This window comes from Rhinopithecus roxellana, chromosome 13 (assembly GCF_007565055.1).
Source record: "Rhinopithecus roxellana isolate Shanxi Qingling chromosome 13, ASM756505v1, whole genome shotgun sequence".
Taxonomy (NCBI): Eukaryota; Metazoa; Chordata; class Mammalia; order Primates; family Cercopithecidae; genus Rhinopithecus; species Rhinopithecus roxellana.
In genome coordinates, this window is record NC_044561.1 from 49,731,440 (window position 1) to 50,019,797 (window position 288,358).

At 44.4% G+C, this 288,358-nt stretch overlaps 3 protein-coding genes, 2 long non-coding RNA genes, 1 other non-coding gene and 1 pseudogene across 10 annotated transcripts in view; 2 read left to right on the forward strand and 5 right to left on the reverse strand.

The window, feature by feature from the left end:
- KCNE1 (potassium voltage-gated channel subfamily E regulatory subunit 1) overlaps positions 1–4,130 on the reverse strand; it is a 12,922-nt gene extending 8,792 nt beyond the window's left edge. Inside the window, exons 1-2 of the mRNA XM_010358866.2 lie at positions 4,081–4,130; positions 3,206–3,292 (exon numbers count right to left, since the gene is read on the reverse strand). The gene's annotated coding sequence lies outside the window, so the exon portion shown is untranslated. The remainder of the gene's footprint in view (positions 1–3,205; positions 3,293–4,080) is intronic.
- LOC115893073 lies at positions 615–742 on the reverse strand. The gene has a single exon (XR_004053029.1). It is a non-coding gene; the product is annotated as a small nucleolar RNA SNORA11 (small nucleolar RNA).
- Positions 4,131–51,691: 47,561 nt separating the features above from the next.
- Positions 51,692–54,626, reverse strand: LOC115892621. The gene is made up of 3 exons (XR_004052480.1): positions 54,254–54,626; positions 53,337–53,537; positions 51,692–52,235 (listed from the first exon to the last, which is right to left on the reverse strand). It is a non-coding gene; the product is annotated as an uncharacterized LOC115892621 (long non-coding RNA).
- A 4,109-nt stretch (positions 54,627–58,735) lies between these two features.
- On the reverse strand, positions 58,736–156,673 carry RCAN1 (regulator of calcineurin 1). 4 transcript variants are annotated; one of them, XM_010358869.2, is made up of 4 exons: positions 156,162–156,673; positions 65,831–66,004; positions 63,815–63,974; positions 58,736–60,506 (listed from the first exon to the last, which is right to left on the reverse strand). In XM_010358869.2, the coding sequence occupies exons 1-4, from the start codon at positions 156,402–156,404 to the stop codon at positions 60,334–60,336; spliced, it is 750 nt and encodes a 249-aa protein (XP_010357171.1). In that variant the 5' UTR covers positions 156,405–156,673; the 3' UTR covers positions 58,736–60,333. The 4 variants fall into 4 exon arrangements, with proteins under 4 accessions (XP_010357171.1, XP_030770811.1, XP_010357172.1 ...); XM_030914951.1 differs by lacking the exon at positions 156,162–156,673 and adding an exon at positions 110,187–110,247; XM_010358870.2 differs by lacking the exon at positions 156,162–156,673 and adding an exon at positions 68,956–69,873.
- Positions 60,157–63,441, forward strand: LOC115892779. Its single transcript, XR_004052689.1, has 2 exons — positions 60,157–60,294; positions 62,808–63,441. It is a non-coding gene; the product is annotated as an uncharacterized LOC115892779 (long non-coding RNA).
- LOC115892778 lies at positions 66,512–67,894 on the reverse strand (annotated as a pseudogene). The gene has a single exon (XR_004052688.1). The product of XR_004052688.1 is annotated as an uncharacterized LOC115892778 (transcript).
- Positions 156,674–210,125: 53,452 nt separating the features above from the next.
- On the forward strand, positions 210,126–256,869 carry CLIC6 (chloride intracellular channel 6). Its single transcript, XM_010358871.2, has 6 exons — positions 210,126–211,409; positions 247,438–247,547; positions 248,111–248,236; positions 248,871–248,977; positions 249,535–249,716; positions 256,708–256,869. Exons 1-6 carry the CDS (start codon positions 210,126–210,128, stop codon positions 256,867–256,869), a joined length of 1,971 nt encoding a protein of 656 aa, XP_010357173.1.
- The last annotated feature ends 31,489 nt before the right edge of the window (positions 256,870–288,358 follow it).

Genomic DNA, 288,358 nt, shown 5'->3' on the forward strand with positions numbered 1-288,358 from the left:
ATTTGATGCTCGGCCTGTGCTGAACATTCTCAAACTGTGGCCTCATTGGGTCCAGAAAGTGGGGTGGATTCCTGGCCATTTCTGCTTCTACCTGGATGTGAGATAGGAATGCTGCCCCTAATCAAGGGTAGTGCTTTTTTTTTTTTTTTTTTTTCTTAAAAGCTTAGACCCAGAGCTGCCGGCCTACTGGAAATCACTCAGGACACAGGGCTCTGGGCAGCTGTGCTGAGTGAGACACCTGCAAATGGAGACCAATGGGGTCCTCCAGCACCTTGAAGTTCCATAAGGCCCCCAGCTGAACCCAGGGGAGAAGAGGGCAGAGGGTGGCGCCTCCTCCGGGCACACACCACCTCTTCTGACTTCTCCCACGTGCTCTGGCTGTGTCGCCTATCAGCACTGATAACAGCCTGGAAGCTTTCAGAACAGAAGCTTTCCCATCATGGGAAACTCTCATTCTTTCTTTCTTTTTTTAATTTTCCAAAGCCTTTATTTCTAAGACCAACTGTGGCCTGCCCGTGCATAAACTGGACAGGCTGTAGACAGCAGGCTTTCCCAGTAAATACTGCAGCCTTCCTCCCAATACTGAGCCCTGTCCCATTGATCCTGCAGGGGACATGAGTAGGGCATTTGTTTATGGGGAGGCCACAAGTTTGGGCCTCTCATCACTGTGACCTCAGACCCCTGTTGAGTGTGTTGTAAACAGAGGAGCTGTTCTTCAAGCCCCCTGCCCTGAGTGCACCCCTCTCATTCTTTTATTATTATTAGCAAATTCTCCCAGTTCCTGATCATTCTTTCTTAAGCATTTAGTGACTGGGTAAGGTTCTTGTGGCTAACTCCAAGCTTTCTTCTAAAAGGAATAGATTCTAGGGGTGAGTAGGGGAGACAGGAAGGTCGGAGTCAGAGCTCAGGAATCTGGGTTCCAGCCCCAGGTCAGTCCTAGAGAAACTACAGGGCTCCTTAACTTACTTCCCTAGGTTGAGTGTGGGTATTTTTATCACGCTTGACAGGACTCCTTAAGCATTTCTTCAAAAGAGCATCCAGTCTTAACATCATCATTTGGTCTCATTTGTTTTAAGAAACAGAATCAGGGTAAAAGCAATGATGGATAAGCCTCATTTTGGTGAATATGATCTTATCGAGCCAAGAATTCTGAGTCAATTGTCCTTGGAACCAACTGTCTACTGTTTTCATCTTTATCACAGCAGTATGTCCAAATTCTGGAAACATATCTCCCTCCTAGCAGAAAAGAAGCCACCCAGGGCCACCAGATGCTTCCAGGCACTTGGCTGGCTTTGTCTGGTCTTCTATCCTTCCCCTCTCCCCAGTGTCAGTGGGCACTGAGGTGTCCAGAGTCTCTCAAGGAATCAGGATAAAACCGTCCAGAGGCCCAGAATCAGACTGTCCTCTCTGATCAGAAAAGTGTTTCCTGCCACCTCCCAGCGGGACGTGGAGTGTGGCTTGAGTCTGCGCTTTTATGAGGAGCTTCCTAGACCTCTCTGTGGGTAATAGAGAGAGAGTCTGCGGTGTGAAGAATGGAAATATAAACACTGAATACTCAGGGAGGTCAGGCCAGCAAGCTGGTGAGGAGACTCCATCAAACTCAATATGAAAACATGGGCGGGCGTTTGGGGATGGATAATGAATGACAGCTGAAGTCACACATCAGGAGGGAAGGAAGGACTCTCATCTTCAGCAAATGACATAAATCCAGGGAGCCTGTTTCCTCACCTGAACAGTGGGAATGATGGAATCTACCTTGAGTATATATCCGAGGTCTTTGTGCAGCGTGGAATCAGCCCCTGGCCTTCCTAGCTCTTGCTTCATTTTATTTTATTTTATTTTATTTTATTTTATTTATTTATTTTATTTATTTTATTTTAGAGACCAAGTCTCACTCTATTGCTCAGGCTGAAGTGCAGTGGCACGATCTTGACTTACTACAACCTCCTCCGCCTCCTGGGTTTAAGTGATTCTCATGCCTCAGCCTCCTGAGTAGTTTGGGTTTACAGGTGCATGGCACCATGCCTGGCTACTTTTTGTATATTTAGTAGAGACAGGGTTTCGCCATGTTGCCCAGGCTCAGCATGACTGTGCTAAAGTGATCTGCCCACCTTGGCCTCTGAAAGTGCTAGGATTACAGGCCTAAGTCACTGTGCCCGGTCTCTTGCTTTATGTTTGATGTTCTCTCTGTAGGTGAGGCATTCCCACCATATTCCCTTCTGAAAATTCTACTGGTCCTTCAGATGCCAGCTCATATCCACACTGTGTCTGACCCGGATCCAGAATCCCCTCCCCTTCTTTGACCCCTTGTATATATCTCTCCCACAGTGCCGGTCATATTCTAACTTCTAATCATTTGTAGACTTGTCTGGGAATTTTCTCCCAGGAGGTCCCAAAGGACAGAGACCATCTTGCTTACCTTTGTTCCCACTCCAGTACCCAGAATATTTCAGTAAGGTTTTCCTGAATTAAGTGGGAATGCAAAGTATTAGATTCAATACCACTACAATGGGAAAGTGAGTGAAGAATTGGTAAGGTATACTATGCTCTGGAAATAGATTATTGAGTAATCAAAGCAAAACCTCTTGCAATATAGTATGTTTTTATATATTAGATTTTATATTATTTATTTATATTTATATTATTAATGTATTTTTGTTATTAATTTTGAATATTAAGATTTACAGTATTCATATATATATATCTCTCTCTCTCTGCAACCCACCTTATTTCTAAAAAAATTTGGGCAGTCAGTGATCATTAATAGTAGAGCACAATTTTCTTCCCTCCTTACCACTTAACCTTTTTTTCCCTCCTCCTTTTCCATAGTCCGTATCACCTTCCAATAAAATAAAGTTTTCTTAATTATGATGTTGATTGTTCACCGTTTGTCTTTCCCACCAAAATGCAAGCTATTGTGGGCAGGGATCTTTGCGTGGGTTGTTCTTCACTGCATCCCAAGCAGCTAGAACAGAGGCTGGCATATGGTAGGAGCGCAATAAACATTCAGCGAATGCAGGCAGGCATGCATGAACGCATGAATAATAAGTGTTCCTTTCAACTACCAGAAAGACCAAAACCACACAGAAGCTGTCTCACCCTCAGAGATTTAAGAAGACAGCAATGAGTCCCTCTGATGCCTTCTAAGTGAGCTTTATTTTCAAAACAATCCATTTTCCAATAACCTGTCAAAAGCAGGTCCTACCTGAATATCCTTGACTGTTTCCTCTGGATACAGATAATGCCTTCCTCCAATGGATCCTCGGCTCACCTGATGATTGGGTGAAACTGGCTAGAGAAAGCAGAGGGGTTTCGTCCGGTCATTGTAAATATGAGTCACCGCTGAATTTAAGCAACTTTGTGAACACAGCAAAGTCCCCACCACCTGGACCATAAATGACAGCTATGGTTATTGACAAGATCCTTCTTTAATGGAGTTGGAACCTCCTTCTTAATCTAAATGTGGACTCAAATGAACGGTCAATTCCCATAGAGCAATGTGACAAATCCGGGGGGCAAAGTATTATGCAATAGATTCGGGCACGTGCGCACGTCTCTGCTACTTAGTCAACTTTCTTCTGAAGTTCCCCACTTTTCCCATTACCACAATCAAGATCAGATATCAGTAATGTTCTCTGCGTCCCATGCCCTTTAGGCAGGGAGATGTCAAGGCCCAAGAGCTGGTCCCCCACAAAAGCTGAAGGTCTTTGAAAAACAGTGGGGACTCAGGCCCCGTGAGTGGTTTTGACTTTCTTTTCTTTTAAAAGTTGCATGTCAGTGTTTTCCAAATATTATACAAGAATGTCCATAACTTAATAATGGAGGAATGTTTTCATTATTCTATGTTGGTGAGATGCTTTGCTATGCGTTTGTTGTGTAAGTAAATGAGAGCGGCAGAAGGAAAGGAGGGAAGAGGCTGATCATCCTATCCCGTCTCCCACTCCGGGGGTCTCGGCGCTTCCAGCCTGGAGCGCGCCCGCTGCGCGTCCGGAGACGCAGGTTCCAGGGGCCCCCGGGGTCGCCCGACTAGGCCACTTGCGCCCCGAGAGAGGGCCGCAGAGGTGGGAGCCCCTGACTTACCCGGGTCTGAGATGCCGAGAGCCGGGTGTGGAGCTGAGTGTGCGCCTGCCGAGCGCTGAGGCCACCGACAGCCCAGCCCCGGGGCGGCACCTTCTAAGGGCCTGAGCGCTGCGCGAGGAGCGGGGGCAGGCGGGGCCTCCCAGAGCCGCCAGGCGTCCCGCCCCACTCCGCCTACACTCACGGCCCAGCCCAGGGTCCCCCGGGACCACCCCAGACCAGCCCCGGCCCACCCGGGTCCTCCGCACCCTGCACCCCAGACCAACGCCGCCGCGTGTGAGGAAGAGCTTTGGATCCTGTCGGAGAGGCTCAAGGCCGGCAGAAGGTCTGCATTAGGATCGAGAAAGCCGACCAACCGACAGATCTACCTACCTTCCTGCGGGAGTTTGAGGTTGCCAGGGAGGAAGCTACTGCAGCCAGGAGAAAGGCCGTCTGGGAGACGCCCCACCCTCGGACGTGACAGCCTTCAAATATCTCTGAACATAATCACTCCAAAGACGGCTCAACCTCCGCCCCTCACCACTCCTTTCAGCCTTGTCCCGCACCTCAGCTGTGGCCACACATCTATTCGGCAAACATTTATGAAGCACCTACTTACTGTGTGTGCAGCCCTGAGCTGGGGGTGCAGCTGTGGACTAGACAGGAGGGGGACCGGAGTGGCAGGCAGTAGCTGGAGGCACCCGAGCCTTGGCGCGCACACCCTAACGTCCTTGGGGCTTTTCAGTCTGTGCTGTCCTTTTCCAGGGAGCAAACCGTGCAATGATCCAGGTGACTTCCCAGCAAATTTCATAGCTGTAGCTCACGGGTTTGGTAGGCAAGAGTGAGAAGGGGCAGTCCCCAAGAGACAATCCCATGAACCTTCTGGGGAATGGCGTCCAGGCTCCAGGTTCCTACTCTGCAGGTGGGTCGCAGAGGTAGGTTCCTGACCTAGGGCTAGAAGACATTCTCTAGGGTCACTGCCTCCATGATCTTCCTTGGTAGATCACTTCTCTCTGGGCTTCGACCTCAGTGTTCTCATGGGGATGAGGGTGATTGGAGGCTCTCCGAGGGGTGTACCGATGTATCCTGTGCACCAGGCAGAACCAGCATTGCCCTGCAGTGCGGGTGCAAAACGAACCCACACAGCCACGTTGGAAAGTCCTAAAATGTTCATAGCCTATGACATGAAATTGCTCTGTGTGAAATCTATTTATTCTTTTTTTTTTTTTTTTTTTTTTTTTTGAGACAGAGTCTCGCCGTGTCCCCCCGGCTGGAGTGCAATGGCATGATCTCGGCTCACTGCAATCTTCACCTCCCAGGTTCAAGCAATTCTCCTGACTCAGCCTCCCAAGTTGCTGGGATTACAGGCGCCCACTACCATGCCCTGCTAGTTTTTGTTATTTTTAGTAAAGATGGAGTTTTGCCATATTGGCCAGGCTGGTCTCGAACTCCTGACTTCAGATGATCCATTGGCCTAGGCCTCCCAAAGTGCTGGCATTACAGGCGTGAGCCACCGCACCCAGACTGAAATCTATTTATTCTAAGGATCAGAGCTGTAGAAAAATCCTTATGCATGTAAAAGTTCTTTGTATTTTTACTTACAATAACTAGAATCTAAACTTGTAAAAATAGAAAAAAAGGTAATTTTAATACATATGATATTATTCTACATAGTAGAATAGTATATGGAGACCTTAAAATAATGTTTACAAATAATTTATAACAACGTGGGGCCAGGCATGGTGGCTCACACCTGTAATCCCAGCACTTTGGGAGGCCAAGGTGGGTAGGTCACCTGAGGTTAGGAGTTCAAGACCAGCCTGGCCAACATGGTGAAACCTGTCTCTACTAAAAACACAAAAATTTAGTTGGGCGTGGTGGTGGGCACCTGTAATCCCAGGTACTTGGGAGGCTGAGGCAAGAGAATCACTTGAACCCAGGAGGCAGAGGTTGCAGTGAACCAAGGTCATGCCATTGCACTCCAGCCTGGGTGATGAGTGAAACTCTGACTCAAAACAAACAAACAAAAAACCAACAGGGGAGATCTTTATATTATCATGCTAAGTGAAAAATACGAAAACAGAAAACAAAACAAAACCCCCCACAAAACCCAAGGCCCTAAACTGTAAATATGAGATGCCAGGCATTATTTCAAAAGTCTATAAGGAAGCACGCCACCATGTTAACATTGTCTATTAGTGGTAGGCCTATCGGGGATTTATGATCTTATTTATGCTACTTCGTGTTTTCCTTCCGTTTTTGTTTTGCAACAACTCTATATTAGTCTGTTCTCACACTGTTATAAAGAACTGCCTGAAACTGGGTAGTTTATAAAGAAAAAAGGTTTAATTGATTCACAGTTCAACATGGCTGAGGAGGCCTCAGGAACTTACAATCATGGCCAAAAGGGAAGCAAACATGTCCTTCTTTACATGGCAGCAGGAGAGAGAAGTGCAGAGCAAAGTGGAAGGAAAAGCCCCTTATAAAACTATCAGATCTTGTGAGAACTCACTCACTATCATGAGAATGGCATGGAAGAACCACCTCCATGATCCAATCACTTCCCACAAAGTCCCTCCTGCAACACGTGGGGATTACAATTTGGATTACAATTCAAGAGGAGATTTGGGTGAGGACACAGCCAAACCATATCAAACTCTATGTACTTTAATATTTAAGAAAAATTACATAAACTTTATGTGAAAGTTCCCTGGATTTTTTGCCTCAAGGTCATGCTGTACACATGCAGTATCCTCCTGTCTACCTCTCCAAATGGATAATGGATTGAAGCAAAAGGTTTGTCCCACCAAGCTTTGATATGTAACCCTCTTAGTAACAATTCATAGACCAGGTAAACATGTGTGGAGCAGCCCAGATCAGCTGGAGGGAGCATTATTCCCATCAGAGTGTGGAACAATGCCTGCCCACCTGTCAACTGGTTATGGTGAAGACAGTATGAATGGAAGCACTGTCAGAAACTAAAGGCTTATGTAAGTGATGTTGTTCTTATGTCTCCTCTTCCTCTCTATCCCACATATGATGAGTTATTTTATTATGATGATGCTGTGGTTGTTATTTTCTTTTTGAAATGATAAGACATGATTACAGATGAGAAAGAGTGTATTTTGTAATCCTTGATGAACTTGAAATGGTTTTCTCTTTTTTCCCCTTTTTTCTTCTTCTTCCTTCTCCCTTCATTCTTTCATTCTCGCCTCTCTCCATTTTATAGGTATGATTGATCTTGAAATAATGATAACAGAACCATAGCCCATATAGTCCTTGGGTCACTTCTGTCTCTATTTCTCTTTCTTCCTTCCTCTTTTTCTCTTGGTCGCTTTGCTAGAGGGGTGGTGAGCATGGCTCCCTGCCCCTCTCAGTGGGTTTATCTTCATTTTTCATGAGCTCCCACCTCAGTGCATGTGACATCAAAGCCAAAGCTCCAGCCACTTCTCGTCCTTTCTTAGGAAAACCTCAAGTCTTAATTTGAAAGCTGAATGTCCTGCTTTTGTTCCTAACTCTGCTCATGGGATAATGGAGGAAGAAAGGCTCAGCCTGTTACCAGAAAGGACAGATCTGCAGTGTAACCCATCTAGTATGCAGGGTCATGCACACGGTTCTTTACTCTTCCCTCTGGCTGCCCCTCAGTTGGTGTCCAGATGCCCCTGTCTTAGCCTGGGGACATTCCTTGCCCTTTGGCCCCTCTTTTGTTGCCTTTTTCTTTTTCCTTAGACAAGGTCTAACTCTGCTGCCCAGGCTGGAGTGCAGTGGTGCGTTCATTGCTCATTGCAACCTCGAACTCCTGGCTCAAGACATTCTCCCAGTTCAGCCTCCTGAGTAGCTGGAACTACAGTTGTGCATCACCATGCCTTGGCTAATAAAAAAAAATTTTTGTAGAGACAGGAGTCTCAGGCTGTTCTCGAACTTCTGGCCTCCAGTGATCCTCCTGCCTTGGCCTCCCAAAGTTTGGGGCTATGGGCATGAGCCATTGTGCCTTGCCCTTTGTTGTTTTTTCAGTCCTTTACCCTGTGGTTTCTACTATCCTCAGGGACAACTCTCATTTCCCTGGGGCTTCTGGATCTTCAGCAAGACACACCCCTAAAGGCAAACAATCTTTAGCAGCAGCAGAGCATAAACTGAGTGCTGTTATGCTAAAAGCAAAATATTCCCCCCCCCCCCATGAGAAAGTCTAAGGGGAGCAAGGGCCCTGAAGTCCCCATCCTGTCCCCCCAGTGACAGGTGATGGGGAACAGAATGATGAAAGAGACCCCACTCAGCCACCTGGTGTGTCAACTCCCCGACCCAGTGCTGTCCACAGGTCAATCCCCATCCCACACGGTGGCTTAACACATCCATGTCTTGTGAGAGCCATTTGTTGCTCCCCAGTCTCTTCTGTCTCCCTTCTTTGACCAACATTTCCCTGTCTGATTTGCTTGGTCATAGGTGGCCTGTGTCAGTTTCCTCCCAGGACTCTCTTTGCCTGGGAATAAGTGCTATATGTGAGAAGTGTCCTTCCCAAACGCTGCGTGAGGCCTCCTGGCATTCTCCTAAGACTTCCTAGAGGATTGCTCTGGTTCCAAAAAGAAACCAGCCACAACCTGTTTGGAGCCCTGCAGGATGTTCCAGCTCACCGACTTCATTCCCCACTACTCTGCCCCTCTAGCGGAGCTTCTAGACCAGCAACCGAGGTGCCTCCATTCGTTGTACATGACTCACCTTTCCCCCTTCCAGACCCTTCTTCATGGGTCTAGCCTCTGTTTCCAGCTGTACACAGCACAGGCTGATGCCTGCCACCGAATGGGACCCAGGAGTTTTTCAAACCTCAGCTCCCCAGCAAAGGTCTGAGAATGGGCACCCTGACCAGCTCTGAGCCTCTAGGCACAGGGTCTGTTTGTTCACTTTAATTTTGAATTCACTTTTAAGATGTAAGAATTGAGAGCTCTCGTATTCAACAAAATTCAGGTCTAGAAACATCATGCCCACTTTTGGCAGAGTAGCCAACTGGCAGAAACTGATGCTGACGCTGTCAGCTTCCTATACCAAATGCAAACCAGAGTTTACCACCGGCCCCGCTACTCCACATTCTCCTCCACAAGGACACTCAGCAGGCTCCTGTGCTGAATGGCCTGCCTGGTTCTGTAGGTGTAGGGTTTGTCACTCTGTTCCAGGACCTTCTTTCCGTAAAACGCCTTACCCAGCTGTTTCTTCCCTTGGCATACCTGAGAACTCCTTTCCTCATTGAATTGCTTTGACCTTGCTAATTAGTTGTGTTGCAAGTGCTTTTTGGCTATGTCAGATATGTAAGTTCTGTTTATCATTTTAGAGCAATGATTATTAATTTTTTTCAGGTTCTTCTTGGGAATTTGAGAAAAAACTATGGCTCTCCTCCACCATCCTGCCCCCGCCAACCCCAATGCACACATGTGCAACATTTGTTCTGCAGTTCAAGAGCTCTCTAGACCCCTGATATGTTGGCGATTGGTGGCTGCCACATTAGAAACCCCTGATTTAGGGGAAGGACTGTTTTCTCCATTAGACAAACTCAACTGCATAGCATCAATTTCATGGGTCTCTACTGTGCACTGTGCCCAAAAAATGCCACTGAATGCTGCCTGACTGGTGGATAGCAAGACTGTCCATTAATGTGGTCATTTAGGCTGCCTCTGCCCAGGTCTTGGGGTCATTGGCACTAATTCATAGCACCCTCAAGTCACCCAGGGAAGATGAGATGCAGTTGGCTATAGACCCACAGGTTCGGGCATTACAGCTGCCCTTGCAGTTGACAAATAACCACAACCTTCACATTGTTATGAAAAGAGCACAAATCCAATCAAGAAAGCTTTTTCGAAAGAAATAACAGTGTTCCCACCCCCTCTGTCACTCCCCACCTGCTTTTTGTCCCAGAATAATGCTGTGCTGATAGGAACATGGATAAATTAATTACAGTCTGGAATGTTATTCATGGGTAGGAAAGAACATTAAATCTTCTCGCACAATGTTTGACATTTAAAGATAAACGTTGCCTTTATGGTTTTTTTAAACCTCAATCAACCTAGTTTACACAGACATAGGTATAATCCTTTTAAATGCTGTGGATTTTTAAATTGCAAAGGTAACAATATGCTGGGTGTTTTACCCAGCCAGAGAACCAGGAGCTGCAGGAATGAGATTAGCATCTCTTTAGTTCCTTGCATATTTGATATTATTTTGGTGTACCTCCAATTCCTGATAACATAGAAGCACTCTTGTGACTGAAGTCCCTGAAATGGAAGGACATTGGTAACCCTCAGTTTAAAACAAGCACAGGCAGCCTTTGTGGGAATGTGTGTGAAGGTCACTTTCTAGAAACAGGACTGTCCATAGCCATTGCCATGGTCTCTGTGTCATTTCAGCCAGAACCTTAGGCCTGGAAGTCTGGATGGATGTGGGTTGGCATGGTCCTCTATGGGCATTAAATGAATAAATGGATATAACAGAGGTGGTGTCTGGCATGACTCAAAGAAGGATGAGAGGAAACACATTCAAATGAAATTTTTAGAAAAGCAAATTTCAAAAAAAATGCTTAAGTACAAAATATTTTGATGACAACCATGATTTTCAAATTGAATCCTTATTCTAAGTAATGATCCAATCTGAACTTAGACCCCTTTTCTTAAATTTTTTCTCAATGAGCCTTTGATATCTAGTCAGTTCAATTCAGTATTTACTGAGTCCCTATATGGATAGGGTATAGGGCACGAATCAAATGTATGTCAATCAAAAAATTGCTCACAATGCAGAGCAGAGCTAAAATGCCTAACACCTCTCCTCTCACCAACACATCCCCTGCCCACATCTCCAAAGACTTCCCAGCAGAAGTGATCTCTGCCTGTTGGGACAGATGTATAACTCCAACAGCAGCAAGGTGGCCCCCCTGACTACTGCCTTGGGATCCACATTGCTCTTAGAACTATTCCTCTTTTTTCATCCCTGAAGCCCCCACCAAAGCTCAGCCTGGATCAAGTTTTTCCAGGAATCTGACAAGTTTCCAGGCTGATTTCCTGACCTAGTCAGACCCTCTTCCATCTGTCTTTGGGTGGTCCATTTTCTACTTCATTTTCCACCTCACATGCTGGCCATTGATGACCACATCAGCTCTTCTAAGCTATAAGCTCCCAAGGAACAAGTTCTATCAAATGATTGGCCTTTCAGCTCTCTACTGTGACCAGAAAGTTGCCTGGTACGTAAAAAGGGTTCACAGGTATTTCTCATGTGGATAACTGGTTACTCATCTATCCATGATTTGGGGGATCCCCCACTTCCTAGAATAATTGTAAACCACATTGTACCACCTGGAGGTGCCTGAGCACAATAGAGCTAAGTGAACATTTCATCAGTCTAATTGAATTCAGTGGAATGTTGGGGCCTGGAAATTTGGACTAGGAAGGTAAGCAGGAGGAATAAGTGTGAATGACAGTATCTAAATTAAAATCTGTTGCCATGAAAGATCAGACCTTTTCTCCTCTGATTTGTCCTTCTAGAAATCACAAGATGCCCAAAGAATCATAAGCAATGGGTAACCTAGGCAAGGGAATTATCTTTGATAAATGCCATGATTGCTCAGTGTCCCATTTCTCTTGGAAAGAAGAGTGACCCAAAGAGTAAACTGAGATAGGGGTCTGCAGCCCTGCACGGGGCTCAGGCTCTGCAGCTAGCCTTCCATCCACTAAACCCGAGCTGAAGTACTTTGAGCTCTTTATTTCTTGTTTATCTCATTTGTCACTCAGATGAGAAGAATGCCCACTCTATTTGACTCAGTGTCAGTGAGATGAAGTAAAATAGCTTCTTTAAATCCCTCTGCAACAAGGCAGTGAATTGAAAATAAGAAAGATAGGGAAGAACATTCCGGGCAAGGCAGCTCAATGAGTTCATGCTTTGATCCATCTCTCAGCTCTGAACACAAAGCCATGACAGGTAGGTATAAAAATAGAAAGCTAAAAAGGGATGTCTGGATTAACAGAAGCAGAAGAGACATTGCCAGAAGCCTCTGACCTACTGGGCTCTTTGTCTAAAATCAGCAGGGAGTTTGGCCTCTGCTGGGCAATCCCAAAATGTCCCGCCCAAGATGGCAGACAGGAACCAAGTACTTGCTTAAAGTCAGGAACTAGGGTGGGGCCCCGAAAGAAAGTCATAGTGCCTCACTGCTGCCTAGAGACCAAGGTTTTAGAAAAATAAGGTTGAGGGGCCAAGATGACCGATTAGATGCAGCTGCAGTCTGCGGCACTCATGGAGAGGAATGAAAACTGCCAGTGAATTCAGAACCTTCAACTAAAATATCCAGATTCTCAGTCCCACTCGGACTGACTAGGCAGACAACTAGACCCATGGAGAATGAAGAAAAGCAGACTGGGAAAACGGTCCACCTGAGAGCGACACGGAGCCAAAGGAACCCCCAACCCCAGCAAAGGGAAGTGGTGAGTGACTGTGGGACACCACCTGGAAAGCCATGCTTCTCCCACGGATCTCTGCAACCCGCAGATCGGGAGATCCCGTCATGAGCCCGTGCCACCAGGGCCTTGGGTCAGACACAAAGAGCTGTGCAGAGTCATGGCAGAGCCGCTACTCAGGTACACACAAAGACCCTGGAGTTTTACATACTCCAGCCCAAGGAATCCCGGCAAGGCAGGGGATCCACTCATATATTCCCCTAGGAAGACAGCTGAATCCAGGGAGCCAAACAGCATTGCTCTCCAGGCCCCGTTTACACAGCACTTCACAAGTTAAGGCCCACTGGAATTTCTGCCAGCCAGTGGTGATAGCCTGGAGTCAGCCTGAGATGGACCGAGCTCTCGTGGGTAGAGGTAGCCACCATCTCTGCGGTTCAGTTGACTCAGCCATTCTCGCCTGCCAGCTCCGGGGAGTCCAGGCAGTCCAGACGAGGAGGAGTCTCCCACAACGTAGCGCAGGCGCTGTGCCAGATCGTGGCCACACTGCTTCTTTAAGTGGGACCCAGATCCAATCCTCCTCACTGGGCGGGGCCTCCCTGTGGGAATTTCAGCAGCTCCAGCCAGGGTTATATGGACAAAACTCTGCTCTCTCCTGGGACGGAGACCCCCATGGGAAGGGGTGGCCCACGTTGCTGCAGTTCAGTGGACTGTCTTTCCAGCCTGCTGGCTCTGGAGAGTTCAGGCGGTCTGAACGAGGAAGGGTCCCCTCAACGCAGCACACCTGCTACACCTGCTCTACCAAAAAGCAGCTAGACTGCGTCTTTAAGTGGGCCCCTGATCCCGTTTCTCCTGACTGGGTGAGACCTCCCGATAGGGGTCTCCAGACACCTCCTACAGGAGAGATCAGGCAGGCAACATGTCAGTACATCCCCGGGATGGAGCTCACAGAAAAAGGAGCAGGCTCCATCCCGCTGTTTCGCAGACTTCACTGCTGATGCCTTCAGGTATGGGAAAAACCAAGGCAGCTAGGGTCCGGAGAAGACCCTGAGCAAACCACAGCAGCCCCATGGAAGAGTGGCCTGACCGATAAAAGAAAAACAAACAGAAAGCACCACCAGTAACATCAACAAGGAAAACCTCATTTAAAGGTGAGCAACCTCAAAAATCAAAGGTTGATAAGCCCACAAAGATCAGAATCAATACAAAAACGATGAAAACTCAAAAAGCCAGAGTGCCTCTTCTCCTCCAAATGACTGCAACACCTCTCCATTAAGGGCACAGAACTGGGCTGAGGCTGAGATGGCTGAAATGACAGAAGTAGGCTTCAGAAGGTGGGTAATAAGGAACTTCGCTGAGCTAAAGAAGCGTTTTGTAACATTAAAAAGTGGGGAAATGACATGAACAGATACTTCTCAAAAGAAGACATTCATGCAGCCAACAAACACATGAAAAAAAGCTCAACATCACCCATGATTAGAGAAATACAAATGAAACCCACAGTGAGATACCATCTCACTCCCATCAGAATGGTTATTATTAAAAAATCAAGAAACAACAGATGCTGGTGAGGTTGCAGATAATAATGAATGCTTTTACACTATTGGTGGGAGTACAAATTAGTTCAACCATTATGGAGGACAGTGTGGCAATTTCTCAAAGATCTAGAGGCGGAAATACCATTAGGTCCAGCAATCCCATTACTGGGTATATATAGCATTCTATTATATATCTATAATAGGAATACAAATCATTCCGTTCTAAAGATACATGCATATGTTCATTGCAGCACTATTCATAGTAGCAAAGACATGGAATCAACCTAAATGCTAGACTGGATAAAGAAAATGTGGTTCATATGCACCATGGAATACTACGCAGCCATAAAAAGAAAAGAGATTATGTCCTTTGCAGGGACATGGATGGAGCTGGAAGCTGTTATCCTCAGCAAACTAATGCAGGAACAGAAAACCAAACACTGCATGTTCTCATTTATAAGTGGGAGCTGAATGATGAGAACACATGGCCACATGATGGGGAATAATACACACTAGGGTCTGTCAAGGAGCAGGGAGAGAGAGCTTCAGGAAGTATAGCTAATGGATGCTGGGCTTAATACCTACATGATGGGTTGATCTGTGCATTTTGTAACCAAATGTACCTGTAATTTATGATCCAATTCAAGTTGAATTTTTTATAAAAGATAAAGGAAAGATTAGGATTATGTTTTTACATAGAAATTACAATTGTTTCAGTACCGTTTGTTGACAAGCCTAATCTTTCTCACTAAATTAAGCTTAGAATATTACAACCAGTTAAGCCACTATTTCAAAATAAAAAGGCAAACTAAAGAGACTTTCAGAATTTCATAGATAAAGACAATTCACATTTGCTAAAATGTATCCTATTAATACTAATGGTTGTACTTCAGCCATAAGAAAAGAGGACAGAAGGGAATGTGTGAAAGTCAGTATTAAATGATAGTCAATTAAAAATAAAATTAAAAATTTGAAAGAATAATAATCACTGAAACTGATAAATAATGTTAACATTTTAATAGTCATTAAATTCACAAAATAATAATAATTAGTTTTGGAATTTTTTAAAGAATAAGATGAGTTAAATGGGTGACAGTTCAATAGATTAAGGCAGTTTTCTGAGTCCTTGATGTGATTGGGAAGAAGACAGAAATATTTAACAACTAGAGATTTTGTATGAAATTCATAGTTTACTAAGTATGCTAAAATTTTAGATAATTACAAAAAGGATATAAGTAATCTACAAGTTGCAAAGCAGCAAAATTATTTTCTTTGATGTAAATAAAAGGGAATGTAGAATGTTTTCTTATACCAATGAGAAATAGGAGGGAAAAATACTTTAAGAGAAAAAGTTGTTAAATAGATATCAAAATGTAACATGGTAAAATATATGCCAGTACATCAATAATCATAATATCTTTAAACAGAATAAGCACACAAAAGACTAGAATGATTACATTGAATAACAAAATAAAATCTAATTATATGCTGCTTACAAGATATACATTTGAAATAAAACCAAATTGAAAAGTTGAAAATTAAGTAATTAAAAAATACTAAGCAAAGGCTAACCCACAGAAATCTAAGGTAGCAATATTAACATAAGACAAAGTAAAAATTTAGTTAATTAATAGTATACAAAGATCACTCAATTTAATAAAAGGAAACAATCTGCTAGGAAGATATTACAATTATGGGTATGTACTTAACTATACAGACTCAACAAATATAAAGCAATCTGGGCAGATTTATAAGACATTGATATATTTATCTATCTTATCAATTCCCTTAAGGGGAACTGAGTTGTCGGTAGACATTTAACACGTTTCTCTCAGCAACTGATAGATCTGCCTGCCCCAACATAGTAAGCATATAGAATATTTCAGTAATGAAATTAACAAAGTTCATTAAATATATATATAGAGAGAACACTACACCCAACCAATAGACAATATACATTTTTTAGCAAGTGTTCATGGAACATTTTTTACAATTTGGTCATGTAGTAGGTCATGAAAGAAGTCTCAACAACATTTTAAATATTAGTTTTACATACATGCTTGACTCTATGGTCAAAATGCAGTTAGGTTATAAATCAGCAATAAATTTATGGTCAATAAATCTTCACATATCTGAAAACCAAAAACCAAGTACACGTCTACTTAACCCATTGGTTAGAGAAGAAAACATTTTAGAAACATAAAATACTAAATGCCATAGAAAATACTATATATGAAAGTTTCTGGGATGCAGCTAACATGGTTCTTAGAGGTACATTGATAGCATTAAATGAATTTTTGAAAAGAAAAATGATAGAAAATAAGTTTAATTCAAAAAACAAAGGAGACATATGAAATAAACTAAAGAAAGTAGATTAAACAAAATTTTAAAAACAAAATTAGCAAAAATGAAAATGAAAAAGGAGAGAAGAGCTACTAGATGAAAAGCTACTCAAGGAACACAGTTTGAAGATTTAAATGAGATGTATATTTTTTCCAGAAAAAAATATAAACTTCCAAAGTCAATTTATGAATAAATAGAGCTTCATCATAAAACTGGAATCTATAAAAAGTCTCAGTTCAATAGATGGATTTACTAACATATTAGACACAGCTGAAGAAATTATTTATGAATTAGAATGTAAGTCAGTTAAAAATATTCAGGGTGAAACACAAGAGAAAAAATAATGAAAAATACAAAAAAAAGAGTATAAGAGATGTAAGGAAAAGGATTAAGAGAAGTGCAGTTAGAGGCTGAGAAGTACAGAAGAAAGTGAACAGAGCATAGTGATATTTGAAGAGATAGGTACTGAGAATTTTCCAAAACTGATTTTTAAAAATGAAGCCACGGGTGAAAGAAGTATTTAAAATTTCAAGCAAAATTACTTTAAGGAAAATCAAACTTTCTTAGGTGCATCATATTAAAATGCTGAAAACAACAAATAAAGAGAAAATCTTAAAATCAGACAGAGAGGAAAAGATATATAGGAATCACCAGGAGGATAGATACTGTATCTCATTTCTCAAAAGAAAGATTGAATACTATAGAAAATTGAATGACATCTTTAAAGTACTGAAAGAAAATAACCACCCACCTAGAACTCTATACCTAATGAAAATATCATTTAAAAATGAAGGCAAAATGAAGACTCTGATAATTCAAGGAGCATTCTGTAATCTCTAATGTTTTAACTAAAATAATGACAGAATGTATAAAGAATTAATAATGGGAAAATATGAAACAAAGAAAAATACTTCATTAATCTAAAAAGGATAAGAAATAATAGGTACATAGGCAAGTGTAACAAATAGAAACATTACAGAGTTGGTAGAACTGTGAGGAGAAATAGATGAATCCACCATTCAACACTACTTTAACAGAAACAGATAGATACAGTACGCTAAAAATCAGTGCAAACATAGTTGAATTCAGTAGCACCATCAATCAACTGGATCTAATTCATCTAAAACTTCATCCAACAACAGCAGAATACACATTCTTGTCAAGCTCACATGGAACACTCACCAAGACAGACCACATTCTGCAACAGAAAATACACTTGGCAAGTTTAGAAGAATCAAAATCACCCTATGTCTGCCCTCAGACCACAATGGAATGAAAACTAGAATTCAATGACAGAAAGATAACGGGAAAAATCCCCAACTACTTGGAGGTTAAACAATACACCTAATAATACATGAGCCAAAGAAGAAATCTCAAGGTAAATTTTAAAATATTTTAAACTAAATGAAAATAAAAATATATCTTGTCAAAATTTGTGAGATGCAGCAAAAGCAGTATTTAGCATTTGTAGCATTAAATGCATATGTTAGAAATGAGAAAAGTTCTAAAATTAACAATCAGCTTTCAGCATGGAAAACTGGAGAAAGAAGAACAACTTAAACCTAAAGCAAATAGAAAAAAAAAAAAGAAATAAGAAAAATTAATTAAAAATAGGAAATAAGCGAAGAAAATCGACAAATCCAAAAGCTGGTTCTTTGAAAACATCAATAAAATTGACACACTTCTAGTCAGGCTAAGAACAAAACACAGGAGACACAAATTACCAATATTAGATATGAAAGAGAGTCATCACTACTGATGACATGAACATCAAAATGATCATTTAAAAATACTGAAAACAACACTATGCCCACAATTTTGAAGAACCTTGCTGAAATGGACCAATTCTTTGAAAGACCCAAACTGCCAAAACTCACACAAGGAAAAATAGATCTGAATAGGCCCATATTTATTAGATAAACTGAATCAATAATTAATAGCCTTCCAAAAAGAAATCACCAAGCTAACATGGTTTCCCTGGTAAATTCTATCTAACACCTTTAAAATAAATGATATTAGTTCTCTGTAGTCTCTTTCAGAAAATAGAAGCAGAGGAAACACTTCCTAATCCATTACATGAGGTTAACATTATCCTAATACCAAGAGCAGACATTACAATAAAGACAAAATACAGACTAATATCTCTAATGAATGTAGATGCAAAAATTCACAACAAAATATTAACAAATCAAATACAATAATGTATAAAAAGAATTATACATCACAAACGAGTGAGATTTATTTCAGGTATGGAAGGCTGGTTTAACATTTGAGAATCAGTTAATGGAACCCACCACATCAACAGGCTGAAAAAAAATAATCATATGAGCATATCAATTGATGAAGAAAAAGCATATGACAAAATCCAAACCCATTCATGATGAAAACTCTCAGCAAACTAGGAATTCAACTTCATAAAGCACATCTACAAAAACCTACAGCTAACATCATTCTTGATGGTGAGAAACTGAATGTTTTCTCCTTGAGATCAGGAATTAGACCAAGATGTCCCCTCTCACAAGTCCTACTCAACATTATACTGGAAGTTCTAGCTTGTGTTAAAAAACAAGAAAAGGAAATAAAAGACATACAAGTTGGGAAGGAAAAAATAAAACTGTCTTTTCCATAAATGACATGTTTGTCTATTTAGAAAATCCCAAGAATTAACTAAAATTTCTTGGAATTAATAAGTGATTTTATTAGTTTGCTAGGACTGCCAATAACAAAATACAACAGACTGGGTGAGTTAAATGACTTTAAATTTATTTTCTCATAGTTTTGGAGGCTAGAAGTTCAAGGTCAGTGTGTCAGCAGGTTTGATTTGTCTGAGGTCTCTCTCCTCCTCTTGCAGATGGTCACATTTCTGCTGTGTCCTCACATGGTGTTTTCTCTGTGTGTGAAAATCCCTGGTGTCTCTCTGTGTTTGTCTCATCTTCTTAGAGGGACACCAGTCAGACTGAATTAGGGTCCACCCTAGAGGCCTCATTTTAACTTAATTACCTTCTTAAAGTCCCTATCTCCAAATACAGTCACATTCTAGGGTACCGGGGATTAGGGTTTCAAACACATGAAATTTGTGGAGGGACAAATTCAGTCCGTAATAGTGATTATATCATAGCAAGGTTGCAGAATACAAGGTTGGTATAGGAAAGCCAATAACTTTCTTATATACTATCAATGAACAATTAGAAATACAAATTTAAAAACACAATATCATTTACAATAGTACCAAAGAAAGGCATTAATTCTCAGGTACAAATCTACAAAAACACATACAGGATCTATATGCAGAAAACTATAAAACTCTGATGAAAGAAATCAAATCAAATGAAAATAAATGGAGAGATATTTCATGTCCATGAATTAGAAGACTCAATGCTGTTTAAGAGACAATTTGCTGTAATTTGATCTATAGATTCAACATAATCTCCCCAAATTCAGCAAGCTATTTTGTGCATATCAACAAACTGATTCTAAAGTTTATATAAAAAAGCAAAAGACATAAAATAGCCAATACAATATTGAAGAACAGAGTTGAAGGCTGACACTACTGACTTCAGGACTTAATATAAAGCTCCAGCAAGAAAGACAGCACAGTACTGGTGAAAGAATACACACTTAGGTCAGTGGAACAGGATAGACAGTCCAGAAAAGGACTCACACAAATGTATTATAGTCAACTATCTTTGATAAAGAACTGAAGACAATTCAATGGAGGGAGGGCAGTCTTTTCAACAAACGGTGCTGTAACAATTGGACAGCCATGTACAAGAAAACAAATCTAGACACAGATCTTACACCTTTCACAAAAACTAACTGAAATAGATCATGGATCTCAATGTAAAATACAATACTTTAAGACTTCCAGAAGAAAGAAAAAAGCAGAAAATCAATGTAACCTTGGATTTAGTGATGAGTTTTAAAATACAATGCCAAAAAGCATGATTCACGAAAAAAATTTATAAGTTATACTTGATTAAAATTAAAATATTATATTCTGTGAAAAATACTGTTAAGAGAATCAAAAGACAAGCCACAGACTGGGAGAAAATATTTGCAAACCACCTATGTGATACAGGACTTGTATCCACAATACACAACTCTTAAAACAACAAGAAAGCAAGTAATGCAATTTTAAAATGGGCAAAAAATCTGAAGAGACACATCACCAAGGAAGATTCATAGAATGGCAGATAAAAAGATGCCCATCATAATTTGTGGCTGGGCACAGCAGCACCAGTTGCTCAGAAGGCTGAGGCAGGAGGGCTCCTTGAAACCAGGAGTTCGAAGCTATTGTAGGCTATGATGTGCCTGTGAATTGCCACTGCACTCCAGACTGGACAACATAGTGAGACCTCATCTTTAAAATAAATAAACAAATGAATAAATAATTAATTTGCCATTAGAGAGTTCCAACTTAAAACAATAGCAAGATGCCACTACACACCTATAATAATGGTTAAAATCCAAACACCTGACAATACCAAATGATGGCAGAGATGCAGAGCAACAGGAACTCTCGTTCATTGCTGGTGGGAATGCAGAATGGTGCAGCCACTTTGAAAGACAGTTTGGCTGCCTTTTACAGAACTAAATATAGTCTTACTACAGAATCCACCTGTTTTGCTCCTAGATACTTATCCTATTGATTTGAAAACTTATGTTTGCATTAAAAAATCTGCATGTAAATGTTTAAAGCAGATTTATTCATAATTGCCAAAAACTGGAAGCAACTAAGATTCTGTTCAACAGCTAAATGAATAAACAAGCTGTGGTACATCTATACAGTGGAATGTGGAATATAAATCTGCAACAAAAAGAAATGAGTATTGAACTATGAAAAGATATGGAGGAATCCTAAATGCATACTGCTAAGTGAAAGAGGCCAGTATGCAAAGGCTAAATATTATATGATTCCAATTATATAATAGTGTGGAAAATGCAAAACTGTAGATACTATAAAGTGATCAGTGAGTTACAGGGTGGAGGGTAGAGGATGAATAGGTGAAGTGCAGGGGATTTTTAGGGCAGTAAAATTATTGTAATGTAAAATTTTAGGGTGGTAGAATTATTAAAATTATGGATATAAGATATTGTGTTGCATTACCTATGGAACAAAGCGTGAACCTTAATGAATGCAAATTTTGAAAAATCATTTAAGAGGTTGGGGGATCCCAGGAGAGAATGCAGACCATGACAAGAGAATTTAACTGTATTACAAACATAGGAAACAGTCTCACTGAAGGGATGGGTCAGGGAGGGGAAGAGATATTGACCAAAGTATTTTGGAAATGAGTGTGGTCTATAAGACTAAAGGCAAAGGGAACTACATGTGAGCACTGTACTCTAGCTGATAAAATTGTTTCCCACAGGGGTACGGGTTAACAATTCTGATATTGTCATGTGTGTATACTGGATTGGAACAATTACATGAATGGACGGCAGATGGTAGAATCCAGGTTTCTCACTACCAGAGTGGCCATTTACCAAGAAGCAGGAGGAGAAAGAATGATTCATGCAGTGGCGGATTTGAGTTGGAGATAGCAGTGTGAACTCAGATTTAGCGCAATAGAGAGAGAGGCTGATGGTTATCTATAGAAGTATTTATAGATATGCATATATTCATAATTTAGTATAAATATGTATGTTTCTTGCTCTGTCCCTGAGAGGGCCTGAAAGAAATGACATCCCAGTAACAGCAAATGTGCACAGCACCGCATCTTGGTTTCTTTTTTTTTTTTGAGACGGAGTCTCGCTCTGTGCCCAGGCTGGAGTGCAGTGGCCGGATCTCAGCTCACTGCAAGCTCCGCCTCCCGGGTTCCCGCCATCCTCCTGCCTCAGCCTCTCCGAGTCGCTGGGACTACAGGCGCCCACCACTACGCTCGGCTAATTTTTTGTATTTTTAGTAGAGTCGGGGTTTCACCGTGGTCTCGATCTCCTGACCTTGTGATCTGCCGGCCTCGGCCTCCCAAAATGCTGGGATTACAAGCGTGAGCCACCGTGCCCGGCCCTTGGTTTCTAATACTATTCTCCACTTAAAGGAACCAGGACTCCTTGGAGAAATGGCTGATTCTAGGACTGGGACAGGAAGTATCCAAGACGAGCCTAGAGCATCTGCTAGTGCCAGAAAGTAAGGAGGTGCTCAAAAACAAAACAGAACCAAACAAAACATCGATGGGGTTAGTCAAAGGAGCACAGATGCCACCTGAAAGAGTTCCCGGTGGCCAAAGCTGGAAAACTTTGTGGTAACAAAGTGAGTATTGGATTATAACCTACAGTATAAAGTAAATATGCGTGATATAAATAAGTGATTAAATATATTAATAAATGAGGAAGCAGAGACAAATCTCTCATACAGAAGAATTCCATATATTTTACATAGATACTCTGTCTTCAAGAAGAGGGAATCAAACCCCCCACTCCTTCGGTGTGAGCTGTACATAGTGATTTCCTCCCAAAGCGTACAATATAGAACAGGGGAGAAAAAGAGGAAATTTACAGTGGAGGAGCCTAACAAGTGCCACTCACACAGGCGACCAAGGCTAACTCATAAATCATGCTGACAGTAGGTATGCTTGATATCACGGGATGAAAACAGCATTTCACCTCTGCGAGTTTCCTCCCAATAACCTGCAACCCCAGTTTTCTCATGAGAAAAACATCAGGCAAATTCCATTAGTGGGACACTCTACAAAATAACTAAGCAGTCCTAGGAACCCTCAATGTATCTGAAGAAGGAGAGTAGGAGAAACTGCCACAAACAGTGGGTGCCTAAAGAGACATGACAACTAAATCTAATGTGGGATTCTGGAACAGAAGGAAAAGACATTAAGTAAAGACTTAAGAAAAACAAAATTATGAACTTCTGTTAATATCGTATCATTATTTGTTTCATTGTAACAAATGTAACATACAAATGTAAGATATCAATAATAGGGCAAACTGGATGTGAAGTATATTGAAACTCTCTGTGCCATCTTCTCAATGTGTCTAAAAATCTGAAACTGTTGTAGCAAATAAAATCAATTTTAAAAAGTTTAAGGCCGGGCGCGGTGGCTCAAGCCTGTAATCCCAGCACTTTGGGAGGCCGAGACAGGCGGATCACGAGGTCAGGAGATCCAGACCATCCTGGCGAACACGGTGAAACCCCGTCTCTACTAAAAATACAAAAAACTAGCCGGGCGAGGTGGCGGGCGCTTGTAGTCCCAGCTACTCGGGAGGCTGAGGCAGGAGAATGGCGTGAACCCGGGAGGCGGAGCTTGCAGTGAGCTGAGATCCGGCCACTGCACTCCAGCCCGGGCGACAGAGCAAGACTCCGTCTCAAAAAAAAAAAAAGTTTAAATAAGAAAACTGCTCACTACTACATAAAAAAAGCAGAGTCTCTTGAGTATAAAAATGAGCAGAAGAAGCCAGACACAGCCTGCAAGCTCCAACTCCATTCATAGAGAGTTTGTAAACTGGCAGCGATGGTGTGAGAGCTCAGGAAACTATTTCATTTGGGGAAGTGGAATAGACATTGACTGGATAATGTCACGTGGAGGGCTTCTGGGGTACTATTAACATTTGATCTCAAATCCAATTGGTGGTTATATTTTTGTTTCCTTAAATTAATAAGTATTAATTTATGAAAATTAATTGAAATGACACTTGTGCACTTTTCTGTACAATTCAATAAACTTCAATGATAAAAACAAGAATGAATCAGAGCTGTGTATATCAACACAGATGAATCTAAAAAGCAATGTTGATTTTAAAAATTAAAAAATAGGGCCGGGCACAGTGGCTCATGCCTGTAATCTCAGCACTTTGGGAGGCCAGGGTGGGTGGATCACCTGAGGTTAGGAGTTTGAGACCAGCCTAACCAACATGGTGAAACCCCATCTCTACTAAAAAACACAAAAATTATCATGCCTGTAATCCTAGCACTTTGGGAGGCCAAGGCGGGTGGATCACAGTCAGGAGTTTGAGACCAGCCTGGCCAACATGGTGAAACCCCATCTCTACCAAAAATACAAAAATTAGCAGGGCATGGTGGCATGGGCCTGTAATCCCAGCTACTTGGGAGGCTGAGGCAGGAGAATTGCTTGAACCCAGGAGGCAGAGGCTGCAGTGAGCCAAGATCTCACCATTGCACTTCAGCTCTGGGCAACAGAGCAAGAGTCTGTCTCAAAAAATATATATATATACACACACAAAAAAAGTATCCGGGCATGGTGGTGGGCGCCTGTAATCCCAGCTACTCGGGAGGCTGAGGCAGGAGAATCACTTGAACCCAGGAGGCAGAGGTTACAGTGAGCCGAGATCATGCCATTGCACCCAGCCTGGGTGACAGAGTAAGACTCCATCTCAAAATAAATAAATAAAGCAATGTTGAATGTTAAAAAAGTAATTTGTCAAATAATAACTAAAATATACTACTTTTTTATATGTACCTTCTGTAAAACAAACTATATTCTTATTTATGGCCTTACAAAATTTAGCCTAAGTATCAAAACACACTTGAGATTATAAATACCAAATTCAAGACAGCAGTTATCTCTGCAAAGAGAGGAAAGAAAATGGAATTGAGGAGGGAGACTCACTTTTTTCTTTTTTTTTGAGACACAGTCTCACTCTGTTGCCCGGGCTGGAGTGCAGTCACGTGATCACGACTCACTGCAACCACTGCCTCCTGGGTTCAGGTGATTCTCCTGCCTCAGCCTCCTGAGTGGCTCAGAATATAGGCATACACCACCACACCTGTATTTTTTTGTAGAGATGGAGCTTCGCCATGTTGGCTAGGCTGGTCTCGAACTCCTGACCTCAAGTGATCCACCTGCTGTGGCCTCCCCAAGTGCTGGGATTATAGGTGTGAGCCACTGCACTTGACCTACTTCTGCCTATACTGTTTCATGTATATATATTTAAAAATCCAAAACACATATTGCAAAATGTTAAGTTGTGATACAGTTGAGTTCAGCTACAAGGGGAACCATGACATTTCTCTATAACTGTTTCTAGTTTTGAAATACATATATATGTACACGCACACACACACACACACCAGTGTGTGCTCTATAAAAACATGTAATTAATATTGTATAGTGCAATAACAGCCTAGGAGAATTGACAAGCATTTTGCCATCAATACTTGTCCTATGTGTTGCTGAGGATGAATGAATCCACAGATCCTTTGCAGAATGGAAACTGTTGGCTTCTTTTAAGAGTGGTTCTAACTCGAAGACTAATGACCTTTGCATTTCACCAGTCCCCCTTGTCAATCTCGTGTCTTTCATGACATGTAATCCCAAAGTTTCCTTGAAGATAAATTACATTTGCTGACAGGACTCTTTAGAACCACTGAGAACAGTCAGATATTGGAGGTTATTGAGAAAACAATCCCACTGCTGATTCACTCCATAGCATGCACTGAGCACCCACATGGTCCACATGAGATGTGATGGGGCTTGAACCAGTCTGGTTGTAGAGGGGAAAGAAGGAGAGAAACAGATCTGAGAAGCATTTTGAGGCAGAGCTGTCAGAAGTCACCAAGTGGCTCTGAATAACATGGTGGAGTCCAAGAGGCCAGAAGAGGAATCAACAACAGCCAGGGTCGGTGAGAGCAGCTGTGTGAAGGCTGGCACCATTAACTAGGGTAGAAAGCATGGTGGAGAAACCGGGCTGACAAAGCGAAGTTGCGGGTTAAATCAAGAAGTTTGTCTTTTGACTGTGTCATGGTTGAGATGCCTTTCAAAATCCAAGTCTAGACCTAGTGAGGTGGCTCATGCCTGTAATTCCAGCGCTTTGGAAGGTTGAGATGAGAGGATTGCATCAGCCCAAGAATTTAAGACCAGCCTGGGCACCATAGTGGGACCTCATCTCTACAAAAAATTTTTTAAATTAGCTGGCTGTAGTGGCAAATGCCTATAGTCCCAGCTACTTGGAAGGCTGAGGTAGGAGGATGGCTTGAGCCTGGGAGGTTGAGGCTGCAGCAAGCTATGATTATGCCACTGCACTCAAGCCAATGATGACAGAGCAAGACCTTATTTCAAAACAACAACAACAACAAAAAAACAAAATCCAAGTCTAACTGTGACCAGGTATGTTGAATCTGGAGCTCAAAGAGGAGTCAGACTGGAAAGATACACACTTGGGTGTCACCAGCATATCGATGTTGCTTCATGCCATGGGACCCAATGGGACCTCTCACCCTGGAGGAAAGATAGTTAGAGAAGAGAAATCTGAGGATCAAGTCCTGGGATGGTTAGAGTTTCACAGAGGAGCAGGAACATAAATAATAAAGGCCAACCACATAAGGAAAACAAAAGCTATTTATTCAGGGTGTACTGTAACAAGGGAGTTGCCACCATCACTTGCATTTTGGTAGAGACTCCAAGGCAGGAGTGGGAAATTTTGATAGTGATGTTAACCAAAAACTGACAGAGGCAGGTGTCTCGATTGATAGAGGTTTATTTCGCCAAGGCCGAGAATGTGCCTGGGAAAAACTCAAGTCACAGGAACATCTATGACCTGTGCTTTCCAAAGAGGGTTTTGAGAATTCAGTATTTAAAAGGGAAAGAACAGACAGGAGGGAAAAAAGGGAGGGAGGGTGGGCAGTGAGGCAAATGGTAACATTATTGTGAGGTTCTGATTAGCACTCAGTAAATCTACATTTTACATAAGATAAAGCAAACACGTGAAAAGAGGGAGTATGGGGAAACGTCAATGATGCATTTATCTCAGGGTGGATGAAGGGATGATTTCTGGTCTTATCCTTGTCCTCTTACCTGGGAAGGTAAGCTTGTGATTGACATTGTCAGGGTGAGATTGAACAGAACTCAGTTTCAGGGCTAGCTTATGGGGGGATATGTATCCTGTAAGATTTAGGGGCTCACACAGAATTTCCTTGTGAGTAATTTGTGAAGGAGGCCAGCTGGGGAGATATGTGGCCTCCTATTGTTGTGGGAACCTGGCTTATGGATGAGGTTATGACACAGAGTTTTGAAATTACAGCTATTTGAGAACAAAAGAAAGGCAGTATTGCATGACTCGGTTCCCAAGCTTAACTTTCCCTTTGGCATAGTGAGTTTAGGGTCCTGCAATTTTGTTTTCTTTCACAGTGGGAAAAAAGTGAAGGCTTCAGGTGCACCCTGATGGGAGTCTGTTGGCACAGCGAAGCCCTAGGTGAGCTAATTAGGGGCAGGGTGTCCCATGGAATTGGCTAGGGATGCATATTTGGTTTTCTCTGGTTGGTCCTAAAATTAAAGTGAAGACAAAAATTAGGGGAGCTGTCAGTTATTAATCAAGTCCTGGTCATTGTGGACCAATTGTTACGGATATTATTGTTTAACTTCCTGAATTGTTACTAGAGATAGCAATCTGGCTTTCTATGGGTCTGACTTATAGCAGGCTGGTTTCCTGGGTTGTTTGCTGTAGATAAAGGGGTTGGGTTCCTGGCAGGTAGCTGCAAGCTGTGAGTCACAGTTCTATTTATATATCATGTGGCCATTGTTCATTTGTATATTTAGTCTCTTGGGAGAAAAAAGAAGAAAAGGAGACTGAAAGGAGCAGCTAGAGAGAGCTTAGGAAGATAAAATCCCAACAAGAAAGGGGTGGTTCACTGAAACAAATGCTGCTAAAATGTCTGATAAATGAGGGTGTCAAAGTAGGTGAAGCTTTTTCAGGTGAAAAAGAGACATAGCCATCATTGTTACTGAATTCTCAAACACAGGAAACATTTTCCTGTGGCTTCAGGCAATGGTGAAATAGGAACTAACACAGTCAGTTAGGAAGAGAAACTTTAAGTGCTGCTAGGGGGGGCACAGCATATCATACCCAATAACTGAGCAGTAAATACCATCCTCTACTCTGCAGATGCATTTTCCAGCCCAACATGGGATTCTTAGATTGGTTAGATGTCAGCATCTGAGACCACAATTAACCTGAAACCCAAGCTTAGGTACCTGCATCTCCAAAGCCTCACACTCGATGCTCCGAGTTTAGGGACTTCTATCAAGTAAATTGGGAAATGGGTCGTTCTCCTTTGAAGACTGTTAGGAAAGAGGGACAAAAACGGAAAAAAAAAAAAAAAAAAAAAATCAATCCCTGAGTTTAATCTCCAGTATTTCTTCCCAGCAACTTTAAGTTAATCACAAGAACATTAACCATGAGCAGAAATTGTTTGATAATCAGATTATCATAAATTTGCTTTTCTTTTACTTTAGTAAACATTTACTAAGTGACAAACATTTATACAGTTGAGAATAGATAAAAGTGCTCATCATATGATCCAGCAGTCCTACTGTTGGACATATACCCAAAATAAAGGAAATCAATATCTTGAGGAGATATCTGTACTTCCATGTTTTTTGCAGCACTGTTTACAGTAGTTAAGATTTGGCAGCAACCTAAGTGTCCATCAGCAGATGAATGGATAAAGAAAATGTGGTACATACACACAGTGGAGCACTATTCACCCCTTAAAAAGAAAGAGATCCCGTCATTTGCAACAACGTGGATGGACGGGGAAGACATCATATTAAGTGAAATAAGCCAGGCACAGAAAGACAAATATTGCATGTTCTCACTTATTTGTGAGACCTAAGAATCAAAATAGTTGAACACATGGACATAGAGAGTAGAAGGATAGTTACTAGAGGCTGTGAAAGCTAGTGGGGAGCTGGTGGGTGGGGGGAGATGGGGATGGTTAATGCATACAAAAAATAATTAGAAAGAATGAATAAGACCTACTGTTTGAGAACACAACAGGGTGCCTATAGTCAATAATAACTTAATTGTACATTTAAAATACCTAAAAGAGTATACTTGGATTGTTTGTAACACAAAGGATAAATGCTGAAGGGGGTGGATACCCCATTCTTATGATGTGCTTATTTCACATTGCAGGCCTGTATCAAAACATTTCAGGTTCCCCATAAATATATACAGCTATTATGTACCCACAAAAATTAAAAATTAAAATTGTTTTTAAAAAGTGCCCAGAAACTCTGTACCCTAACATAGCCCTATTAGAATTACTTAGCACTGATAGCCACCTTTGCTGAGTGATGCAAGCAGATGTCTCTGGCCCTCAAAGATGAGGAGACTCTGCTGCTCTGCTTGATGTGAACGTAAACTCCAGTTCTTCTGGGAGCTGCCTTAAAGACAGCAGAAACTGAAGAGCAGAGATAAGTGGAAAGTGGCCAGGCACAGTGGCTCACGCCTGTAATCCCAGCACTTCAGGAGGCCAAGGCAGGTGGATCACGAGGTCAGGAGTTCGAGACCAGCCTGGCCAACATGGTGAAACCCTATCTCTACTAAAAATACAAACATTAGCCAGGCGTGGTGGCGGGTGGCTGTAATCCTAGCTACTTGGGAGGCTGAGGCACGAGAATCGCTTGAACCTGGAAGGCTGAGGTTGCAGTGAGCCCAGATAGTGCCACTGCACTCCAGCTTGGGCAACAAGAGCAAAACTCCTTCTCAAAAAAAAAAAAAAAAAAAAAGTGGAAAGCATAACCTTGCATGATGGTGAGGTTGAATCCCCACCTTCATCTCTCTCAGATTTTTTTTTTTTTTTTTTTTTTGAGACGGAGTCTCGCTCTGCTGCCCAGGCTGAAGTGCAGTGGCGTGATCTCGGCTCACTGCAAGCTCCGCCTCCCAGGTTCACGCCATTCTCCTGCCTCAGGTCTTTCTCAGATTTATTCCCATCTTCCTACTCCTCCGACCCCTACCTTAGCTCAAGCCCAGATGGCTCTCACCTGCATTAACCTAACCATCTCCTAACCCATCTCCTCTCTTTGCTCCTTTCCTATGCACCCTCCATGTGGCCAGCTGCCAGAGGATCTTTCAAAATCATTAATCTTGCTATTCCTCTCCCCTACAAAGCTTCAGAGGCTTCCAGTCTGGACTCCTTAGCAACACATAAAAAATTCCTCTCATGTTCTGCCTCTGGCTGGTGGCTCTCAACCTTGGCCGCACTTTAGGATCCTGGGAAGCTTTAAAAACCGCCCTGCTCTGGTTTAGTAAGTGTGCGCTGGGTCCCAGGTGTCTAGAGTTGTAGTTTTGTTTCCCAGGACCTGGTGACTCCTTGAACTATTTGCAGATTCCTGAACCCCTGTCCGAGAGTAAGCTGTGTTCTAATCTCATCAGATCTAAGGAGAGATGTAGGAACTTGCCTTGAGGCTTGAATTCTCTCTCCTTCTACTCTCCACTGGTGGTAGTCAGTCTTTTGCGTTTCAGGGTCAAAAATAAGACGGCCTATTGTGTTTCCAAGGCTGGGGTCCATAGTGCATACGCTAGGTTTCGGAGGGAGCGATGTGAGTGGAGACGGGGAAAGAAAAATGTGGAAACCTGAGTCCAGGAAGTTGCTTGCTAAGTGTACTAGAATATGCCACCCCAAATATGCCTCTTTGGCATACGACTATTTTGAGCTGAAGGCTATTGAGAACCAGCAGATGCAGGAAAGCTCTAAAAACAGGGTCTAAGTCTTCCTTTTGTAAAGGATTGTAGAGGTGTCTCCTTCTCCCAGGAAGAAGACTCTTAACTACTCATCAGAGGAGAAAGGGCAGACTTAAATCTGCACAATAAATCTTATTAAACACCTCTTGTTTACCATCCCTTTCCTGGTTAACTTCTCATCAGTTGCCTCCCCTATACAGAAGCCCCAAACCCTTTTTTGTTTGTTTGTGTTAGCCTAAGATGGTATTTAACCCCCAATCTAACCACCCCGTTGGGTTACTCACCTCTGAGTGTTCCCATGTGTACACAGACAATGAACTTGTGAGTAAACTTGTTTTTCTCTTGTTAATCAGTCTTTGGCCAGTCTAACTTATAGAGTTGCAGTTGGAAAACCTAAGATGGGTAGAGGAAAGGATTCCCCTGCAACACACTTATATTACGAATCCAAACTGGGTACCAAGCAAAGAGGATCAGACACCCAACACTTAACTCCTGACCGCCACAATAGGTTGCAGGGTTTTGTTTGTTTGTTTGTTTGTTTGAGATGGAGTCTAGCTGTGTCGCCCAAGGCTGGAGTGCAGTGGCACAATCTTGGCTCACTTTAACCTCTGCCTCCTGGGTTCAAGTGATTCTTCTGCCTCAGCCTCCTGAATAGCTGGGACTACAGGTGCCTGCCACCACACCTGGCTAATTTTTGTATTTTTAGTAGAGACGGGGTTTCACCATGTTGGCCAGGATGGTCTCCAACTCCTGACCTCAGGCAATCCACCTGCCTCAGACTCCCAAAGTACTGGGATTATAAGCATGAGCCACCGTGCCCAGCCACAGGTAAGGATTTTAAAGGCAGGAGGCAGAGGTTACAGGCAAAATAAGAATTCATGGAGGCTATACATTGGTTTGACCTAAAAAGGTGGAACATCTTGAAGTGGGCCCACAGGTCATAGGGGAGGCAAAGCTTTGTCTAAAAATTTGGGATCAGTAGAAAAGAATGTCAACTCTGGTTCATGGGTGTGACTTCCTCCAGGTTCCCCAGGCAGAAATTTAGAACAAAGAATGGTGGTCAGAATTCAGCCCTCAGTTCCTCTTTATCTGAAGTCTACGTGCCAGTGGATCCATTTAGTGGATCCATTGGTGGGGGTCCAGGTTTCTGAAACGACTCTGGGACATATGTTAATGGCACGGGACATTTTTGGGGTGCCACTTCACCAGCCAGAGACCTCTGCAGCTGGCTGCACCCCTGCCTGGGTCTCACTCAGCTCTGGGCTGGCCGCTGGGCTTGCTCCATCCACTTGGCCCAGCAGCTTGCACCCAGCTCACCCTACCAGCCACCACAGGTGAGCCAGGTGTGGAGTGGCAAGTTTGCAGGGTCCAGTTACTGTGCATAGACAGGTGTGTCAGCTGCTGCAGTGGAATGAGCAGCTCCAGGCGCTGGTGTCCAGACTTGGGGAACACAGTAGTTCCCAAAAACTCGGAGATGCCAGCACCCGTGGAGCCCCCAAAGGGAGTGTTACGGCATGTCACAGCACTGGCTCCAGGAGCCCTGATGTCTAGATGTCCAGGAGGGTCGCAGCTCTTTTCTCCTTCCTGCCACTCACAGTGCAGAAAATGGGGGTATGTTAAGAGCTCGTTCAGTCCCGCTGCCCTGCTCCAGCCTGCGGCTCCTGGGAGGGCCTGGCCCCGCTGCCATTTCCCATCATGTGGGATGGATGCCCAGCACTGGCAGAGGGTGGGAGGGCTACAGTGTTACAGCAGCTCCTTTTGCACCCACTGTTTGGTGGGTCCTGGATTCTTGTCCCATGCCTATGAAGAATGAGATTACGTTGACAACTGAGCAAGAGTGAGCAAGGCAGAGAAGAGTTTTACTGAGCAAGAAAACAGCTCTCAGCAGAGAGGGGACCTGAAGGTAGGTAGTTTCAATGTGTGGCTGAGTCTCCAGTTTTTATAGGCTCAGAATGGGGGAGGTGTTGGCTATACGCAGCCTTGGAAAAGGCAACACTTGATTGGTTAAAAAGCATTATTCAGAAAGAACCAATTGGGAAAGAGCAGACACATGAAAATAGAAGTTCTCACTCTGGTCATGGACTCCATCCAGAACTGACAGCCTGGTTTTAAGGCTTCAGGCTGTCTTTGGCGTGGAGGTTGGGTTTCATAGGGGACCCACCCCGATCTGCCTGGAAATTTGTCTGCCTCCTGCTGCTATCTTTAAGATGCTGTCTTTGGCTGGGTGTGGTGGCTTACGACGGTAATCTCAATACTTTGGGAGACTGAGGCAGGGAGATTGCTTGAGCCTAGTAGTTTGACCAGCCTGGGCAACATGATGAAACCTTACCTCTACCAAAAAAAAAAAAAAAAAAAAAAAACAATACGAAAATTAACAAGGTGTGGTGGCATGTGCCTGTGGTCCCAACTACTGGCAGAGCTGAGATGGGAGAATTGCTCGAGCCCTCAGGTCAAGGTTGCAGTGAGTCACGATTGCACCACTGCACTCCAGCCTGCGCAACAGAGTGAGACCCTGTCTCAAAAAAAAAAAAAAAAAAAAAAAAAAAAAAGAGAGAGAAAAAAAGATGTTATCTTTAGTTTTTACAGGGAGCCAAATGTCCCTCACTTCCATGATTATTGTTTTAAGCTACTATTACTCTCTTGCTTATCAAGTTGCTCATTTACTTCTCAGGTTTAGCTGGGTGCCTGGAATTTCCCTTTAAGAAACTCAAGATTTTAAAATTTCTCTGTTTGGTGCTGGGGAGAGCCCAGGCCCCTAAGAGGGGTCCCCGCTCCATCTCATTTGTGAGAGCTTATGAGACAACAACTCCAGGGCTGGCCAGTAGCTCAGGAGGAGGAAGAGTCAGTGGCAGGGAAAGGGAGGGCCAGGTTGCCTGGGAGACAGGAGCTCTTCCAGCACTGGGCTGGGAAACCATTCTCTGACAGCCCTGCCACTCAGTGGACCCTCAACTTCTCCTTAATTTCCTAGGCAGTATAAGGGTAAGTACAAGTAAAAAGAAACAGAATTTTCCCTGGTGCCAAAAGGCAAAGAGAAGTCCCTACCTCCCTTTTCTTAGAGTGTTTCCTTTATAATCCTTTCTCTGTCTCTTTGGGACGTATGTAAACCTTTCTGAAAGCTAAAAAAGCCCTTTACCACTTTGGCTTCCCAGGAATGTGCTTCTCGAGGGCCTCGGAGCCATCTCTTTGAAATGTGAATATTAAGATGGATGGTGCCCTGTCTCCTGTCTCTCTGGGAGCTTTGCCTAGGAGTCTTCTTCCTTTGGATGAGTGCAGTTAACACATATGTAATAGATTCTATCTGCCTGGCTATGTAAGAGGGTGATACATTTTTTCTGTCTTTGCAATTTCTTTAGTGGATTGCTTTTGATATGTGTTGCAATCTGGTTTAATGCATATGTAATAATAACACTTTTTTTTCATTTCCTATATTTTTGGACGGGTTTTCTAGATTGGCAGATTTTATTTCAAATTTCCCCAACAGCAGCAAGTCCTAGCACACCTCAGCATCATCCCAGCAACACCCTACCCTTGGGAATGAAATATGCCAGAGACACGAAGGGCCACTTCTAAATACATGAGAATCATCATGCACCTGTCAGGAGGGAGAGTATCCAATCTCTAGAGATGGAAATGTTAACCTAAAAGGAGAAGCAGAGGCAGAATTAATATAGAGAGTTTACCTGGGCCAAGGTTGAGAGCTGTAGCCATGGACAAACTTCCAAGTTACCTTGGGGAGTGCTCTGGAGGACAAAGAAGAGCCTCAAGTTTTTAAAGAAAAAAGGAGAAATCATTAGAGAAGCAATTACAAAAGCTGTTCATCAGGAATTCTTACTAGTTTACAGAAATAACATTGGTCAGTGATTGGCTATACATTGTTGCAACTTGGCATTCATCTGGAGCCCACATAGCAAGTGGCTTCAAGAGGTCATTATTTAGTTCCAGGGAAAGTGAGACCTGATTGTGGTCACATTGTAAGTGCCTTTCTGGGTCTGATGATTTAAAGGACTCACATTCCTCAGATAAAAGTTTTTTTTTCTTTCTCAGATTGAAGTATTCTGGTGCACTCAGCCTTTGGACAGAGAGAAGTGGACATTCTCATTACATATGGGCGCTTGCCTTAGTTGTTTTAAATTTATGTGCAACCAAGCTGCTTCTCCAATATAGAAGCACCCCTAAATGGCCAGGTGCGGTGGCTCACACCTGTAATCCCAGCACTTTGGGAGGCTGAGGTAGGCGGATCACAAGGTCAGGAGTCCAAGACCAGCCTGGCCAACATAGTGAAACCCCATCTCTGTTAAAAACACAAAAACAAAACTTAGCTGGGAGTGGTGGCAGGCACCTGTAATCCTAGCTACTCGGGAGGCTGAAGCAGGCAAATTGCTTGAACCTGGGAGGCGGAGGTTGCAGTGAGCCGAGATTGTGCCACTGCACTCCCGCCTGGGCAACAGTGCAAGACTCCAACTAAAAAAAAAAAAAAAGCACCCCTAAACAAGAGCCAACAGTCTCTGTTAGGGCCTTTCTACCCTTCAAGAGAACACCAAATTGCTTGATGACCATAGTGGAGAGGAGTGGGGATCTCCATCATCGGGACCAAGAGAGGCTGTGAAACATAATAAATGCTGGTCTAGAACAGTATAGAGAGGCACATGTAGGATCGGTTTCAACTAGCAAAGAGAAGACAGCGTCCTTTGCAATTTCATGTGAGGCCCTCCGATCAGATGACCGTACAGAGGTTTTAAGTTTAGTTTTGTTTTGAATTTGCGATGACTTTTTGGAGTTTGGCTCAACTGTCTTGTAGAACATCCCTCATTCTAGGTTTGTCAGACAGCTTCATCAGGGCCTCCTTGACTTGTCCTTCTCTCCTCTGTATTTCCTGTAACTGGATGTGAGTCTAGAGGCTGGACTGGACTCATGAAAAGAATCCTTCACAACTGTGATGTTTAATACTGAGTGTCAACCCGATTGGATTGAAGGATACAAAGTATTGATCCTGGGTGTGTCTGTGAGGTTGTTGAAAAAGGAGATTAACCTCTGAGTCAGAAGGGTGGGAAACGCAGACCCACCCTTAATCTGGGTGGACACCACCTAATTAGCTGCTAGTGCAGCTAGAATATAAGCAGGCAGAAAAATGTGAAAAGAGACACTGTTCCAGCCTCCCAGCTTACATCTTTCTCTCGTGCTGGATGCTTCCTGCCCTCAAACATTGGACTCCAAGTTCTTCAGGTTTAGATCTCCTTGCTCTCAGAGACTGGCACTCCATGCTCCTCAGCCTGCAGATAGCTTATTATGGGACCTTGTGATTGCATTAGTTAATACTTAATAAACTCATATATATATATTCATTCCATTAGTTCTGCCCCTCTAGAGAGCCCTAACTAATATAACAGATGGATCCCATTGGGACATGTGATGACAGCCCATCCCTGCTGGCGTTGCTCACTTTGATCATTTAGGGAAGGTGACAATCACCATATCCTTCATAGTAAAGGTGCATTTTCCTCCTCAAAATTAGTAAATACTGTAATTTGTTGAATTATACTTTGACATCCTGTTCCTCCACAACCTTTCACCCAATAAGTTTTAGCATCCACTGATGGTGCTTCCCTGAATCTATTTCTTCTTTGAGGGTTGCAATAAAAGTATATCTTTTTTTTCTACATTTATTAGAGGAAGTGTTCCCTAAAGAAGAGTTCTCTCTTCTCTCTCTGTTCCTTTTTTCTTTTTTCTTTTTTTTTCTTTTGAATATCACTGTGAATTCATGGATTTCTTTATAACTCAATGTCAACTGCCATCATTATTATTTCTGATACTTAAATTAATCTCAATTTGGCCAATGGGACCCTCTTCAAGCTGCCTCTGCTGTTCATTTGACATGATCCTATTAGTCTGTGAGTATTTCCTTATTTTCTGATACAATAAGGTATCCTAGGTTCAACTTGTACTTTACCTGCTTTTGACTTGGAATCAGCCAGTTCAATGAGGATCCCTGGTCCCCTTTCCTGGGGAATGGTACTTAGATACCAAATTCAAAGCATGAGGTGTGCCCATTGCTCTTACAATGTTATGACTTCTAGACTCTTTGGCTGAAATTAATTACAGACACACACACACATACCTGTACTTATGAATTCACACTGACATTTCTTGCCTTTTTTAAAATTTCAATAGTTTTTGGGGAACGGGTCATGTTTGGTTACATGGATAAGTTCTTTAGTGGTGATTTCTGATGTTTTGGTGAACCTGTCACCCAAGCAGTGTACACTGTACCCAATGTGTAGTCTTTTGTTCCCTCAAACCCCTCCCAGCCTTCCCCCTGAGTCCCCAAAGTCCATTATATCATTCTTATGCCTTTACATCCTCATAGCTTAGTTCCCACTTATAAGTGAGAACATACAATGTTTGGTTTTTCTATTCTTGAGTTACTTCACTTTGAATAATGGTCTCCAACTCCATCCAGGTTGCTGTTGCTGTGAATGACATTATTTTGTTCCTTTTTAAGGTTGAGTGGCATTCCATGGTGTATATATGCCACATTTTCTTTGTCCACTCATTGGTTGATGGGCATTTAGGCTGGTTCCATATTTTTGTAATTGTGAATTTTGCTGCTATAAACATGCATGTGTAAGTGTCTTTTTCGCATAATGACTTCTTTTCCTCTGGGTAGGTACCCAGTAGTGGAACTGTTGGATCAAATGACAGTTCTACTTTCAGTTTTTAAAGGAATTTCCACACTGTTTTCCATAGTGGTTGTAGTAGTTTACATTCCTAACAGCAATGTAAGTGTTCCTTTTCACCACATCTATGCCAACATCTGTGATTTTTTTATTTTTTAATTATGGCCATTCTTGCAGGAGTAAGGTGGTATCTCATTGTGGTTTTGATTTGCATTTCCCTGATAGTGATGTTAAGCATTTTTTATATGTTTGTTGGTCATTTATATTTCCTCTTTTGAGAATTGTGTATTCATTTCCTTTGCCCACTTTTTGATGGTATTATTTTTTGTTAGTTGCTTGTAGATTCTAGATATTAGTCCTTTGTTAGATGCATAGTTTACAAAGATTTTCTCCCCCTCTATGTGTTGTTTGTTTACTCTGCTGATTGTTTCTTTTGCCGTGCATAAGCTATTTAGTTTAATTAGGTCCCATATATTTATCTTTGTCTTTGTTACATTTGCTTTTGGGTTCTTGGTCATGAACACTTTGCCTAAGCCAATATCTAGAAGAGTTTTTCCAATGTTATCTTCTAGAATTGTTATAGTTTCAGGTCTTGGGTTTAAGTCCTTGATCTATCTTGAGTTGATTTTTGTATAAGGTGAGAGATGAGGGTCCAGTTTCATTCTTTTACATGTGGCTTGCCAATTATCCCAGCACCATTTGTTGAACAGGGTGTCCTTTCCCCACTTTATGTTTTTGTTTGCTTTGTCGAAGATCTGTAGGCTGTAAATATTTGACTTTATTTCTGGGTTCTCTATTCTGTTCTACTGGTCTATGTGACTATTTTTATACTAGTACCATGCTGTTTTGGTAACTATATTTTGAAGTCAGGTAATATGATGCCTCCAGATTTGATCTTTTTGCTTAGTCTTGTTTCAGCTGTGTGGGCTCTTTTTTTGTTCCATATGAATTTTGGGATTTTTTTCTAGTTCTGTGAAGAATGATGATGGTATTTTGATGGGAATTGCATTGAATTTATATATTGCTTTTGGCAGTTTGGTCATTTGCACAATATTGATTCTACCCATCCATCAGCATGAGATGTGTTTTCATTTGTTTGGGTTGTCCATGATTTCTTTCAGCAGTGTTTTGTAGTTTTCCTTGTAGAGATCTTTCACATCCTTGGTTAGGTATATTCCTAAGTATTTTACTATTATTATTATTGCAGCTTTTGTAAAAGGCATTGAGTTCTTGATTGGCTTCTCAGCTTGGTCATTGTTGGTATATAGCAGTGCTACCGATTTGTGTACATTTATTTTGTATCCCAAAACTTTATTGAATTCACTTATCAGATCTAGAAGCTTTCTGGATGAGTCTTTAGAGTTTTCAAGGTATACAATCCTATCATTGGTGAACAGCAGTTTGACTTCCTCTTTATTGATTTGGATGCCCTCTATTTCTTTCTCTTGTCTTATTGCTCTGGCTGGGACTTCCAGTACTATGTTGAATAGAAGTGGTGAAAGTGGGCATCCTTGTCTTGTTCCAGTTCTCAGGGGGAATGTTTTCAACTTTTCCCTGTTCAGTATAATGTTGGCTGTGGGTTTGTCACAGATGGCTTTTATTACCTTAGTGTATGTCCTATCTATGCTGATTTTGCTGAGGGTTTTAATCGTAAAGCAATGCTAGATTTTGTCAAATGCTTTTCTTGCATCTATTGAGATGATCACATGATTTTAGTTTTTAATTCTGTTTAGTGATGTATCACATTTATTGACTTGTGTATGTTAAACCATCCTTGCATCCCTTGTATGAAACCCACTTGATCATGGTGTTTATCTTTATACATGATGCTATGTCTTTATACCTTAATACACTACTTGATCATGGTGTATTATCTTTTTTGATATGCTGTTGGATTCAGTTAGCTAATATTTTGTTGAGGATTTTTACATCTATGTTCATCAGGGATATCACTCTGTAGTTTTTCTTTCTGTTATGTCCTTTCCTAGTTTTGGCATTAGGATGATACTGGTTTCAAAAAGTGATTTAAGGATGAGTTCCTCTTTCTCTATCTTTTGGAATAGTTTCAGTAAGATTGGTACCGATTCTTCTTTGAATGTCTGATAGAATTTAGCTGTGAATCCATCTGGTTCTGGACTTCTTTTGTTGTTGGGAATTTTTGTATTACTGTTTTTATTTTGCTACTTGTTATTGGTCTGTTCAGAGTTTCTGTTTATTCCTGATTTCATATAGGAAGGTTGTATATTTCCAGGAATTTATCCATTCTTCTGGATTTTCTAGTTTGTGTGTGTAAAGGTGTTCATAGTAGCCTTGAATGATCTTTTGTATTTCTGTGGTGTCAGTTGTAATATCTCCTGTTTTGTTGCTAATTGAACTTATTTGGATCTTCTCTTTCCTTTTCTTGGTTCATCTCAATAATGGGCTATCAATTTTGTTTATCTTTCCAAAGAATAATCTTTTGGTTTCACTTATCTTTTTGTTGTTGTTGTTTCTATTTCATTTAGTTCTGCTATGATCTTTGTTATTTCTTTTCTTCTGCTGGGTTTGGGTTTAGTTTGTTCTTGTTGCTCTAGTTCCTTGAGGTGTGACCTTAGATTGTCTATTTGTGCTTTTTCAGACATTTTCATGTAGGCATTTAATGCTATGAACTTTCTCTCTGCACCGCTTTTTCTGTATCCCAGAGGTTCAGTTCAAATACTTTTTAAATTTCCATCTTGATTTCATGATTGGCCCGAAGGTCATTCAGGAGCAGATTACTTAATTTCCATGTATTTGTGTAGTTTTGAGGGTTCCTTTTGGAGTTCATTTCCTGTTTTATTCCACGTGGTCTGAAAGGGTACTTGGTATAATTTCCATTTTCTTAAATTTATTGAGACTTTTTTTGTGGCCTATCATATGGTCTATCTTGGAGAATATTCCATGTGCTGAGGAAAAGAACGTATATTCTGCAGTTGTTGGGTAGAATGTTCTGTAAATATCTGTTAAGTCTATTTGTTCTAGGGTATAGTTTAAGTTCATTGTTTCTTTGTTGACTTCCTGTCTTGATGATCCATCTAGTGCTGTCAGTGGAGTATGGAAGTCCCCCACTATTATCATGTTGCCATCTATCTAATTTTTTAGGTCTGGTAATAATTGTTTTAGAAATTTGAGAGCTCCAGTGTTGGGTGCATACACATTTAGGATTGTGATATTTTCCTGTTGCACCAATCCTTTTATCATTATATAATGTCCCCCTTTGTCTTTTTAAACTGCTGTTGCTTTAAAGTCTGTTTTGTCTAATATAAGAATAGCTGCTCCTGCTTGCTTTTGGTGTCCATTTGCATGGAATATCTTTTTCCATTCCTTTATCTTAAGTTTATGTGAGTCCTTATGTGTTAGGTGAGTCTTGAAGACAGCAAATACTTGGCTGGTGGATTTTAATCTATTCTTCCATTCTGTATCTTTTAAGTGGAGCATTTAAGCCATTTACATTCAACTTTAGTATTGAGATGTGAGGGACTGTTCTATTCATTGTGCCAGTTGTTGCCTGAATAACTTTTTTTTTTCTATTTGTATTGTTTTATAGGCCCTGTGAGATTTATGCTTTACGGAAATTCTATTTTGGCGTATTTTGAGGTTTCATTTAAAGATTTAGAACTCCTTTTAGCATTTCTTGTGGTGCTGGCTTGGGAGTTGCAAATTATCTCAGCACTTATTTGTCTGAAAAAGACTTTATCTCTCCTTCATTTATGAAACTTAGTTTTCCTGGATACATAATTCTTGGCTAACAATTATTTTGTTTGAGGAGGTGAAAGATAGGACCCCAATTCCTTCTTGCTTATAGGGTTTCTGCTGAGAAATCTGCTGTTAATCTGATAGGTTTTCCTTCATAGGTTACTTGATGCTTTTGCCTCACAGCTCTTAAGAGTCTTTCCTTCATCTTGACTTTAGATAATCTGATGACTACATGCCTAGGTGATGATCTCTTTGCAATGAATTTCCCAGGTATTCTTTGAGCTTGTTTGATGTCTAGGTCTCTAGCAAGGCCAGGGAAGTTTTCTGCAATTGTTCCCTCAAATAGGTTCCACACTTTTAGATTTCTCTTTTTTCTCAAAAACACCAATTATTCTTAGGTTTGGCGGTTTAACATAATCCCACATTTCTTGGGGCTTTGTTCATTTTTAAATTCTTTTTTTTTTTCTTATTTTCTTTTTTATCTGATTGGGTTCATTCAAAAGTCTTGTCTTCAGGCTCCAAAGTTCTTTCTTCTACTTGTTCTAATCTATTGTTGACACTTTCCAGTGCATTTTATCTTTCTCTAAGTGTGTCTTCCATTTCCAGAAATTATGATTGCTTTTTCTTTATACTATCTATTTATCTGGAGAAGTTTTCATTCATAGTAAGACTTTGTCTCTATAAAAAATAAAAATAAATTGCCAGGTTTCAAGAGGAAGATGACAGATAGGAGACAGGGCAATTTATTTTTATTTTTTATAGAGACGAGGTCTCACTATGTTGCCCAGGTTGGTCTTAAACTCCTGGGCTCAAGCTTCCCAAATAATTTCTAATTTAAATTTAACATTACTAAATTATTATTTAACCTTATTTTATTTAATGATTGCATCTATCTTCCCCTTCAAAGAAAATTATGTTTCCTAAAAACATGTTTGTATAACATACATATATATACACACACAATTAATATATATACACACAGTTCTTTCTTGTTCTGTCCAAAAATGTTCACATAGTCTCAAAATGATAATAATAGCTTTGTTACCAACAATAAATCCAGTAAGGGCAAAGTTTATTTGTAATACTTTCTGTTTCCAGAGAGTATCCAACTAAGCATGTATAGCCCAAGTGCCATGTTTGACACTTTCTTAAAATGATTCTTTTTGCCGTGTTATCAATTTGATATATAGCTGGCCTCATTTCTTTGTGTGTACACTTTTGGACTGCTTTCTCTGATCCTTTTTATTTCATTTTATTTTTGCATATGTAAAACACTTACATGGTTCAAAAGTCAAAACTATTTTTGAAAGTACAGAGAATTATTTCTTCCAGCCCTATCCCTCTATGCCATTCCTACCCACTTGTATGGTTAATCATTTTTATTGGTTTTTGGCTTGTCTTTCCAGTGTTTCTTTACAATAAGCAAATATGTATATATACACACATATATAATCTTATTTTTCAAAAAATAACACCATGTATGTGCACTGTCTGTATTTGGCCTTTTCTACTAAAAATATATCTTGGATATTATTCCATAGTGGTTAAAGGCAGACATTTTTTATTCTTCTTTCTTATGGCTGTATAGCACTTCACTATGTGACTATACCATAATTCATTCAAATTCATTCAACCAGTTTCCCATTGATGGACACCTGAAGAACTCCTATCTCTCCATACTTGGTCAGTTGCCTCAACTGCCTGCCAACTTCTGCTTTGGAGTGGATAAGGAAGGTAAGACCTTTGGGGACAAGACTCAAGACTCAGCCACTTTTATCCCAAAGCTACAGGACTTGTTCTGCCTGCCAACGCTGTCTCTTGTTTCAGCAAAGGTGGGATTAAGCATGTGTATAATGTCAGGTATGAAGCTGCACTGCTATGCAAGTTGGACTTCTCAATCAGCATAAAAGAGCTGACCATTGGAACCATCCCAAATCTCATGAAGAGGGATGAGGGACTCTACTTATGTACATTTTACAGCAGAGAGTAGGACCAGGTAAGTCAAGGTTATCCACTATAGTAAGTTACTGCTCAAAGGAAAACTGAAAGAAAAGGGTCTCCACATTCTTAAACACAGAAGCAGTCTGCTTTAGGCAGAAGATGACAGGCAACTCTTCTCATAGAACTTGAGGTATACATTCATGGCTCCATTGAGAATGGAGATGGGGTTTCAAGCATGGAAGTGGGCACAGTGATCGATCAGTCTGAGAAGAAACTTTTATGCCCACATCTCAAACATTGCTATTTTTTCAGAAGTAGATGCTCAGTTGTCTGATAAAGAGTATGAAATCATCCCTATTGGTTTTAGGACCTAGAAATAGATTTGCAGGACCCTAAGGGCAGGATAGAGGTGGATAAGAAGGTTTATAGTCTTTGGGTCCAAGAGGCGGTGGTTGGTTAGCATATGGGAGAAGAACTAGCAGAACCTGAGGGTGTAAGTGTTGATAGACAAAACAAAGCTCTAAGTACATGGGCCCCAGGCCAGCACCCAGAAACAAGCCCAGACGCAAGAACCCAGCCCCATACTATGATCTCACCCCTAGCAGGCCCCCGCTCTGCAGCTGAATGTCCAGGACTTCTGCAGGTTAAAGAATGATACCTGCTAATCTCCAGTCAAGGTGCACCTGAGCTACACTCTGGACTGTAGTAACAATGTGCACCATTGTCTGTATGCCCTGGGGAATCACTAGATTGCAAGGTGGGCTTTGAACTTGGTGTTGTCACCAACCAGTGGGTGTGGACCTGGGAGTCCCATACCTTAGTGCAGGAATGTTGATGTCATGGGTATTCGGGACAGAGGAGATAAACTCCATTCATGCATGCTTTTGCTGTTGTGCCAGCTCTCTAAAATACCTTGCCTTTTTTGGTCTATGTATCAGAGACCTTTCCATCTGTCAACAATCAGCATTAGCATCACCTTGCTAATAGAGCTTGTCTTGGGCCCCCTTGGGTAGAAGCGTGGCCTAGTCCTTCCTTTCGGTTCCTAATGCAGTCCTGGTTAGATTATAAGGACTTCAATTCATCTCTATACCTAGTATTTAGCACTGTGTCAGGCACCTAGCTGTACCCAGTAACTGTTCAGAGAATGAGTGAATGAATGAATGAATGATTCCAAAAGGTGAAGGAACTGGCCTGAAAATGACTTGCCCATTTGCCAAATTCATCCAGCTTGTTAGTTTCTCACCTCCTGACACCAATTAGGAATAAAGGCCAAAACCTAGATTGGTTTTTCATCCCAAGACATGTCCTGTCCTTTATATGGGTGTGGACTTACATTAGACTCTTGTCATTCCTAATAATTCCCTCTTGTGCCTACCCGGATGGAGCTCACCTTGGGCTAGCTCCAGCTAGCTTGGCCAGCTCCAGCCCCTGCACTCACTCACCTGACTCCACCTGATAACTTGACATATTGGTTCCTCTATGAGTCCATGAGTGCATTGGAGAGCTACTGTCCATTGTTGTCTGTGGACACATGTGAAGCACAAAGACATGCTAAGGGAACTGGCCTGAGCCCGTAATTCAGCCAAGCCTGGTAATGACACATGATCAGAGGTCACAACACTCTTTTTAAAGTCACAGTAGTTTGCCTTAGGCATGGCTTTAGAGTCTCTGAGCTTTCCATATACATCTCACCATGACTTCTATTAGAGATCGCATAAGCCTACAGGGCTTTCCCTACTTTCACCACTCAGCACCACACTTTTGGCACTAGATAGGTGGGGATTTTTCCCACACGTATCAGTAAAGCAATTCTGCAGCACACACCAACGAAATGTCCTGCAATTCAATTCAATTCTGACACTAACTACCCAAAGATGGCATCAAATCCCACAGGGCGAGGGCTCAGTCCCATAAGACTCTCCCCAACCTTGCACACCAGTTGCAAGCCCTAGGATGTGACCTGCGCCTCTGACCAACCAGCTACAAACTGAGGTTCCTACAATCCTCTACTTTGGTTCAATTAGTTTGTTAGAACAGCTCACAGAATTCAGGGAAACACTTTGCTTATGTTTATCCATTATGATAAAGGACCTTACAAAGGGTAAAATAGCCGGCTGAAAAGGAGGCACAGGATGAGATATGTGGGAAGGGCCGAGAAGCTCCCATGCCCTCCTAGGGACCACCCTCCGGGAAGTTCCACATGTTCAGCTGTGCAGAGCTCCCAAAACTCAGCCCTTTTGGGTTTTTATGGAAGCTTCATTACATAGGCATGACTGACTACATCATGGGCCATTGGTGATCAGCTTAACTTTCAGCCCCTCTCCTGCCCTGGAGTTTGAGAGTTGGGCTGTAAGTCCTAATCCTCTAATCATGCCTTGGTCTATGGGCGACCACTCCCCATTCTGAAGTTACCTAGAGGACTCATCCACCCATTACTCATTAGCATACAAAAGACACTCATCACTCTGGAGATGGAATCCAACTGTATATCAGGAAACATGGATGAAGACCAAATATATATTTCACAATATTACAGCTGCCATCAGCCATGGGTGAGTGTCTCATCATTCAAAGTTTCCTTCTTTTTTAGAAACCACCGTTTTACTCTAAAGAAAGTAGATTCTTCTGAAAAGTAGGCTGGACACCCCATGTCCAGTCACACAGATGTGAGAAGATGGAGAAACGTTCGCCTAAACAGCTGGTGTGAGAAGTCCTGCCTCTGTCAGCTGAGCCCACATGGGAAAGATCCCCAGTCCCTAGGCCCCACATCAATGGGCACAGGGCCTTCAGAGGAAAGGAGAGCCACTCCGTCGTGGAGGGAGAACACTTTGGACTCGAGTGTGTGTTTGAGGGATTCCAGAGGGTAGAGGGTGAGGAAGAGGAGTTGGGAGAGTGAGAAGGTAAGATGCTCCACAGGATGAGACCCTTCCTCTCAAACTAAAACTAATAGCCAATAAGTACAGGAAAAGATCCTTGACATCACTAGTAATCAGGGAAATGCAAATTCAAACCCCAGTAAGAAACCACTTCACACTCTCCAGGGTGGCCAGAATACAAAAGGCCGAGAACAAAGTATTGGGAGGATGTGGAAAGATCAGAACCCTCCTACGCTGCTGGGGGCAATGTAAAACAGTACAGCTGCCTTGGAAAACAGCTCCGCAAATGTTAAACACAGAGATGTCACAGGACCCAGCAATTCCACTCCTACATATATACCCTGAGAGAAATGAAAGTACAGGTCCACATGGACACTTAGACACAAATGTGCATAGCAGCATTATTCATAGTAGCCAAAACCCAAATGTTCATCAACTGATGAATGAACTGACATAATGTGGTCTATCTGGTCATAAAAAGGGATGAAGTACTGATACATGATATACCATGGATGAACCTCAAAAATGTTAGGCTAAGTGAAAGAAGCCAGTCACAAAAGACCTCCTGTTATATGATTCATTCATATGAAAGTCCAGAATAGGGAAATCTATAGAAACAGAAAGTAGATTAGTGGGAACTTAGGGCTCAGCTTGTGAGGTGGGGGCAGGGGCAGGAAGATGGGAGGTAAAAGCTAAAGGGTTTGGAGTTTTTTGGAGGTGATGAAAATGTTCTAAAACTGACCAAAGTGATGGTTGCACATGTCTGCGAATAGACCAAAAACCATTGATCATCCACATTAAATGGGTGAATTGTATACATGCAAGTTGTATCTCAGTGAAGGCAGTAAGAACTAAACAAAAACTAAGAACACAGATCTTCTTTCTTTCCTATTCATTTATTTATTTTGAGACAGAGTCTCGCTCTGTCACCCAGTCTGGAGTGCAATGGTGTGATCTCGGCTCACTGCAACCTGCGCCTCCTGGGTTGAGGCAATTCTTCTGCCTCAGCCTCCCAAGTAGCTAGTATTACAGGCACCCAACACCACCCCTGGCTAATCTTTTGTATTTTTAGTAGAGATGGGGTTTCACCATGTTGGCCAGGCTGGTCTGGAACTCCTGACCTCAGGTGATCCACTTGCCTCGGCCTCCCAAAGAGCTGGGAGTACAGGTGTGAGCCACCACGCCTGACCACCTTGACCACCCTTTTTTTTTTTTTTTTGGAAAGCAATGAGGGAGCAACACTTTGTTACCTGGGAGGCGTGCAGGCAGAGGCCGGAGGGAGAGTGTGAGGCAGGAATCAATGGTCATCATGCCAGGCTTAGGGTATCCCCAAAGCTTTGGGACTGGGGTTTGAAGCCATCTTTCCCAGGTCTTAGAGACCTGAGCAGGCCCAGCTGACACAGGCTACAAACTAATGTCCTCTTATCCTCACTGCAATGCCTATAAGCTGCTCACCTCCTGTGATTGCCTTGTGGGTGTGTTCTGAGTGGCCCAAGCAGATTTCTACATCTGAACTCCTTGCTTGAAATAAAAGGAGATAAAGTGAGTACAAACACCCTTATGCATTACTGTAGCTCAAATGAGGCCAGATTAGATCCTAAAGAAGACCTGGCATGGGCCATCTTCTACAGTCATCCCACCTCCCAGGACAAGCAAAGGTCCTGCCTCCAAGTTGCTGCAACTTTCTAAGTGTATTGTGCTGCTTATATGATACAGCAAGGCAGTAGACTCTGGGGGGAAAAGTTTTTTAACTACAGTATTCTTAAAATAGAACATTAATTTGAAATTACTTTGATGTCTACTGTCAGGTGATTTGTAAAAGTGCTTGTATGTTACATGTTCTACATTAGGAGATTATTTTGTTCTTGAGTTCCTACAGAGAATTCCTTGGGAATGAAGTGCTATTGTGCATTCAGAATTATGTGGCTATAGCAGTTCCATATTGCAGGCTGGGAACCCAGGAATGTTCCCTCTGTCCCAACTCTTCAAATTGGGCCCTACAGATCCCACGGGACAGCTTTTGGAAAATTGCTGGGTTTCTAGACCAATCACGTCTTTGAAATGTCTTCTTGTCACTCCGTGGTTTCTTGCTTCAGCTTAACCCCACTGGCCCCATAGATCAGGCAGCTCACAATTTGAACACAGCCAGGGGGGCATGGAGGATGAGAACCAACCTATCCTGACAATCCTGGCAGCACGTGGGGAAAGCCAGGCCCAAGTTTCCATATGTGAACGCATTACATTGTCTCCACCAAGAAAACAACCCCTGTGAAACATTTATGTGTGTCACCCACTTTGCCTTAGGTTCCGTTACCTAAGGGACAGACCTGGCGTTGCTCAATAGCACCAGGCTTAGCACTTCCAGGGGAGATCTGCATCTACAAAGAGTTAAAGAAAAAGGAATTGAATTGAGTTATAAGCAAAACATCCAATAAATATTTATTGAGTGACTATTTCATTCCAAGCATTCTGCTGGGTGCTGAGAAATCAGAAACAAATACATTGAACTCATTGGCAAACTAGCTGGGGAGATGGGCAGGGAAGCCAACTGTTGCAGTCTGGTTCAGTGTGGTGAAAGTTGTGCTGGGGAATGCAATGGCTTTACAGGAGCCTGGAGCAGAGACATGTAGTTCTGCTTGGTGGGACTGGGCCGATGTCAGGCAAAGCTTCCATAAGGACACGATGTTCAAGAAGGGTCCTGAAGAATGATTCGAAGCTGGAAAGTCAGAGGAAAGCATTGAATGTAAAGGCATAGAGGTGGGGGAAGCATGGCACATCCAGAGAAGTGCAGATGCCCTGTCATGCCTGCAGTCTTTACGGGAGGTGAGAAAGAATTCCCAGGGTAGATGGATGCATGTTATGAAGCTGAGACTGGTCTTCGAAGATGATCAGACATAGGCTTGAAGACTTGATGCTTTCGAAAGCTCGCTCTGACAGTAGCGTAGAGAAGGGATGGGGGAGGCTTTGCTTATAATAAAGTGAGAAATGATGGGGGCTGAATTAAAAGAATGGCTCTGGGGGTGGAGCATGAGGGTATGTCCTAAAGATAGATGAGAGAATGACCAGGACTTGAGAGTGGTTGAAGGGAGACAGGGGACACCTTCTATGGCTATAGCTTGAGTCACTATGTGGACAGGAGTGCTCGTCATTGAGACCAGAAAGCTTGGAGGGGAAAATGCTCATACGCAATTCTGAAGTTCCTAAGAGACAACTGAGTAACACACAAGGATGAGTATGAAACAAATAAGGGGCTAGGTCCCGTAAGCTCATCAAGACTTCTTTCTGAAAGAAATAAAGCCCATCTCTAACGATGACAGAAATAACCGCAAACCTGCGAGTCAGCCTCAAATATCTTTCCTGGGGCATTAAATGATGGCTGAGGGATAGGGTACCCCAGAATGTCCCTTGCACAGGAGAGGGCCTAGAGAAGAGAGACGATTTTTTGAGCAGGTCACATTCAGCTGACTGCAAAGCCTTTGCCTTAAACGCTCCCCTGCATTATAAGAATGGAGTTTATATGAGAGGTGAGAGGGTCCCAGCGACTTAGCAACTACGGCATGCTTCTGAAAACATTTCAAAGACCTCTACTCTGGCTTTTAGAATGCGTTCTAGAGCAAATACCATGCATAACGACACCACTACCTGGAATTATACACCGTCTTTCTTCAGAGGCACACAAGGGGCTTCACATATCACCTTAGGTCTAGGTTAGCTCCTTTGTTTCATGCATGCTACTGGTGTTTCTGGAAGAACATGTATGAGGTGATTGCTCTTGAAAGGCTTCAGGGGGCCAGGCGCGGTGGCTCAAGCCTGTAATCCCAGCACTTTGGGAGGCCGAGACGGGAGGATCACGAGGTCAGGAGATCGAGACCATCCTGGCTAATACGGTGAAACCCTGTCTCTACTTAAAAATACAAAAAACTAGCCGGGCGACGAGGCGGGCACCTGTAGTCCCAGCTACTCGGGAGGCTGAGGCAGGAGAATGGCGTAAACCCGGGAGGCAGAGCTTGCAGTGAGCTGAGATCCGGCCACTGCACTCCAGCCTGGGTGGCAGAGCAAGACTCCGTCTCAAAAAAAAAAAAGAAAAAAGAAAAAAAAAAAAAGAAAGGCTTCAGAACAATCAAGATGGTTTGTTGCTTTTGGGTTCTTTTTTCTTGAGACAGGGTCTTGCTCTGTCGTCCAGGCTGGAGTGCAGTGGTGCAATCTCAGCTCATCACAACCTCTGCCTCCTGGGCTCAAGCAATTCTCCCACCTCAGCCCTCAGCCTCCAGAGTAGCTGGGACTATAGGTGTGTGCCACCATACCTAGCTTTTGTTTTTTTTTTTTTTTTTTTTGTAGAAGCAGGGTTTCACTATGTTGCCCAGGCTGGTCTCAAACTCCTGGGCTCAAGCAATCTGCTTGCCTCAGCTTTCCAAAGTGCTGGGATTACAAGCATGAGCCACTGCACTGGCTGGATTTTATTTTATTTATTATTTATTATTTATTTATTTATTTAGACTGAGTCTTGCTCTGTCACCCAGGCTGGAGTGCAATGCACCATCTCAGCTCACTGCAAACTCCGCCTCCTGGATTCAAGCAATTCTCCTGTTTCAGCTTCCTGAGTAGCTAGGATTACAGGCGCACGCCATCACACCCGGCTAATTTTTGTATTTTTAGTAGAGACGGGGTTTTGCCATGTTGGCCAGGCTGGTCTTGGACTCCTGACCTCAGGTGATCCACCTGCCTCGGCCTCCCAAAGTGCTGGGATTACAGGTGTGAGCCACTGTGCCTGGCTTGGGTTTTTTTAAATTTAAATTTAAATTTTTTAATTAAATAATAAATAATTTATTAAATTTTATTTTATTTATTTATTTATTTATTTTATTTTAATTATTTATTTATTAATAAATAATTTATTAAATAAATTTTATTTTTTTAATAGAAAGCATGCAAAAAGAGAGGACACAGTCATTGGACAGTATTATAAAAATAGTCATAGAAGTGAATATAAATGATGCAAAATGCAATACAGCTAGAGTTCCTTCTTCACCATTTTTATTGATGTGTTCACCCAAGTGTTCTTCTCACGCATAGAAGCAGGTGGTTTTCTTGACTACAGTACTATGGTTTGGAGTGTTTATGCTTCACTAATGGTACAAAATTAGCTGAGAAAATATTTAAATTGGTGTTTTAATTATCCACTGTGATAACAAACTTCCTAAAAATGTAGTGGTATAAAACAACTACTGTGTATTTTCTCACACTACTTTGTGGAGGTTTAAAACAACACAAATTCATCACCTTGGTTTCTGTGGGTCAGAACAGCCCAAATTCATCATCTCAGTTTCTGTGGGTCAGAACTGCAGGTGTGGGTTAGCTAGGTCCTCTGCTCACGGTCTCACCAGGTTGAAATCAAGGTGGCAGCCAGAGCTGTGGTCTCATCTGAACTAATGCAGAACTCACCAGAACGTATGTAGTGTTAGTAGAATCCATTTCCCTGTGGTTGTAGGACGGAGGTACCCTCTTCCTTGCTGGCTGCTGTTGGCGGGCCATCCTCAGCTTCTAGAGGCTGCTCTCAAGTCCTGACCACATGGCCCCCTCCCTCACCTTGTGGCAGCTCCAGGCCAGCAAGGGGTGCCACTGTTGCCTCCAGTGTCCTCTCAGGGCTCACCTGATTCAGTCAGGCCCACCAGGATAATCTTCCTTCTTTTTTCTTAACTTTTTTTTTTTTTTTGAGACGGAGTCTCACTCTGTCACCCAGGCCAGACTGTAGTGGCCCAATCTCGGCTCACTGCAAGCTCCGCCTCCCAGGTTCACGCCATTCTCCTGCCTCAGCCTCCCAAGTAGCTGGGACTACAAGCACCCGCCACCACACCCAGCTAATTTTTTGTATTTTTAGTAGAGACGGGGTTTCACCGTGTTAGCCAGGATGGTCTCGATCCCCTGACCTCGTGATCTGCCCACCTTGGCCTCCCAAAGTGCTGGGATTACAGGCGTGAGCCACCACACCCCACTCCTTTTTTAACTTTTATTTTATGTTCAGGCGTACATGTGCAGGTTTGTTACATGGGTAAACTTGTGTCACGGGGGTTTGTTGTACAGATTATTTCGTCACCCAGGTACTAAACTTAGTACCCAGGAGTTATTTTTTTCTGATCCTCTTCCTCCTTCCACCATCCACTCTCAAGTAGCCCCTGTGTCTGTTAATCTTCCTTCTTGATAAACTCAAAGTCAAATGAGTCCGGATCTTACCTACATCTGCAAAATCAATTTTTCCTATAAAGGAATGTAATCATAGAAGCTCTGTCCCATTATAGTACGAGTGCTGAACTGTAGTAGGCAGAGAGTGTTGTCCTGCCCACACTCAAGGAGTGTGTGCAGGCCCAGTTCACGCCTCATGTGGAAGTGGGAGTGCTGGGGGCTCACTTAGCGCTCTGCTCACAACCCCAAACTCACAACTTTATCCCCTCCAATCCTGTCCCCTCCAGCCCAGGGGGCACACACTCCAGCAGGACTTCAGCTGAGCCCAGGGCACGCTCTGCTGACTGGTGACGAGGGACTTACCTCTTTGCACCCATGACACCCACCCGCTGAGCCCCTCACCTTCTCCCACATGGCCCCAAAGGTCCTGGCCAGGTCACCTCTGGCCTCACTTTCCATTCTCACCTCCTTCCTCCCCCCCAGCCCCAGGGTCCTCCTCTATGTGCCCAGACATGGTGGGTGCACCCTTGCCCGACAGCCTTTCTTCTTTTCCCTTTGCCTGGAATGCTCTCTTCCCAGTTACCAAAGATACTCAGGCTCTCTCCCCAGTTTCCTTCAGGCCCTTGCTCCAAAAGCTCCTTCCGGGTGAAGCCTCCCCTCCCATCCTCCTTAAAGCTTCAGCCTCTACCTGGGACACTTCCTCCCTCACTGCCTGCCTCCTTTAAACTCTCCTTAGTCCTCTTGCAGCCCACATAGCTCAACACAGGCAGGAGGGGGCGCTGCTGCCCTGGCTGGTATGCAGCCACCAGAGGCTGACGCTCACCCACGTCTGTCTGGGGCCCAGGATCGCCTTCCTTGATTCCAGCTCTCTCAGGCTGTCAGGACCTGGCGCTGGGAGGCACTAGGCCATGCCCTGGCCTGAGGCCTTCTCTCTCCCTCTGTACCCTGTGTCTCTGCAGGGGAGCCCTGCCCTGCCCCTGGGAGGGTAGGGGCAGAGGTGTGGAGAGTGGGTATACAAGGCCAGGGTTTGCCAGGCCCAGGACAGCCTGGCGCCTGTCAGTGGATGAGCGCCTCCCCCTTAGCCCGATGTCAGGGTGGGCATGAGAGTGGGAGCAGAGGGTGCCTGAGGAAAGGGTCTGTGCAACCCCATTTTCCTACCCGTTCTCGTTTCTGAAGGCTCCTCAAGCACACTGTGGTGTCCACACCATTGGCAGCAGGCTCCTTCTCTTCAGGTGGTCTTAGGAACTTCTCAGAATTTCTGGTCTCCTCCTCCTGAGCACGGTTCCCCTGGGTGAGCTCCAGGCCATGCCATTCAACGCCCTCCAGGACAGGCTGAAGGGCTTGTCTGTTTGGTGGTTGCTAAGGTTTGAAAAAAACCTGTTGGAAACTTAATCCCCAAAGCAACAATGTTGGGAGGTGGGACCTAATGGGACATGTTTAGTCATAAGGGCTCCACCCTTATGAATGGATTCTGTCTCTCTTGTTCTCTCTCTCTCTCTCTCTTCCCGCCCCACCCACCCCTCCTTCCACAACCATGTGATGCTGTCCACCATGTGGTGGCAAGAAGGCCTTTGCCAGATGTGGCCCCTTAATCCTGGGCTTCCCAATCTCCAGAACCATGAGCCAAATGCATTTCTGTCTGTTACAAATTATGCAGGGTGTGGTTTTCTCTGATAAAGACAGTGCTGTACCAGGGCCCTCTTGCCAAGACAGCCAGCTTATAGGAGCCTGCATGTGAGGCCCTGACATCCTACAGAACAGCAGTTTGAGGTCTGGCCTGCTAAATAGGCACTGCCCTGCCCTGCACACGGGACCTGGGTGGGGCATGATGAGCCTCTTCACCACGCTGCCCTCATTTTAGGAGGCGGAAAACCCTTTCTCCCCCTTCTCCATGTGCTTCTGCAGTTGGAAGAAGTGAGGAGCGTTCAGACAAACTTGAGCTGAGCTTAGAGCAAAGCATGTCCCTCAAGGTGACCTTGCCACATGGCCTGAATCTAGAATTCCCTTGAACAGCATGGACAGCCATCACCATGGGTCTGTCTGCCTGGCCTTGTATGGCTCTCCTTTGAACTCACCTAGACCCTTGCATCAAAGGACTCAGGGACTCTGCTGTAGTCATCCTAGCATGGTCGAGAGGAGTAGGAAGGTCTCCAGCATCTGAGCCTTTAAGGAGGTCTGTTGGTCACCATCGCTTCTGCCTTCTTGAGAACCATTACCCTTGGAGGATCCGGTAGTGTCTCCCAGTCAAGTGTCAAATGTGTTGTTCCCTGGAGAGGAAGACTTATTTCCAGAAAGTACTCTGATGTTTTGTAATTTGTGATTTCTATCACTGGCTCAGTGGCCCACCCACTGCTCAGCTCATGTGGCACGACCAGGCTGGGACGTCGGGTCATCTTGTTCTCTGGGTGTGTGGCAACACTGGTGTATGGCGTAATTTCCTTCTTGAGAAGAAATTCAGTAATTTCTAATATTCAGGGCTTTAGGTAGAGGCCTGAAAATCACTCTCCATGCCTCTTTCAGTATTTTATATATAGTCATCTCTTGGTATCCATGGGGTTTGGTTCCAGAATCCCCTGCAGATACCAAAATTTGTGAGTGTTCAAGTCCTTTATAAATAGTGGCATAGTATTTGCACATAACTTATGCCTACCAGCCAATCATAGATGGTGATTTAAATAATCTCTTGATTACTTCTAACACTTAATACTATGTAAATATTTTGTAAGTAGTTGCTACCCAGCATTTTTTATTTGTTTTATTTTTATTGTTGTTTCATTAATTTTATTTTATTTTTGGAATATTTTCAGTCCATGGTTGATTGAATCCGCAGATGCAGAAGCCTCAGACACAGAGGGTCGACCACACCCATGTATGCTGTTCTTAAAGTAGCTACATATTGGTTCTGAATATATAAGAAATTAGTCGTCTATTAGACTTTAAGGGAGTAAATATGGTCCAAGTTGATTTTTAAATTTAGCAAATAGTCATAGACATATCAGTGTCTTACAGAAAATATTTATTAGAATGTTCATTCTCTCATTTGGGATGCTGCTTTGCCTTGCTGTATAATGTGTCTTAAGAATGTCATCAAAGCATTACACACTTGAAAAGCCTTTTTTTAAAGGATATGATGATAATTAAGACCTTCTCCCCAACTCCTGCCCATTATCCAGGATAAATTTTTTTTTTTTTCCTTTATCCTGATTTTAAAATCAAATACACTTTATTGAGGTATACTTTACATGAAGCAAAATGTGCCCTTTCTAATTATTATAAGTTTGATGAGTTTTCAACAGATGTATACAGCTGTTACCATGACTGTGTCTTTACCCAGGTTCCTGCATTGCTCTATCCAGACACAGAAGGTCTCTATCACCTGACAAGTTCCTTTGTGCTGCACCCTCCAGTCAATCATCTGTTTTGAGGAGAGTTTTGAAACAAAGGTTTTTTTTTCTTTCTCACTGATGACCATAACCTACCACGGGGTCTCTCTCTCTCTCTCTCTCTCTCTCTCTCTCTCTCTCTCTCACTGCTCTTGCACCAGCTGCCTGACAATTTGTGGGATTAAAGCTCTAAGCTGCTTACTGGCCCTTCTGACTAGGGAGAGGGAACAAGCCTCATTATTTTTCTATTCTTTTCAGTGACTGTTCACTCCTCTTCCTCCCAAATCCCCATCCATCCATCCATCCATCCATCCATCCATCCATCCATCCATCCATCCATCCGTCTATCTTTCCATCTATCCATCTATCCTTCCATCTATCCAATCCACTTGCATGTTGAATGTCTACTATGAGCCACTGGCTACCAGGAATCCCACTTCCACCCAAATTATGTTTCAACAGGGAAGACAAACAATTTAACAATTATGATAAAAAAAGAAAATATGCCATACAATGGAAAAGAAGGGGGCATGATGGGAGACCCAGCAGGAGTAGCTAGCTGGCGACGATTCTCAGGGGGAAGAGACATTCCTAATGGACACCTGCAGGAGAAATATTAAAGAGTCAATCATTTCAATAACACTTATTGTGAAACCATAATGCACGAAGTTTCTGGGTTCCCAGGCTGATGGGTTTGAAAGTCACTGCGTCATGAATGTGCCCGGGACCCACACATTGTTTTGTAGGAGAGGGGTTCAGTAAAATGTGAAACGACCGACATTCAACAGGCAGAAATGTGCAGAATGCACGCTTTGCCACTGATTGAAAGTGTTTCTTCAACGGGTTTTGATAGAATATATGACTAATCTGATGAGAAACAGCTTAGGGCCATTCAAGGAAAGAAAATCAGCCCCTCGAAACGTGTTCTGTGGCTAGGCACAGAGGTAGCTGCTGGTAATTTGAACATCGTGGGCCTCATTGTGGGGTTAGCAGGGCCGGGCTGGGACAGTGAGATAATTTTCTAGGCAGAGAAAAGAGATAACATGGTAAGTTAAAAACACTGAAAATTCTGTGCTGCCAGAGTACAAATGTCAGCCAGGAAGGCCCTGACACTCTTGAAAGAGGGATTTGAGCAGTGGCCACTGCATCTACTTGGCACTCGTTCGCTGTGTAGAAGGGTCACCAAGTCCCTCATCAGAATCCTGAAAGAAGGAGAAACGGTGGGCCCAGGCAGCGTACCTCAATCACTTGTGAATAATTTCCTTCTGTCTTTCATAAACATAGCTATGATTGAAATGACATTTCACGAACAGCAGGGAAGGATTGTGGAAGAAAATGAGGTATGTGAGAAGCAAATCCATCTACCTGATTGCCATGTAACTTTTGGTGAGTCATGGAGTGAGAACTTGAGATGTGAATTAAGGATTGCTGATATACTTAAAAGGTTTCCTCCATGTTCTACTCCATGTTCTACTTTAGAATCAAGAGGCCAGAGAAGCAGGAGGGACGAGTACTTGTTACTCATAGTGGACCTTCTTCCTGAAGAATTTTTAGGGGAATTATGTACGTGGTTTCCACCTGAGTCGCTGACCTTTGGGTGAATGCTACTGGATACGCACCTACGGTACCCAGGCACACTTTCCGCGGGTTCTGCGGGCACTGTGAAGTGTGACAGACTTCGGCTTTTTATGACTTTTGGTCATAACATGCCCATAGAGTGCTTTTAATCTCCTGCAATTTAACGTATGAGAAAATCGATTTACTTTGTAGTGAGTTCTGTACATTTCACATAAAATTAAAGCTCTCTGAAAACCCAAATCTCCTGTGGGCAGCAATTCACACACAATATTCTGGAAATGTAGAATCCTAAATGCCTGCTGACTTGAAATCAATGTTTATAGCCTGCATCTGAATTGCTCTGTGAATTGCTCGGCCCCTCTCCATCTACTGCCCTTCGCTTTGATTTAGCCACTCGTCTCCAGGGGCTGACTTTCTTTTCTTGCATGGCCCTAAGCTGTTTCCCATCACATTAGTAATATATTCTATCAAAGCCTGTTGAAGAAACACTTTCAATCAATGGCCACGTGTGCATCCTGCATGATTCTGCCTGTTGAATGTCGGTCGTTTCACATTTTACTGAACCCCTCTCCTACAAAGCAATGCATGGGTCCTAGGTACATTCATTATTCAACGACTTTCAGGCCTACCAGCCTGGGAACCAGGAACTTCATGCATTATTGGTTTTACAGTTTCAGCTGAGGCTGCCACAGAACAACTCAAAAGAAACAGGCTGTCCTGAGTGAGCCTGTTCCTTGACTTGTGTTTCAATTCTAAGGTCTATTGGCTTCACTGGCAGTGGGATCGCTGACTTTTTCCCTCCTTTATCTAAGGGGACCTGCTGAGAGTCTCTACTTGGAAATATTTCCTGCGCGTCCTTAGGGGGGTCAACGCCTGAATCTGTCCAATAATCAGACTTGACCAACTTGACTGAAGTGTGGATTTTCCAGCACGATTAAACCTTGAACATATATGGCTTGAAAATGTGCAAATGCTCTTGGAAATGACAGAATGATGGTTCTCAAGAAAGGGAAAAAAAGGTAGCATGTGAATTTTCATAGATAAATATCTTATGCTAATGTTGGTCAGGATTAATGTCATTTCCTAGATTTTGGCAAATAAACACTGCGTTACTTAGGCCTTTGTGGGCTTCCCAGGAAGGTCACCACCATTGGAAACGAGAGTTTCAGGGAAAAAGCAGCCAGAGATTAAACAGGCTTACAGATGTATCTTCCGAAGAGAACTGGCTTTTATAACTTAGTACCTTCCATGGACATCTTTTCTAATAGAAAAGAAGCTCTTCAAATGACCAAAACGATTGCTGTTTTGTGGAGGTGCTGGTGGACAGGGGTTTCATCATAGTAGCATCTACCTGTACAAAGGAAATACTCAAAGTTCTGATTTCAGTTTTATCCATTTTCTTCTTTTGCAAGTGAAGCATTCTTAGTGTGGTGGACCCTCTGTGGACCACAGCACAGAATCAGGAATTTCTAAGCTCAAACTGACAAAGGCATGTGTCCTCGTGAATTTAAAATGTTTAAAAAGGTTTAAAAGCCTTTTCAACTGCAGCATTTAAAAGGTTCACAGATCTATTCTAGAAATAAAATGACAAACAACTTTTCTGTAAGGAGCATACTGTGCCCATTTATTATAGAATGCAGTTAAAAAAAATATTTTGAAGTTAGCCTCTCCAGTTTAAAAGCACTTAACTAGAAACACTTGGACAGCGATGCAATGGTTTCTCCCAAACAGGCTCCCTTTTACCAAGTACCGTAAACAGGGTTTGAGAACGTTCAATCGATTTCTTGATATGAACAATCAAAGCATTTAATGCAAACATATTGGTTTCTCAAAGAAAAAACCATCTTCCAAATTGCCAAAGCATGCATTGTTACTTGGCATTAGGTATTTCAAAATGACAAACTTTGTTATGGTATTGTAAGGCCAAAATATAATCCCTATTTACCAGACATACACATTACAACTAGAAAAAAGTTACAAATGTTAACCTAGTATAACAATTCCATCAGGAATTAACGGGGAAAGGCACTGCATCCCTCTCATATCGCCACAGATCTACTATCCACTTGACATGCTTTGAATTCAAGTCCTGTTAGACATGGGAACAGCTTTTTCTACAACATACGATTCACAGGTAGGTTAATATATCTTAGTCTCCCATCGCCACACTTTTCACCCAAGTGTACAACGGGCATGAATATATGCTATCAGCTTTATTTACAAGTGTATCTTGATGTCTTAGTGGGGTAAAAAACCAACTATCTCAGCCAACAGTTTCCCAAAAAGGTTTTGGCTATGATTCATGTATAGAAACCACCACATAAAAGAAATAACAGAAACTGAGGTCCAACCCCAAACACCTCAACTAAAATTTCTCACCCACTAAAAGTTGGCAGTGAAACTGCTATTCTGTGAATTGTATAAGCTAAACTCTACAGAGGAATTTCAGATCAACTTCTTTTGCAAAAGCACAAGTTATACGTTGCACAGCTGAGGATGCTGAGTGAATGTATTCCAGGAGAGTTCTGCAAGCGAGTGCTGTTGCAAAGAGAGTCGAGAATCCGAGAATCTGGGAAAGGTGATACATTTTCCAAACACTTTCCTGGCTTCCCAAAAGAAGTAAAACAACAATGGTTTAACTTTATATACGAACAGAGGTTAGTCTTGAAAATCAGTAATATACATGCACAAACATGAGAACATGAGGGAAGAAAGGAAACGCTACAATTTCCACATTGCATTGCTGCTGTTTTCACAACCTCTCTGCACTAGACGGCTTCCTGTGGTACCTCTTCCTACCAGTAGAGAGTGGCCCTGTAGGCTGCTTAGAAACAGGAAGCTCTCTCCTGAGCCCACTGATCAACCTGCCCTTGGCACAGACAGAACCTACCAGAAAAGAACAAGTACAAAACACTATCATTATCGGTTTTCTCAAGACAGTCCCAAATGTCCTTGTGCGATCACCACAAACTCAGTAATTGGCCCAAGTCATTCCCGGGTGCCATGAACAGTAACTGGTGTGCAGCATTAGAACAAGGGGACACAGCCTTGATTCTCTTCTGAGCAACATGAACTGGGATTTCTGCCACCCCAATCTCGGCTGCCACCTCTGAAGAAGTCGTGACCAGCCACCTCCACAGTAAAAGATTCCTCCCGTGAGTATGATTTGGAATGCGTCCTCGTCGCGTGCCAGTTCAGCTGAGGTGGATCGGCGTGTACTCTGGCCTCCTGGTCTGGATAATTTTTGGCTTGGGTCTCTTCATTCTTTCCATTTCCTCTTCTTCCTCCTTCTCTTGATCACTCTCACATACATGGACCACCACGCTGGGAGTGGTATCAGTCGCTGCATGCAATTCATACTTTTCCCCTAAGGAAAGAAAATAACTGTAGGGTCACTCCAGCAAGTCCTTGGGAGTCAAAAGGCAAACATAAAAGAGCATTCAGGGCTCTGCTGGGCCAGCTGCTCGTGACCATTCGATTGGGCTGAGAGACACAGCCAGATATATTTTGGGTTTGTATTTCTTTGCTAGCTTATTCAGAAAAACAGGTATTTCCACTGTGCATGGCTCTGTTTTTAGTCAAACATCCTGGGAGTCCAGGCACATGAAAAGTATAGAAGGAATTTTTCTAGTGATACTTCGCATTTTCTAGATATGCTTCGCATGTCCACCAGACACCTAGACTACCCAGAGAACTCCCCTTCTGTCAGCATTTCCTCAAGTGTGAATGTGAGAAACTTCGGTTCAGGAAAAAGATGGATGAAGAAGCGCATTTGGAAACAAAATTCTGGGCCTCCCTCGTGGGGCTCCTGTTTGAGGGTCGCAGTGCACGCCCAGGAAGGGAGTCATGGGAGGCCCTGCAGCAGGCGCAGGGGTGGCTGCACGGAGCCAGGTGCTCTGGAAACGTTTTTGACCTCGGCATCTTTTCCTTAGAACAACTTCTAATCCCCGGGACCAGGAGTGCCCTGCTGTTTTGTGTCAGCCTGAGTTCTACCAGGTTGGCCAATTTCAGGCCACTCTGGTCCAGCAAGGGTAGGGTGAGCTTTCTGCAACTGAAAAACCCAGCAATGTAGAAAAAAGGGGCTGGGGCCTCCCATTGGGGTGCCGCTCTGGCCACAGGAAGTGTGCATCTCTGGTGCTCGTGAAGGCAGCTCTGAGCCTGGCTCCTTAGTACCCAGGGCTCATAGGCACTTTATTCTGCTTCCCTGTGCACCTCAGTTCCCTTCTCAGTAAAGGAGATGGTAAAGGTACTGACTTCATGGAGCTAACAGCATAGGTGAGTGCCCGAGGCACTGAGAACCCGGCTCACCACATGCTTGTCCAACCCACGTCACCTAGAAAGATGTTTAAGAATTGAGGCTCCATTGTTACTGGTGTGATGCTGGGCAGGGGTCTGAAATAGGGGCAGGAGGTTTGCTTCAACCTGCTACACCCACAGGGTGTGGCCTCATGGTGAGTTTTCCTCCAGGGCTGTGTGCTTGGGATTTCTTTTCTTTTCTCTTTTCTTTTCTTTTCTTTTCTTTTCTTTTCTTTTCTTTTCTTTTCTTTTCTTCTCTCTCTCTCTTTCTCTCTCTCTCTCTTTCTTTCTTTGTTTTTTTTTTGAGACAGAATCTCACTCTGTTGCCCAGGCTGCAGTGCAGTGACAAGATCTCGGCTCACTGCAACCTCCGCCTCCCATGTTCAAGTGATTCTCCTGCCTCAGCATCCCAAGTAGCTGGGACTACAGGCGCATGACGCCATACTCAGCTAATTTTTGTATTTTTAGTAGAGACAGGGTTTCACCATGTTGGCCAGGATGGTCTTGATCTCCTGACCTCATGATCCACCTGCCTCAGCCTTCCAAAGTGCTGGGATTATAGGCGTGAGCCACCCGGCCTGGCCTGTGCTTGGGATTTATTTGCAGTTTGGCTAAGCGAGGAGGCACCTCACCAACCACTGTGTGCCCATCACATGACTGATTTCCAACAGGCAAGAGTGGCCCAGCAGAGCTTCCTACCTCCAGCCACACTGGTTATTCCTCTAAACTTGGAAGATACTTTTACTTATAAGGAAGGTGGTGGTCTTTTCTCTATCACACGTGGGACTGAAATGTTATTATAACTGCACTGAAAAAGGTAAAGGAGCTTCAGCTCTCTGAGAGACAGAATTCAGGCATGGGAGGTCAGATGGATTGCTGAAAATGCTGGTTAGAGCCTCTTACAAATCTATCTCTTTGCAAGTCTCTTATCTACCTACTAATCAGCCAAAATCCAGAAAGCTCAGGGTTTAGGACCATAATTTGCAAAATCTCCGCAATCCCGTTGGTTGAAAAGCACAGGTGAAATATGAAATCTCACTCAAGCTCACTATTAAGTGAACCAAGGACAAACTGATTTTATTACATCTATTTCCTAAAAAGCCTTCTCCAATAAGCCCTCGGTGAAGGAAGTGGTAGATTCTGGAGTATGAAGAATTTTTATTAACAGCATTTGCCACACCTCTTTGCAAGTGGAGACCCTGTTTCCTCCCATCCCTAACCTAGGGGAAGACTCCACACCCTCAGCCATGCTCATGCCCCTGGCCAGGAGCTGCTGTAGGGGGGGCACACACTTCCTCAGAATGGCCATTTCTGATCTTGACCTTCACGCCGCAATTAGCAGTAAGTAATGTGACTCTTGCTTTTCCCACAGAGGGAATTTCCGTTTGGGCAATGTTTTCAGAAATGTAATCTTTTCAATATGAAACTGCTGATGGTCCAAGAAAACAAAACCCTCAACCCAAGGGAACATCAGATTGCTGGTCAAGGAGAAACGAGGAGCTGATGGTCTCAGCATTTATTCGACTTGCTCCATGGACAGAGCAGGAGAAGGCTCAAACCTCTTCACCCCAGGACTCTCCCTCACACCTGCCTCCTCACCCAAACCCTAGTGGACAGGACAGGAACCACCACCATTTTATGGTTTTCAAAAAACCTGCATTGAACACTGTGAGCCAGGCGCTGATTGAAGCGCCTTTCACTCCATGATCTCATCTACTGCTTGCAAGTCCACCAGGTAAGGCCCACATTTTGGACAAAGAGCCTGAGGAACCTACCCACTCCCCGCAGTGCTCACACTTTTGTCCCTCCAGAGGACGGGAACCTCCTCTTTCTTTGGCAAGCCCTGTAGGGGACCAGCCCATGGGCCCTGGGGTAGGGCAGCCAGGCTGCGGCCCTTCCCTCACCATGGCCTATGGTTCTCCTTCCCTTTTCCTTTAAGAAGGCCAGGTGAGAATCACAGGAAAGGGTGAATTTACCTTGATTAAAAATAACATTTCTTAAAGGGGGCATCGATTTTCCCTTTCCAAAGTCCAATCACTTATCCCTATCTGGAGCGACAGGACCTGGGGCCGGGGCTCAGGTCTCCCATGCAGGCTGTGCTCAGTGGACACAAGAATGGATTCCTGGGACACTGTGGGGGGTTGGGGGGGGCGTGATGCAGGGTCCCCACGATCAGCCCCAGTCTAACATTGCAGGTGGCGCCAAGAGGCAGGCATGCTCCCAGCACAAGGGATCGTGGTGCAGAAGAATACAGAGAAGCTCACAAAACACGCCTGCATGGGCTCAGGAGAGCTACGGGGTAGTGGGGGTACTGCTTCCCAGTGGAGGGGAGCAGCTGTGTCTCCCCCTGCCTCCCTCCCACTCGAGGGCCCTGCTCACCTGGCCCCAGCTTGGAGATGGCATATAAGAGATCATAGTTTATGACTGGGGTCGCATCTTCCACTTGTTTCCATCCCACCGGCGGAGAGGCGGGAGGGGAGATCAGAAACTGCTTGTCTGGATTTGGTGGAGCCAGGTGTGAGCTTCCTATGTGTAAGGTCTGAGGGGAGAAAATAAGCACAGGTCAGTTGTTGCCAGGGAAGAACTGCAGTGAGGCAATAGCACCTAACGCCAGCTTCCAGGAGATGGGCGGGTCAATGTCCAGGCGTCAGGACAGGTGTGATTCCAGGACCAATTGTAAGATGGTCTGTAACGGGGAGGGCAAAAGGACATCTGAACTCTGCTTATGGCGCAGACAGGATGACAGCCCCCTCCCAGGGCTGTGGGAGTCACAGGCACAGGGACTGCAAATAATTACCCTTGACCTAGATGGACAGAAGATCAGCAGAGGTGACTTCAGTATACATGGAAAATTAAAGTCACTGTCACTAGGGTCAGGAGGGCTCTTGGAATCAATTTCTCCCCGCTCCTCACACCACAGAGGCACACTCTGAAAGTCCAAAGCCTAAGCGACAGTTCTGAGAGGACACAGCTTCTCAGGGACAGGGATCCAGGGCTCCACCTGCCCCTAGGGTTCCCCACCCAGCAGCGGCCCTGTGACTCCCTCCCGGGGACTCCAGATCAGATGCCAGAAAAAAAAAAAGCCACCTCCCAGAAGACTTTAAAAAATAACAATAAGGAACAATAACCTATGATCCTAGTTTGGTTTTAGAAATGCTGACCAGTGATGAGAGGGCTGTCCAGAGAGCTCTTACATATATCGCAAGCTGCGCGGTGTAGGTTTTCTCCGCACTTCCAGATTGCCCTCCCCAAGTTTTCACAACGAATATTCATTGTTTTACAATCAGAAAAGGTCAGAGTAGTAGTAAGTAATTATTTGCATAAAATCTCATCCAGTGCAGAAAGGAGTGTACTCACAGAGGAAGCCCTAGGCACCCAAGGTCAAAGCTCGGCCTATGCCTCCCAGGGCAGAAAGGTCGGGGGTGCAGCGGGCACCCCAAATGCTTTATTTATATTTGAAGGGCCCAGCAAGTTCCCTGTCCTCACTTTGGGGAAGAAAAGACACTTTGACTCTCTGGGATGGAGTCAGATGAGCTTCCTCCCTCTGTGGGAAGCCTTTGGACAGGGTCCTCTCCCATCCCAGCAAGATATGTGTGTGGGGGGGTGCTCAGAGCCTGAGGGGGACTCGCTTTACTGCGGAGCCGCATTCTAGAAGCTCTTCCCCTTCCCTGACAATCTGTCAGCCCCTAAGGACATCAGATGGAACTCTGGGAGCTGCCTTGAAGGTGGGTCACCTGTCCTAAGTGCCCCAGAGGAGGGTCAAAATGGTAGCGGGCAGGAGAAAAAGCAAGCCCAACCCCAGCTACCCCTCTCCCTACCGTGGGTACCCTGGGGCTGGGAACCTTGCCAACTGGAGGGTTTCTTAGCATCTGCGCCCAGTCTGGTTATCCCCTATTTTCCTTCCAAGCCAGACCTAGCAGTCCTGGGCTGATTTGCAGGCATCTTCTGCAGACTCCTCTTTCTCTGCTGAGTGCCCCCAGCACCACATGAGCTGGGAACCACTCTGGTCTGCTCAGTCTGGAGTGGGTCGTTAGCTCTAACCCTGGAGCAAATCCATGGAAACCTGCTGTGCAAATCTTAGGGTATTTGCATAGCCACGCCCACCCTGCTGCACCCTGCAAGCTCCCCAGTGAACAGGGAAGGCTTTCTTTCCCCCATCATTATCAACCCAGGAAGGTCAGGGGCAATTCCTAACATTGCTTTCAAATGCACCTTGATATCTTCTTAAAACAAGTGAGGCACTGAACATTCCGATTAGGAATTTTGCCTTTCTGTTCATCTAAGATAAAGTCTTAGAGTTTCCGGTCAGCATACAACATAAGTGACATACAAGATGCTTTATAAAAGGGAGTGAGGGAGGAGGGAGAAGCATGCATAGCAACGAACCCAACTCACCTGAGCAAAATATAACTTCATTTCCTTTCCCAGAAACTCAGTCTTATGCAGCTGGAGCCTGGCATCTGCTGCGGAGAAGGGGTTGCTGAAGTTTATTCTGACTCGTTTGAAGCTCTTAAAATACTGAAAGGTGATATCCTTGTCATACGTCCTAAAGAGGGACTCAAATTTGGCCTGAAAAATAACAATAAAAATAAAAGGAGTTGAAATTTACCTGCATATGACCCTTGACTAGATGATGTCATTACATTTTTTTTTTTTTTTTTTGAGACAGAATCTTGCTGTGTCACCCAGGCTGGAGTGCAGTGGCGTAATCTTGGCTCACTGCAACCTCTGCCTCCCAGGTTCAAGTGATTCTCCTGCCTCAGCCTCCAGAGTAGCTGGGGTTACAGGTGCCTGCCAGCACACCTGGCTAATTTTTGTATTTTTAGTAGAGACAGGGTTTTGTCATGTTGGCCAAGCTGGTCTCGAACTCCTGACCTCAGGTGATCCGCCCACCTTGGCCTCCCAAAGTGCTGGGATTACAGGCGTGAGCCACTGTGCCTAGTCTCCTCAATACATTTCTTACTGAGGAAGTGGATCATCAATCCTTTCAAGAACTCCTAACTTCTTAGAGAAAAGCCTTTCCCCTCTTAGGGGACTATGGCCTTTTAGTCCTAATGCAGATATTTTACAAGAAGGTAAGAAGGTATGATTTACTACATTCATCTAATCAGCAGAACAATTGCCAATACATAGACACTACTATGGTAACAAACTTTTTAAAAAAGTAGAATGAGCATTTTCCAGGGAGGTATAGTTTGGTAATGTTCCCAATGTTTCTCTGTCCTATGACCTTCCCCCGCTTACCCCCCTATATTTCTCTGTCCTATAGCCTTTCCCTGCTAGCCAACTCCAATCCCGCCATTCAGCTCAGGGCAATGTTGTATATATGAAGTATTTCTTTAAGGCTTAAAAACACTGCAGCTAATTTGAAAAAAAAAGAAATACTTGAAAAATAACAATGTTGAAAGTAAGTTTTGCATTTCTTAGAATCAGTAGTTTTTAAAAATTTCCACGCTCGCTTTTATCTCAAGTCTGTTACTTTTTAACTCTCTAAAATGATACTGGTTTAAAAATTAATGTTCTGCAAATGGACTGTTTTCTGCATTCTGGCTTTCATGTCTATGCACACCTCGCTCTGGTGCCATAGGGCTAGTGAGAATTAGGAGATGTCATGAGCTCTTAGAATGCAAAGCCCAAGGTGGGGGATTCCAAGCTTAGGTTGCTCAGGGGAGAGCCCCCTGGGCTGGGTCCTGGAGTGTGGATGTCAGTGGGGGCAGATGGGGGCCACTGCAACTCCTCGGAGAGGGAGTTTAACTGGTGGACAGTCAAAGCTCCAAATGGGCTTCTAGTCCCCGGGTTCTGTGAATCTTTTTACCAGGCAAAAACACTTAGGACAGTTTGTGGCAGCCTGTGTGAAAGGCAGAAGGGGCTGGCCAGGAAGAAGGCGACGGCACGGGGCGTGGATGGTAGGCAGCGCGAGCAGAGCTCACTGAGGACCTTGGAGAACCTATGGAAGGCAGTGTTTCTGCAGCGGCAGCGAGAATTCGGGATAAGAGAGGAGAGTGTCTTCAGGAATGTTCACTGCTGGCAAGCTCGGGGAGGCATGGGTGGATGGTGCCTGCTCCACTTGGGGCTGGGGCTGCGGGTAGGAAGGAACAGGGTAGCCGGTCCCTGCCAGGCAGGTCGTTAAGGGGCAGTCGGAACAACCTACGACCTTGCTCTCCTTGCATTCCCTGGCTTTTTCTTCAGTTTATGAACATTTCTGCGACTTTCCCACAAGGGATCCTGCAGAGGCACGTGCGAAGGAATGCGGAGCTGGCGGACAGTGGAGTTCATCTGGCCGCCTCTCACTCTTTTCCCCACCTCTCTTGAGCACTGGCAAGTTTCTGGCAAAACTGTGTCTTCGTACATTTGGAATTTTGTATGACCTCATCAACAGGCACTGTGACCCACTGTTTAGTTTTGAAGTTATGATTCAGAATTTGGGAGAGATGACTTTGAAGAATATTTTAGAATACAGGTTCAGGGCTTAGGACCAGAACAAAAGAGAACTCACATTATCTTTAAAATCTAGATTACTATGATGCCATTCTCTTATAAATTAATCTTATTTGTTCCAATAACTGATATCCAATTATTATAGCTTTTGGATGGCATCTCTATTTCACTTAAAAAAAATAGTGATTTTACTCACATAAGGCTAATGCTAAGTGCACTCACTTTGTAGGACTTTAAAAACATAGAATGTGCTCTGCGATCTAGTCCAAACACTATGGTGCCAGATCATAAGCATTATATACAATTATGGACTTACATTTGATTTTAAAAAAGAAACCTTCGCATGTCCCAATATGGCTTTGGGTATAAAGCATATAACACCACCATGCACAAATACCACCTCTCAAATAGAACATACAGCATTCACTCCCATACGACATTATTAAAGTTCAATTAGATAGCTGGGTAGCTGCTGATGAAAAAACTTAATATTTTAGTCAAATGAAGAAGAAAAGTATGCTGATTAAAATATATTAATCCCTATCAAAGAGAGCTGTTGCCCAGGAGGCACACTGATCTCACACTTAATTTCTCCAGTTTTATTATTTGCTCTGGCTGCATTTTCTCTCATTAGAGAAATCTAGGCGCTTGAGGCCAGGCCCTTGTAATTACTACAAACATACAAATATCTTTATAACATTTATTTCCCAAGACGATATGAAATTATTCGCAACACTGGCTGTAAAAGTAAAACACTATTCACTGTCAGAAGAGGCCAGTTTCTGAAAAGTTCACTTATAACATACACAGAATGAAAAACACACGATGCCCAGCTCTCACCTTCCTAGTTAGTTGGTTCAGGGACCTGGATGTTGTCAAATATTGAGATCTTTAGAAACTCCTTCCTCAGTTAATTCCTCAGGCAACAGCTTTTGATTTTCAAGGCTCAAAAGACTTTGGATTTCTTTCAAAACCCCCAAACCCACAAGACAGCCACATTCCCCCAAGTATTTCAGTTAGTAGTCCCAATTAGCATAATGCTTTGAAAACTAAAGAAAATCACGTTACATTAGAAGCCTTACCCTGGTTTCACTTTCGCTGAAGATATCACTGTTTGCCACACAGGCAATCAGGGAGCTAAAACTGTAGTTAAAGTTTCTAAAATGCATCTTGCTTTCTTACAGTGAAAGTGCTAGGGACCCACGCAGTCAAGCCCCTAGTGAGATTCCTTTCCAAGAGGCTGTAGGTTCCTTCTTGAGCCGGTGCTTATAAAGCAGTGAGGACCAGCCCCCACTCCCTGGGAAAAAAAAAAAAAAAGCGCAGCTTCCACAGCATCCTGTTTGGACAGCAAATTCCTGAGTCAAGTCCTGCATGCTTGCAGGCAGACAGGGACAAAGTGTAAGTTTCTACTGGAAAGAGGTGACGTCAACACCTTAGTCATTTTCCCTATGCTAATTAACTTTGCTTTGGGAGAATGGAAAAAACAGCTGAGGTTTGCTTCGCAGCTGCTTTATCAACCCCTCTTGCAGCATAGTTTCCACTGGTAGTAATTCCATTCAGCTACTCAGACAACACGCTCCTCGGCCGAATGGGACGACCCTTCTTAAGATGGAAAATGTTACAAAAGAAAAAGGATGGAGGTCTGTGGCAGTAAACAGCAATTAGACTGTAGGGAAATTTCAAGGCTTTGGGAAACCTGGAAACCAAAGTCCGGGTGACATACTTGATCCCTGGAATTTCCTGAAAACCTCAATCAAAGTTTCACTTTGGGGTAATAGAGAAAACATTTTGAAATCTGTCTCGGTCAATAAAAATTTTAAAGGAAAAAAAGAGGAATCATTTTGAAATGTTGTTAAATTTTTTTTTCCAATGATATTTTATTGGATGAATGTCCCAATTTCTACTTGTATCCCACAGTGGAATGGAGCAAAGAGAACCTAAAACACTCCTAGGATTTTCATTTGAAAACTTTATTATTATAATTTGAGAACTAGGAATATGCAACACTTTGATCATTTTCAAAGCACTACTGAATTCCGGCAAGGGATACAAAAACACTTTAGAGAACCTAGCCTTTGAAACTGAGCTAAGAAGCATTAACCCATTTATGCCAGAAGTTGCAATTTTTTGAATTTTTGCCATCAGACCTTGGTGATGACCTTAAGCAGTAGGATATAAATAACTCTCACATGCTTAGTGTTCCAATAATGGAACACTAGGCATAAATGGGTTAAAAGGTCCTGCTTAAAGACTCATAAACTAAATGTTAAAAGAAAAAGGAAAGGAAGAAGAAATGGAAAGAATGTACACTATAATTGAAAGGGAAGATGCAGGAAAGATGCCTGGTTTGGAGAAGTGCACTGGGATGCAAGACTGACTCTAGTTCTTTCAAAAGGTTGCAACTCTTGAACCTTCTAAGTATTTTGCCAGTTTAGATCCCTAAGGCAGCCTGAGTCCTATGTTCTTCTCACTCTCTCCAATTTTGTTATCACCTAAAAGCACTCAAGTTAAGCTTTCTCTAATTTAGGGGCACACAGGGATAGCTCTCAAGCTTCCAGAAGTTAAATGGAATGCTGCCATTCACATTTAAAAATTAACATCAAAGAATCATTAAAGTCAGCCAATAATTTAAAATACATGCAAGAGGAAAAAATAAAGGAGGGCATTTAGCCTTCCAAAAAAGGAAAAGCAAAGTCCTCTTGGATGAGTGAACGTTGCTTAATTTCAACGCACTGTGCCTTGCTGCCAACTGTAGAGTTATGTAAGAAACCAGTTACGGTGTCTGCTTTGCCAAATTACCCATAACACCCAACCTGAAAAGACATAAAGGCATGTATTCCAAAAAAGTGTAGAATACTGAACAGTGCAACATGCATCAAACACCAAGGGGAAGTGGTCATCCTGGAGGAGGCTTCGAGAGGGAGCGTGTGTGCTTGCAGTGCTGCATTTTCAGTACAGGGAGCCTTTGTCTGTCCAGCGGGCGCACATGAAGATTGTGGTGGTGGGCAGGAGAGGCTAAGGGGAAACAGAGGTGGGGGCAGCAGACACAGTCCTGCATTCCACTCCTCTCGAGGGGCTTGGAACTTCTCTGATGTTCCCTCCCCATCTCCAACTCTTGTCTCCCCCTTTTCTCTTCTCCTGGCATGCACCTGGGCAAATTTCATTAAAAGGCAATCAGAAGAGACAGAAGAGGCTAATTTAGACACAAGAGACTAATTTCACTGTCCTCCTTTTTCCTTTAAAATCACAACACAAAGTTCCAGCTCAATTTTGTGGGCAAATCTCAAACATCTCTGTTCATCTGAGACAACAGTATGGGCTCACCCAAATTTACAATTTTGATTTTGTTATATGGATGGAAAAAAAAGAAGAACAGTGAGGTATTTGAAGATTGTTCAACTGTCTTTGCTCATAGAAATGATAAATCTTTCACTAGATTGCCCCCAAACACGTAATTCTGTATCTGCCTTTGAATTGATTGGTTCTATCTACCTGAATTGAATTTAGTAAATTTGAGCATTTCTATTTTTATATCAGGAGTAAGAGCTGGTCAAAATGGTGGCTGGCATTTTGTAGGGAGGCTGGAATGCATGTTCTCTGGCAAACAAACAAACAAACAAACAAACACTGGTTCACAAATTGTACCAGAGCCCTGGAACAGGGGGAGGGCACTTAGGATCTGCCACCTTGGTTTTCCTTGGCTAAAATCTAAGAGGTATGGAGCAGATTTGAGTTTCCAAAGTGCGTCTTGTTGAGTAGCAGGAATCCTCAGTGGCACTTGGACACTCTGGTTGGCCAATAGGGCAAAGCACAGGGTTTCCTGGGACACCCGTCCCTGTAACCATAGGTAAGACTGCCTTATGCTCATGTCAATGCCTCCTCATCTGCTCATCTGACAATTCTTGCTAAGAAAGGCTGTCTTTGACTGCATGTCTATTATATGTGAACTTGGATTTCTAAAGGTCCTATGCAAATGAATTTACTTTATAAATAGTGATTCTCCCCAGTGAGAATAAAAATGGATCCAAAGCAAGTATTTAAAAAGCTGACTTTCCTACTTGTATATTCCTTGTGGTTTTGGAGGCAAGTATATTCCTCATTCTTGCTTGCTGGTTGAATGTGAGTGATCTGAAGAAAGCACTGCCTACAGCAAGACCTCTGATACGTTTTGGCTGTGTCCCCACCAAAATCTCAACTTGAATTGTATCTCCCAGAATTCCTTCGTGTTGTGGGAGGGATCCTGGGGGAGGTAATTGAATCATGGTGGTGGGGGGGGAGGGCAGCCTTTCCTGTGCTATTCTCGTGATAGTGAATAAGTCTCATGAGAGCTGATGGGTTTATCAGGTTTTCACTTTTGCTCTCTCATCATTTTCCCTTGCTGCCACCACGTAAGAAGTGTCTTTTACCTTCTGCCATGATTCTGAGGCCTCCCCAGCCATGTGGAACTGTAAGTCCAATTAAACCTCTTTTTCTTCCCAGTCTTGGGTATGTCTTTATCAGCGGCGTGAAAATGCACTAATACAGTCTCATTAGAGCTCTTGAGAAGCATTCTAAAAACTGCACTCACCATGATAAAACTGAACCCAGAAGTTAAAGTAAATGAATGCTTTAGTCAACTCAAAGCTTTAGATGCTTTGCATTTCTTCCATTCACACCATAAAAATCATAAATGAGTCTCTTTAACCTGCATTTGCCTCCTCTGGCTCCAAACAGTTAGAGCATGTTTCCATTAGGAAGTTTCTATTTTCAGTGAGGAAAAATTAAGGTTTATGATGAATTCCATCATTCCCATTACAGCATTCTGAAAGCATCATTAGGATGACTTCAGCACATCCATTATTAACTCTAAGGAGCTGACAACTGCACCAAGAATGTGCCCCCTGTGAAGCTGTCTACAACATGAACTGACCAAAGACAGAAACTGAGTTTTGACTTCCAACACTGAGCATAAAATGAGGCAACTTGCAAAGGCTCTCTTGTGAATGAAAATGACAACAATTACATTTTCTTTTAGTTTTCTGCTTCTACAATAGTGAAATAGTTTTTGTTTTTGTTTTTGTTTTTTTTTTTTTTGAGACTGTTTTGCTCTTGTCGCCCAGGCTGGAGTGCAGTGGCATGATCTCGGCTCACTGCAACCTCTGCCTCCTGGGTTCAAGTCAGTCTCCCAAGTAGTTGGGATTACCGGCATCTGCCATCATGCCCAGCTAACTTTTGTATTTTTAGTAGAGATGGGGTTTCACCATGTTGGTCAAGCTGGTCTCAAACTCCTGACCTCATGATCCACATGCCTCAACCTCCCAAAGTGGTAAAATAGTTTTACTGTTACTTCATATGTGTAACTGTTCCCTATAGAATGTGCAGCATTGTTCCCCAGGCTAAGTTACCATACAAAAAAACAAAAACAAAAACAAAACCGCAAGGGTTTGCTCTCTTCCTCATCTTTACCACTCTGAGGTCTAAAAGGCATTATTAACTAAGGAGAGGGTACTTGTTCTCAACTTGTAAGAGGGATGAATATCACATTCAGAGTTGTGGAGAGGATTGCTCTAGTGATGGAGGCAAAGTGCCTAGCACAATGCCCGAAACACAGGTGGTGGCTAAAGCATGTCAGCTGCCTTTCTATTTCCCATTTCATCTATAAAGATATTGAGGTTCAGAGTGGCACACTACGTTTAGGAGAGCCGGAACTCACTCTGGGCTTTTGATTGCAGATTCCACGCTTGTTCCAAGGAACTATGCCCGCCTAGTGCCAACGTCCTGTGGTACTGTAGCTCATTTTCCCATCTCTCTGGATGGTCCAGGGCACCTTGAATGTCCTCCTACATGCCCTGCAGGTCCACAGAAAGTCCTCTGGTTCTCTATCCCATCCTTCACCTTGCATAGCGCTACAGGCAGCCCTCAGCAACTGTAATACCCTCCTAACTGGCCTCGCTTGGCCCATGTCTTACCGCTCCAACCTAGTGTGCGATTCTGACACATAAAAATCCCTGATGCTGACCAAGCTCAGTCATGTTCCTCTCCCGCTGCATAAACTTCAGTGATAAGCACCATTCCTGCGGTGGCCCAGGCAGACTGTTCAAGGTTGTCTTGTTTCTTTCTTGTCACATATCCTGCCAGTGCTGCTCTCATCTTTATGCTCCTCCAAGGACAAATGGCTTATGTGCCTCACAACACCTCCCCTCTTCTCTTCCCTGAGTCTCTGCTCTTGCTCTCCCTCTCCCTGGATTATTCCTCCTTCTCCCCTTTCTTTTCCTTCTTTATTTTAAGATTGAGCGCAGGCACGTCGTTCTCCAGGAAGCGAACCATGACCCCCTGTGTTAAAATATATACATATTATTTAATGATGCCTGCTGAAGCCCGACAAGGCAGACTTTATTCAGGAAAGCCACGATGGGTATAGAGACCACCGCAACCAGGTCTTACAGTGGGGGTTGGGGGCAGGGGTAGATTGAGCTCAACTCCGAATACAGCATGGCAAGTGGGAATTTATGGCCAAGGAGCAGTGTCAGGGTCAGTGGTGGAAAATTACTAAGAGGAAGCTTCGGGATAAAGAAGACTCTGGCTAAACTGACCTAATAGGATTCTTCCTGAAGACAGGCCCGGGTGATCAGATATCACCTGGGGGATGGTAGAAGATGAAGAACCCAATCAGATATTAAGGGTGGGGGTGCTCCTGTTAAACTGATTTTGCGGGATTCTTTGCCAAAACTGGGTTTTGTAAGGAAGTGCACAGGTGAGCCTAGGAAAAGGTTCAGAAGCCTGACCCAAGTTTGGCCAAGCAAAAAATTTTTGTCACCCCCAACCCACTCATGCACCCTTGTCCAAGGTTTGTTTAGCACTCTCCAAACTTCCTACGTCTGTCTCTAGCATCGTGCTCACTTCAGCAGGTGACCACCTATATGGTGATACTCTGGTTCTAAACTGTGAACCTCCTGATGGTTGAGCCACATCTTACTCCACTTGATAGTCCTGGTGCTAGTGCAAAATAGTCTCAAAAATGCCAGCTAAAGAAACAAACGGATGTCTTTCTTCCTGTCACTGTCATCCGTGGTTCTGCTTTGATCACATAGAACTAAACACTAGTTCCTCTTTGACACAAGAGTCATTCATACATTTGACAACAGATGTCATCTCATTCACATATCCATTCATTTGATCAGCAAATACTGAATAGCCTTTTACATGACAGGTATGACTGTAGACACTCTAGAAAAGAATAGATAAATGAAGTGTAAACCCTGCCACAAAGATGAGCAGAACTTTGGATAGTTTTCCTGGATCGTACCTTCTCCACTGTAAATTCCAACCCCCACTGCCCACCTGATCAGTCTCATTTAAATAAATATTTTTATAATTTGATAACACCGTCATATGATAAAAAATAAAATACACTTTTTTCTTTTTTTTTTTGAGATGGAGTCTCGCTCTGTTGCCCAGGCTGGAGTGCAGTGGTGCGATCTCGGCTCACTGCAAGCTCTACCTCCCGGGTTCACGCCATTCTCCTGCCTCAGCCTCCGGAGTAGCTGGGACTACAGGCGCCCACCACCATGCCCAGCTAATTTTTTGTATTTTTAGTAGAGACAGGGTTTCACCATGTTAACCAGGATGGTCTCAATCTCCTGGCCTCATGATCTGCCCGCCTCAGTCTCCCAAAGTGCTGGGATTACAGGCATGAGCCACCGCACCAGGCCTTATAGGATGCACTGAGAAAGCTATTCCTACCTCTGTCCCTGTCCACTCCATTCTCCCTCTGCCTGTTAGGTGTAACCTCATCGTTTTAAACACATTTTTATTATTTTGGGGTTTCTTTATCAAATAAAAGCAGTTATGATTTTATTTCCCCCACTTTAAATAAATAAAAGGTAATATGCCATATTTAAACAAAACAAACCTTCAATGACTTCCCTTTGCTCCTGAAGTTGAACCTGAGCCTTCTGGTTCATATTCATTCATGCATCCCTCCATTTATTCATTCATTTGTTTAAACACTGTTCTAGGTACTAGGAATTCAAATATGAACAAAACAGACAAAACTCCCTGCCCTCTTGGAGCTTACATTCCAGAAGGGGAAAAAAGACACAAAACAAGATAGATGGGTACAATCCACAGTATGTTTAGACAGCCTTGAGTGTGGGCAACAGAGCAGTGTGGAGGGAAAGAAAGGATGGAAAAGTGGTGAAAGCAAGCCTGGCCAGGGAAAGCATCCTTGAGAAGGGGACATGTGAGTGCATGAGGACCTGAAGCAGGCAGGGGAGTGAACTGTGGGATGCTGGGGAACAGCATTCTGGTCCAGGGAACTAGGTGTTGAGGCCTTGAGGCAGGAGAATCTGGCATGCTGCAAGCCCAGCAAGGACGCTCAGGGTGGCTGCAGAGGAGTGTCACGGAGAAAGTAGTTGGGAATGAGGACAAGAGAGACCTTTAGCCATTGGAGAGACCCTGGCTTGTATTCTACTGAAGTGGGAGCTATAAGGGGGTTTGAGCGAAGGTCAGCATGGTCTGTTATGACATGATTTCCATATTACAGAAGTACTCTGGTGTCTGCGTTCAGAATACAGCAAAGGGGCAAGGAGGAAGCAAGGTGCTCATGAGGAAGCAGCTGGGGCAGGCGGGGCAGTGGGACCTTCTTCTCCAGCCATGTGTCCATATCTCCTCCAGGGACCCCCTCTGCAGTACCCACTTTCTACCGCTCCTCAGCCAGCTCCTGCCTGTCTCATCCCTGCCTGTTGAACTCTTGTTCATCCTTTAAAGCCCATCATTAAGTCCATTCCTCCAGGAGCTTCCCCTGACTAAGTGTTCTCTCCCTCCTTTAACCTGGTGACTCCCACCTCCCGCTGTCACCATAGTCTGCTAGGCATCATAGTCATGTTGGGACTTGGCAATCTTCCTACTACAACAAAAGCTTCATGAAGACAACACAGCTTGTTCTGCAGCTCCCCAGAGATGTAGATAAAAGCTTGTGCAAGTCAGTAACACCGAAATTCAGAGAAGTGCACCAGTGGGGGCTCATCTGATGCAAGCCAAGAGCCAGAATTCACCAGGGCATTAAAAGGCCATGGCTGCTGGTGTGACAGACGGAAGGGCAGCCTTTGTCTTTGCTTTGAGCAAAGGCCAGGCCATTCATTGTGGTCACAGCAGGTGGTGCAGGGTTGTGATGACATTTCTCACAGGCCTCAGGGGAAGCGCTGTGCTTAAGGGCCACATGTGTGCTCAGTGGGTGACACATTCCCGGATGTGCTTCCTATGTCCTTGCTGTGGGGGGCCTAGCAGGATGCCAGGCACTGGTCCACACCATCACGTGGAGACCGGGAGGCCCGACCACATGGATGCTGCAGAGACTCAGGATTCTTCTTATGGGTACACTGCAGAGGTCTCCAGCACCAACTCCATGACGAGAGGAAGAGCAGATCCAGCTGAATGCATGTCCACCTTAAGGACCTGTCTTTAGGGCATGTTTCATAAAGTATCCAGCATATAGGAAAATGTGTATAGAATTTACAAATAAAATGCTTTACTGGCAGATGGACTAAAAAATCTTTTACCAATGAGGTTCATGATCCCAAACATTTGGAGACCATGTGTCTAAGCAATAGTGTGATTAAATTCCCAATTTCCTTTAGGCTTTTTCATGATAAGCAAGTGTAAGAAAGATAACAGAAGAACATTCTTCTTGATATCGTTAAAGGAATTTCTATTTTTGTTCACTTTTAGGGAAATCAGGATGGGCTCAAGAGTGTATTTCTCTTAGTATTGTTTTCTTACTGGTAAAATTTGCGTGGCCAAGGGAAGGGCAAACATTTCAAAGAAAATATAAAGCAAAACACATAACCTTTTTTTTTGATGGGCTTTGAAGGTGTTAACCAGAATGCCCTGGAGAAAATAAGGGAGGTGCTGGTTCTCCAACTACAGAGAATGACAATTAAGAATTCTAAATCTGAAATAATAAAATCATTTAAAAAAACATTTTGAAGTTTAATGAGTATTAATCTTCTGTAAGAGAACACAGTAACTGATATTAAACTTCACCCAGGCACGGTTCTGATACTTCGAAAAAAATAAGAAATCCTGAAGTATCTTTTGATACTTTGCATGCATTACTACAAGAGAGTTTACAAATATGTATTTCTGGGATAACACAGAACTTTTATTCCTTAGATAAAAAGTCTGAGTGGCTGATTTATGCCGGTAACCAAAATGATGGCTGCGATTATGTCTGCTCGATATTCATGTTGTTAAAGATGGAAATGCTAAAGACTTTTTTTTTTAGTAGAATGGTGATCATGATCTGTTAACACTTACAGTAGAAATAAAATTCCAACTATAAAGAAAAAAATAAGAAAGAGAAGAAAAAAAGAAAATAATTGGGGAAAAACAGGGAGGAAGAGTGTGTACAAATGTACATCTTAAGACTGAGGTCACAGTTCATACTAGATTTCATCTTGTTTGTTAAATTCCATGTGCGCTCAGAATTCCATTAACTCTTATTCCGTATTGCCTCAATCTTTCCTTAATATATAAAGGTTAACCGCCCCACTGTAACTTCTTGGAAATGCACTGCTTGCAATGTTTAAGATGACAAAATAGCCACAGGCAAATCAAAACTCTACTTAATGACTTGGAGACCAGCAGATGAGGATTAGGGGAGGTAACATTTATTTGGAGATTACTGGGGCCAAAGCCACCCTAATTAATTACTCTTTATTTGCTTTCTCTTTCTAGACCCACCTTGCTTTAATTACTGACTTTAATTTCTGCTTTGATGCCATTCTCAGCCAGGGGCACAGTACTGCAGGAGCAAAAACCTGGGGAAGAACAGTCGCCCAGGAGTGGGCTGGCTGTGGTCCACTCAGGCCCAGGGATCACCAGTGTTTGGTTAGCCCTCATCCCTGCGCTAAGCAGCTCTCACAACCCCGCGGCTGGTTCATTCTCAACAAGTCAGTCCTTCACACACAAATTAGGAATTCTACATTCTAGGGTTAATGCTGCCTGGAAAACCTTTTCCTTCCGCTGCAGCGTTCCATACTGTCCTTGGAAGACGTGACACAATGGCTTCCTGGGAAAGCAGAGGTCGGGTCTTGTTCCAGGAGATTCTCCCAGGGAGGCTGGCGCAGTGCGAGGGTCCAGGCACACCCCACGCCTGCACCTGGTGAATGGCTGGCTGAGTGTCAGTGGAGGAGTAAAGGTGAGAGGGTCATGGAGGAAAGGGGAAGAAAATGGGCAAGATCAAAATCTGCAACTCTTCAATAAAGACAGAAAACCCAGTTCTCAATGGCTTCGCTAAGTATTGTTTGTATCCACACCCAGTTTCAAAACTCAGGAGGCAGGTCAGAAATGGTTTTCTGTTGTTGGTTTTTTTTTTTTTTTTTTTTTTTTTTGTTTTTTCATCAAGTGCTGGGAGAAAAGTGAGTTATGTGCTCTTACCTGCTATTTCCATTACCATCCACACACCCTGTTTCCACGTCTGTAGTTGAGAAGTCCCAACAGGGCACTGCAAATGCTTTCTTTCTACACTTGGACTACATTCTTTGCTGATGACTTAAAAGCCTGATAACAAGTCACATGAGGAAGCATGTCCTGTCATCTTCATGAGGGTCACCAACGATTCAAAAGATACTTAAGGAACAATAAACTACACACAAAGAACAAGCAAGACCCCATCACAACTTGGATATTACCTCTGTCCACCCAAAGAGAGAACAACTGTGCCAACCCGGTTCATCAGGAAAATCTAGGTGTTCCCATCAAGCGACTAAAATGTGGGCACACGTCTTTGCACCGAGTATCTGATACCTGAGAGCTGTCCCCTTTCCATCAGGCCTAGAATGGCCCAGTTAGTTTTCTCCTGGTGAACTGCAGCCCATCAACATTGAAGGAAAATTAGTCGTCAATATTTAAAAATTGTGAGGTGTCACACAGAAATAGAACCTCTGACTTTTTTTTTTTTTTTTTTTTTTTTTGGTGGTGGTGGTGGGGGGAGATGTGGCGACCCTGGGCCCAGAGCTCCATTTCACTGTGGCCAAGCAGATGCCCCTTGTTGGGGAACCTGTGCTCTCCAAATACCCCAGGTCCCATCACTGTCTGTGGTCTATTCGCCCCTCCACCAATGATGGCTGCTGGCTGACCAGACCCTAGGGCGTTTCAATTTGTAGCTTAATTTGGTAATTCATCAAAAACAGATTAGTCACCTGCTAGGGCCAGCCATGGTGCGAGGTGCCAGGTATACAGGCAGAGAAGCTGACTCACCTCTGGGGCTCAAGCTGTTCTATGCCTAACAATTTATACCGAATTATACATGTAGAGGGCATGGCCCTCACTCCCATATGGCAATTCTGTGTGTGTGTGTGTGTGTGTGTGTGTGTGTGTGTGTGTGTGTGTGTATGTACTGATTTTTTTACCTGGCCCATTTATGGGCACATCATAGTCCTATGGGTGGTTCCCTGGGCATCTGTGAAATCTTCTCCCCCACTCCTGAAATTATGCCGTAAATGCCAGGGAATGGTGGTGACATGGTTATAGCGATGATCTTGATTCTGCTCAAACATAAACCACAGTTGGTTTCTTTAGCAATTATTAAGAAATGATTGGGCCATACCAGAGAGGCAGACAGTATGCCTGAGAATCTAAACTGTAATTCACTTACAGATTTCTACAGAATTAGCTTATGATTCATGGAGACAAAAAAAGTTTTGTCAGGACTGGCATTAGAAGACACAGAAAAACGATTTGAAAGCAGCCTGAGGTCCAGGTGTTTTCAGAGTGTGGTCTTTAAGACAGGTTTTTAAAAGACCATTCTGAGAAGAGAGCAGTTTTAACTGCTCTTGTACAAATCTATGGTACGTTTTATTTCTTACGTTGAAAATGATGGGAAGATTGTGCCTGCTTCATCCATTTAAGAAACCCTCCCTGTTGGTCCAAGCCACCCTGGGCTCTTCCATCCTGAGGGAGGACACAGTGGCTCTCCTGTCCTCTGTAGAACTGAAATTATGTAGCACATACTGTGATCAACCACAGCTACCTGCCACCTCCCCAACCAATTCCCCACCCACTCCCCACCCTGGTTACTGGCCGCTTCTAGACTCTAAGACAGAGGTTCTTGTGCAGGGGAGGTTATTAGCGGGAGGGGAGGGGAGGGGTAAAGGAAACTGGGCAGAGGGAGAGTGAAGTTATCAAGTGGTCCTAGTGGAAGCCTAGCCAACCCTTCGGGGAGCTTTGAGGATGAGACAACCCTTGTTGGAGCAGGAGGACTGGGCCTTGATACCCCACGTTGGTCAGTTCTGGGAAGGGGTTACCCTGAGAAGGGGGTGGAACTTGGGCAAGGTGGCTTTGCTTGGCCCCAATGGGGCTGACTGTCAAGGAAGGCTGGGAGACAAATTCTGTTTCTCTGAAGTGACCTGGGGTGTGTCCCTGTGACCTGTGCACCAACCAATTAACCAACCAACCTGCAAGGCCCAAGCTCAAGGAATTAGAAGGCTCCAGACTTGCACCCTACATTAATCATCTGAAATCTCAGAAATGTGAGGGCCTTTAAACTGAACACCACAAAAGTGCTGCTTATTCCATTCCAAATCATTATTAGCTCATCATCCATGTAAGGAGCTTCAAGAGGAATGATGTAAGATTAGTGGTAAACTCAAACAGTTTAAACTTTCAGTATAAACCGCATCAACTCAAATCCTGAATACTGACTCAACAATTTCACTCCCAGGAATTTATTCTAAAGAAATCCTCATGGCTGTGGGCAAACATTTAGATGCAAATATGTTCCTGCAAGGCAAGTAAAATATGCAAATAATATAGTTTTATGTAAATAAAATACATCAAGATCCATGAGCAGATAATACACATGTTAAATTCATTCAGTAGACTATAGGGTCACTCACAGTAAGGAGGTAAAAACTAATAACATAAAAAGATGTTCAAGACTCGCTATTAAGAGAAAAAAACAGTTTACAAAGCAATGTTTACTGTTCTCATTTTGGTGAAAAGAAAGAATATGCGTGATAGTATTAGAAGACTCCTGTGTTTTTCTTTTTGATTATTTGGATTTGGATTATTTAGATTCTAGTATGAATTTCCACAATGAACACTTATTACTTTTATAATAACAAAAAGGCTTCTTTCCCCTGTCCTCACTAGATGTTATATATCAATGGTTAAGGTAACCGTTGTTAACAGACACAGTATGTAAGGGTAAAGGTTAGTTGGAGACAAAATTGACTTTCCCTGTTTTTGTATAGTGGTTTGGTATCACGGCATTTAATTTGTTTGCACGGTATTTGTTATGCACAATCTCTAAACCACTGTTTTTAACCCATTAACATTTTGGAGTGCTAGCTATTGAAAGAATCCTATTTCATACCTAGAAACAGGGAATTCACCAGAAAATACTGATTTTGTCTTTCTTTGATTACCTCTCCTGCCCGCCATCTTTATCTGGTGAAATTCCCATTTAATCAGTAGTGTTGGCTGAGCCATTCTCACTGGAGTCAGGGCTGAGTGCCAGGGGACACTCACCTGAATTGTTTCTTGTCACTGCCATGTCCCTACATCTATTCCTTGCTCATCTGCACTATTTTCCCATTCTTCTTGCAGTCCCAGAATCACATCCAAGCCCCTTTTCTTTCTCCCTGGATGGCCCTTCCTCTGAATCTTCTTTCTAACAAGACTGGAATGTTACGTAATAAACTTTTCCCCATTATGGCATTAATGATGACAGTTGTTTAATATATAAGGCCTTCCCAGAGAATTAGTATTTAATCAGCAAATTCTGGAGATCAGTCTGCATCTCAAAGGAATGCATTGCTAAGGGGAAAATTCCAGGCAGTAAGTCAGTTACAGGGGAAAATTCCCTGTACAGGTGGGCTCTTCCGGGGCTGGGTGCTGCCTACATATTGTTCAAGCACCTACACTGGGCAGATTCTTGTGTGGACTGATTGGGATTAAGGGCAGACTTCCAAGAAATCACTCATGTCTCCATTCATTCAACCACTAGTTGTTAAAGATCTGCCACGTGCCTTCTCGAACTTCTTGGCTGGGTAAAATTACCCCTAGTTCTTAGTATTTACCATACTTTAATTGATTTCCTTCACTGTACTAAGAGTAGACCAAGCCAGAGACCCTGGAACCCTTAAAACCCTTCATAAATATTTGTTGAACAAATGCATGCAGCTAAGCAACTGACTCTTCATCAGAGAAACAAAGAGGAGGAAGGTATGGCTATTCCTTCAAAAAGCTCAGAGTGGGCCAGGCGTGGTAGCTCACGCCTGTAATCCCAGCACTTTGGGAGGTCGACATGGGCAGATCATGAGGTCAGGAGATCAAGACCACCCTGGCAAACATGGTGATACCCCATCTCTACTAAAAACACAAAAAACTAGCCAGGCATGGTGGCAGGTGCCTGTAATCCCAGCTACTCCTGAGGCTGAGGCAGGAAAATGGCATGAACCCAGGAAGCGGAGTTTGCAGTGAGCTGAGATCACACCACTGCACTCCAGCCTGGGCAACAGAGCGAGACTCTATCTCAAAAAAATAAAATAAATAAATAAAAATTTTAAAAAAATGCCATTCATGCAACACATTTTAAAAATTTTGGTCAGGACATCAAAATAAATATATTAGACAAAATCTTATGTTTCTGCCTACACCCAAATTTGGGGTTGAAAAGTGCCTATAAACAGAGGTGAGGTGGGGAGGATGCCATGTGTGGTGTGGTGGGATGTCATAGGTAGCTATGATAAAGACAATTCTGGAAGAACAAATTCTCTGAAGATGGCTGCAACACTGTCTCCTACTCCACATGCTCTTCTACAGCCTTACCATTCCTGTTGGGAGGAGGAATGTATGTCCTCTGCCCTTGAGTGTGGAGGACCTTTGTGAGTGCCTCAACTGACACTATATGGTGGAAAAGACACTAAGGTTAGGTCATAAAAAGCCATGCCCTTCTGCCTTGTTCTCTCAGGGCACTTCTCTTGGAACCCGTTGCCCACCATGCTGTCAGGAAGCCCAAGCAGCCCATGAAGAGGCCTATACAGAGAGGAACTGAGGCTGCTGGCCCAAAGCTCTGGCTGAGCTCCTCACTGGCAGCTGGTATTTTTGCCAGCTATGTAAGTGTGACATCTTGGGAGTGGACCCTTCAGTTGCCAGCCAAGCAAACCCAGAGGATGATGCATGGAGGAGAGAAGAACCATCTCTGTGAAATTGCAGATTCACAAGCAAAACAGATGACTGTTGTAATTTAAAGCCATTACGTTTTGGGTGGCTTGTTGTGCAGCAACAGTAACTGGAACAACATTTCTGAGATGGGCAGAAGTGGCAAGCATTGTGTAACTCATTAGACTCAGAAGGCGAGGTCACCTGAGTGAGCAGGGTCCTTAGTGGAACAGTGGGTGTAAGAGGAAGGAGAGATGGGTGGGTATGGGGCTTCTTGCCATCTACATATGTAGGGTTTGCCTTTTACCTGCACATCTGTGAGAGGTGTACAACAGAGTTGTGGAAGTGTGGGCTCTGGAGCCAGGCCACCTGAGTTTGAAGCTGGTGTTCCATTTCTTAGTTATGTGACCTTGGGCAAGGTTCTCAAGTCCCATGTGCTTCAGGTTCTTCATCTGTTAAGAGGATAATCGCAGGACCTACCTCATGTGGTGGTGGTGGCACAAATTGACCTAATGCCTACATTGAGGCTTGATGCATAGGAAGTTTCTATGAAAGTGTTCACTGTTATGATCCACATAGGTGTGGGCCTCAGACTGTGAGCCGGGCTGAATGACAGCCCCTCCCTAGTCCCTGGAGCCTGCAAATATGTTGCCATACACGGCAGAAGGGACTCTGCAGATGTAACTAAGCTAAGGATCTCGAGACCAGGAGATGATGGATTACCAGGGTGGGCCCAGTGTAATCAAAGTGTCTTTATAAGCAGGATACAGCAGGGTTGGAGTCAGAGATGGAGACAGGATGATAGAAGCAGAGAATCGAGTGATATGGGGCCATGAGCCAAGGAATGTGGGAGCCTTTTGAGCCCGGGAAAAGGCAAGGAAATGGATTTTGCCCTACAAGGAATGGAGCCAGGCTGACACCTGATTTTAGCCCATTGAGACTGATTTTGGAGATTGATCTCTAGAACCGTACAGTCACAAATCTGTGCTATTTTCAGTCACTAAAACTGTTTGGTAATCTGTTACATCAGCAACAGGAAACAAATACAAATTTAAGACTAGAGAAAGGTAGCTTTATCGAACACCCAGCAGCTAGAATGTTCAAAAGAAGTTGGGCTTTGGAATCATATAAACTGCTGTCTCTTTATTTCTTTTACTCCTGACTGAGGCTTTGAGGGATGACATTTTCTTTTTAATCCTAGCATGTGAAGTGGCCAAAGCTCAGGCTTGGGTGTCAGATGGGCCTGGGCAGGAATCCTGGCTGCAGTCCTTACTTGCTGGGGGTCCTCAGTCAACTGGTGGTGCTGGCCAGGATGACCACAATGGCACTGACAGCCATAGTCAATTGCTTTGGTAGCCATTCAGAGTGGTCAGTGCCCATGAGGTACCAGTTACTATGTACTATGAATATTACCTCTAGATTGAATCCTATGAACTTCAGTTTCCTCATTCGCAATGTGGGAACAATCTAAGTCAAAGGTTGTTGTAGAATGTGCATAGGTAGGTGCTTTTCAGACTGGGGCTCCCACAGCAGCAGTATCTGCCTTACTTGGGAACTTGCCAGAATTCTTGCCCTACCTATTTTGGTAGGCAGAATTCTCAAATGGCCCCCAAGATCTTGGCCCCTGCTGGACAAGCTTTGCATGTTCCCCAGACTCTGACTATGATGGATTCTGTTTCCACGGTTAGGTTACATTACCCTGGGAGATTATGCGGGGTGAACACTTAAAAGGGACTGGACTCTTTCCGAAGTCAGAGAAAGGCTGTGAGAGACATTCTCTGCTGCTGATTCTGAAGATGGAGGGGGCCATGTGGTAAGGACTAAGAGTGGCCTCAAGGAGCTAGAGTGGCCATGGGGATCTGAAGGTGCTTAGAAGCAGATTTTCCCCCAAAAGTCTCCAAACAGGAACACAGCCCAGAAGAGAACAGGTTCTAGCCTTGTTAACCTTGAGCAGAGAACCCTGTTGTGCACACGCTGATTTCTGACCTACAGACCTGTCAGCTAAGAAATGGGCCTTGTAAGCCACTTGATTTGTAGTAATTTGTCACACAGCAATAGAAAACTAATATATATTTACTGAATCAGAAACTCAGCTGGTTTTTGTTTGTTTGTCTGAGACAGGGTCTCACTGTGTCACCCAGGCTGGTCTCAACGAGCCTTTGCTGAATCTCTTCCTTGTCAGAGGAGCCCGCTGGTCCCCAAGAGAGAAAGTAAAGGAGGCCCAGCCCTGCTGTCAGGAAGCGCCTGCCTCAGGTTGGAGTAAAAGTCACACACGGGACAAGGCTGTAAGTCTCAGCAAACAGCAGTGCGAGGGATGCAGGTGGAGGAGGGGTGGTGAGGGCAACTTGCGGGCAGGAGAGCCTTTTAAAGGCTGTATGATATGAACTCCAAGATCTATCCTTGAATGCCAGGGAATGGTTGAATAGATGGAGCCCTCTGATTTGTGACTTCACATCTACAAAGCCTGCTGTGTCATTTACTCTTCACCATCAGTGGAGCCTGCCATTACGGTGCGGGCTGGACCAGCCTTCTTACAGGATGTGTTCCCCAGAGAAAGTAAACCAAAAGGCAAAAACAAAGCAAAGCTACAAAAGCAGGCTCAGTGCCCCTAGTTTCAGTGTCACCTCAAGTTTGCTTCTTGCTCTCTGAGGGAGATCACAGCATATTGCACAACGGGCAGTGTTGACTATTTGCTGGCATTTGTCACCCACCCTTCCAAAACTCGGGCAGAGGAGAATCTGAACACCAGTGTGACAGTTTCTAACAAAAGGCTTTGCCAGTACAGTGCCCGAGTGTGGGTGCCCACTGAAAACTAATTTCAGCCCTGACTAAGAAAGGCATTTCAGAAATGAGGAAGTGTATTTCAGGCTCCTGTGGTTTCTGATGAAAAATGCTGCAATGTAGGGCATGGGTGAAAGGGAAACACTGAGAAAATAGATGTGACCCCCAGTATGCTTCCTTGAAGAAGTAGGGGGCTGACAAGGCACAAAGATCCTTTGTGTTCCCCGAGCCTGTGACTTCTCCCGGTGTTTCTCAGCAGTTACACTAACGACATTGTGGAGGAAACAGCTTCTCCTTGCATGGCCCTGCCCCTCGCACTGTAGACTGATTAGCCTCCCTGCTGGTCAGTCCCCTCTCCCCACAAATGCGAGCAGCTTTCCCCGAGTCCTTGCTGCAACCCCAAAGTCTCCCAAGGATTTTCAAATGCCCTTGGGAGGATAGTGGTACCACCCGTGGAGAATAACAACCCTAGGCCCTAAAATTAAACAGGTTGCTCTAACATCCTAAGAATAGCCCCAGCACACCAAATACATTCATTTAATTTCTTGTTCAACAGAAAAGAATGACTTCTTTTCATACAGAGCTCCTTTGAAATGTGTCATTTCAAACAAGTCCTAAGACGATCCTGACATTTGTCTGTATTTTAACTGGATTTCTGTGGGTTGAAAAACACCCATAGAAATGTTGAAGGATGTCAGTCAATCTTTAATAGACGAGATTCCTCAGAGATACATCATGCTCTTTGAACACCTGAAGGATGCTAAAAGAAAGTGATTTACTGAAATAAAATATGTAACAAACATTTCAGTGACTTAGAAAATGGCAAGAAATCACATCAGGCAAGTTTATATTTTTGCATTAAAAAATCCCCACCTAACAACACTCTCTTACCTACAACATTTCTTCCCAGCAGGCCAAGAACTACCGAACTCTGGCTCTAGAAGAAAGTAACATTAAAATGCTGACTTTATAGTATAAAACTATATAGTCTAGCATTTGTTGGCAGTTTATTAGTTTTTTGTTTTTTTAGAAATGTAAAAACTATTTTCTTTGCTTCAAACTAATAGGCTCTCACTTAAAATAATTTACTGGTATAATTAAATTGTCTGAAAAACCCCAACGATGTTGTAAACACATTGTTAACAGGTGCACAACTCGCCTCGATTTTAGAAGCTGACGCAAAGAGGACAGCACAAACATGAACAAGAAAAAAAATTACTGTCACTTAAAAGCAACACTGTCTTAGCAGTTTAAAGACAGACACTACATGCTCACATACTAACAATAATTATCAGCCTCCAACTCAGAGAGTAGAAGTCAGAAGACACAAACAACATCCACCGTACCAGGAACTGAAGAATAGGAGGAAGCAGGTTTAGAATAGCAATGGGTTTTTCCCTGAGATGTACATTTCACAAGAAACATTCAATTCCATTTTAGATATGGAAAAAGAGCGTGTTTTTCCCATTAAAAGGGGGAAACAGGAAAAGTATAACTAGCTTGACCCATTATTATGTCCTACCTGGAAAAAAGTTTTTTTAAGTGGAGAAAATGGTTAGTCATCAGTGCATGACTTATTAAAAATGACTTTCTGGGTAACAGAGACATACCTACACAAATAAATCTCTCCCCAAACCCTAGTTTGGGGTCCACGCTTTTGCAAGGTCTACAGTGAGCAAAACAGTGAATTCTGTGGCTGGCGTTTTCTTCGGAACACAAACGGCCGCAAGCAAACTCCTACACAGCTGCAGCCACTGCCCCTGCCAAAATTGAGTAGCTGAGGATTCAGTCAAGGGTTCGGGCTCCCATCACCCAGGTGCCACAGAAGCCTGAGCCCAGGAGCAGGGTTTGTCCCACACACCAAGAGAACAGGGCATATCCAGGAGTCCGGGCCCGTCACGGCAGCCAGGTTTTTACTTAGGTCTACCCCTCTTTCCACATCACGGCTTCCCCTCACCCTTCTCCCCCTACCTCACCTGCTTGCTGCCATGTATGGGAATGCACCCCAGGAGACATACAATTTGGAAAAAAATCATGCTAAGAGAAAAAGGCTGTCATGAAGAGGCCAGGCAAATGACCTCAATTCAGTACTTTGTCCAATGCTAATGGATTGAATTCTGTTCCCCCAAAATTCACATGTTGAAGTCCTAACACCCCGTGCAATGGTGCTGTGGTTTGAATGTGTCCCCCAAAAGTTTATGTGTTAGACACTTAACTGCCATTTTAACAGTGTGGAGAGGTAGGACCTTGACAAAGTGAGGAGGCCATGAGGGCAGAGCCCTGACAAAGGGATTCATGCCATTGTCTCAGGAGTAGGTTAGTCATTGTGGGAGTGGGCTCCTGATAAAAAGGATGAGTTTGGCTCCATGTCCTCTCCCTGTCTCCTGTGCTCGCTTCAGCTTCTGCCTTCTGCCACAGGATGACCCTCGCCAGATGCCAGCACCATGCTCTTGGACTTTTCAGCTTCTAGAACCGCAAGCCAAATAAATCTATTTTCTTTCTAAGTTACCCAGTCTGTGGTGTTCTGTTATAGCAACAGAAACGGACTAAGACATGGTATTTGGAGGTGAGGCCTTCAGGAGGTCATTAGGGTTAAGTGAAGTCAGGCGAGTAGAGTTCTTTTTGCAAGAAGGTGTCAGTCTACAAGCCAGGAGGAGAGCCCTCACCAGGAACCAACCATGCCGGCAACCTAATCTCAGACTTCCCAACATCCAAAACTGTGAGAAATAAATTTTTATTGTTTAAGGCACCCAGAATAGGACATTTTGTTATAGCAGCCTGAGCAGATGAAGACACCTACCACCACTCAGCTTTGGAACCAGGATTCTGAACCAAAGTCTATAGATCCTATGTTCTTAACAACTGCATTTTACTACTCTTTGAGAAGAACTGAATTAAGACAATCAATGTAATTTCAACTGATTTTCATTACAGTGGACTCCTTGCTTTCAAAGTTACATATGAAATTTGTTTTGCATGGCTAGATATGTGCTGGATGATTAAGAATTTTATAATTAACATATCAATAATCAAATCAGTTCTCCTAATAAAATGACACATCCGATTTCTGCAAAAGCTCTTCAATATCCTCTCAAACTGGAAGCTGGGAAAGTAGTTTTCAAAAGAGTAAAAATAATAATTAAAAAAAAAGTTAAGGCAGTACCGCTGAGCATTTAAATTTTCTGCAATGTCGAAATTTTTGAAATATAAAACTTTTAAAGACAGCTTTATTGAGGTACACCTTATATCCCATTTTAGTACTTGTAAGATCTTTGTCTTTATATTGTGATAAAATTGATACCTTGCTTAACAGCATAAGAAATATTATTTTAATAGAAAACATTATTCATAATTTAAAAAGCTGCTATTAACTTCTACATCTGTCAGTAAATCTACTAAAGTTTAGTGCAAAATATGCCGGCAATAGAATGTCAAATTCTGTCTTAGTGCTATCTAAATAAAACTGTATTTCTTCTAAGTTCTATTGTAAACGAAGCAAAGGACTATGCCAGAATATACAGCAATTAGAGAAAAATGCCTGCTTTTCCCCTTTGCACTTATTTTGTGCGCTTGTTTCTTGTTTTGTGTAGGTTTGATGATTTTGCCAAATTGCATGGTCAGCAAACAGCTCATTGTGGTCCAACACCCAGGAAAAGGGACTATGAGACTGTTTGCCAGGTGCAGTGCCTAAACATCTCACGCCTGAAGCTCTTCATCAGTCTTCTGTTGCTCAGGCTCTTCACTGTCTCCATCCCATGTGATGAAAGAGAGGCGTGTCTCTGGCCAGGGACTAAGGTGCCATGAGCATGTGTGCTTTGTTTGGGTGTTGGTGTGCTCTGACTCATGCTCTCAGTGGCCCTTGAAGGCACTAGGTGAAAGAGGGTCAGACAACCACTAGCCACGGCTGCGGCAGCCTCGGTTCATAAATGTAAAATCTGCCATGCAGGCAGTTCCAAAGACTTAACCTATGCCTTTGTATAATTACTTTTACTTCCTTTATAGCAACATTCATTTTCTAACCTGAAGGTGGTTCAGATGATGTTCTAATCTGCTTTTGAGTTTGAAAATGCATCTACCAGATGATTCATGGTGGCTGCTGAGGTGGTGAATACTGAGGATCCCAAAATGAAAAATGACGGAGGGAAACTGAGAAAATTAGTACTCTCTCACAGCCAGAGTGGTGCTGGCGACCCTCCAGTCCAGGCTAAAACACGACAGCAAAATATCTGCCTTGTTTTTAATATATGTCAAGCAAAACAGGTTTAACTCTATTTGTGTCATCTACAGCAGCTGTCTCCAAGACAGAGGACAATGATGGGGACCAGGAGGTCAGCAGCCTCAATGGCTGATGTTCTGAAATATTTCTGAGTGGAGCTAAGTGGGAAGTGGTTTGCCAACATTATCGGTTTATTCATTTGTCCATCCATCCATCTATCCATCCATCCATCCATCTATCCATCCATCCATCCATCCATCCATCCATCCATCCATCCATCCATCCATCTATCCATCCATCCACTGAACACCTACAGGCATGGACCATGCCAGCTGCTGGAACCCAGAGATGACCATGCCACCCAGACTGACTCCAGGAGGTACACAGACCCAGGTAAAATTCTGAGGCCCACCCTACTCCTTCCCTGAGATGTGCCTGCTGGTGGTGGCAGTGACAGGGTGGCACATCAATGGTGAGGTGGAGTATGTAAGAATGGAAGCACTGCCAAGACTCCTGAGTGGCAGAGGCCCATTCTGTTCTCTGCAGGACACCCTCATTGTATTTCTAAAGAAGTATTCTCACAGAGCAAAACCACCTGATACCCTAAAATATCATTTAGAGAATTACGTTATTACTGTCCCAATTCTTACTTCCACGATAAAACAGCAGATCTGTCATCTCCCAACGAAGATGAAGATAGAACTATTCTCAAAAAGAAATGGAAAAACCATGAAATAATCTCCATTTGAGAAACTGTTTTGCAGATTAAAAGTGGTTTCTGTGAACTTTGTTTTGGCTGAAATAAACTCCTCCCAAAAATTCATATGTGGAGTCCTAACCATGCTGGTTCCTCACAATGTGGCCATGTTTGGAGGAGGGGCCTTTAAATGGTGACTAAGTTAAATTGAGGCCATTAAGGAGGAGCCCAATCCAATCTGCCTAGTCTCATTATAGGAAGAGGAGATTTGGACACCAGACAGAGAAAAGACCACGTGAGGACAGAGAGAGAGCATGTCATCTACGAGCCAAGGAGCAAGGCCTCTGAGGGAAACAGCCCTGCCATCACCTTGATCTTGGACTTCCAGCCTCCAGGATTACGAGACAACACATTTCTGTTGTTTAAGCCACCCAGTCTGTAGCATTCATCATGGCAGCCCAAGCAGACTAATACCACTTCCAACTTAAGAGCATGTAACAATACAAAATATGCCCATCTTGAACTACCACCTTCACCCTTACAGGTCTCTACAGTTGGCTTTAATGTTCTCAAGGAAAAGCCCCTGAAAGAAAATGATGAGACAGGAATGTAATGAATGTAGCTTCAGTCTCCCATACTAAGGCATGCCCCGCTACTTTTAGATCCATCCAGTGGAGTGGGTAGAGCTTTATCATATAGCTGATAGAATCTGTATCCTGCCGTCAACTAATACCAAGCCGTAAGTAACTCATTCACATATGCACCATCACATAACTCAATGATGTTGATAAAGTCAGACAAGCAATTCTATGACAATGATTAAACTCACCTTTTCAAATGCCACATTTTGGCAATCATCTGGAATGGGGCTCTTGTTTTTAAAACTGGGAAGACCCAAGGGAAACAGCAGAAAGGCTTTTAAAGGCACCATGACACTAAGATAAAACATTAGAATGGGTGCATACCAATAGTAACTATTTTTAATCTTATGTCCTGAACACTCTTCCTTTTTGGATGGTGTGTATGAAGGTCTGTGGCTGGCTTCTAAACTGGAAAAGTCACAGATATTTACCCTTGCAGAAAATATCTATAATCGTTTCTTCCTTGGAAAAAATAATGACAAACCCTGAATCATATTTCCTAAAATTTTAAAATAATGGTGTTGGTTTGCTGGTTTATTTGAAAATTCCATGGTAATAAAGTAACCAATTAAAGATTTAACCTACTTTTACTGGGGCGATTGAGGGAAAACAGGAGAAGGCAGAAGGCAGCTCTCTCACTGGTTCAACAATTCTTCAGCTAGTCCAAAACCCATGTTCTGGTGATTGGTGATTCTGAAATACAGCTGCTCAAGTTTCCACGCTGGGACACTTCCCCTAGTGTACATTCTTCTTTGATTCTTTAAGTCAATCTTTTTTTTTTTTTTTTTTTTAGACTGAGTCTCGCTCTGTTGCCCAGGCTGGAGTGCAGTGGCGCCATCTCAGATCACTGCAAGCTCTGCCTCCCAGGTTCATGCCATTCTCCTGCCTTAGCCTCCCATGTAGCTGGGACTACAGGTGCCTGCCACTACGCCCAGCTAATTTTTTGTATTTTTAGTAGAGATGCGGTTTCACCACGTTAGTCAGGATGGTCTCAATCTCCTGACCTCATGATTCGCCCATCTCAGCCTCCCAAAGTGCTAGGATTACAGGTGTGAGCCACCGTGCTCAGCCAAGTCAATCTTAAAGAATTCTGAAGCCTCCTAAACCTTTGTTCATTGGACTTCCAGCATTTTTTCCTTGCCACTAATGTCAAAATCCCTTCTTATCCTGCTAAACTTTCTGAACTCTCCCTGCGTGTTGGAGGATGAAGACAAGTGGGCTGTGTAAAGAAAAATCTTAGAATGAAGACTTAGGAATAGGGGTCATGGGTCCCAGGGGAAGACTTAGATGACCAACAGTTCTAACCACCTTCCTTGCTAAGAAAGTGTCCAGTCAATGGAGAAAGGAAGGCATCACTAGCTCTTGATGAGGCTTTGATGTTTGGGACAGATGGCTGTGCGCTCAGAGGATCAAGTGAAGTTTAAGACACAAGGTGGGAAGACCGGTAGGACACATGTGATGTCCCTATCAAGGTTCCTCTCCATCCTAGGGTGTTCCTCAGTCCTGCTGGGGGCTGATGTTTATATGATGTAGAGAGGTTTGAGGTCTTGGACACAGAAGGGCTGGCTCTGCATTACTAGCATTAGAGGCATGATACCCTTTAGGGTTAGGCTTCTTGCTGAACTCTACAGATGTCATTCAGTATATAATGTCCAAGAACAGCGGCATCACCTGTGAGCTTGCTAGAAATGCAGAATCTTGGGCTCCACCTGAGATCTACTCAAGGAGAATTTTCATTTTAACAAGATCCGAAGTGACTCCTGTGCATAGTAAGGTTTGGGAGGCACTGGTCTAAGGTAGAGGGGGAGGAAGAACATGCCAATTTTTGCCATCTGATTGCTAAGTGATACTACGCGATGTTAACTTGGGTTAACTTCCAGACCAACAATTCTCCATAGGAAGCTCGCCAGGTTGCCACAAATGGCAAAAAGGGCAGAGAAACAGGGCAAACCTGGTTTACGAGATTTTTTTCCAGAGAAAATGTTTACCAGGTTGCCAAGGGCATCAGAATCAATGGGAATGACATCGATGTTCAATAGCTGTGCAGCCACTCACATGCAGACTCCATTCCTAAAAGAATTATTCCATTACATGTGCCTATTAAAAAAAATCATGCACACATAGACACATACCAAGCTGTCATTATTGAATGCCTATGCATGGACGTATCAATCATAAAAGACAGCGAGGAGGCTGACCTGATTACATTTTAACTGACTTACATGACCAATAAAGCAATAAACTTATTTCCCTCCATGGGCAATTTTAGTGGTTGAGTATATTTTTAGCATTTCCCTCTGGAGATATAGCTTTATGAACATCACATGACCCGAACTTTTAATCCACCCCATTTGCCCAAGTTTTTCTTTTTCTCTTTAATAGGACAATGGAAGACTGGAACATAACTGCCTAATTCTGAATTTCAGACTACCTTTCTAAACACAGCACAACACAGGGAAAAGCAACTACCTTCTAGATCATAAATGGCAGAGCTCTAGAAGCGGCTAGAACAGGGGTATGAGAAAAAGTATTACAAACAAAAGAAACAGACAGATGCCACATTTTTGTAGCAGCAACTCTGCAGAAGCCAACTGCTTCTCAGACCTGACCCAGCAGCCACAATGGGCTTTTAGATGAATGATCCCTGCCCAGCAGAGCTCACAGAGCGGGTGGAGATCCATTCCAGCCGACAGTAACTACTGAAAGGGTTTTGGTACTTTTGCTCCATTGGTGCTTTTCAGTTTTATTTCAGAGTATAATGAAAAAAAAAAAAAAAAAAAAAAAAAGACTCCAGGTGTCTGGATCAGTATGCCACATGATTTATAGCACATAAAATCATGGAAAGTCATGCCACTTCCTGATAGCACACAGCTCACGCTGGCCACTGAAACCTTTTTTCTGACTAATTCATTCCATACCGTAGTTTTCCATGGCTGATTCATAACCATATCCTACTTTTCTCATTTCCTGAAATGATTCTGATGAAGCTTATTCCACATAAAAAGTGGAACGATATATAAAACCCAGACACCTAGGTACAATTTTAAAATCTTAACTCTAAATCCCTAATCAACATTTGGCCATATATTCCTAAGATGAACCACTCTTTCTGGATTCTAAAGGACACTGTATATTCCCGTAGGCGAGCCTGTAGCACAGTGTTGGGCTCATTACGAAAACACAGTGAGTTCATTCCAGAGTCAGCTCTACTTGTGATGAAACAAATAAGCTATAAAGTGAAATCTTTTCAGACCAAAGAGAGGTCTGAAATCGAGATTAGGATGCAAAGGGGATAAGAAGCAGCAACTACACCCCTGCTCTATAAGATGGCATGTCATTATACCTTATTCAAAGGGACGCTTCAATATTTAATCAGTGATTTTTTACATTATTACCTAAATGAAATGAAGTACTTTAAGTTGCCTCAATTTGCTGGCATTTTAAGGAAGATAAATGCTTTAGAATTACTTATGATTAAGACAAAAATCTCAGAAACAATGCACTATTCAAATCTTTAGCTGGAGCTCTCGGGAGGAGAGTAAACAAGCTAACTCTACTGGTTGCTTCTCATATTCATCTTCTTTCTTTGAGACAGAATTCTTTTTATTTTCCTAGTTAGCATCCTCAGAAGTATGTGTTTCTATGGAAAAAAATGTAAACACATTTTGAATTATGCCATGGCTTTCACCTTGAAACGTTACTTTATTAAGAATCACTCAGTATTTCTAACTACCTACTAGCAAGTCATTTTTAGAAATTTTTCTTTCAAAGTGAGTTCTGTATTGGGTGCTGAAAGTGTGGTGCTGAAACCTCAGAGCTGCTGACACATCTGGAGGCTAGGGTAAACACTGGCTGCTGAAACCACCAGGTGAAAGGCGGATGGGGATTGCAGAAGCTGGGCCAGACTGACCACAGCTGAAGCCAGGGATGGCGCTTTTAACATCACAAAAGGAGACAATCAGTGATCACATGCCTCTTGGTGTACAGCAATAGTCAGTACAGGATATTCCGTGTGAAGTAGTCTCGTCCAAACAAAAACAAAACAAAAACAAAAAACTGATTTTTCAGCAAGCTCCCAGACCTCTGAGTTTAGATAAATAGAGGTGTATTACTCTGTTTTCATGATGCTAATAAAGACATACCTGAGACTGGGCAATTTACAAAAGAAAGAGGTTTAATGGATTCATAGTTCCACATAACTGGGAAAGCATCACAATCATGGTGGAAGGCAAGGAAGAGCAAGTCACATCTTACATGGATGGCAGTAGGCAAAGAGAGCTTGTGCAGGGAAACTCCCGTTTTTAAAATCATCAGATTTTGTGAACCTTATTCACTATCATGAGAACAGCATGGGAAAGACCCGCCCCATGATTCAATTATCTCCCACTGGGTCCCTCCCACAACACATGGGAATTATGGGAGCTACAAGATGAGATTTGAGTGGGGATTCAGAGCCAAACCATATCAGAGGGAACACAGAGACGTGCTAAACAGTGCTAACAGTGCAATTGCTATTTCCAGACTGTGGGACAGCCTATGAGACAGATGAAAACAGTTTCACTGGGGACCTATGACAAAGGATGGAGAACCCAGATGAAAAGAGACAGAAGAGACAGATCACTGAAATGCAATGAGTGCCTCTTATTTTGATTCTAATGCAAAGACGCTAATTATAAAAAGATATGCATGAGCCAATTGGGGACTTTTGAACACAGAATGGATATTTGATGATATTGAGAAAGTACATTTACTTTATCTTTGTTAAGTGTCCTTATCTCTTAGAGATACATACAAATGAAATGATATGATGCCTGGGATATGTTTAAAATGATCCCATGATTGGCAGGTGGCTCATGTCTGTAATTTCAGCACTTTGGGAGGCCAAGGCAGGAAGATTGCTTGAGCCCAAGAGGTCAGCACTGTAGTGAGCTGTGGTTGTGCCACTACACTCCAGCCTGGCGACAGAGCAAGGCCTTGTCTCAAAATAAAAAAATAATAATAATAATAAAATTACTTCATGGTGTGAAGGGTGGGAAGGAGGATTCCATGTACTGATGTACTGATAATTGTTGAGGCTGGGTGAGGAGTTGAGTATAGAAAGTTCATTAGAATATCTTCCATGCTTTTGTATACACTTGACAACCTCCATAATAAAAAGGTATTTTTAAAAAAATAAAAGGCAAAAAAAAAAAAAAAAAAAAGGAGTAAAGACTCGAGGCTGAGTGAGGTGGTACATGCCTGTAATCCCAGCACTCTGGGAGGCTGAGGCAGGAGGATAGCTTGAGCTCAGGAGTTTCAGACCAGCCTGAGCAACATGGTGAGAAACTCAATCTCTACAAAAAATAGAAAAATTAGCCAGACATGGTGGTGTGCGCCTGTAGTCCCAGTTACTTGGGAGGCTAAAGTAGGAGAATCGCTTGAGCCCAGGAGGTTGAGGCTGCAGTGAGCTGAAATCGTGCCACTGCACTCCACTCCAGCCTTGGTGACAGACTGAGACCTTGTCTCAAAATAATAATAATAATAGGTTTAAAATAAGGTCAGCACTATCCATACTAATTCTAAAGGGATGTGGCATAAGATGGCTTTCATAATAAAATGCACAATTCACACAAGTTGAAAACACATAATTTAATTTTTAATGATTTTTCAAGTGAGGTCTCTGATACTCTGACGATACTAAAAATATACAACAGAACTCTCTTGGAAATAGTTTATTTTTGCAATCATTGTAATACAGTCAGTAGCAAAAATATTAGAACCCTTTTCAAAAGGCTAGGAAAATACGACAAAATGTTTCAGTGCACCATTCAGGTGAAGACCAAGTATTGTTAAGGTTTTTGTTTCTTCCAATGTAACAGAGAACACTGAGCCCAGTGGTGTCACATCAATCACGTTACCTATGAGGTTGCAGGGCCATGCTGAGAAGGGTGCTTTCACTGCACTCCTGATGAAAATATGGGGACACATTTATGGTCCTTTAAAAGCTGTGAAAGACTGGGCATGGTGGCTGATGCCTATAATCCCAACACTTTGGAGGCTGAGGCAGGCAGATCACCTGAGGTCAGGAGTTCGAGACCAGCCTGGCCAACATGGTGAAACTCTATCTCTACTAAAAATACAAAAATTAGCCAGGTGTGGTGGTACACGCCTATAATCCCAACTACTTGGGAGACTGAGGCAGGAGAATTGCTTGAACCCGGGAGGCAGAGGTTGCTGTGAGCCAAGATCATGCCACTGCACTCCTGCCTGGGTGACAGAGCGAGACTCTGTTCAAAAAATAAAATAAAATAAAATAAAATAAAATAAAATAAAATAAAATAAAAGCTGTGAAGACCACACCAGAGCCCCTGGTAAAGGTAATGTCCATTTGGCCAGATAAGCCACGTGGATACCTCACACTCGGATGGCTCACTCCAGCCACCTATGTCAGAAACACTAACTCATAATTCCCCATAACGCCCCACTGAGGTGTAGGAGGTGGCAGCCTACACGCTTCTGTTCCATCTGTGGAAGGCTGATGCAGGTCATGTGATTGCTCAAGTTGTGGAATGAGTCAAACGGAAGGCTAGAAAGAGATTCCAACCCAACACCCTGAGATCCCAGCAGGCACCTTTAACTATCACAGTGTGCCTTTCCCAAGCTTGGGGAAGACGCTAAAATGAGTGACAGATTCAGCTACATTAGCAAGCATCACGTGGTGGCTTTTTAAAATTTGAGATAATTTTTTAAACTAGTAAACATCAACACAACTTTCTCATTTAACATACTTGAAAGATGAGAAACATACTTGAAAGATCTTTCACAAAAAAAGATGATGTTGATAGATTTAGAAGCCACTAGTGATGAAGATGGCGATGATGAAGATGATGAGAAATAGCATCGATCTGAAATCGACTGCTGGGCACCTATCAGGTATGGATGCAAGCAGTCAACACTCACTCTCTCATGTAACCCGCAAGCCACTCTAGGAGACAGGTACTATTTCTTTTTTATAGGTGAGGAACTAAGGCTACATGTTGTGCTTAATTCTCTTGGATGTCTCACCTGGAATCAGAATTTGAGGTAAAGTGACAACGAAATTGTACCTGGCCTAACACAAATTCTTAAAATAGTGAAGAAGAATCCATCAAGCCCGTGATGAACTATGTTGACAAGTTCAAGCTGTTGAGGAGATGCTTGTGCGTTACTGATAGAAAAGGATAATGTTTTTCATGCTGCTGACCATTCACAAGACGTTTGGCTATTCCATAAAAGAAATTCTAATAGGTGAGAGAACTCCCAGGGAGAAGGCTGCTTCAGGTTCCCGTCACCAAACTACTCTGCAGCTGGGGTGCCCTGTTACCTGGTGCAGGAGCCCTCCACCAACAATCTGACAAAGAACTCCATGAGACAGTCAGAGATGGAAAGATTTGCCAGGCCAGGACTTCCTCTAGGAAAGCAGGCCTCAGGTTCAGACCTGCTTAAGCTGATACCTGACTCCACCTCCACCGTGACTGAGACTCGGGATGACTGAGAAGCTGGAAAGATCAAGAAAGGTGTTGCTAAGAATCATCAGGAAAGGAAATGATCAAGAAGAAAACATTCATCATTGTTTAAAAGGCAGGGCTGCACTGTCCATTTTAGACACTGATTCCTCAAATGGTTAAACATTACATTTTTCTAACAACCAAGAGGCTATATACCCTTCAGCTCTACAGAAAATTATTTGGTCATCTCAAATAACTTAACATATTTCCTAAAGATTTTGAATTGTAGCATTTTACTCTGGTTTTTCAAGGAACTGTGACATCTTCAAAAGGACACTGGTTCTAGGAGTCTGAAGTCCTGGTTTCTAGCCCTGGCTTTTCCAGTAACAAACTGAGTTGCACTGGGGAGAACATTTCACCTCCCGGATCTCAGCCCTGTCTGTCACAAAATCAATGGTAAAGGCTCCCTGGGCTCCAACGCTCAGATGGAATTCAGGGAATCCAAAAGGATGTGATCAGAAAGAACACGATCATGGATAGTATCATTCAGCTTATTTAAGTGAACAAAGTGTGGGAAAGCAAGGCAGAGGTATTAGCACTCAAGTGTATTAATATCTATGCTAATGGAATACTATAAAAAACCTTCCATCTAAATGCTAAAAATAGGTTTCCAATTAATCATAATTTAACAAAATATAAATTGCTGTCAGTCTAGCTACATGAAATTCCCACTAGGGTCACTGGAAATTGTGAGAATGCAAAGATGGATGGATGTAGTCTACTTACTCCAGGAATAGTTGGAAAATGTGGAACAAGTCCAGGATTAGGGAAAAAATAAAACAAAACTTGCCTGACAAATTAAGTAGTGTCGGGAAGTTTAATATAATCTGTGACTGATTCACAGCACAGGATTCTTTCTGGAAGAAGAGCCCTGTTTGTTCTGGGCAGTGGCTTATATGTTCAAGAATGAGTTCAGACAAGTGCAACTTAAAGTAGAGCTCCACGATGAATCCAATTACGTAGGCAGCCACCAAAGCACTTCTCTAACTTTCGTAGGCAAGGAGGAAGATAAAGAACTCATTTGCAGGGTACACAAATGCCCGGCTGGTAATAGTCTAATAAGCCTAACGATTTAAATGCCATGCTCTGAAATAACCCTTTGTTTCAGTGGATTGAGTCAGCCAAAGTATCTGGAACTGGGTCCCACAGAGGGTCCTGATGTTCTTTGAACATAGCATACATTTTCCAGTTTATTATGCTGGTTCTGACTGATAATAATTCTGTTACAGTCAACCTACACTTTGCAGTTTACAAGGTCATTTCACATGTATTAACTCATTCAAGTTTCCCCAAAACCTGGAGAGGATGGAGGGAAGGTGTTACTATCCTTACCCTTGCAGAAAGGAGGCTTGGCGAATTGAGACTACTCGCCTAAAGTCAGGCAGCTCACAATCGCCAGCATCAACATTCAAATTCCTGCCCTGTGACTCTGTGGTCCAGGATGGCTGTACTCAAATATTCCTTCCTGAAGGTCTTTGAGTTAGTCCTGAAAAAGGCAAGGTTCAGGTACACTGACACGCCTTCAAGTTTCCACAGTGAGTCAGTGAACATTACTTAAAGAGAGCACTGGTGAGCTCATGCAGGTCTCAGGCTCTGAACTGAGAAAATGTTCAGACCATTAAAAAACCTTTCTCCCCCAGCAATTTTATCTTTTAATCTAAGAAGTCAGGTTCTAGGCATTTCTGACCACTCTAACACAAATCCAGAATTTGCCTAAGCGAGCAAAAGAGGTTGCACAGGTCATGACTGTAACAAGCCTGGTTTAGTCTGAAGGGGTTGCCAGTACAGGCAGATTCTAGGATAGATGCAGGCAGCCCATGAAAGTCCCAGGGCAAGAAGTCCACACTGGGAGGGGCTCAGAGCTTCAGAGAGGCAGCTAATTTTAAAGTTCCTTCTGTGAACGGCTCCACATAAGCACAGCAACCTAGGCTTCCCTAAGAATTTGAAAGCAGGATCTTCCTTTATCATTTTTCCATCTTTTACGCTTAGAACACAGAAGTAACAAAGAATAAGAATAAATATCAAGGAGAAAGAACAGAGGCAAACAATAGTGCCCATATTGATATTTATTTTAAGGTTGTTGATTTTTGTGGGACATCCATTTCCTGGAAAACTTTACAAAAGAGGATTGTTGTAAAGTTCTAATTGATGAAAACAGGGCTTTATAATGGAAACTATTTCTCAATTCTTTAATAATTTTAGTACTTAATAATTTAGAATGTACCAGAAGAAAATTTGGTTCAAGTGATGACAAAAAGAAATATGTGTGAAAAATTGGAAATATCGACATGATTTCACAAAGACGTCAGAAGAATGATGCATTTGTTTAGGAAGTACAGCAAGAGCCTGGGGGTAGCTAAATGGAGAATTAGTGGTCAAATAAAGAAACAAAAGAGAGCAATGTCCAGTAAAGCCATTCTTACTACACTCTTACAAACTGATATGATTTGGCTCTGTGTCCCCAGCGAAATCTCCCAAATCTCACCTTGAATTGTAACCTCCATAAGCCCCACATGTCAAGGGTGGGACCAGGTGGAGGTAACTGGATGGCAGGGGTGGTTTCCCTCATCCTGTTCTCGTGATAATGAGTGAGTTTCAGGAGATCTGATGATTTTATAAGTGCCTATCATTTCCCCTGCTTGCACTCAGTCCATCCTGCTGCCCTGTGAAGAAGGTTGTCTGCTTCTCCTTTGCCTTCCTCCATGATTATAAGTTTCCTGAGGCCTCCCCAGCAATGCAGAACTGTGAGTCAATTAAACCTCTTTCCTTTATAAATCACCCTCTCTAGGGCAGTTCTTTATAGCAGCATGAGAATGGACTAACTGACAAACTAGTGCTGTGCTGACATCATGATCAGAGTAAGTACGGGATAAAAATTCCCAAGCTATGCAACTTTCTCCAGCACCAGAAACTTTTTTTGGGGCAAGTGGCTACTTTAAAACTTTATTTTTAGTACAAGGGAAAATGATCCCATTTGTAAGCTATGGTTTGATTATTTTTGATGTCAGGAGCTGTGATCCCACCTACAATATCCAACTTATTTTAAATATTATTCTAATGCTCTCTACATAAACAAAAATACATTTGAAATAGTGAAATCTTTCTCCAAGAGTTAAAAATATTGGAGCTAGTTTTGCTTGGCTGGTTTGAATACTTGAAAGCAGAACTGCAAGAACTCGCACTTTCTGGAAAGTGTTGACCTCTTTCTGGATAATTTTACAAAGAAGTTAGCTACCTCAGTAACCTGCTTATGAAAAAAACAGTAACTAAACATGAATCCGTACACCGTGTCAATCCCCATAAGACCTGAATTTTAACTCAAGAATATTCCGTCAATATTGGCCCCGTGTTCGGGGCCACAGTGGCCCCACAGTTGAGGACAGCTGGAGCACAGTGGGCTGCTCCTGCCCACTGCAATTTTCCATAGGCACACAGGATTCAGGGATTTGGTTCCTTAAAAGACTCCAGATCCTATCCCTTCTCATTCAGAGACTACCCAGAAAATCCTGGGTCATTTATCACTGCAGCGCACTAGTGCCACACTCAAATACACTTCCTTCCATATGACTGCATTAACTAGAGTGGGGGCACTCCCAGATCTGCCCCATATTTTCTGTGAGGTCATACTGAACAAGCACTTCAAGAAAATCTGACTGAATGCTCTGTGAATTTCATTATGAAGGCATATAAAACAATCACCTTGCTCCATTTCCCTCGGGGCAATTTCTTAAGGCTACATTTTGGCTAAAAATCAATAAAGACTTCATGGAGCACTGATTTACTCTGCAGTGACATCTTTTGGTACATTCTTATGTTCCTGGAAAATCAAACACTCTATATTCCATGACTTACCTGAATATTCTGCTCCATTTGGTCATCACTGATTAGATGCCTACCATGTGCCAGGCATTCCCAGGAAAGCATATTTCTATGGTGGCATATGAAGAAAGGTGACAAATGCTGTGGGCAAGGGGAGCATGCAAAAAGGGTCCCCAAGGAGTGATGTGGGAGAGCAGAGGCAACATGGGTGGTGCCACCTCAGTCCCTCTTTCCAAGGTGCTCTCACTCACCTGAAACTTATCCCAGACTTTGAAAGTCTAGAATACTTTCAAAAGGACACTTTTACATCAACTGAGGCAAAGGCAAAAGTTAAACTCTCCATTGTCACAGGTGGTATCAGGGCTCTGGGCTACCCAGGACCAAATCCCAGCTTTGCTCAACCCTTGCCATCTTTGGTAAGTTATTTGATCTCCATGTACTTTAGTTTTCTCATCCATAAAATACAATAATAATACCATGGTACCTAGCTTGTGCAGTGGTGATGAGGATTCAATGAGACACGCGTAAAATGCTCATGGTGCCCAGTGACATTATAATAATGCACAGTAGGATATTCTTATCTACGATAATCAGATATCCTATTCATGTTGCATCCATGGCAACCTGCTGCCACCAGCACGCCCTCAGAATATCTTTAGTAAGTTGGCTATTTTGTTCCTCTTCATTTCCACCTTTGTTTGACACATAGAACAGAGACTCTTCCATAAACAAACCTTTTAACTTCCCCTCACCTCCACACACACACCATTGCCATCAGTATTGATTGTCATGTCCGCTGTTTTCAGGGTAAAGGAATGTGGGGAGACAAAGACCCCACCTTAGAAGAACTAACATCTAAAGCAGAAAGCCAGTTCACCCACTTTAGCCACCAGAAATGTGAGACTACACAGTAAAATCTAGCGTAAAACTCAACTTGGGGCCAATCTGACACAAGATTTTTGAGTTAAAATTTAGGGTTTAATGATGTGGACACTGAAAAGTAATCCAACCTTTCTGGAAAGCCATTTGACAATATGCAACCATATTTATAAAGGGTCCGTAGCCTTGAGAGTTGGTAATTCCATTTGGGGAAATTAATTCCTACATTAAAAAAGATAAATTGTATGAAGATGTTTAAGTCAGTGCTGTTTATGACAGAAAAACATGTGGGGAAATGAAGAAACAGCTACCATTCACTCAGTGGAGTGCTGGTTTATCAGCACCAAGGGCAGGGAAGCATGAAAAGGCTTCCAGAACTGCATGGAGCTTAGCATGGCTGAAGCCCATGGGGTAGGGCAGTATATTAGTCCATTCTCACACTGCTATAAAGAACTGCCCGATGGCCAGGCATGGTGGCTCAGGTCTGTAATCCCAGCACTTTGGGAGGCTGAGGCAGGTGGATCACTTGAGGTCACGAGTTCCAGACCGGCCTAGCCAACATGGTGAAACCCATTTCTACTAAAAATACCAAAAAAAAAAAAAAAAAAAAAAAAGCCAGGCATGATGGCAGGTGCCTGTAATCTCAGCTACTCAGGAGGCTGAGGCTGAAGAATCGCTTGAACTGGGGAGGCTGAGGTTGCAGTGAGCCGAGATAGTGCCACTGCACTTTAGCGTGGGCGACAGAATAAGACTCTGTCTCAAGAAAGAAAAAAAGAACTACTCAACACTAGGTAGTTTATAAAGGAAAGCAGTTTAATCAGCTCACAGTTCTGCATGGCTGGGGAGGCCTCAGGAACCTTACAATCATGGCGGAAGGTACCCTTCACAGGGTGGCAGGAGAGAGAATGAGTGTCAGCAGGGGAAACGTCACACTTCATAAAACCATCAGATCTCAGGAGACTCACTATCACAAGAACAGCATGGGGGAAACCATCCCCATGATCCAACCACCTCCACCTGGTCCCCGCCCTTGACATGTGGGGATTATGGGGATTACAATTCAAGATGAGATTTTGGGTGGGGACACAGCCAAACCATGTGAGGCAGGGGGGATCACAGGGCAGAAAATGAATAAGAAATGAAGCTAGAGAGGCAGGCAGGGGCCAGATCCATTGGTGGAGGAACCCAGACGCTGCCCCATAAGAACTGTGAGACCGCCAGAAGGAAGGAATGCAGCCAGGCTGCGATTTCAGGGAAGACAGCCCTGGGCTGCCCAGAGCCTGATGTGAAAGGAGACTGGGGGAAGGGGAGAACAGGGAGGCAGGGACAGGGGACAGACAGCCTGGGTAGCAAGGAGGGCCAGGCCAGTGAATAAGAGTGGAATAGCAACACAGCAGAGAGTCACAACCAAACGAAATGTGGGCTGTGATCACTGGAAAAGATTTAAAGTAAAGCTGAAGTAATGTAAGTTGGATACAATATTCATTAATTCTTTTTCTATAAAGTTTATAAAAACCTCATAATTATAAATACACACATCTATATTTTAAAATCCGGGGCTTCACCTCTGCTTGTCATCTAGGATAGTGCTCCCCAAAATGTGATCGCTGGGCAGGCATCAACATGCCATGAGGGAAAACCAGAAAAAGAGAATTAGCCTTTAAAACCTTTAAATTTATCAGAAAATTTGTATGACTGTTGGAGCTAATAAGAAAAAGCTGACCAGGTGTGGTGGCTCACCCCTGTAATCCCAGTGCTTTGGGAGGCCAAGGCAGGAGGACTGCTTGAGCCCAGGAGTTTAAAACCAGCCTGGGCAACATAGTGAGACCCCATCTCTACCAAAAATTAAACAAACAAGCAAACAAAAACTAGCCAGGCATGGTGTTGTGCACCTGTGGTCCTGGTTACTGGGGAAGATTGCTTGAGCCCAGGAACTCAAGGTCTGCAGTGAGCCATGATGGTGCCACTGCAATCTAGCCTGGGCAACAGAGTGAGACCTTGTCTCAAAAAGAAAAGAAAAAGCTAAGGCTTGTATTCCATGTCTCTTTTGGTCCACTTCACTCTTCTAGTAATTCACTTTTATCATATTACGTTTATCTGTTGGCAAGAGGTTGGAAATTTAAACAAAAACCAGGTTTCCCTGGTAGATAGTTTGAGAAGTGCTAACTAAAGACATGACATGCCTGCTGGGCTCTCAGGGCTTGGTGGATCACAAAGGGCAGCCTGCTCCAGCTCACACTCTGTGGCAATGTCTCCTACCCCATCCTGTGCCCTCCAATGGGGGCTACTGCTCCACTGACACGCTGGTTGGGAAGGTGAGGGCGCTGCAGCTGAAACAGCTGTATTACACAGGAATACAGCCATAACTGAGGAAGACGCTTCTTTCATGACCACTTATATGAGTGTGTATATATATAGAACAAACTGTTCAACAGATGGGAAAACACTGCCTACACAAGAAATGGTGCCATTAAATAGCCCCAGAACCCCTTCCTGACTAACTCATTCATTTTTTGTCATTTCAAAAGGCAGTATTAGATGAATTCAATGACCCCCCTTCTATGTGTGCTTGGCAAAATGTGTAGCTTACATATAATAAATACCAGCATAAAGAGCCGGTATACCTTGTAATATAACATACTTCACGGTGTCTCTTCCCCAGTGACCATGCATACATATTTGCCTGAAGCTCTGCAAGGGCGGAGCTCACACCTGGGTTTTGCTCCCCAATGTGTGTGTGTTCGTGTGCACCATCTCCTGGGTGTCGGGGGCTGGTGACTATGTTCACACAGGAACGCCTTCCACCACCCACTGAACCTGCTACCTCTCTGGAATGTATTACGCAAGACTACAGCAGAAGTGGAGATATTTCTGGCCTAAGGGAAAGGGGCGCTATTGCAGATTTGCATAAAGATGAAATGGGCTGTCTAGGGACAGAGGAAGCTGCCTTTTCCTGAGAGTAGGTAGAGGCCAGGCAACCATGTGGCATGGGGCGGGGCAGTCCAGTCCCAGAGTGGAGTGCTTCTGGGCAAATGACTCCCAGAGTCTTCTCCTAATCCAGGGTCTCCAGATTCAGTGTGAACCCCAGATCCACTCCATATTCCAGGACTTGGGTCTGCTGCAGGTTGTCCTTCCTGAACAAATGCCCACCAATATTCCATGAGTCCACATGGCTGAAAGTTACACTTCACGGCAACACTGTAAATAAAATATGTTCCATCTTCCTTCCTTGAAAACAAATGTGGTCACAGTGACCTGGAAGACCATGTTCAAATTGATTCTCAGCACCCTTGAGTCCCTCACTGAAATGGATGGAGAATGCAGAGTGGGACCAGGGAGACTTAGGCTTTACCAGAAAAAAGGGGCAGAGGAGGGGCCAGAAGCACACCAAGCAAACCCACTTCACTGTTCTATGATCTGACAGTTTTTGTGTTGGTCCCTGCTGTGTTGCTCTCAGGGAACACCTGAGACTGTGTAATTTATAAAGAACAGAGGTTTACTTAACTCATGGTTCTGCAGGCTGTACAAGCATGCACTAGCTCTGCTCAGCTTCCCGTGTGGCCTCAGGAAGCTTCTACTCATGGTGGAAGGTGAAGGCAGAGCAAGCGTGTCACATGGCAAGAGAAAGAGTGAGCGAGGAGGAAGTGCCAGGCTCCTTTAACCAACCAACTCTCCTGTGAACTCAGAGAGTAAGAACTCAGTCACTACTGCAAGAACAGCACCCAGCCATTCATGAGGGATCTACCCCCATGACCCAAACATCTCCCGCCAGGCCTCCCTCCAACACTGGGGATCACGTTTCAACATGACATTTGGATGGGACAAACATCTAAACTATGCCAGCTTTAAACTAACAAACCTGATCCATGGTACTGCTTTGCCTCCCACCTCCCCATCCCCCAAATCCTGTTGTGGTTCTATGTAAAATTTCAAACTTTTGTGTAGACACAAACAAAATGCTTCAAAGTAAGAAAGGTACAGGTAATTTCCACTAAAAAGAAACCCCCAAGGCTGGGCGCAGTGGCTCACGCCTGTAATCCCAGCACTTTGGGAAGCTGAGACCGGCGGTTCAGGAAGTCAGGAGAATCAAGACTATCCAGGTCAGCACGGTGAAACCCTGTCTCTACTAAAAACACAAAAAATTCGCCAGGCGTGGTGCACATGCCTGTAGTCCCAGCTACTCGGGAGGCTGAGGTAGGAGAATTGCTTGAACCTGGGAGGCGGAGGGTGCAGTGAGCCGAGATTGCACCACTGCACTCCAGCCTGGAAAAAAGTGAGACTCCATCTCAAATAAAAAACAAAACAAAACAAAAAAACCCTGAATACTTCTAAAGTTGAGAACACAAGCTCTAAGAGGCATCCTTCTGTTGGAAAAAAAGTAATTCACCACTCATGCTAATCTGAAATCTATTTTCAAATTCAGAATTTCTGTCTAATTACTGACTGGGAAAGTGCCAAGGTTTCACTTACACCTAAGAAGTCCCTAGCAGCATGGGCTCCACTGGAATTTCCCACTTGTCAGGGCTGCTGATGCAAGGAAATTGCAACATAAGAGGAAAATGGGATTGGAGCCATGAGGCTCGCTTTTGCCGCTTATCCTCCAGAGTTCATTCTGCTATGTGGACAGAAGATAACTGGAGTTAACTAGATATTTCCCTATGCTTCTCCTGCATTTGGTTGGTCAGTGTCAAAGTAAGGACCAAATTCCATCTGATGGCTAAGTGTACAGAAGGGGCCCGGCTCTGGGAGCAGTGAGGGCGTTGGCAATGCTCTTCAGGCAGCTTCCACCAGGATGGGAGCCTCCTACTCGGGACCTCTGCCCCAGCTTTGATAGCATGCCATGGTCCCTTTAGAAGGAAGTCTGCAGTGCACAGTGAAAGCTGACCTCTGCTACATTCAGCACTGCAGCTACCTGGGGCCACTTCCACTGACCTCATCAGCCCCCACAATCAGAATTCAGCCTTGAAATCTAGACACTTTTTTGTGCTCAAGTTAGAAAAAGCAACTAAAAGTGCTCTACCTTTGATGTAAATCTCCCCCCTGCCTCCCACAAATCCATCACAGGGCCTTGCTATATATAATTAGAAGAGCTGGCAGAGCTTGACCTCAAATTTTTTTTAACTTTTCAGCTAACTTTGAGAATTTGGTTTTCCAGCTTCACAGTGAAGTGAGCTTGTAACTTTGAGTCTAGAAAGTGTGTCTGTTGGCGAGATGGCAGTGATTCCCGGAGTCACGGTGTGTTTATGCCACCTTAGTTCCCTGTGTTTACAGCAGAATGAGCTCTTAGAGGGCTCTCTCTACATCCACTGGAGGACTTCCATGCTAATCATACATGAAGGGGGTCTTCAAGAGGAAAGGAGCCTTGCTTCTCTGAGGAACCACACTTATGAACGGCTGGGGCAGAACCAGCAGGGCAGGGTGCACCTGGGCCTTCTTTCCGGTAGCTCTGAGAAGGCCCAGAGCCATTACAAGTCTGATGTCATTTCACCCCTTTTTTCTTCAGTGTCTTCCTTTCTGCAAGATCTTTCTTAGTGTATTAGTCTGTTTTCACATTGCTGATAAAGATATACCCAAGACTGGGAAGAAAAAGAAGTTTAATTGGACTTACAGTTCCACATGGCTGGGGAGGCCTCAGAATCATAGTGGGAGACAAAAGGTGCTTCTGACACGGCGGTGGCAAAGGAAAATGAGGAAGAAACAAAATGAGGAAAAAACCCATCAGATCTCGTGAGATTTATTCACTACCACAAGAAAAGTGTGGGGAACACCGCCTCCATGATTCAAATTATCTCCTGCCAGGTCCCTCCCACAACACATGGGAATTACAAGAGTAAAACTCAATATGAGATTTGGGTGGGGACAAAGAGCCAAACCATATCCCTTAGTGTGTAAATTTTAGAGTAGCCTTTAAGCAGTATTATTTAGTCACACTACAGGTTGCATAGGTTTCTGTGGGCTTGAGAACACAGCATTGTCTCTGTGGAAAACGCCTTCCAGCACTAAACAGCAAGTGCAGAGAGAGAATTTTTTTGGACTAAAGCTTATTTTTGAAATTGGAAGAATTGCTGTGTAGGAATCACCATAAATCCTGAAAGACTGGACTCAAATAAGAGCCTTTTTCCTTTATCTCAAAATAACTTAATACAAATACTAACAAACACACTTTTCTTCCGTGGTGATGTTTTGCATGTTACCATATCCTAGATTAGAAATCCATTTATGATAGCATGCGTGAGCTCAGACAGACAGGCAAGGCCTGTCCTTCCCCCACCTCCCCACCCTGGAGTTACTGCCAGAAGGCTAAGGTGGAGAAATCACTGTGGGAGAGCTTTCAGGATGGAGCGCATGATGGGCTGCAGGGGAGGAACAATTGGAGAGAAACGAAGGAAAAAGAAGGGAAAAGCGACTCACAATTTAAGCACATCCTGTGTGCCAGCAACTGTGCTAGGTGTTCATATATATCATCTTAAATTTCTTATCTTGGCTCTGAGGCGGGTGTTATTTACACTTTACAGATGAGGAAATAATCTCATGTCATAATCTCAAATAATAAAGGATTCAAGACTTTGCCCAAGGACACTGATTAGTTCCTTCCTGGATCCAGTCTTTGAATGCAGAGACCACAGGGCTCAGGACAAGATCCACTCAAGGGGCTTCGGGTGGGGTTTGGTAGAGGCAAAGGGGCTGGAGGAAGGGGGGTGAAGGTAGTGGTAGGCCTGCCCATGGCTTCTCCTGGAAGCTGGTGGCACAGCCTAACTACAGCCTAAAGTTGAAGGACAGATGGGAGGGCCCAGGCCCAAGCCCCCTGGGGTAGCTGAAGGACCCTAAGCCCCTATATAAATTGAGTGTTCAATAAGTCTAGTAACTATAGAGATTTTTTTTAAAAAACCAACCAGTCTAGAAAATTCTAGACAGTGAAAAAGGGTCTTTCCTTTCTAAAGATGTCTAAAAATATGATCTGGAGAAAACAAGAGAACTAGACAAGTAAGGGAATAATAAGAAAAAAGAAAGAAGGAGCTTTTTAAGCACAAGGATTATCAAAAAGACTAGAGTGATTTGCTTCTGCATATAGCTTTCGTTACTTACCAGTGGTGTAAGAGGTCTGGTAAGTATGGAAAAAAACATCCTAAGAACAGGATGTAAATGACAACCTCTTAGGCAATATGAGTTAAGATTACAAAGCAGCATGACTGACGTCTTGAATTAGTGGTCTACCACTGAAACACTTGGAGCATGTTTTCCACATACCCATGCTGAGTGGCTGAAAACTCTTTTTGCCTTCATCTAGAACACTTTTTTCTGATGATACATCTCTGTCTTGTGATGATAGTGGACTTTTTTTTTGGAACACTCAAAACCAAAATATGATACATGAAGTGCACAATCAACCCAGTAACACTACGATAAACCAAAAATAGAATGTGACCAGAATCCACATCTAATTTTCTCGAGTGAACTTGCTCCAAATACAATTTAAGAGAGCTACAAACTGCTTTTAGCACAGTCCTAGAATATCCTTTTTTTAATAGAAATTTACATGACTTAGTATAAAATACATTTTTTAAAAAATTCTTTCCCCAATCATAGACTCAAGCAAGTTTCAAACTTTAACAAAAATTCACAAAAATTAATCATGATGATGAAGAGTAAAAAGGATCTGTTCTTACAGAGAGTTATTTTATAAATAAATGAAACATGTGGCTGGGTGTGGTGGCTCACGCCTCTAATCCCAGAACTTTGGGAGGCCGAGGCAGGCAGATCACCTGAGGTCAGGAGTTCGAGACAAGCCTGATCAACATGGAGAAAACTCATCTTTACTAAAAATACAAAATTAGCCGGGCTTGGTGGTGCATGCCTATAATCCCAGCTCCTCAAGAGGCTGAGGCAGGAGAATTGCTTGAACCTGGGAGGTGGAGGTTGTGGTGAGCCGAGATCGCGCCATTGCACTCCAGCCTGGTCAACAAAAGCGAAACTCCATCTCCAAAAATAAATAAATAAATAAATAAAATGGAACATGTTTACATTTGTCACATTATTTAGTTTTCTGACATAGTTGCAAAATTATCCTGAAAAAAAATTACCACTTAAAATCAATTAAATACATTTTACAAAATTTAAACTTGTATCTACCTCTTAAATGTTAAGTATTGTGTTAAAATACTAATGTATTTTTAATTAGAGAGAGCAAATGTCCCTAACAGTGTCAGTCAATCTGTTTTAAATTAGAACTGTACAGAGAATACAGATAAAAAATTTTTTGAGACAGGGTCTCACTCTGTTGCCCCACCTGGAGTGCAGTGGTACAAACATGGCTCACTGTAGTGTTACTTTCCAGGCTCAGGTGATCCTCCCACCTCAGCCTCCCGAGTAGCTGGGAATATAGGTGTGTGCCACCATGCCTGGCTAATTTTTTATGAATATGGGGTTTCACCATGTTGCTCAGGCTGATCTTGAACTCTTGGGCTTAAGCAACCCTCTCGCCTTGGCCTCCCAAAGTACTGGGATTACAGGTGTGAGCCACTGTGCCTACCAGATAAAAATTTTTAATGATATTAAAACCATTTAGACAATTTACTTATTATTGTAAATTACAACAAACTGCTTTTACTTGCATGCCTATCAAAGACCTAATTTAATCACCACTAGTATAATTGGATAACCAAGAAACTGTGGAAAATGATCATCCTATTTCAAGAAGAGCTCTCTTTTATCATTAAGGAGACACAGTACCCAGTTGTTTGAAAGATAGTAGGATGGAACATCTGCAGAATTCACCTTCACCTTCTCTGAAGGGAACACAGAAAATTGGTGGGACCAGAACACAAGCAGTTAACCTGCTATGCCCAGAGATTTCTCAAGAGTTCAAGGTAAAAAGGCCTCGAATTAAAAATCCCAGGAGATGGCTCCCTCTGCCCAGTGAGGACTAGGATGTCCAAGGGCTGGACTCACTCACATGCCTTTTGGGTCCCGGACCCACTGCTTCTCCAGTGGCAGGGAGAAGATTACAGAATACTGGAGGCACATGTAGCTCTGACACCATGTGCCTCTTTCTGGCTCAGTTCCATTAACTAGAAAATAAGGGACATCCTGGGGCTGGTGGAGATGGCACAGGGGGTGACTAGGAGCTAATTGGGGGGCTCCAGTGTAGACCCCTACTTCATGAGGGGCTGCTCCACTTTGCTGTTTTATGTGTTGGAGATCAGTGAAAGAATTCACTTATAAAGATCTGACATTCAGAACAACAACAACAAAATAAAATGAAACTGTTTAACCACTGGGCTTGACCATCTCTAAGGTTTCTTCCAGTCTCAACATTCTAAAGTCCATGAAAAAGGGTGAATTTGGTTGTATTAGTCCATTCTCAAACTGCTATAAATAACTACCTGAGACTGGGTAATTTATGAAGAAAAGAGGTTTAATTGACTCACAGTTCCACAGGCTGCACAGGAAGCATGGCTGGTAAGACCTCAGGAAATGTATAATCATGGCAGAAGGACGAAAGGGAAGCAAGCACGTCTTCACATGATGGCAGGAGAGAGACAGCGAAAGGGGAGATGCTACACACTTTTAAACAACTAGATCTTGTAAGAACTCATTATCACAAGAATAGCAAGGGGGGGAATCTGCCCCCATGATCCAGTCATCTCCCACCAGGCTCCAACACTGGGGATTACCATTCAACATGAGATTTGGATGGGGACAAAGAGCCAAACCATATCATTGGCTTATCAGGACTCTCCTCCTAGATCCAAGCAAATGTCAGCTACAAATTCTGCATGCAAGATGAAATTATTCTCTTGGGTGAGATGTTGGTTTTATAACAGTGATCAAAGGATGGTTTTTGATAATTGACTTGATGTAAATGGATAGATTTTTAGCAGAGACCATTCTGGGACCAAAAGTTCCCAATATCCTTTTTTTCTCAGTTCTTCTTGGGACAGATTTTGGCATGGTAATGGTGAACGGGGCAGGGATACACAAAGAGACTAAGTCACAAACATGGAAAAAGGATTATTTAGCTAATCATCTGTATTAACCATCACTGATGGAAATATTTTGCCTTTGCTGAGTTCCCTCATCAATGTCCTGTTACCATGCTTACCTTGCCAAATTTCAACCCTGCTCCTGCTCATAGGTTCCAATAATTGAACATTACAAAACCAGGCCAACTGGTCCCACTACGACTGCATCCTATATAAGTTCAGATGGGTCTTCAAGGCTCTGGGTCAAACTGCCAGTCACCACTTGTTTCCTCTGTACATGTTTCACACCTTCTTGTGACCCCAAGTCTTCAGTCTAAGTAGGAGACCTCAACTTGCACTTTATAAAACTAGCAAGGCCAAGTGACTCGAGTTCACTGCTCCCTGTGTGCTACAACATGCTCCTGCATCTGGACTCTTTCTTAGCCCTTTCTCTGGTCTGTCAATAGGGAGCATTCCTCTTCCTCCCAAAGATAATGCCATCTTTTGTTCCCTCAATTCTGCTTCCTCCTGCCTCCTCCAAGGCCTTGCTTCATTTTATAATCGTGCCTACTTATAATTTTTGTTGTTGCTGTTACAATATACATTGCTTTTCTAATTAGAAAACCATCAAAATTATCTGTATCATGAAAACATATAAAGGAGGAAAATATAAGACATACAGAGTTCCAACTTAGGAGGCCCAGCATTACTAGGAGGCCCAGAAAGAATGGAAATTAAAGGGAAGAGCTTAAGGAATGCAATAAAAATCCTCAGGTTCTAAAGAAGATGAATTTTCCAATGGAAGGGACTCACCAAATGAAGCCTACTATGAATAGAGACCCATGTGAAGACACATCCACAAAGCATTTCAGAATATCCAAGACAAAGAAGGATGTTTCAAGAGAAACAAAAAATCAGTCATTTGCAAGGGAGTGGAAGTCGGACTGACATCAGTCTTTGCATCAGCCAAATTGGACACTATAAGCCAATGAGCTTCCTTAGAAGTTCTGAGAAACAATGTCCACTGGAGAAGTCTACATGCGGACAAGCTATCAATCAAGTGTGAGGGTGAGATACTACATATATTTTCAAGAAATCAGACAATTGACTTTTCATTCTCTTTTCTAGGGGAGAAAATATAAATGTAGTCCAGCAAAATGATGGCATAAACCATAAAGGAGAAAGACATGAGATTTAGGATGCACTAGACCCAACTTAGGGACAGAGTGAAGAAAAGCCCCCAGGAGGTAGCTCAGCCTCAGGTCCTGGGAAAAGCCAGTCCAGAATGGGAAACGTGAATAATAGAATGTTTGCTATAACGGAGAAGATACAAGAACTTGAGGCTCTAATAAAGCACACAACATGTCAAAAAAAGATAATAGAAACTCTAAGAAAAATAAAAATGCTATTCAAGAAAGTCAGATCCAAATATGAAGTAAACGTGACATGAAATGATTCTCAGCAGTTGTTGAGTGTAAACACGGAGTGTCTGTCTGCTTCCGTGGCTGAGCACGTTCTCCTCGGGTGCCTCCCGCGTCAGAAGCTGGACCTACTCAGAAGGAACGTAATCCTCACCAGCTGTTTAGCTGGCATCGAAGAACATTTTTATAGCTGTAATAGCATAAACCATACTGACAACTTTTCAGGTTTTAGAGTCAAATTATGAATAAAACATGGACAATGGTTATGGCATCAAGTGTTAACCACCTAAATGTCAATGTACGGCTGATGGAGGCAGAACTGCACAGGCAGACGGGAATCAAGAAGAAATGAGAGGAAACTCACAACTGCAAAATGTGAGGGCATCTGCTAGAACTGGTTCATTTACATCAAATGTTTTCGAACAGTACCTGTGGGTCACTCTCCACCAAATCAGAGGATGTGGTCAGAAGGAGCCTCTCTGCACCATTACCTGGCCCTTCTTCACAATCCAAGCCTGCACAGCGTGCACCGGAGGGCTCCATGGGAGCACAAACACAGTTCACCTTCTCCCCATCTGGAGCGGCTATGCTCATTTGCTAGTACCAGCATTTCCCGCTTCCCTCCTTTCTTCCTTCTCTTCCTCCTTCCCTCTTGCCTCTCCTACTTATTGAGCTTCTAGTGTATGCCAAGCACTATGGCTGAGATGGTCTTATTCTCAAGGCGAGCCCACCCAAAGGAGGTCAAACCTAGAGCCCAGAGAATTGATGCCTGCAGGTGAGAAAGAAGCTATGCAAAGTGAAAGTGTTTCTTATTGCATTTAGATGTATATTTTTAGAGACAAGGTCTCACTCTGTCACCCAGGTTGGAGTGCAGTGTTACGATCATGGCTCACTGCAGCCACAACCTCCTGGGCTCAAGCAATCTGCCCACCTCGGCCTCCCAAGTAGCTGGGGTTACAGGTGTGTGCCACCGTGCTGGGTGACAGTGTTTTTCAAAAGGCATTTAACATAGAAAGATTGGTGAATGGATTTCCTAAGTGCAGTTCCATTAACAGCAATGACACATGCAAAACGAGCTCCTATAGCTGAACCGCAGAAGAAGAGACGAGACAGCGGTGTGGTAAGGAACCATTAGTGACCCCAAAAGGTGTCATTTAATCCTCAGTACAGCTCTGAGGTAGGCATTATTTTACAAATGAGGAAATAAACTCAAAGAACTTGAATAGGCCAGACTCAGGCCAGTCTAGCACCAGAGTCTGGGTTCCTTCCATCACACTGCATGGGATCCTTAACTCCGAGTGAGTGAGCAAGTGAGCCAGGGTCCCGTGGAATTCTCCAAAACTGCTGTGCCCTATATATGGTAGCTGGAGGGGAAGAAATGCAGGAGAGCTTGTGGAAAATTTTCATTCATACCCAAGAGCTCAATGATGTCGTTTACCTTAGATGATCACTAAGGTACCACCCAGTGACAAAATTCTGATTCCATAATTGTCCAACAAGTTCTTCCTTCTGTTTCCCAATAAAAGCGCAGGGTTTTACACTGTCTTTGTCAGATAAGTGCAATAAACAAGTCACAGACCTCTGCAGGTTCGTATCTGTACCACCCCTCTCTGGAGGCTGTGCCCTCTACCTGAGCTGTTCTTTCTCGCAACAAAATTTGGGGCCCCTCCAAGGGCAGGGATCTGGACAACTTCCAGAGGAACCCAGGACAAGGGAAAAAGAGCCCCGGGGACAGTGTCCAACTCAGACACAAACCCAAGTGTGGGGTGGGCAGTTGTGACACGTTCCAGGCTTGATGGTATTTTTCCCTTTACCTTTAAATCAGTCTTTGATTGTCTTGTGTGCACACAGGAAGAATGATGAATATTAAAACAAAACGCAAATCAGCCAGCAGTAGTCTTTAGAAGAAATAAGTCATAGCAGGTTGAAAACAATGTACTAGCACTAAAGAAGTCTGAATATTTTGGTCAATGTCTGTGAATGTTTCAAGGTTTAAAACGGATGGAGTTTACGGAGACTCTAATCACTGCTCAGCAAGAAATCTATGATAATTACATCAATATTACAACACAAACAAGCAGGTGGAAGAAGACCCAAAGATACCTAATGGATAATACTTTCTCTTTGGTTCAATTATAGGACTTGGTTTCTAAAGGAGTTGCTAACTCATTCATTGACTCATCAAACACATATTGATCACACATAACACGGCAATGACTGTGCTAGGAGCTGGCAATACTAAAATCGTTTCTTCATTCCAGAACACCAGATATTAGTTGGGAACAGAGTCAACCTCTACTGAGAAAAGGCTATCGGAAGGCCGGCAGGGGTCAGCTCCATGAAGAAGGGGTCTGGGGCATCCCAGGTGGAGGCAACTGCAGTTTCCATCCTACAGCGCCCTGTGTCCTAGGAATCTCAGGTAGTTGAGCACCACTGCACTGATGAGCTGACTGAGGGAGAAGCAAGAGCTGAGACAACAGGGTCCAAATGAAAGGCCTTATTCACAAAGTAGGGATTTTGAGCTTTATCTTATGAACAACAGACAAGTACTGAAGAGTATCTAAAAGCATGATAGTGAGATGATGACATACATAGGTTTTTAGAAAAATCACTTGGGCCAGTCATGGTGGCACACGCCTATAATCCCAGCACTTTGAGAGGCGGAGGTGGGTGGATCGCTCAAGCCCAGGAGTTTGAGATCAGCCTGGGCAACATGGTGAAACCCTGTCTCTACAAAAAATACAAAAATTGGCCAGGCATGGTGGTATGTGCCTGTAGTCCCAGCTACTCGGAAGGCTGAGGTGGGAGGATCACTTGAGCCCAGGAGGCAGAGACTGCAGTGAGCTGTGATTATGCCACTGCATTCCAGTCTGGGTGACAGAGCCAGACCCTGTCTCACAAACAAAAAAAGAAAAGATCACTCAGGGAGCACTAGAGGGCCACTGAGGGGTGCCAGAGCGGAATAAGAACACTAGGTAGGAGCTGCTGCGTACTCCAGGCAAGAAGTGTTACATGAAAGTGACTGAACCAAGGCAGTTATCCTGAGCACAGGAAAGTGGAAGCAGGCTGAAACATCACTGCTTAGGTGTGAAATCTATAAAACTTTTGGCTAATATGTAGGAGTGAGAGGGAAGGTGCCAACAATACTTCCCCAGTTTCTAGCACAAACAGTGGAGTGGATGGGAGAGGACCAAAGAGGAGAAGCAAGTCCAGGAACAGAGATGAAGGCTCAGCTTCGGACACAGTGTGAAAAGTCTGCGGTACGACCGAGGGGAAGGTCTGCTGGGAAGTCAGACAGCCAGGTCTGGAGCCCTGCAGAGGGGTGTGGACTGTCAGCCCACTGACTACTAGAGGTACAGGGACCAATAAGATGAGGAAACCGAGGGTGCCAAGGTCACACAGTCCAGAGGACAATCAGCATGAAGGTCACATGCAAAAACACAAAAGAGCAAGATGTATGTTTGGAAACGTAAGATCTTATATTCTCCTTGACCCTTGTATCTCTGAGTGCTTACCTTATGATTCTTCTCCCCTCACCTGCAAATATCTAGCTTGAGAAGCAGATGAGGAAGGACATCAACAACATCCTCCATATTAAATGAGTTCCATGAATAGGCAGGATCCAGAAAATAAACTCCCATCTGTTTGATGCAGAACTAAGAATATTAGATTGAGAAACTTGAGGTCTCGTGCTGTAAGCAGCCATCAGCCAGGATCAGCCAGACCCCCTAGGAATCTCCATCCGAACAAACTACTTATTCTTAGCATCTCTCCACTGGGCCTGGTCATCTGTGAGCAGGGTTCCCAGGCAAGTGACTTTCACAGGGCAGCAGATCAGAACGGACAGACTAGTTCTAGACCAGGGTCAATTCCTGGTGTCTGCTATGGTCTTGGTGGCCCTGCTCTGGGCCCTAGGGGGATAGACCTGCCCAGGGAGGAAGAGAGGCTTTGTAGACGGCCCTTTGCTAAGGGCTGTGGAAGAATCTCCTGAACATCGTAGGCCCTGTAAGACATCCACCCTGACAAAAGTGCCTTTCCAAGAGTGCAGGGCATGTTACCAAGTGTCACCAGAAGTGTTCTGGGTTGCTCTAAATGCAGTGCCCAACCTCATGCCTGTGAAGAGCGGAGCTGGGTTTCCCATCCCGACTCCAACAGTGACAGATCTGTGTGAGTCCAGGCAAGGTCATCTACCCTTTGGGCCGCTGGTTCCTCACCTGAATAACAACACATACAGCAAACAGACCAACAAAAACAAGCCAAGAAAAAAAGGACTTGCATCCAGTGATTCTCAAATGTGGAGTTTTTTAAAGGTTTTTAGGCCAGTTGTTTAGGAACTGCTTGCAAAAATTTGTTAAAAATGCAATGTTATGGCCGGGCGCGGTGGCTCGTGACTGTAATCTCAGCACTTTGGAAGGCTGAGGTGGGCAGATCACTCGAGCTCAGGAGTTTGAGACCAGCCTAGGCAACATGGCAAAACCTCGTTTCTACCAAAAATACAAAAAATTAGCCAGGTATGGTGGTGCCTGCCTGTAGTCCCAGCTACTTGGGAGGCTGGGGTGGGAAGATACTTGGGCCTGGTAGGCAGAGGCTGCAGTGAGCTGAGACTGCGCCACTGCACTCCAGACTGGGTGACAGAGCGAGAGTCCCACTCCCCAAAAATGCAATGCTAAAGACAAAGGGTCTTGGGTAGTACCGCGGTATCTGAATTTTTAATAAGCTCTATAGGTGATTCTGACAAACAGCTAGATTTGGGACCCACTGGACTAAATGATTACTAAGCTGCCTTCCATCTCCAACAATGTATGACTCAATGCATGTATGTGACAAGTGTTCATGACCAATTCAATAACCAGGTCCCAAAACCTAACGTAGTACAGTTGCATCACTCAGATATTACTTATGCTTGCTAATGAATCACTCTTACACTTTATAGAAAACAGAGTAAAAGGAATTATTCAAGAGTCCCAAAATAGACCCCACTCTCCCATTTCCTTCAAATACATTTTCTAAAACTGAAACACAGTGCCAGATACAACCCAGTCCTCAGAAGGGGAGAGTGGTAGGTTGGCACATCCAGAGCCATGAGCCGGGCCACTGGTTTGCAGTTGTGACCTTGAGCAGAAGAATATTTTTTTCTTTAAAATTGCCTTTCCACTCTGTAAAACAGAAATAACCACTGCTAACCTATCTCCTAGGGCCACTGAGAATCCACAGGGAAATTGCTATCTGATTATCCCACTAACACCCGGTGGCAGAGAACAGAGGGGAAAGTGTCACAGTGCATTACTTTCAGACCCACTGTGTCTACACAAATACTTCAATGGCTCAAAACAAAAGAGAGCCCAACCAAGGATTCCCAGCGAGAATGGAGGAGGCCCTGTTTGATTTCCTTTCCTGGGAAGTCAGACCCAGCTTTAGAGCATCAAGAACCATCTTGTCTACCCCCGGGTGTGCTAGAGACAGAGGCCAGCCTGCACAGCCTGGTCAGCAGTTGCAACTTTCTTTAGCTAAACCTGCTGGCATTCAGGCCTGATAGCAGGCAGGGTCAGCGCGAATGGAAAGAATGACAGTGTGTCCTTCCACCTTCCTGACGCCCTGGCTGATATGGAAACCGGCTGGCGCGGGTGGCCACGGAAAGTATGAATCCAGGCTTGCCTAGGGTTGAATGAGTGAGGAATGATCAGATCAGGCCTGTGTTAAAACATCACCGCAGCTCACTTGCCCGGCTATTATCCAGTCACGTCCTCTGGGTTTCAGGAATGAGATGCTGCAACCCGAAGCAGCTGGAGACAGTGTTTGCAAAAGCAGGCCAAGCGGGCTCCTTGGAGCTGAAGCTGGGCGGAGAGATGGGTGTGGTGACTGCCTGCATAGACAGCCACCTGTGAAGGGCTGACGTGGCTCCTGGATGCTTTGTCTATAGTTCCTCACCTTCGTGCACGGCTCACCATGATCTCCGCCCCACTCTATAGATGAGGGAATCCTTCCTATAGAGGTCAAGTGCCTAGCTGGTGCTTGCACGAAGAAGGGACCAAAATCCAGGACCCTGTGATGTCCCTCCTGGCCTTGCAAACTTTCTAGCACCTGGCTGTCTCGTGCACCTACGTATGCACGCGCATGCTGTAAATCAAGGCAAAGCATAGGCAGGCAGGCAACACAGGGGAGGTCTATGGAAAAGGACGGGTAAGAAGGAAGAAGAAAGTTTTAGGCCAAAAGCTCAAAAATGTTCTTTAGACAAGCACTAGAAGAACCACCCAGAAGTGGCGACTCGGGAGTTCTAAGTCCTTGTGGAGATGGACCCACCATTGTCTCAGAGATGCCTTAGTCTCTACAGGAAAAACCACTGAAAATGTTTTCTAGACTGAAAAGTCTAAATAACTAAAATGTTTGCACTTCCCTAATAACTATTTTTTTTAAGTGTCTTAGAATGGAAAGATCCCTTTTCCAACATCCCAACCAAATCAAGATGCTGTTTCTAGGGTCCAAACTGCCTCTGCTTAGGCAGTTCCAGGACTGGGTAGAGAAAGGAAGACTACAAGTGAAGGTTTATTCAAAAACAAAACAAAATGAGTATCTCAGAGAGTTGAAAAATGAATTGCTGTTGCCCCGGAAGACCCTTTCAGTCTGAGGAAGTATAATTCATGCCCCTCTACCCTCATACCAGAAAAGCCCCCTCAAATCAAAGAAGAGGAATAAAGGGAAGAAGAAAGAGAAGGAGGAAGCAGAAGAAATCCCTACTCCCACATCCCCAACTCCCCTTTCTCCATTTGCTAAGCTCTGGTTATGGCAGTCAAGCAAGCCTAAAAGAAAAACAGCTACCATTCCTAGGGTCAATGCCAGTGTATATGAGGAAAAAAAAATCACTAAAAATGTAAAGCCTCCATTGCCTATAGGCCCTAAAAATATTACACACTATCAGGTACTTTGCATGAAAGTTTCAATACAGTACTCATGAAAAAAATCTTTGAAAAAAAGGCAGCCCAGGAAGTAGCTGGCCTACATGTGGACCAAGAGGCAGGCTGAGAAGCATGTCTCCCACGGACTCTACGGCACTCTTGCAAAGCAACTGCCTTTCCATTTAGGTTGCAGAATCGGGGACTAGCCTTGTTAGTGACCTCCCAACTCTAAATTTGCTAACAAAATGCCAACAGAGCCAATCTCTTTCAAGCCAGACGAATCATCTACCCTTGTGGGGAGCTTCTCAACTCATCATCGCAGGCAAGGTGTATTCTGGGCACGAGGCAGAGAAAAACACAAGTTTCTCCCGGGGGTTGCTTTGGACCTAAAGAGGGGTCCATGCCCATTACCAAAGGCAGTCTGCCCAGCACAACCTTTGACACCACAGACTCACTTGAGCCACAGAATGCCATTTATCAATTTAATACATATTCATGAAGCAAGCGCTAGTCTTAGGTACTAAGAACTTCTAAGCTTCTAAGGTACTGGGTACTTAGTGGTAAATGAGACAAAAGCCTTCGTGAAGCTGACGTTCTAGCAAAGACAGACAATAGGGCAATTATATACCCCGATGTCAAGGAGTGACCAGTGCTATGAAGATGCTTTGAGGACAGATGGTCTGGGGTCGGGGGACGGTGCGCTGGCTTACCCAGGGGCTCGGGAAGATGTCCCTGAGGAAGGAGCATCTGGGCAGCGAACTGGGAGGTGTGAGGGAGTAAGCCGTGTGGGTATCTGGGGGAAGAACCTTCCAGGAACTCCAGGCTTTGAGGAAGGGACCCACACGAGAGCAGTAGCAGCAAGGCCAGAGTAGCCCAGCTATGGTATTGAAGACACGAGGAGGAGCTGAGTCTGGAGAGGGCAGAGTGGGCCACGTTCTCACATGCCCAGGCAAGCATCTGGAGCCCACGCTAAATGTGCTGGGAGGACTCGGAGCAAGAGAGTGGCCAGGTTTGATTTACATTTTCAAAATACCACTGGCTGCTCCGTGGAGGGGCAGAGCTCCAGGGTGGCAAGAGGGAAGCGAGAATGGGGAGTTCTCCGCGATAACACAGGCAGGGGAGGACATTGATTTAGACAGGGGTGAGAGGGAGGGTGAAAAGCAGGGGAGCCCAGAACATCATCTGAAGAGGCACCCAAGACTAGCTGCTGGGTTGGTTGTGCGGTGTGGAGACAGAGGCTGGTGCCATTCTAAAGAGTGTCAGAGAGACAGAGAGCCTCTTGCTGGTTGTTTTAGGAACAACAGTGTTGGCTAATAAATTCCTGCAGACACTCTGAATATAACTGAGACACCTCAGCTGACTCTAACAGCGTTATGGGCTGAACTATGTTCATGTCCTTCACTCCCCAGAAGTTTATGTGTTGAAGCCCTAACCACCAGTACCATAGAACTGGACTACACGCTTGGAGATAGGGCTTTTTTTTTTTTTGAGACAGTTTCACTCTTGTCGCCCAGGCTGGAGTGCAGTGGTGCGATCTCAGCTCACTGCAGTCTCTGCCTCCTGGGTTCAGCGATTCTCTTTCCTCAGCCTCCCAAGTAGCTGGGATTACAGGTAGGTGGCACTACGCCCGGCTAATTTTGTATTTTTAGTAGAGATGGGGTTTCACCGTGTTGGTCAGGCTGGTCTCAAACTCCTGGCCTCAGGTGATCCACCCACCTCAGTTGGAGATAGGGCCTTTAAAGAGGCAATTAAGTTAAAATGAGGTCATGAGGGTGGGGCCCCAATCCAATCTGATTTGTGTCCTTATAAGAGGAGAGAATGTGGACACATAAAGGGACACCAGGCATGTGTGTGCACAGAGGGAAGACCATGTGAGGACACAGGGAGAAGGCGGCTGTCTAGAAGCCAAGGAGAGAGGCCTCAGGAGAAACCAAAGCTACCGGCACCTTGATCTCAGACTTCCAGCCTCCAGAACTGTGAGAGAAAAAAGGTCTGTTGTTTAAGCCCCCATTTGTGGTATTATGCTAGAGCTGCCCTAGCACACTGACAGAGATAGCCTCCATTTTGCTTTGAATTGCTATGAGTTGACAAAGTTAACCACAAGTTAGAGAGACCCCATGACCATATCAGCCACTTCAGAGACCTGAAGGCTGGCCATTGAAAAAACTACACCTTCCTACATCACACACACACACACACACACACAAAATTTGTTATTACACACACACACATATTTGTTATTGATTATAATCATAAAGTCTAACGATCAGCTTCTGTTTACTCCCAATTACCTTGGAACAACTTTTCTTTGAGCCTCCTCCTGAAGGGAATAAGGGAATGGTTGGTTGTTCCTGCTCCTACTTGGATTCCTGAGGATAGGACTGGCCAAGGACAGCCTGGAACAATCACAGCCTGCTGCTGTCATCGTGTAACAATTTGTTGCCTGTATTCCAGATGCAGAAAAATCTCACAGTTTATTTCAAGTAATCTCTATTAATATCCCACCCTGGCCCTCAAAAGATATTAAGAATCCAAAGGGAAATCAGAAACTCAATTGTGCTAGAAATAGCCAAACTGTCTCATTCAGAATGCATTCACCAAACAACTTCAAAGCAAAATGATGATGAAAAATAAGCCTTCCAACACCACAGTATTTCTCTTTTTGAATGTTTCTACCACATCTAAGAAAACAGATCTCACCATGGTTAAAAAAAAGAAAGAAAGAAAGAAAGAAATTGTACCTTGCAAAAATTAAACTTCATAAAGAGAGTTCATTCTTGTGAATCACTCCTCAAATACATCCCTCTTGCAAAAAAGGTTTTCTCTTACTGACCACTCTTCTTCCATCACTGACTGGAGTGGAAAATTACATTCCACTATGAAATATAATCCTGTTGATAGTAACACCTATTGAGGTTTTCATCAAATTGCTAGACGAGATGGTGCAATTAGGGACAGGCAGGGGGAAAACTACAAAGGTCACAGAGGACATCAGTCCAAAGGAGGTAAAAACCGAAAAGACAACACCTTCTTCAAACCATTGCAGAAGAGTGTGCCTGCGTGTCTGGTGACAGAGGCTTTCTGAAAATCAACCTGTACCCACAACTCTGCTTTCTGACTTTCACCAGAGGATTCATAAGAGCATCCTGAATCCAAATAACAAAATTAAACACACACTAACCACCTGTCCTTAATCACTTCATGTAAATCTGTGGCATTAGAAACTGAAAACAAAAATTATCTGAGGGTTATGCTTTGCTATGCATGTAATGGATATCACTTCTGCATGCTCAAAGGGCAATGTTTTAATATTTTCCACAAACAGTGTAGTTTACTATAAAAAATAATTTATAAATCATTCTTGTTTAAAACAAATTTTCTTTTTTTTCTAGGAGAATTAGTAACATAATTTCAAAAAAGTTGAATAATTTCTAAAGATTATCTAAGATTTCAACTGCACTCTTTTACTGTATTTAAGGTACTAATCACTTACTTTGGTGATTATTTATAACATTAACAGCTCTAAGAGGTCTCTAAGGGCCATTCTGATATACAAAAAAGAACCACATTTATAAGCATTCCTAGAATAATGCATTAGCTACAGAAGCAGCACATGCTAAGATATCAGTTCTAATTTTAAATTCATATTAGACCTTAATAAAATAAGTCAAGGACCATTTTGTAGTATCTAGAATAACCACTAAAAGAACAGTAATGTCTAATAGACAAGTTAGAAGAGGGGGAAAATGAAACAATTTTTAAAAATACATAATTCAGGCCAGGCGCAGTGGCTCACGCCTGTAATCCCAGCACTTTGGGAGACCAAGGTAGACGGATCACAAGGTCAGGAGATCAAGACCATCCTGGCTAACATGGTGAAACCCCATCTCCACTAAAAATACAAAAAATTAGCCAGGCATGGTGGCGGGTGCCTGTAGTCCCAGCTACTCGGGAGGCAGAGGCAGGAGAACGGCGTGAACCTGGGAAGTGGAGCTTGCAGTGAGCCGAGATCGTGCCACTGCACTCCACCCTGGGCAACAGAGCGAGACTCCATCTCAAAAAGAAAAGAAACAAAAAATATAATTCAAAAGAAGATAAGAAAGAAAAGGACTACAGAACAAGTAGAACAAACAGAAAACAAACAGTAAGATGACAGGAAACAGAAGAATGGAAAACTGTGCTATAAAAATACTAACCAAACAAGAGCTGGCACATCATGCAAAATAGACTTTAAGACAAGATGCATTACTAGCAAAAAAGACGGACATTTAATAATAAAAAAGGGTCAATTTGCCAGGCTGATACAGTAATCCTAAATCTGTATATATCCAATGTAGCCTCAAATCTATAAAGCTGGCAGGACAAAAAGGAGAAATTAGCAACTCCAAATCATGGTGGGAAATTTTAATACACCTCTCTCAGCAACTGGTAAGAACAGGCCATAGACGATGTAAACAATACAAACAACAAACTTAACCCAACTGTCTATATATGTTGTTGTTATGTGACTGCATCTATACATGTTGTTGTTAAGAAGGCATATTTTTTTCAAGTGCACATGAAACACTTATCAAAACCGACTTACTGCTGAGCTACAAAGCAAGCCTGAAAAAATGTCAAAGGATGAGAGTGTTTTCTGATCACATAATGGAATTACTCTGGGAATCAATAACATTTTGAAAAAACCTCAAATGTTTATAAACAAAGTGATACATTTCTAAACAATCTACAGATCAAAGAAGAAATTACACTGGAAATCAGAAAATATCCTGAATTGAAAAATAACAAGGATATGACATATCAAAACTTGTAAGATGCAGCAAAAGCCATACTTAGAGGTAAATTTCTAGTCTTATGTGAATATATGCGATAAGAAGAGTAAAAATTAATGATTTACATATTGATTTTAAAAAGCAATAAAACAGAACAAGAAATTAAAGAAAGTAGAAGGAGAAAAGGTCAGGCGCGGTGGCTCACACCTTTAATCCCAGCACTTTGGGAGGCCGAGATGGGTGGATCACTTGAGGTCAGGAGTTCATGACCAGCCTGGCCAACATGGTGAAACCCTGTCTCTACTAAAAATACAAAAAGTTAGCTGGGCGTGGTGGCAGGTGCCTGTAATCCAAGCTACTCGGGAGGCTGAGGCAGGAGAATTGCTTGAACCCGGGAGGTGGAGGCTGCAGTGAGTCGAGATTGCACCACTGCACTCCAGCCTAAGCAACAAGAACAAAACTCTGTTAAAAAAAAAAAAAAAAAAAAAGCAGAAGGAAAAAAAAGCAGAAAACACTGAAACAGGAAACAAAAAATAGAAATTAAGTTAAATGTTGACTTTTCAAAATATTAATAAATTTAATAAACCTCTGACAGGACTGATGAAGAAAAGAGCACAAACTATCACCTTCAGAATTGAAAAAGGAGATGTAACTACAGGTCCTACAGATATCACAAAGCCTATATAAATATTATGCCAATATATTTAAGATTTTAAGTAAAATGGACTACTTCCTAGAAAAATACAACTTACAAAAATGACAGAAGAGAAAATCAATTGGTTCTATATCTATTTATAAAACTGAATATCTAATTAAAAACATTCTCAAAAGAAAACTCTACACCCAGATATCTTTATCAGTGAAATCTCCCAAACACGTAAGAAATAATACGAATCCTACATCAACTCTTCAATACAGGAAACAAAAGGGCCTTTCCTACATATTTTATGCTTTTAGCATAACCTTGATCCTGAAACCTGAGAAAAATATTATAAAAAAGAAAAGTGATCAGCTTATATCTTTCATGAACATAAATATAAAATTACAAAATGAAAATAATAGTAAAACAAAGCCAGAGTCATAAAAAAGAATATTGTACTATAACCAAGGGAAAGTGAATATATATATATATATACATATACACATATATATGTCAAAATACATGTAGGAGATTGTGATTGCAGCATTATTATAATACTCCCAACTGGAAAAGTCAAATGGAAATGTGATACATTCACACCACAGAATAGAAACAACAATGAAAGTGAACTACTATATAATGGTTAATTTTACAGGTGAACTTGGCTGGGCCATGGTGCCCAGATACCGGATATATGGACAAACATTATTCTAGATGTTTCTGTGAAGGTGTTTTGAGATGAGATTAACATTTAGATTAGTGAACTCTGAGTAAAGTGTATTGCCCCCCACAGTGGGAGGCGGGGTGCTCACCCAATCAGTTAAGGCCTTAACAGAACAAAAAGACTAGCCTGCCCCAAGCAAGAAGAAATCTGCAGCAGAAATCCTTTACACTTGAACTGTAACATCAGTTCATCCCTGGGTCTCTAGCCTGTCAACCCACCCTGGAGATTTTGGACTTACCAGTCACTATAATTGTATGAGTCAATTTCTTAAAACAAACTTTTCCCTGTATACATATACATCCTATTGGTTCTGTTTCTCTGGAGAACCCTGTAGTCAATAAGCATTTCATAAACATAATGTTGAACAAAAGAAACCAGACACATATGATGAAAAACATGCTTCCACTTATATAAAGTTCCAGACAAGCAAAACTGCTCTATGGTGATGGAGGTCAGCATAGCGGGTAACTTGGTGGGCCGTGGTGGTGCCTGGTGAATAATGGCTGAGGAGGGACATGAAAGATGCTTCCAGGTGTGCTGGTATTGTTCTATTTCTTGACCTGATATGGGTGTGTTTATTTTGTAAAATTTCAGCAAGGTTTTGATTTGTGTATTTTTCTGTATGTATGTTATACTTCAATTTGAAAGGTATAGCTTTTTATTGATTATACCTCATACCCATTAGGATGGCTAGTATCAAAAACAGAAAATAAGAAGAGTTGGCAAGGATGTGGAGAAATGAGGACAGTTGTGCACTATTGACGAGAATGTAAAATGGTGCAGCCACTGTGCAGAACAGAATGGCAGCTCCTCAGAAAATTGAAAATAAAATTACCATATGATCCAGCAATTCCACTTCTGCATATGTATCTAAAAGAATTGAAAGCAGGGTCCTGATGAGATATGCTCAATCATGTTCACAGCATCATCCTTCAAAATCGCCAAGATGGCAGCAACCCAAGTGTCCCTCAATGGGAAAATGAATAAACAAAATGTAGTCTATCCATACAGTGGAATATCATTCAACCTTAAAAAGGAAGGAAATTTTGACACATGTACAATATAGATGAACCTTCAGGACATTATGCTAAGTGAGGTAAGCCAATCATGAAGAAACAAATACTTAGAAACCTAGAGTAGTCGAATTCATAGACACAGAAAGTAGAATGGTGGCTGGAAGGGACTGAGGGAAGAGAAAATGGGGAGTTGACGTTTGATGGATACAGAGTTTCAGTTGTGCAAGAAAAGTGTTCTGGAGATGTGCTGCACAACAATATGAATATATTTAATATTTAATACCACTGAACTATACATGTAAAGATGGTTGAGATGGTAAATTTGGCTGGGCACAGTGGCTCATACCTGTAATCCCAGCACTTTGGGAGGCCAAGGCGGGTGGATCACGAGGTCAGGAGATCGAGACCATCCCGGCTAACACGGTGAAACCCCGTCTCTACTAAAAATGCAAAAAATTAGCCGGGCATGGCAGCGGGCGCCTGTAGTCCCAGCTACTTGGGAGGCTGAGGCAGAAGAATGGCGTGAACCCGGAAGGCAGAGCTTGCAGTGAGCCGAGATTGCGCCACTGCACTCCAGCCTGGGCGACTAAGCGAGACTGTCTTTAAAAACAAAAAAAAAGGCCGGGCGCGGTGGCTCAAGCCTGTAATCCCAGCACTTTGGGAGGCCGAGATGGGCGGATCACGAGGTCAGGAGATCGAGACCATCCTGGCTAACATGGTGAAACCCCGTCTCTACTAAAAATACAAAAAATTAGCCGGGCGAGGTGGCGGGCGCCTGTAGTCCCAGCTACTCGGGAGGCTGAGGCAGGAGAATGGCGTGAACCCGGGAGGCAGAGCTTGCAGTGAGCTGAGATCCGGCCACTGCACTCCAGCCCGGGCGACAGAGCGAGACTCCGTCTCAAAAAAAAAAAAAAAAAAAAAAAAAAAAAAAAAAAAAAAAAAAAAGATGGTAAATTCTAAGCTATGTGCATTTTACCACAATTTTTAAAAGTTTGGTAAAGAAAAAAAAAAGCATAATAAAGATTGTATTCATACTTTGGATCATACAAAGGGATCAAGAAGAACACATTTAATTGTAGACCTTTTAAATGAGGTCTCTCACTGCTTTTCATTAGCTTACAGTTGTGAAAGAGCTTTGTGGATGGCAAAGTGCTAAAACCGGAAGGCTTTTTAAACTCTCCCCTTACTACTATTTTTACAGGATTGGTAATTAAAGTTTTAAGAAGGAGAAATAGGTAAACGATGCTAATTTTCCTGGAAAAGGGCATGATCATCAAAAAATGAGAAGACTTAGAGCAGTTCAGTGGCGGTTAATTTTGCGTGTCAAATTGGCCCCGGCGTGTGCAGACTGAGCATGATCTCTGGAAGTGCCTGTGCGGGTGTTTCTGGAGGAGATCAGCACCTGAATTGGTGGACTCTGCAAGGTAGACTGCCCTTCCCAATGTAGGCGGGCATCATCTCATCTGTTGGGGGCCTGAATAGAACAAAAGGCAGAGGAAGGGGAGTCTGCCCCCTTTTCCTGCCCGCCTGCCTGAGCTGGGACAGCTCATCTCATCTTCTCCCACCTCAGGCTGGGATTTATCCCATCAGCTGCCCTGCTTCTCAGGCCTTCGGACTAGCCAGCCTCAAGTCTCCAGCCTGCAGACAGCAGGTCATGGGACTTCTCAGCCTCCGCGATGACGTGAGCCACATCCTCGTGATGAAGTTCTCTATATATCTATATACACATCTATCACTGTATCTATCCTGTTGATTCTGTTTCCCTGGAGAACCCTGATTAATACAGAAGACTAGCGAACATTCTTCAATACCCATTTCCCTTTGGTCATTACCTTCTGTTCACACTGGCTTCCTGTGTGAACACACCACAGTCTGTCGGCCACAGGCCCTTGTGCCAACCATTCCCTCTGCCTGGACCTTACCAAAGAGGTCCAGACCACCCCCTTCAGAGCTGAGTTTAAAAATATCCTCAGAGTGGCCCTCCAGCAGCACCTCCCATTATTGTTTACCACAGCCCCCATGTGCTTAATTCCAGTAGTATTCACAATCTAATACACCGAAAAAACAGTATCTGTCTCTCCCATGAAAATGTGCACTCCATGAGAGCAAAGATATCGCTTTGCTTTCCCCTGGGTCCAGGTACATTGCTAGAACAATTTGATAAATATTTGTTGAATGAACAAATGAATACATAAATGAATATATCATGAGTACATCTCACAGGATACTAACTTCAGTACTCTCATCTAGAAGGTACTAAGAACTAGAGACCTATAGGCAAAACTGTCCTGAATTTCCTTTCTACACTGCATCGCCTGAAGTGAGTGTTTTCCCCACATTATCCTGATATACATTTTTTCATGTTAACAAACCTCCTCCCATCCCAGCACCTGCTCAGCACCTAGTGACCTTACCGGGTCTGACATTCCAGGATGCTGTGCTTTTACACAGCATTTCCTCCTGCTGGGGCCAGGGGCTAAGAAAGGCTGATCTGTCAGATTCTTGATGGTCCCTGAGTGCAGGCCTTCAGGATGAGACTACAAGAGGACTAGAGGACGTGCTTCCTGTATCTGAGAAGCTTGGAATCTCATGGATACATACAACTATGTCCTAGTTGAAATATTAGGTTTATCTACAGAATGATAGCTGTATATTGGAGTGATCCGAATACTTGATTTGGATGGTCTGGAAATCCTGGGGCACAGCAATATTTTACGTCTTCATCTGGGAGGTCCTAAGAAGGGTTTGCTTATGGAATAAAAGCCCTTATGATCTGTGCACAGCGATGCCTCTCTAGTGTTCTGAAGAAGAAACCTGCCAGGACACATAAAACCTATTTTCCTTGTGGAGGGCATGGAATCAAGACAGATCCCCAATCCAGTCCTCACTCCCTGAACACTGCCCAGCTTATGCTAACTACGTATTTATGCACCTACTATATACCAGGCACAGTTCTAAGAGCTGACAACATAGCCGTGAACAAAATGAAACCCCTGCCCACATGCTGTTCACATTCTGATAGGAAAAGATGGACAATTTGTAATCAGTACAACACAGTGTGCCCTCTGGACATAAGGGAGGGGCACAGAGAAAAAAATAAAGTAGGCTGAGGACAGAAGATCAAGGGATGGTCCAGCCGGCCAGTGGCAGTTTCCTGCAAAGTGACATCTGAGCCAAGACCTAACAGAGGTGAGCCATGGCTTTCTGGGCGAAAACTATTCCAGGAGAAGGCAAGCGTGGGGCCTGAGGGGGGAACACGATATATTCAAAGAACAGCACAGTGGCAGACAGGAAGGGCCCGACCAGCCATGCTAGGGGCACCTTCTATTCTGTGGGACATGAGAAACCCTGGAGGATCAGAATGAAGTGGAGGAAAATTAAAGCTGAGCTTTGAGTGCAACTATTTTAAGATGAAATAGAGCTCACATTAAGTCTCTTAAACTGCCACTGGGTTCTAATTCGATGATGAAATTTATCTCGATAAAGGACTCTGAGATCCTCACACGGTGGATCCATATGTTGCGCTAATACCTAAATGTCCATTATTTTACACAGGTCCAGGGAACTTGGCCATCATCTCATTGCACCAATTCTCCCTGCCCCACCCAAATTACAATGTAGGTGGTCACGTAGCAAACTACAACGTGACTGGGATTTGAGCTCTAAAAAGTGCCATCAAGACGTGTTCCCCAACTTGACTGTGGCAGTCATTTCTCGGTATCCACCATTGCAGATCACATGCACACCTTAAATACACGCAGTTCGACTTGTCAGTTGTGCCTTAATAAAGCTGGGGGGAAAGGTGCCACCAAATGAAATAAAGAAGCACTCCCCTCCCTTGCACCCTGCCAGCATTTCAGATCTGTCTTATCAAAACTCCCCATGCTTGGGTTTAGACAGAGGAAAGAAAAATGATGGGGAGCCAGATAATGTGAGAAAACTATGGAGGTGCACTCCAGTGTCTGAACTTCCATTCTGGAAAGGAACGGGCAGCGTTCAGCCTCGCAGCCCACCTGGGCACCTGGCATCAGGACCACCCTCTGCCCTGGTCTGCATGCAATGCCATGCTGGGCTCAGACACACTCCTGTAACAGCATAGCTCTCATGAGTCCCTGATGATGGCATCTGCTACACGCCCACACCCTTTTGGAACTGTCTTCTGACTGACTGGGCTAAAAAAAGCTTTGATAAACCCCAAGGATCAGGGCTGGGCTGCTGTTCTTCTGAACATAAACACTGGTCAGGAGGTGATTACAGTTCAAGCAGAGGGGAGCAAAGTCCCATTTTCCCAGCCCTAGGATTAGATGGCAAAGTAATATCATGGGCAATTTTTACCCTCACACACCCACACAAATCCCTGATCTCCTTGTTCCCTGAGGCCCCCTTCCTGGAGCCATCTATGTGCCTGCCTTTACTCTACGCCAGGACTCCAGTCTGTAAGAGGAGAATCATTTATGAATAAACCCATGTTGATTTATGTTCCCTTCAAACGTGAACAGAACCCAATCATCTGTTTCTTGTGTTTTCCGATTCCAAGAAAAAACATTTCTTGGCTGAAGCTGTCTTGTTTCTGGCCAGATTTTCCTATACGATGTCTATGTTCTCTCGTGATTAATTCAGAGATATCAATCTACAACTACAGGAAAACCTCAGTGGCTTTACTTAATTGGAGCACCAGGAGGATGTGGTAAAGGACCACAGTGCTGGCTCTTCTAAGCGCATGTGGGAACCAAAGGAAAGAGGACGGGGAACTGGACTCTGGGTACCCATGAGGGCTTCAGCACAGAAGACCCGTGAGGACAGTGGTTATGTGCCAATGCAGTGCAGTATTAAAAATTACTATTTGCCTGCCTTTGCTCTGACATGAGTTAAATCCTTCTTATCTAGATTACAATAAAATTTGACCCCAGGTTTACATACACTAGCATCTTTTATGATGTTCCCAATCTTGCTTTAATTATGGAGAAGCTCATTATAAGATAGTCCTATAGGAAAAACCTGATCACAGAGGGGAACACAATAGTGAAGCACCAATTCTTTTCATCAAAAATGTTCAAGTATTGGCAATTTCATGTGTTTTGACATAATACCAACTAGCCCTCACCTAACCACAGGTTACAGAGTGCCTGGAGCTGCTAGAATAGGCACAACTCTTCTTACCATAGGCAAAGCTCATCCTCCTCCAACCCTCTCAATACATCATTACCAATTACCAAATCATTACATCTTTATGAAAAAGACTTGGCTTATATGACAAAGGCAGAAGTGCCACCCTTTCACAAAATTATGAAGGGATGCCAAATAAGGCTAGCACACCTGCCACCTTTTGCAATTACTGGAAGAGCTCTTATGCATGGACCCACTTGGTCTTTCTCTTAGTCACAGAAGAGGGCATGGGGCAGCCTGGCTCGGAACACCTGTGCCTGCTGATAGTGGACATGCTGGCCTGCCAGAGACTGAGGAGCTGGACCTCAAGGCATTGGGAAGTGGGGCTGAGGCTCTGGCTGCTGGGCCAGCTGATGCATGGGGAAAGGGTATGCACGGTTTCCAGAATAGGAAAAAGGTTTAGGAAATTAACAAGTGGAAGAATATCTGGAAAACGGAACCAGGTACAGTCCCCGCCCTCAAAGAGCAGGTGCTTAGTCTAAAGAAGTGGTCTATGCCTGGGTGCCCACTGCTCCAGACAGACTTAGGAATTCTACAATATGTGTAAGAAAAAAATCGTTAGTTTCCACTTGCTTTTTATTCTGGGGCTAGAGGCGTGGGGGATGGATGAAATCACATTCTTACCCTCTTATTTAGCAGTACAGGCAAGAGATTATTTTCAGAGTTGTTGCAAAACAGAAAGGGGACAAAAATGTTACATGTTGATGGATTACATTGGAGAAGTTCCTGTTGTGACCCTTGAGTTAGAAAGCAGACCTGTGTAAAATAAACAGTCTGAGAGCTGAATGGGCAAAGGATATGAACAGTCAATTCACAGGAGGAAACAGAACCAGTAAACAAGCACATGGAAAGATGTAATAATCTGTAGTCAGGGACACAGCTGAAAAAAATGAGAATGTTTCATAAAAGAAGGGTGGGCCGGGCACGGTGGCTCATGCCTGTAATCCCAGCACTTTGGGAGGCCAAGGCAGGCGGATCACAAGGTCAAGAGATCGAGACCATTCTGGCCAACATGGTGAAACCCCGTCTCTACTAAAAATACAAACATTAGCTGGGAGCGGTAGCGCGTGCCTGTAGTCCCAGTTACTCCGGAGGCTGACGCAGGAGAATTGCTTGAACCCAGGAGGCAGAGGTTGCAGTGAGCCAAGATCGCGCCACTGCACTCTAGCCTGGCAACTGAGAGAGACTCCGTATCAAAAAAAAAAAAAAAAAAAAAAAAAAAAAAAAAAAAAAAAAAAAAGAAGAAGAAGGGTGGCAAGGTACCCCTTTCAGGGAGCCTCAGGCCCCTAAGTCAGTTGGTTGCATTTGATAGGCGTAACGTAAGAAGCACTGGATGAGGCACAGTCCAGGTGCTCAGAAATGACAATTACCAATGGGCCAGGTGCACAGCAGAGATCAGTGTTAGGAGTCAGACCTGCAGGTGTTGCACTGGAGTCCCAGGCAGGCACTGGCCCCCATACAAACCCTCCAGGCCTCAGTGTCTTGACTGTAAAATGGAATCGTAACAAGTGCATACCTCACAGGGATCCTGGGTGGCAAACGAAATGGGGGACCAGGGTGGACAGGCAGTGCAAGTAGTGGTTAAGAATGCTAACTCTGGAGTAAGATGACCTGGGTTCAAATCCTGCCCCCTCCTCCAACTCAGCTGTGAAACATGGGCAAGTTACTTCACCTCCAGATGCCTCAGTGACTCCATCCATAAAATGGGGACAGTCATAGTATCTGCTTCACAGGGTTTATGTGAGGATGAAATGCATTCACACTTCTAGGCAGTGCCATACTTACAGCAGCGCCTGGCACAGGACAAACACTATGGAAAACAGTGCCTGATACAGAACAAATGCACTAAGAACATTTCCTTATACACACACCCAGAAACCACTTGCTCTAGTGACTGGCACAGAGTGGGTTTGGCATAAATGGTGGGAGAAATGCATCATAGCCTTTTCCCATCTGGGGGTGTGCTGAGATGCTGGAAAAGAGGATCATCAAAAGAGGAGGAAAAAAATCCCTTAGCTCTTAAGCCCTAAGAAAGTGCTTCACAGCCTTTCCTTGACCATGAAAAACACAGGAGCAACACCTGCAGAAAGAATAGAATCCTAGTAATTTTGTGTTCTGAATCAAGCTGAGTTTGACCTTTGAGCAAATTACTGGCTCTCTGCTAAGAGTGTGCAGACCCATCTATTCATCACAGACTTCAGGTCTGGAAATGAGCCCCGGAGCTCAGGCTCTGCAGGTTGTTGCTGTTACATAAGCCGGCGCAGGAGCTGTGCTGAGAAAGGGAAACTGTGCAATCTGCTCAGGTTCCCAGGAGGGCCAGGCTCCTTGTCCCACCTGAGGAGTTGACTTCTTAACTGGCAGCAGATTCAGGCATGCACACTGCCTTCGCCGGCCACTGGAAGGGCACTGCTCCCAACACCCACTCACACAGTGCCTGGACGGCTCTGATGGGGGCCACTGGGCAGGCTGCCCCAAGGAGCTGGGGACCTGTGGTGTTGAATAAGCTGACCACCTCCCGGCAGGGGTGGGATATATATGTGGTCCAGCTGTGAAAAGGGGAGTCTGGGGGTCCCCCACACAGCCCATCTACGCAGATGTAGGCCGTGCTCCCCAGATAAGGCTGCCTCAAGGATTCTCCCCAAGGAGCAGAGGGGGCCCCGCCTGGAGGTCACCTGCCCTCGGAGCAGGTAGAGCAGGTGGATCAGTGCTGATACATGTGGAGGGTGGACTCTGAGCACTTTCTGTCTGTGGACTCATGTCCTCATTCCCGGAGCCCTGTGAGGTGGCTATTACGAGCCCCATCCGACAAGTGGGCAAACTGAGGCACCCATGGCCTTGCTACCAGGGAGCAGCAGTGCCAGGAAGAAGACCAAGTGTCCGACCTTCTTAACCTCTAAGCTCCAACAGGTGATCTCCAGGTTGAGCGGAGGCCTTCCTGCCCTCCAAAAAAAGCCAAGAGTCTCTGTAGCATGGTTCCTCCTGCTTCGTTTGAATGAACGACTGGGAGGGAAGGCTGAAGAGACCCACAGGGGCCCAGGGACTGATGCAGGGAACCCCCTCACTGGGGAAAGAGAGAAAGAGTTGGCTACAGTTGGAAGAACTCAAAGTGCAAGCAAGGCTATGGCTCCTCTGTGACCGGGAGCCTCCTTGCCCGCTGGAGCCTCGGCTGAGGGCCTTCTTGAAGGCTCTGCTTTCTATATTCTCTCCATTCCCTGACCACGGCAGGCTGGGTTCTCGTAAGGTTTAGAGCAGTCTCAGGGACAAGAGCAACCCCTGCTGCCATGCAGAAGATACAGAAAGTCTTCTGTTAGAAGGACTGGAAAATACATTCGGACCCGTACGGGCATTTCCTGATGATAATGGAACACCAACACAGTGCCTCGTGGCGCTTTCCACCTCGACAAAGGGCCAGGGACTTTGCCTCCCTGCCTTTATCTTGTGAGAACCTTTACACTGTGGAGTGAAGGAACTCGGCTGGAAACTCCACAACTGCACAGCCCTTGGCTGAACCCACACTAGATCAGGTGTCCGCGAGGCTCGGGCTTGCTGACTGTGCTGTGCGTTGGTCTGCACACACTGGGACTTCGGTGATAACTTACAGAAGGGAAATCGGAGTGGAGGAGTAAAGTAGGGATCGGACAGCGACACCAGCTTGAGATGGAGAGTAAGAATCCTGGGCTCCCAGTTTCAGTTTCATTATGAACTTGCTGTGTGACGTGGGCCCAATCTCAGCATCTCTGGGCATAGCGAGTAGTCACCAGGGCCTTTCTAGCATTCATATCTTACCCTGCCATGAATGAGCGAGGAACCCGTGCAGCCCAATTCTGTGGCTACCAGCCACATGGGGCTATTTCAATGAAAATTAGCTAAAAGTAAACACTCCTCAGTCGTACTAGCTACATTTTAAGTGCTCAATAACGTGTGACGATTTAAATGAAAATTAATTAAAATGAAAAAAAATTAAAAGTTCAGTTCCTCGGTCATAGCCACCACATTTCAAGCACCCAGTGGCCACAAGTGGCCAGTGGTCACTGCAGTGGACAGGGTGGATACAGGACATTCTCATTACCCTAGGCAGATCTCCATGGGGCAGCATCGAGACCGTGCCGATGGAGATGTGGCTCACAGAACATTCGGGAAGCCGCTTCTTTAAAGAAGAATTGTGTGTCAGCTTGTAGCCTATGTAAAAGTAATGAAAGAAAACTAGATGTGTCTATTGGGGTAACTAGGTCCGTTACAGGGAAAGTCGTCAAGATACATGAAGGTGAGATAAAATACCATATTGCCACACCCAGGCTACGGTCAGTGGTGAAAGATTAGCATGTTTCCATAAGATTAGAATACCCATCTGCTGCCTCTATAATTTAATGTTGAAATGCAACTTGGAGTATTATAAACAAGATGGAAAAATCATCGTTATTTGCAGGTGATAAGATTTTATACCTAGAAAATGCAAAAGAATCAACTATTAGAAATAGTCAGAGGCTTTAGTACAGGTGGTTGGTTACAAAGTTAATACATAGAAACAATAATTTTCTCTATATAGAGGTAAAAATAAGTGTAATTTTAAAATCCCATTTTAAAATAATTTCTTAAATTTACTTAAGAATGTTCATATTGAAGAAAAAAACATAAATAAACAAACTAAAGAAATAGATATGGTCTATATAAAGAAAACTTCAACACTGTACTGAGTAGCAGAAAAGATGGCTTACATAAGCCAATAACACCATAGGAACCTAAGATATAACGTCAACTCTTCCTAAGTAACCATAAAGCCAAAGCAATCTCACTCAAAATATCAATGGGCTTGGATGTTCCATTTTCATTTTCTTTCTTGGAAGGGAGTAGAAGATAGTTTGAAAGTAACAGAACACTTCTGGAGTTCCCAAAGAAGAAGCAAATGATACTAGCCAGGAAAACAAATACGGAAAAAGAAGAATAGGAGAATTCACTGTATTAATTGTTAAACCAGGCTAAAATGTAAGGTCACAGTCATGAAAACAGTATGACACTGGCTTAGAAATGAACGAAAAGATCAAGAGAAGAATCCTGATGGAAGAGTATATTTGGTCATTTAGGTGGTATTTCAAATCTTCAAAGAAAGAGCACTGCTTAGTAAACAATATTGGAACACCCCACAGGTAACATGCAAACAAGAAAACCAGAAATCTAACTCACTTCTCATACCAGAAGATCCAGTGAATTAAAGGCAAACATCAACAATGAACTGTAAAAGTTCTAGAAGAAAACCTACTCCTATACATCTTGGCCTAAGTATGAGACAACCTCAGAAGAAAGGAAGGCAACGTTTCTGCATCTGAACTACAAATAAAAATAATACAAATTTCTATGGAGTAAAAGCACCACAAAATCAAATGGCAAACTGGAGAAAATATCTGTAATATATGCAGTAAGGTATTAATTTCCTTAATAAGCAAACAACTTACATATTCCTAAGTACAGATGACAAACTCACCAGAAAAGTAGCGCAAGATATACACAATCAGTTTACAGAGGAAACAAAAAGCAAAAACTGACTAATAAGCATATTGGAGAGTCAGCTTTGTTCCTAATTAAGGAAAAGCAAATTCAAACAAGGAGATACTATTTTACATCTATCAGAGATCCTGGCAATGATTCAAAATGATTTCTAATTCCCCAGTACTGGCGAGAATGTGGGCAGAGAGGAACTCGTGCAATGCTGGGGGTAATACATCAGTATAAACAGTTTGCAGAGCAAACTGACAATATCTATCAAAACGTAAAGTAACCATACTTCTGGCTCAGAAATTCCACTTCTAGCAATGTATCTTACAAATACATTTACATAAGAAACAAAGAATGCTGTTTGCAACATTATTTATAATAGGGAAAAAACCTGGAAACAACCTAAATGACAATCAATAGGAATAGCTGGTTGAGTTGTGTTATGATCTAATCATAAATCATCAGGTAGTCATCAAAAGAAATGCATTAAATTAGCTGGGCATGGTGGCAGGTGGCTGTAATCCCAGTTACTCAGGAGGCTGAGGCAGGAGAATCGTTTGAACCCGGGAGGTGGAGGTTGCAGTGAGCTGAGATCACGTCACCGCACTCCAGCCTGGGCCACAGAGTGAGACTGTTTCAGAAAAAAGAAAGGCATTGAGTCTACTGACAAGATATCCACAACATGTTAAAAAGCCAAGTAGCAAAAATATAGTATGCAATCTAATACTATGTAATGTAAACATGCAGATGGTACGTATTTAAGTGTATTTATCTTTCCAAATACACCACATATGTTTATACGTGTGTGTGAAACGCTACACGTACACTCAACAGAGGCTATCCCTAAAGAAGGGCTGAGAGAAGATGGGGTACCAACTATTACTTTGATAGTTAATTACGCCTCTGTGATTTGAGGCATAATTAACAAAGTGATAGTTGATCATTAAAAAATCATCTAATGAATGTGGCAATCTATAGTTGATGCTGACTATCAGCAAATGGTACTTACTATGAGTCGTGCTCTTCAGGCATTTCTCCCCAGTGCCATTAAATAGCCTCGTGGGCAGCAAGAGCAACAGGTGGAGACCTATTGCAACTGGAGGATAACTTTTTGCTTGAGTCAGCTTGTAATGGCTATGTTGTGTTCTCTGGCTAGAAGGGCAGATAAGGGACAAGTAACCCTGAACCTAAAGCACAGAGAACTGGCCCCAACAACCACGAGTCTAGATCACTCTATGCTAAAGCCCCTCACTCCGATCTTCAGTCCCTGGTACCTCCCTATGACACAGGTGGCTCACGTACCATCACTGGGGACAGACTGCTGGGTGGCATGCTGCTGCAGGGCTGAGAATTGTGTTTTTAAAGGTTAGTTCACTTAATTAAAAGCACAGCAGGGTGCTGCCTACTTTCATTAAGAAAGGTCATCTTCCCCAGCATAATCTAATGGAAACCAGGGCAGCATTCAGAGACAGGAACTATCACAAGTTGATTTTGCCCTCTTAGGGCAAGATATGGCAAAGAATAACCAGCCACCTCCTAGCAGGGTGCTGGGGCTGGCTGGTGCGGTAGGTGGAGATTTAGCAGATGACAATGTATTTCCGAAAAGGTCTGTTTTTCCTCTAAAAGGCATTCTAGGAATCAGGACAGAGAAGGGAGAAAGGAGGGGAAGTGGAAGGTCAGGAGAGAGGGAGAGAAAGGAAAGGAGGTGAGGAGACAGGAGAAAAACCTCACCACCAAGCATTAGCATTTATTTCTCAGTTACAATATTTTTATTTTAAATTGTACTAAGAAGCCTAGGATTTCTTTCTTCAATAATAATGATTTTTATGGTTTATGGTTCATGAGGCCTTCATATTCATTATGTTGAGATTTATTTTCAAAAAAGTGTTTACAATCTTAAGTTTTTTGCAACTTTGTAGTAAAGCTCATTTCACATTAAAACATCCTTTTAGCAAAGTCTCAACATACTATAGTGGAATTAATACAGGTTTTTCCAAGAATTTATAAGTGTTAATAAGCCATGCTAGTCTGCTGGCATAGCATATATGGTGCTATGGTATTCTGAATATTCAGCATCTAAATCTGCTCATTTCATACACACATGCACATGACTTCACAAACACACATGCATGCAGGCACATTTTTAAGCTGCAGAACCCACTGGCCTGAAAAAATACACACAGTTTCTGAAAGTGCCTAAGTTACTCATGGGAAAATAAAGTTTACTGTTTAATAGACTGAACAATATTTTCATGTTCATGATGGTTTTTTACTTCCACTGATACACAAATATTTATTAAGTGCCTACTATGTGGCAGGCACTGTTCCAGGAACAGGTTAAGCAGCTGCAAGCAATGTAGACACTGTAATCTCTGCATTTTAATAAAATTGCTAACTCACACTAACCACTTACTATGAGCCTGATATTATTGTAAGCTCTCTATTTGTATTATGCCCTTTCATCCTCACAACACAACCCCAGGAGGTAGGGGCTTTTATAATCCTACTTGATAAACCAGGAGTCCTAAGAACAGAGAAGTTAAGTTACTTGCCCAAGGTCACACAGCCAGTTGCTGGCAGAGCTGGGATTTGAATCCCGGCCAATCCTCCCGACTGCTGTACATTGCTGTAGTTTAACAAGAACAACTCTAAACTAAGGTAGGTGTCCATCCATAAAGGTGAATGCTGTCCACATTCAGCATTCAGAGATAACAGTGATCACAAGTGTAGGTATACACACCTTCACACTCACTGCACTCTCAGCTGAGCCATGAAAATTACTAAGATTAATAAGCAGCAACAAAACCTGCACCTAGGGAAAAGAGAATAAATACAGAGAAAAATAAGCAAAAATTAAACAGTGACCTAAGATAAAACCGGTAACAATATACTCATTGACACGAAAACAAGATCCTTGATAAAGACTAAATAAATATTTTCTGAGTACCTCCTGTCCTCGATACGATCACAAAGGTTACTATGCTACATGCAATTCTCATAGCATCCTAGTAAGCCACCATCTAGCCCTCTTTACAGACACAAAGCTGAAGATGCTCAGAATCTCAGGCACAGCCCTGAAGGCAGCCAGCTGCGTCCACTTCATTCCAAGCCACAAACGCAACACAGAATGTTCTATGCTGAAGTCACCCCCGCAACCAACAAGCTCTCTACCCCCACCCCATTTCACCCTGTATCTAGGTTGAAAGATACATCTCGAATTCAGCTATTCTAGAAAGTGATACCAATGTAATGCACCCCGAATCACTTTCCAGACACCTGCAGGTGTTTCCAGGCAGTTCATGAACTGTAACACAGCGAATTTTTCTGAAGGGTGGTCTGTTTTGAGGAGCCGCACAGCAGTTGCACTGATTGCGGACCAGCCCTGAGAACCACAGGTTGGATGCATGTGAGGGAAGCTGTACAAATTCCCCAGCATCGTGACTCCAGCCCAGAACACTGTCACTACTGGACCAGAGCGGTGTAATTCTGGAATCCTCCGGGTGTCCTGCCTACTAGCAAAAGCTTTTCCTGCTTAATCTACTGAGTAACCTAGTATCTGAAGCCCGCTCAGAAAATTCCCATTATCTCTGAAATAAAATGTTTTCATCTAAGTTCTCTCTCTGTATTTCTTTATGCTGATTTTTCATATTTCATATTCTCTTCATAATAATGCTGATAATTTCAGTCATCTTCAGGAGGAGGGTCATTCCTTTCAAAAGTCTCCCCCTCAGGTGATCTCGCTCACCTATTTGTATTCTAAACAACGGGGACAGCATCTCCCAGCAGCAGGGAATAGGTCCACTCAGGAAGCGGCTTTCTCACCTGCATGGTTTCTGCTGGAGGGAGAGGGGTGTCTCTCCACTTGAAAGGTTCAATTACACACTTATCTTTATAATAATAGCTTCTCTGCAGCAAAAGGCATGACTTCTCCCTTCTGAAAGTGCACTTTGCCTTTGATGCCTGAAATAAAGTGTAAGTCAACCAGCAAGCTCCACTGCAGAACACACATGAAGTTACTGCCCCCCAGCGGTGACCACTGGTCTTTGACCAGCATTGGACTAGCCCTAGGTGCAAAGCTCTCCGGCCCCTCCACAAGCTGGAGACTGCTCTCCTGCAGCCCCTACCTGCGGCCTGGGGACAGCCTTCCCTGGCAATGTTACCGGGTACCCCTGTTTCAGCTGGCTTAGACTCCCGAAGTCCTCCCGGTTTGTATGCTCCTGGTTCTTTTGGATGGCTCTGGGAAAGGGGAGAACATTATTCGTCAGAGAATTAAGTGGGCAGAATAAAACCAGCAGGCTGCAAGAAAAAAAGACCTGCTTTTGAGTTCTGCCAATATCTATTGAGCACCCTCGAGGACATTTCGTCACCCTTCTCAGCACGAATTTCTCATTGAAGAGATGAAAGGCACAGCCTCGGAAGAATCTTCTTGCCCCAGGACTTCGAGAACCCCAGAGTCGGATATCCAGTTACCCTGGGATTCCACAGTGCTTATTATTTTTATAAAGGGTGAAGAAGTCTCCTTCATCTATGAAACGGGGAAATAATAGTATATATCTTAGAAGGCTGTAAGAAGGATTCAAAGAGGTGATGTACTTAAAATATCTGGCACAAGTGGTAAGTGCTAAGTAAATAGGGGACCTATAATTGATGGTATAATTACTAATTACAATTCATCATTCAAGCTTCAGAGTGGGAGGGATTGCTACTAATGATTTTCCTTGGATGACAGGCATAAACCAGGATGGACAAAGTGGGATGAGACATGTCACCCTATCAATCAATATTGCTATCATGACATTTGGAAAAGTCTTCGATGACTGGCAGGTGTTTTGAGAAACATTTTACTCAAGTGATCCGGCCTTGCGAGGCTATTTTTGGCAAATCTTCAAGCAGTAACCAGACAGAATCCGTCTTGGGGCCACTTTTTTTTCTTTCTGAGACGCAGCTCGCTCTGTCGTCCAGGCTGGAGTGCGGTGGCACGACTTTGGCTCACTGCAAACTCCGCCTCCTGGGTTCAAGCAATTCTCCTGCCTTAGCCTCCCAAGTAGCTAGGATTACAGGCGCCCACCACCACACCTGGCTAGTTTTTGTATTTTTTAGTAGAGATGGGCTTTTGCCATGTTGGCCAGGCTGGTCTTGAACTCCTGACCTCAGGTGATCTGCCTGCCTCAGCCTCCCAAAGTGCTGGAATTACAGGGATAAGCCACAGCACTCAGTCATCTTGGGATCATCTAAATCATCCCTGACACACGGTTCATCTCAGATCAGTACTGCGTATGTTTCCAAGACCAATTGAAGACACAAAGTTCAAGCGACTGAAATGTATCTCCTCTCTAGCCAAATGCTGGACAAAACAGGGTATGGGTGGAAGCCAGAGAAGCTGTATGGAAGAGAGCTAGGATTGCACTGAAGAAATGCTCTTTTTTGAGCAGATTCCTACTTGGAAAAGTCAGATTTACCTTATGAGGGTGTGGGGAGTGAGAGGCAAGTGGGCTGTGAGCTCCATGAAGGGAGAGGTGGTGTTTGTCATTCACCAAGATCTATCTAGGGCTGTGCCCTCCTTACACTGGGGAAGTGGGCTGCCAGCCTGGGGTCCTGTAGCCGGTTTTGCAACCAGCACAGTGCTCAGAACATAGATGGCACCCAAAAGGTATGCGTTGAATAAATGAATGAATGAATGGAATGATGGAGCCAGGATTCAAATCTGGGTCTGCCTGGCGCCAGTGTCCAGGTATTGCCTTCCACCTGAGCACCAGGGTGCCACCCGCCTGGCACGCCATTGGCATGCATAAACATCCATTACATATATGTGATAGTTAATATTAAGTGTCAACTTGATTGGATTGAAGGATGCAAAGTATTGTTCCTGAATGTGTCTGTGAGGGCGTTGCCAAAGGAGATTAACATTTGAGTCAGTGGGCTGGGAAAGGCAGACCCACCCTCTATCTGGGTGGGCACCATCTAATCAGCTGCCAGAATAAAAACAGGCAGAAGATTGTGTAAAGAGTAGACTGGCTTAGCCTCCCAGCCTACATCTTTCTCCTGTGCTGGATGCTTCCTGCTCTCGAACATCAGACTCCAAATTCTTCAGCTTTGGGACTCAGACTGGCTTCCTTGCTCCTCAGCTTGTAGACAACCTATTGTCGGACCTTACCTTGGGATTGTGTGAGTCAATACTCCTTAATGAATTCCCCTTTAACTCCCCTTTATATATATCGATCTATCCTATTAGTTCTGTCCCTCTAGAGAACCCAAATACAATATAAATACATGACGGAAAGAATGAAAAGTCGTAACTCGTGTGAATCTCGGTTTCCCATAGGTAAAAATACTCTCTTCACAGAACTGTCCTAGGATTGAAATGAGATGTGAAAGGTATATGAAAAATTCACTTGCATTAATGCCACACTTTAAGATGATGAGCAGCAGCTGGGCACAGTGGCTCACGCTTGTAATCCTAGCACTTTGGGAGGCCAAGGTGGGTGGATCACAAGGTCAGGAGTTCGAGACCAACCTGGCCAACATGGTGAAACCTCATGTCTACTGAAAATACAAAAATTAGTTGGGTGTGGTGGCAGGCGCCTATAATCCCAGCTATTCAGGAGGCTGAGGCAGGAGAATCACTTCAACCTGGGAGGCGGAGGTTGCAGTGAGCCAAGATCGTGCCATTTTACTCCAGCCTGGGCAACAGAGCAAGACTCTGCCTCAAAAAAAAAAAAAAAAAAAAAAAGATGATGAGCAGTAGCACAGGCTTTAGAGTTAGCTGAAATTGGGTTTGAGTCTAGGGATCAACAGTTCCTTACCTATGTGACCTCAGACAGGTTACTTGGCCTCAGATTCCTCCTCTGTAGAATGGGGATGATAACAGTACCTATGCCATAGGGTTCTTATACAGATAAAATGATATATATTGTGGAGTCCTGATAAGTAAACAACAATGAGAAAAGGGCCCCAGATGGGGCAGAGCAATGAACAGTAATTCTGAGAAATGGCTAATCACAAACAACCCCCAGGCACGGTGACCTTGTTCAGCACATAGCCCCCTCCAGCACAACACTATAAAACTTCCTTCCAGCCTCTGCTGCTTGGCAGACAGCCCCCTCTCTGCTGTGCTGCCTGTTGCACCCCTGCAACATATTTTCATACTTTCTCTAATAAATCTGGCTTTCTTTACCTACAACTGTCTTGGTAAATTCCTTTACTGCCTGTGACACTGGCCCCAGCTAGGTGCACCCGTGACATGTATTACATAAACAGGGTACTTAATATACAAAATAAAGCACTTCATATTAATGAACAGAAACTATTTTATTATCTTTAAAGCACAAAGATTAACAAAAATTAAAGGTGATTATTAAGGACTAAATGCTTGCATCCCCCAAATCCAAATGCGGAAGCCCTAATCCCCAGTGTGGCTTTATTTGGAGATGAGGCCTCTAAGGAAGTAATTAGGCTAAAGGAGGTCGGAAGGGTGGGGCCCTAATGTAAGAGGATTAGTGTTCTTATAAGAAGAGACACCAGAGAGCTTGCTGCTCTCTCCACACACTGAGGAAAGACCACGAAGGGACACGGGGGAAGGGGGCCATCTGCACCCCAGAGGAGAGGCCTCACCAGCAACGGACCATGCTGGGACCCTGACCTCAGACTTGCAGCCTCCAGAACTGTGGGAAATACATTTCTGTTGCTCAAGCCTCCTAGTCTGCGTTTTTTGTTATGGCAGCCTGAGAAGATTAATACAGTGATAAAATAAGACAAGTTATTGTTATGTTGAGGAACTTTATGAATTAAATGACATTTTTGTCTCTGAATTGTGAATTCAGGCTGACCTCAAATATCTCTCTCTTTGGCATTAATTATGATTGCACATGGGAATTTCATGTGGCACCTGCTGAAATTAGTAACTAAAGGAAAAGTACTGGACCTTTCCAAGTTATAAAAGGTTTAGTTTCCCGAGTTCTTTGTTCAGAAATACGGTGGGTAACTGCTCTTGATACTTAGAAACTTAGTAACCTAGCTATAGTCCTCTCAATGAAGCGTTCCATGTTAAACTGTAGCGGCTAAAACTGTATTCTTTTATGGAGCTGAAGCTAAAAAGAAAAAAATCAGATTAGAAAAAAAATCCTTCCCCCCCCACCCCCAAATAAGTCTTTTTAATAATGTCAGGGATTCGTTTGCATTTGCTCCCCTTTCTTTTTTTCTTTTGAGACAGAGTCTTGCTTTGTATCCCAGGCTGGAGTGCAGTGGTGCAATCTCAGCTCACTGCAACCTCTGCCTCCAGGGTTCAAGCGGTTCTCAGCCTCAGCCTCCCAAGTAGCTGGGACTGCAGGTGCACACCACGGCGCTGAGCTAATTTTTGTATTTGCTAGTAGAGACGGGGTTTCACCATGTTGGCCAGGCTGGTCTCAAACTCCTGGCCTCCCAAAGTGTTGGAATTATAGGCGTGAGATGCCACACCCGGCCTTAGAAAGAAATCTTCATATGCATTTCTAAACACAGATTGTTCCACAGAAGTCAAAAAAGTTTACAAAGAAAAAAGTGTACTAACGAATATCTATCTGTGGTAGGCAGCCTATAGCAGGGGTTGCCAACCTCCGGGCCACAGACCAGTGCCAGTCCATGGCCTGTTAGGAAGCAGGCCGCACAGCAGGAGGTGAGCTGTGGGTGAGCCAGCAAAGCTTCATCTGTATTTACAGCCACTGCCCATTGCTCACATTACTGCCTGAGCTCTGGCGGCAGCACAGTCCCATAGGAGCATGAACCCTATTGTGAACTGTGCATGTGGGGGATCTGGGTTGCCTGCTCCTTATGAGAATCTAATGCCTGATGATCTGTCACTGTCTCCCATTACCCCCAGAAGGGATCATCTAATTGCAGGGAAACAAGCTTAGGGCTTCCACTAATTCTACATTACGGTGAGTTGTATAATTATTTTATTATATAATAATAGAACTAAAGTACACAGTAAATGTAATGCACTTGAATTATCCCGAAACTAGCTCCCTGCCCCCTGGTCTGTGGAAAAACTGTCTTCCATGAAACTGGTTCCTAGTGCCAAAAATGTTGGGGACCACTCGCCTATAGGATGGCCCCCAGAGAGCCCCACGTCCTGGTATTCACGCCCTTTTGTAATTGCCTCTCCCTGAGTGAGATCTGCACTTACCGACTCACTTCTCAGAATAGAACACAGTGAAAGTGATGGGATATCACTGAGATTAGGCTACAAAAAGATGGTGGACCCCATTCCATCTGGCTTGCTCTGAGGAAAGCCTGCTGCCAGGCTGCAAGCCACCTATGGAGAGGGTGCAGCATCCACCACACGAGTGAGCCTGGCAGTAGATACCACTCCTTCAGTTCAGCCTTCAGATGAAACCACAACTGGTATTTTATTGCAGCCTTGGTAGAGACTCTGAGGCAGGGGCACCAGCCTAAGCCATCCCTGAATTTCTGACCCACAGACACTGTGACATAATTAACATTGATTATTTAAGCCACTAAATGTTGGGTTCATTTGTTACACGGCAGCAGATAACTAATACACAAACCTATATTGTATATACAGATCCAATCACTCTGACAGGCATTTTATGTGTATTATAAAATGTGAGTACTATCAACAGTCCCATTTACAGGCAGGGAAACCAAGGCATCGGTAGGATAAATAGCTTCCCAGAGTCACACTGCATAAGTGGGAAAGGCATGCTTAAGACCCATAGCCTTAACCAGTATGCTTCCCAGCCTCCTCAGGTAGACTTCAATGGGGAATGTGAGCATATTAAACCCAATTAAATCTTCAGAGAAGAAAATAAATAAAACAACCCTACCCCAACTAAATCAAATAAAGAATTTCTACGATGATTGAAATTTACACAACATGAAGCCAACCCTTTCCCCAACGTCAAAGTTTGAGTTAAGGTAATTGATACTCTCCTGATGTTACACTTTGAAAATGTTTCTGTTTTTCCCAAGAAGAGCCATTTTTACTTTCTACTGCCATGGTATAGCCTCCTAATGCTCAGAGATCAAGGCAGAATGATTGGCTGTGTCTCATCAGCAAGCTCATGCTTTGATGGTGACTAGTATTTACAAAGGAAAATATTGTCTCTCACAACTGAACTGTATGTGACATGACTGGTACTTCCCCAACATCCTTGCGATGAGTCCTAATGATTCCGCATAGAAAATGTACACCCAGGGTCTACCCATCCCACACACGCTGATGTGTGCACAGTCACTATTACTGTACCAGGAGTGATGCATTCACAGACCTGCACAAATAGGCCCCTTGGTGATATGTATGAAAATGAGTGGATCACATTTTTTTTAAAGGAGAGAAACAAAGAGACAAAGAATATAGCCTGAAATATAAACATTGGAACCAACAGCCCCCCTGCTTTAGCTATTCTGCTCTAGCACAAAGCCTATTTTTTGTTCCTTTATGTAATTGTCCTGAGGCTGGAAAAGCCTGAAGTTGCAGGCAGTAACATTTAAAGCTACTGCTATGGAGGAAAAAATGCTGTAAGTAATGAAGATGACAGCAGATTGAGATGAGAGGGGTACCAAGCACTTGTTAGGGGGTGGAGTGGTGAGGAGGATTAAAAGCAGCTCTGGATGTCAAAAACATCTGATTTTAGAGTCAGACATCCTAAAATTAGAAAAATAGTGGATAACTGAAAATAAACTTCGCACATATGTAACATGTAGCTTTCAAAAATATACAACATTCTGAACCTTCCCAAATAAATTAAACGCCATACCATATTGGAGATAAGTTCATTTAAGGGGAAATTTTATTCATAATTTAAATCTGAGAAACCGCATGCCTCACTCTCACACTAGGGTGAAAAGTGAAAATGGCCTAAAACTGCCTGGATTTTCCAGTGCAATAGAACCCAACTGTTACTCTCCTGCTAGGATGTCACATTTTACAATATGCTACGACAGACCGACTTGGAAAAGGAACAGGCAGAAATGCAGCCAAGTATATACAACCTCAGGAGTGGAAACTGTGTACATCAGCAGGGCCACCTTAGGTCCTCAAACACTTCAATCATCAAATTGCTTTCGAATGATGTCTTGCTACCAGAAAACAAGTTTTGGGAGGCCAAGTGCGTGATCCGCCGTTTGGGTGGAGAGTGAGCAATTAACGCGAAGGGAGGCAACCTGAGGTTGAAAGACATGCCCCATCTCCTGGTCTGCGGGTGCCAGTAACCCCGCCTGCAGGCCACAGGGTCAAACAATACTCAGGAGAAGGAAGCCTGCAGACCAAGGGCCTGGTTGCCAGTTCAGGAAATCGAGGCACAGAAAGGGTAAGTCATCTAGCTGGAAGTGGAGCTTCATCATATTTTCAGGGATCGTTTTAAGACATAAGATGCCTCTGGTCAGGCCAAACCCTGACTTCAGACAGCGAATCTCAACCTCAACTATTAGAATTATCTGAGGAGCTTCCCAGGCGATTCCCAGCCCCAGAGATTGGAATGGGATTGGAGTGGCCTGGAAATGGGAATTTTTCAAAACTTCCTAGAGACTGTGACGTGCTCAAAGGTCTCCACTCACATAAAGAATGTAAGGATGTCACTTCTACTCCTTTTATGCTGATCTGAATAGTTTGTTATTAAAAGAAAGTCATCATAATACTATGTCTATCACAAATCTTAGGTGAGTTTTTTTTTTTTTTTAAGTAAGTTTACTCAAGAGAAAAGAGTAAATTTTTCTATAATTTTCTGACTTAGCCTTCGGGCAAAGCTCTATGAATCAAATATATATTCATATTTTGGACAACTGAAAAAGGGGCATTTGTTTCCATTACTATACAGAGCTCTATTCCCAGCTTGGAAATGAACAGAATATTATCTGAGAACTCTTAAATTCCTGGTCAGCTTGATGATGACTGAATAAACTCTTATTCCAGTGAACCAACTAACCATTTTCAGCAATTCAAAGCACATGTAATTACTGGTTCAAAGCATTTTGAATTGCTTTGCTTTTCTAAATAGAAAAGAAAAAAAGACTCACAAAAAGAGTACTATAATGGAATATGTTCATCAAATATTTGTACAAACAGAAAATAATCATATTTTAATAAAAGTTTTCATTCATCTGTAACAGTGTGAATCTCTAATACATTTAATTAACAAACTCATTATACAGTATTTACAATATTGATTCTGAGCCAGCCAACGAAAACAAATCTTACGTATCAGGCCAAGCTAATTATAGTTACAAAACAGCTTCCGACATAAATTTTCAAAAGAACTGTAGCTCAGGTCAATTTTTTTTCTTTCCTTTAAGACTAAGCTTACAGAATCATGTGACTGTATGTAAAGAAGTCTGATCCAGTCTTTCTTCCTCACACCATCACTCTCCAGATCCAACAGGCTGGCTAAGGAGGGGACGGCCAGACCCCCAGGGACTTTTGTCAGCACTGCAGTTAATGATCTGTTTACACAAGGGGAGATACCACCAACCTAAAGTGGACTCACATTTAAATTATATCATCCAAAGGTGACACCCCAGTCTTAATAGTAAGGCTGCCACACTGAAACCTCAGAAACTACATATTCCCACCTAGAAGGATGGTTTCAGCTAAATGAGAAATGGTCCACTTGCTGGAAGGCTTACCGAGGACCTGCCGTGACTTTAGCTCTCGGGTTACCCGCTGCATAGAACTATTTGCCTTCAGAGACTGGGACTCCCTTAGTCCAGCTGGTTTTTGGGTTTTCACTGATGGCTGTACATCTTACAGGACCCTAGAATTGAACACCAGTGCACAACCCTCCCTCACCCCCATTCTGAAGCTCCAGATTCTCCGAATGGAGAGAAGAGGCTCAGATGGAGGCTCTACCCCTTTCTCTGTCTCCAATACTACCACCCTAGTCCCACTCCCTTCTTATCTCCCCTGGATGATGGCAACAGCCTCCTACCAGGTTTCCTTGCTTCCTCTCTAGCCCACCTAGTTTCCCTCCTGAAGGCCATTCTCCACCAGGCTGTTCAGTTAGAATCACACTGAATCCTTACCATGGCCCCAAGGGGATGTTTTCTGGCTGCTTATCCAACCAGCCTCAGCCACCACTCACCTCTCTGTCTCTCATGCAACCCTTCATGTCCTTTAAATACATGGAGTTCACCCTGCACTGGAGCTTCTGCATCTGCTAGTCCGTCTGCCGGGATGCCGGCCACATAAACACCTCCCCAGGAAGCTTCTTCCTGTCAGCCTGGTCCAGGCTGTGCAGAGGCCTCCCTGGGCCACTCCATCTAAAGTGGCTCCCTGCTGACTCCCCTGTGTAAGTCCCCTTTATCCACACTGTCCCCAGAGCCATTATCTACCCTTCTGTGGGCCCTGAAAGGATGACCCAACCTGTGGACTCCACTTCTGAGGCTCCCTTGCCTCCTGGCTGCCCTTTGAGTTCTGCCAACGGGATCAGAAGTCTGGGAATTTCTTCCCTGCCTGTACCCTGCCTTAGCATCTCAACTCCACACCTTCAAGTCTACAGCTCCTGGCAGGCGGCTCCTCACCTGGGTTTCTGGCCATGTGACTTCCTCCCCCAACTCCAGCATCCAGCTGTTGCTCATGGCTGCAGGCCTGGACATCCCTTGTTGGTTCCTTAAGGCCTGCCCCCATTCACCAGCTCTTCAAAAAAAAACCCATGAACCCCCACAGCATTAGGACCTGACCACTCTGACCAAGCCCCCTCCCCTTGCTCTCTATTCACCTGTTTCAGTCTCTTCATTGCATTTATCACTATCCGAAATGATCTTGTTCACTTGCCTTTTTCCTATTGTCTATCTCCCCCTCAACCACTGAATCCTAAGCTCCATGAAAGCAGGGAACTGGAAATGTTCCCCCCTGTATCCTCTGGGCCTAAACCAGTGGCTGGAACACAGTAAGCACTCAATCAACAGCAAAGCCTGAATGAAGCTACATCGTCTCTGCTCAAAATATCGCCGTGTCAGTAAGACCTTCCCTGATCATCTTATGGAAAATAGCCATTTCCCCTCCTCTCCCAGACCTCCACTCCCTCCTCCTGCCTTCCAAGTCTTACTCTTTCCTATAGCATCATTACTTTCTGATATATTTGATATTTCTTCATTGCTTGTTTCCCTTCCAAAAAATGTCGCCCTGGAGGCTGAAATGTTATTTTATTTACTGATGTAGCCTCAGAGCCTAGGACAAAGTAGCAAAGTCTCAATAAGTATTTGTTAAAATGAATAGCTAGTGAAGTGGGCAAACTTTCATGCAACGCAATTTCAGGATTGTCTCCAACACTGGAAAGAATTCTCTCCAACACTGCAAGTAAGTGCCGTCTTACGTTACTTGACCTTGTTCTAGCAGAAAGACAGCCTAGAACGCCTGAGGAAAAGCGCTGAAATGCTGGCTAGCGCTTAGTTTATACGGAGGGGAAAAGGTTTTAGAGTAAGATCAATCAGTAAGACCCTGAGTTCCTGACAATTGTTGCTCTAGAAAGCATGTCTGGAAGCTTACCTAAGCACACGGCCATTGTAATTCCTTTCAGAAAGTAAGCGTACATACAAGTTATAAATAAATGACATTTACGCACACCATTCTCTGTTTCACAGTGGTGGTGTATTGGCAGCAGCCTTCAACTATAGTTCATTGACAGCATTTGTGGACCCACAGCCAAGCGCTGAAAGCACTGCTTTTTTTGACAGCTGCTCTCCTAATGGGGCATCTCTCAAAGACCGGTTTCATTCTGCGACGCCCGCGCTGTCCAAATTTTGCTCTGCACAATAACTGCAGATTTGAAATAAATTTCTCCTCCCCACCACCATTATTGATTATTCATACTTGCCCCTCACCCTCCAACGTGTCTAAATTGTGTGGATTTTGCGGGGGAGAGGCGGGGGAGGGAGTCAACTCCCCATGTACTGGGTGTCCCCGATGGCAGCAAGCCACACCTTCATACAAGGGGGCAAGGTTCTTGACTAAATATCCTAAAGGTCTGAAAGATGGTCCCCTTCCCCCCAACACCATTCCACCAAAACTGGCTAGCCGCTGGCTAATGAGCAACCACGGATCCTCACCCAAACATTGGCTTTGCTTCCAGTAGTGCAGATTGGGAATGCAGGGACGTCGTCCTATTTATGAACACTGAGTCACGTCGCCGCTCAACGTCTGTTTCCTCCTCCCTAGGAATGAGGTGACCCCCTCCTCCAGCGCGTAAACGTGGGGCCATGGCGAGAGCGCGGGGGGCGGCGGCGCTGCCCCACCTTGGGGAGCGAATTCACCCCGCTGGTCGCACAAGCCTGGGCGCACACCGGGCCGGGGCGAGCCTGTGGGACCCCGCGGTGAGCTGCGCGCGCCCCGGGGGTGCTCGGAGACCGGACCGCTCCCACGCCCCAGCCCTGAGGGGTCCGCGGCCCGGGGAGCTTCGCTGCCTCCCCGCCCCCTCGCGGCCGGGACTGGGCGCTGTGACCCGCGCCGCCTCCTGGGGCAACAAGTGTCCGCCCTCCGCCCCGACGGCCCGCCCGGCGCGGCACTCACCCGGCACAGGCCGTCCACGAACACGCGCGGGTCCAGGTGGCAGGCGATGGTGGCGCTGGGCAGGTCCTGCAGGTCTACCTCCTCCATCTCGCAGTCAATGAAGCTCCAGTCGCCGCCGCCCTCGTCCGCCTCGGCCGGCCCAGAGAGGGGCGCGAAGGGCCGCAGCGTCACCCCGGGCCGCGCTCGCGCCTCGGCCGCCTCCGCCGCCGCCCCGAGCCGGGGCCCGGCCACGCCGTCCTCCATCCCCGCGCCCGCGCGACCCTATGCGCCCCAGCGGGCTGCGCCGGGCTCGCGCGCCGGCGCCTCACGCGTTCCCGTCCGCGCCCGGCCGGCAGCTCCGCGGTTAACCCCCTCGGGATCGCGCGGCGGCCGGCGGCCGGGTGTCACCAGGCTCCCAGCGACACGGCCTCCCAGCGCCAGCCCCGCCCGTCACCGTTCCGCGCGGGAGGGGCAGAAACCCGGCGCGGCGCCACCCCGCCCGCCCAGCCCCTAGGGCCGGCCACCGGCGGATCCAACGGTGGCCCCTTTAAGGCCGGCGCCGGTTGGGTTATTGTACCCCGCCCTTCCAGGAGACGGGGCCAATAAAGGAACGGAATTCTCTTCACGTGACCCTCCTTCTGCCGCCCAAAGCCCGAAGCCTCAGGGCGGCCATGTTCGTTAGGGGCAAAGTCATCGTCGCGAGTTCCGCTTTTCTGACAGCTGGTGCCCGCTGAAGAGCGCCGGGCAGAGTCCTCGGCTCTTGGGCCCTTGGGGTGATAAATGGGGAGGCAACGTTTTTGTGGTTCCCATGTGGTGACGTTTTGAAGCACAGGGACCCACTTTTGGGAATTTAAGCGAGACCTAGTCTCGCTGTGGCTCTGTGGCCACTGGCAAGTGGTTAGATGCTTACCGTATATTGTCAGATATAGTCGCAATAAAGACCGAACTAGACGATGATAACAATGCCTTACTTTTCTATTTCAGCGTATTAGTCACTATACCATTGTCCAAAATTTATGTAATTGGAAGTAATTTTTCTGAATTACCACTATATGTTATGTACAATAGGACATAACGAAAGAATTAAGAGATCACCCCTTTCCTTTGGGGAACAGCGGAAAAATAGAGGACCTCAAGTGAGCAGACATGTCTCTTCCTGAAAAATAGAATTCTTTTTTTTTTTTTTTTGGACAGTATGATACAGTGAGAACTTGGGTCTGAATTTCAGTTTTGCTTTTAACTACTTGGACAAATAAACTGAATCTCAGTTTCCTCATCTAAATAAATGACATATTACTAAGAATTCAGTAATTGCTTAATAAATGGTAGCTCTGTTTATGCGCTCGGTTCTTTGGAGGTTGTGAGATTAGAGTTGTATTTTTCTTAGAGTAGGCTTACTCTGTAGTTAGGAAGTGTTAGTAATTATAACAAAAAGTATATCCAACCAACAGCTGAGATTTATTCAGAACTTGCCATGTGCATGGTTCTATGATTACTATTATCACAGTCTTAGGGCAGTCTGTGTCCTCAAGGAGCGAAACCCAAGAGGAATAGTAATACCCATGCAGAGATAACTCACAAAATAGAATGTGATGTAAGGATGTGAAGAAATTGGAAACATCATACTGTGAAAGGAAAATCTTGAGCCCTCAAAATCACTAAGGAAAACTAAAGCTGGAAGCTGCGTAGGGCCAACCTGCCTCCCATTCCATTCAAAGTCACCCCTCTGCTCACAGAGACAGATGCATATCACTGAGACAGATTTGCCTCCTTTGGAAAGGCTAATCAGAAACTCAAAGAATGTAACCATTTGTGTATCACCTATCTGTACCCTGAGCACTCCCTCCCACCTCCTGCCTTTGCAGTAGTTTTCCTGCCTTTGTTTCAAGTTGTCCCACCTCTCCAGACCAAACCAATGTACTTCTTACATATATTGATTGATGTCTCATGTCTCCTTAACATGTATAAAACCAGGCTGTTCCTTGATCACCCTGGGTACATGTCCTCAGGACTTCCTGAGGCCTGTCATGAGTGCGCCCTCAACCTTGGCAAATAAACTTTCTAAATTAATTGAGACCTGTCTCAAATTTTCAGGGTTCACAATATATTGCTGATGGGCACGTAAAAAGGCGCAGCCACTTTGGAAAACAATTTGGCAATTCCTCAGAAAGTTCTATGTAGAATGACCATGTGACCCAGCAATTCTTCTCCTAGGTATATACTTAAAAGAAATGAAAACAGCCGGGCACCATGGCTCACACCTGTAATCCCAGCACTTTGGGAGGCTGAGGCGGGTGGATCACCTGAGGTTGGGGGTTCCAGACCAGCCTGACCAACATGGAAAAACCCCGTCTCTACTAAAAATACAAAATTAGCTGGGCGTGGTGACACATGCCTGTAATCCCAGCTACTCGGGAGGCTGAGGCAGGAGAATGTTTTGAACCCTGGAGGCGGAGGTTGCAGTGAGCTGAGATAGCGCTTTTGCACTCCAGCTTGGGCAACAAAAGCAAAAACTCCGAAAGGAAAGGGAAGCGAGGGGAAGGGAGGGGAGGGGAGGGGTGAGGAGAGGGAGGGGAGGGGGGAGGGGGGAGGGGAGGGAGGAGAGGGGGGAGGGGGGAGGGGAGGGAGGAGAGGGGGGAGGGGGGAGGGGAGGGAGGAGAGGGGGGAGGGGGGAGGGGAGGGGAGGGAGGAGAGGGGGGAGGGGGGAGGGGAGGGGAGACGGGAGGGGAGGGGAGGGGAGGGCAGGGCAGGGAAGAGGAACTCCAGCTTGGGCAACAAAAGCAAAAACTCCGAAAGAAAGGGGAAGGGAAAGGGGAAGGGAGGGGAGGGAGGGGAGGGGAGGGGAGGGGAGGGAAGGGAAGGGAAGGGAAGGGAAGGGAAGGGAAGGGAAGGGAAGGGAAGGGAAGGGAAGGAACTACAGCTTGAGCAACAAAAGCAAAAACTCCGAAAGAAAGGGAAGGGAAGGGGAGGGGAGGGGAGGGGAGAGGAGGGAGGGAAGGGAAGGGAGAAGGAAGAAATATGCCCACACAGTAATCTGTACACAAAAGTTCACAGCATCATTATTCAAAATAGCCAAAAAGTGGAAACAGTCCAAATGTTCACCAACTGAAGAATGGACAAACCAGGAGTATATCCATACAATGGAATATTTTCCAGCCCTAAAAAGGAATGAAATGCTGATAACATGCCACAACATGGAGGAATCTTGAAAACAACATTATGCTAAGTGGAAGAAGGCAGTCACAAAAGGCCACATGTTATTGCATCTATATGAAATGTTCAGAATAGGCAAATCCACAGAAACAGAAGGTAGTTTAGTGGGTGCCAGGGTTTGTGAAAGGGGATAAAGGGAAATGACTGGTAAAGGGTACGAAGTTTCTTTTGGGGGTGAGGAAAACGTTCCAAAATCAATTGTGGTGATACTTGCATAACTTTTTGAATATACTGAAAAATCACTGAATTGTACCTTAAAGGGTGAGTTTCATGGCATGCAAATTATATTTCAGTAAGGCTGGTATTTTAAAAGACCACAAGACGTTGGATAAAATGCAGCAGAATGGATGACACTGCAAAGCTGAAAACTCTCGGTAAACTCAGCCAGGCACTGTGAAAAGGGTAACAAAAGGATGAGGCACTGGTTTTGGAAAAACAACACCCAGTCAACCTGTTGCTGGGTGGGTCCATGTTTTCATCCTTAGGATGGTATGCTCTTTCATTGCTGGCTTACCATAAGCTGCTTACAGCATGCAAAGTGGGCCTGTTGGACAAAGTGTTCAAGGGGAAGGAAAGCACCAACAAAACAGAAAGCCAAAATGCAAGCAGAGCAAACCCTCGCAGCTGGCTCTCTGATGTGTTAAGATAGGAGTAAGCAGGAACAACCTCAGGCGAGTGGTGAGGACAAAGTTACCTGTAACTGACTCCAGAATGCAGCTGGTCATTGCTCAGATACAGACCACACCAAACGTTTTCCTCCCCATCTGTGGATCCTCACCTCTCTCCTCTCCTTCCCCATCTGCACCCCCCCAGGAAGCTAAGTGAAGAGGGTGACTTTTCTTAATTCTCCAACCAGATTAATTACTTGTCTGTGTAACTCCAAGAATAATAATACTAATCTCTTCTGTGTGGCTCTTAAATCATTAATGGGTATACACGTAAACTAGCCCACATCATCTTAACAAACTGGTGTTATTACTGCAGATTCTTAGAACTGAGGCTCAAAGAGATCAATGACCTTCGCACAAGAAAATAAGCAGAGAGCCCGGTGTGGTGGCTCATGCCTGTAATCCCAGCACTTTGGGAGGCCAAGGCAGGTGGATCACCTGAGGTCAGGAGTTTGAGACCAGCCTGGCCAACATGGCAAAACCCTGTCTCTAGTAAAAACATAAAAATTAGCTAGGCATGGTGGTGCATGCCTGTAATCCCAGCTACTCGGGAGGCTGAGACAGGAGAATCACTTGAACCTGGGAGGTGGAAGTTGCAGTGAGCCAAGATCGGGCCAGTGCACTCCAGCCTGGGCGACAGAGCAAGACTTCATTATAAAATAAAAATAAACAATAAATAGCCTCTCCCAAGGAAAAGAAAAAAGCAAATCTATGAGCTGTCAATAGCACAGGCAGAAACGAAATAAAACATGCTCTTTCAACACCATTGCAGACATCTCCAAGGGTGAAATCAACTATACCTAGGGGTAATCTCTTAAGAGGCTGTGCTGCCATAAAACATGTACAAATTCCTCACTAGTTCTTTGGAAATTGTTAGCTGGGCCTCTTTTACCAACTGTGGCAGCAGGACCTAAAATCCATCTCTCTTTCCCCCTTTGGCTTCTAAGTAGAGAGCCTTCCTTTTTCATTGGATCAATGGAGCTGATTTGATCCAGCTCTTCAGAAGGGGAAGGAACCAAAATAAGTGAAAAAAAAAAATCTCCGTGATTTTTTTTTTTCAAATAGGCAAGGGACACACATTTTAATTAATATATCCTACCACCTCCCAATCACTTCCTCTCCTTACATTTCCTTCATGTCAGCCATTGCAATTACCCAATATAAAAGGGGAAGAGGCGCTTAGAAAGCCGTGTTTGGTTATTTTTGTTCTTAGCACCTGTCTCTTACATCAATTGCAGCCTGGTTATGCAAACGTGCCGATGCATGGATAAATGTGCCTATTCATTTGCCAGGTGGGAAAGTTTTACTCCAGATACTTTTAGTTGCATCCTGTTTTATTCTGGAAATTAAAGGACGCTGTGTTCAGTAGTCACTTGCCAAGTGTTTATTAAATGAACCAAAGGCATTTCTGCACATTCTGAGAAATTACAGACATTTAAAAAATTCATTTAAGGTGGAAGGCAAATTGCTGACTTTCTGGGTGTTTGCTTTCACAAGGAAAGAACAGTACCAAAGACTGCTTCGATGAATAAACCCCTTAAATAATTCATTCGGAAAGCTCTATTTTGTTACCACCTATAAAATGAATACAAATGTTATGCTATTTTATTATTATTGTTTTGTTTTATTTTAGCAATAGGAACTGTTTTTCCTACTCAAAGTTCATTTTTAAAACCCACTCTTAAAATTTTCTGTTATTTTTGATGGTCTTATGATGCTTTTTTAATTTAGAAAGACAGCTATAAATTTGATTTGAGGGAAAATAGTAGAATTTGGTGACTTTGTCTTTCTGAGTGTGGAAAGGAACTTCACTGACTTTGACATTTCTCTAAGTTCTCTTTGAAGCGTGCTGACACTCTTGTGACTTTTATGCTGAGTTAGGAGTCTTCTGGTTGTCAGCAACCACAACCTCTGAAGCCAGCTTAAACAGGAGATCATTTAAATTAAGGATGTAAGGCAACTCTGGAAGCCTAAGGTGAGAATACCACCTCGGGAAGCGTCTAGAAGATGGACCTTGATGCTGCTCAGAAGCTGGCCTGTCTTCTTGGGCCCTGTTGAGGCTGTCAGAGGTGGGGGATATACACAGAAGCAAATGGGCCTCCACTTCTGAAAGTCAGCAGCCCCAGCATCTCCAGGGAGCGCTCATTGTTCAAAAGGTCTTCCTTTGTTTCAAGCTAAAAGCACCGCTCCTACAGGAGTATTGCACACTCTCCAGAAGTCAGAGAGACCTGGCCTTCATTCCAGCTCTGTCCTTTATTATCTCTCTGGCCTTGGGAAAACCACTTGACCTCTCTGAGGTCCTGTGTGTAAAAAGGTGATATAAATAGCTTCCTTTCAGAGGTGTTGCAGAGGCCAGACACATGCCCAGCTAACGCCTGCCACAGAGGACAGACTAGAAAGGAAGGACCGCAAATTCTCTTGGTCCCAGCTTTTCATTTTAAGATCTCCTTCTCTTCTGTGTCGCAGTCTCTTAGCGCAAAATAACAGGTAAAAGGTCTTCCCCTCTGGCCAGTTTCTCAGGAGTGAATACCAGGGAGGAATCTGGATCCAGGACCAGTGAGCTATTTTGCTTGTTATGAGTTCTTTGGATTTCAAGACAGATGGTACATTAATGACTCGTCCCACCTCATCCCTGCCCTATTGACAGGTTTCCCTGGCTTCCCTTGGAAGCCATCTGTATATGCTGGGCCAGCCTGTCCTGAGATCTGTCTGATGTCACTGACATAATTCCAACAGGACAGATTTCCTTTAAGGCAGGGCTGTCCAATCTTTTGGCTAACCTGGGCTACACTGGAAGAACTGTCTTGGGTCACATATAAAATACACTAACACTAATGATAGCTGGTGAGCTAAAAAAAAAAAAAAATTGCAAAAATAATCTCATTATGTTTTAAGAAAGTTTACTAATTTGTCTTGGGCCACACTCAAAGTTGCCCTGGGCTGCATGCAGCCTGCAGTCTGTGGGTTGGATGAACTTGCTTTAAGGGGTTGGGGTAGGGCATCCTTGGTGCTTCTCCCACTGTCCTCCCTTAGGGTTGGGTTTTAATTGCTGTGATGTGTTCCTTCCTTGATTCTACCCTATACTGTAGAAGCCATATCTTATTTGCCAGTGACATCGAATAGTGCCTGGTGTGTTGAATAATGATGCCTTCTTGCTTGTATACTCACCCGGAGGAAGGCTAAAGTGACAACACTAAGCAAGCCTTGTCCAGGCCTGACTCAGCCTGACTTTGGATCAGGGGACTCCTACTCTCATTGGGATGCTGTTATGGTTTGGCTGCGTCCCCACCCAAATCTCATCTTGAATTGTAGCTCCCATAATTCCCACGTGTTGTGGGAGGGACCCAGTGGGAGATAATTGAATCATGGGGATGGTTTCCCCTGTTCTGTTCTCATGGTAGTGAATAAGTCTCATGAGATCTGATGGTTTGATAAATAGAGGCCCCTTTTGCTTGGTTCTCATTCTCCCTTTGTTGGCTGCCATGTAAGATGTGCCTTTGCTCTTCCTTTATCTTGTCATGATTGTGATGCCTCCCCAGCCATGTAGAACTGTGAGTTCATTAAACCTCAGTAAACCTCTTTCCTTTGTAAATTACCCAGTCTTGGATATGTCTTTATCAGCAGTGTGAAAGCAGACTAATACAGATGCTATGTGCAGAGAATTATCTAGATGCTGGAGCTATGACAGTCCACAGAACAGACAAGGTCCCTGACTTCTTGAAGTGTACTTCCTAGTGGTAGTGGAGGGAAGGAGCAAGATGGATAATAAATAAAATAAGTAAATACAACACGTGGATGTTGATGATATGCATGGTGAAGTACAAAGGAACAAAAACTAAAGCAAGGAAGAGGAATTGGAAATAGGGAGGAGGGAGGATTTCAGCTCTGGCAACCAGGGAAGACTGAAGAAGGGGAAGAGTGCCATGGCTCCTTCTGGAAAAGAGCACTTCAGGCAGAGGAGCAAGTGCAAAGTCCCCAGGGCAGCAGCTGCTCGTCTTGTTGAAGCAACAGTGCAAAGGCTGTGATGGGTTTCTTCTGGGGCTGAGTGAGTGATCAAGGGGGTGAGTAGTGTAAAGGTCAGAAAAGTGATAGGGTCAGGTCATATAGAACTTCGTAGGGCACAGAAAGGAGTTTGGGTTTCATCCTCATTGAGACAGGGAGCCGGTGGAGGCTTGAGCAGAAAGTAGCTAACCTAACCTTTCTTATGACTACTGGGAGGACTCATTCGAGAGCTGTGTGCACAGAACACTGTGTAGGGACAAGCGTGGAAACTGGAGACCTCTCAGGAGGCTGTTGCCATCATCCTGGTGGGAAGAGGTGGGAACTTAGGTCTGGATGGAAGACCCGAAGTGGTAAGAAAATGGTAAGATACTTTCTATGTTTTGAAGGCTCAGACAACAGGATTTCCTCAGGTTATTAGTTTCCTATGGATGTGATAATAAATTACCACAAGCTTAGTAGCTAAAGCAATACAAATGTATGGTTCTAGGGGGCAAAAGTCTAAAGCAGGGAAATGGGGTCCGCAGAGCTGTGTTGCTTCTGTGGGCTCTGAGGAGAATCGTTTTTGTTTTTTTTTTTTTCCCTGAGACAGAGTCTCACTCTGTTGCCCAGTCTGGAATGCAGTGGCGTGATCTCTGCTCACTACAACCTCCGCCTCCCAGATTCAAGCAATTCTCCTGCTTCAGCCTCCCAAGTAGCTGGAATTGCAGGCATGCACCACCATGCCCGGCTAATATTTTCTTTGTATTTTTAATAGAGATGGGGTTTCACCATGTTGGCCAGGCTGGTCTCGAACTCATGTCCTCAAGTGATCTGCCCTCCTCAGCCTCCCAAAGTGCTGGGATTACAGGCGTGAGCCACCGTGCCCAGCCTATCTGCCTTATTTAGAGAAAAGGAGGCGTCAAGACTGACTCCATGGCTACAGGAAGGAGCTGCCTCTAACCTGGATAAGGTAGACCGTGAGAGGGACAGGTTGGGGAACAGTTATCCTTAGCTCACTTTGGAGCAATTCAGGATTGAGAAACCCATTAGAGGTGACAGTGGGGGCACAGGGCTCTAGATGGCCTCTGAAGCCACTGAGCCACTGAGATCCCCTAGGAGTGAGTGTAGCTGTTGACAAGAGAGTCTGGGGTCTGGACCAGGGGCACGGTGACACTCAAACATCAGCCAGCTGTGGTACCTGGGCAGGGGGGTCAAAGAGGCACAAGAGTTGCCAGGCAGGGGGGGTGTTCTGGAAGCCAAGGCCAGAAAGGGCTTCCCAGAGGAGGGCACCAGTGCTGCTGAGAGTCAGCTTGAGAAGAGCCTTCTGCGACGAGCACTGCTGGGAGGTCAGCTTGGAGGGGACAGGGAACTGAGTTTGGATTTCCAAGTTTGGCTGTCCTTTTTGACCTTGGCAAGAGAAATTTTGGAGAACTACTGAGAAATAAAAGCCCAATTGGAAGCAGAAAAATGGAAGATAATGAGTGTAAGCAACTGTCTCAAGAAGTTGTACTGTGAGGGCAACTGAGACGTGAAATAGTACATGGAAGAGGAAGTGGGAGTGAGGGGAGGGTTTTGTTTGGTTAAAGATGGGAGAAGGCACCCCAGGTCTGTCTGCAGGTGTGGATAATCCAGAAGAGAGGAAAGCCTGATGACCGGGGCGGGGAGGGGGAGGGGATTTCTGCAGCCATCTCTGTGCGGAAGAGAGGGCACCTGGTACATGAACGGAGAGGCGGGCCCAAGGTGGCAAAGCAAATCCGTCCATCGACACTGAAAGAAAGCAGCATGCACCATGAACGCCCTGGGCATCAGTGCATGGGGCAATGCAATATTCGGGCAGGGATAGTCAAAGCCACCTGTGGTCACCTCCATCTTCTCAGTGAAAGAGGAGGCTGAGTGTGAGGATGAGGAAGGTGGCATTGAGTGTTGAAGGTAAGAGAAGAAAATGTGAAGTTATCTAGGAATGTGGGAGAACAAATGGACTAGGAAAATATAGGAGGATTATATATGCACACCAATGCTGTATGAGGATCTGAGTATCTATCAGTATCAATGTCATATGAGTACCAAATATGTACACAACATACAAATATATGTACATATATTAATGTTTATATACAATTGCAACATATACTATATGTTAGTAGATATAAGCAAATATATTTATATGTCTTACGTATAATATGACACATACTGCAACGTAATTATAATCTATAGTATCTAATATATACTCGATGGTATATGAATATATGTTCATACATCATACATGAATATAGCAATATAGGCAGATAATATATGTTACAATGTATTATTAAATTGTGTATATTTCATGATGTACAATAAAAACACAAGTATTTATAACTTATCTGTCTCCTCCACTCTATCCAAAATATATATAATGCACGTTATAAAACATAAAGAGAAATAGGAATTTTTAAAGTATAAGAAAAGAGAAATAAACACAAATATAAATATGTTTTGAGTGCTCATCCTTATTTTCTCTAGAGTGGAATCTTAATGAAGGCAAGTTCTTTATTTTCACAACCACTCTGCCCCGCCTAGAATGTCCTGGGCCTAGAGGGGGCCTTCAATAAATATTTATTAAATGAATTAATGAAAAATGTATTTTATACTTGAACTTATCCAAAAGGCTGAGAAATGATGAAAAATATATCTTATTTATTGAGAATCAAAAATATTTTGTTTTCTTAAAAATCTCCTGTTATTCTGAATGACTTATTAACAGTGTCTTGGTAAACGTAATGTTATTAAACATGCCTCACCCTTTCGGGAAATCGTAGCAAACTATTTGCGGCATGGAGTGGTGTGCTTACTAAATCACAATATCCATTTTTCAATCCCATCAACCAAATCTAGAAGGGATTATTATCACCTCTGAGTAAATTTCCATGCTGCTTGATATCAATGAGTTGTTTTTTCACATTAATTGGAAGTTGTTCGTTTTTATGTTTCACAAATGGGTTTTAAAACTCACAGAACCCCTTGAGCTTTTAGACAGCTGATAAAATTGTGTTTCCTAGTTTAAAGTGCAAGATATGAGAGCTTTTATAGATGTCACACATTATTTTTTGGCAATAAAATCACTTAATGACAGAAACCTTTCCAAACTTCTGTTTTCAAGATGTTCTTACTGTAGCACAAGTTTCCGGCAGACAGTGGTTACTTTCTCACTCATTGTTAACTGGCACCTTGAGCTTGAAGAGCTAGGTCAAGCTGGTTTATTTATTTATGTTAAATCATCACCGTGGCTCGAACCTTGCAATCTGACTGGCAGTTGCTCATGGGCAGAGGGTAGATGTACCAGCTCTGTTCCTTTCTTGCCATTCATCTCTGCTTGTGTCCTTACAAATAGCTTCATACCTTAAGTTCTAGGGTACATGTGCACAATGTATAACCAAAAAAATAAAAATAAAAATAGTAAAAAATAAATAAAAAGAATCCTGAAAAAAAAAAAAGAAATAGCTTCATACCATTTCTTAGCAGGCATCCTTGCCAGACACTTGTCTGTTTGTGTGAGGATTGGCTCAGTTAAAGACTAGATAATATAAACCACACATCTCTTAATGAAAATTTGGGATCTTCAATAACAGCCCAATTCTGGAAACAGAGGTGTGTGGAGCCATGTCAGCCCATGCCAGCTGGCACCCCAGGCACCCATCAGGGGACCTAGTGCGCCCCTCTGACACCTGCCTGTCTGGCTTCTGCAGCAAGAGCAAGCACCAGGGTCAACCCACATAATAAAGCAGCAGAGGAATAATTTGCTTTTTTTAAAAAAGAAAAACCTAATATAAATAGAAGCCGTAATATTTTTCACTCATCCCAGTGAGTGGAGGTCATCACCTTCCACCATGGAGACCTTGCCCTATAGGGTGGATGATCAGGGAATGGTGGACAAAACTCCATCAAAGACAGCTGCTTCCTCCCAGACTGTCTCGCTCTAACCCCTGGACGGCGACTTCAGGCTGAAGGGCTTTACCTAGGTCAGAAACACAGGCTAATTTCCCAAGAACATATCAAATGCAACAGGTCAAAATGAAAGCCATCTTTCCCATCCAGTCTGCTCGCTCTGCTCTGTTCTGATTTGTACCCACAAGCTGCTCAGTAACCAGGGAAGAAACCCAGGAGCCCTGAAAACTGCTCCCTTTGTCTTATCCCTGACTCCCCCACCCACTGATCTGCTCACCCACTCCACGCAGCCAGTCGCCAAGTCCTATCCACTTTCCCTGCTGAATCACTGTGCCACGTCAGCTGCGTTTATCCCCTCTCCTAGAGTCCCACTCCTGGTCTCTCAGCTCAGGACCCTTTCTTTCTCTGCATCATTTCTTATGTGGATCACCTAAGCTGCTTCGAGACTGAATCCTTGCTTGAGGGCAGAGCTCATGACTTGGGAGCCTTCTTCATCCCATGGTTGAGTTGATTACGAAGGAATTTTTGCCAGGACTAGGTATCCAAACAAAGATCATTCCATTCTCTAACAGATGAAGCCTGTGGTCCCCTGTAAGATGCAGGCCACCATATGATGCCCTCTTAATTACTTTTATGACATGCAGCAACCATACTTTATTAGAACACTTGTCTTTCTTCTCCACCAAACTGTGAGCCTCCTGAGGACAGGAACTGCAGTGGTTTTCTTGTACACAGCATGATGCCAGGCACACAATAGACGTTTGATACTGGTGGTATCAAATTTGTGTGTCATTTGAGAACAGGCACCTTCTTATAATTTTTTTTTTAAAGAGATGGGGCCTCTCTCTGTTGCCCAGGCTGGAGTGCAGTGGTGCAGTCATGGTTCACTGCAGCCTTGAACTTCTGAGCTCTAGCAATCCTTCTGCCTCAGCCTCCCAAAATGCTGGGATTACAGGCGTGAGCCACCATGCCCAGCCACCTTCTTATAATTGTATGTGCATCCCCAACCTCAAGCACTTGAGAGCTGACTGCTGAAGGAGTGAATGGATGGATGAAGGAGTGAATGGATGAATGAAGGAGTGAATGGATGAATGAAGGAATAAATGGATGATTGACAACACCCCTCAAATAAATAGAAGAGCAGGTTTTATAAGGTTGTTCTCAGAGTTTCCACCAGTGCCAGCTAGGGAAGCATTAACCCAAGTCCCATTTGTTACATGAAAGCAGTTCTGAGGGAGCCGACAGTGCCGTCCTCCATCTGGCTTAATTCAGGAATAAATTTACTCTACATTAAGGGTTGGACTGTATGCATTTCAGACAACTTTCCGTGAGTATGGAGGTTACTATTGAGATGTCCACCCATCCTCCACCTTAGATGGCACTAAAGAGGCCCTAAAAGTTGGTCTTTTGCTTTATATTCTAATCACTTTCCTCAGATTCACATTGATTTTTCCAATGCTTATATAGCTTTTTGTGGAGCAAGGTTTTTTTTTTTTTTTTTTTTTCTGAGACAGAGTCTCATTCTATCACCCAGGCTGGAGTACAGGGGTGCAGTCTTGGCTCACTGCAACCTCCACCTCCCGGGTTCAAGCAACTCTCATGCGTCAGCCTCTCTAGTAGCTGGGACTACATACAGGTTTGTGCCACCATGCTTGGCTAATTTTTGGATTTTCTTTTCTTTTCTTTCTTTCTTTTTTTTTTTTTTTTGAGACAGAGTCTCGCTGTGTCGCCAGTCTGGAGTGCTGTGGCACAATCTCGGCTCACTGCAGCCTCCGACTCCCTGGTTCAAGCGATTCTTCTGCCTCAGCCTCCCAAGTAGCTGGGATTACAGGCACCCACCACCATGCCCAGCTACTTTTTGTATTTTTAGTAGAGATGGGATTTCACCATGTTGGCCAAGATGGTCTTGATCTTCCGACCTCGTGATCTGCCTCCCCAAAGTGCTGGGGTTACAGGCATGAGCCACCATGCCCAGCCATTTTTGGATTTTTTTACAAGACACAGGGTTTTGCCATGTTGCCCAGGCTGGTCTTAAACTCCTGTCCTCAAGTGATCTGTCTGCCTTGGCCTCCCAATGTGCTAGGATTATAGGTTTGCAGGATTACCTGGCCTGCAAGTGTATTTTTGAAACCACCTTATTGAGGTACAGCTGACATGCGCCAAACATATTAAAACTGTACAGTGTGATAAGTTTTGAGAGAGTGAGCATATCCTTCCTCCTGCAAGTATCTTCCTGCTTCTTTGTAATTCCTCCCACCCCACCTCCACTCCTGCTCTACCCCAATCTATTTCCTGTCACTATTGATATGTTGAGCAAGTATATATTTAATCTTCCTTGCTTTCTGTTCCCTTTTCATAAATTTCCTGTTTTTTAAATTATTGCTTTATTATCTTATATCTCTCTGGAGTTTTAATTTGATTAAAATATTTCTTGGTCCACGGAGTTATTCTCTGCAGCCTCCAAAACAATTTTACTTGTTTATTTGTCTGTCTTTCTCATTTAGCTTGCATTTTCCTTGCATGTCTGGTAAGCCTTTACTTATCTAAGGATGCTAGGTAGCTAACGGGCATTTCCTTTGCTATTGAATAAGATTGTTTCCCCAAGGTGAGTGGCAGCTCTAAGCAAGGAAGGATGGAGTAAAGTGCCTGTCTGGCTGTAGTCAGGGAGAGAGTGAGTCAGCTGTCAGCCTGTGGACCCCCAGAATGCTAATGAAGACATATCTGAGACAGGGTAATTTATAGAGGAAAGAGGTTTAATGGATTCACAGTTCCACATGGCTGGGGAGGCCTCACAATCATGGTGGAAAGCAAAGGAGGAGTAAAGTCATGTCTTACACGGTGGCTGGCAAGAGGGCTTCACTTGGGATGCAGCATTGACAAGGAATGTCTTAGCTTCTGCCAAATGTTTGTTTCATTCATTGCAAGAGTTGTCTGGGATTTTGCTTGATTCTGTGTGCTATATATACACGTGTATGTGTGCGTATGTGTGTGTATATGTATGTGTTTATATGTGTATTATGTGCACATGTGCATGTATGCATATCTGCAGCATGCATGTTTGTGTAAGTGTAGTATGTGTATCTAGGTATTTACTTGTATGAGTGCATGCAAGTAATGTGTGTTTATGTGTATAGCATGTGTATATGTATGTCAATAAATGTGTGTCTCTCTGTACATAAATGTGTGTATGTATATGTAAATATATGTATGCAAATTTGAATGTGTATATAGGCATATATGTATGAGAACATGTATATGCATGTGTATATGTGCATGTGTATGCACACATGTGCATTTGTGTTCACACATGTGCATCAACTGGTACACCTGTATAGGTTGTTTCTCTACAGAAGCTTCAAGTACTCCCCATTTCAATCCTAATCCTCTGCTTATCTTGACCCTGGGGACTCTCTTGGATTTTCTCAGCTACATTCCATCTGTGAGGAGACACTCACCCTCCCCTCAAAGCTGTATTATTTGCTTGGATTTCTTATTTTTGGTAAGTTGGGTTGAGGGGCAGGTTGAATCTTCAAGCAGGCTATGCCCTGAGGGCCTGCTGTCTATCAACCACAAATACTCCTGGAGCCTCATTTGGGTGTTTCCAAGTCACGTGTGAGACCAAAGCCCCATTCCCCCTGTATTAGTCTGTTCTTACCCTGCTAATAAAGACATATCTGAGACTGGGTAATTTATAAAGGAAAGAGGTTTAATGGACTCACAGTTCTACATGACTGGGGAGGCCTCACAATCGTGGTAGAAGGCAAAGGAGGAGCAGAGTCATGTCTTACATGGTGGCAGGCAAGAGAAAGCATGTGCAGGGGAACTTCCCTTTATAAAACCATCAGATCTCGTGAGACTTATTCATTATCACAAGAACAGTATGAGGGAAACCGCCCCCATGATTCAACTATCTCCCACTGGGTTCCTCCTATGACACGTGGGGGTTATTACAACTCAAGGTGAGATTTGGGTGGGGACCCAGAGCCAAACCATATCACTTCCTCCTACAATGTGGAAGCACCATTGCCATTTTATTTTATAAACGTAAATGTTTTTCCTTCTACTACCACCATGCACCTGTTTTTTATTAGCTGTGGCCAGAAGACAGTTGGAGTTGTAGGTTATATTTTCACTCTAAATGTAGACTCTTTATACAGCAAGTTGGAGGCAGATCCATTTCCTTGCTGATACGTGGCCTCCCTTATTACAATGGAAGGGCCCTTTGCAGGATTCCTGTAGCCGCCTCATTTAATGTCAGGAACAATCAAGTTTCCTTAGAAGATAGCTACAGCCCCGGTGTTGCAGATGATGTTGTGATGAAAATGTTCACAGTATTCTTTTCCTTTAGCCAACCTCCTTGATAAAACTTCCCCAGTAAACATAGTCTTACCATATGATCCAACAATTGCATCCCTTCGTATTTACCCAAATGAGTTGAAACTTACGTCTGCACAAAAAATGTTTGTAGCAGTTTTGTTCATAATTACTAAAATGTAGAAGCAACCAAGATGTTCTTCAATAGGTGAATGGATAAACAAACGGTGTTGTACCATACCATGAAATATTTTTTAATGATAAAAAGAAATGAGCTATCCAGCTATGAAAAGGCAAGAAGGAATCTTAAATATATACTGCTAAGTGAAATAAGCCAAGATGAAAAGGCTACACAGTATAATGTCCACTACATGACAAGATGGAAAAGACAAAATAATGGAGACAGTAACGAGATCAATAACTATTGATCCAGGAGTTAGGGGGAGGAAGGAAGAGGTGAATAGGTGGGGCACGGTGAATTTTTAGGTCAACAAAACTATACTGTACAATACTAAAATGGTGGACACATGTCATTACACATTTGCCAAAACTCATAGAATGTACAGTACTAAGTGTGAACCCTAATGTGATCTATGGACTTGAGTCAATAATAATGTATCTCTATTGGCTCATCAATTACAACAAATGTTTCTTAGTAACGCAAGATGTTGACAATAGGGAAACTGTGTGGGAGTGGAAAGGGGCACCTGGAAAATCAATATATTTTCCTTTCAATTTTTTTGTAAACCTAAAACTTCTTTAAAAACGATCTATTAATTTTTTTAACAATTATCTAGTAATATGCCCACAAAGCACCTGATTTAAAGCAGGAAAATAAACCTGTCAGAACAAACTAGTTTGCAAATTGCACCTCTTCAAGATAATACAGAAGGCATGTGTAAAAGAATGATTTCAATTTTAGAGTAGCTAATTGTGAGGGTTTTTCTCCCCTTAAATGTGCAGAGAATAAAATGCATTTGTCTTTTGGGGCCACTCCAAGCAAATTGCAGATGAGGGAGAGGAAGCTGTGGAAACACTACCACCTAGTGGTAGAAGACAGACTTTCAAAAACGTGGCCTAAGGCTTTGCACAATTCATTTTCAACTAACATTGGGGACATGCTCACAACCCTTTATAAAAGCTGGGAGAAAGAAGAAATAGGGGAAGGAGAGAGAGGTAAATGGCTTCCCAAGTGGTTAGGAACTTAACATTTTCCATCAGGCCGACCGACCTAGGGAGAATCGTCAGATCTGGAGAGCTCAGAGGCTGCTACATAGACAAAAGAGACAAAAAAAAAAAAAAAAAAAAAAAAAAAAAAAGAAAAAAAGAAAAGAAAAGAAAAGAAAAGAAAAAAAAAAAAGGCCCTGCGGGACCTGCTTGCTTAAACATGCCCCTGCCCCATACTACTGCCCATACGTGCTGGATGTGAATTCACAGTAGGCAAAGGGAAAAAAATGCAGGGAACCCGCATGTATTGAGTGCCTAGTGAGTGCCTGTTCTGGGCCAGGTGCACTTGTAGTCATTGGGGATAAATATTATATCCAAAAGGCTGTCCCTGTCATCTGGAAATAGGGGCAGCTTTCAAGCCCTCCTTCCTGGGTACAGAGAGATGTATCCCTTTTACCGTGAAAGGTGTGTGGGAAGAAGAGTTTGGAGGGTAACTGTGGAGCTAGGGAAGGCTCCTGGCTAACAAGGTGTGTTTAAAGGGACATCTCCACCCAGGGTGGGAAGACCCACTGGGCAAGAAGCAGGGAGGTGATGGAAAGTTAACCACAGCCTGCCTTTGCTTCAGGTCCGAGGGGGGTGGGGGTGCTGAGGATGACACCCCAGACTCACCAGCCTCTGGTGAAGTACTTTAGCTGGTTAATGAGTGGCTAATTCTAGGTCACTTTGCCTCAGCAGAGGAGCATTCCTATGATGAAGGGATTCCAAGCAGCATCAGCCTCTGCTGCACCTTTGTCACTGCTGAGCTGTGCACACCTAGACTGCCCTGTGATCACTTTCCCAGAGCTGAGCTAATACAGTACCACAACTGGGTGGCTTGGAAGAATGGAAACTGATCCTCTCATGGCTCTGGAGGCCAGAGTCTGAAGCCCAGGTATCAGTGGGGTCATACTCCCAGAGTATGAAAGCTCGAAGGGAGGAGCCCTCCTTCCCTCTTCCAGCTTTGGTGGCTCCTGTTGTTCCTTGGCTTGTGGCTGCATCCCTCCAACCTCTGTCTCCATCTTCACATTTGATTGGCACATTATGTCACATCAGGAGAACACAGCAGTTCAGTGTTGGCGTTTCTGTCCCTTTGGTGTATCTATGAATTTGAGGTCTTTCAAGCCCTAGGGAATGTCTGCTGAACTCTTTCTGCCCCAATACGGGGCCAGCGTGGAAGCCTGCGTGCCTGTTGACAGTTACCCTAATATATTGTTAGTAATCCGAATGGACTCCTATGAAACAGAAAACAGCAGGTGATGTCATTTGCTTATAAATATTGAATGCCTCCAGTCAAGAGGATGGGGACTGAAGTTCCATCCAAGCAGCTCTTCAATGCTCATAACAAATATGAACTTGCTTTCCCCACTGGAATACGAGCAGGTTCTCTGCATTTTAACAGGTGGACAGTGGTTATGCTGCTTCTGGGAGGTCCCACCCTGAGAAACGTTCATCATATCCTGATCTTGAAGTGAATCAATGATCAGTGTCCAGCTGAAAGTAGGTTGTGTCTATTGTGGACTCCAAGCAAATGCCTAAAAGACCTCTCATTGACAATGAAATAAGACAATGAAAATGGCCTTATGAAATTCTGAAGCTGTTGAAAGTTTATATCTGGACAATTTCACCAGAGAGCTCCGTGCCACAGCTGGAACCAACTGCTTCGAGGGATATTAACGTGGATGTGTAGCACCAGCTCCAAAATGACAGTCCCAGAGATGCCCTAGGTGTTGGATTGTGGGATCAAGGGGAGAGCTGTGACAGAGAAGTCAAAGGAAGAGGGAGCAGAGCAAATCCCCAATTGTGATGCTCCCCTGCCAAGTGGGTCTTCTGCACGCTGATAGCAGGACTTGGAGCCATGAGCTGTGTCACCTGTGGCATCTCCTTCCTCCTCCCACACTGCTGTCCCACTTTGCTGATTCATTTTTCTCCATAACATTTATCATCATTTCACACAGTAGATTTGTAATTACAATATTGTAAAATATTCCATTTTTGTGCCAGCATTTGTTTACTATTGCTGCCGTAACAAATCATTATAAACATAGTGGCTTAAAACAATGCACGATTTCTATTTATTTAGTTTTTACAATTCTAGAATTCAAAGTTCCCGATGAGTCTCACTGAGTTTCACTAAAATGAAGGTGTTGGCAAGGCTGTGTTCTGTTACAGAGGCAGAATCAACTTTTTTGCCTTTTCCAGCTTCTGGAAGCTGCCTGTACCCTTTGGCTTGAGGCTCTCCTCTGTCTTCAAAGCCTGCCATCCCATCATCTTGACCTCTGTTTTCATCACTTAATCTTTTTTTGTTTTTGTTTTTGGAGACAGAGTCTCACTTTGTTGCCCAGGGTGGAGTGCAGTGGCACAATCTCGGCTCACTGCAACTTCCGCCTCCTGGGTTCAAACCTCAGCCCCCGAGTAGCTGGGGCTACAGGCGCCCGCCACCACGCCAGGCTAATTTTTGTATTTTTAGTAGAGATGGGATTTTACCATGTTGGCCAGGCTGGTCTCGAACTCCTGACCTCAGGTGATCTGCCTGCCTCAACTTCCCAAAGTGCTGGGATTACAGGCGTGAGCCACCGTGCCAGGCCCACTTCATCTCTTTCTCTGACCCTGAAAACTCTTCTGCCTTCTTTTGTCATCTTTTAAGGACACTTAAGATTACATTGACCCTTCGTAGACAATCCAGGATCATCTATTTGAAAGTCGGCTGATTAGCAGTCTTAATTTCATCTGCAATCTTCATTCTTCTTTACCATGTAACATTCACAGATTCCAGGAAATTAGGGCATGGACATATTTCATGGGGGTGTGAAGAAAAACCTCAAAACATTTTTCCTCAGGAGACTTCTGTGGCCGGCTGGGCATGGTGGCTCACGCCTATAATCCCAACATTTTGGGAGGCCAAAGTGGGCGGATCACTTGAGGTCAGGAGCTGAAGACCAGTCTGGCTAACATGGTGAAACCCTGTGTCTACTAAAAATACAAAAATTAGCCAGGCATGGTGGTGGACACCTGTAATCTCAGTTACTTGGGAGGCTGAGGCATAAGAATCCCTTGAACCCAGGAGGCAGAGGTTGCAGCGAGATCATGCCACTGCATTCCAACATGGGCGACAAAGTGAGACTTTGCCTCAAAAAAAAAAAAAAAAAAAAAAAGACTTCTGTGACCAAATGTGTGGGGATTATGGGGATTACTTCCCACACACCAGCAAGCAAGCAATCAATTCTGCATTCTGCAGCGGACACTAGCTGGGTGTCCTCCAATTCAGTTTAATTTTGACACTATCTACCTGGGGATGGCCTCAGAAACCACAGGCCCAGGGCTCAGTCCCAAAAGATTGGCCACTCCTCCCACCAGCCCCAAGTCCAGGTCTCAGGAACTTCTGACCAACTGGTTTCAAGTTGGGGTTTCCAACACCCCCTTCAGTTTTGATCAATTTGCTAGGGAGGCTCACAGAATGCGGGAAAACACTTACCTATGCTCACTGGTTTATTACAAGGGATATTTTAAAAGATACAGAGAAACAGCCAGAGGAAGAGTCACAGGATGAGGTCTGGAAGGGTCCTGAACACAGTAGCTTCTGTCCCCATGGAGTCGGGACCCACCACTATCCCAGCACCTGGATGAGTCTCTGCTCACCTTCCTGTCCACCTCCATGTGCTCAGCTCTCTGGAAGTCCCTGGACCCTGTCCTTTGGCCCTTTTATGGAGACTTCATTGGATAGGAATGACCAAAGCATGGACAATCACATATAAATGTGACTGCAGGCCGGATGCAGTGGCTCATGCCTGTAATCCCAACACGTTGGGCTGCCAAGGTGGGCGGATCACGAGGTCAAGAGATCGAGACCATCCTGGCCAACATGGTGAAACCCCATCTCTACTAAAAATACAAAACTTAGCTGGGCATGGTGGCGTGCACCAGTAGTCCCAGCTACTTGGGAGGCTGAGGCAGGAGAATCACTTGGACTCGGGAGGCGGAGGTTGCAGTGAGTTGAGATCATGCCACTGCACTCCAGCCTGGCAGAAGAGCGAGACTCCATTAAAAAGGGAAAGAAGGAGAGAAAAAGAAAGAAAGAAAGAAAGAAAGAAAGAAAGAAAGAAAGAAAGAAAGAAAGAAAGAAAGAAAGAAAGAAAGAAAGAAAGAAAGAAAGAAAGAAAGAAAGAAAGAGAAAGAGGGAGAAAGAGGGAGAGGGAGGGAGGGAGGGAGGGAGGGAGAAAGGAAGGAAGGAAGGAAGGAAGGAAGGAAGAAGGAAGGAAGGAAAGAAGGAAGGAAGAAAGACAGAAACCATGGACAAAAAACAGAAAGAAAGAAAGAAAGAAAGAAAGAAAGAAAGAAAGAAAGAAAGAAAAAGAAGAAAGAAAAGAAAAAAAAAAAAGAAAGAAATAAAGGAGAAGATTTATCTTTTTTTATTTCTTTAAGGAAGGAAAGAAGGAAGGAAGAAAGACAGAAACCATGGACAAAAAACAGTATCTCATAATATCACAGGGGGGCATTATTCTGCCCACCACAGCCTCCTTCCTCAAATGTAGGCTTTGTGAAGGCAGGAATTTTTATTTCTATTCTTAATAAAATACAAATGTAATGATGCCACTTCCCTGCTTGTCCCCCTTCTCTAAATCCATATAGAGTCAAACATCCTTAGCAGCAGGTATTTGGCGGGGTTCCCTCAGAATAGCCCTGAAGTTAGGGGTTTGGGTGCAAATGATGCCATCCTGGGAAACACAGGGAGGGGAGTAGGGAAGTAAGACAGGACACAGCAAGGAGCCATGGACTGCTGTTGGTGATGGCCGCGCAACATGGTGGAGCCCGCGCAACATTGTGGAACACCCTCAGAGTTGACCACCCAAAGGATAAGGAGGCCGGGGTGTGCATCCTCCCACTCCCATTGAGGACTGTTGCTGGTGTCATTAATTATGCAGCACTTCCAGCCTGTCCCCCGGGGAAGCTGAAACAAAGCCTTCAAGGGAATCCAAGGTACCTGCAGCAGGACCTCCAAGGCCTGTGAGTGCAGAGGGGATTCAGGGATTCTGCGGGGCACCCACAGCACCTCTGCATGAAGCCCACAGTGCCCATGAGATCTGAACATGCATTCATCTTGTGTAAGATAAGGCTATTTCCCTCGTAGTTGGTGCAAAAGTCATCGTGGTTCTCACCATTAAAGGTAATGGCAAAAACCTTTTGTGTTTTTCTGTGTTTTTTTTTGTTTTGTTTTGTTTTTTGTTTTGACAAAATCTCGCCCTGTCGCCCAGGCTGGACTGCAACCTCCTCCTCTCAGGTTCAAATGATTCTCCTGTCTCAGCCTCCCAAGTGGCTGGCATTCCAGGCATGAGCCACCATGCTCGGCTAATTTTTTGTATTTTTAGTAGAGATGGGGTTTCACCATGTTGGTCAGGCCGGTCTAGAACTCCTGACCTCAAGTGATCCACCTGCCTCGGCCTCCCAAAGTGCTGGGATTAGAGGCATGAACCACCATGCCTGGCCAGTAAAAACCTTTTAATATTTAAAAACATTCAAGTTTTTACCTTTAATGGTAAAAACTGCAATTACTTTGGTACCAAACTAATATTTCCCAGTTTTTGAACTAAAAATCCTGTCTTCTTGAAACACTCCCCTCAGTCTGGGCAGACTAGAATGGTTGTTCACCCTGTCTGGTACTGACTTTTGCAGTAGACAAAGATGAGATGATTTACAAGGTGCCATTTAAAGTTTGCAACTCTGCCAACAGCGCTGGGGGCTGGCTTGTCTACACTGTTTCAGGATGTATAGATTGACAGTAGCATCTGCTTTAACCAGTTACACAGCCTCATCTGGTTCTAAAAGACCCCTCTGCAAAGTTGCAAAAGCTCCCTTTCGATCAAGATAACGTGCACACGTTTGGTGGGTCATTGTGAAGACCGAATTCATGCTGTGCAAATGAGAAAGGACAGCAAGGGTTTGTGCCTAAGTTTTCTAGTCTCTCTTAGGTTGCCTCCATTCTCTTTTCCTGATGGCTTTATCCCTCACCTTTATTAAAGCTGTAGACGAGTGCACCTGTGGCATGCCTTTGAGTCCTTCCAATGATTCCATCCTACAAGGATCTGCTCTAGCCTGATCGCTCACCCCTTCCTTTTCAAATTCCTCAAACATCCTAAAAATAGGGCATTTCTAGCTCCATTGACTTGCTTGTGTTTGGGTCATGCCATTCCTCTGAATCTTGGCATTACCCTTAGATTCCCAAATGTCTTGTTTGGCCCCTTAAGGCTTATAATGGTGCCCCACTTCTGTGCTCTCAAAGCTCTTGGTGGTTGTCCCCTACTAGCACTTAGCAGCCTGTGCTGGACTTGCCTGCTTTCTGGCCTGAACCCTCTGGGAGTGTCTTAATCTGCTTAGGCTGCCATAACAAATTACCACCGACTGGTGGCTTCAACAACAGAAATGTATGTTCCCACAGCTCTGGAGACTGAAATTCTGAGATCATGGGACCAGCATGGTTCCGTTCCTGGTGAGGACTCTCTTCCTGGCATGCAGACAGCTGCCTTCTTGAGGTATCCTCCCAGTGCAGTTCCACTGTGTGTGTGCAGAGAAAGATAGCTCTGATATCTGCTTCTCTTCTTATACAGTCACCAATCCTATCAATTTAGGATCTCACCCCATGACTCTGTTTAGCTTTACTTCCTAAAACCGTAGCTCTAAATATAGTAACATTGGAGGTTAGGGCTTCAGCATATGAATTTGGGAAAAGGGACACAATTCAGCCCATAGCATAGACTATCAGCTCCCTGAGGGCAGGGACTGTGCCTCATTCATCGTTGAACTCCTGGTGCAATAACTGGCAATAAACATTTGCTGAGTAAATGAATGAATAAACTGATGAGGATGTCAGAGTCTGGCTGCACTCTTCACCACACCCCTCTGAGGTGAGTCAGACCTCATCTATTCACTGCAACCTTCTGCTTTTTCTTCTCTACAGAGCTGAAGAGACAGAGACTGCATTTCCCAGCCTACCTTGCAAACAGGGTTCCACATATGATTTGGAAGCTGCTGATTAGGTGCAGCCATGAGAGAGCTGACTTTGGAACTGAATTGAGTGCAAAGGGAATGGCAGTAAGGGGCATCTATATTTTTGTTGGTGCAGGTCTAGTCAGTGTGGAGAGGACATGGGGGCAAACATTGTCATGGTAGCCCCCTGATCTCCATCACCGTTGAGGTGCTACATCACTGGAAGCAAAGGTTGATTCAGAGGTTCTGGGGCTGTGCCACTTCCTGATTCAGAGTTTTGTGCTTGAGTTAAAAGAGGTGGCTTCCCTGGTGGGTTAGTCCTGTGGTATCGTGTTATGAGTCTTTCCTGCAGGCCTCTTCTGTAGCCTGCTTCTGTGACCCATGTGAAGGTTTTGTAAGCACACAACTCCTGTGTGAAATCTATTTCTGCTTAAAATAGTTAGAGTGGTTCCTGTGACTGCAAGGGAAACTTGCCTGAAACAGATGGAACTATCAAGCCCATCTTACAGATGCATATCTGAAAAAATGAATGACTACTCAAGGTCATAGAGGTTGTGATGCCTCAGTTGGTGTTTGAACTCAGGTATGACCTCAGAGAAGATAAGGAAGGTTGGTCTACAAAAATGGCGTCGTATCTGGACCAAAGTTGAGAAGAGGATAAATTGGTAAAGGGAAGACAGAACAGTGTGGAGATGGGAACACTAAGAGAGTAGACGGGCTGGGCTCAGTGACTCACGCTTGTAATTCCAGCCCTTTGAGAAGCCAGAGGATCACTTGAGCCCAGGAGTTTGTGACTAGCCTGGGCAACACAGTGAAACCCCATTTTTATTTAAAAAAATAAAAAGGAGGAGAGAGATGGAGCAAGATGGTAGAATAAAAGGCTTCACCCATCATCCACCCAGCAAGGACACCAATTTAGCAACTATCTCCACACACACACACACACAAACACCCTTCTAAGAGCCAAAAATCAGGTGAGCACTCACAGTACCTGGTTTAAAAAACAAAAAAATTAGCCGGGCATGGTGGTGCGCACTTGTGATCTCAGCTGCTTGGGAGGCTGAGGTGGGAGGATCCCTTGAGCCCAGGATTTTGAGGTTAGAGTAAGCTGTGCTCGTGCCTTTGCATTCCAGCCTGGGCAACAACGAGAGACCCTGATTCAAAACAAAAAGGGAGAATGGATTACCACAGGGGCTCGACATGAGCAAGTCGGTTTAGTAGGAACGACATGTGAGGCATGGCCCGGCCACAGGCATGAGGGTTCAGAATGCAGCCTGGAGTACACATGTGTCCCTCTGGGCCAGGCGGAGGCTTCACGTCTTGGTGAAAGGCCTGGTGACATCTTCTCTGGGTTTCAGATGGACTATTAATGCAAAGTTGCTTTTGTGTTTCTGCAAATCCCAGGAGCTGGTAGATGGGGATGGTGTGACCCTGTTGGAACCTGCTGGCTGGCAGCCCTCCTTCAGAGAGACACCATTTGGAAATTCCCAGAGGCCTACAGCACCAACCCCTCCCCAGACCTTGGAAGAATTCACCATGATCCCCTGGTAGGTTCAAGTCCACAGAGGGTGGATTCTGAAGGGGGACATTCAAACCCATAAGAACCAACCCAGAGCTGTTGTAATAAGTCATCACTCGTGGGGGCAGGGAGACTTGACTGTTCCCCTGATGATTAGAAGTTTTCTCGCCTTTTGATGTTCCCAGGTCAGATACCACAGTTATATTTGCAACAGAACCCCAATGACCCTGAATAGAAGAAAGAGGAGACTCTCATTATGATGCGCCAATGATTGTTAAAGGTGACTTCCCGCAATGCTGTTTTGTTACAAGGCGATTTGTCAGGGTTGTTGAGGCCACCATGCTACTCCCAGCACTACAGTGATCATAACATTGATACTGATGAACCTGATGTCGTGATACAACTTTGAAAATCTCAACTAACAGCTTTTGACAAAGTAGAAGTTTTTGTTTGTTTGTTCGTTTGTTTCCCCAATCAGGAAACTGGTGTCTAAGGAAGGATTTATTAAACTGGATCCAATGACCATATACATCTAATTTACTGGAGATGCCTGTTAAACATGCAGATTCCTAGGCCCAACCTAGATTTCCTGAATTGAAATTTCTGGGGATGGTGCCTAGAAATATGCATTTATGAAAGTCTCAGGTGATTTCGATTCAAACTGAAATCTGGAAGTCACTGGTCTTGACATTCCTGTCATCACTGGGCTTGATTCACTCCATTTGATAGTCTAATCTGACTACCAGAGCTTTTTTTTTTCTTTTTTTTTTAAGACGGAGTCTCGCTCTGTCCCCCAGGCTGGAGTGCAGTGACCGGATCTCGGCTCACTGCAAGCTCCGCCTCCCGGGTTTACGCCATTCTCCTGCCTCAGCCTCCGGAGTAGCTGGGACTACAGGTGCCCGCCACCTCGCCCGGCTAGTTTTTTTGCATTTTTTAGTAGAGACGGGGTTTCACCGTGTTAGCCAGGATGGTCTCGATCTCCTGACCTCGTGATCCGCCCATCTCGGCCTCCCAAAGTGCTGGGATTACAGGCTTGAGCCACCGCGCCTGGCCTACCAGAGCTTTTAATGCCTGCCCTAAGATGCTCACCGCGGGATGTAAGGTCTGATGGGGTTGGCCCCAGCAATCTCTGAGGAGAGCGGCAGACACTTGAGCAGTTGTTCTGCACCGTTGGCTCAATGATGGAGGAAGAGGGAGGGGGCCTGCTTGACTGTTTCCCCCGGGGTCTCCAATGAGTTGGCTGTCTGGCGTAGGGCACACAGCAGTTCTTAAAGCCACACATCTGTCCATATATATATATATATATATATGGATATATATACACACACACATATATATGTGTGTGTGTGTGTGTGTGTGTGTGTGTGTGTGTGTGTGTGTATAGGTACATCTCCTTATTCCCATGGGAATTAAGGTGCTTGGTTTATCAGAGTAGACTGTCACTAAAATAATCAAAACTCTCTGATCCTCTTTTTTCCTTTTCGCCCTCACCACCCCCATGTTGATTTCAGACTTCTAGTCTCCAGAACTGAAAGATAATAAATTTTTGTTTTTTAAAAAAGTTGTGGCAAAATATACATAATATTTATCATTTTAACCATTTGTAAGCATACAATCCAGTGGTATTAAATACATTCCCAGTATTGTGTAACCATCATCACTATCTGTACCCAAAATATTTTCCCCCAGTGTTAACTCTGTACTCATTAAACAACAGCTTGGCCTCCCCACACCCCCAACCCCTGCCCATAGTAACCTCTATTCTACTTTCCGTCTCTATGAATTTGACTATTCTAGGTCTCTCATATAAGTGGAGTCACACAATATTTGTCTTTCTGTGCCTGGTTTATTTCACTTAGCACAATATTTTCAAAGCTCATCCATGCTGTAGCATGTATCAGAACTTCATTCCTCTTGATGGCTAAACAATATTCCGTTGCATGTGCATACTACATTTTGTTATCCATGTAACTGTTAATGGACACTGGGGTTGTTTTTACCTTTTGGCTATCGTGAATAATGTCGCCACAGACGCTGGTGTGAAAATACTGGTTTGAGTTTCACTTTCAGTTCTTTTGGGTATATACTCAGAAGCAGAGTTGCTGAGTCATATGGTTAATTCTATGTTTAATTTTTTGACGAACCACCAAACTTTTCTACATTAGCAGTTGCACTGTTTAATATTCTATTTTATTTTTCTTTTTTTAAGCAAAACAGAATATGTTGGGCTCATGTAACAGAAAAGTTTGAGGTGGAGCCAATATAGCTTGCTTTAGGAGTCCCTTAATCTCTCTGATCTCTCTCCATCTTGTCCCTGCCCCCACCCACTTCATGCCTTTCTCAGGCTCCACGTGGTGACGAGATGATTGCAGCAGCTTACACATCCTGTTCTATTCAAGTTCATGTCCATTGACTCTGTGAGATCATTGGAGAAACTTCAGGGTTCTGGCTTACCAGAAGGGTGACTAGATTCTGGTTGGCAAAGAGGACAGTTGTCCCCTACACCTTTCCCACTCCTTTAAATTTCCCCCACCTCAGGGGAGCTTCAGACTCTCCAGCCCAGCTCCATGTCCATAAATGGAGATCAACCTTCTGGTGTTCAGGAACTCAAATTCTCCATCACTTTCAATTCTTCCTTCTTGCTTGAACTTCACATCCAGTCAGTTCCACTGCCCTGACAATTCTTGCTTTGACAATAGTTTTTCCTCTGAGCCACTTAATGGAAAGCATTCATGATTCAGGTCCACGAAGAGTGGTTACTGCAAGTGCCTCAGATGCTGGCAGTGATAATGCATCCTGGGAGCTCTACACTGGTAAAATCGTCACCTACTGGGGGATGGGCTGTCTTACAAGTTTCTAAGATGAGTTGGTTTCTTTGAGGCTGGAAATTAAAAAAAAAAAACTAAAAAAAAAGTTTTCGTGTATTAGGCTAACTTGTCCCAGAGGCAGCAACCAGCACAACCCAGACCTAGGAAAAATCTTAATAATGTTGTCTCATGTGCTCTGAAGACTCTCCCAGCACTCCCTCAACATAGAAAAAAATTTCCTATGTTTTATGGAATGAGTTTATAGATTCCTCTTCTCTGTAACTAGTGACTTCAAGTATTCTGTTTTCTCTAAGAAGAACAACAAAGGTCATAAGAAGCCTGAGTAGGTCTGAACTACAGCTGCCTGGGCACCATAGTAAAGGTTATAGGATAAGCCCGTGCCCGGGCAAAACTAGATAACGGACACCTGGGTTGCTTGGCAACGGTCATGTGCAATACTGTCTTTGTCCTCCCTCAGTATCCCTGCTTTCACGCCATTGTAAGCTTACTTCAAGCTGGCCCACCCCCTTTTGTAAAGTGTGTATAAAAGTCAGGTGCTGTCTTTGTTCTGGGCCCAGTCTTTTGGACATTGAGTCAGCTGGGCCTGAGTATACTCAATAAAAATTTTTCTGTTTCAATCTGAGGTCTCTCTTGTCCTCCTGAATCCCGCAACACCTTCTCCAGAATAATGTAAGTTTGGGTCTTAGGAAGTCTCAGGGGATCTACTGAACTTCGGAGAAATCTGTGGTTTAGGATATAATAGTTAGAACAGCTGAAGAAAGATCATGGGAACAGCACGGAGTCTAGAATGTTTTTAAAAAGGGAGAAGGTCAGAAGTGTTGGACACAGCATCTCAGCACCCAGGGCCATTGAGGCTGGCACTGTGTTTTCTGACTTCTCTCATAATCTATGATAAATGCCTCTTTGTACCCCCAGTCCATGTTTTCCAAGAAACCTACTGATTATGAATTGACTTCCCAGATACCTGGATGGCAGAAAAGCAGTGGCTTGGGCGGTAGTCTAGAGTGCCCCGGGATCTGTTACAAAAGTCCATTGCTTAGATCATTAGTAGAGAGGAAAAGGCCCCTTGAAGGGCTTGAGAGCAGGTGCAGGGCTCACAGCAAAGCACGGTCCCCACCCATGAGGCAAGGCTTCAGGATGTGAACCCAGACTCATCAGCCACCCGTCTGCTGCCCAGTCATGTGCGGTGCCTTCTGGGGCAAGCTTCCTTCCCCTAATGTGCAGATTCAAGTCCCCACTTGCCTTTGGTCATGTTGTGATTCCTCACAATGTCCAAAGGCCTCAAATCTTTGGCTTGAATGGGCTCACTTCAAAGACCTACAGAGCTGAGCTTGGTATTAAAGCCACAGAATCAAAAGTTTTTGTATCTCAGTTGCAAGACCTGTGAGGCAGAGGCGGTCACTAGAGCCACAGTATGCCAGTGGGACACCAGCCCAGGGACTTTCTCTGTTCTCGCTCCCTCACTTCTCACTTTCCTTAGCCATGGCTGGCTGGCAGTGCATGTGACTTCCAGTCCCTAGGGAACCAAGAAGGAGTGCTCAAACCTATAGCCTCCTGAATTGGTTCCCAGCTAGGAGAGAGAACCAGGTCCAGCCTGGCTTTGGGTGCTGGGTGCTGCCATCACATGTGCCATGGGTGATGGGTGTGGTTGGCTGTGAATGGAAATGCACATGATGGAATGATCCCAGGACTCAGCCCTATAGCAGAGACCAGTCTGCACACCTCTTGGCCATGGTGTGGCTGAATGATAGGGAGACAACCACAGTGACCACAGGAATGACTATTACACCTGGGAATTTATTGAGATTGGATGCCTCTCTAGATGCAAGTTAGAGGGATCAGGCCTATTTTACTTTATTTTTGAGACTGGGTCCAGTTATGCTGCCCAGGCTGGTCTTGAACTTCTGGACTCAAGAGATCCTCGGCCTCCTGAGCTGGGATTACACGCGTGCACCACCACACTGGGCTGGGTCAGTTTTAGATTGCAAAAATTGTAACAGAAGAATTGTACCTATGTTCATTTATTTTAACTTCCAAGTCCTTTTCCCATTACCATTTATGATCCTATAAAATCTCCACTAGTGAACAAGCCTGGTTGCTAATTTATACCTTTCCTCTGAAGAGCCCCTCGGTGGTAGAAGAGTATTAATGACACTCGCAGGGAAGCATGACGTTGCCATGATATGAATAGCTGGATGTTGCCTTTGGGGGTCAGAACCTAGAGATGATGCTCAGAGTAGACTGCCACTGAGGGACTCAGGGATCCAGGAACAGCCTAGGAAAGAAGACATCAGGAAACTCTACAACTCGGCTCAGAGAGACCATCCCTGCTGTTTTTCTCTGGACTCGTTGGAGACCAGAGCTATGGAGGTCTCTCATCCCCCTCTTTCCTGGCCTGTGTGTACCAACACAATGTGCATTTGTGTGTACCCCATCTCACCCTTTTTACTCTTCTCTCTCTCTTCCTTTTTTTCACTTCAAACTGTCCCCTGGAAACCATTTCATAGTAATATAGGGAAAAATTCCTCACTCATCTCTGTTGCATGCGTATGCCCTAATGTACTCAACCAGTTTCTAACTTAACCAGTTCCCTATTGATGGACATTTGGTTTGTTTCCTGCCTTTTGCTATTAAAAACAGCACTTCAGTGAATAGCTTGTGCATATCTCTCCTTTGCATTTTTTTTCCTTTTGAGGAAGGTTCCTAGGAGTGGGATTGCTGGGGCAAAGAGCAAATGCTTATACAATTTCGCTGGATAATGTCAGACCTCCCTGTGTGGTATAATACCACCCAATTTATGGTTTTCATTATATGTTTCTTTCTCTTATGCTGTTACATCAGAAACTTTATGTTTGACTTATTGGCACAAGATTCCATTAAGAGAAAAATTATACAGCAGACTAAAATTTTAGTTCCCATTACAGGTTTTATTCAATGTGTCTATGAAATGAAGTTTTTATGAGTTCATGAAAACAAGCCAACTTAGCTACTAAGTTTTCTCTTACAAAGGGGCCCTGATGCCATAATTCCAGTGTTCACAACTGGCTATTTCAGCATCATTAAAACTATTGCACTTTGGAATTATTTCAGTGAAAAAATTCATGCTGTCACCAGGGGGAAGAATCCTGGTACCAAAGTGTCCTCTGATGGCATTGCATGTTCCTCAAATCCTAGAGAAAAGGAAAACTCCCTCTTGCACAGGGCATTGAATTTCCTCCAGCATGAAGTCCCTTTTTTTGCTTATGAATCCCACCTTGCTCCCAAATCTAGGACTCAGGGTTCTGTTTGCCTTACATCATCTCCAAAGGAAGCTGGCCGGCACCAAGGGCCAGTCCCTGGAAACTTGGGAAGTGTTTGATTCCACTTATCTGAGCACAGAAGCCGCATGCCAGCCTGCCTGATACAGTTAGGTGCGTCATGAATTCCAAGGCTGACCCACCAAATCAGGGAGCTTGGGTCCCATGATCTAGGGCTTTTGCCAGCAAGTCAAGGCCTTAAATTCCTGGAGGCTGATCACCTGCCAAAAACCCCTTCACAGGTGAACGCGTCCTGAAAGGGGGGCTTATATACCTTGGATATATGATCTGCCCTCCTGACGAGCCACAAGCACTTAAAAAGGCTTGTGAAGGGATGATGCCAGTGGAAGAAAACAGGAACTTTGACCTCCCAGAGCCTATGGATACCAAGGAGGGATCAGGTGACTGATTTTTTCAAAAGCTTCCTGGTGGAATAAATGCATTTCACAGGTAAGCCCTGAAACAAAACAAGGCTCACTGAAACCAGTCCACTGTGGGCTTCTGTAAAGTCTAAAGGGAAGGTTGGGCCTTTTTCAAGAAATGGGGTCTACATCAGCTGTGTAAATTTTACAAGAAGCATGTGAAACATGCACAAAGTACAGTGTAGGAGGTATATGAATCAGCCAGAATGGAGTTTTAATAAAGATGCTCCAGATTCATTAAGAAGAGAGGTCATTAGAAAAACCCAGAGTTGGCCGGGTTCCCATAATCCCAGAACTTTGGAAGGCCAGTGGGGGTGAATCATGAGGTCGGGAGATCGAGACCATCCTGGCCAACATGGTGAAACTCTGTCTCTACTAAAAATACAAAAATTAGCTGGGCGTGGTGGTGCACACCTGTAATCCCAGCTACCCGGGAGGCTGAGGAAGGAGAATTATTTGAACCTGGGACGCAGAGGTTGCGGTGAGCCAAGATGACACCACTGTATTTCATCCTGATGACAGAGAGAGACTATGTGTCGAAAAAAAAAAAAAAAAAGAAAAAGAAAAATCTAGTGCTTACAAATAAAGTCCAGAAGGGATTGACATTTGGAAATCTGAATTGCTAATCTCTTAAAGAAACCATTTTTTCTTTCTTTATTATTATTATCATTATTATTATTATTATTATTAGACAGAATCTGTCGCTCTGTCACCCAGGCTGGAGTTCAGTGGCATGATCTCGACTCACTGCAAGCTCCACCTCCTGGGTTCAAGTGATTCTCCTGCCTCAGTCTCCCGAGTAGCTGGGATTACAGGCGAGTGAGTACCACGCCTTGCTAATTTTTGTATTTTTAGCAGAGACAGGGTTTCACCATGTTGACCAGGCTGGTCTTGAACTCCTGACCTCAGGTGATCCGCCCGTCTCGGCTTCCCAAAGTGCCACGATTACAGGCATGAGCCAATTCGCCCAGCGAAAAATAATATTATTTTTGAATTGGTAATCAATGCACAGGAATCAAAAGTCAAAAACACTCTACAAAGGTATTCACAGAGTTGAATCATTCCCACACTCAGCCTTTCCCCTACATAACCATTTAGATCAATTTCTTGTTTACTCTTTCAGTGTTTCTTTAAGTAAATATAAGCAGTTCTTTTTTGTTATTTTCCCAGCATTGAGCCGCCAGCCAGCCCTGACCAGTGGTCCCTGTAGGCTTTCTGGGAACGTGGGAAAGGAAAGAAGAGAAAGTCTTGAAGAACACTGGCTGGTCGCGGGGTACCAGTAGTACTCCCCCACATACTGTGACAACCAAAAACATCTCCAGACATTGGCACATTGCCCCTGGTTGAGAATTGCTGGTGGAAAAAAATCACAGCCCCGCAGTAGGTCAGGCCCTTTTCAGAAAACATGCGCTACCCCACTACTCTTTGGTGTTGAGCCCAGCACAATTTTTAGGTCCTGGACTCCCAAGGTTGGAGCCTCGACTTTTCAGGGAGCAGTTGCATTAGATTTCAGGAAGTGGTTGCATTAGATTTGTAGAGATTGGAGGCCAAGGCATCATTCAGGCCACCTTCATCCCCTGGGAGTGCTACTGCATCCTTCTAACTCATCTCCTGCGTGTTCTACGTGCACAGCGGTCCATACCACCCCACAGTGGACAGCCCCTTGGGGTACCTTACTGCTCTTCGGATGAAGCCCAGACTTTCTGATGGAGCTCGTGGGGCCTTAAAGTGCAGTCCTTGGCCGGGTGTGTAGCTCGTGCCTATAATCCCAATACCTTGGGAGGCTGAGGTGGGAGGATCATTTGAGGCCAGGAGTTCAAGACCTGCTTGGGCAACATAGTGAGACCCCATTTCTAAAAAAAAAAAAAAAAAAAAGAAAAGAAAAAAATTAGCCAAGAGTGGTGGCTTGTGCCTCTAGTTCCAGCTACTCAGGAGGCTAAGGCAGGAAGATTGCTTGAACCCAGGCGTGCAAGACTTTAGTGAGCCATGATTGTGCCACTGCACCTCCAACCTGGGCAACAGAGTGAGACCCTGTCTCTAAAAATGAAAGAAATTAAAAAGGTAAAAACCAAGTGCAGCCATTGCCTGCTTCTCCAGGCCTCTCAGTTGCCTGCTGCCCCTGTTCACACTTGGCTGCATCCTCACTGAGATGACTTTTTTCCCTGGCATGCTCCTTGCTCTGGGTTTTCCCATGCCCTTTCCTTGCCTGGAATACCATCTCCCACCTTTTTCCTGGCCAGCAAAACCTCTATTCATCCTTCAGGTGTACCTCAGAGCTGACCAACCCTCCCCACACCTACCTGGCCTGGCCCCGGGTCACAGTTGGGCACTCCTTCTAAATACTCCTAGATATGCAGAACATTTACTTCCTCATGTTGTCATTATTTGTCTAATTGTCTGAAGCCCCCCAGGAAAGTGGCTGCACAAGGACACAGGCCAGATGGCCTTGTGACCCCTGTGTCCCTGGCCCCAGGTCCCAGTGCGTGACTGCTAAATGCATGCACACACTGGCATAATGCTTGCAACCAGGCACATGTTTCCCCAGCCTTAGGAAGGGTTATGTTCATGGGGTTAGGTTCACAGACACTGGAGCCAGGCTGTCTGGGTACACTGTGCACTGTGGGGCTCTGCTGCTTCCTGACTGCATACCCTTGGGCAAATTGCTTATCCTCTCTATCCCACATCTTTACATCAGTTAGCATTTACATCAATGCTATTAATCATATATTAATCGTATGAGTTAATGTATGTTACTGTGCTTATAGCAGTGCCTGGCATATCGTCAGCACCATAAAAGAGTTTGCTGTTCTAGTTTCAAAACTCTTCAGTAGAACTTACACTTGGTAACAGGATAAGAGTTTTGACTTCAGGAGGGATGGCAGGTGATCGCGATGATGAAGGGAGGGAGACAGGGCAGATTGGGAGTTCCTCGTGTGTAAGAGGAAATCAAGAGCCTGCAATTCTCAAGCACAACATTACACCCTCAGAGAAGTGGGTGAGAAGATTCCAGAGACTCGCTCATTTTACAAACATTTATGGTAGATTGATTTTGGGTCCAAGAAAGGAGAATGAAACTCTCTTTTTTCCACCCTTCCCTTTCTGCCCTCTCTTCCCAGGACTCACATGAATGAACGTCTCTAGTTACCATTTATCAATCTCACTTCTATGACAAAAACACGTTTCAAGTACCTACCCTCCAGCTTGTCAACAAATTCATTAAAAACGAAGGGAATGGGGCCTGGGCACGGTGGCTCACGCCTGCAAGTCCCAGCACTTTAGGAGGCAGGCTGATCATGAAGTCAGGAGATCAAGACCATCCTGGCTAACATGGTGAAATCCATCTCTACTGAAAATACAAAAAATTAGCCGGGCATGGTGGTGGGTGACTATAGTCCCAGCTACTCGGGAGGCTGAGGCAGGAGAATGGCATAAACCCGGGAGGCAGAGCTTGCAGTGAGCCGAGATCGCGCCCCTGCACTCCAGCCTGGGGAAGACAGCGAGACTCCAGTCTCAAAAAGAAAAAAAAAAGAAAAAAAGAAAAAAAAGAAGGGAACTTCAGCTATATAAAGCCATGGTGTTTTTGCCTTACTCTTAAGCATTTGGATGAAATGAAAAAGTTAAATCTGCCTGGGAGGCGTTTCTAACTCTCCATATTCAGCTACGGAATAGTTAGACTAATACTTGAATTCTCCATTTACACTTTCAGCTTGCGTTCACAGATCTAGAGTCATCGAGAAATTACTGTTGTGGTGTCAAGTTTAAGTTTTAATGCCTTGAGGGGAAGCAACTCCACAATGCTGAACAAGGTTATCATGAGAGGAGGAAACATTCTCCTGGTTCGTGAGCCGGAGTTTATGAGCTCACATTTTGGCAAATCTCTTCACTGATCATTTGAGCTCACACAGCTCCAAATACAATGGAAACCACTGGCTTATTTGGCAGCTGTTGAGTTCATTTGGTTGTTTAAACAATGCAATCATGCCAGTAGAGGTGGGGCAGGCAGACAGCAAACACTGGCTCCGTGCAAACCTGTGCTCTGTGCCCCGAACAAGGCAAGGGCAATGTTGGCCTGATGTAAGTGTTGTGCTGGTCACCTGCTGTCTCAGACACCTGGGTTGAACTCCTAGCTCTGCTGCTTTCCAGAATTATCTGATGCTGCAGAACCTCTGTCTGCTTATCTGTAAAATGGGCATAGTGATTTTAATCACCTCACAGAGACCTAAAAGCCAGGTGTCATATAATCCACAGGAAGAGCTCAGCTTATTAAATAATCATGACCCACTAGCTATGACTGCTACTGTCTCTGGGGGTTCAAGAGCAGACAGCAGAATCATATCACGGGAGATAACTGAGTGGTATGAGCCCCTTGTTGGGCTTTTGGACTTTGGAACAGGGTGAGGAATGAAGCACAGAGAGGGTTGATAACTTGTTTTGCACAACAAATGAAGAGGGATTTGGGGGTTGCGAGTGGGCAAGCTGAGAGAGGATTCGGGATGACGTGGGCAGGGACCAGCCCCTGACCTGCTGCCCATCACTGGCCCTAAACCTTTAGTGAGCATCTCCCATAGCTAGGAGCTGTGGATCCTAGTTTTCCAGGATAGCCTCATGGTCTGCACCTGTGGCCCCAGAGTAATCACTTTAACGCTCAAAAGTGTATGGGTTTGGCTATAAATTATATACTAACTATGCCCAACTGCCTTCTGGGAGGTGGTATGTTAGAAAAACAACAGAAAAGAGGCTGCATTCACCTGGGCTAAGACAAGGAGGAGCGAAGAGAGTAGCAGTGAGGTGAGGTTGAGATGGGGCAGACGCAGGTGGTTAGAGCAGAGGGAACCAGGTGAGACTGAGGGAGAGCTAGAAGATGAGGAATATTCAGGTAACTAGCATATGGGTTACATTTAGAGCATTTTAAGGTACAATTTACATATATTGAAACACAAACATTTTATAAGCCCCTAAAGTCCCCTGTCCCTCTTTGTTGGCAATCCTTGTTCCCTGCTTTCTATGCTCAGCCAACCAATGATGGTTTCGACTTGGAAATAGTGTCTTACTAAGTGGAATCATATGGTATGCAGTCTTTTGAGTTTGGCTTTTTCTACTTTTCATAAATGCGCTTGTAGTTCATCTGTCTTGTTGCAAGTATCTGTAGCTTATTCCTTTTTAATGCGGAAACATCTATTTATCTTTTCCCCAGTTCTGAGGCTTTTAGGTTTTCATTAATTGTCTTATTTTTGACAAATCAGTTCACTTGTGTCATCTGCAGTCTTCTGAAGAGAATGTAGGTTTCACATAATGTACCACTGAGAAACAAATTCTAGTTTAAGCGTTCTTAACTTCTTCTGATTTACGGACCCTTTGCTAGTCTGGGGAACCCTTCTTTGAATAATGTTTTCAATGCAAAAACCAAAATGTATAGGACATCAAGGGAAGCCAATTATATTGATATATAATTATCAAATGTTAAGAAATGTGTGATACAGACACATAAGGTGTTTATTATTACAATAAATAAAATCAAGAGGTGGGTCTAATAACTATAGAAATTTCCAAGTAGTGATGAGTGTAAATAATATTTTGAGATAACTCACATCTGTAATAAGTTATAAAAAATCTGTGATTCTTCTTGGGGACAAAGTCACAAGTACAATTATTATTATTACCACTTGTTTTCTAGATTCATAAAGAAAGAAAATGCTAAATTTCAGTTAGAGGTTGGTAAATATAAAAATATGATTTTTCCTTATGAACTTCTTGAATACTGTTTATGTATCTTTTGAGGACTTTGATCATGCCACCTTAGAATTAGATGATCCAGCTCATTTTGTTGCTACAACTTTAGAGTGAAGCAGGGGGATTCCTTTTTGCTGACTCCCATTCTACCAACACAGAATTCTTTTCTCTGCAGACTCCCGTCTGTGGATTAGTGCATAACCCACCTATTTCAAGCAGCTACATAGTCTCTCTTGTTTCTGTGACTCTAGAAACTGCTCAGTTTACAACAGTCTAACAATTACGCCTTCAAATCTGATGAAAGAGAACTTGAACAAAGCCCCCAAAGTCCTCTGATAGGTGAAACGTCCAATCTTATCTCTACTGAGGAGACCTGCCACCTGAATTTATAGCAGTGTATACTCACTTAAAGCAAAAGTGAAAAAAATGAAAAGAGTTTAGCTAGGCATAGAAAAAAATGCAATGGGTATTTTGTGAGTTCTGAGTTTCTCTTGAAATGTGAGCCAATTTGATTCTGGGAAAATTCAACTTCCTTGTTTGAAGACAGCTTATAAAACGACTTCTGAGTTTTATGTATGCTAAATGCTTCTGCACTCACCCAACAGCATTTTTTCAGGTGTAATGAATATACATACACCAGAGAGTTACAGACCAGCAATGCCTTAAAACCACTTATAAGGATAAATAAATACGTCCAAAAAAATCAAATCTTCACAAAACATGGTTATTTTGAAGTATATCTCATCTCCCATTTTCTCACTCCACAAAAAAATCTAGGACCTTCCTCACTTCCTATCATGTGCCCAACTTGCTTTTAGACCTACCAAGTTCTATATGGTCAGAATGTACCTAAATTACATTCACTCACCAGAGCTCTCACATGGGGTAACTTCGAATAATTGTCAAAGAGTCTCTACAAGAAAAATAGATTTCCCACTTGGTCTTAGATGCCTTAAAATTTTTAATGAGTGCAAAGCTTTTATTTCTCAAATAGAGATAGGATTTAAAGTACAGATACTTTTCGGGGTGGTTGCTCACTGACTCAGGTTCACTTGAAGGTATAGATGTTTGGTCCATAGAACAGTATCCCCAAACCTGAAAGAACAGGAGGCATTACTACAGAACCTACAGAGCAAACAACAGGGTCCTGCATCTGAGCAACAGGATAAATCATTTCTGAAAATAAGGCCTAGGAAACTTTCATTCAGACACACTTTCCTATTAATTCTGATACGCAGCTGTTTGGGCACCATTGCCTTGGAGCACTAAAAATCTAATGAAAAATATCTTACCTTTGTGTGTTCACAGTGTAAGAATTTTGTTCACACAGACTCTTATTTGGTCCCAAATAAGCCTGTAAGGTGTGTAGGGAAGAGATCACTTTCCAATAGTACAGGTTGGGAAAACAAGGATTAGAGGTGTTAAGAGACACATCCAAAGACACCTAGAGACTGAAAACAAAGAAAAGAGGGAGAAGAAAGTGCTGGTCTGCCCTCAACTTATCTTTTCTTTGTGTATGTGTGAGACAGATCTTGCTCTGTCTTCCAGGCTGGAGTGCAGTGGTACAATCTTGGCTCACTGCAACCTCCACTTCCCAGGTTCAGGTGATCCTCCCACCTCAGCCTCCTGAGTAGCTGAGACTACAAGTGTCTGGCACCAAGTCTAGCTAATTTTTGTACATTTTATAGAGATGAGGTTTTGCCATGTTAACCAGACTGGTCTTGACCTCCTGGGCTCCAGCAATCCTCGGCCTTGGCCTCCCAAAGTGCTGGGATTACAGGCACGAGTCACCACTGGCTCCTTGGTTTATCTCAAAATTCTGTATAAAGGCAATCCCACATGTTAATAAGAGATTGTTAATAAATGCCGCAAGTGTCATCTGTGAAACTCAAGGACTTAAATAAAAAGTGGAGTTGTTTAAAAAGCTGTTTTTTATTTACAAATATAGTTAAGAACCTTCCAAAGAGGTGTTATACTGGATGGTAAGCAAGCATTTCTTTCTGTTTTTTCCTTTGGTGAAAGGAGCTGCCATCTACAACTCAGCAGAGGAAGGGCTGGTTGGCCCTCTTCTGAGGCTATTTTGGGCTCACTGAGAGACAGGCACAAAAATGGGGTTGCCCTAGGGTACTGGGTCAGGATAGAATAGGAATGTTTTTGTTCTGATGGTTAAAGAGAAGCTAGCCCACATCTAGGACTGGCAACGGGGTGTGGTGCTGCTGGACTGTGCCCTAATGTCAGGTTCTTGGGGCCAACTTGAGCTCCAGGAAAGGCTGTGTGTGTAAACCTATGGAAGGATTCCATGAGAACTATGGTATGGGGGACACCTGGAGGGAACCTGGAGTCAAAGAAAGAGTCATTTCCTCTCTAAGTTTTAGCCTCTGTGGCTCTGTGGGACTGAGAGCAGGTCTCTCTACCGAGGGGAGAAATGTCCCCAGTTTTGAGCATCAGCATTGGGTGGAGGTGGGAAAACACAGCAGTTTCTCCCTGAGGAAACTCCTGGGATTCAGGCAAATCAAAAGAGGGGAGACCCAAGAGGGAGATACACAAATGAGTCCTTGGAAAGAAAAATGAGGTGGTTGCATTTAATTCTTGACTTTATAGGATGGTTCACAAGCTAAGTTTCTAGCTCACCTTCACCTAGGTGTGAATTACAGAAAAACTTGCCAGTAAATACATATGTGATGGCTGGCTAAGAAATTGCATTGGCTGTGCAAACAATCCTAAAACATCTGGTCAGTTTAAAAAGATAATCAAGTCAACTCGTTCAAAATAGTATTCATTCATATAGCAGATGATTATTGAGAGCTTCCTGTTTGCCCAGCACTGACTCAGGTGCTGAGGAGACAGCAGTGAACAAAAGCCAGCTTCCCTGCCATCCTGGAGCTTCCTGTCTTGTGAGTGAGACTGTCAATAAATAGAACCCTGAGCAGGATGAGAGGATGGAGAGCAAGGGAAGTGCTTCACATAGTACATCAGGGAGGGCAGCCTTGAGGAGGTGACCTCAGCAGGGGAGCAAAGTGAAGTCATAACATGAGTTCTGCAGAGACGGGTAGAGCACTCCAGGCAGGGGCTAGTTCAGATCGAGTGCAGCACAGTGATGGGGAAAAATGAGCCAGGAGACAGAGGTCAAAGAGGGGAGGGGTGATGATGCCCAGTAATAGAGATTTTCAGAGCCCCTGGAGATTTTCAGATTTGGTTCTAAGTATAAATTGAAGCCATTGGAGGATTTCAGCAGAGCAGGGACATTATCCGTTATCTATCCTATTATTAGGACAGCTCAGGTTGCTGGGTTGAGAACAGACCCTAGAGACAAGCATGGAGCAGGGAGAAGAGCTAAGATGCTATTGCAGTGGTCCAGGCCACAGATGAAGGTGGTCCAGGCCAGAGATGAAGGTGGACCAGGCCAGAGCTGAAGCTTCGACCCCACCATTGACAAAGGTGAATCCAACTCATTCCTTTAGCTGGTGTGTAGACAATAAAGTTCGATGGGGGTCAGGCGCAGTGACTTATGCCTGTAATCCCAGCACTTTGCGAGTCCGAGGTGGGCAGATGACTTGAGGTCAGCAGTTTGAGACCAGCCTGGCCAACATAAGGAAACCCCATGTCTACTAAAAATACAAAAATTAGCCAGGTGTGGTGGTGGGTGCCTGTAATCCCAGCTACTCAGAAGGCTGAGGCAGGAGAATTGTTTGATCCTGGGAGGCAGAAGTTGCAGTGAGCCGAATCATGCCACTGCACTTTGAAGCCTATTCAAAAGAATAAAACTTAGCCCCATTGTTTGGGAGGCTGGCAGGGGCAGGGGTGAGCCTGCTGGATGGTGCCATGGCACAGAGAGGCAGGTGGATTCCCAAAATACAGTTCTACATGGAAGTGGAGCGCCAAGTCTTACTTCATGACTACGAGGAGTTATTACTATGATTGTTATTTTACTCAAGGCCCGAAAGCGATCAAGCTGCCCTTGTGGGAAACATTTTAGAAAATGCTGTATTAAAGAGCCAGTTTTTCACAATTCATTTGTAATTTAATCCAGTTCAACTTCTGTCATTTCATTCTGTGGCAACCCCTGTCCCCACTCCAGGACAACTACCTCCCAGGGTTGTGAAGAGTGTTAAATCACTTAAAATAAGATCTGATGTGTAAAGAGCCCTCTTTACAGAGGTAAAACGCAAGACATTTTATTTACAAGAGGGAGCTAGACAGAACGATCTTCCAAGTCTTTGAAGAGAATATTCTCTAAGAGAATGCGAATATTTACTGAGGACTTGCAATACGGATGGCATGAGCTTGTCTGGCAGACCACATCTGGTTGACAGGTGAAGGATGAAAGTTCAAATGCTACCTCCGGGGACAAGGGATCTGGGAACAATCCTAGCACTGGGATGCACAGCTGCTCCTTCTGGTTCACTTTCTCCTGTCTTTGCATCTATTCATTGCCTTTTCTTCTGTTGGACTCCATTAACAAGGATTCAGCTTCCTGCCATTCCCCTAGAAACCAACTTTAAAGGTAAAAAATACTTTAATCTTGTTTTTGGCAATCACACCTGAAACAGAGAAATGAAAAATAACTATAATCCTAATTTAAACAGCAGAAAAAGGAATATGAAGAGAAGAAACGTGCTATGTAAATTTCTTTATTTCTTCCTTCCTTCCTTCCTTTCTCTCTCTCTCTCTCTCTCTCTCTCTCTCTCTCTCTCTTTCTTTCTTTCTTTCTTTCTTTCTTTCTTTCTTTCTTTCTTTCTTTCTTTCTTTCTTTCAGATGGAGTTTTCACTCTGTCGCCCAGGCTGGAGTGCAATGGCATGATCTTGGCTCACTGCAAACTCCCCCTCCCAGGTTCAAGTGATTCTCCTGCTTCAGCCTCTGAAGTAGCTGGGGTTACAGGCGTGTACAACTATGCCTGGCTAATTTTTGTATTTTTAGTGGAGATGGGGTTTCACCATGTTGGTCAGACTGGTCTCGAACCCCTGACCTCAAGTGATCCACCCACCTTGTCCTCTCAAAGTGCTGGGATTACAGGTGTAAGCCACCACACCCAATGTAAATTTCTAATTGACATACAATGTCTTTTTTTGCAAGATGGATAATTATATAATAAATAGTTATATGTAGTTTATTTAAATTAAGTTATTCTACTTGAAGTATTCACATTTTGGGGTTTTGTCCCAATAATATGATGCCAATTCATTAATATAATAAAATAAAAGCAAATATCTATGTTGTTTTTCCCCAACATGCACAACCATCAATTTACTTTTGAAATTTTCCTTCATTGTTATCGACTACATGCCAGGCATATCAGGCTTTTTTTTTTTTCTTCCCTCCCTTTTCCCCTCCCTCTTTTTCTTCCTCACTTCCTTTTTTCTTTCTTTCAATCAATAAGTCATTTTTTTGTTCATTTGAAATGAGAAAATAAACCTTATTCATAACTAAAACTTAAGACTTCAAGCATTATTTTTGCTTTCAATTTAAGCATTTTGTTTTTATGAAGACAACTGTTTCAGCCCCTCTATCTTGCTGTTTCTAATGTATTCTGGATTAAGAAACCAGATAGCAGGTTAGAATGAATTTAGAATAAAGTTATAGCCTCAGCTGCTAAGCTGAGGGGTTATCATGTTAGTAATAACAAAGGCTGTGCTAAGTTTGATACATATGTTATATCCAATTTAAAACCCACAGAAGAGGAGCTTCAAGATAGCTCATGAGAGGCATCTGGTACTCACTCCCTCCACAAACTAGGACCAAAATAGCAAGTAGTTAGTCATATTTTAAATAGATCACCTAAGGGAGAATGCTGGAATTCAACAGAGAAGTGACAGGAAACATCTAAGGTAAGGAGGAAGAGAGAAGTAAGACAGCTCAGTTTTGATTGGCTAGGATCCTGGAGAGGCTCCCCAATGCAGGGAAAGGATAAGTGAGTGACCCCCAGCAGCCTACATTTCCACTGCAGATCCCTGCAGTTCTACCCATGGGAAAGCCCCTCAATCCATGCTGGCTCTGAGATTAGCATGAGCAGCTAAATAAGACCATGCACTGGCACAGCATTGCTCCAGAGAGGAAGCTCGCACTGGATACTACACACCCCCTGAGTCCTAAACAGCTACAGCAAAGTGCTATTTTGAGAGTCTAGCCTCCACCAGAGTGCATCCTTCCCTGGGTCCCAACAGCTCCTGCATCTCCACATCCCTGGAGCCCCAATAACATCCCCTCCTCATAGCCAAGTGCCACTGCTGGCTGCTGCCACTAGAGCCAAAGAACGGGCCATTGGTAGTGATGCTGCCACCCCCAGAAGCAGGGCTTCTATGCATTTACAAGTGCCTGCAAAAAGGCTACACAGCTTCACCCAGGGCTGAAAAGCATGCTCCCCAGCCACTTGTTTAAAGATGCTGCCACTGAAAGCGGCAGGGCTGAAGTGCAGCTGCTGCCACCTTAACCTGAGTATTTCTCCAGGGGCCTGGAAATCACTTTATCTCTGCCTAACACAGCCAGTGCCTATATGCAGCCCAGCTCTGTCCTCCCTCCCCAGTGTCTGAGCATGCTGCCTGGGGACCTGGAGACTGGAGAGTCCCCTGCCCCTGGAGAGTGCCCTGCCCCATCATTGGCACATAAGCATTCCTCCTGGGGTTCTGAGGATGGGCTGACCCAACCTGCTGCCACCACTACAGGTGGCACTCACTCGCACATGCCACCTGCAAGCCTGGGGACTGGCTTGCCCAGTCTGTTCCAGCCACTGACAACACCAGCACAGACCATGTGAGAGCCAGATTGTTCTACCACTGCTACTGCCACTGCCCACACCATGCCCACTGCTCAGGAACCTGAGGATCTGTCCACCTACCTGGCCTACCACTGCCACTTCTGTCACCCAAGCAAGCCTCCTAGAGGCTCAAGAATTGGTTCACCTGGACTTGCTAACACCAGTGCTAGTGTACCCTGCCCTGAGGCCCAAGGACAAGCATGCTCAGTCCACTGCTGTCATCAATGCACTGGTGCCAAAGGACTGGCTCATTTGAAGTTCCTGTCCCCAGCAAAACACTTCACCATAGCCTTTACTAACACCACAGTCTAAGCCACTGAGAAAATCAGATGGCATGGATTCTGTTTACAACTGAAGAAATCATACGGAGAGTATACTACTGCATACACCAAGAATCAAAGCCAAAGTGCTGTGTGCTACTCAACCAATACCACAGGCATATCTTTAGTAAAAAAGTCCTCTTCTATTATAGCAAGTTTGAAAAATTGAAAGAAGCAACCGTTACACCAGATGTGCAGATATCAATGTAAGGACACGAGAAACATGAAAAAAACAAGAAAATATGGTAACTCCAGAGGAAGACATTAATACTCCAGCAACAGATTGCAATGAAAAAGAAATATAGGAAATCCCAGAGGAAGAGTTCAAAATAGTGATATTAAAGAAGCTCAGTAAGATACATGAGAACACAGAAAAACAATGCAAGGAAATGGAAACAAGAACAACTCAGAATATGAGCAAGAAATTTATCAAAGAGATAGATATTATGAAAAAGAACCAAACGGAAATTCTGGAACTGAAGAATTTACTGAATGAAATATAAAATACAATCAAAACTTCGAGAATAGACTAGATGAAACAGAAATAATTTTAGAACTTGAAAACAATTGTTTTGAAATAACCCAGAATAAGAAAGAATAAACAAAGCCTATGTGACATATGGGACACCGTGAAGTGATGAAATATTAAAATGTTTGGTGTCCCAGAAGGCAATGAGACAATGAAAGGGATAGAAAATATATTTAATGGAATTATAGCTGAAAAATTCAAGAGAATTAGACATCCAGATACAGAAAGCTCAGAGATTCCCAAATAGATACAATTCAAAAAGATCTTCATGGCACATTATCTCAAACTGTCAAAAGGCAAAGACAAAGACGGGATTCTAAAACCATCAAGAAAAATGTATAAAGTTTCTTATAAGGGAATTCCCCTTAGACTAACAGTGTATTTGTCAGTCGAAACCTTACGTGCCAGGAGATAATGAGGTGCTATATTCCAAGTGCTGATAGCAAACAAACAACCCAATCTGCCAAAGTTATCCTTCATAAATGAAGGAGAAATAGAGTCTTTCCCAGACAAGCAAAAGCTGAAGGAATTCATCACCACTAAACTGGCCCTACAAGAAATGCTTCAGGGATCCCTATATCTGGAAGTGAAAAGATAATATCTACCATCATGAACACACATGAAAGTATAGAACCCACTGGTAGAGCAGACACACAAATGGGAAGAAAAAGGACTCAAATGTTACCACTACAGAACACCACCAAACCACAATGATGAAAAATGAGAGAGAAAGAAAGGAACAAAGTATATACACGACAACCAGAAATCAATTAATAAAATGACAGGAATAAGCCTTCACATATCAATAATAATATTAAATGTAAGTGGATTACAGATACAGACTGACTGAATAAATTAAAAAGCAAGCATGAGCCAACTATACATTACCTACAAGAAACTCATCTCACCTGTAAAAATACAAATAGACTGAAAGTAAAGTGATGGAAAAAGATATTCCATGCAAACAGAAACCAAAATCAAGCAGGAGTAGCTATACTTATATCAGATAAAACAGACTTCAAGTCAAAAATGTGAAAAGAGATGAAGAAAGTTGTTCTATAATGATAAAGGGACAAATTCAGCAAAAGGATATAACAATCATAAATATACATGTACTAACATCAGAAAACCCACAAATATAAAGCAAATATTATGAGATCTAAAGAGAGGGATAGACTTCGGTACAGTAATAGCTGCAGACTGCAACACCCCACTCTCAGCATTATACAGATCATCTAGACAGAAAATTAGCTAAGAAACACTGGATTTAAACTGGCTAAGAACTCAAAAGCATAAACAACAAAACCAAAGACAAATGGGCTATATTAAACTAAAAAGTTTCTGTACAGCAAAGGGAATAACCAACAGCGTGAAAAGACATTCTGTCAAATCAGAGAAAATATTTGCAAACTGTCATTTGGTAAGGGATAATATCCAGAATACACAGGGAACTCAAACAACCCAACAGTAAAAAACCAAATAATACAATAAAAAAGTGGGCAAAGGACATGAATAGACATTTCTCAAAAGAAGGCATACAAATGGCCAACAGGTATGTGCAGAAATGCTCAACATCAGTAATCATCAGGAAAATGCATATCAAAATGACAATGAGATACCATCTTACTTCAGTTAAAATGGCTATCAAAAAGACAAAAAAAATCAGATGCTGATAAAGATGCGGTGAAAAGGGCACTGTTGGTGAGAATGTAAATTAGTACAGCCACTATGGAAAACAGAAAGGGATTTACCAAAAAACTAACAGTAGAACTACTATATGACCCAACAATCTCACTAACTGGTTATTTATCCAAAGGAAAAGAAATCAGTATATCAAAGGGATATCTGCACCCCCATGTTTATGGTGGCACTATTTACAGTAGCCAAGATATGGTGTCCATCAACAGAGGAATGGACAAAGCAAGTGTGATACACACACACACACACACACACACACACACACACACACACACACACACACACACACACACACACACACACACACACACACACACACAACACACACACACACACACACACACACACACACATACACACACACAATACACACACACACACACACACACACACACACACATACACACACACACACACACACATACACACACACACAACAACCAACACAACACACACACACACACCACAACACACACACCACACAACACACACACACATACACACACACACACACCACACATACACACACACACACACACACACATACACACACACACACACCACACACATACACACACACACACACACACACATACACACACACACACACACACACACACACACCACACACATACACACACACACACACACACATACACACACACACACACACACACAACACACACACACACACACACATACACACACACACACACACACACATACACACACAATGGAATATTATATGGCTATAAAAAGAAAGAAATTATGTCATTCGCAGCAACATGGATGGAACGGAAGGTCACTATGACGGTCATTATGTTAAGGTCAAAATGTTGTATGTTCTCACTTCCATGTGGGAGCTAAACTGGTTGCTCTCACGGAGGTAGAGAGTAGAATGATAGATACCAGAGGCTGCAGAGGGAATGTGGATGGTAGGACAATGAAGAGAAGTAGGCTAATTGGTACAAACATACAGTTAGATAGAAGGAATAAGCTCTAATGTGTGATAGCAGAGTAGGGTGACTATAGTTAAGTTAACAACAATATATTGTCTATTTCAAAATAACAAAGAGAGAGGACCTGAACTGGTCCCAACACATACAAATGATAAATACTTTAGGTAATGGATACCTTAAATACCCTGACTTGATCATTACACATTCTATGCATGTAACAAAACATCATATGTACTGCATAAATATGTACAAATATATATCAATAAAACAACTCACAATGACAATGTTCCTTTTATAATCCTCACTGTTCCAGATGAAAAACTGAATCAAGATCATACAGTTATGACAAGATAGGACAGGGATTTAAATCAGACCATTTAACCCAAGAACCACCCGTTTCACCATGATTGTCATTTGTGTCGGTTCCATGCAGTGTTCTTACTGACTTGCAAGATGATGTGTACATGCTTCAGGATCTACTGACTAGCAGGCTTTGAAATCCCTGCCTCCTAGGATAACCTATTCTGCAGTGACACTCTTCTTTTAACTGAAATGTACCTTACCAAGTAACTGAGGAAAGCCAGCCAGATTAAGAAGCGGGTTTGGGGCCACTTGTAGGTAAGTGAGTGCAACTGTTTGAGAAGAATTCCAGGCAAGCAGAAACTTTAGTCAGCTCTAAGTGTATCCTATGATCTAAATGTTACAGATACGTTATAATCCCAAGGGCTCTTCTGAAAGGAGCAGATACCTGCTAGAGAAAGAGCAGATTTCTATGGAAATGAGGCCATTCCTTCTGGAAAAGCAACAAAAGCAACAAACCCTTACATTGTTTATAAGCCCTTAAGATTTCTTTGTAATCCCAGAGTTTACCTGCTTCATGATTCCTTATAATGTATGGCAGAAGAACTCTATAATTATTAAAAGTTACTTAATTATCAACACTTTCATTTCTTGTCATCCATCTCTCAATTTGTCACCTCTGTTTAACCCTCCCTGGTATTTAAACAGCTAATCTAGTGTTGGAGGCCAAGTTAACAATGTGCAAGTCTCTAAGTGACTTCATAGCGACCTTCACAAGTCTATTTATTTGGTATTTCCTTTGTGTTCCTTTATATGAACTAACTGGGCCCTTGCTAATAATTAAAAGAATTTGCTAAAGTATTCTTTTAGCAAAGTCAGTAGATAAGAATTTCTATGACTAGCATGTCTTGTGACATTAGCTTGCCCCCCAAAGTATAAAACTGAGAAAAGTATTTTCCAAAACTAATTCAGGTTGGTGCATATGTATTTGAATGCACATGTGCATTCACTCATTCAGGAAATATTTATGCAGCTCTACTGTGTGCCTGGTCTATTCTAAGCAATGACAAACAAAAACCCCTGCTTTCACAGAATCGCCATCCTAGTGGGGTGAGGTGGGGCAGACAGATAACAACTAGAATATGTTATGTGTCAGATGAAGATGACTGCTATGGGGGAAAATAAGGCAGAGAAGGATGCCAAAGAGTAGGGGTTGTGTTTTAAAATGGAATGCTTGGGCCAGGCATGGTGGCTCATGCCTGTAATCCAAGTACTTTGGGAGGCCGAAGCAGGCAGATCACGAGGTCAAGAGATCGAGTCTTCGCCAACATGGTGAAACCCCATCTCTACTAAGAAAATACAAAAATTGGCTGGGTGTGGTGGCGTGCACCTGTAGTCCCAGATACTTGGGAGGCTGAGGCAGGAGGATCACTTGAACCCGGGAGGTGGAGGTTTCTGTGAGCCGAGATCACGCCACTGCACTCCAGCCATTTTATAAAAATAAAATGGAGTGTTTGGGATTAACTAATCAGAGACTGCAGCAAGGTAAGGGAGTAAGCCATGAGAATATAGCGGGCATCCTGGGCAGAGGCCCAACGAGTTCTAGGAACAGCAATCAGGCTGGTGTGTTAGGGGCTGCAGAAGTCTAGTAGGCCAGAAAGAGACTGGGATTGCCTGATTTTATAGGACCTCATACTTCATGCATAAAGACTTGACTTTGTCTTGGTGTGAGACAGAAAACCTTTGAAAGATTTTGAGCATAAAAGCAGCATGGTCTGATTCATGATGTCCAAAGAGGATCAGCTGGCTATGGAGTGGAGAGCAGACTGGCGAAGGCCAGGAACTAGTTAGGAGGTGGTGGCAATAATCTAGGTGACAGGAGGTGATGGTGACTTGGACTGGCACAGTAGTAATGGAGAGAGAGAGAAGAGGTTGGATTTTATGTGTGTGTGTGTGTGTGTGTGTGTGTGTGTGGGTGTATACTTTCTAGTGATGGCATCTCACTATTCTGCTTCCAAGCGGGTCTAGAACTCCTGGGCTTAAGTGATTCTCCTGCTTCAGCCTCACAAGTAGCTGGGACTAGAGGTGCACCATCATGCCTGACTTTGGATACGTATTTTTAAAAAGTGAAGCCAATTGGATTTGCTGGCAGATTGGATGTAGGGTGTGGAAGAAAAGAGCTAAGGTTTTCAGTTTGGGCATGTCTGTGCACACATTGGCATATGTGTCTATATAAAGCTTAACATTATCCAAAATTATCTCGTTTCTTTGTTTACTTATTTTTTTGCTCTACGCCATTTGAAGAGGGACCTTCCCAATCTTGTTTATTGCTGTATATCCAGTGTCTAGAACAATCTGTCTCTTTCTCTTTCTCTCTTGAAAGAAAATATTTAGCTGTCAGTAATGTGGTTACAGAAAAATTGCAAAGAGCTGTTATTTTCTGTCTTCTGTATTTTCAGCATTGAGCCTGCATTTATTTAAAAATAAGCTTTATTTAATTACAGAAAATTGAACAAATTTGCAAAATGATACAACATAAAATTTAAAAATGCTTATTATCGTTAAGTGAAAGATTATACATTCTGCAGACAGAATGTTATTTTGAGAGCTAATGTCAATGTGAGTAAATGACCCCCAACCCTATAAAATAATAAATCCAAACCTGTAAGATCAAATAGCCCTGTGTGATCCACAGGATCAGTTTCCAGGACAGAACAGACTTTATTAGCATTGGTTTTCTGCAAAGACATTCTTCAGGCCAGTTCTCAGCCACTCAGCCAATAGCTTTGTTTCTGGCTGTGCCAAGTCTGCAAACAGTAGCTGATCATCTGTAGCTCAATTCAAAAGGAGGTTTTTCTAGAAATTCCAACCTCTTCCCCATAGCCAGCACATTTCTATTAAATTTGATTGAGTTAAAGTTTCTGAAATATTTCCTGAATGAGTGAATACACACGTGCCTTCAAATACATATGCACCAACCTGAACTAGTTTTGGAAAATACTTTTCTCAGTTAGTTTTATACTTCGGGGGGCAAGCTAATGTCACAAGACATGCTATTCACAGAAATTCTTATCTACTGACTTTGCTAAAAGAATTTGCTAACTATTATTACTCACATAAATGTCTTTAATTCGGTTCTTTGTAAAAGTCGAGCATTGAAGACAGTTGGTTTGTTATTAAGGACAAAGTTATGCATCTAACTAATCTCACATTTTTTCTAAGCAGTGCAAATGAACCAGCGCCCTTCAATGGTTCACAGCTCCACAATCCTTTTATATACATTCTGAAATCCTAAAAGGCTCTGAATACTGGAAACTTTTTTGGGAACTAATCTAGAATCAGAACCAGAATGGCTTGAACTCGGTTGGAGGTGAAACTCAACTGGGGGCGGGGGGCCTGAAGCTATGTATGATTTTACCATATCTCACCAAAAGTGATGCATATCTGTCTTACTGCAGAAATATTAATGTGTTTGATCACAAAGTGATGTGCTGTATTATGTAATATACAGTAAAATCACTCAAACATCTTTCTAACAATTATGTTTTCTGAAACACATCTGGGCTCATGGGGTTTGCATGAAGCACTGTAAACCTGTACTGTGTTTGCTGTTCGGGGCTGAACGTGCTGGCTTCATCTTTCTTTATAAGATAAGGGTGATGGCTGCTATCTTGTCCCAGTGAATGCAACAGGATTCCTTTTCTAGGCGCCTAGAGCTTTTACAGCTCACGTGCATCTCTGGCTCACCTGTGTGAGCGTCATGCTTTGAGTAGATGCCACTTTGTGGTGATGAAGCTTCTGGCATGTACCTACCCAGATAGCACAGCCTTGGAGAAAGGTAGCATGAAGCTGGCTGTCTCTGGGCTCCCGTCCTGTCATCCATGAGTGATGAGCAATGGGAATTAGAAGGAGACACATTCTGTTCATGGCCAAAGGTGTGGCCCCAAGCCACATCAAAGACACCCCCACCTCTTTCAACCAAAACAACCTTCTGTGGACACCAGGGGCTCATGTATCTTAGGCCAATATCGAAGCCATATAAAGCCTGACAAATCATCAATCCTCAGCTGGGATCCCCGTTCCACCACGTTTACATACTGCCACCTTGGGTAACCCAGTTTCTTGGTAACCCACTAGAAGTAGCCTGACTCATAATAAGCTTACGACACAGTTTTCACCATAACAACTTCGTTTTTAGAGAAGGTATTGGGTCTGTGATCCTGGGAGAGCCCTAACCCAGGGAATTCCATTACTCCCCTCTTTCACATCTTGAATTTTCTTTTCTCCACCTCCAGATCCCCAATCTTTTAACTTGGAGGTAGAAGCACTGGTTGTGAGTTTAGAAATCTAGGAGAATCAGCAAGATATACTGACTCTTACAGTCTTAAGAGACCCGGGAGATGAGGGTGTAACCTTTTTTCCAGCGCAGGGCTCCCACAATCCTCCAGACAGGCCCGGAGAAGTGACCCCTCATGGACAACAGCGCCCATCTCTGGTCAGAGAAACTCGACTGGCTCCTTGTGCCTCCATATGAGGGGCCTCTGGAACCTCTCCGGGGTCCCTGCAGACATGGGAAGGTGGCCAGCGGAGCCTCCCCTGCTTCTCCCCGGGATTTACACCCTTGCTCTTGGACACCTGGCACAATGTGGACATCTTCAGCTGGGTACCCGGGGAGCTTGATGCTTCACTCCTGGGGTAAGGTGGGCATTAGGTGTTTGGGTATCGGGGTGTGTGTTTGGAGGGGGTGATTTAAATGACTCTGGAAGTTGAAGCCATTCCAGAGAACACTCAAGCGGCCAGGAGAACCAGAATCTTTTCATCAACATCCACAAGGGTCACGAGAAAGGCTGTTCATTGGCCGAGCTCCTAGGCCACCCAAACATGGGAGGGAGGAGGGGAAGACAAACCCCGCCCAAGCCCTAGGGGATGGAGTTGGCACCAAGGACTTCTGGTCAACCCCAGACAGCGGACGGCGGGCCAGGCACTTCCAAAGGTGCAGGAGCGAAGCAGCCCTCTCCAGCCGTGCACTGCACCTCCGCGGCCCGTGAGCGAGATTGGGGTCCGGGTGGGAAGCAGACGCTCAATCGGGGAGAAACTCCAGCAGTGGAGGAAGAGTCCAGAGAGCTTCAGCTGGGCAGAAGGGGCGCAGAGGCTTGGGGCCAAGCGGAGTTTGCCCTGCGGGTCCCGCGCAAGGCCCCAGCACCCCGGCTAAACCTTTACCTCCGGAGCCCTGACCCGGCGTCCTTCAAGGGGCACGGAGGGCCCCGCAGCACGCCCCTTGGCCAGCGCCACCGACCCCTAAGCAGCGTCAAGGAAGGAGTCCCGATCAAGGACAGGGATCTGGGGCCATGGCCGAGGCTGCGGAGCCGGAGGGGTGTGCCCCGGGTCCCCAGGGGCCGCCGGAGGTCCCCGCGCCTCTGGCTGAGAGACCCGGAGAGCCGGGATCCGCGGGCGGGGAGGCAGTGGGGCCGGAGGGGAGCGAGGGCGCAGAGGAGGCGCCAAGGGGCGCTGCCGCGGTGAAGGAGGTGGGAGGCGGCGGGCCGGATAGGGGCCCGGAGGCCGAGGCGCTGGGCACGACGGGGGCGCACGGTGAGGCGGAGGCCGAGGAGGGAGCCCCGGAGGTTGCCCAGGTGCCGCAGGGAGGGGAGGAGACAAGCGGCGCGCAGCAGGTGGAGGGGACGAGCCCGGGGAGCTGCGCGCAGGGCGAGTCCCGCGGGGAGGCTCAGAGGGAGCCGGAGGACTCTGCGGCCCCTGAGAGGCAGGAGGAGGCGGAGCAGAGACCTGAGGCCCCTGAAAGCAGCGCGCCCGGGGCGGCGGGGGACAGCGTAGACGCGGAGGGCCCGGCGGGGGACAACATAGAAGCCGAGGGCAGGGTGGGGGACAGCGTAGACGCGGAGGGCCGGGTTGGGGACAGCGTAGACGCGGAGGGTCCGGCGGAGGACAGCTTAGAAGCAGGGGACCCTGCAGGGGACAGGGTAGAAGCGGGGGACCCTGCGGGGGACAGGGTAGAAGCGGGGGACCCTGCGGGGGACAGGGTAGAAGCGGGGGACCCTGCGGGGGACAGGGTAGAAGCCGAGTGCCCGGCGGGCGACAGCATGGACGCCGAGGGTCCGGCAGGAGGGGCGCGCCGGGTCTCGGCTGAGCCGCAGGAAGGAGGGGACCGCAGCCTCCCGCCCCAGGCCGAGGCAATTGAGGTCGCAGACGGGGAGAGCGCGGGGCGCAGCCCTGGTGAGCGCGCCTGGGACGCAGCGGAGGAGACGGAGGTCCCGAGGGGAAAGGGGTCCGAGGAAGCGGCCCCCGGGGACGCGAGGGCAGACGCTGTCGAGGACGGGGTAGGGGATGGGCCCCAGCAGAAGTCAGGGGAGGAAGAGGAAAGGCGAGAGCAGAGCCCGGAGGGGCCAAGTGAGGAGGCCGCAGCTGGGGGCGAGGAGGAATTCCCCGACAGCAGCCCACATGAGGAGGCCTCCAGGTGCGCCGCGGAGCCTGAAGCCCAGCTCAGCAACCACCTGGCCGAGGAGGGCCCCGCCGAGGCTGGCGACGAGGCCGCGCGCATGAACGGCCGCCGGGAGGACGGAGAGGCGTCCGAGGAGGGGGCCCTGGGGCAGGAGCACGACATTACCCTCTTCGTCAAGGTAAAGCTCGCTTCCCTGAACTCTAAGGACGACCCCCTTCCATTCGAGGTCTTAGTCATCTCAGACCCCAGAGGGACGCGCGGGGAGGAGCCCTCGGTGGTGTCCTGATTGTCACCAGGCGCTTCCATGCGCGGGAGGGAGGCGGGACTGCAGGGATTTCCTAAAGAAGAGTTTCCAGAGCATTTGCGGCAGGACTTAATGGCCTGGAAGCAAAGACTTTGGGGGTGGGGGCAATGGAGAGTGCGATGGGGGGCGATGAGGATGTGGGGTTGTGGGTTCAGCATCCCACTGTCCTTTGTCCTGAAAATCCTAACTGGCCCTGCTAGTCAGGAGGTTATTAACGAATTAACTAAAAAGTTAAAAAAAAAAAAAAAAAAAAAAAAAAAAAAAAAAAAAAGCAACACATCCTATTGGTGTTCAAAGGGATTTCTGCCAAAGGAAGCTTTAATACTTGAAGGTAGGTTCAGTGTGGGAGGTGCCTTCCAGACTCAATCTCAGAGACCCAAAGCTGGTCAATGTTTTCAACTCCAAAAAGGTATTCTATTTTGGTAGAACCAACAATGCACGTTCAGGGGAAAAAGTGGAGCCTTATTGACATAGTGTTTATTGGACGTTTTAGCATTTAATTTGGAAGAATACAAGATGCCGTTGGCTTGAACATCATCTGCTTGTGTGTCATGTTTTTAACTTCAGTTCACATGGGAAGAGAGCAAGGATTCTGTAGGGGAATTTGTAGAGACACCACTGAGAAAGTTTTGATTTTAAACAGGAATTATTTACAAGGCGTGAAAAATAAAAGAACAAAGTCCAGCAGCAGTTCACACCAGGATCTTTGTTTAAAAAAGCCTTTTCTGAGGACCTTTGGCCAGACCCAGGAAAACTGGGGATAATAAGCTCAAGAATGTGCATTGCATGCTGAATCATAATCCTTCAGAAATACTTTCAAGCTTATAGAAACCAGTTACCGTCTAAACCTCTCTGGCTGAAATGCAAGCACATTTTTTTTTTTTTTTTTTTTTTTTTTTTGAGACAGAGTCTTGCTCTGTCGCCCAGGCTGGAGTGCAGTGGCCGGATCTCAGCTCACTGCAAGCTCCGCCTCCCGGGTTTACGCCATTCTCCTGCCTCAGCCTCCCAAGTAGCTGGAACTACAAGCGCCGGCCACCTCGCCCAGCTAGTTTTTTTTTTGTACTTTTTAGTAGAAACGGGGTTTCACCATGTTAGCCAGGATGGTCTCGATCTCCTGACCTCGTGATCCGCCCGTCTCGGCCTCCCAAAGTGCTGGGATTACAGGCTTGAGCCACTGCGCCCGGCCATCAAGCACATTTTAATAAATAAAAGGAAATGCTCTGAAAGTGACTAACATCAGAATTTTAAAAATTGTTTGGGTGGCGAGGGACTTGGGAAAGAAGCGGTGTGTGTTTCTTCCGTAGCGAGAAGTTGCTGTTTCTGGCCTTTTTCAAGACCCTGGGACATAACCAGCAGGACATCAGCCCCTGGGAGACTGCTGGGAAGAGCTGGAGTGCAGTGCTGTTGTGTGGCCCCAAATATGCTCCTCTCCATCACCTTGGATTAAGAAATTTCTCGTTGCTCTGATTGTAGGGATACGTGATTCCCGCACACAGCCTCTTAGCACAGTTTTGATGTACAGTAACAGCTTCTGATTAGTCTCCCTGTTTCAGTTCTCTGTCCTCTCCAATCCAGTCTCTTTATAATAGCCAGTGAGCTGTGGACGAGATCTGATCATTTTATTTCTTAGTGTTAAATTCTTTAGTTGTTTATTGCAGAATTTTAGGTAAATCCCCACTGCTTAGGCAGCCCACAGGCCCTTTGTTATGTCATTTCTGCCTCCTTTCTCTGGCCTTGGCTTAGCGTTGCTGGGTGTCCCCACCCTCTGTTACCTGTGGTCTCGCTATGCCAGCTGGATTAAACTACTTACCGTTCCTTGAGGGAGCCACATTCTTTCCTGCCTTGAAACTTTGTACATTATGTACCCTCTGCCTGAATGCAGTTTCTTCTCGTCGCCCCTGTCTGCCCTCCTGCCTGGTTATCTGCCACAAGTCCAAGAGTTATCTCTTCCAGTCCCAGTCAGATGTCCCTGTTAAGGCACCGCCCTCAGCCTGCTATGTCTCTTTCCTCAGCTGTGTGAAATTCATCGTTGTATCTCCAGCACAGAACACAGGTGTGGGATGTGGTGAAGGCTTGAATGGGTGTCTGGCTGCTGGCTAGTGTGGTGATCAAGAACGTGGACTTTAGAGCCAGTGGGTCTGGGATCAAATCCTGGCTTTGCTAATTTCTTGCCGTGTAACTTTGGGCAAGTTACTTAACCTTTTGGTATCATTGTTGTCTCATTGATAAAATGGGGACAATAATAGTACCTAGCCCTTGAGGTTACCGTGAGGAATAGAGAATTAGATTACAGAAAGCACTTAGAAAAGTGCCTGGCTGGAAATAAGCACAGTATACATGTGAGTTCCTATTGTTACATCTGTGTTGCTTCCATACACTTGCTTTGATTTTGCACAGAAACGGTTATCCCTGCCATTATTTATTTTATTTATTTTTAGGGAAAATCCCTCTAGGTACCTAATTACCTCTAATCTCTAGGGATAAGAATGTTATGAAAAGTCGTTTTCATACAACTTGTTTTCTCAAATATTGCTTGGGAGGAGTTTGGGTAGGCAGAAGTATGTGGCCTAGCACCAGCAGTGGGATAGGATGGGCAGCTTATCCACAATGCTTTATTCTGATGATTGACTTGGTGCTCAGCTGTTACATTCTTTTTTCTTAAGGAAACAAATAGATCTCCAAATGATGAAACTGGTCAACTTTTTTTTTTCTCTTAATTCAGACAGGTTCTTGTTCTGTCACCCAGACAGGAGTGCAGTGGCGCCATCTCAGCTCACTGCAACCTCCGCAGACTAGGTTCAAGCGATTCTTGTGTCTCAGCCTCCTGAGTCGCTGGGACTACAGGCATGCACCACCATGCCTGGCTAATTTGTGTGTGTGTGTTTTTGGTAGAGATGGGGTTTCGTCATGTTGGCCAGGCTGGTCTTGAACTCCTGACCTCAGGTGATCCACCCACCTTGGCCTCCCAAAGTGCTGGGATTACAGACTTGAGCCACCCCTCCTGGCTGAGATTGGTTAACTTCTGAGGGGCCACTTATGATGAGCCTCACAGTATTGATACTGTGTCTCAGTTTCTTCTTATCCTACCCATCATGCTCTTTGAAAACAAAATGAAACCAAACAAAAATGACAGACACCAAAGCAAAAAACAAGCAAAAAACCAAACCAAACAAACACCCTTTAGACTCATATTTTCTGAGTTTGAAATACTGGACGTAAAATCTGTAAATGAGTTCAGAATAGGACTTCTTTGCCAGAATTAGCCTTTTCTAGGTTCCTTGTTTGAGCTGAGTTTTGTCTGGGTTCTATTCTACAGTGGACACCTGACCTGGGTTTTGTGAACATGCCTGGGTGCGTCCTCATGGTGGGTTTTTACGGCATAGCTGGAGTGTGGAATTCACAGCTGGGTTTAAAGGAAAATACTGCAATATTCTTTCAAACATTCTCCTAGCCTTCATATAACAGCTGAACAAACACATTTTAAAATTAGCCCGTATTGTATTTGGGAACTCCTAACTTTCACATTTCTTCCAATTTTTTTTTTTTTTTGAGACAGGGTCTCACTATGTTGCCCAGGCTGGTCTCCAACTCCTGCGCTCAAGCAGTCCTCCTGTCTCAGCCTCCTGAGTAGCTGGGACCACAGGCACGCACCACTACACCCAGCTAGTTTTTTAAAAAATTTTTGTAGAGACGGAAGTCTCACTTTGTTGCTCCAGCGGGTCTTCAACTGCTGGGCTCAAGTGACCCTCCCACTTTGGCTCCCGAAGTGCTAGGATTATAGGCACAAGCCACTATGCCTGGCCTCTCTTCTTATTTTGTTAAAAATAAATATATTGGTTACAAATATACCAAAAAGTAATGGCTAACTATGTAGTAGCATGTAATAATAATTGCCCCACATCTGCTTCTAATTAGCTATCTAATATATTCTCCATCTTTATGAGAGTCGTCATTTGATTAATTCGTCAGTTTGTTTTATTGTACAAACATGCAAGGATATATTCTTGTACAAAAGCCAGGAACATATAGCACCAGCCAAGAAAGGCCTTAAATTATTTTGTGGTAAATTAATTGCTGATTATGCTAACTTTTAGTTTTGTTTTCTCAAAGAAGAGTTAATTATTTGTCATCAAATTATAGGGTAACTGCAATATATTTAGTAAGAAAGGTTCTTTTTCTTTCCTCATAATAACAAAGGGTAACAACATAATAACATAATCACACAATAACATAATAACAACAGGCAAAACAAGCAGCAAAGAGTTAAGTAAGAACTTCATTGAAGTAAGGAGTTCAGCGGTAGTGGAGATGTAGTCACACCAAAAAAGTCTTGCTTACAGCTTTGGTTGCCCTAATCCGGCGTGTAAGCTTTGAGTCAGGGTCTTTGGATGGGACAGTCTGAGCTACAGCTTTCCTGGCAGATTAGATATGACTTAAAAAAACTTCAGTGTTGACCAGTGATGAGTCCTGGGCCACCCAGGATTTGGACACCACCTGTTTACCTGTAAACAGACAGTTACTGCTGAGCCAAAAAAGCTTGCCTTTATATTCACATGTGGGTTCTCCAAAGAGGTGAAACTGACCTGATAAAATATAGTAAACCTCAGGAAGGACATGGCCTTTGAATAAGCACTGTCATCCAGAAATGAGCCCCCGCCCCTCCAAAAAAAAAAAAAAAAAAAAAAAAGAGCCTTCCAAGCATGGTCATACCACACAGCTGGGCAAGAATGAGCCAGGACCAGCATCTGATGGACTCCTGGTAGACCAGTAAGCGTGGCTCTCTGTGGCCGTGTCCCTGGGAGAGACCATGTTGAGATTTGTTCTATGGGGCTGGGTCTCCAGGGAGCTTGAAAGGGAGGTGTTATTTTCACAACTATGTGTGTGCTATGTGTTCTGAAGGAAAGTGAGCAAAGATGCACTTCTGAGACTTTAATTCTCACCTAAAAACAATGTTTTGTAATTTTTTTTATTGTCTTAGAAAACCTGCTTACAGATGACATATATGAAATCAGTACTGGGTTACTTGGGGTGGAAATAGGTAAGCAACTATGTGTCTCTTTACCTCCAGCACGGGTTCCTCCCCTCATATGGGGTTTCCTTTGTGTCCTTGGTTTCACACAGCCAGCCTTTGTCAGCTGCCTCAGATATCCCATTTCCTTGAATATCTAAAGACCCACAGAAAACCTTCAGAAATACTACCCTGGGTCTTTAGGCATGTAAATGTATTGTGTCCTTTCAGACACGTAGATAAAACGTAGAAGTGGAAGGAGTATGTAAAAGCCAACACTCCGCTCCGTGCTTGAGGCTCAAGGGGATCCTCACGCTATGGGTCCATACGTTAGCTCAATACATATGGATATATTACCTACTGTGTGTTGGACTCTGTGCTAGAGTCTGGGGACACATTGGTAAGCAGGACTGACAAGCTTCTTGTCCTCCCAGAGTTTACCATCTAGCACAGAAGACAGACACGGGGCAATGCAATACATTATGTCTATAGCATCTCCACTGGAAGCCTGCACTGCAAAGACCATGTAGTTTTTCCCATCATTGTTCTTTTAGCCCTTTGCATGCTGTTTGACACATAACAGATAGCCAGTTAATGCCGGTAGGAAGGGAAGGGGGATGGAGGATGAGCAGCAGGCTACAGAAGCATGCAGCAGAGGACCTGCAGACACAGCGGTAGTCACTAAATCGTTGTTGATTTAATTATAGTTGGGGAGACAAAAGTGTTTTCCTTTCTAGTCCACAGAGTGTGGGATCCTCTGATAATGCCTGGTATAGATTCTTCAAGATTTTCTAAAATAGGTGATCTTTGGTCTATCATTCTCTGAACTCCTGTCACATTCAGTAAAGAAAAAGTTTTTGTGAGAGTTACAAAGGCATTCAAATCTTCTAAAATTTTCCAGCATTAATTTTGTTTTTTTCTGCCTGAGTGTTGATTTATAAACTGGGCCCTATACCTGGGCTTAGTTGGGGGAGACATTTTCTTCACAACATAGACAGTTTCCAAAAAACCACCCCCATGCTTTTTGTCAGCCCATTCTCCTCCTTACAGGGAGACAGTATCTAAGTCCATCTTCGGCTAAAATCCATGCTCGTACTGACAGGCTCACTTCCTCCTTCTGAAAGCAGCATTTTAATTTGGAGCTGTTGGTGCTGAGGTATAAAATCTACTTCATTTAATGCTGCTATGAAAATTTCCCAGTCTTGAATTTAAGACAGTCTCTTATTGCTTCTTCCTCCTCTTGCATGGGGGACCATCTGCTCTGCCAAGCTTTCAAAACTTTGCTCTCAAGTTAGGTGGCAAATGGGCTAACAATTTGGTGTATATTAAGAGTTGGTTATAAATAATACTTATGCCCCAGCTGATACTACAGTATGGTATTTAATGTCGAAGAGAACATCATTAAGAGTGTGGTCAGCTCCAATTAATAAACTATCCAGTAACAAGTGCCTTTAATCAGAAGTTTACTTTTCTCATACAACAAGAAATCCAGAGATAGGTGGATAAAGCATCTTACCCCTGTCATCAGGGGCACAGATTAGTTCATTGTGTTCTGTCTCCCTGTATCATCAAAAGATGGCTGCCTTAGCCTTAAGCACCAAATCCTGACCAGCAATATCTCAAGTAGGAAGCTAGAGGGAAGGGTCAGGAGTTTTCTTCTTATTCCCATTCCTCCTTCATCAGGGAGGAGAAATGCTCCTGGTAACTCTTGCAGCAGATTTTTCCTGTGTCTAGTGGCTGGAACTGGATTCTATGCCCCAACCCCCTCCAGGCCTTTTACAAGCACAAGGGTATGAGATTGGCTTATATATACCAGGGGTTAGCAAACTAGCATGCAGGTCAGATCTAGCTTGCCACCTGTTTTTGTACACCTATAACCTAAGAATGACTTACATTTTTAAATGATTGGAAAACATTAAAAGAAGAATAATTCATGACTTATGAAAACTATATGAAATTCAAATTTCAGGGCCCATAAACAAAGTTTTTTTGGAACTCAGCCATGCTTGTTCTTTGACGTATCCTGTATGACTCCTTTTACTCTACAACAGCGGAGTTGAGTAGTTGCGACAGAGACTCTGTGGACCACAAAGCCCAAAATATTTATTACTGGGCCCTTTAAGAGAAAGTTTACTGACTCTTAGCTTATACCTACTTTTATTCATTATCTTGGGCTAGATACAATGCCATTCACACAAAATTGGAGTTCAATTTAGAAGGAAAATGGAGAACAGTTGTAGACGAAAGAACCAGCAAGCTCTTTCACAGTGAGTAAGAAATATTTAAGACACTAAACATCTATATATTGTTAGAATTTTTTTTGTCTACAAAAACCATAAAAATTTTGATTTATATAAAGTCAAAATAAAATGTAGGTTAAATATATTTATACAAATTTTAGTATAACATATTTATGTAGTCCATGAGATTATTTTGTAAAATCTACCTACCATTTTTTTGGAAAAGATAATACATTGGAATAGTACAATTTAGAAATATAAAAAGGTATAATATAATGATAATTAAGTCTTCTTTCACTCATGAAGCCCAGCCTCCCAATTTTTCTCCCTAGAGATACCCACCAAATATTTTTCCAGAGATATTCTATGCAAATTCAAATTTATCCTCACTGTACTATCTATTGCTGTGTAACAAATTGTCCCAAGACCTAGAACCTTAAAGCAATAAACATTTATTATTCAGTTTTTCTGGGTCAGGAATTTGTGAATTGCTTAGATGGGATTTGTGAGTTGCTTAGTCAGTTCTCACACTGTTATAAAGAACTGCCCAAGACTGGATTTATAAAGGAAAGAGGTTTAATTGACTCACAATTCTGCATGGCTTGGGAGACCTCAGGAAACTCACAATCATGGCAGAAGGGGAAGCAAACACATCCTTCTTCACGTGGCTACAGGAAGGAAAAGTGCCAAGTGAAAGGGGAAGCTCCTTATAAACCATCAGATCTGGTGAGAATTCACTCACTATCACAAGAACAGCATGGGGGAAACTTCTCCCATGGTTCAATTATCTCTACTTGGTCTTGTGCTTGACACATGAGGATTATTACAATTCAAGGTGAGATTTGGGTGGAGACATAGCCAAACCATATCATTCCACCCAGGCCCCTCCCAAATCTCATGTCCTCACATTTTAAAACACAATCATGCCCCTCCAAAAGTCTCCCCAAAGTCTTAACTCATTTCAGCATTAACTTAAAAGTCCAAGTCCAAAGTCTCATTTGAGACAAGGCAAGTCTCCTCCACCTATGAGCCTGTAAAATCAAAAGCAAGTTAGTTACTTCCCAGATACAGTGGGGGTACAGGCATTGGGTAAGTACAACCATTCCAAATGGGAGAAGTTGGCCAAAACAGAGAGGCTACAGGTCCCATGTAAGTCTGAAATCCAGTAGGGCAGTCATTAAACCTTCAAGTTCCAAAATGATCTCCTTTGATTCCGTGTCTCAGTCCCAGTCACACTGATGTAAGAGGTGGGCTCCCATGACCTTGGGCAGCTCCACCCCTGTGGCTTTGCAGGGTACAGCATCCCTCTTGGCTGCTTTCATGGACTGGTCTTGAGTGTCTGTGGCTTTTCCAGGTGCACAGTGCAAGCTATTGGTGGATCCACTATTCTGGGGGCTGGAGGATGGTGGCCCTATTCTCACAGCCCTACTAGGCAGTGCCCCAGTGGGGACTCTGTGTGGGGGCTCTGACCCTACATTTCCCTTTTGTACTGCCCTAGCAGAGGTTCTCCATGAGGGCTCTGCCCCTGCAGCAAACTTATTCCTGGACATCTTGGCATTTCCATATATCCTCTGAAATCTAAGCAGAGGTTCCTAAACCTCAATTATTGACTTCTGTGTGCCAGCAGGCCCAATACCACTTGGAAGCTGCCAAGGCTTGGGGCTTGCACCCTCTGAAGCAATGGCCTGAGTTGTACCTGGGCCCCTTTTAGCCATGGCTGGAGCAGCTGGGATGCAGGGCACTAAGTCCCTAGGCTGCACACAGCAGGGGGGCCTGCGGCCCATGAAACCATTTTTCCCTAGTAGACTTCCAGGCCTGTGATGGGAGGGGTTGCCACAAAAGTTGCTGATATGCCCTGGAGATATTTTTCCCCATTGTCTTGGTCATTAACATTCAGCTCCTTGTTACTTATGCAAATTTCTGAAGCAGGCTTGAAGTTTTCCTCAGAAAATTGGTTTTTCTTTTCTATCACATCATCAGTCTGCAAATTTTCCAAACTTTTTGCTCTGCTTCCTCTTGAATGCTTTGTCACTTAGAAATTTCTTCCACCAGATACCCTAAATTATCTCTCTCAAGTTCAAAGTTCCACAGATCTCTACAGCAGGGGCAAAATGCTGCCAGTCTCTTTGCTAAAGCAAAGCAAGAGTCACCTTTATTTCAACTCCCAATAAGTTCCTCACCCACATTTGAGACCAACTCAATCTGATCTTCATTGTCCATATCACTACCAGCATTTTGATCAAAGCCACTCAACAAGTCTGTAGGAAGTTCTGAACTTTCCCACACTTTTCTGTCTTCTGAGCCCTCCAAATCTCTAGGAAGTTCCAAACTTTCCCACATTTTCCTGTCTTCTTCTGAACCCTCCAAACAGTTCGAACCTCTGTCTATTTTCCAGTTCCAAAGTAACTTTCACATTTTCAGGTATCCTTATAGCAGCATCCCACTCTCTTCAGTACCAATTCACTGTATTAGTCCATTCTCATACTGCAATAAAGAACTGCCTGAGACTGGGTTATTTATAAAGGAAATAAGTTTAATTGACTCACAGTTCTACATGGCTGGGGAGGCCTCAGGAAACTTGCAATCATGGCAGAAGGTGAAGAAAACATGCCCTTTTTCACATGGTAGCAGGAAGGAGAAGTGCTGAGTGAAGGGGGAAGCCCTTTATAAAACTATCAGATCTCATAAGAACTCACTCACTATCACAAGAACAGCATGGGGGAAACTGCCTCCATGATTCGATTATCTCTATTTGGTCCTGCCCTTGACACATGGTGATTATTATAATTCAAGGTGAGATTTAGGTGGGAACACAGAGCCAAACCTTATCAGTTGGGTAGTTCTGGCTCATGTGGTTGCAGTGAGGATGACAGTTAGAGCTGTGATGTCATCTGAAGGATTAACTGGGGCTAGGGCTATGGTTTCATTAGAAGGACTGATTGGGGCTAGGGCCATGGTCTCATCTGAAGGACTTATTAGGGCTGGATAATCCACTTTCAAGATGACTGACTCACATGTTATTTGGCAGGAGGTGCAGTTAGTTTTTTACCACATGGGCCTCTTCATAGGCCTTCTTTAGTGTCCCCACAACATGGCATCTGGCTTTTTCCGAGCAGGGATCTAAAAGAGACCAAGGAAGAAGCCATAATACCTCTTATGACTTTGTCTCAGAAGTCACATGCTGTAACTTCTGCCTTATTTTATTCATTAGAAATGTGATCACTAAGTCCAGTCCTCAAGGAAAGTGGAGTTAGACTCCACCACTTAAAAGAAAAGGCAAAGAATTTGTGGACAAATTTTTAAAACACCACATCTACCTTTAAAAAAAAAAAAAATAGTACACTGGAAATACATTGGTTTACATCTTGCTTTCTTCCCTTGTCTTGGAAATTGCTCCTTATCAGTGCCTCTAGCTCTGTCACATTCTTGTGAAAAATGCGGAACTGTGAGTATTCTGGTGATGCATATACTCTATAATCATTTCCCCATAGGTAGTTGTTTAGGTAGCTTCCTTTTATTGATATGTTAAATAATGGTATAGTGAATATCCCTCTGCAGATGTATAATAATATATAGGAGCTAAACTCTTAGAAATGGCATTGCTAGGGGAAAGGATGTGCATATTTAAGCTTTTGATAACCATTACCAAATTTCCTCTTCAAAGAGGTGCTACCATGTAATGCTCCTTTGATACTATATCAGTGCCGTGCTTATTTCCCCAAACTTCTCTGCTAAGGTATTATCAAATATTTTGAATCTGAGAGGTGAAAATGATGTCCATTGTCATGTAATTTGCGTTTATTTTATTATGTGTGAGGTTGAGTATACTTTTATATATTTAAAAAGTAAATAAGTATGCTTTTATATATTGGTATTTGTTTTTCTGTGAGCTGGCTGCTTATGTTCTCTGCATTATTCAAATGGACTTTTGACCTATTCTTTCTGACTTTTGTGTTAAAGAAGTTAGATTTTGTCTGTCATATGTGTTTCATACATTTTTATAGGAATGTGCTGACTGTTTGCACTGGAAAATTTATCCTTTTAGTCTCAGTAATTTCTTGTAATTGATGCATGGGAAAGCAAAGTGTGGATGACGATGGCACTCTTAGAAATCTCCAACTTCATTCACTGACATCTTTAAATGTTGCTTTACTTTACACTGTATAACTTCTTAAATACTGAAGAATCAGGTATTTCCAGTCCTACCCCTTTCCCTCTATTTTTAATTAACAGTTACATTTTATCAAGCATATGCCCTTTTAGAATGAAACTCCATGTGACATGGTAAGAATCCCTTTTCAAAACAAAGTTTAAACTGTATAGATAGCAGGATCACTTCATGCCTATATCACCCCATCTTCAAATGTAAGATATATCACTTTGATCTTTGTATACTATTCACTGAAATCTATTTGATTCCCACAAATCAAAACCATTGTGAAAATATCACCTGTGATGCAGTGATATAAAAATATTATCTCTGAGGTTGTGTCTCTTAGCCAGATGGTCTATTTGTGCTCCGGTCTGTTGAAAGAATTGACCAAAATTTATAGAGAATGAGGAGATCCAGAGAATTGTGGAGGACAATGAAGCCTACCTATAGCTTATGTTTAAGGAGTGGGAGGGTGATATGGTTTGGCTCTTTGTCCCCATCCAAATCTCATCTCAAAGTAATCTGTACATGTTGAGGGAGGGGTGTGGTGGGAAGTGATTGGATCGTGGGAGCAGTTTCCTCCATGTTGTTCTCATGATAGTGAGTGAGTTCTTATGAATCTGATGGTTTAAAAGTGTGGCACTCCCCCTTATCCCCACCCTGCTGCCATGTAAGAAGTGTCTTGCTTCCTCTTCACCTTCCACAATGATTGTAAGTTTCCTGAGGCCTCCTCAGCCATGCGGAACTGTGAGTCAGTGAAACCTCTTTTCTTTATAAATTACCCAGTCTCTGGTAGTTTTTATAGCAGTGTGAAAATGGACTAATACAGAGGGAAAACTGAAATGCTCAAATATCAAAAGTTGTTTAAAAACTAATTTTGAAGCTTTTGTGGAAAACAGACTCTGTTGACATATTCCAGATTTTTACTACGTTTGTGGATTTTATCCTTCAACTCACTGTTTCTCTTCTTTTAATAGTATATGGCTGTTCACATAAAAGTTGAGTCTATTGAAGTAGGGAGAAGTAAAAGCTGCTTTTTTTTTCGTCCTTCACACTACCAAGTGCTGTTTTGCATCCAAATGTATATTTAAAACAAATATTTATTGGTTACCTGCCAAGTAGCAGACATTGTGCTTGGGGCTGGGGGTGTAACAGTGATTAGAACAAACACAGCCCCTGCTTTTCTGGAGAACTTCAACCTAGACAGTGATCCAGAAAAAAACAACTACCATGCAACATGAGGATGGAGACCACAGGAGATTGCTGGGGTAAGTGGGAAGAGCAACCTGGCAGGCTGGGCAGTGACAACAGTCTAGGGGAAAGTTAGATTCTAGATCTCTGACCATGAGGCCTGGCCCCCTGCCATATGCCCCTCTATTGGAATATGAATCAGTTTATCAATCTATCTGCACAACAGATGAATGACAGCCATGTAGAAATAGCTACTCTGTCAGGTGGTCAGTTTTTAATTACATATTTTGTACAATGTAATTTTATATTACTATCTCGTAACTTCTTTTAACCTAAACCAGTGATGTCTCAGCAGCCAGATTGTGTTTACAGACATTGACTTTGAGCATACTAACTCAACAACTATTAAAGTACTATGGCATGTGAAAGATTATTTCCTTCCTTCTCTTTCTATGGTAGGAGACTACAATGAGGAGTGTAAGTAAAGGCCAAAATGAGAGAGAGAATTATAGTACACAAGCAAAGAGGACCTGGAAGTGTGACCTAGATCATTCCATGTCTCCTTTCTGCAGTTATTTCTTGATCTCTAAGGGGCAGCACTTATTTTTACAAAGGAGAGGCACCACAGTGCTGATGAAGTAGCTGTCAGTTCCATGGCACCCTTTTGGTTTCCAGGTGTGAGAGTTCAAAACTGTCCGGAGAAGCCAGATAGTCAGGGTCCTCTTCCATAAACCTAGATTTTGCCTTCCAGCTAGGGAGACTCTCCACTGGGGAGGGTGGCTGGCTGCTGAGAGAGAAGAAAGCCTGGACCCATTGTTCAGGCTTTATACTTTTATTTTCCTAGCTTTGGTGGGGTGATGGTGGTGGGGTGTAGAATGCTGCAGTCCAGTAGGAGGAAGCTCATATGCACTCCAGCAGTTCCCCCAGCAGTGACCCTGGTCCTCCTCTAGCCACCTGGGGACATGGGGATGACGAATCAGAGCAGGGAGGACACTGTTTTATTCCCTGGCTGGAACACACAATGATATTCTAATGGGGTACTTAGCATGAAGGCCAAATGACCTGTCCAAGATACTGGGCACATCACAGCCATCATCTGCTTTGAAGGCCACACAAACTAAAGGTGTTATTGGTCTGGAGATCCAGTGACACCCTTTCTCCCTAAATGAGAAAAATCAACACTTTTTTGGTGCCTTTGGTGTCAGAGCGTTGGGGGTGAGTTCAAAGAACCTCGGAAAGACTTAACTCTCTCCCCCCGCTTTGTTCTCTTTGTTGTAACTCCGGGTTGGATGCCTTCAACTCTCTTCCCATAAATGATCAAACTGGATGAAGTTTTAGGTTGCACTCAGAGGCTTCTTTGTGTTATGTAACTCGCCAAACAGAGAATCCAATGCTTAAAGAAACTCAGAGGCATGAACACATCAGACATGGAGGGGGACATTTGTTTTTGTTAGCTGCCCTTTTCACTAATATATTATGATTATTTGAATCATAAAAAACAGCAAGAAAGCAAGAATGATCTGCCACTCTCCAGGCATTGAGGCTCTTGCTAAGGGAAGTCCTGCACATATGTAGCACCCACCCACGGCTGAGTACAAAACAACAACTCCATTGCTTTTAGACACTACTAAGGTTTTCTTAACCCATTTATGCCTAGTGTTCCATTACTGGACCACTAAGCTTGTGGGAGTTATTTATATCCTACTGCTCAAGGTCATCGCCAAGGTCTGCTTTTTCACACAAAAAATTTGCAACCTCAGGCATAAATGGGTTAAGCCAGTTCAAGTTAGTAAATAACTAAAATGCTCAAAGCATTTATTAGTATAATTAAGAATATATGCTTTGGCTGGCACAGTGGCTCACACCTGTAACGCCAGCACTTTGGGAGGCCGAGGTGGGCAGATCATGAGGTCAGGAGTTCAAGACCAGCCTGCCTAACATGGTAAAACCCTGTCTCTACTAAAAATACAAAAATTAGGCGGGCGCCTATAGTCTCAGCTACTTGGGAGGCTAAGGCAGGAGAATCGCTTGAACCCAGGAGGCTGAGGTTGCCGTGAGCTGAGCGAGGATTTGAGCGAGGTTTGCCTGGGTGCCACTGCACTCCAGCCTGGGTGACAGAGTGAAACTCCGTGTCAAACAAAACAAAACAAAACAAAATAAAACAAAAATCCAAAACCAAAAACATATGCTTTGAGCATTTTGGCACAGCCTGGAATCACATGGTGTGGTGGATTAAAGATGGCTGCCATTTCTTTAATACTCCTATTAAGAAGTGAGGTCTGATTCTCCTCCCTCTGAATTGGGCCTGACTGTAGTGACTACTTGGTAACCAGTAGAATATAGTGGACCTGATGCTGGGTGATTTTTGTCATGCAAGACTGTGTGGCTTCTGCCTTATTCACTGACCATCCTGAGGTCACCATGCTGGAGGGGCTACCTGTAGGTACTCCATTTGACAATCATAGGTGAGCCCAGCCTTCCAGCCATCTCTACAAGATGCTGGGCATGTGTGTGAAGCTGTCTTGGCCCCCTCAGACCAAACCATCCACAAGACACTGGGCATGTGTATGAAACTGTCTTGGCCTCTCAGACCAGCCCATCTGCTGGCAGAACACCGCTGAGTAACCTTCGTCAGTGCCACATGGAACAGAAGGATCACCCAGGCAAACCTCGCTCAAATCCTTCACTCACAAAATCATGAGGTACAATAAACCAGGTACCCTAGGCTGATAAATTTTGGGTAATTTGTTAAGTGGCAGTTGGTGACTGGGATGTGCCATGACTGATGTCTCCTCCAAGCTAGTGAAATCTGAGTGGGTGAAAAGACAGGGCCGGATGGAAGGTGTGGAGTAACAGTTGAAAGCAGTTCCAAGGGGGAGGGGGCAATCAGAGGAAAGGAAGGAGGCTCCGCGTAGCCGGTCGTTCCTTTTGGTGCCTGCATTTTTTCCCTTTTGAGTCACTGTAGGGATTGGACTACTCTGTCATTCAAGAACCTAAACCACCGGGGTATATAAAAACAGGCTGCATTATTAAGCAGGCTTTCTAGAACAAGATGTTCCTTTGTTGCAATAATTCCTTGTGAGAATTTCACAAGGAAATAAGCTTTTCATCTCCATGTAAAAGCTTCAGTTGGTATCAGGCCATATTATTAAATATGGATTAAAAATAGCCCTGGAGTTTTTAAAGCATAATTCATATATGAGAGTAGATGGCAAATACCAGTTTGTTTGTTCAAGGACTTCTTATGCCTTGATTCTACCTGCTGTTACAATGAACACTAACATAATTAAGCCTTTTGCTAGAACTGAAAGCTAGGAGCAATGTGGTTCAGTAATTAATCAATGTGGATCAAGGGTAGTCACCAACTTAATCCATTGAATAATAAATTAATTGTTACAACAGCTGAAAAGAAAAAATACTATACATACTTGGGAATATATTTAGGATTAGTAGGTTTTTTTGAAATATTTAGACCTATGTTTGAAAGTGTTAAGATCTAAAATATATTTCTTAGCATCTAAATGTAGGGGTGAATAAAGTTAATTTCTAAGTTTTAATGAAGTGTGAGAAGTCTGTTTTAAGGGAAAGCCTAGCTCCTTTTATGGCCTGGAGTGAGGAATCTGGACAAATTTTACTGATAATTGCAGACAATGACCACCAGGTGGAGTTGTCCGCTCCACTGGGGGTATGGTCTAAAGGATTGGTTGAGCATGAAAACAAAGTCATTCTAGAAAGTGTGGACTTTTATTTATTTCCAAAAAAAAATTCTTTTCTAAAATAGGCCTTGCCGCAATGATGATACACGTTTCCTTTATAGACTTACAAGAAGTGTGATGCCTGCTATTTGTGTCATGGGTTGAGCTGGTATAACAACAATGGACAATACTAGCAAAGATGTGAAAACAAAGGGACACAATATTCTTTCCCCTCAGTCCTCATCAGTGTGGCAAGAGAGAGGACCAGCCGCTCCCCGCCCGCCTGTCCCCCACTATTGGTTTGACTCTTATTGCGCTAGGAGCCTTATTTCTGCTGCTGAATTTTGTTGGCTGTTGCTGTCCTCGCTGGCTACTTTTTCTCCCCACTAGAGGGCAGGCGAGGGAAGACAAAAGACGGAGAACAATGGGCCACCCGGGTGGTCTCCTATGTGGCTAGTGTTCCCCTGGACTTGCAGAGAGGCTAAGAAGCGGAGACGCCTTGCAGATGGTCTGCACAGATGCCCCGTGTGCTCCATCTGCTGTGCCCTTGCCCCTTTCATTGCAGGATGGCCTGATGCCTGCCCCACCCCACGTGGCTCTATCCTGCACCTAACCAAGAGGTGGGGATAAGACCAGCCAGGGTCTATAGCTTGCTAATATAGACTGTAGAGGAAGAAGGGAGAAGGTGACTGAGCTGAGAAAGGCTTGGGCAGAGGTGCAGGGAGACAACTGAGCGGACCTCAGCAGTGGGTCTCATGACTGGGGTGCAATGAGACTAATTTTCCTCCTTCTCTAAGGGAGACTTGACTTGTCTCTAAAGGGAGACAGAAATTCCAGAATTTGAGCTGAAGTAGCAAATTCTGATGCCCGCAATGTCAGAATTTCCCCCAAAGAAGCCTGCTTGTATTCTATGACTCCTTCGAAGGTGTCCGAGTCCCTTCTATAGAAGTCCCTACTTCACACCTACCGGGTGTGGTGGTGTGAGCCACTTGTCCAGCCAGGATCTTCCTTTCTAATCTCTCAGGGCACTTTCATGAAGCTGCTCTCAGTGTGGGGTGAGGGAATGAGGTGAACCGGCTGTCTCGCTTTTCAGAGAGAGAGCGAAGGGCTCCTTCTTTATTCTTCCTTTGCCTGAGGAGGGCGCTGCGCACACCTGCATCTTGGAAGCCGACAGCCCTCTTGTTTCTTCCTCATGAACTGCAGTTTCAGATGCAGGGAGAGGGTGGAGCAGAGAAGGAGATGGATTTCTGGGCACTGCACCTCCCCTTTGGTTTTCCACACGCCCAGCAGTCGTGGTGAGACCCACTCTTAGGAAGACGTTGTCAGTGCTCAGCACAACCCCACATGTGCGTGTTGGCATCGGAGAAGGTCAGATGATCTGGTGTTCGAAGGCACTTGGATGAAGAATGATGTTTTTCCTTTGGGAATTGGGAGGTGCATGCAGAACACCACCAGAGATGGCTTCCACGGTCTGTGTTTCAAAGCACCTGCCTTGTATCTCACTACCGTTCGGGGTATTATTGTTTATTATTATGTCCTGCTCATTCTCATTGCAAGTTCACTTTCTTATATGGAAGGTGCTCTAACAAGTGTCTCATTTGGTGGGTTAAGGGATTTGAAGCTTTTCTTCTTTTCCTGAGCACCATCTGGGGCTGGATGGTTTGGTGTCCATTGGTACTGCTTGACATAGCTCCAGGGGTGCTAAACTCCGCAGTACATACTGGAATACAAATGCACCCTGAGACGCTGTGAAACGTCAGGCTGGGGCCTTCTCTGGGGACTGTGGCTGCTGAAGATTTTTCTTTTCAATCCACCTTCTTAGGTTTGGCAGAAGCTTTCAGACAACTCCATGTCTTTGTTGGCTCTCTGATATTTCCCTAAACACTTTATCATCTTTCATTCACCCCAACACAGTGTGAAATTATACTTCTTGCTCCACACCGTCTTATCTGAACAGATTCTTCTTTCCTTTTAGGAGTCATTCTGACTCTAGCTCTCTAGTCTTGAGGCTAGACAAGTTTCTTCTTCTTTATTCTTGGAAAAGACTTTCTTTATTTTCTGAGTCTGTTTCTCATAGTTGGATCACAGGAACTTGTTTGGAACTTCCGGCAGAAATGTCCAGACCCTTGTATATTCCCTGACAAAGGACAGGCCTCTTGATGGGTGAGGGTGGGGTAAGTGGGCGTCTTTCTCTGGTCCGGCTCACAGCTCAGAGGGGGTGAGGGCACAGTGCTGCCTGGATATCCAGGTGTGCAGGATCAGCCTGTAGGCCAGTGCTGTCACCCCACAGCACAGCCAGGTTATCGTCACATGACATTTTCTTCTCGAAATACAGAGCACATATCTTTTCCAGTTTAATTGCCTGCTGGCACCTTATTGTAAGATATTTGCAAGTTATTCTCTGTAGAGAACAACATCTTATTGCCTCCTTTTCGAATTCCAGTTTTCTAAAGCCTTACTTTGCTTTACCCCTTAACACAGGACTGAGATATGGCAATATCTTAAGTCACTGAACTTGCCTAGATGGGATTTTGGGGTGACACAAGAACTTATTTGGAAAATCCCAGCCTCTCCTTTGTGTGGTATAGGTGGGTTTGTCTGCATGTGGCAGATGAAGTGACTCATCACCCTGACACTGGGTTGCTGTGTTCACCATATAATTTGCAGCCAGTTAGGGACATTGGTTTCCTGGTCACTGAGCATAACTGCCCCCTTTGAAAACAGGAGCCTTTGAATATCTGCTCCTCAATTAGTTTGTGGACAATTACATGAAGCTGATTTCAGGCTGGGTCAGGGTTAGGGAATCCTGAAATAGTATAGGTGCCCCCTCCTTTTCTTTTCCCCAGGGTGAGGGTAGAAAGGGAGTTATAATATATTCCCACCCCCCCAAAAAAACATGTGGCACAGAAAAGAATTCCTTATAATAAAGCCCAGAGTGTTAGCCTTGGCCAGCCAGGCTGGTGTTTCTCCTTGTTTGGAGAACAAACAGGCATGTCTTTACAAAATGTAATTTATTAATCTGACAGGCATGTCTTTACAAAATGTAATTTATTAAGACAAGAGGCTCATCTAGCTGTGCCACTTCTTCAGCCACCTCTGGGAAGGTGTCACCGATGAGAAGGTATAGAAAAGTTGTGAAAACGAACACCTTTACTTTGTGTGTAAGGAAATGGACAGCAGCTGATCCCCTTTGGTCTTGGGCCATGGCCTTCCTCTTGTGTGGGTCAAACCAGGCCATAAAATATAGTTGTAGTCACTCACAGTGGAAAATGGGGGAAGGTAAAGTTTCCAGATAATTCCATAATGTCTGAGGTATCCTAAAGCTCTCTCTTTAAATTGCTGACTTCTACGGGGAGGTATTGTATGTCTTTGCTTGCTGACAAAGAACTTTCAAGTTTAGCAAACAAATTTTTTGTGAACTAGGAACCCTTTAACTTGTAAAGATTCAGAGGCTACAAGGAAATGCAAAACTGAATTCTAACACTTAAAACTGGAGAAGTCACTCCTCTGAACATATTAACAGTTCTAATAAAATTTTGTGATTTTCCTAAATGCCACAGTTTTTTTTTTTTTTTGATTCTGACCCTGATTTTCCTGCTTTGGAAGCTTAAAGCCAAGTTTTCCGGTTTAATACATAATATGATTTTTATGCACTCCTGGTTGATTATTTTGTCTCCTTTCACCAATGCAAAATGTCAGGCTGGCTTAAGTGTAAAGCTTGTGAAACCCGTAGTTTTGGTTTAGTAATACAGGCTTTCCTTTAAATCTCTGTGGCCAGGGAAAAAAAAAGGGAGTGTCAGGGGGAAAACTAGCAGGTTGATACAGATTAGGTTTCTTAAACATGAGGAGATAGGGCAAGGTTTACTAAATTTGCATTTAAATGAAAAATACCATGCCACTCTACTATTGATCTGGCATTGGGTCCTACAGCACAGTGTGCAATTGCCTCGCTCCTTTACAAGCAATTTTGTTTGTGCTGAGAGCCATTTATTTGTTTGCTTTTTCTGTTGAAATTGTTCCATTAAGGAAGTCAACTGCAGGAGAAACTGATGACGTAATTGACTAGAGGTGGCTCTTGTTCTATTTGCCCTTTAAAATGAAGCAAAACTTTTCAATAAGATCTATTGATAACTTTAATTTAGCAATCCACATCTTTTTAGTATCTTAGGTTGCCATTTTTTCAGTATTCCAGGTGATTTAATTTTAACATTTGAATACTAGGATACTTTATGGCAACAATGAGCAGCTGTAGTAATTAAGACAGTTTCTCAAAACTGCCTCAAACTTTTTAGAAAGAGATCTGACAGGCATGTCTTTACAAAATGTAATTTATTAAGACAAGAGGCTCATCTAGCTGTGCCACTTCTTCAGCCACCTCTGGGAAGGTGTCACCGATGAGAAGGTATAGAAAAGTTGTGAAAACGAACACCTTTACTTTGTGTGTAAGGAAATGGACAGAGAGTGTCAACTCATGGGGAGGTCAGAGGTCACTGGAGCTTGTGTCCCCTTTTAGTTCGACCTGAGGGCAGACAACCACATATGTACCTTGACAGACTGTGGCTTTTTTCTAGACAATCCTCTGTGATTCAGGCTTTCATGAAAGGCTGGTGGGGGCATTTTTAGACAGGTGTATTCTCCCAGATCTCGCAAATCATGACACATAGATGATCACCTGCTAACTACCTGACTGTAAAGTCTCTGATTTCTGGCGTCTTTTAAAAGGAAGCATTCTAAAATCCATACTGGCTCTAAACCTGATCTCATAATAATTCCCTTAAGAACCCTTAAGATATTTCTATTTACTCACTAGTTTCAGTGTAAACAAAAAGTACTATACAATTCCCAGCTCCCAGCTGCAGAGAACTTTCATATATTGGTCATTGAAACTGACCTGAGTATGTTTGAAGGACTGGGCTTTTTTCTTTGTTAATAGATTGCTCTAAGCCTTTGGCCTCTTTAAAACTTACAAACATTATAAGGAAAGATGAAGAGAAGGCAGATGCCTGCCCAGACCCCCACCTCCAGGGAACTACACGTTTCTAAATAACTTTGCAGAAGAGCTGGGGAATTCTGAACCAGTTGAGAAGGCTGAGTCTGAACACTTTTCGAGAGAATTAGAATTTCTTTTTCTTGGTGTGCTCTGCCAGCGTATGCGGTGACCCTACTCTCCCACCACTGGACTTCCTCCCCAGCCCCACCCCTTGTTCTTTAATGAGAGTCAAGAAATAATTTACCAATCTTAAATTGCTGTTTTCCTAACATAAGGCAAAGTATGCACCATTTAGCTGCTGACCTCAAATCAAGATGCATTTTTAAAAGCACAATGTTCAGGTCCTAATTCTGTTTGAGGTTCCTGGACAAAAAGACATTGCCTTCTTCCGGTAATTCTTCCGTGAAGTCTAAGAGGTCTGTCAGGGGTTAGACCAGCTTGTCCTAGTTTTTCCAGGACTTTCCTGGTTTTAAAACTGAAAATCCTGTGTAGCAGGGAATCACTGAGTCCCAGGGAAATCTAGATGTTAGTCCCCCCGAGGGGTTAAAAAACTAACTTGTAACATTTTCCCACAAAACCTAATTAGGGATGAACGGTAAAAGAGAAGGTGATAAATGAGTGCATCTTTTGACCACTAGGGGGCACCAATGGCCTCCCGAAGTTGTTTCCCTACCTTGAGGTTTGAGGGTAGGCTCTAAAAACCATAGTAAGGAACCAAGATTTAACAAGGCAAAATGTCATGGGTAGACCCTTCATCTTCTTGTGGTGATGATCCAGATCTGTGCAGTTAGATTTTTGGCTAGAAGGACTTCAAATCACTCTTGCCAAGTTGAAAAATTGGTGAAAAATAACCATGTGAATCCAAATAGAAAGTTCCATTTGGAGCTTGTCCCTTAGAAGCTGTGGCCCCAAAGGTGATGTGAAGGAACAAGCAGACCTCCCTACAGTTCAGGTTGAAACAGTTACTGTAGTTCACAAGTCGACATAGAGGAGTTGGGGTCTTGGCTTGTGATAGGGTTTGGATCTGTGTCCCTGCCCAAATCTAAAGGTGAATTGTGATTCCCAGTATGCTGGAGGAGGGACCTGATGACAGGTGACTGGATCATGGGGAGAACTTCCCCCTTGCTGTTCTCTTCATAATGAGTTCTCATGAGATTTTTTTTTTTTTTTTGACGGAGTTTTGCTCTGTCGCCCTGGCTGGAGTGCAGTGGCGTGATCTAGGCTCACTGCAAGCTCCACCTCCTGGGTTTGCGCCATTCTCCTGCCTCAGCCTCCCAAGTAGTTGGGACTATAGGTGCCTGCCACCATGCCTGGCTAATTTTTCTTTTTCTTTTTTTGTATTTTTAGTAGAGACAGCGTTTCACTATGTTAAACAGGATAGTCTCGATCTCCAGACCTTGTGATCCGCCTGCCTCAGCCTCCCAAAGTGTTGGGATTATAGGTGTGAGCCACCACGCCCGGCCAGGATCGGTTTTTTTTGTTTCTCTTTTTTTTGTTTTTGAGACAGGGTCTCATCTGTTGCCCAGGCTGAAGTGCAGTAGTGTAGCAGTGTGATCTCAGCTCACTGCCGCCTTGACCTCCTGGGCTCAAGCAATCCTCCAGTCTCAGCTTTCCAAGAAGCTGAGACCACAGGCGCATGCCACCGTGCCCAGCTATTTTTTGTTTGTATTTTTTTGTAGAGACAAGGTTTCACCATGTTGCCCAGGCTGAGATCTGGTTGTTTAAAACTGTGTGGCACCTCCCCATTTGCTCTCTTCCTCCTTCTCCAGCCATGTAGGATGTGCCTGCTTCCCCTTCACCTTCCGCCATGATTGTAAGTTTCCTGAGGCCTCCCCAGCCATGCTTCCTGTATAGCTGCAGAGTCATGAGCCAATTAAACATGTTTTCTTTATAAATTACACCATCTCTGGCAGTTCTTTGTAGCAATGTGAGAATGGACAAATGCACCTTGGTTGTTAGAGGTTCAGTGCAGGGATTCTCACTTTTTCTCCATGGTACCCATGGCCATCATGCAAGTCTTTGGAAAATGAGCACAGTGACTCTATGCAGGAAGTTTCTGAAATAGGCTAAGTACTACCTGCTTCAGGGTCTCCTCGCTCTGTGTGTTGATTAGTAGTTGACCTGCTGAACTATCGTGGGGAAAAGTTGAGGATTCCCATGCAGAAATCCAGCTGTATTTGTTTCCTATCATTGCCATAACAAATTACCACAAGCTTGGTGGCTTTGAATAACTCCAAGTTATTAACTCACGATTCTGTTGATCAGAAACTTGAGATGGGTCTCACTGAACTAAAATCAAGGCACTGCATTTCCTTCTGGAGGCTCTAGGAGATAATCCAGGTCCTCACCTCCCCAGTTTCTAGAGGCTGCCTGCATGTCTTGGCTCATGGCCCCATCCTCCATCTTTACTCCAGCCATATTTTTTTTTTTTTTTTTTTTTTTTTTTTTTTGAGACGGAGTCTTGCTCTGTCGCCCAGGCTGGAGTGCAGTGGCCCGATCTCAGCTCACTGCAAGCTCCGCCTCCCGGGTTTACGCCATTCTCCTGCCTCAGCCTCCCGAGTAGCTGGGACTACAGGCGCCCGCCATGTCGCCCGGCTAGTTTTTTGTATTTTTTAGTAGAGACGGGGTTTCACAGTGTTAGCCAGGATGGTCTCGATCTCCTGACCTCATGATCCGCCCGTCTCGGCCTCCCAAAGTGCTGGGATTACAGGCTTGAGCCACCGCGCCCGGCCTCCAGCCATATTTCATTGCTCCAACCCTTCTTCCCTAATCAAACCTTTCCTGACCACGGCTGGGAAAGGTTCTCACTTTCAAGGGCTCATGTGATGAGACTGGGTTTGCCTAATAATCCAGGATAATCTCCCCATCTCAAAATCCATAACCTTGATATCATTTGCAAAATCATTTTTGCCATGCAAGGTAATGCATTCACAGATGCTGTGAACTAGGACATGGACATCTTTGAGGGGCCATTATTCTTCCTACTGCACCAGTAAATGCCCCAGAGCTTGTTCTCTCACATTCTGTCATGGTCATTCCAGGCCATGGCCAGAGAGAGTGTGGTCAAGGGTTGACCTATTTGGAAAGTCAGTTTGTGGTTATTTCCTTGGCTGCTTTGGGGATTGCCCTGTTGACCCTAACCAGTGTCTTTTCAGACTCTGAAATGAGAAGAGCAAGTCTGCACAGTCCCTTTCCTAAGTTAGGAAGTGGCCTTACCTAGTGTGCTATGCTCTCTGGGGGCTTTTATTGAAAGCGATTCATGGCCAAGACAGAAATTGGTTTTACCTGCCTTAAAAAATTCCAGACCCAAATTATTTTGGCTAAACAACATGGAATATGCTACCTGGGGCTGTGACGGCCTGGGTTAAAGCAGATTTGATGACATTTTCCAAGGAGATCCATGGACCTGCCTGCCCTGTTGGAAGAAAAGGTGGAATTGTTTGCCCAGGTGCAGGCTTCGCAGGACTCCCTGGTTTCTGCAGGTGGATGTCCGCCCCACCAGGTTGGCCAAGGGCATGAGAATGGAGGATGAGGCCTGTTGCTAATCAGGCAGAAGAACCTTTTGCGCTCTAGGTGTCGATGTGGGGGAATGCAACATCAAACCCATTGTCATCTGGAGTTGTAGCAAAAGTTTCCTACAGAGGAGACAGAATATATATGCATGAGTAGAGACACCCTGATCCCTGGCCCATCTGGCCACCAAAGTTGTCCACCAGGGCTGCCGAATATTTTCTCTCCAATACCCCAAGCACACAGGACATGCATGTTTTATAACCTCAACCTACCTCCATTTTCTGTCCTAACCGTTGTTTGTACTCTGCACTTTCCACTTGCTTCTGATATGTGTTCTCTTATCACCGTGGATTCCAAACCTTACAAAGCAAAGCTGGGTAAAACAAACAAGCAAATAAACAAGCCAACTCCCATCACTCTGAGGAAGGACCCTGCTGGCCCTGGGGTCCCCTCCATTTGTCCAGGGTGGGAATGAGAGAATGCATCCCAGCTGACTGCCTGGGTTCAAATCCTGCTTTGTGACCTTGGACAAGTTTCTCTACCTCTCTGTGTGTTGGTTTTCTTCAATGGAGATAGTAGTAGTACCTATATCTGATAGGGTTGTTGCTAGGATTAAATCTGAGCTGATACAAGTGCTCAGAACCATGAGTAGTACAGAGCACATGCTCCATATGCGTTAGTTGCTATCATTATCATCATGACCATTATTATTTTGCTCATAATCACATTTGTAAAAGACAGAACTGGAATCTGCGATCTTCTTATGACCTCAGATGTATTATTTTGAGAAATGCATGTAATTATGTATCTCCCTTTTAGAATGAGAATTGGGGGCTAAGTTCCAAGGTGGCATGTATGAATCGATACTGATCTTTTGATCTCTAAATTCCTGGGACGCGACACCCATTCAGGTACACAGGGCACTCGTTTCTTACCAGCTGCGGATGGGTTGGGGATGCCTACAGGGTCTCCTGATTGGACTTGGACAGAGACTCCTGCTTTTCTCTTTAATCCAGGAACAGTACAGGGGATCAAAGAGAAATTGCAGCCTTTGTGGAGAGTGATTTAGAGATTCAGAAATGAGGAGGGCCTGGTGTCTGGCCTATTTGGGTGGTGCTCTTTGGTCTGGAGTGTCCGTCACAATTCTGGTGTAGGTTTGCCACCTGAGCTACACCACTGATTTTAACTGCATCTTTAGTTGAGCTGAGCAGCAGACTTTTCCAAAGGTGGCCAAAGCTAGGAGGGGAAAGGCCGTCCCTGTACTAGCTGTTTCTCCATAGACTTGGGGAGTTTGTTAAATTTGTCTTAAATTCCCATCTCCTCCCTGAACACTGACAGACCTCAGCCCTGTTCATCTGGTCCCCTCCCCTCCCCTCCCCTTCCTTTCTCTTCCCAGCAGCTGGTATTTCCCTATCTTGGGCCCCACCTCCTCAGCATTCAAAGTGTTAACCATCAATTCTGATGGATGCAGCTATGCTGGTGTTTTCATTACCGAGGAGCAAAGGCCTGCTTCTTGGTGATGAAAACATCAACAGTGGTATTTCCCCATCTAAAAATAAGGCTTTTATCTGGGAAGACAATAATCCCAGCTTGCCCAGGACTTAGGGGGAGATGGTGGGATTTTCAGTTTTAAAATCAGGACACTCCTGGGCAAACCAGGGTGAGTTGGTCATGCAGTGATTGTCATTTTGGGTGGGTGGGGAAAGGAGCCCTGGACAGGCAGGCTGAGGAGACATTTGGGGATAGGTGAGGCCAGGAGAACTGTGGGGCCTGCTGAGGCGCTCCTTCAGGAGGAGTGGTTTTACTATCTCTGTAGGAGCTGCCTGTGATAAGGAATCTCATAGGCCTATTAGGACAGGGTTTTGCTGTCTCTATAGGAGTTCACTGTGATGAGGAATCTCACAGGCCCATGAGGACAGGGTTTCACTGTCTCTGTAGGAGCTCACTGTGATGAGGAATCTCACAGGCCTGTGAGGACAGGGTTTCACTGTCTCTGTAGGAGTTCACTGTGATGAAGAATCTCATAGGCCCATGAGGACAGGGTTTCACTGTCTGTGTAGGAGCTCACTGTGATGAGGAATCTCACAGGCCTGTGAGGACAGGGTTTTACTGTCTCTATAGGAGCTCACCATCATGGGGAATCTCATAGGCCTGTGAGGACAGGGTTTCGCTGTCTCTGTAGGAGCTGCCTGTGATGAGGAGTCTCATAGACCTGTGAGGACAGCGGTCATTTGCTCCATGATGTGAGTTTTCATGGGGTACCTTTCGTGGTCCTGGCCCTGTGCTTCCATGGGGAATGGGAAGAAAATTCACATGGGCCAGGCTGCAAGGAGGCATTAGCACTTGTTCTGTAGGGAGGCTGACACTGTCCTGCTCTGAAAGAATGTCACCTACAGGAAACAATTAGTAACCAGTTGGGTGCTAAAGGAAGGAAGGAAGGACAGAAGGAAGGAAGGAAAGAGACAAAAGGAGTGAAGGAGGAAGGAAGGAAGGGAAGGAAAGGGATGGAAGGAAGAAAGGAAAGGAAGGAAGAAAGGAAAGAGAAAGACAGAAGGAAGGAAGGAAGGAAGGGAAGAAAAGAAAGGGACGGAAGGAAGAAAGGAAAGGAGGGAAGAAAGGAAAGAGAAAGAAGGGAGGGAGGAAGGAAGGAAAGAGGAAGGAAGGAAGGAAGGAAAGAAGGAAGGAAGAAAGACAGATAGAAGGCAGAACGGAAGAAAGGAAGGAGAGCAGATTATCCAAGGTTCCTAAGTGTTGTGTAAGGCATTGTTCTAGGCATTGTATGTGTACCATCTCATTTAATTCTTACCCGGCACTAAGAGGTAGGCACTATCATACTTTCATTGTACATGAAGAAAGACAGACGCTAGAAGGTCAGCTGACTTGCCAGTGGTCACATTGCCTGGGAGCACTGTGATTCCAATTTGCATTTTAATAACATTCCAGCAGAATGACCTAAGGAAAATGGCATCTTATCAGGGTTAACCTTGTCCAGGATACGGGAAAGATCAGAGGGTTAGGAATTCCAGCCAGAGAGATCCCCCAGGCTCGAGGCTCTGAGACCCGGCAAGAGCGGCTTCAAAAGCAGAAATGCTGTGCTGAGTGAGAGACTGATGGTCAGGTAAAGGGTAGGGAAGAGTCCAGTTTCCATCTTGGGCACGAGGAAAGACACTGGGGCCACTGAATGGAGAGAGGAGAGGGAGAGAGTGCACTTTATTCTTTGAAATCTATTTGTACCTTTGGCCAGGTTATTTAGCATCTCTGAAGTTCAGTTTCCTTGTTTATAAAACGGGAGGAATAATAGGATATGTCTTACACGATTTTGAGAGGATTAAATTCAACGACATCCATAAATGATTTAGAACCTTACCTGAAGTCAGAGTAGGTAGTCAGTGAATGGTAGCTGTGACGTTTTGTTTTGTTTTTGAGACAGGGTCTCCCTTTGACACCCAGGCTGGAGTGCAGTGGGGAAATCTCGGCTCACATAGCTTCGACCTCCTGGGCTCAGGCGATTCTCCCACCTCAGCTCCATAAGGAGCTGGGACTACAGGTGCATGCCACCATACCTGGCTAATTTTTTTTAAAATTTTTGGTAGAGACAGGCTTTCACCATGTTACCCAGGCTGGTCTTGAACTCTTGAGCTCAAGCAATCTGCCCACCTCGGCCTCCCCAAAGTGCTGGGATTACAGGTGTGAGCCACCGCACCGGGCCTATTATCTGTTTATAAAGTCATCTTAGAAATTGTTGCTTTTTGGAGGATATTTTCCGTAATTCCTGTTCCGCAAAGGAATGGGCTAGTTTGTTCCTCCTGCATCTTGTTATTGAAGTGGCATCGTTCGTCTGGGGTGATACCTGAGGTTCGTTGCCTCATGCCAAGGAAATCAAGGACACAGACACATGTGAAGTGAGGTTAAGGATGGAGGTTTAGGCCGGGCGCGGTGGCTCACGCCTGTAATCCTAGCACTTTGGGAGGCTGAGGAGGGTGGATCACGAGGTCAGGAGATTGCGACCATCCTGGCTAACACAGTGAAACTCCGTCTTTATTAAAAATACAAAAAATTAGCCAGCTGTGGTGGCGGGCACCTATGGTCCCAGCTACTCGGGAGGCTGAGGCAGGAGAATGGTGTGAACCCAGGAGGTGGAGCTTGCAGTGAGTGGAGATCGCGCCACTGCACTCCAGCCTGGGCGATGCAGTGAGACTATGTATCAAAAAAAAAAAAAAAAAAAGGAAGAAAGAAAGGAATGATTTAGAGGCTGCTTTTTATTAAAAGGAAAACCTTAGTGAGGACTTCCTTACCTCACTATCTGCCTAAATAATTTCTTTGGAACTCCTGTATCCTCATAACCCTTCTTCACGTGCCTCTGCATTCACAAGGCGTTGAACTTCAAGTTGTGATGGGGAGCGGCTGTGTTCTCCTCCCATTCCATGGAATTCCCTCTCTTCGAGGGGGTGGTAGAAAAAAGTCAGTCACCCACTGCTCAGGCTTTCGTCACCCCGAAAGTCAGAAAACACCTTAGCCTTTTAACCACTACAGATGACTGTGGTGTGAGCCTTTTCACCGCTACAGAGGACAGTGGTGTCATTTCTGGAAAAGGAGGCGGTTCTCTGGGAGCTTGCCACCTCTGCCACGGGTCAAGGTATCCTCAGCCGTCCAGGTGTGCCCTTCTCTAGACCTTTTACAAGAGGTTTGTCTGGCTCCCAGACACGAATGCCTGGCCAGGGATTTTTGCCTTTTTGTCTGCTGGCTGAAGATCTGTTTGCTTTGCAATTTAGAAAGGGACTTAAGTTCCTAATTTTCACTTGGAGTAGGTATAGGATGTGTTACTTTAGAAGAAAAAAATCAGTGGTTCTTTAAGGACTGCACAATTTGGCATAAAAATCTCACTAATTGAAGCTTGTTAAAAGGTACCCTGCACTCCATAATTGTCTGCTCTGGTGTGTTCAAGTTTGGGAGAGTAATGATGATGATGTTGATGATGATAATGACAATAATAGCTGCCTTTATTGGGTGCCCAGGTATTCCAGTGTATCACACACAGATCTTGCACGATGTAGGTGCATGTATCCCTATTTTTTTAAAAAAAGGGAGAAACTGAGGCTCAGGGAGAACAAATGAATCGCCTGAAGCCACACAATTAGTAAGTGGGGGGCCGAGGTTCACACGGCTCTCCCTGGCTCCAACACCAACACCCACTCCCATCCACCATGTTGCCTTGGAGAAACCTGATGTTGCCTGAAAAGGGAAATTTCAACTCATCAGGCAAATGGAGAGTCTCATTTTTTTTTTTTAATTTACAGAGCTATTCAAAATCAAGAGGTCTCAGTTCAATTTAAATATTGCATTTTAAGTGATAACCATCAGACTGGGAGCTGGGCACAGAAGGCAGCCTGGTGGACTTGCTGTGGGTGACTCAGGCCCTCTCACTTTCTCTCCCACCTCCTCTTCTCCTCCTCCCATAGATATGACTCTCAGTGGGTGATCTCTTAGTAGTGAGAATTTGTGAACTTCGGGAAGGGAAAAAGTTCATGGACTTTGGCCCAGCAAAGAATGAGCAGGGAGGAGCTGTGAGGCACTTTCTACGGGGGACCTGGCCCCAGGCGCATGGGAGCCACTGAATTCAGGCCCCTGTCATTTTGTGAGCATTTCCTGTGCACTAGGAACACCCTGATGACCGAAGATGAGGGGCTGCTGACTCCAGACACCCCCAGAGAAAGGGGCAGAGAGACCCCAGCTCCCCCACCTATTTCCTCATGAAAGCAATAGAACACCCAATAGGGCTGAACCCTGCCCGTGTCCCAAGACCGTCTGCAGGGGATGGGACAATCTCTGGGTCCTGTCTTGATCCAAATGTCAGGCCTCCATGCAGGGGCGTGGGGGTGCAGGCTGGGGGCGTGGCGAGCAGCCAGGGCTCCCGCATGTCCCTTTCACAAGCACCCACCATTCCACATGCCAGATGCCAATGGTAATATCCCTCAGGCTCTCCTGGGTTGAGTTTACAATTCACACATTCCACGAGGGGTGTTCATCAATCCTGTACGTCAACCACTAGCGTCAGTTGTACATGCAGTGAAGTTTCCTGTGCTTCAGGGACTGACACCCAGCCTCCATGGCCAGGACAGGCGCAGGGGAGGTGGGGAGGGCTGGCTGTGTGGCTTGAAGGCCAAGATGTTGCTGCTTGGCCACGAAGTGCATGTTTGACTGCCAGTGCTCAAAGCGTGTGAGGCCACTAGGCATCCAGCAAAGGACCGGGAAGGGATTCAGGGAAGTGTGTGGGTGGGACTGGGAGGAGGGAGGCACCTCCCATCTGATCTGCCTTAACTCTTTCTTTCTGGCTTTTCGTAAGTTTGGTTCAGCTGCCAACAGAAAGAGCCCTGGCTGGGTCTTCTGGCCCCTTTGTTCCCCTCTGAGGACGACTCTCTGGCCTCCCACACCTCACTCTGTCTCTGACTCTGGCCTCCTCTGGTCACCTACTGTTTCTATTCAGCCTGAAGTCCCCCTGGCATGCTGGAACGGAGCGGCCCATTATCACTCACTCACTCTCCGCATCCTGCGATGGATCCAAATCAGCTGCTTGCTCCCAGATCCCTCCACGAGACGCCACATCTTTCTCCCAGTTTTCTGCAGGGACCAGCATCCTTCCTTGCACACAGGATGCATGTCCTGCCTCCTTGGTTGAAAACCAGTTATCAGAAAATAACCGATTAAAATATTACTGCTTTGTGGCCTCTTTGTTGATCTTCTCTCCACTGCTTCCAAATTGTTTTTCATTATATTTGGGCAGAGTACAGAAAAGTGCTTACTTGATGGAACGTGTTTACCATGTAAACTCACACAGAATTTTATAGAAAGATGGTAGAATCAAGAAGGTGAGAGGAGGTGGCCTGCTCTGGTGAGAAGGAGAGTGTGGGGTGCTGAGGAGCAGCCAAGAATGTCTTGGGGAGTCATCACCCCGTCAGGTCTATGCCAGGATACCAGTCATTTGTTTGGTCCTTGGAAGGCAGCGGCGGGGCAAGGATTTTCTAGTGGAAGGTGGCTGTGTGGGTGGTGCCCTGTACATGTAACTCCAGACCCCTGGAGAGGCCATTTGCCTGAACAAAAAGAGGGAATTAAGAAAAAGGTCTTTTATCTAAATTTGGGTGGAGTAAGTATGAAAGGAGCCAGCAGGGGAGTCTGTAATTTAGAGAGGGCGTGTGGTGAGGAGGAACTGGTGACCTTGTGGTGCCATTTGGACCCGCATAACTCAGGCCTTGGTGGGGAGCCCTGGGACAGGGAGGTTCGCAAGGCCAGGATCCAGCAGCGTCCCCAGGTTCTCAGATGCTGAGGCTGGTATCCCAGGCCAACAGAATTTCTCAGAATGTGACATCAGAGGCATTGGAGCCACCGTTTCTTTCTTTTGAGAATTACCTTTTGGGAATTACCTTTGTTGAGGAACTCAACAAAGTTGAATTTGAAAGGCAAACATGCAATTCTGGGTTATCCAAGCACCTAAGTCTTTGCTGGAAACAAAAAACACTCTACATTCTCAATCTGCTTAATTTGATTTGATCAGAAATGTATATGTACAAAAATTTCCTTCGTAAGCTGAGAATCCTGCTGAGAAATTTTAGCCCAGAGTGCACTTAGCCTGAGAGAATTATCAGCGCTGGGGGAAAAGAAAACGGTGTGTGATAAAATGTCCCAATTATGGCGACAGTGTCAGTTATTCCCTCGGAATATATGTCGTTATCCCATCATCTTGTCTGGTTAATGAATATGACCAAGGCCATCCTCTCCCATTATTGCTCAATAATGGGCAATGGAGATGGCGTATCTTCGCCTTTATTTTTGCTGGCACATCCAGGCACTGAAGCACATTAAAGTAATAAAATTAGGCAGCGAGGCATCCCAGTCACTCCCACCATGTTCCCGTAACCCCCTCATTTACAACAGACTGAGACAGAAAGGAATTTTTTAGAGCAATTTGCGATGAGGCAACACTGGATATGTAAATTCTGTTTTATTGGCAGTCACCTCTGCTGGCTAATTCTAAAATGCCTAACAGCCTTCGGTTCACTAGCCATGTTGGGTCAGGAAAATTCAGTTTTAAGGCCCCAAAGGGGGAAATGTGTAATTGCAACTTTCTTCCATGTCTTAAGCTGTGGCTGAACAGATATTGTCCCATCCTCTTTCTAGCCAGATGTTCTGTCCCAGTGGCAGATCCGAGAAGGGGCCTGTTAAGAAGTTTAACTTTTTACTGAGTTGGATGACGAAGGCGGTTTTTATTTTTTGAAAAATTTATTGCTCCTACCGGCTTTATTCCCCCCTAAAGAAGTAGCTGCCAGGGTTCAGGAAATAGCAAGAATAACAATTTCAAGGGAAATCACTGACTTGAGTTTGAGACCAGAGACCGAGCACAGAGGAGAGACCTGTGCGATATAATTATCCTGCAGATGCCACGGTGAAAAGAGGCCACTGCAGGACGGGCCCATTCCGAGGCAGAGCTTTGTCGAGGGACGCTTGAACAAGATGCCCTTCACTAGAACGGGACACAGACCCTCAGGAGAGACTTGCCACATACACAGTGAGTTATAAGAGGATCCCAAAGGTTAGAGAGACGGGAGAAAAAACTCACACAGTTGCCCTACTTTGCAGAACTTATTTTAGACTTTGCTGTGCTTCGTGTAACTACTATAAAAATAAGAGGTTTACAAGCTACAGAGCAAGTCGGGACTGGCCAAAACACGTGTCCTTGCACTTTCGTCTCCCTGCTCCGCCTTTGCTTGGCTTGACTGTGCTCAAACCTGCACTAGTTAAGAAAGTTCCACGATTTAAGAGGGTTCCCAGGTCATCAGCCACTGGGAGTTTTCTCTAATTCAGCTCTGCACTTCCCTTGCTCCAGAACAGGGAGTGAGGAGGAGATGGGGGTGGCCTTCAAAATGGCCATAGGGTGGTGGGACCCCAAGGTGGGGAACAGCCTCAGGTGGACGAGCGGGTGCTTTTCAGGGCCCATCTGCAGGGAGTCGTTGTGACCACTTGGATGTATGTGTCATAACTGTCCACCTTCCACCCTTCAGGCTCCCAGCAACTTCAAGACCGCTGGGGAGATTCTCAGACCCTCCCCTCTAACAGGCAGAGAGGAAATGAATGCTGCCTTGGGGAGGGGAGAGTTGGAGGGGATGTGACGCACAGGCCCAGAGCTTAGGGATTCTGAATTCCGTAATCTGGGTTTATTGGTGCCCCTTCATATGCAGTAAGGTCGTCTATTAACTGTGTTAATGGAGCTGTATTTATCACCTGGAAAGCCCTGCAAGTCTTCTTATCAATGGATCCTCTAATTGGGGGTTCACATCAAATTGTCTTACACATTGACAATACTGCTGGTGGCACCAGCCTTATCTCTTGCCCAAGATTGGACTAAGCTTGAACTCACAGCATGGTTTCTGACCACCAGCATTATGTCACTTTGGAGGAACGTGTTAAAAATTCACATTCCTGGGCCCCATGCAGCAGGACCCACTGAATCGAACTCTGTATATCTTTTAAATTAGCATGTTAACATTCTTTTCTTTTGTATTTAGGTAAAACTTATTGCGTTAAGCTGTTTGTGCATTGCTATAAAGATACCTGAGACTGGGTAATTTATAAAGAAAAGAGATTCAGCTGGCTCAAATGCTGCAGGCTTTATAGGAAGCCTGGTCCTGGCATCTGCTCAGCTTCTGGGGATGGCCTCACAAGGCTCACAATCCTGGAGGAAGGCAAAGGGGGAGGAGACACGTCACATGGCCGGAGCAGGAGCAAAAGGGAGGGGGAAGTGCCACATGCTTTCAAACAGCTCAGTCTTGCAAGAACTCACTCACTATCGAAACAGCAACAGGAAGGGGATGGTGCTAAGCAGTTCATGAGAAATCCACCCCCCTGACTCAGTCACCTCCTGCCAGGCCCTACCTCCATTACTGGGGATTACAATTCAACATGAGATTGGGGTTGGCACAAATATACAAACCATATCACTTACATATAGTAAAGTACCCAAATCTTAGGACTTTAATCACTCAAATACACCTGCATAGCCACCATGCAGATCAAGACATAGAACAACATTGCCACCACCCAGAAGGCTTTTTCCTTCTGTCTTTCCGAGACAATAGTATCTTCCAGGGACATCTGCTGTTCTGACTTCTACCATCATAGACAAGTTTGACCTTTACCTACCCTGAATCATGCAGGACGCTTTTGAGTCTGGGGTCTTTCTCTCAACATTATGTGTGTGAGATGCACTGTTGCTTGTATAATAGCTAATTCTTTTCCGTTGTGGTGTAGTATCTCAAGGCACAGATATACTAAACTGATACACGTATTCTACTCTTGATAGCTTCTGAGTTGTTTCCAGGTTTTAGCTATTATACCATAGCTGCTAAGAATATTTGATCCTTGGAGAGGATGGAGAGAGAGAGGGAGGGAAAGGGCGTGTCTTTCTTTTTCACCTTTGGTGATGAAGGGAGTTCCTACTGCTGCTCCTCAGCTCAGAGGCCCAGTGTGGCAGGAAGTGGTGAGGTGGTGGGGAAGGAAGAAAGAAAATGCACAGTGCAGTGTATACGTGTGCATGTGCGTGTGTGTGTGTGTGCACGCATGTGTGTGTGTGTGTGTGTGGTGTGTGCATCTGTGTGTGCGTGTGTGTGCGTGCTTGTGTGTGTGCACTTTTGTGCATGTGTGTGCAGTGGGCGTGTGCGCGTGTGCGCACGTGTGTGTGTGGTGTGTGTGTGCGTGTGTGGTGTGTGTGCGTGCATGTGCGTCCATGTGTGTGCATGTGTGTGCGTGCACGTGCGTGAATGTACGTGTGTGTACATGTGTGTGCGTGCTTGTGTGTGTGCACTTGTGTGCATGTGTGCATGCGTGTGTGCATGCGTGTGTGTGGGGGGGTGTGTGCGAGCGTGTGTGTGTGTGGTGTCCTCTCCCCCATCCCCTATATCCACCGCCAACTCCACGTTGAGGCTGGTAAATGGCCTCGGGAGGATATTCACAGTGTCATGATCATTCATATCAACCTGCAATGATTTTGCATGTGCACGTTGTGGTGTCGGCATGTATAATTGTGAGCCTGGCTCAGATGGAACTCTCCTTCTCCACTTGTAGGCTGGTTATGATGGTGAGAGTATCGGAAATTGCCCATTTTCTCAGCGTCTCTTCATGATTCTCTGGCTGAAAGGCGTTATATTTAACGTGACCACAGTGGACCTGAAAAGGTAAGACAAGGTGTCTGCCTTACTGAAATAACTGTACCTAGTTCCCTACACACACACACACACACACACACACACACACACACTCTGAGACCTGAGGCCCACGGTGCTGCATGGGCACGTCCATCCTCAGTTGGAGTCTGAACTGAAGCCCATGTTTGGGCCAAGCAGAGTCACGACAGGGTCGGCTGGGCTGGAGTCAGGAAGGAGTAGGAGTTGGGGGTGCCGTGAAGAACCTGCTCCCCCAGTTGCTGGTCAGCTGTGACTCTCCCAATCCTGTCTGAGCACCATTCCTGACTGGTAACAGTGGGGAGAGTTAACTTTTTCACCTCCGTTTGTTGATGTGCCCCTTTGTGCTCCGTATTCACAAAGGGGCACATCAACAAGCCCATCATTTGTTAATGAATGCCTTTACTTTCATGCCAGCAAGAAATTTTCGTAAACCCACCCTCTACTTTGCAGTTCTCAAGAGTTGCTTCTCTTAAACTGGGGAGGACACGGCTAAGCCCTGGAAATGTCCAGATTCTCGCAGCGGCCCATAAACACTGCTGTTTCCTCCCACCTAGGAAACCTGCAGACCTGCAGAACCTGGCTCCCGGAACAAACCCTCCTTTTATGACTTTTGATGGTGAAGTCAAGACGGATGTGAATAAGATCGAGGAGTTTCTAGAGGAGAAATTAGCTCCCCCGAGGTAGGCCTCAGAAAACTGGTGTTTGTAACTTGATTGTCACTTTTCCCCACTAGTAATCAATTCTAAAGCTCTGGGCAGTGTGTGTGTGTGGTTTTCTGCAGCCCACAGAGCTCACTTCCTTCATCATACCCCTGGTGTAACCAGATTACAGTTCGGGGGCCTGGGCTTCATTGCACTGCACCTGCAGCTTGGCAATCAGGGTTTGATGGCAGGAAGTGGGAGAACATGGGTCCAGGGTGGGTGGTTGGCTGTATCCTAGACACCCTGCTGGAAGCTATGGGGTATGTGTTAGGAAGAAGTATCATGGATTGTTGGACCTCAGGGGAGCTATTTCTAGTCCATCCCCTTCATTTTACTAGGGAGGGACCTGAGACCAGCAAGGTCAGGTGGGTTCTTGTGTCCCAGGACTGGCCACTGCCAAGAATCAACAACAACCACAATCCACACCTCTCCATCCAGTGCCATTCTCCTAGATGGTGTGACTTCCCAACTTTCAAGAGGAAAAGGGTCAGGAAAACATTGAAGGAAAGCTTTTCATTTGTATACCCAGAGAAAGCTGTTTTTCTCCATTGTACAGTATTATCTTAACTAGAACATCGCTTGTCTGTGATCCTCCAATCTTGAACTTTTCAAGGTATCCCAAGCTGGGGACCCAGCATCCCGAGTCTAATTCGGCCGGAAACGACGTGTTCGCCAAATTCTCAGCATTTATAAAAAACACAAAGAAGGATGCAAACGAGAGTGAGTACCTCCCATCCTCCTGTTTTCTGTTTCAACACAGACTCGAGCCTTAGCACGGCGGCTCCTGCGCTCCTGGGGCATTCTCATCTATGTCCCGGTGGGTAGAGAAGTGAGTCTGCAGGTACAGGAAAAGCTCCTCCAACTTTGAATCTGCACGTGGGCTTCAAGAGATGGAATGCTTCTTTTGAGGCTGGGAACCCAGAAAACAACATTTTCAGGGAAAATAGTCACCACCCAGGTGTTCCGGCCACACCACGGGAATCGTGTTCAATGATGTTTCTGCCAGTCCACGCCTCCCCACAGGCTTTCCATAAATAGTTTTGAATACATAAATGACTTCTAGAAGTAGCATTATTGTGTAGACAGCAGCAGTGTGATTTTCCAGGGAGGAGTGAGCCCTTTATTCAGATATTCTGCATCCACCTCCTGCCTTCCCAGCACCCGTTGCTGGTTGGCCACGTCTCAGCGAGGAAGGGAAGCAGACTCCATCATAGCTGGTGAAAAGTGACACACACTTGCAAGACCTCTCTTTGTGATTTCTTGCCTTCCTGTTTTAGTTTATGAAAAGAACCTGCTGAAGGCCCTGAGGAAACTGGATAATTACTTAAATAGCCCTCTGCCTGATGAAATAGATGCCTACAGCATGGAGGATGCCGCTGTTTCTGGAAGGAAGTTTCTGGATGGGGATGAGCTGACGCTGGCTGACTGCAACCTCTTACCCAAGCTCCATATTATTAAGGTTCGTCTTCTCTCCTGACACATGTGCTGAGTACACGAACTGGGCTTTGTTTTATTTTGTTTTTATTTGTGTTTGGGCCAGACATTTAAACAGTCTGAAATGTGGACACTTGGATTAAAAACGCTAGTTCTGTTAGGGACAGCCGAACCCCAGCTTTCGTACACACAGAAGATGAGCTTCGGGTGTTCTTGGGAAGTGCCTGGGAACGCGGCCCCACCTTCTGCTTCTCTCTCAGCCTGACTCATGCAGCCTAAAGAGAGGTTATGTGAAAGCAGCCTGAGGAATTTCATAGATTATACCTGGCATTAGCAATTGAGAATTAGAGATGAAGCGGTGTGGAATCTGGGGCTGTTAAAATGTGAACTCAGTCAACTGTTGGTGACTGTAGGGCTCTACATGGCCCTTTCTAGGCATGACAGGAGTGTCCTGTTAGCTCTTAACAGTGATCCTTGGCTAGGTGCAGTGGCCTGTAATCCCAATGATTTGGGAGGCTCAGGTGGGAGGATCGCTAGAGGCCAGGAGTTCAAGACCAGCCTGGGTAACATAGCGAGACCCCATTTATACAAAAAATAATTTTAAAAAAATTAGCCGAGCATGGTGGCGTGTACCTGTAGTCCTAGCTACATGGGAGGCTGAGGCTGGAGGATCACTTGAGCCCAGGAACTTGAGGCTGCAGTGAGTTAAGGAGGTGGCATTGCACTCTGGCCTGGGTGACAGAGTGAGACACCATCTCTAAAAACAATTAGGTTATTAATTACTTATTTATTTAAAAAAAAACATGGACCCTCAACAACCAGGGAGCACCTGGCAGCTTTTGGCTGAGTCTCTGCCATATTTGGTGCCCTGCCTTCGCATATAGTAGCTGAACATGATTTAAGAGCCATGAGTCATGTATTACTAGGGCTTAAAGACCTCCCAGACCAGTGGTTCTCCAACGGCAGTAGGCATACAAACTGTCTGGGGAGCTTTTTAGAAATGTGAGTCCCCAGGCCGGGCGTGGCAGCTCACGCCTGTAATCCCAGCACTTTGGGAGGCCAAGGCAGGCAGATCACGAGGTCAGGAGATCGAGACCATCTTGGCTAACACGGTGAAACCCCGTCTCTACTAAAAATACAAAAAATTAGCCGGGTGTGGTGGTGGGCGCCTGTCCTCCCAGCTACCTGGGGGGCTGAGGCAAGAGAATTGCTGGAACCTGGGAGACAGATGTTGTGGTGAGCTGAGATCGTGCCACTGAACTCCAGCCTGGGCGACAGAGCAAGACTCCATCTCAAAACACACACACACACACACATACACACACACGAAATGTAAGTCCCCGATCCACTGCTTCCAAGAGTGACCCCTGGAGCTCCAAGCAGATATCCCCACACTCAGACTCCCTAGCTGTTGGTGTTTTGCAGCAAAGCAGCCCTCCCAGCCGCTCTATCACTTAAAGAAGTCGAATGTGATTGTTATGATGAGATTGCTATGTCCTTGGCCCGTAGCAGCTCCAGATATCTCAGGAAGAAGCCCATGCCTGGCTCTGGGGCATTTTAATGATTAAAATCCTGCCAGGGCCAGAGCCAGGTGGTAGTATAAGGGTAGGGGAGATGGGAGAAACACTGGGAAAAATAAGTCATGGACTGCGTGTTCTAATAACCCATTTAGTTAGCATTTAGAAATTATAACTTAGCAGCCAGGCGCAGTGGCTCATGCGTGTAATCCCAGCATTTTAGGAGGCCAAGATGGGCAGGTGACTTGAGGCCAGGAGTTTGAGACCAGTCTGGCCAACATGACGAAACCTCATCTCTACAAAACATTAAAAAATTAGCCAGGTGTGGTGGTGTGCACCTGTAGTCCCATGCATTCGGGAGGCTGAGGCACGAGAATCACTTGACCCCAGGAGGCAGAGGTTGCAGTGAGCACTCACTCCAGTCTGGGCAACAGAGCAAGATTCTGTCAAAAAATATATAAATAGATAAATAAGTTACAGGTTAGCTTCATACAGTCTATGGTGCTGAGGCTCCTGTGGGCACCCAGCCACCTCTGGTGACTCTGCTTCATTCTTTTGCCTTTGTCTTCCTGCATTTCTTCTTTCTATCCTCTTCTGTCAGTCCTGGCTCTGTTGCTCCCTTTTTCTCCCTTCCTTTTTGTGCTTGAGGTTGCTGAGTTGAAATGCAGGTCTTCAGGAGGTTGCTGATCTCTTGGGCAGATGTCTTTTCAATAGCTTTGCCAGTCCAAGGACATCCAAAATTTAATGAAAGCATCTCCACCCCTCAAAACCTGCTAAATTTGGGAGCTGCCTTCAACAGGATATTTACGTAGTTGTATTTTGACTGAGTCCCTTTTGGTCAATGCTTTTTAGTCCCTACTGTGACCAGCATAGCATTGCAGAAATACATGAAAGTTGAGGAAGAGGGGGAGAAATATCCCAGCCACAGAGCATTCGTGGCCCCTTGTGTAGCTCCACGAGAAAAGATGATTTTAAATTTCAGTAGAAAGGGTAAGCTTTACAGTGAGATTGCAGTTCACGGCTCCACTATAAGACCCAGCAGCAAAATCCACAAAGCCATTTAGCACTCAACACCCAATAGCTTAATGATCTTCCAGGATGGAGTACTTCTGCAAGGAAATGAGAATCAATCTAAGGGAATTATGGTAAAAGGCGAGAGTGTGAAGGGATTTATAATTTATTCCCCTGCCAGAAACCCAGCAGAAACAATATAAAAATAGGGTATTAGCATCATCTTTTTTTTTTTTTTTGAGACGGAGTCTCGCTCTGTCGCCCAGGCTGGAGTGCAGTGGCCGGATCTCAGCTCACTGCAAGCTCCGCCTCCCGGGTCCACGCCATTCTCCTGCCTCAGCCTCCCGAGTAGCTGGGACTACAGGCGCCCGCCATCTCGCCCGGCTAATTTTTTGTATTTTTTAAGTGGAGACGGGGTTTCACTGTGTTAGCCAGGATGGTCTCGACCTCCTGACCTTGTGATCCGCCTGCCTCGGCCTCCCAAAGTGCTGCGATTACAGGCTTGAGCCACCGCGCCCGGCCAGCATCATCTTTTGTAAAACTACAAAGGGATGACAGATCACCGACTTAAAGAGTGGGAAGCTTCTTTCAGTGGGAGGAGCCACAGAACCATTACATGTTTCTCCATATCATTAGCAAAGTTCAGATTTCTCAAAAGGTAAAGGACGCAGTCCTGAAATGCCCAACTCAAACTTCCTTGCTTGAGGACTAGAGCATGAGGTGGGCCAGGAGGGTGGCAGGGACCTTCCCGGTAGAGAACGTTGTTGAGCTGAGAGCTCTAGGGAGGCAGAATTGAAGGAGGAACCATACAGAGGCACCATCTTTCTAGGCTGTGACCCAGCCCCCAATCCAGAGGAACAGTCTGGAGGGGAAGTAAAGTGGGAGGAAAGGAGGGAAGTGTCATTTTGCATTGTGACTGCTGAGCAGAGAAAATAAATTAAGTCAAGAGAGAGATTACGAATTGCCTAAGCTTTGTTTTTAGCCACAGTGACCTTCTGCCTAATCTGTGAGCCTCAGAGTGGAGGATGCCCTAACCCTAACCCTAAACCTAACCCTAACCCTAACCCTAACCCTAACCCCAACTCTAATGTGTCTCTCTGGGGGCAGAGCAGTGGTTGGTGAGAAGGTGCTTGGGAGCAAATATTCCAATGGGCTGGCCACCTGCCCTGTCTCACTCCCTTTGCCCTCCCCACTGCTTTTAAACAAATGATAGGTCCAGTAGATCTGCCTCATTCAAAGATGGTCAATACCAGAGAGAATGCCAGTGAGACCTTGGTGTAGACAGAATTGATTGAAAAGGAGGGGGTTGGGGGGAGGAACGATAAAGACAAGAAACAAAAACAGAAAAAAGGCAAATGGGAAATACATATATGATCAAGAACTGCTCCTCCAGCACATCAAAGAACATTTCATACAGAAACTTTTCCACAGCCTCAAAGAAATGAGAGAGAATATGGGCTTTTTGAGAAAAAACTCGAAGACAAGACACAAGATGTTGAAAAATACACTATCACAAAGGGAATGGCAATCAGGCTGGCAGAGCTCAAGAAGAAAAGTAAAGACAAATAAAAGAACTGCAGAAATAAAAGTCCCGTTAGAAGTAGTAAGACACGGACAAAGACATGGCTGAAATTCATTTCCTCTGACATTCGCACACATCTTGTAGAGTTGGTTGTGGTATGTGGTATGTGTTTGTAGCCTTGCTGTCAGTGATTTGGAAGACAAGCCTGAGAAAATCATCTGAAATCAAATGGGGAAGAAGAAAAAAGGTGATTAGAGAGATCCCAGGTATACATAACCAGGAACAAGAGAACAGAAAAGGAAAAGGAAAAAAAAAAGGGAGTGTTCAAGGGGGAAATGACTTTGCTCTAAAGGATGACCTGAATCTTTAGTTTAAATGACACTGCCATGTTAAACATAACCCAGAAAGGTCAACACACTGAGACATACTTGATACATTACTGAGCTTTGGGAATAAAAAATAACCCTTTTTGGCACCTAAACAACAATAATACTGTAATAACAATAACAGCAATAATAATAAAAAGAATGAAATCGAGTAAAGCCACCGAAATAGGGAAGAAATTCAGACTGGCCCCAGATGTCTTCATGAACCCATTACAAATCAGAAAATTGTGGTTTAACATCTACAGAGAATTAAGGAAAAGGATGTGTGAGGTAAGAATTTTATGTCTAGGCAATTACTGTTTTTACCTAGACCTCTGGTCTCTTTTTTAAAAAGCATAAACTTGCTCTATGATGAAATAATAAAATCATAATCAAAGTAAGAATCCAGAAACAGAGAAAGTATGTGAAATGAAAGAACAGGCACTAAACAGAGAACCCCTTTAAATCTGAAACTAGTTCTAAGACCAAACAGCAGTGGGAATTATAGGGACAGAATAGAGTCAGAATATAATAAACTATGTTGTTACCACCATTGGAAAGAGGATAAGGGAGAAGAAATGGAAAGAATCATAGATACATAAACACCCTCATCTGTCATCACCACGTGTTAACAGGCAGCATCTAAAATGAAGGCCGGGTGCAGTGGCTCATACCTGTAATCCCAGCACTTTGGGAGGCTGAGCCGGGTGGATCACTTGAGGCCAGGAGTTCAAGACCAGCTTGGACAAAGTAGTGAAACCCTGTCTCTACTAAAAAGACAAAAATTAGCTGGGTATGGTGGTGCATGCCTGCAATCCCAGCTACTTGGGAGGCTGAGGCAGGAGAATCGCTTGAATCTGGGAGGTGGAGGTTGCAGTGAGCTGAGATCCTCCACTGTACTCCAGCCTGGGTGACAGAGCAAGACTGTCTCAAAAACACAGAAAACAAAACAAACTTGATAAATCAAGAAATACAGAATTCCTATATATTTAAAGTTATATAGGAAACCACTGGAGAGTTAACATGACCATAAACCTTTTAAATGACCAGAAAGGGGGACACACACATACGTACAGAAGAAAGACAGAAAACCAAGTTCAGTGACACATTCAGAGGCATGGCCTTAAACAATGTACACAGGAAAGTTAAAACAAAAATATGGGCAAAGAAAAACTAGGTGCATACAAACAAAAGAAAAGCAGACTTCTTAACATGAGTATCAAGAAGCTGGCATTCAAGGAAGAGGTGTCAAACAACTTAGGAGGCTCTTTGAAAATTATATGGTCCTTCTTTGCTGTCACATTGCATCAATGACTGCCGTCCTCCAAAGTCTGCGCAGTAAGTCCCAAAGATCTTCTCGTTAATCCCACACCTGCATCATGCAGACATCCGGGGAACCAGTGGGATGGGAGTCAGCGAAGCCGAACTGGCCTTTGTGGCTCTGGGTGTCTACTTCGAGTTGAATCGTGCCCTCCTCCCAATTCCTGTGTTGATATCCTAACCCCCAGTAGCTCAGAATGTGACCTTATTTAAAAATAGGGTCTTTGCAGATGTAGTTAGTTAAAATAAAGTCATACTGAAGTGAGATGGACCTAATCCAGGATGGCCAGTATCCTTGCAAACCGGGGAAATTTGGAAACACAGACACAGGGAGAAGGCCACGTGAAGATGGAGTTAGGCTTGCACAGCCAAGGCACTGCCAGAAGTGGAGAGAGATCCTTCCCGAATGCCTTCAGAGGATGCATGGCCCTGCTGATACCCTGATCTTGGACTTCTGGCCCTCAGAACTAGGAGTCAGTAAACTTCTGTTGTTCTAAGCCTCCCAGCATGTGTTACTTTATTATGGCAACCCTAGCAAACTGGCACAGTCTCCAGTGTCCTGCACGTCTTTCTGACTAATTCCCCAGCTGTACCCCTCTTGCTAGAGGAAGCGTCTCATGCCGCTGTGTTTCTCGTGATGCTGTCTCTCGACTGCTTTTTCCTTACACCCACCGTCCCCATGAGGGTAGGGATTTGCATCTGCTTTGTTCATGAATCTACCCTCCGCACAGGTGGGCCCTGCAATCAGACGATGCTGTTAGTGGCAACATGATGGCATTCAGGAGCAATAAAATGCACAGATGTTTGGGACTGCAGGAAGTGAGGTTCATCAAGTAGGAAGAAGAGAGGGCACCATTTAAATGGCAGATCCAACATGCGTCTTTATTCACAAAGCACCTAATAACACAGTAGCACAACATATGGAAAGAAAATAACAGGCAAGGAAAAAAACATTGAGAGCCTGTTTTTCTTCTCTAAACAAGGAGAAATCCACCAGAGTCCAGAGCATACTCGTGCCAGCGGATCCCAAGGCCCGTCTGTGACAAACTGGTGGGGACTATGTGCAGCCACTGTAGTGAGTCCAGGACCTTTAGAGCCCTCCCCACACCCAAGATGGCCCTATGCAAGTCAAAATGCCGTGGTGGGTAGCCCGGATGACTATAGGATGACATGGGGAGCTGGGAAAGAATGTATTACATGCCTTAAAAGAATGGACTGTCTGACTTGGGAGCCTGCCTTAGTAAGTTTCCCCTTTACTGATGATTTTCTCTTCATTTTCAGATTGTGGCCAAGAAGTACAGAGATTTTGAATTTCCTTCTGAAATGACTGGCATCTGGAGATACTTGAATAATGCTTATGCTAGAGATGAGTTCACAAATACGTGTCCAGCTGATCAAGAGATTGAACACGCATATTCAGATGTTGCAAAAAGAATGAAATGAAGCTGGGCTGTTTTCTGTCTTATTTTTCAGTTGAGTGAGCGAGGATACGAAAGAGTGTGTTCTATGCATTTCCCCCAAATAAGTCCTTCACAAAATGACACCTGTAGTGGGATCCACTCAACCCCAAATGATACACGGCCTTGTAATTTGTCACTCACTCGTGTATCTGAATATACCAGTATCTGTTGTTAGACACACCAATTGTTCAGTTTATGTTAATTTATACCTGTGACATTCACTGACATTGGAATCTATGATAATTAGGGCATGTATTTTTCATTTTAAATTTGAAAACAAATTAGGTTTGGGTTCAGTTCCTTCAATTTTTAAAAAAACTTGTCTGTCTCTGAAAGTTTTTAAAATCATTGAGAGCCTGTTTTTCTTCTCTAAAACATTAGCTACATTTTCTTCAAAATGAAAATACTGCTTTGTAATTACAAACTGAGACACACCTGTCTTGATATTTTAAAGCAATGTCAGAGGGTGTAAAGAAGGACATTTTAAAAATCACCTACAGTTTTACTCCACTTAATTACTGAAAACTTACTGGAGAACATCTTCCAAATCTTCAGTATCTTGCTCTCTCTCTCTCTCTCTCTCTCTCCCTCTCTCACAAACACACACACACACACACAATTTCATTCATATATGGTATTGCATTATTTTATTTTAAAGCACTGGTGAGGGGACCTCTTGGTAATACCTGGATGATCATACACGGAGGACTTACACCATACAAAAAGATTGGGCACTGCTAGTACCAGAGAAGATGCTGGAGGTTAGATTTTAGGGAGTGGGGAATTGTGGAGCCCACAGATGCACACGCAAGGACCAGCAGGAACCAGAAGCCCTGGGTCACCTCCACTCTGCCTCATTTCTGCTTCCAGGATGCCACTGCCTCTGCTTCTAGGAAAGGCAAGGAGGAGGGTGCTTATCGGTGCCTCTGGTTCCAGCTTCCTGTCCTTGCTCCCTCCCCTCTCTTGGAGACTGTGCCTTCAGCAGGACTCTTAATATCTGCTGCAACTTGGAGAAGCTCCCTGCCCTGAAACCTGAACCAAGCACACTTTGGTTCCTTCTCCTGGCGGCTCTCTCTGAGACCCAAGGCTGCAGTCCCTCAGTGCTGGTGGTATCGTGTGGGGCTAGCACGGTCACCGATGTTTTTCTGCCCTTCATTGTCTCATCTAGACATCAAGCAGGGAAAATCCAGGGAGATTAAATTCATGGTGACAAGTCCTGGGCAGTTCTGGTAAATGGTCCGGTTAGGGAGGAAGTAGAAACTATTGACTCAAAAGAGTTTCTGGCTGATTTGTGGCTTTGCCTCCACCATCCCTAACCAACCTCTCATCACAGCTTTGTGTGTGGGCCGAGTGCTGGCCTTAACCCCAGGCGTGGAAGAGAAAATGTGAGGTTGTTTAGATACTCATCAGGACCTCACAAGAGCTGAGCCTTATCGGCCAGAATGTGTTCCTCGGACATTCGCACACATCTTACAGAAAACCCTCCTTGTAGAGTTGGTTGTGGTATGTGTTTGATGCTATAAAGCTCATTTTTAATGTGCACACCTGCTCGAGGGGCAATTCATTTGAAGGAGAGTAAGATGCATTAACAGAAACTATCCTGGGATTAAGTGAAAAATGTCTAGCAAAAGAAACAAAGTCTTTAACAGTGGTCTCTTTCTCTCCCCGCTTATGACTGCTGCAGTTTTACCCCAGCGGTCGGCCATCTTTGTCAACCATACGTTTTTTGGAGGTTGTGTCTAGCATGTGTCACCCTTGTCTACGTTGTTTCACATCTGGTTAGGGGGCAAATTTTAAAATGTAGTTTTGTAATGTTACATTTAAGCATGATGAATTATTAGACTACCAGATGTTACTAGTGCTAACTTTGTATTCTTAGACATTAAAATGATTGACATAAACTCTTTGTGCCTTGAAAATGAAACAAATTATAAAAATGTTTAAATGGAACCAATTTCTTTAATTTTTTTTTTTTTTTTGCATTCCCCATTCCCCATTTAGGTTTCAAGAAATAAAATGAATGGTATGGGCTTCTTTTAAAATGGTGAGGACAGGCCTGGCGTAGTGGCTCATGTCTGTAATCCCAGCACTTTGGGAGGCCGAGACAGGCAGATCACCTGAGGTCAGGAGTTCAAGACCAGCCTGGCCAACATGGTGAAATCCCATCTCTACTAAAAACACAAAAATTAGTCGGGCATGGTGGTGGACGCCTGTAGTCCTAGCTACTAGGGAGGCTGAGGTGGGAGGATCACTCTAGCCTGGGAGGTGGAGGTTGCAGTGAGTTGAGATCAGGTCATTGTACTGTAGCCTGGGCAACAGAGCGAGACCCTGTATAAAATGAAATGAAATGAAATGAAATAAATGAAATAAAATAAAATAAAATAAAATAGTGAGAGCAAGTTTGAACCTGAGATTACGGGCATTGGAATTAGAGATAATCCGTATTTCAGTTGTGAATCACAAAGGCATTTTAAAGGAGCCTTAAAGAGGCCTGCAAAGACACCCGTGAACAGTCCTTGTCCAAGTGACTGGCATAGACACCCTGCAGGGTGTTCCACTTTTACATGGAGTTGTAGGAAAGGGACTGGTTTTGGGTGGTCTTCCCCAGCCCCGCCCCAACTCTGCCTTCAGCTCCGCCCCCAGCCCACACCTCTTGATTCCCCTAAAAACCTACATGTGTGTAAGGAGGTGAGAAATATTCCAGGGCTGTTCTCCTGGACCAAAATCTTCATTACAGTGTATTTTAAAAAACAAAATACATTTGTTCTTCAAGACATACCATACAAAATGTAAACATGAACAAATAGTGAATAAATTATTCTTTTCAGGCTGTGTGGAAGTTTTTCTGGATGGAGAGGATTCCATTCTCAATTCTAGTTGCCCAAGAGGCCTGAAAATTTGTTTATAAAAACCCAAACTTTACCTTTTTTTTTTTTTTTTTTTTTTTTTTTAATTGAGACAGAGTCTCGCTTTGTCGCCCAGGCTGGAGTGCAGTGGCTTGATCTTGGCTCACTGCAACCTCCTCCTCCCAGGTTCAAGCGATTTTCCTGCCTCAGCCTTCCAAGTAGCTGGGATTACAGGGGTGCACCACCACACTGGGCTAATTTTTTTGTTTTTAGTAGAGACAGGGTTTCTCCGTATTGCCAAGGCTGGTCTCAAACTCCTGAGCTCATGCGATCCACTTGCCTTGCCTCCCAAAGTGCTGGGATTACAGGTGTGAGCCACCACGCCTGGCCTCCAAACTTCCCTTATAAACACAGAATGTCCTAAAGCAGGCTGGAAGGGAACATGAGAGCATCACAAGGTTCTACTTTGTGGATACTGCAGCATACGGAAATGCAATGACAGAATCTGCCCAGAAGAGGACTTTCAGAGACCAGAGGTCTCAATCATTTCCATTCTATAAGTCTACCTCTAGGAATTGAATATATGTTCAAGCCTTTCACCCCCAAGATGGGCGGGCAGATAGACACACACACAGTAGACACACATACTTGTGTACACCAACTTGTGACACCATTGTCACACACTCTCACATACTCACAAGCACACTCCCACAGACAGACATTCACGCACACCCTCCACCCCCACCCCGCATGCAGCATGAGCTCTGTCCCCTCTCACCCTCCCCCGGTGGTAAGCAATAACTCATTCTTAGCACAACCCACCCAGCCCTCAAGTTCCCCCTTCCAGTGGTTCATAATTAGGCTTTGGAAGAATTTTAGATGAATGGCTTTTTAAAAACTTTTTTAATTTTTTTGAGACAGGGTCTCCCTCTGTCACCCAGGCTAGAGTGCAGTGACGTGATTTCGGCTCACTGCATCTCTGCACCCCAGTCCCCAGTACTCCCCACCCCCAGGCTCAAGCCATCCTCCTACCTCAGACTCCCAAGTAACTGGGACCACAGACACACACCACCACGCCTAGCTTTTTTTTTTTTTTTTTTTTTTTTGCATTTTTAGTAGAGACAGGGTCTCACCATGTTGCCCAGGCTGGTCTCAAACTCCTGAGCTCAAGTAATCCATGCACCATGGCCTCCCAAAGTGCTGGGATTATAGGCATGAGCCACCATGTCCAGCAAGCTTTTAAAAATTTTTTTTACAAGAAAATCTCAACCCTTCTTTTATTTTACAGTTAAGAGAACCAAGATATCCTTCATTCTAAGCACACATAATTCACAAAACCCTGCATACATGAAATTGATGCACTGGGGGATGCCATTCACGTGACAAAATGACTTCTCTTTCCATATGTGGGTGTCAGTCTACATTATTCTGTGGCCAATTTCCCTTCAGACCTTGGTATTCTGGTTTAATAAGTTACATGCATTTCAGGGCATGGCCACTTTGTAAGGGATGTGTGGCCCCTGGTCACAGAGGGACTGACTACACTATTCCCCGGGCCTTTGCAGGTCTGGGGCATCAGGAAGCTGTTTCTGCTTCTGTGATCTCAGAGACCCAGCAGGGGTGGCACCTGCCATTGCAGCTGGTGGATTGACAAGGTCGTTGTTCCCATTGCCAAGGGTTCTGGTGGAATCCTCTGTGAGCCTTGCCTTGAAGGAGGTTATTTAGGCAGGGAGAGTCGAAAGCTGCCTGGCGAAGTGGCGGGTCAAGTCATGGTCGAGAGGGCTGAGGCAGGAGGATTGTTAGAGCCTGGGAGATGGAGTCTGCAGTGAGCTGTGTAGACGGACTACGCCCAGGCTGGAGTGCAATGACGTGATCTCAGCTCACTGCAACCTCTGCCTCCCAAGTTCAAGCGATTCTCCTGCCTCAGCCTTCCAAGTAGCTGGGATTACAGGCACGCACCACCACGCCGGCTAATTTTGTATTTTTAGTGGAGACGGGGTTTCTCATTGTTGACCAGGCTGGTCTCGAACTCTTAACCTGAGGTGATCCCCCCCGCTTCAGCCTCCCAAAGTACTGGGATTACAGGCATGAGCCACCACACCTGGCCCACCTCTGGCATATCTGAATGAACATTAAACCTCTCAGTCTCACTCATCTTATCTGGAAAATTGGAACAATATTTCACAATAGTGTAGAAGACGGTGTCTTAGAAGTTCTCTATAAAAGCTGCAAAGCAGCTGGCTGTATACAAATTAATTTTTCTGGAATTCACTCTTCCTATAGGGTAACAGCCCTAAAAAAAGTAATTTGTCAAAGTGGACAGGGTTTGAGTTCACCAGTGTATAAGACCTTGAACCTTCCTCACAGAGGCAGAAGGCAGTTATGCTCTGAACTCCTGGTTCCCTACAACAAGGCAGCACCCTGTGATATTGGTCACTACTCAGTTGTCCCCCTCGGCCGGTCACTGGGGGCTGTCCAAGGCTGGTCCAGCTGTCTGTCAGGCACATTGTGACCTGAACAGCCTCCACAGTGGGCCGACGGCTCTATCCGGGACCCCTCTAGTCTGGCTTGGAGACACTGTTTTCAGTTTTGTGATATTTACTTGAGGCCCTGAGGGGTGGAAAAGCAGATCAATCAATGTGGGTGGTCTCCCTAACGGCAAAGCCCTCCGCCCACCCAGGCCAGGCCCTCCTCCTCACCACTAGGTGGCGCTTCCTCCCATTCCCTGAAGCCAGGCGGGCCTTACCGTCACAGATACTAGTTGGATTGACCCCCATGGACTGATGCCCACACAGCCTTGAGACTTCATCCAAACCTAGCCCAGCCCTCTGGGTGTCAGCCCAGGGTGGCCCACGCATCAAAGGGCGGCCTTTCAGGGCCAGAGAAGCCAAGCGTGCAATAACCCTGCTGGTCTCAGCCCTGGCTTCCAGGATGGCCACACCCAAAGGTCAGGCTGTGTTTTCTGATGTGCTAAAGAATGTCTGCAGGAGGGGGAGCTCCTCTATGTCCTGTGGCTTTCTGTTTTGCCATGGAAATACCTTCAAGGACTAGAAGGCCCTTGTCACGCCTAACTTGAACACAACTTGCTCTTGGTACCTCTCACTCATTTTCTTTTTGTGAAAACAGACAGTGTTGGGGGAGTAGCTGGGCACTGCCTCATGTACTTCAAAAATTGGAGAGAACGCTGGGACTACTCTGAAACCTTCCCCCTCCAAGCCCAGGAGCCCAGTGTTCCCTCTTGGAGCCAAATGAGCCAACGGCTCAGACATGGGTGAGGAGCTGATGGAAGGGGCAAGGTTCTGGATCCTGAGGTCCGAGACTCCTGCTTCCTCTCCTCACTAGCCCTGGCTCCTGGGGCCAGCGCACCTCCTGGGGCCAACCTGTCCTCATGGCTCCTGCCCCAGAAGGCCCAGGGCAGCCTGTGCAGGTGGTCAGTGGGGGAGGCAGTCTCCCCACTGCACCCCATGGCTGTGTCCCCCAAACCTCCTCCATGGCTCCTCACCTGACCCTGAGGGATAGGGGCGCTGCATATGGTGGGATCAGAGGGTAAGGAAGTTCTGCTGCAGGTGGGAGCACAGAGATCACTGCTGGACCCTCAAGTGTCCATGGGGATCAGCCCCTCTCCTATGGCCAACTTAATTGTTCCCCCATTAATTGCCAAGCAATCAAGAAATCCATTGATTTGATTTGATTGTGTAACTGTATTGAAAACTAGATGGGGTCTGGACACCCGGCACCTCTCGCTGGCCAGGTCTTGGTCCTTCTAGTCTGTGCCTCAGCTGTTTTGCTGGCTGGGAGGAAGAAAAAAGTGACGATTGTACTGTGATTTGTGAGTGACTTTTATCACAATGCAGTGCTCAGCTCCTCTGTCACCAAAGTCTACCTCTTTTCTGGCTCTGTTTTGGATCCTGGAGGGCTGACTTAAACGAATCCTTAGTAAAGGAAAGAACCCAGCAGCCTGTCCTCAAACCAGTAGGCAGCTTCCATCCAGCCTCACAGAAAGGTGGCCCAGGAGTGACTTTATCCACATTTTCCTGCTCAGAAAAACAAACCACCATATCTAAAAAAGAGATTGACCTTGGAGTTTCCAGGAACAGAACTTAAAGGAGTGGAAAGGGGTGAGGAAGAGATAGGGAAGGAGGAAGGGAGGGAATGGGAGGAGAGAGACTCCGTGGCAATGGCAGAGAAGATTGTGGCACAGGCCACAGGTGTGTAAGCCCTGTAGACCTTCTGGGAAGCTGTGATTTGCTTTGTGATGAGATTTGTGAATAGGGGGAGGCCAGTGGCCCCCAGACCTGCCTAGACACTCTGCCCAGACTCCAGCCAGCCCTTTCTTGTCATTTCATGTGTTAAATCATTTAAAATGTTTATAGTAGTATATACTTATCATTTGGATACATTTTCCCCAAAGTGTGGACTGACCTAAGATAAAAGAAAAAACACAAGTTAGTTTCCTAAAGTCCTTTGCCTCTTCATTTTTATATATGTCACTGACTGAGCTGCAGAGGCCTGTTTCTGGTGACATGATTCCTTCTTACGATCTTGGGATCTCACACATGTGGAGCCAAGAAACAGAAAATGAGATAGGAAGGTGCCCAGAGTTCTTGGACAGTGCTGCGCTGTAGGACTTGCTTTGCCTCCATTGGTATCTTTCAATGGCTTGTTTTTGTTGTTGTTGTTTTTCAGCTCATAAATGACTTACTGGTCCCAAAAGACAGTATTGTTCAAAAGAAAAACTTCAGGTCATTTGGCGATAGTTCGGGTGCTGGGCAGACCTCTCTGCTGCATATTTGGCATATTTTCACCAGCTTGGGCGAGGGAAAGAATTTGTTGTCTAGAGTACCGTACTGGAACGCATAAAGATTAAAAAGAAGGCAACAAAAATGCTCTTGCTTTTAAAAAATGTGCAATTACAATAAGAAGACAGAATAGTGCCCAGAAAGAGACCCAAGGACACGTGTCATGGAAACCAAATGAATAAGCAGGTGAAGTATACACTTAAGAACTTTTGCAAAGTTGCTGAGGCTGAGAGACTGCTACCACAAATGAAGTGATATGAGTGATGATGTACATTTGCAGATCACTTGACAGTGTACAAAGCCTACACAAGCACTGTGTCATTCCAGAGGTCGCAAGTGTGTATCACTCACTGATGAGGAGGTTGTGATGGCAGCGAGGTGGCTGCCATCTTGCCTGGTGGTCATGCAGGGATCTTATTTGCTTCTTCCTCATGAGTAAAGGGTGTTGGACACCACAAAGACTTTGTTCTGCCAACTTTGGGGCCCTTGCCCCATCTAGAGGGGGCAGAACATTTCAGTTGGAGGCGGCTTAAAGGATTACTGATAGCAGTAGATGGAGGGAGGAGTGATGACTGAAGGCTCACCTGCCTTGCATCTTTCATCTGAAAACTAAAAACTTGGGCTAGATTGGCGATTTTTTTTTTTTTTGAGACGGAGTCTGGCTCTTTTGCCCAGGCCAGAGTACAATGGCACCATCTCAGCTCACTGCAACCTCCACCTCCCAGGTTCAAGCAATTCTCCTGCCTCAGCCTCCTGAGTAGCTGGGATTACAGGCATCTGCCACCACACTCCGCTAATTTTTTTGTATTTTTAATAGAGACGAGGTTTCACCATGTTGCCCAGGTTGGTCTTGAACTCCTGACCTCAGGTGATCCGCCTGCCTCGGCCTCCCAAAGTGCTGGGATTACAGGCCTGAGCCACCGCACCCAGCAATTGGTGGGTTTTCATTCCTGGCTCCATACGAGAATCCTCGGTGTGGCTGTAAAAACTACCAATACCCATGCCACACTTCAGACCAGCTGAATGGGAACCTCTCGGCTTGGACACTGATTTTGTTAAACTCTCCCTAAGTGATTCTCAGGGGGAGCAGGATTAACAGCCATTGGCTGGATGCTCTGTAAAGTGATTTCTAGCTCTGTCTAATGTCTGGGGGCTGGGTTAAAACAGCATCTGGTGGGAATGGGCGACGAACAGAAGTGATGGAGAAGGCTGCACCTACCTAGTATTTCTACTTTTGGGGAAGTTGGTTGAGATTAGCTCTGGGCACACATGTAAAACCCAGTGTACTGGATTATACGGAGTCCCCTCAAAATTCGTGTCTACCCAAAGCCTCTGAATGTGACCTTATTTGGAAAAAGGGTCTCTGCCGAGGTAATTGGTTAAGTTCAGATGAGGTCATACTGGATTAAGGTGGGCACTAAGCCCAGTGTGACTCATGTCCTCAGAAGAAGAGAAGACACACACAGAGGAGAAGGCCATGTGAGAATAGAGGATGAGGCTGGAGTGAAGCTGCCACAGCCAAGGAAGGCCAAGGATGGTCAGCAACTGGCAGAAGCTGGGAAAGGCAAAGAAAGATTCTTCCTTCCAGCCTTCAAAGGGAGCATGGCCCTGCTGACACCTGGATTTGAGACTCATGGCCTCCAGAATGGTGAGAGAATAATACACTTCTGTTGTTTTCATCCACCCAGTCTGTGGTATTTTGTTACTGCAGCCACAGGAAACCAAGCCACCTGGTAAGGTTTGGGTCTCAAGACAGCTGAATCACCTCGTCATTGCTTAGCAATGAAAGATGCTAGAGCTGATAGCACAGCTAACATGAGAGGAAAGCTGGGCTGTCAGGAGAGCTGTGTCCTGTTTCCAGGCACAGCAAGGACAGCTGGATTCAGACTGAGGCAAGACCTGAAATGGATACCCTGTTGGAGAGCATTGGTGATTTACCCCACAGGTAACCATTGGCTCATTTTGTGCTACAGGAAAGGTGAGCAGATGGGAAGTAGCTGAAAGACTTGAGTTTTGGTCTTGCCTCTGTCACTTCTGGCTGTGTGGCTCTGGGAAAAATAGCTCATGTCTCTGGACCTTGGTTCCTCATTTGTCAAATGCAAGAACTAGACGACATAATCTGCTATGCAGTTTCCAGCTATTAAGTTCTAAACGCTGGGCCAGAGAGAGACAGGTTTAGCATCAGTAATAACATGTGAGAATAGTCCCCCAGGCATAGGAATGCATCATGCTCCTTGCAGCTCATGCCCCAGATCTGATTCTGAGTTCAGACATTGTTAGCCACTTGCTTTAGGGCTTTTTGGTGGACATGTTTCCTTCTGGTATAGCTACTCCCAAATTTAGGACATTGATGTAGTCTGTGACTAAATTAGCAATGTCTAATCATTTGATTGTCTAACATCAAAGAAGCATTAATCACCCACAAGATCTAATGAACTTCTTTTCCTAGAACACGTTCTACATGATCAACAAGACCTTTGATGAACCCAACAGCCAGAGATCTTATGAGCCTTTCCCAGGACCCCCACTACCCACCTCTCAGCCATGCAGCAATTTACCAGGCCTGTATGTAAAACAAGCTCTGACCTTGAGGATTCACCTTGAGGGGAAAAGTGGATACAGAAAACGTGGATATGGAGAAAATGTGGATACGTTTCCTCTCTGCAGTTCCTAGGATGTTGCATTAGTTTTCTGTGTCACATAACCACAAACTTAGTGGTTTAACACAACATGTATTTATCATCCCACAGTTTCCATGAGTCAGGAATCTAGGCAAGGAATAGCTGGGACTTCTGCTCAGGGTGTCACTGGCTAAACTCGAGGTCAGCCCAGGGTTGTGATTCTGATGTGAGACTCAAAGATGGCTTCCAAGCTCACTGGCTGCTGATGGAATTCTGCTCTTTGCATTTGTGGGACTGAGGGCCTCAGCTCTGACAGACCACTCCCTTGCCACGCAGCCTTCTCCATAACATGGCAGTTTGCTTCTTCAAGGCCGACGGGAGAATGTCTCTGCCGCCTCAAATCTTTCCAGCTTTCTCCGTTTCTGACCTCTAGACCTTCTTTCAAAAGGCTCGCATGATTAGGTCGGCCCCTCCCAGGATAGGTAGGCTCCATTCTGATTAACTTGAAGTCAACCAATGAAGTCAGGCTGATAGGGGATAATGTACCAAAACAAAGTCAACTGATCAGGAACTTCAGTGACATATGCAAAATCCCTTCTCCTTTGCCCTGGAATGCAGGCTAGTCACAGGAGTGGTATTGCATCGCATTCACAGGTCCTACCCACCCTCGAGCGTGGGAGAGTTATACAGGGCATGAACACCGAGGCGTAGGAATCTTGGGGTCATCTTCAAATTATCCTGCTAGAGAAGAGTCTGGGGATCTGTGATAACCCTTCCAGGGGAAGTCGCCCTCATCAATACACAAGCCAGGGCTGAGATCAGTCGGGATAGTAAAACCTCACTTTTCAGGGGGTCCCAGGCCATACCCTAGCATCAGCTGTCTGCTGCACATCTTCTTGGCAAATCTCCTCGAGACACTTTTACTTCTAATCCTTAGGCTCAAACACCTGCGGAGCGGGAAGTACGACATTTCCGCGAAGTCCTCTTCACTTGAGTCCCAGGTCCCTCTGACAAAGCAGGAGTTTGTTGACCTTCTAGTCCTGGCACCAAATATACCTGTTTACTCAGCGTTTGCCAGAGGGTAGGGAGAGAGGGTGGAGAAGAAGGAAGGGCTGTTTTGCAGTTGGTCAATGACATGCTTTGTTATAATTTCTCTTCATGTTGTGCAGGTGGCCAAGTGTCTCGGGTACAAGGTAGACAGATTTCTCCCCCTTGGTCTTCCCTGCATTCAGTCACATTCAGAATAATAATAGGAATAATAAAGGTCACAGTTCCTGCTGTGGTAGGAAAGATTATCTTTAGAAAGAAACAAATAGTCTGGGAGGAGTTACACGGAGTTTAGAGAAACAAAACAGACACTGATTGGCCCTCATTCCCTGAGTTTCATCCCGTGTTATTCATCAATGCCTGTTTGATGGTTTCAAGTCTTGATGCATCTTCCGTTGTTCATCTTTTGGCCATGGATACTCTTGGATTATGCATCCAAACCAAGCATAGTTTTTCAAGCCACAAGACTTATGGGGGTAATGGACTGGGTTTCTCTTACTAGTGTTGTAAGACACTTCAGAATCATAAGCCTATGGATTTTTGTTTGTTTGTTTGTTTTTATTTTTGTTTTCTGAGATGGAGTCTTGCTCTGTCATGCAGGCTGGAGTGCAGTGGTGCAATCTCAGCTCACTCAACCTCTGCCTCCCAGGTTCAGGCAATTCTCCTGCCTCAGCCTCCTGAGTAGCTGGCATTACAAGCGTGCACCATCATGACCAGCTAATTTTTATATTTTTAGTAGAGATGGGGTTTCACCATGTTGGCCAGGCTGGTTTTGAACACCTGGCCTCAAGTGATCCACCTGCCTTGGCCTCCCAAAGTGGTGGGATTAGTTGGTCACTATGACTGGCCAAGCCGATGCATTTTAAATCACGAGGACATGAAAATCTCTGTCAAAATAAGAATGCTGAGTTGGAGAGTGGAGGCAAAAATGGCACTCTGGGTTTGTGTGGACACAAGAACCAAGAGAGGCCTCCTTGTAAAATGAAATGTGTCAGAGCAGACACTACATGGCCGGAGACCTAGTCCTCAGACCTCAGACTTCTTAGTGCTAAATGAGAAATTTGGCCTACACATTGTCTCCAAAGTCTTTTTTTAGCAGTAAAATGCTTTGATTCTATATGACACACAATTCTCCACACAGCCTGTGTAGCTATGTCATGACTTTACAACTTTCATAAGAGCCACTTTCAAATAAGTCATGAACATCTTACAGCAGGAAGAGATGACGGGTGACCAGCTTTCAAGTTTGGGTTGGTTTGCTAATTTTCACCAGAAAATCATCTCCTGAGGACAGAGATATTTAATAATGCAATGTCATTATGTCCTAAAAAAATTAAAAATTTAGAAGTATTATTTACTATTCTAGTTCTTGAGTTTTTATGTTCTGGGAACAAAATGACATTTTTGTTTTGTTTTGAGAGAGATGAAAACAGTCAAGGCATTCTGACTTTGTTCTCAGTAGCTATCTCATTGGTAATGTTGAATGCGATAAAAGCAGTTTCCTTGGTAAGAAATGAATATATAGTTTCAACCACAATATGTCTTCACAGATAAAATGATTCCTATCTGTATTAATAAGAACATTTTCTGGGCCTCTCTGTGAATGTGATCTTCACAGAGTAACATGTTCCCACTTTGTCCTGAGGACCAGATCCAAGAAATGTTCTCCACAAGTGCAGGTGAGATTTGACTTGGTTCTGTAAGACATTTCTGGGTAGGAATAATTACTAAACACCGAAATGGCTGAAATGAGGGGGAACGACGTTTCCTCTCAGGAGATCTTGATAAAGGAAGCATCGCCTCTCTCAGATATGTCTTAGATTGGCCCTGTCTGGCAGCCAGAGAACTGGTTAGATCACCTATCAAAGTGTTACCAATGATGTTGATTTTCTGTGAAAGAGCTTCTATTCGGTATTTCTGAGAAGTCTGACAACCCATTTCCATTTTTAAAGAGGATAAACTTTTGAAACGCAGTGGCACTCACAGGCAAAATTTGAAATGCTACCCTCAGGGACCACCATGTTCGCAATGCCGAGGCAGGGGCCTTTTGCACCTGGAATACTAGGCTTCCCTCTTATGGTGAAGCCCCTGAGTTGTTTTCCTGATGGGCTTGATAGTGCAATGGTGATTTGCTACCCCAGGAAATCCAGTCCTTAACCCCTGAGATCACAAGAGCCTTCTCTGTTTGCTCAATGGAGTCTGGCCAGTCCTGGCTCTCTCTCACGCTGTGTGCAAGTTTGGATCTAGAACTCAAAGCCTGATTATTAGCTAATGCCTGAAACTCATTTTTGTGTCACCATGTAATATCAGGAGAATAGGAGGTCCCAGCTGCCCACTTTTCCTTTCCCCATCCTCAGGCCTTCGGGATACACCATTTATACGTGTGCGTATGTGTTTGACAACATGAAACATGAATTTCAGATCCCCTCTTCATAAGGGGAATGGAGGAGGAAGTTGAAGTGGATGAGAATCCAGGAACAGGGTTTAGCATTGGTGAGAGTGGCAAGATGATTCAGTCTTGGGTTTTTAATCAAGGGATCTTAGTAAAGAACAGCATATCCTTTGTTGGGCGGAATATAAAAATGCAAAACAGAAGCCAGTAGAGATTTAATAAACAGAGCAATCAGTAGGGCTTGGCAGGAAGATGTGCACACAATGGCTGCTTTAATCTTGTGGAGATGAGCTTTGGTGCAATGGTGAGTGTTGGTTTCCATTGACACTGACTTGAGTTGATTCAGGAGTCAATGAAGAACATTTTGGATCAATGTGGACGATTATTCACAAGCAGTAATCCCACAGTGTTCACTGTTTTCCAGGAACTTTTAAAACAGTAGAAAGTGTTATTCAGCGATAAAGCATTTTTTCCATTTTCAAATGCTTTCAGAGGTTGGCCCACCTTATTCGGGTGAGGCATATAAGTGTGGTTAGTGTGGGTATTGAGGCTACCAAACAGTTGTAGATGTTTCCTTAAGACCAATCTTACCAGTCTTATTCCCCATCTTTATTTCTCCTACCTCCTGAACTGGGACTCAGAATGACTGGGCAAAGCATTGCGTGGCCTTGGGCAAGTTGTTTGATTTTGCTGACTCTCAGCTTACTCACCTGGAAGACGCTTTTTCTACCCAGCTCTTGGAACTGTTATGAGAATGAATGGGAAAGTGCATAAAAATTGGAAATACTAGGTACAAGCAAAGAATATGTTTTCTCCTGTTTTGGAGCTAGGTTTTTGTATACAATAAGTGTTTCCATCAGAAGCAATTGACACCAATGCAGAGCCATCAACAGGAGGAGAATTTGCATTTGCACAACTCCTTGAAGGATGAAGAAAGAGGCTTCAGGAGGCAGAGCAGCCTTATGGGCAGAGAGTTCAGTGGAGGAATCAAGTCAGTCTGTTGTGGAGGAGGCCTTGAATAGGCTACTTTGTCTCCTCAAGGCCAACAAGAATCACACCTGTTTTTTTGAGATTGCAAGAGGAAATGGAAGAAAAATTATCTTGACCTTGTCTAAACAACAGTGTCAAGGGGTACTATTTCACTTTTAATGCTCACTGTCTGTCCCAGATACTGTTTGTCCCTGAAAAACCTCCTCAGGAAGAGCCCCTCGATCTGGGAGCCTGGAAGGAGGTTCTCTTTGAGTGCAGTTTGCTTCTGAAGCCATAGCCAAGCACACGGGACCCATTTCCATATCTAGTCTGATTGACTTCTTCTAGTTGAAAATGCGTGTGAAGGGCCTTGCAAGGCATAAGCCATATTTCTGCCTTCCTTGCTTTTAGCTCTTCCCCATTGTCTCATCTAGATTGTGAGTCACTGTTAAAAATGACCATAAATCTTTAGAGAAAGCAAGTATTAGGTTGGTGCAAAAGGAATTGCAGTTTTTGCCATGAAAAGAGATGGCAAAACCAACAATGCCTTTTGCACCAACCTAATATTACAAAGCAGCTGGGATTACAAGAGAGAACACAGGAAAGCAAGGTGTAACACATGTGTTCATTATGTTGATGGTTATCTCGTTAGTCACTAACTTTCTCAATTAATTGAGAAACTTTTTAAAGAACCAGAAGAGAGATGGGCATGACTAAGAGAAAATGTTTAAGACCAAAGAACAGCAACCCTCCTTTTAAATCACTTACTTACCATTGAGAGCTACACTACTCACCTCCCAGAAACGGCTTTTGTGTCCAGGAGCTCCAGGCCCTGAAGGATGCTGCTTTACTTATGAAACAAGAGTGGCAGACTTCTCATGGGCTGATGTGCCAAGAATGGCTGAGGTTGGGTCTCAGTGGATGGCAGAGCTTGCAGGGAAGGCAGCAGCTAAAACACCGGAAATCTGGCTCAACACAAAAGTGAAGAATGGCTATTACATGAAATGCATTGGGTGTCAGTGTCAAGAATGCCAAGGCCTTAATTTTTACATTGTCATCTCCTAAAGACAACCATGGGGGCTGGCCTGTCAACATCTCTGCACGTCAATATTCCATATTTGCCCTTTCCCTTTGAGGATATGGAACCAATCCTGGTAATTCTCCCCACTTGAGCATGCCTGAGGACGGATATCTCTTCATATACTCAGTCATGGGTGAAGATTCCATTCTTGAGGGAAACCCATCCTTGGAGATGCCAAAGATCAAGACAAAGGGACAATATTTTGATCTATTTTAGAGGCAGCGGAAGGACATGTTGGCTATATCTGGTCCCAGGATCATCTTTCTTGGGGCATTGGCCATGGAGCCAACACTGGGTTCTGTGGAGCCTGCAACTTTAGCTTCCTAAAAAAATCCTTCAGGACTTGGAGCACAGGGACAGCATCTTGACTTAGATCAGGCTCTGAGTCCATATTAGAATCTGGTCTGGCCTCCTTCAAGGGAATCTCCTGCCCCTGTGAATTTCCTGAGTCCTGGCCTCAGTTTTCTCCTCTTTACTGAGCTTTTTCCTGGCCCATCACTTGGGGCTGATCTCTGTGAGTTCAAGATTTGAAAAGTGGTTGTTGTTCTGACTGGTGCCTTTGCTGCCTAAGATTTCATGAAGATGATAGCACTGCAGATGATGAAGGAAGGGTACTTTAGACCTTTTGTGCTCAGATAACGTTGGAGATAAAGGCGACATTAGCAATCATACAAGACAAATTTCAGCTGAAGAAGCCCAGAGAGCTTAAATCACTTGCCCTAGGTCCCTCGGCCACATACGGCAATGCTGGAACTAGTATCCAAACCTTGTGATTCATAGTTGACAACGATCCATGCGTGGTTGGGGTTCTCGAAATGTGGTCCTAGGACCAGCAGCATCATGTCATCTGGGAACGCATTAGAAATGCAAATTATTAAGCCCCATCCAGATCTACTGAGTCAGAAGCTCTGCAATCTGTGTTTTAATCAGCCCTCCAGGGAATTCAAATACTTGCTACGGTTTGAGAAACAGTGTTCTGTGCTGTGCTAAATTAAACCTTTTGAGGGACAATTCAGTATTTTTAATCATTTGTAGAAGAGTTGAATGCTGAACAATGATTTCTATCACACTTGATTCTTTTATTCATTTCTACACTTAATCTCGAATGCCTATTCCCATATTAGGCACCATATGGATCAGAAGGACATATTGAACAAAAATCCTTCCTTCAATGAGCTGATAGGAGTCACGACATAGACCAAGGAGGCTTTGTTACTGAGAAGTAAAGCAAAATATGATGGAATTTTGGAATGATGCAGACACCAAGGGCAATATGAGTTTGGTAATGCTTTGGGCTATAGAGATGAGGTTGGGAATATCAACAGGAGAAGAGAATTAGCATCCAGGTGGTAGAAATGGGCCTAGTGAGTTGTAGAAAGAATAAGGAGATTTGTCAGGTTAGAGGAGAGGCCTTGTGCTCTCTTAGGAGATTTATGAGAAGTTCTGAGAGTGAATTTCTCCCTGAATTATGAGGACCCCAAAGGTACTTGCCTCAGTGACTGAAGAGAATGGGTGGTTGGCCATAGATCCACCACTCAGTAATTGACTCTGGAAGCATCTGTCTGGTAGGGACAGCAAGAGGAAATATTTTCAGACTTTACTCTGGTACAAGCCTCAAGCAATTTGTCATGACTCAGGTGGTTGGGAAGCAAGTGTGCTCTCGGGACAACTTGACATGTCACTCAGCAGCCTCCTGGGGCCAACCTGTTCTTTTAAAGGAAGGGTTTTGTGTTGACTCTGAACTTGGAAGAGTCCAAAAACAGCAAGTGACAACAGAAGGTTGAGTCATGAGTGCATACCGCATCCAGGCCAGCCTTCGCTTCCAAGCACGAAGTAGACCATGGAGTTGGGTTGACGTTTTCACAGTGTAACCATAAATTCTCTGTGACCCATTTCCACTGCCTGTATCATTTTATAGACCTGTATAGCGGCATGGAAATTAAATTGGTATTCATTCTAAGGTGACACCAGATCCCCAAAGGCCTAGATTGCCCGAGAAAAGCATCTATGGAGCATCCAACTCCAGTGTATTTTATCGTGTTTAAATTTCTGAAACATAACACACTTGTGATATATGTGACAAATATAGTTATCAGCGTTTTTTCTTAATCAGGAAGCTTTGTTTTCAACCATGATGGATAAGAGAGAGCTTACTGCATTTATAACTACATGTTATTTTTAATAATAATCCTAGCTAGCATTGATTTACTATGGTTGCAGGCCCTCTACGGCTGCTTCAAATTCATTGTCTGTGTCATGCCCACAATTATCCTCCTACGAAGGAGGCATTATTATTGTCTCCGCCTTACAGGTGAGTAAACTGAATCACAAAGAAGACAAATAATATCTTCGAAGCCACGCAGCAAATAAGCTGTGAAGACTGGATTATACATACACATGTGCGCACACACACACACACACACACCACTCAGGATCATGGTGGAAGATGGAATAGTATGTTGGAAAAAGGTAAGGATTTCAAGTTAACATCTAGTAACTGACAGACTGAACAAGTAGGGGAAGCCACTTTTAAACCCTAGAATACTGGTTGCCTAATCAATAACACAGAAGCCCTTACTCATAGGTTAATTTTGAAGAATGAATGAGATAATATGTTGAAAAGTTTTGTTCTATAAACTAACCTCCCCAACAGCCATATCTAGAAATTGGATTTTTACTGGGAGGTCATGAATATAGGCTCAACCTCGGAATTTTCTGCTCCGACTCCCTTTTCCCAACTCAAATGGGTTGATTATTTTCCTAACCCATCAGTGCTTGGTTGATGATACGTAGTCATCTGTCTGGCCAGGTAACCTGGTAACTCAATTAACCAGCAGTTTGACCTGGAACTTTGTCGAGTGCCAGGTATGGTGATGCAGACTTGGACCTGCTCAGGGCTCTGACAGATGGACACCAGCATCCCTGAAAATAAAGGTGTCTTGTCTTTGGGTCTGTGTATTTGGTTACCTAGTTGCTTCTCTGCTCTGTGGAAGTCACATTTTCCTCTGTTTCTTCAACAGTCCCTGCACCCGGTGGGTCCTGGCCCCGGGGGCATAGCATGGCTTCACATCCTTGCTTTTTCCAGCATCTGGCATCTCAGGAAGCCACTGACTCACCCCCTTGGCCCCATCCCGCCCCTACTGCCCTGCACTCATTGGCTTCTAGCTTTTGATGAATTCAGGGAAATAAGGGTTCCTGTGAGCCCATGTTTTTCAAGAGCTCATAGTTTATGCCTGGAATATGTATTTGCACTCCAGCTTTCTAAAATGAGCAGAACTTTGAAAATACCCTTTAGTGGCTCATATCTGAATTCCAAATGTCTCCCTGAGTTTGCTTTAGAGCCAGAAGGGAGAATTCTTGAATTAACAATGATCTCCCAATGAAATCCCCCTATGGAATTTGAAATGTAGCCATTACGACAAACAAGCTTTTGCCTTTTATTGTGGTGAAATACACGTAGCATGAAAGTTACCATTATTGACATTTAGTCCATCCACAATGTTGTGCAACCTTCACCACTGCCTGCTTCCACAACATTTTCATCACCCCTAAAGGAAACTCTGCATCCAATAAACAGTCCCTCTCCATTCCTCCCTCCTCCCGGACTCTGGCAACCACTCATCTGCCTTTTGTCTTTAGAGATTTGCCTATTCTGGATATTTTCATGTAAGGCAGATCGGTTTGTTCATTGAAAATTTTCAACACGCTAGACATTCACATTGCTTCAAAATCTAAAAGTCTAAAAGGGTTTCCTTTCTTTTGCTTCTCCCCCATCGGCCTGGGCTCCCTTCCCACATGATTTCTCTGTTTGTGGAGGTATATGTATTCTAGAATATGTGTATCCCAATACAAACAAATATGACACACGCTCTTATCTACCCCTTTTATTACATGAAAGGTAACATTCTATACACAATATTCTGTACCTTGTTTTTCAGCCACCTTACAAAAATGTCCTGGAACTTCTGTCCCCATCAGTACACAGAGAGCTTCCTCATTCCTTTTCATAGCCGCATAGTAGTTGTTTGAATCTAGCATGCTTTATTTAACTAATCCTTTCTTGATGGACATCTAGGTTTGTTTCCAAGTATTTGCCATCACCAGCAAAGCTGCCATGAATTATCTCACACACATGTCATCTTAAAAGTGTCTCAGCAACACAAATTCCCAGAAGATGAATGACTGGGTCAGAGGGCATGTGGATTTGTAGTTTTGTTCATGATCACTCCCTTTCTTTCTGCAGGGGTTGTGCCAGTTCACACGCTCACTGGCAGTACACGAGAGTCCCACAGCCTCCACCAAAGAGTGTGTTATCCAACTCTGCATTTTTCTCCCAATCTCAGCGTAATCAAATTCGAATATCTATTCCTATGTTTAAGAAAGAGGATTTAAGGAATTCTGGTTTTGTCTCCTAAAAGGAAAAAAAAATGCATCTGGCACCTCCGTGTTACCTGTTTACATTTAAGGATAAATGAAAAACGCAGTCATTCCCAGTAATGTCCACAAAATCAGTGACTTGCTGAACTCCACACACCTTTCCCTACCTGGAAAGAAGCCTCTGTGGGGGGCCTCTGTTTCCCGGGGTACCTCGCTTCCCATCCTCCTAGGGACAGACTGTGAGATCCCACCCCTCCACACTCCCCACTGTTGACTCTGCACCCCACAGTCAGCTCCCCTCTGAGTGCCCAGCCTGGGCTCCGGTGATTTATTTTAAAGCATGATGAGCCCTCTAATTATGGAGATAAAAGCTGCCTGCGATGCAGAGCAGGGCTTGGGTTGAAAGGTCTTTTTTTTTGGCTCTCTTTTTTTTGTCCAGCACTCCCTTCCAGTCTTTTAAAGGGCTCAGTTCAATCTTGTCTATGAAATGGGCCGTGTTACCCTCCACTAAGCATCTTCCAGTGCTAGCCTTTCAGATTCCATCAGCAACACATTGGCTATGGACATGCAAGTCATGAGGACAAGGTCAGCAGCACACGCCTGCCCACTGCTCCCCAGAGGAAGGAACTCCAGTGTCCGGGATCTGAGGGATCTGTGCTTCCAGCTTGGCAGGCTCTCCCAGCAGAGAGCAACCACCTTTAAACTTCTACTTGTCCCTACTTTCCATCCTTCTCCCTTCTCTTCCCTCCCTACATTGTCCTGGTAGCTTACCATTCCCAACCCTGCTCCCCTCAAGCCCATTAGCTTTCAGGCCATCCAGAGATCTGTTCCTTTCATGGTCCTCCTTTTCCCATTGCCTTTCACATCAGAGACCTTTTCTCTCTTTGAGCAGACCCATTTCCTTCTGTGATTCCTGCTTGGATAGAAGGGACTCTGACATGTGGTGTGGGGAGTTCAGGAGGATGGCGGGCACTGAGCCATTACCAAGTTTGCACTTGTTGCCTTCTGGCCAAGGACCCAGAGTGCTCATTCAAAGGAACAATTTTTAAATAAGCCACTGACACCAGTGTCTGGTCTAAGGGAAGAGCAAGGGAGAATAGGGGAGATCTGGAGGGAACCAGGTGTTCCTCCAGCCAGGGAGGCTGTAGAATCCTTGTCATGGACTCCTTTCTGTCACCTCCACCAACTGAGTGAATAGCTTAGACTGGAGGTCCCTCACCATGCCTGTGGGACCCAGTGTCACCTGAAGGCAGGGGTTCTGCATAACAGGCCACCAGGCTATCAGCTGAGCAATCTTGGACTAGCCACAAAATCTCGGACTGTCAAGGCCTCCACCTGCATAACAGGGATTAACAAAAGTATCTGCGATGGCCAGTGTTTGGATACAGTAGCGCCCAGGAAGGTAGTGCTCCAGAAGTGCCTGCTAAAAAGAGCTTGATGCATATCACTTGTAAAAGTAGTGTTTAACACAACTTGGTGGGTTATCAGGCCACCACAAATGCCACCACTTTTGCACACTCACGTACCCTCAGGTACTGCTATACTGGGACCACCCCCGAGACATACTACATGCTTGATTGTGGTGGTCTTTGAAGGGAAGTTGTTTTCAGAGCAGTGGCTCTTAAAGGTTCTCCCCCAAAACATGCACACATGCCCGAACACACATGGACCCCCTCACTGAGGTGGGAGGATGGCTTGAGCCCAGGAGGTCAAGGCTGCATTGAGCTATGATCTCCCCACTGCACTCCAGCTGGGCAACAGAGCAAGACACTATATCTAAAAAATACAAATAGAGAGAAATCTCAAAAAAAGAGGGAATACCCAAAGACGAATGGATAAATTGTGTGCCAGGCATTTAATGCATTATCTCTTGTGTTCTTCACTCAAACCTTCTGAGGACTCTTGACCCCACTTTGCAGATGGGAAGTCTGGGAATTTGTCTGAAGGTCCAAGGCTGGTGAGCATCCAAACAAAGACACAAACTCAGGTCTGTGGGATGCTCAGTTTTCCACTGTGCCTGTCACTCCTGCTGCTCCCTTTGTATCTGATCAGGCCAAGTTCTATGCAGCAGGCTCAACACAGACCCAGGAACACCGGCTACCCCAGGAGAGGAGTCACCAGGACGGGAGAGCTGTTTCTACTTTCACCTGCTTCTCGTTCACCTGCTTCTTGCCTTGCAAGTGTCCAGACATGCAGATTGCGGAGGGGACCTCCTGGCCTATCCTCTAGGGTATCTTGCTCTGCCTGCTATCGTCTTCTAATACCCAAAAATGTGTCGCACTCCCCCAAAGCTCACACTCTCCCTGCAAACCCTGAGCCAAGCCTATTGTTATTGTATATATTTTACTAAATCAATCTTTTAAAATTCTACTTAACATAGGCATCCAGCCTCATGGTGGCCATCTTTTAGAGGAGGAAAAAATGTTCAGAAAAGTCAAGTTCCTTGTGCAATGGGGATTAGACACAGGGGACACGACCAAGAGAACTCTGAGTCCCTCCGCATATCCATGCTGCGTGTTGACCTGCTCACAAGAGTCCCCTGTGTCAGGGGCTGCCTGGCAGTGGGGGCATGAGCCTTTCCCTTAGAGGGAAACATGAGGTTGGGCAACAAGGGTAGCCCTCAAAGTGGCACCTTGAGACTCCAGGACGCTGGACATTGGAAATGAGGCACACCCCGGAGGCGCATTGTCAGCTAAAGCCAAACACCGTTAGCTTCTGAAGGGGATGTGGGATCCATCTAAGGTATCACATCGCTGCTCATCCACCCTGGGGTCTGCAGTTGGAGAGGGTTCCCCCAGGAGGGGCTGGAGTGGGGAGTTCTCTGCCCTGGGAAGCAGGTCTCCTGGCCCTTGCCTGGAGTGATCTCTTCTTTTCTGATGTCAAATCCTGACCTAAAGAGAGGCATCTTCCTTCTTATGGCATGGCCATGTCTCCTGTGTTCCTTCCTCAAGACAAATCCTCTTCCATGATGCCTTCCCCTCTGAGCCCTGCCTAACCCAACAGTGCAAATATTCCCACATCCCCTACCCCCAGCATGGCTGAGCACATCGCAAATGTTCCGCCAGCGAATGAACACCTGCCTGGAGCTGTTCATGGTGTCTGCGTCCTGCCTCCGGTACAGAGGACCTCAAATCCACGATAACCTCACCTGGTGCCCCCAGGGAAGGCTGGCAGAGGCCCTGACGATTCCCAGCAAGACCAAGCACTGCTGCCCAGGGTCAGCCATGGTCACTTCTCTGCAGCTGTCCTCCGGGCACAATCTCCAAATATTTCTAGCCATTCAGACTTTCACCATAATCAGAATTAACGCATGTAGAACCAAAGAGCCAGAGACATGAGTTCAAACCTGCCCCACCATTTACACTGAGAGCTTAGTCACTCAACTTCCTGTGCCTCAGCTTCCTCACCTGTAAAAAGAACACAACAGTAGCAGTGCCGTTGAGCCGCTATGCAGTGGATGAGCTTTGGTATGAAAGGTGAGTGAATAGCATCTGGATGTGGTGGTGTCAACCTTCCCCTGGGGTGGTGGTGCTGATCTGTGGCACCCCCCCATGACAATGTCTTTGCCATGGCAGTTGATGCTGTTAAATCAGGCCCTGGGTTTCTCTTGGATTGACTTATTTCCATTTTCAATTGAAAATTAAATGTGGATAGACTTCAGCCTGACTCGGTCTGCTCCCTGGACCTTGGCCAGTGAATTCTGAGTAACTGCAGACAGGGTGCGGTCACTCGGATTTGGTTATTGGATTTTTTTTCCCCCTGTGGTTTTGGGCAGGTTGCTCCATGACGGGCAGCTGTATCGTCTTCGAACTGGACTTTCCGGGAGAGCCTTTGGGTCACTCTGGGCGTCAGCTGGAAAGGGCTGCTCTTGGAGCAAACTCATTGGCCTGCAGGAGGAGCTGCCTTCTTGACCTGTCACCCTGAAGCCAACCAAAGTCTGGGCAATGCCAGCTACAGTGACTGCCGCTCCATTTTCTAGGCAATTTGCATTGCTGTTTCTGTTTGTTAGGCCTTGACTGTTCCTTTGTTGTCATTCTGTGCTACCCTGGCCATAGGCCCTTTCCCCAGCCCCGCCATGGCATGCCCACCTGCGCTTGGGGAGGGGCGGAGGTGGGAGCCCCAGCCAGCCATGACCCTGCCTGCTCCAGTGATCACTGCCATGAGGAGTTTCCCAGTGGCTCAGGCTCGGTTAGTCGAGTTGGTGTGCCCCGCTCTTGGCTGTTGCCCAACTCTCCTAGAGTGTGCTAATTCTGACCCAGCTCTCCCAGGTGGAGAATGCTTTTCAAACATGTCCTTGGAAACCTCTGCAGACCCATTCCCAGCCCATTCTCCATGATTATGGGCCTGGCCAGGTTGAAACTTCTGTAAATTAAAACTCAGGTAAAGAGAGTATAGCTTGGGCATACACGTTGCACATGCATATGTGTGTGTGTACATGTGTGTGCATGTATACGTGTGTGTGCATGTATGTGTGTGTGCGTTAGGGTTTTTTATTTTTAACATTTATATTTATTAAAAAATTTTTTTGAAACAGGGTCTTCTTCTGTCTCCCAGGCTGGAGTGCAGTGGTGTGATCATGGCTGGCTGCAGCCTCAAACTCCTGAGCTCAAGAAACCCTCCCCTCTCAGCCTCCCAAAGCACTGGGATTACAGTTTGGAGCCACTGCACCTGGCCTATTTAAAAAGTTTGTCTAGAGCAAAAAGTCCCCAGACGTGCCAGTCCAGGGTACTAAATCACAAGAACACCATGGCCAAACAGGCTTGAAGATTCCAGGCTCCTCACTGGCAAACCCTACTTCCTGATCCTTAGTGGGTTGAGGTGACAACAGCCCCAGGGAGGAGGGGGTTGCATTATGGCCATGGGGACTCTGAGTCTTGTCAATGGTGTGGAGATGACACCCTTTTAGGAGCACTTTGTGAGGCTTTGTGCCATGCTGGGCACTTGGTGTCAGAGGCAAATGGAGTCGATAGCTGTGCAAAAGAAGTTGCCAGATCATTTATCCCATTGGCACCGAGCCTAGAATTATAATCAGATCTTGACTTCTTCAAAGCCTTCTTGCTTTGGATTTTCCAAATCGAAAATAAATATTGAGGGCGATTACCTTTCCTTAGTTCTCTGATGTATGAAGGGGAGTTTTCATCTATTAATTCAAGAACACTCTCATTTCATTCGGAAGGTATTAGCCCATGGAACTTGTTAACTTAATATCAACACAGTCTGTCTAGGTTTTGACTGAAAAGAGAAAGGGGTTGTTATGCTCTAGGTTAATATTTTCCTCTCTTTAAGAAGTCTTGGGTATGCCAGACGCTCCTCGGACAAAAACAGCTGTTTTCTTCCCATTACTGAACGCATTGTTTGAGTTCACTTACTTGCTATACTCAGAATATCCTCCAGGAGGCAGCAAATCCCAATCTCTGGACGTGGCTCAGGCCTGCCCTGCCCATTGCTGAGCGGATTTGGAATTTGGGTCTGAGAGAGGAAGTGATTATTGGATGACAGGCTGCCTCCTAGGGGGCTTCTGTGGGCTTGCCATGAAAACACTTCTGGAAGAAAAGCAGAGCTTTTCCAAGAGTCTCTTCTGGAGAGCTGTGAACGTGATCAGACCTATTAATTACTTAACTGAGGTTCTGAACTTTGAAGATGAAAGTGCCAGTGTGGAGTTCTGTCCTTTCCAGCCTGGGGAGCGCCGTCAGGGCTCTCCTGAGCGTCTCTTTCAGCTTATCAAGCTCACTCGGGGACCGTCTCTGGTAAGTGCAGGCAACCCCACCCTGTGGGCCGGGGAGGTGTCTTGCAGTTGAATCCACTTGCAGACACTTCCTTGTTCTCAAGCCACACCACGCTGCCCTCAGAGTCCCAGCTAGCGGCTCAATCACACTGGTGCGTGCCTCTCACCCGCTCTGACCTCGTCATGGGGTCCCCCAGGTGCCAGTTCATGCAAGGCCCTGTGCCTCACTGTGCTAAACTGGCACGGTGGGGCCGGGAACAGAGGCTCGCACCTGTAATCCCAGCACTTTGGGAGGCCAAGGCAGGTGGATCACTTGAGGTCAGGAGTTCGAGACCAGCCTGACCAACGTGGGAAAACCCGACTCTACTGAAAATACAAAAATCAGTTGGGCGTGATGTCGTGCGCCTGTAATCCCAGCTACTCGGGAGGCTAAGGCAGGAGAATCGCTTGAACCTGGGAGGCGGACGTTGTGGTGAGCCAAGATCGTGCCACTGTACTCCGGCCTGGGTGACAGAGCGAGACACCGTCTCAAAAATAATAAATAAGTAAATAAATAAACAAACCGCTACACTGCCCTAGTGGCTTTGTGGCTCTGGCTGGGGGCAAAGGGTGGGTTGCATAACTGAGCAGCACCTCCAAGCATGATACCAACACTGCCCAAGGCCTGGCAGAGTCTACAGCTGGTCCTTATCCATGAAACTGGGGGTGAGGGGATGGGGACTGGCAGGGGGACAGGTCACCTGCACAAATGGAACAAAGACACAGGAGATCATGACAGCAAATGGAACGTAGACTTGATGCGTTCATTTACAACGAACTTTCACACCCTGCATTATCTCACCTGAGCCACATGAAGAGCCTATGAGGTGGAAGGAGTAGATAGGAGAGGCACAGAACAGGGGAAGGAAGGAGCGGGGTTGGGAGTGAGGACCAGGAGGGCAGAGCTGGTCCCTGGACAGGAAGAAAGCCCAACTGCCTCCCTCCCTCCTGTCTGCCCTCCTGCCTGCCCTTTTTCCAATAAGATGGAAATGCTGAAGGGGTTAAAAAGGCAGCATTCTAAAAGCTGAGATCCTAAAACTGTGACCTCCCCTGCAATCTTAGCCTTCATGTCAACAGCATTGAAAATGAACCCTGGTCAGGCACAGTGGCTCACGCCTATGATCCCAGCACTTTAGGAGGCTGAGGCGAGTGGATCACCTGAGGTCAGGAGTTCAAGGCCAGCCTGGCCAACATGGCGAAACTCCGTCTCTACTTAAACAAAAAAAAAAATTAGCCCAGCATGGTGGTGGATGCCTGCAATCCCAGCTACTCAGGAGGCTGAGGCAGGAGAAACCCTTAAACCCAGGAGGCAGAGGTTGCAGTGAGCTGAGATTGTGCCACTGCACTCTAGCCTGGGCAACCAGTGTGAAACTCTGTCTCAAAAAAAAAAAAGTAAGAAGAAAATGAATCCCTGGGAAAGCAGGCCTTGACCACTCTGCTGCTCTTAGGGAGGTCATTCTTGGAGATGTCGTGAATAGATCTCCTTTGCATCTAGGTGGAAGAGCATCAGGAACATTATTAAGAAACTGAAATTTCTAGATTCATTGGAAAAGGCTTTGAGGGAGAAGGGAAAGGGAAACCCCTAATTCCACTGCCCTGAAAGCAGTGTGTTTTCCTCTCCCACACCCAGGCCGTGTGTCCTTCTGTCCACGTGGCCCAGCCACATTTGTAGCCCATAGCCTGATGGATGGAGCTCTGATGAGTCACTTTTATGTCTGTTTTTTTTTTTTTTTTTTTTTTTTTTGTTGTTGTTGTTGTTGTTGTTGAGACAGTCTCACTCTGTCACCCAGGCTGGAGTGCAGTGGCACTATCTTGGCTCACTGCAACCTCTCCTTCCTGGGTTCAAGTGATTCTCTTGCCACAGCCTCCCAAGTAACTGGGATTACAGGCATGTGCCACCATGTCTGGCTGACTTTTGTATTTTTAGTAGCAGCGGGGTTTCGCAATGTTGGCCTGGCTCGTCTCGAACTCCTGATCTCAGGTTATCCGTGCTCCCCTCGGCCTCCCAAAGTGCTAGGATTACAGGTGTGAGCCACTGTGCCTGGCCGACATCTCATTACTATTTTTTCTTTTTAATTTTACCTTTTGCGAAGACACAACTTACGAAAATGCACTCATGTTAAGTGCACAACTCAATGAATTTTTGTGTATAGAGATGCCCACGTAACCACTACCCAGATCAAGGTACAAAACATTTCCACCACTCCAGAAGGCTCTCTGTACCCTCTCCCAGCTAATGTCCCCTGATGGCGAGTAATCTCTATTCTAGCCTTTTTCACTTTGGAACAGTCTTGCCTGTTTCTGACCCTCATATAAGTGGAAATGTACAATACCTACTGTTTTGTGTCTGGCTTCTTTTGCTCTGCGTGATGTCTGTGAGATTCTCCTGTGTTGGTGTGTATTGGTAGTTTTCTCATTCTCATCGCTGTGTATACCTCACTGCATGGATAAACCATTCCTCTGTGGAAAGATATTTGGGTTATCTCAGTGTGGAGCTATTAATGCACATTCTTGTAATGTCATTTGGTAGACATGAACACCCACACCCAAGGAATATGTGCCTAGGAGTGGAAGGGTTGAGTCAGATTGCATATTTAGTTTTTGTAGATACTTCCAAATCTTTTGTCTAAGTGGTTGTATCAGTTTACACTCCCACCAGAAGTGCGTGTGAGTTCCAGTAGCTCCACATCCTTGCCAACACGTTGTATTGGTAGTCCTCTAAATTTCACATATTCTGTTTGGTTTTGTGTGTGTGTGTGTGTTGTTATTTTGTATTTTTATTATTACAGGCCAGATTGATCATTTTTGTTCCATGTGCATTGACTATTTGGGCTTCTTTGTTTTTGACTTGCTTGTTTCAGAAGCTTTCTGTCCTTCTTTTGTATTGGGGTGATTCTATTTCTCATTGATTTTAGGAGTTCTTTGTCTATTATTACAATACTTGGTTATACGTGATGCCAATGTACCTGCGCTTTTGTTTAGAGAAAGCAGTGCTGAATGCTCACAAGTACTGAAGTCTTCCTACAGGTGAAGTATTACACTAAGGGTTTTGTATAAAATCTCATTGATCCTTATACTTTACAGAAGAAACTAAGATAAAGAGGGGTTAAAGAACCTGGCTAATGTCACACCATTAGTAGTTGCCGGGATGGGATTCTCACCCACAAAGTTGGACACCAGACCTGAAACTTTCAGCCATTATGGTGAATCATCTTGTGAATTTTTGACTGGGCCACTTATTGTCAAGGCTGCTGGCATGAATTGTGAAGTCTTCTTTTACAATTACTTCTGGAGTGATGATTTCATTCTGTTATGTGGCTGACTTCTGTTTAAAGGAGATGTTTTGTGTGCTCTTTGTGATTTTATTGGAAGAGAACACAGTGTGGCCGAGATTTCTGATGCCACCAGGAAACATGCAGCAGAGACCCCAGGATGGTTACCCACCAGTCCTCAGCTGGACTCATGTCTGGGCTGTGTCTCCAGCCTTGCCTCATCACCTCTCTGCTGGCCCCCTCAGCCCTCACCAGACTGTGCTGTGTGCTGTCTCCTGCCCGTGGCTCGGGTCTGGGAGGCTTCTGTAGCTCAGCCCTATAAGTCAGAGCTAAACTGTAACTGGAGACAGGGGTCTAGTTAATTCTTTAGTATTATCCTCCTCCCATGCTTAAGCCACCTATACTCCCACTTTTGAAATACGATCTCTGAACTAATAGTAATAGCTAACACTGCTCTGTTTATTATCAATACTTTACACACAGCATGATATGGTTTGGCTGTGTCTCCACCCACATCTCATCTTGAATTGTAGCTCTCATAATTCCCTCCTGTTGTGGGATGGACCCAGTGGGAGATAATTGAATCATGGGAGCAGTTTCGTCCATACTGTTCTCATGGTAGTTAATACGTCTCACAAGATCTGATGGCTTTATAAGGGGAAACCCCTTCCATTTGGCTCTCTTTCTCTTCTCTTGTCTGCCACCGTGTGAGACGTGCCTTTCACCTTCCACCATGATTGTGACTTCTTTCTTTTGTAAATTGCCCAGTCTCGGGTATGTCTTTATCAGCAGCGTGAAAATGGACTAATACAGAACACGTATAAGTAGGCCATTTAATCGTCAAACAACCTTAGGAGGAAGAAAGATAAAATATCTTGCCCAAGGCCCCACAGCTAGGGGTGGAGCCAGGGTTCAAACTCAGCCAGGCTGGCTCCTGACTTTTCACCAGGCTGTGTTTCCCTGAGAGAGAGTGCGAGGCCAGCGGCCCAGGCCCATGTGGTGGTCCTGCAGCCGTGGCTATGGTAGCAAGTTCTTAGGGTTATCTAAGGCATTGCATCTTTTTTCTTTTTGTTGGGAGAAGGGGATGTGATTGTGTGAGCCTGTTTCCCCTTATATTCACATCAGTGTCTCACACTTCACTTGCAATAAGTGAGTATTCCCATTGGGTGAGTTTCCCAAGGCTGTCATAACAAATCACCATTAACTGGGAGGCTTAAAACAACAGACATGTGTCGTTTCATAGTTCTGGAGGCTGGAAGTCCAAAACCAAGGCCTTAACAGCATTGGTTCTTTTGGCGGCTCTGAGGGAGCGTCTGTTCCATGTCTCTTTCCCAGCCTCTGGTGGTGGCTGGCAGCCCCCGGCGTTGCTTGGCTTAGTGACGCATCCCTTCAGTCTCTGCCTCCATCTTCACCTTGACTTCTCACTGTGTCTCAAATATCCCTCTGCTTTCTCATACAAGGACACCGGTCCCTGGATTTAAGATCCACCCGCAGTCCAGGAAGATCTCACGCCTAGATCCTTAACTTAATTACAAATGCAAAGACCCTAGGTCTAAATAAGGCCACATGCACAGGCATGGAGGGCAGGACTTGGACATAACTCTGGAGGACACGATTCGTCCACTGCCCCCGTCTTCTCTGGATTTTCATCCAGAAGCAGGGCACCTACTTGCTGAGGTGCAAGCAATGTGCAAGCTGGCCCACCTGGCCCTTCCTCAAGGCACGAAGGACACCTTTATGTTTCACGCTTTCAGGCACTGAGAAGCAGGAAGCACTCCCTCACCACCCCCATCCCCCGCCACCTTGTTTTCCTTTTCCTTTTCCCTGCGACACCCCTCCTACCACATCCCGCACTGGATTCTCCTCTGTGCGTTGGTGTTGGTGTGTCAGCTTCTTTATAAACTGTGATCAGTGACTCCTGCCAGGTGAGCATTATGAAGAGACAGCAGCAATTTGAGCAAACGCATGTCTAATTTGTTGATATTGTTTAGCAAGATGAAATGACTGGAACAAGGGGTATGTTTCTGAATGTGTCTTGAGCTATTTAACATAAGGAGCAGATCTCTAATGGCTGGGAATAAGTTACCACACACCTGGAAAAAAGAATCTGTGTTTTCCTTTTGCCTGTCATGAATGAATGAAGAGGCTAGAATAAGTCTCCCACATGGTCTCCTTCATCAGATCCAAATTTGGGTTTTTATTCTTTGCAGTTATTCCAGACTCTGAATAAAAATGTCTTCTGTAGGTCAGTAAGTCTTATATGAACCACAGGTGTTACGCTTATTGATGCATGGTGGTATGAAA

What these genes read in the sequence shown, in the direction of transcription:
- RCAN1 (XM_010358869.2), bottom strand. Translation starts at nt 156,404, where the DNA reads ATGGAGGACGGCGTGGCCGGGCCCCGGCTCGGGGCGGCGGCGGAGGCG. An exon ending in TCGTGGACGGCCTGTGCCGG is followed by an intron (nt 66,005 to 156,161) that starts GTGAGTGCCGCG and finishes GTTATTTTTCAG; the next exon opens with GCCAAATTTGAGTCCCTCTT. An exon ending in CATCTCCAAGCTGGGGCCAG is followed by an intron (nt 60,507 to 63,814) that starts GTGAGCAGGGCC and finishes TTCTTTCCTTAG; the next exon opens with GGGAAAAGTATGAATTGCAT.
- CLIC6 (XM_010358871.2), top strand. Translation starts at nt 210,126, where the DNA reads ATGGCCGAGGCTGCGGAGCCGGAGGGGTGTGCCCCGGGTCCCCAGGGG. An exon ending in ACATTACCCTCTTCGTCAAG is followed by an intron (nt 211,410 to 247,437) that starts GTAAAGCTCGCT and finishes CTCCACTTGTAG; the next exon opens with GCTGGTTATGATGGTGAGAG. An exon ending in AAAGAAGGATGCAAACGAGA is followed by an intron (nt 248,978 to 249,534) that starts GTGAGTACCTCC and finishes TTCCTGTTTTAG; the next exon opens with TTTATGAAAAGAACCTGCTG.